Raw genomic sequence first — 288,358 nt, 5'->3', positions numbered from 1 at the left:
TTTACTCATAAATATTATGTTATTCGGACACAATTTAAAAATGCGCAAAATCAAATAGATATTATCACAAATAGACCTCTAAATTGTGAAGAAATTTTAAGAATTAATTATGTGCCAAATAGTCCTCACATTCACACAGCCGATGAGAAATCGTGGCATTAAGGTCTGATATACGGTCTCATTGCAGTTATTATAATAAGTAATACTCGTGATCACGGCCTTCTTAAATCTCATGTAAACTACATGTAATTGTATATGTTGAGGGTTACCTCAGTTAACTGATCGCATTTTTAACCCAAAGAGAAAGTTTACTAATGAATGCAGTCAAGCATATCATCTCAGTGCTATACTTGAAACTTTAACGTCTTTCTCTTTTTATGTTGTGTAAAATGTCTTCCATTGGTGGAAAAATTTATCCATGTAATCTGATCGGTACCTCGTTGTAAGGTTATGTTCAAAACATGGCTATTTTTATATACTGATGAGAAACCTATAGAGAAAATTGATTTTGCACCATAGAACGAAAGAAGGGTCATTTTGATATGTATATCACAAGAATTTTGCACACAATATTGTCTTTCGAACACGTGGTACATAGTTTCGAGTTGATTCTTGAAGCAGCAAATGACAGTTATATAGCTACAAACCATTCGTACTAACCACGGACATTGCACAAACAGAATGTATACATTCATCTGTCTACTGGATGTTGGCCAAGAGGATGACAAGCATATCATAGAATGCATTTTCTTCTAAATATCAACTTTTTGTGTTATACATCTAATATTTAGCAAAAATAGACATTATAGTCATTGCAGTTGCAACAAAATATTCGATTATTTCCATAGTTTGCCCGTTAAAATTTTTTTGTCTCTCTCGATGTAGACGATTTGCAGCGTTTTGAACTTAATAAACATGTGCAGGAACTTCAGATAACATGTAGACTAATCTTCCAAGACCTTTGCCACCTCTGCCCGATTTACGGTGTCATCTGTAATTCTTGAAGTTTTCGTTACTTTAATAGTAAAGACACGGTGATCTAAGGGCAGAATCTTTTAACAATGACCAAATTTTCCTTTATCCCGAGCAGAAACCCACCACTCTTTAAACTTTTCATGAAAATCATAAGAAATGCCGACTGAAGGCTTCCGGCATAAGAAGCCACCCTCATCCTGTCAACGGCCTTGTCAAAGAGGATCGAAGGATCACAGCACTCTCTTGACCTTGGGATAGCAAACTAATCTTAAAGGGTAGAAGAATAAACAATGATCAACGGAATGAGGATGCAGAAGGCAATGGAAACCGCCACATTAAAGCCACATAATGTGTACCTACAACAGATGTGGTCTGTAACTGAAAAAGTGTCATGATGATCTCTCCATTGGCAAAAGATTCCGGGCCAGTCTCCCATTCAGACGTCTGGGAAGGGACTGCCAAGGGTGAGGTGACCATCAGAAAAAGAGTGAAAAACGAATGAAAGGGTAAAGTTTTACGAGTCGGGGCAAGGACGTCATAGGGAAGCTAGAAAATCTGAAAACGGAAATTCTAAGGCCAATCTAGATATAGTGGGGATCATTGAAGCGAAGTGGAAAGAAGACAATGATTTATGGGTAGACGAGTATAGGGTAATATCAAACGCAGTAGAAAATGGTGTAACGGGAGAAGAATTCGTTATGAATAGGAAGGTAGCGCAGACAGTGATTTACTATGAACAGTTCAGTGATAGGATTGTTCCCATCAAAGGCGACAGAAAACCAACATCGACAACAATTGTTCAGGTGTACATGCCGACGCGGCAGGCAGAAGATGAAGAGGTAGAGGGCGTGAATGAAGTTACAGAACATGAAAAGAGAGCTGAAAATCTAATACTCATGGAGCACTGCAGTACGGTTGTAGGGGTTGAAGAAGAGGAAAGGGTTACAGGAGACTATAGGGTTTTTTTTTTGGTAGGGTTTAAGGGCGCTCAACTGCTGAGGTCATTAGCCCCCAGTCACTGGTGTTAGAGCAAATGGAATCTGCTAAAACTCAAGGGGATGGGGGGACACCAGAAGTACCTGACAAAGATGCAGATAAAATAAGTAAAAAGGTTAAATGTCTTTGGACAAGCCAGTTAAAGTTATAAAACGCAGAATACGAGCAGCTGCTCGAGCGTCATCAGCTAAAACATCCGGTAAAGTAGATGGCAGGGACAGGATAACACGAAATTGACTAAAACGGGGACACGACAATAAAACATGGCGCACTGTTAATGCCTGACCACAAGGGCAATGCGGGGCTGGATCACCAGAGAGCAGGTAGCGGTGGCTAAAACGGCAATGCCCAATCCGCAACCTGGTCAGAAGGACCTCCTCGCGCCGAGATGGTCTGGAGGATGTTGTCCACGCAGTGGGGAGCGGTTTTACTGCCCGGAGCTTGTTTCCTTGGAGGGATGACCAAGCATCCCACCACAACGACACAAGCCTCTTACATACATCCCCACGAACATCAGATGACGGGACACAATGGGAGGCTGGCCGAGGCAGGAGGACTGCAGCCTTGGCCGCAGCATCCGCAGCCTCATTCCCAGGCACTCCTACATGTCTGGGAACCCACAGAAAGCTGACAGAACCACCATTATTAGCGAAAGAATGGAGGGACTGCTGTATCCGTTGAATCAAGGGATGGACCGGATAGGGAGCTCCAAGGCTCTGAAGAGCACTGAGTGAGTCAGAGCAGAGTACATACGATGAATGGCGGTGGCGGCGGGCATACTGAACGGCCTGATGGAGAGCAAAAAGCTCGGCCGTAAAGCTGGAACATTGGTTGAGGAGCCGGTATTTAAAGGTGGCGGCCCCGACGACAAAGGCACAGCCGACACCATCGTCAGTTTTGGAGCCATCGGTGTAAATAAAGGTGTGACCGGCAAGTCGAGCACGAAGTTCGACCAACCGTGAGCAATACACTGCAGCCGGAGTACCCTCCTTCGGGAGAGAGCTGAGGTCGAGATAAATAGGAACCGGAGCCTGGAGCCAAGGTGGTGTCGGGCTCTCACCCTCTCTGAAGGTGGTAGGAAGGGCAAAATTTAATTGTCGAAGCAGGCGACGGAAGCGGACTCCGGGGGGCAGCAGGGCAGACACATACAACCCGTACTGACGGTCGAGAGAATCGGCGAAGAAGGACTCGTAAGAGGGGTGGTCGGGCATAGACAACAGCCGGCAGGCATACCGACACAGCAATACGTCGCGCCGGTAGGTCAATGGTAACTCGGCAGCTTCAGCATAAAGACTCTCCACAGGACTAGTGTAGAAGGCTCCGGTCGCAAGACGTATCCCCCGATGGTGGATGGAGTTGAGCCGGCGTAAGAGGGACGGCCGAGCGGACGAGTAGACGAAGCGCCCATAATCCAGCTTCGATCGGACTATGGACCGATACAAGCGAAGCAGGACAGTGCTATCCGCTCCCCAAGATGAACCGCTAAGAACTCTTAGGACATTAAGGGAACGTGCACAACGGGCCGCCAAATAAGAAACATGTGGAGACCAACACAGTTTCCTGTCCAACGTGGGCCCTAGAAACTTATTTGTGTCCACGAATGGGAGAACAACGGGACCGAGATGTAAGGATGGCGGAAGGAACGCTTTATATCGCCAAAAGTTGATACAAACTGTCTTCTCTTCAGAGAACCGGAAGCCATTTGCCACGCTCCATGAGTAGAGGCTGTCTAGACAACGCTGAAGGCAGCGCTCCAGGAGGCATGTTCTCTGGGCACTGCAGTAGATCGCGAAGTCATCGACAAAGAGAGAGCCTGAGACATTAGGTGGAATGCAATCCATAATTGGATTGATCGCTATGGCAAAAAGGGCTACGCTCAAGACGGAGCCCTGAGGCACTCCGTTCTCCTGGAGGAAGACGTCGGACAATACGGAACCCACACGTACCCTAAACTTTCGATCCGTTAAAAAGGAATCAATAAAAAGGGGCAGGCGACCGCGTAGGCCCCACCTGTGCATAGTGCGGAGGATACCTCCTTTCCAACAGGTATCATAAGCCTTCTCCAAGTCGAAGAACACGGCTACCGTTTGGCGCCTTCGCAAAAAGTTGTTCATGATGAATGTCGACAAGGTCACAAGGTGGTCAACAGCGGAGCGGCGGCGACGAAAGCCGCATTGGATATTAGTAATTAGTCGTCGAGATTCAAGAATCCAGACTAACTGAGCATTAACCATGCGCTCCATCACCTTACAGACACAGCTTGTAAGAGAAATGGGGCGGTAACTAGAAGGAAGGTGTCTATCCTTCCCGGGTTTGGGTATAGGAACAACAACGGCGTCACGCCAACGCATGGGGACTTGACCTTCTGTCCAGACGCGATTGTAGGTACGAAGAAGGAAGCTTTTGCCCGCCAGAGAAAGGTGTGCCAGCATCTGAACGTGAATGGCATCTGGCCCCGGAGCAGAGGACCGGGACAGTGCAAGCGCACGTTCGAGTTCCCGCATAGTAAAGGGGGCATTATAAGTTTCCAGATTCAGCGAGTGGAAGGAAGGTCGCCGAGCCTCTTCTGCCTCTTTCCTGGGAAGGAAGGCAGGATGGTAATGGGCGGAGCTTGAAACCTCCGCGAAAAAGCGGCCAAAGGCGTTGGAGACAGCCACAGGATCAACAAGGACCTTATTACCTGAGGTCAGGCCAGGTACCGAGGAGTGGGCCTTAATGCCCGACAGCCGGCGCAGGCTACCCCAAACGACAGAAGAGGGAGTGAAACTGTTAAAGGAGCTGGTGAAAGAGGCCCAACAAGCTTTTTTGCTGTCTTTGATGACTCTACGGCATTGCGCTCGGAGTCGTTTGTATTCTATACAATTCGCCAACGTAGGATGGCGACAAAAGGTGCACAAAGCACGTCGTCGAGCACGGATAGCGTCCCTACAAGCCTCGTTCCACCAGGGGACGGAAACGCGACGTGAAGAAGAAGTAGTACGAGGAATGGAACGTTCGGCAGAATTGATGATAACAGCCGTGAGGTATTCGACCTGACTGTCACAACTGGGAAAATCGTGGTCCGGAAAGGTCGCCAGGGAGGAGTACAGTCCCCAGTCAGCTTTCAGTATGTTCCAGCTCGAAGGACGTGGGGATGGGGTGTGGTGCAGGAGACGAACGACACAGGGGAAGTGGTCGCTCGAATAGGTGTCAGAAAGGACATACCACTCGAACCGACAGGCAAGAGTGGCAGAACAGATCGAGAGGTCCAAGTGGGAGTAGGTATGAGTAGAGTCCGAAAGGAAAGTCGGGGCGCCGGTATTGAGGCAGACAAGATTGAGATGGTTGAAGACATCCGCCAAGAGTGAGCCTCTTGGACAGGACGCAGGAGAGCCCCAAAGGGGATGATGGGCATTGAAGTCGCCAAACAATAAAAACGGTGGGGGAAGCTGAACGATCAGGTGCATCATGTCAGCCCGACTAACAGCAGATGATGGTGGAGTGTAGATGGTACAAACTGAAAAAGTAAAAGCAGAAAGAGTAATGCGGACAGCTATTGCTTGGAGTGGGGTGGTCAATGGGATGGGATGGTAATGAACATCGTCCCGAACGAGCAACATGACCCCACCATGAGCTGGAATACCATCCACAGGGGTGAGGTCATACCGCTCCGAGGTATAGTGGGTGAAGGCAATATGGTCAGTCGGGCGCAACTTGGTTTCCTGGAGACCAAGGACGAGCGGACAGTGCAGGTGGAGGAGCAGTTGTAATTCCTCCCGATTAGATCGAATACCTCTTATGTTCCAATGAAACAACGCCATCGCTAGTCAAAAGGTTGGGGGAACGAGACGGGGGAAGAGCTGGTCACCTCGACGGCCGCGGAGGGCCAGGTTGCGAGGGAACTACGCTACAACCGACGGGAGGCGGATCCGGTTCCATCGACTCGTCGCCAGCTGCTGCCGCTGTCCCTGGTTGTGTAGGACGGGCCGCATCATTTGCCGACGAAAGGCCGGCGGAGCGCCTGGCAGCAGAGCGTCCCGGCGAAACTGAGGACGGCCGGGAGCAGCGACTCACGGATGGAGCGTCAGACGAAACGCGCCGGGGTGGAGAGGGGGATAGAGACTTCTTCTTGGAGGCCTTCTTGGAAGGCCGAGGAGGCACAGGGATGGTGGGCTGGACCCGAAGAAGGTCCTCACGCGCGGGGTCCGTTTTGGAACGCCGGACCTCGGAAGCTGGGGTCCGGAACGTTTCCCCGATGGACGCCTGAGAAGAGGATCGCTTCTCAGGTGGCGTGGGAGGAGGAGGAGGAGGAAGGGTGGCCCCTGGGGCAGAGGGGGTGGGGGTCATGGGGGAGGAGGATTTGGAAGGGAGGGATTTGGGAGGCGGAGGCAGAGCCCCCTGATGGGCGGAGGAGGCGGAGGGGGGACAGGATAGGGGTGAGGATACCGCGGAAGGAGTGGACACAACTGAGGCAAACGAGGTGGTCAATGGCACGGGATGGAGGCGGTCGTACTTCTTCCGGGCCTCAGAATAAGAGAGCCGATCCAAAGTTTTGATTTCTTGTATCTTCTTCTCCTTCTGATATGCGGGGCAGTCTGAGGATCTAGGCGAGTGGACGCCAGGACAATTAACGCACCGAGGTGGTGGGGTGCATGTATGTTCCTCACGAAGAGGACGTCCACAATTGCCACAAAGGGGCTCAGCCTCACACTGTGATGACATGTGCCCAAAGCGCAAACACCTAAAACAGCGCATAGGAGGCGGGACGTAAGGTCGCACGTCACACCGGTAGCACATCACCTTTACCTTCTCCGGGAGAACGCCCCCCTCGAAGGCGAGGATAAAGGCCCCGGTGTCGATGCGACGGTCTTTGGGGCCGCGCTGGACTCGCCGGACGAAATGCACGCCTCGGCGCTCCAGGTTGGCCCTGAGCTCCTCATCAGATTGTAGCAGGAGGTCACGATGAAAAATAACCCCCTGCGTCCTATTTAGTGCCAGATGTGGGACAATGGACACTGGGATGTCCCCTAAGCGGTCGCACGCCTGGAGCGCCGCCGACTGTGTGGCGGAGGTGGTCTTGATAAGGACGGACCCTGAACGCATCTTGCTGAGAGCCCCGATATCCCCGAAGACGTCCTCAATGTGCTGAACAAAGAACATGGGCTTGGAGGTGGCGAACGTCCCCCCATCGGTTCGAGAACAGACCAAATAGCGGGGGAAGTACTTCGCCCCAAGCCGGCGGGCCTGTCCTTCCTCCCATGGAGTGGCCAAGGGGGAAAGGGCAGGAGAACCAGAACTAGAAACGGTATCTTTTCTTTTGAAAGACTCGGCCGCAGAGTGACCTGATACATGTTGACGTTTCATCTGCGAAACGTCCGCCCCGATACTACCCACTCTGACCAGGGACTCTCCCCACGGGCGCCACCCAGCCGCAGCAAGGGCCACCTGGCAGGATGACCATTGCCGGGAGTCCTGATGCCCCAAGGAGACGGGCATCTACTCCTTGGCCGACGTGGGGAGGGTGCAGCTCAGGTATCGGCAGTACAATCCCTGTGTTGTCAGGGGGCTACAACCTAGAGGGTACATGACGATCCCACCACAACGGGCTGGCTACCGTGCTGGATTTCTGGTGCCATGGAAAGTCCATCATGATCGCTGGTGCAGATGGAGATGCACTATGCGCGTAACTTGGACAACCCATCAGGCGTTTAGGCCCAATTTGAGGAATAGTGGGTATGGTTACAACGCCGGTGCAATGCTGAGTGCCAAGGTCTTAGTGCACTTAGGACCAGTGGTACACCATGTAAGGTGTCCTTCCCCAAAAGGCTCGTACTTCTGTAGAATTTTGAAAAATGGAGGTCAAACCCCAAGGGGGACCATTACATGGAAGGCCGAAACGGTTGAAACTCCTTTTAGTCGACAGGCAGGAATACCTCGGGCCTATTCTTACCCCGGACCCGCAGGGGTAGACTATAGGGTTGGTAGCAGGTACGAAAGAGGAGAAAGACTAACTGAAATCTGCAAGAATATGTGGCATACGTGGGAAAGACCGGTGGATAAGTTGCATTACCAGACGATCAGGCAGAGATTCCGACATCAGATATTGGATTGTAAGGTGTACCAAGCAAAGAATCAGTGCACAAAAAAATGGAAAGAGAAGTACTAAGAAATGAAGAGATACGCTTTAGGCTGTAGACACTGCGATAGTGAATATTACAGTAGGTAGTTCAGTTGAAGAGGAATGAAAATCTCCAAAAAGGGCAATCAGAGAAGATGGGAAGAAAAACACTAGTACAAAAAAGGTGAATGCGGAGAAACCATGGAAACATAAGAAAAACTTTATCTGAGCGACGAAACAAGGAAGTTCAACAATATTCAGGAAAATTCAGGAATAGAGAAATACAAGTCACTGAGGAATGAAATAAATAGGAAATGCAGAGACGCCGAGGCAAAATGGCTGAATCAAAAATGTGAAGAAATTGAAAAAGAAACTACTCTCGTAAGCATATACAAAAATCAAAACAACTTCTGGCGAAGTTAAAAGCAACGGCCATAACATTAAGAGTGCAGTGGGACTTCCACTGTTAAATGGAGAGGAGAAAGCGGGTAGGTGGAAAGAGTAGACTGAGCAGCTGTGACGGGAGGGCTTGTCTGGTGACGTAATAGAAGAAGAAACAAGATTCGACAGTGGAGAGTTAGGGGATGCAGTTTTAGAATCAAAATGTAAAAGAGCTTTGAATGACTTGGGATCAATTAAGGCAGAATGTATATACAGCATTCCATCAAAATTTCTGAAATCACTGTGGGAAGTGGCAAAAAAATGACTATTCAAGTTGGTCTGTAGAGTCTATGAGACTGGCAACCTACCATTAGACTTTCGGAAAAAATATCATCTACACAAGGGCACAGAAGTGCGAAAACTACCGAACAATCATCTTAACACATCTTGCTTCCAAGATGCTGACAAAAAAAAAATATCTATAAGAATGGAAAATAAAGTTGAGGATCTGTCAGATGACAAGTTTGGTCTTATGGAAGGTGAAGGTACCAGAGAGGCAGTTCTTACGTTGCACTTGATAATGGAAGCAACACAGATGTGATTCCAAGATACATTTATTGGGTATGTCGGCCTCGAAATAGCGTTCGACAGTGTGAACTAGTGCAAGATGTTCGAAATTCTGAGAAAAACTGCAGTAAGCTATAGGGAAATACGGATAATACACCTCATGTACATGAACCAAGGGGGAACAACAACATTGGAAGACCAAGAACGAAGTGCTCGGATTAAAAAGGGTCTAAGACAGGAATGAAAGCTTTCGATTTTATTCTTCTATCGGGGATTCAAATTCAAGGTGGAAAGGTATCAGTAATAAGATTCGCTGATGACACTGTATCCTCAGTGAAAGTGAAGAAGAATTACAGGATCCGTTAAATTGAATGAGTCTAATGGGAGCAGAACATCAACTGATGGTGAGAGTAAGCCGAAGAAGCAGAAAAGTAGTGAGAGGTAGCAGAAATGAGAAAAGCGAGAAACCTAGCATCAAAATTGATGCTTAGGAAGGAGACAAATTTAAGGATTTCTGCTACTTATGAAGCAAAATAACTCACGGTGGATGAAACAAGGTGGATATAAAAAGCAGACTTGCACAGGCAAAGAGGGCATCCTAGCCAAGAGAAGTCTGCTAGTATCAAACATTGAAACTTGTGAAATGTGAGTTTGGAGTACAGCATTGTATGGTAGTGAAACATGGTCTGTGTGAAAACTGGAACTGAGAGAATCGAAGCATTGAGATGTGATGCTACAAAAGAACATTGAAAATTAGATGGAATGATTAGCTAAGGAATGAATAGGTTAGGTCTGTATTTTATCCCTACTAATTTCATAATTTAAAAGACTATATTACGTTCAACAGTGTCAAAAGCCTTAAACCTAGGATCCGTATTGCTTCGCATAACTCTACATTTATCAGGAACTCAAAATGAACGTCCGCCACGTCGATTTCTGCCAGTCTCTCCACACCTCTGTAGATAATTTATGCTATATTTCGCAGCCAATTATTGATAAATTGATAGTTTGTAATACTTAAATCCGTCAGCGCGTGCCCCCTCTATTATTGGATTACTACATCCCCGAGGTCTGTCAGTGTTTCGCCTGTCTCATACAGCCCACACCTTAGGTGAAGCAATTTCCTCATGTTCGATTCATAATTTTAATTAGATGAATATGTAGAGATCATCACCGTAGAATACATAGGTCGTAAAAAGTGGTCTAAACCTAAGAGGAGGAAGAAAGGAGGAGAAGTAGATTCAAGGTGTTATTGTCGACGAGACGACGATAACTAAGCTTTGGATCATTACACAGATTCATATCTTTCTCAAACGTTTTAAAGCATCATACCTAGCAGCCAAAAACATTTTTTTTTTTCAAATTGGCGAACACTGTATAGATGTACAAACGTACAGGGTGTAACGGGTATAAGTGCAAAAAAATGGTTCAAATGGCTCTGAGCACTATGGGACTCAACATCTTAGGTCGTAAGTCCCCTAGAACTTAGAACTACTTAAACCTAACTAACCTAAGGACATCACACACACCTATGCCCGAGGCAGGATTCGAACCTGCGACCGTAGCAGTCCCGCGGTTCCGGACTGCAGCGCCAGAACCGCACGGCCACCGCGGCCGGCGTATAAGTGCAGATATTTCTATTGGTGCCTGAGGACGGTGTACACAACATTACATGACTATTTACGTCATTTGCAGACTAATAATTACAGAAGTCGCATGTTTTTAGATTAGTTAGTACTTCTAAGTACATGAGGCAAGAGCAAGATATTAATGCTTATTTTCCTCACAGCAGCAGGTCAGGTGTTGAAGAGTGGTCACCAGTCTTTGCTGACGGTCGCAATCCACGTCGTGGTGCAGAAAATATTAGGTAGTGACACACACAGACACACACACACACACACACACACACACACACACACACACACACACACAGTGGTTACGGCTACTACAAGCCACACCACAAGTTGGGAAACGGGGTCAAATTTCTAGTAGTTTACTGTCGAGTTGAGATTTTCACATACAAATGTTTTATTTGTATCTAATGTAGTGTCGCGGAATAGTAAAGAGTAGGAAACGTGGAATATTGTCAAAGTTTCGTTGCCTATGCCGAGAGCCAGAGGCAGTAGGTTAGCCAAGAGCTAAGAGGATTGCACATATATCGGAATGTGTCGTCACACAGGGGCAATGGCCTGGTTACGCACAACAGGCGAGAGAGAACTGCTTAGCACGCGGGTTTGTGTTGGACGGAGACTTTCATAGGATGCAAGACAGAGGTATAGCGTCAGCTGTACTTCATTTCACAACTTTGCGTAAGTCTGTCGCAACAACACCTAACTCTGTCGTAAGAACACCGAAGGGGCGAGTACGACAGATGAATCAGCAGTATAAGTGGAACGAATGCGGTCATTACAAACGAGCATGACGTCAGGACGTCGCTCGTGCTTCCTTTAAATACGCCAGCTTTAATAGCAACAAGGCATACGCACTCGCATTTAGACTTGCAGTTAGACGTGTACTGGGTCGCTGCGTAGCGCTCAGCTCGGTGATCAACATGTCAATCTTTATGAAGGAGATGTTGCAGTAAGGTCGGCCCATCCAGCAGCAGACGTGAGGGGACAGTACCAGCTCTGGTCCTCTCTGCTGCTGTCAATCATCAACCCAGGATTAGCAGACATCGCGGCAGACTCGCTCGCCGCCAATGCTGACATCAGTGAGCCGTCGTCGAGATCGTGCGGGGCCTAGGCCCTGTGCATCCGCCGTCACAACCGGGTGAGCCGACGACGCTGGGGGACTGCAGCCCGTTCCGACCATCCACCGCGGACGAGCCACCAGGAGGAGCAGGGAAGAAGACAGGGTGGGATAGAGTACACTCCGCACTACGAGAACGCTTCTCGTGCCGACAGCGCCGGGGACTCCAACCCGGAGCCTCTACGCGCAGCAGCCTGCTGTCCGCCGAGTCGGACGAACGCCCAACCGGGCGCCGCCAGCCACGCGCAGCCGAAGTGAGGGCATTCCTCCGCTACGTCACAGCACTCGGCGCTGCGCTAGCAACACTGCGCAGCCCGGATCTGGTGTCATCGCTACGAGTCAGCGAGGACGCGGGGAAGGTCGTTGATATCACCAAGCCACATTGTACTGGGCAGGAATAAAGATGTTATGAGTTAATAATCTTTCTTTGGCGTTTCTGACGCTTCTACAGCCATTTCCTAGCATCCTGACAACTGGAGAGGTCACCGCTCGGCCATCCAGTCCACCGTAGGCGACCGGGACCACCGGGGCGCCTACACTTACAGAAACTAGCAATACGGCAATAAACAGCTTTTTAGCCACGCCGCTAGCGGCAATCAAATTATTTATAGCAATACAACAATTAAAAAAAAAATTCTTTTAAAAAAATAGAAGTAACAGTACGGCAATAACAGCCTTTCAAAACACGCCGCCAACGGCAATCAAGTTATTTATAGGAATGTAACAGTTTAAAAATTTCTTTAAAGAAAACACACAGAGCAGCTAGCAGTACGGCAATAACAGCCTTTCAAAACACGCTGCTAACGGCAATCAAGTAATTTATAGCAATACAACAATTTAAAAAATTTAAAGAACATTAGTAAACAGGCTACTAAAGTAAATACAGAATTTTGTTAATAAAGTACGGTGAGGTAGTGAAGCTACCAACACCGCCATTAAAAAAAAATCAAAAGTCTCAGCAAACATATGATTAATGGCAATAAAGGAATGGAGGAATTTATAAAGTTTTTAAACAAAAATGTCCTGGAATATCATTAGAACATAATAGATATGACGGACCCGTGTAAGGCGGCCACAAATCACCCACTCAGGGATGCACAGGCTACGCAGAATACTGACCAATTTAAATACGCCCGTAAACACAATTGTCACACTCAGGCTGGTCACTGCACCGTCACTGCAGGGAAACCTTGTAATAAGATGGCTTAACTTGGTGACAGAATTAGAGTTAACATCGTGCAAGGAAACATTATACCACACAGTCCTGAATGAGCGACCACATGATCAACCAACAAGAAGCATGAATTTACTCATAACACACGACAGAATAGCGAAACAATTAAACTGCCAAAACCACACCTCCCATCGGGCAGTAACGAGAGGAGGAAAGATCACTATCTTCAATTACACCAGTGCCGGGGACAGGAAACCCGATCGCCGGAGGCCACAAGGCAGAAGACACACTGGTTACGCAAACTTATTACTTAATGATTGAACCTTCCACTAACTTAACTTGCAATTATGCTGGAACAGGCAGTACACGACCTCTGATGGCAAGGATCCACACATCCGACCGCGCACGCGTCTCCAGCGTACCCAATACGCCACGGTCACGCGACAATACGCTCAGTCACCGGAGTTCACGTCTTCTCTGCAACTTCATGTTAGGTGTCTCCTTTTTAAACTCCAGTGTTGAAACGGAGGACTTAAAGAAGCTTGTTAGCGTCCCACCAAGGTGAAATGAACAGCAACTACTCGCGGGGCGATAATGTATACAACCAAACCGCGGGGAGCTCTTGCGTCAATTGCACCCGCTCCTTCCACACAACCGACATACATCGCGTGGCGACCCGGTACAACCGACCACGCCTGGTCCGCGCTGGCGAGCCACACTGCTCTCCCGTGTCCACCAGACTCTCTGAGCGCACGCTCCTACTTCCGCGCCACCACACGAAGTTACCACCGGTCAAAGATCTCACTTCCTCCATAGCAGTTTCCCGGAAGCAAAAAGGCAGATATCGATAGCAGGGAAAAGACAACCAAGCAGCCACTTGATGACAGACAACATATCAAACAAACATGTCGGAGGAAGAAAAGGAAAATCAATGCAATTTAAACACGAGGTGTAGCACGAGTCGATACACGGCTCAGTAAGCTATATGATGTGTTTGTGATAAAAAAGTTTGACACAGAAAAAGAACAACAAACAGTACATATTAAGGTACTACATAGAAAAATACCAGCACTTAAGTCCGTCACACCGTGTATTATTTATCAACACTAGGACATATTTCTAGATAAACCAATTGTCAATAGACCTGAAATTATATGAATTAACTGTGTTTACATATAGACTTAATTCCGCATATTTCCACGTCTGCTGGTAATGGTTTATCTGGAAACATAACCACATGTTGATAGATAAAATATTGTGAAGCTACAAGGTGTTTGTGAAGATGGTGTCATTCTTTTAGTCAGAAGGTATGCTCATACATACGGTTAAACGTGAATCACTTTCTTCGTCTCTTACCTGGTTTATAGTTCCTATTATTGCATGTTTCATATGTTCTGTTTGAAAATATCTTCTGATGCTATATATTTTGCACCCAAGTCTTTATTATGTAACTTCTGAATTTATTTTTAGATTGTTGGTTGTTGTCATTAACATATTTTCATTTGAGACTGGAATACAGCTTTGAGTTCAGCATTCAGTTTCAACTTGCCTCAATGTTCGCTACTGCGTGTACACTGCTAAAGAATAAGAAGACAGAGTGTGTTTAAAGTGTATGATTTGGGATGTCCCAGAAGTGCTCATCCAGTAGCACAGATGGGGAAGAAGCTTAGTAGAAATGTAACCAAGTGACGAGTTGAAACAGTGAGTCGCTCTGAGAATAACTGTTTTCTCAGTTGAACTGTCGATTTCATTTATTTTTCTACTGTCCCCTATCGGATTGACGATTGGAAGCAGAAATTCCGGCTTGCTACGTACAAGGGAAAAAAATGGTTCAAATGGCTCTGAGCACTATGGGACTTAACTACTGTGGTCATCAGTCCCCTAGAACTTAGAACTACTTAAACCTAACTAACCTAAGGACATCACACACGTCCATGCCCGAGGCAGGATTCGAACCTGCGACCGTAGCAGTCGCGCAGTTCCGGACTACGAGGAAAACCTGAATTAGATCAGTCGTTATTATGAGACTTGATTTTTTTTAAATTTGTCTCAAAATAATAAAATTCCCTTTTTATTTCTGTATAAGCATTTCTGGATATTTAACGTGCCTAGTGTTTGTGAATATTGTGAAGTTTTTGATGCTTAAGTGCATATTCATTTAAAGGACGACATCTGAATTTAAACTGGCCCTACCGAATCAGAGCTCACTTGGTCACAGTTACCGTGAAGACTCATCGAAAATGTTATTGGGAGGGAAGGTATGCATTGCGAACTAAACATATTTCTGGACATACCTTTCCTCGCCAGTTTGCTTTCAAGTGGACCTGTTTCTTACAAGATTAGCCAAAAGACACTCATTACAGAGTACAGGAACCAGCGGATTTGCAGAGCCGAAGTTACCACATTTGCTCTGTGTTTCTACGGTCTTCCTGATCAGTGTGTAATATGAGTCGTACAGGATAGTGATCTCCAGTGACGAAAACAGATTGCCGTTTCGGAACTTTGCGGCGAGTGCGATTGCTATCGGCAGGTGTAAGATTGAGCCGAGCCTGTCGTCGACGCAGGAACCCGTGTGGTCACGACAGCTCGCATGGAAATTGCGTACCAATGCTGTGCCCCATACTTCAGAGCAACCTCTACACGGTTGCCGGAATTCTTTTGCCACTGCACTGTTGCATTCAGTTAGAACGTATTCCCTTCCAAGTCCCGATGCAAACTAACAGGCCGCCTGTTGACCGAAATGAAACAAAAGCTACTCGGTCCTCTTCTAAAACGATTTCGTTCATATATTTTGTTCCTTATATTTTTTTTATATAACACTTTTAACTATGATACAACTACTGTATTAGGTGTTCTACATTTGTGACCCATACAATCACACAAAAGAATTTATTCTTACCAAAGCAGATATTCTTACTACCATTCTGATCTCCGTAGTTTTGTACACATGCTTCATTGAATGAGACAATGACTGTAGCGTTGTTCAAAAACATGATTGAGGTTTTGGTACCTGGAAGCGTTATGATCGCCATGTTTTGTTTTGTAAGTTACAGAATGCGATGTCATAAATGAGATGATGCAATAACTATAACTGTTTTTTTTAGGTCCACAGCTGAATTGCAAAGTTGTCTTGACACAATATCTCCGCGGTCTACATGGCCGCCATCTTGTGAGTGTAGGCTGTTGCACCAACTCGCGGCTCCTATATACATCGCGGAAGGGCAACAGCGCGTGCACAAAAAATCGTAACTGCTCTCTAGCGCAAGTGAACGAACAACGTCCTTGAGGTGGAAGCTGGTGAAATCGCTAGATCGCTGTCAAAAACTAGTAGCTGAGTTAAAGACAGTTGTATTTTAATGTGTGATAAAACATGGCGACTTCATGATCCGGCTGCATACCCGAGAATAACGTTGTCAGTTCCTACGCCAGGAACACATACGTAGTCACAACTATAGTTGTGTTTTACAGGAAGGACTGTTAAGTTGCCTTTGCTCTGTTTTGGATCACCTACCCTCTTTCTGCTATTCTTGCGTAGAGAACATAATTGTATTTCACGCTGACAAGAAGCGTGTTCACAGAAAGGGCAATATATTTATCAATGATTAAAAGAATGTAACCCGCTGGCCACTAAAGCTTCAATGTCATGAAGACAGCAATAAACAAACATAAATTGGCATGAACTGTAGTACATGTTTTGGTATGTAAATGATTTGAGAGCAACTACACAAGTCAACTGGGAGTAAAAGTTCTAAATTCCACATATAAGGAAAGATTACCCAGTGGATTTCCCGTTCGGAAGCCGTATATAAAAGTTGGTTTTTTGTGAGAAGATCACATAAGAAGAAAAACGTCAGCGTGTGCCACAATTCGACACCGGCAGGATCGTCAACTATCGACGATGCCGTTTATCGATCCGCGATATTGGTGCTTGCGTTTGTCGGAACCACACGACTGTCATGCAAATATGAAATCAATGGACGCAGCAGGGTCACAGTAAACGCCATGCAGGATGTCAGTGAGTCTGTCCGAGAGGACGGACATAAAATGTGACCGCCGCCCATGTTCGACGTCAAAGTTCAATAACCACTCATAGATCCCAGGAGGCAGCACGACAAGTGGATGGTATATTCACCAAGGTGACAAGTCATGGGATAGCAATATTCACATAAACACATGGCGGTAGTATCGCGTACACAGGGTATAAAAGGCGAGTGCTTTGGTGGAGCTGACGTTTCTACTCAGGTGGCTCTTGTGAAAAGGTTTGCGACGTATAGCAGCACGATGGGAATTAACAGACTCTGAACGCGGAGTGGCAGTTGGAGTTAGACGCATGAGACATTCTGTTCCGGAAATCGTTAGGAAATTCAATGTTTCGAGATCCACAGCGTCAAAAATACCAAATTTCACGCATTACCGCTCACCATGGACGACGAAGTGGCTGACGGCCTCCATTTATCAACCGAAAGCAGCGGCGTTTGCGAAGAGCTGTCAGTGCTAAGAGACAATCAGCGTTGCTTGAAACTGCCGCAGAAATCAATGTGGGACGTACGACGAGCGTATCCGTTAAGACAGTGCAGCGAAATTCGGCGTCAATGGGCTGTGGCAGCAGACGACCGACGGTGAGTGCCTTTGATAAAAACACATCACCTGTAACTCCTCTCCTTGCACCCTAGACGACTGTAAACCCTTGCCTGGTTAGGTGACGCCCGATGTCAGTTGTAAGAGCTGATGGTAAGGTCCGAGTGTGGCGCGGACTCCACGAAGCCATCAACCCAAGCTATCGTCAAGGAACTGTGCACACTGGTGATGGCTCCAAAACAGGGTGGGCAGTGTTCACATGGAATGGACTGGATCTTCTGGTCAAACTGACCCGATCACTTACTGGAAATTGTTATTTTCGATTACTTGGAGACCGCTTGCAGTATTCATGGATTTCATTTTCCCAAACAACGCGCCGTGTCACCGGGCCAAAATTGTTCGCGACTGGTCTGAAGAACCTTCTGGACAATTCGAGTAAATGATTTGACCACCCATCGAACATTTATGGGACATAACCGAGACGTATGTTTCTGGAGGTCCGTTCTTGCACAGAATTATGCAACGGCAACACTTTCGCAATTACGGTCGGCTGTAGAGGCAGCATTACTCAGTATTTCTGCAGAGCACTTCCAACGACTTTCTGAGTTCATGCCACGTCGAGATGCTGCGCTACGTCGGGTAGGACGAGGTCCGGCACATTGTGATGAGGTATTTCAAAACTTTTGTCATCTAAGTGTAAAACATGTTGGAGGTGCGCAGAAAACAGTGCAATCGTTGTCGTAATACAGAAAGAAGGGATTCGCCGGCGTCCAAAGGAGCATGATCATTGGCTTTCGAGCCAAGGGTGCAAGCATTTCCAAAACGACAAAGTTTGTAACCCATTCACTTACTACAGTTGTAATATTTTTCCCAGGTCTGCAGCTGGATCACGAAGTCGTCTTGACACAATATTTCCGAGGTCCATCTGGCCGCCATCTTCTGGTGAATGTAAGCTATTGCACCATCTCGCCGGAACTGAATTCACACTGCGGGCGGCGGTTCCGTTAGACGTCACTGAAGGCCATCAGTGCGTGCGCAAGGTATCGTCGTAACTGCCCTCTAGCGCAAGTGAACATATAGTGTCCCCAACGGTGGAAGCTGCGGAAATTGATAGATCGCTGTCAGAAACTATTCTGACAGCACCGTGGCAAAACCTGCATCGAGACAATTGTGGTACACCACAGGCCGTAGATAATAAGAGTGAACGATGGCTGTGGAAATGTGTATGGACGAATAGATGTACAACTGCTTGGCAACTGATCGACCCGATGAACCAAGGGGCTACCAGCCATGCGGCGAACGTTGCTGCTATGGGTCTCTGTTGCGGACGCCAGTTTCACGCAAGCATGCTAACTGCTGTTCACCGGCGATGAAGGCTAGAATTTGCACGCCACTATCATAACCAGACGTCATTGAGGGGCGACATGTGGTCTTTTCTGATGAATAAAGTTTTATGCTCAATCGATCAAATGATCGTTGGCGTGTAGGGAATGAAACGTCTGAAGGGAAACGCCCTACAACAATTGTCGGAAGGGTCCAGGCCGGAGGAGGGAATGTTTTAGCCTGGGGAATGTTCTCATGTTATTTTCTAGGTGATTTCGTCATTCTGGAAGGCACAATGCATCAACGCAAGCGTGCATCTATGCTTCGGGACCATGTCCACTTCCTCAGCGTCACTTAAGGCCTGAAGTTGGTGTACTGAATCACGGAAACTGGTAGCTATATAATAAATAACATTGAATGGGCGGCTGCAAGTGTTACATTTTTCTATATAAGTGAACGCCCCAAGTCCCTCAGATCTTCAGTCAGAAGCATGGACATAGAAAAATACGGTGACAATTTGTTGCTGCATCAATAATACTGCTCCCTGCACACTGCATCCTTCATTGGGGCTAACAGATGGCAGTCGGAAGTTGCGAAATTCAGGCTGTAGGGTGGATGAGGAAGGACAGTGCAATGGAGTTATGTTAGCTGCTCTCGGGGGCTCAGACTTCTGTGAAGGCTTGTGTTGTCGTGGAGAAGGAGAAGTTTGCGTGCATTTTTGTGGACACGAGCACTCTGAAGTCGTTTCTTTCAGTTTCCCTAAGGTAGCATAATATACTTCAGAGTTGATCGTTGCACCATGAGGGAGAACATCAAACACAGTAACTCCTCCAGAGTCTCAGAAAGACTGACAGCATGACTTTACCAGCTGAGGGTGTGGCTTTGCACTTTTTTTCCGAGGGAGGTGATGTGGCGCCATGGACTGTCATTTTGTCTCTTGGTCGAAGTGATGAACCCACGTTGCATCGCCTTTAACGATGTTCGACAAAAAATTGTGACGATCAGGCTCGTAACTCGCAAGCAATTCCCCTCAATGGTCTTTCTTTTGTCTATATGGTCTTCTGTTTGGCTGCGAAGAACGCAGCAGGCACACACCTCTGCGTGCCCCAACAGAGAGGTCGAGATGAGAAGCGAGCTCCTTTATTGTGATCCGTAGATCACCTCGAATGACAATGTCCGCACGCTCCAACATTGCACGAATCATAGCTGTGTTTGACCAGCCGGTACGTGGGAGATCGAACAATTTTGCACGACCTTATTGCGACAATGACAGGCGCATCGCCCAACGACTCACTGTGCTTTTGGACATTGCCAGGTCTTCGTAGACATTCTGCAAGCAGCTATAAGAATCTGTGATTCTCTGGTTTTCCGAGGAAAAAACTCAATAACGGCTACCCGCTTAGAACACACCTCCGTTATAGACGCCATTCTGAAGGCTACATGTTACGCCACCGCCTATCAGAACATAAAAAAATTCTGCATTTTTTCAACCGAAACGGAAGAAGAAGAGAATGTGTTGCATAGCTTATTGAATGTCCCACGAATGTATTCGTCTACGGAGGTTCTGAGGATAACATCGATTTATTGCATTCCTCCTCATATGGACCCAGCACTTCACATAATGGTATGGGATGCCAATGGGTACACAACACTAACACATCTGGTTTTCATCACCGGTAGTTTGGAGAGAACACGTTTCGCTTCAGGTGTAAGGTGTATAATAATTATGTGTTATTTATGGTTGTTCAACGTAGGGATTCGGCAGAAAACCACGTAAAGACTTATTATAGGTTAAGAAAACATTTTAGAGACTTTGACACATAAGTCAAAATATTTGGAAGCGGCAGCAGTCGAACAAGGAGGCCAATGACGAGCGGAGTTTGCGCAGCAGCAGTCAGCATTTCGACAGATCAACGATGGGGTAATGCTTCCACGGAGAACAACGACCAGCACAGTTCGCACATTAGCGGTCGACACTCCAGGAATTCTCAGCATACTGAACTCAAGTGCATGACCTGTCTGGGAATGCGGAGGAGGACGACAGGGTAATGCCTGATCACACCAGCGTAGAGGTGAAACAAGGAAAGCCGGCACCTGTGTCGGTACTGGTCACGTTTCTGCCCAACGTGAGAAGCATACATCAATGATCGCAGAGTCTGTAGGGAAAAAAAACGAATAAATACCTCCGACAGAGGGGCATGGCTCAAAATGGTCCAAATGGCTCTGAGCACTATGGGACTTAACAGCTGTGGTCATCAGTCCCCTAGAACTTAGAACTAATTAAACCTAACTATCCTAAGGACATCACACACATCCATGCCCGTGGCAGGATTCGAACCTGCAACCGTAGCAGTCGCGCGCTGAAGACCTTGCTGTCGTGCGCCCCCAAAACCCCTCTACTACTACTACTACTACTACGTAGCAGTCGCGCGGTTCCGGACTGAGCGCCTAGAACCGCTAGACCACCGCGGCCGGCAAAGGGGTATGAGGGGGACCTTCAACGGGAGAAAAAAAAGACGAAAAAACGTCGTCTGGCTGGACGGGCTGACGGTTAGTCAGTGGAACATCAAACAGTACAGGATTCTAACGAGAGATAACACCCCAATGCAGAGTTCCTCAGCAATTACAACCGTTAATTATGAATTCGTAGATCAGGAATTAACGGATGGTATAGCAGAATATTCGGATTCGCCACACAGCACAAATGTCGTAATTATGCCAAAGAAATCTGCTGACTGTGCCAAATGTTATAGATTCTGTTGTTTTCCTATTTAAATAGATAGCAAAACAATTTCAGATCTGTTTCCATTACGGAATATCATAGATACCATTGACCATCTCGGCAATAGTAAACAGTTCTCCACAACTGACTTGAGGAGCAGATAGCATCAAATAGAAGTTCCACCAGAGGACATACATAAAACTGCTTTCTCCACCCCTTTAGGTCATTGGCACTTCTTAAGGATGTCTATTGGATTTAAAAATAAATGCCCCGCAACATTCCAATGATTGCTAGATGGTGTGTTACATGGATTAAAACCTCGACAGTGCACGATTACCTCGATGACACAATCGTATTTTCAAAAGACAGCAAGGAGCATAAGATTCACTTACGAGAAGTTTTCCAACCTCTCAGGCACACTAAATTAATATTAAATTTGGAAAAGCGTCATTTCGCATTAAAGGAAGTAACGTATTTAGGCCACATTGTCAGCTATCACGGAATCAAAACCGATCCATGGCTAATAACCTCAGTTAAAGATTTTACGACACCGCAATCTATGAAGGAAGTACAGCAATTTCTAGGCCTCTCAAATTATTATCCAAAATTTGTAAAAGACTATGCGAAAATAGCACGACCTCTCAAGCAATTACTGAGAAAAGGTACTAAATTTCACTGGACAAGAGAATGCGACACAGTATTTGAGACACTGAAATACAAATTAACGCATAGTCCTGTACTAATCCAGCTAGATTTCAGCGAAGAATTCATCCTGTCCTGCGATGCATCTGGAGATGCTGTCGAAGCAGTTTTCGATCAAAACATTAACGGTGTTGAACATCCAGCAGCCTACACATCCAGACAATTAAATATGGCAGAAAAGAAATACTCAACAACGAAAAGGAGTTACTGAGTATCGTCTATGGTATTCAATATTTCAGGTGCTATCTGTACGGGAATAAATTCAAGATAATCATGGACCACGCTGCTCTCAAGTGATTACTTGGGCTAAAAGACCTTCTGTCGTTGATCATTGCTTCTCACGTCGTGTCGACACAGGTGTCGGCTTTCCTTGTTTTACCTCTATGCTGGTGTGATCGCCACATAGGTCAGGCACGTAAGTTCAGTATGCTGAGAGTTCCTGAACCGTACACCACTGATGTGCGAACTGTGCTGGTCGTTGTTCTCCTTGGAAGCATTGCCCATCTGTATCGTCGTTGCAGGAGGTCATGTTGCGGGAGACCTACAGATGGCGGTATTTATTGTGGTGCGCTCGACATGGTGGACGTAGTGTTGTCAGATTCGCGTAGATGGAGATATTGCATGTGGTTTCGTCGTATTTTCGTAGATGGGGATGCTGTGTTTTGGCAGTACGGTTGGCGTAGTTTCGTTGGATTCCTGTAGATGGAGGTGTCGTTTCTGTGCTGGATGTCAATGTAGTTTAGTCACATTCCCATAGGTGGCGTTGTTGTGCCTTTGGGTGGCATTATCGACGTCGTTGCATCGGAGTCCAATAGAGGGCAGTATGGTGTCCTAACGACATAGACGCCTCAGTGGCGTGGGTATTTCACAAAGGTGGTATGGTCTGTTTTTGGGATGTTTATTGTGGACATTGATATCGTCAGTACGAGAGGGCGCTCGCGAATCCGTTGTGTATGTAACATAAGTCGGTGTGGTGTGACCATCATCTCTTTATTTATATGTCATTTATTTATTGCTATTGTCTATTTGGTTTATTTATTCATTTCATTGTCTATTTATGTATTGTTTATTTCGTTTATGCGCGTACAAATGTGCTGATACTATTGCGTATCTGTCGGAGTGATGAACACTGCTGCGCAAACTCAGCTAGTCATCGGCCACCTTATACGACTCCTGCCGCTTCCGAATATTGTGGCTTAACTTGTCAAACTCTCTAAAACGTTAACATATAACAAGTCTTTACGTATTCTTCTGCCAGACCTCTGCTCCAAACAACCATAAATAACACATAACTATTATACATAATTATTTTACATCCTACATTCCTCCCCCGTCCGGAAAAACTCGTTGTCCAATTTTCTTTTACGTTCATCTACAAATTACTAACGTACAAGAAACAAAAACAAAGTGAAAATTATATCATAGCTTGAAATACATCAGCATTAAGAAAACTTCTGGAAATAGTGTTAGAAATACGGCAGAATAACGATCAGCAATAATACAATGAAGTAGCAAGCAACAATTATCTCTATGTATATTTTAGCAGAACATGTGTATGCTCAGTAGTTTTGTAGCCACTCAACTGGAATTTGATGTAGCGATATACACACATCAATAAAAGTTTTGCATCACCCAGGTTCCCGGAACTCCTGAAGATAGTAGTTGACTGTGAATATTGTATCACAGACACAGTCCCTTTGAGTGTGCAAAGGTGTAAACAACCATGCACGAGCAGCGCCTATTAGACGGAGGGGGTCCGACAGCCGATCGGTTCCAGTCATTCCACCAGGAAGGAAGTAAACGGCTCGTGTTGTCTGTAGTTCAACCATGCCTAGCCGGTAAATAGCGCGGTTCGATAGCGTCCGCATTTTTACGTTGTACGAGGAAAGGCTCACAACAATGTAAGTGTCCAGGGGTCTTGGAGTGAACCTAAGTGATGTTGTTCGTACATGGAGGAGATATAGACAGGCAGGAACTGTCGATGACATGACTCGCTCAGTCCGCCCAAGGGCTACAACTGCAGTGGATGACCGCTACCTACGGATTATGGCTCGGAGGAAACCTGACGGCAACGCCACCATGTTGAATAATGCTTTTCGTGCAGCCACAGGACGTCGTGTTACGACTCAAACTGTGTGAAATAGACTGCATGATGCGCAACTTCACTCCCGACGTCCAAGGCGAGGTGGATCTTCTGCAACTACGACACCATGCAACGCGGTACAGATGGGCCCAACAACATGCTAAATGGACCGCTCAGAACTGGAATCACGTTCTCTTCACCGATGAGTGTCGCATATGCGTTTAACCAGACAATCGTTCGAGACGTGTTTAGGGGCAACCCTGTCAGGCTGAACGCCTTACACACACTGTCCAGCGAGTGCAGGAAGGAGGAGGTTCCCTGCTGTTTTGGGGTAGCATGATGTAGGGCCGACGTACGCCGCTGGTGGCCACGGAAGGCGCCGTAACGGCTGTACGAAACGTGTATGCCTTCCTCCGACCGATAGTACAGCATATTGGCGAGGCATTCGTCTTCGTGGACGCCAGTTCGCGCCCCCATCGTGCACATCTTGTGAATGACTTCCTTCAGAATAACGACATCGCTCGACTAGAGTGACCAGCTCGTTCTCCAGACGTGAACCCTACAGAACATGCCTGGGATGGAATGAAAAGGGCAGTTTACGGGCGATGTGACCCACCAACCACTCTGAGGAATCTACGCCGAATCGCAGTTGAGGAGCGGGACAATCTGGATAGCATGCCACTACGAATACAGGAATCCATCAAAGCAAGAGGACGTGCTACTGGGTATTAGAGGTACCGGTGTGTACAGCAATCTGGACAACCACCTCTGAAACTCTCGCTGTGTGGTGGTACAACATGCAATGTTTGGTTTTCGTGAGCAATAAAAAGGGCGGAAATGATGCTTATATTGATTTATGTTCCAATTTTCTGTACAGGTTCCGGAACTCTCGGAACCGAGGTGATGCAAAACTTTTTTTTGATGTGTGTATTATTATGTGTCTTGGGTTTTCGTGTGATACACAGGAAATCAGTGCAAAGTATAATTACGCATCAGGAGGTTTCACAATTCGTTGTAAGTTCCTCTTTCAACTGTACAGTATGCTGTATAATAGCGCTGGCATCAATATTGCCTTTTTGTGCAGTTATAAGAACATCTAAAGACTGCGGGATGGAGGAATCAAGAGAGTTGTTTAGGTAAGACAAGTTTTGAGGAGCCAATAGTTGCAACAGATGTTTCTGACCAGTAAATTAGTGGATACGATGAGGTGACAATGGTCAAACTGGTTATGGCTGTGGGTAACTGAAATTTCACACCTGACAGAGAACATAATGTGCCTGTAATATGGGAAGTAGTATGTCTAAGCGCATCTTACATAATTGTGATTTTACGGTAAAAGAATAATTATTGTGCACTTTTTATGACCTAGATACCCTCATCGACACATTCTACTGAATTACTTATTCAAGCACACGTTGTCTAATCACATGTCGGTACTTCCTATCATTTAAAACCGATAATGCCCCTTCGTGTATATTTCTGATTCCCTTTTCTGTATCTTATTCGCTTTTAGTACATTATCACTAGAATCTGTAGTATACAAAGCTTACTTACATTTGCATTATAATGGTAGATTTTATACTGGCGATGCATAATTGACTGCGCGTGGCCGAAGGTTATTCGGAGCCAAGTGCGTGTTCTGTGTTGGTGGATCAGCGGTCCTCTGTTTCCACTGTCAAAAAAAAATGGTTCAAATGGCTCTGAGTACTATGGGACTTAACTTCTGAGGTCATCAGCCCCCTAGAACTTAGAACTACTAAAACCTAACTAACCTAAGGACGTCCCACACATCCATGCCCGAGGCAGGATTCGAACCTGCGACCGTAGCAGTAGCGCGGTTCCAGACTGTAGCGCCTAGAACCACTCGGCCACTTCGGCCGGCTTTCCATTGTCCAGTACGCCACAGAACAGTATTTTCTACCAATGGTGGCATTACATGTGTTACGCCCCGGTTTCAATTGGCTTGCATGAAGAATAGTTGTTTTTGTGGGTAACTGTAGCTTGACGTTAACTGCTGACGTGATTTCGACCACTTAGTAAGAACCCTAGTAATTTGTCATAATTTTTTTCGTTTTTCCTGTAGGCAACATAGGGAGTGGATAGGAAAACCCATTGTCCAATTTTGAAATCTGGATACTTAGCATGTATGTTGCATAACTTCTCTTGCCATTCTAGTGCTCTAGTATTTGCTTTCTGTACTTTTTTATAGACGTCCTTAATGATTCGAGCAAATTTCCTAACTGCTTCTGCATTCTTTCCTCATTTGGGCTCAATAACATCGAATGGCTACATCATCTTCCTTCCATAAATAACTTCATAAGGCGGCATGCCCGTTTCTTCATGTGTTTTGGCGCTTAACCAGTACTGAATGACAGTATCCCAATTGTTGTGTTGGTCGTTGATAAAATAACTAAGCATCTCTCTGTCCATCCGTTTGCCTGTGGGTGTAATGGGGCTACGCGTAATTTGCCTACTTTCAGCAAACAGCAAAGTTGTAACGGCCCGACTGGCTAACCTCAATGCTAATTAACTTAGAAAACGCGTAACGCATAGAATTTTTTTCTGACTAATTATTTCTCAGCAACACCCTTACAAGCTTTTCGGACTGTTTCTGACCATCCTGTATATACAGGGTAAGTCAGCTGCCCTACCTATGGGTTTTATGCAAGTCACAACAACTTCAAAAGTCACAGGTGATATTTTCATATTCTCTCTCTTGTTAAGCACAAATTATTAGTCCTAAAGAAAAATGAACAAGACTTTTCTGTAGGAAATTTAATGTGGTTAAATTTTGTACTGGAATACATTTCTGCTGAACGCCACAATTTTCGAGTTAGTCAAGGAAACGGCACTCGAAAGTCACTCTTGTACTTTTTTCCTGAATAATTCGAAAAATATGGCTCTAGCGAAAACTTATCCTAGTTCAAAATTTAGGTACATTAAATTTCCTACGAAAATGTCCTGTTCATTTTTTCTGTTGGACTAATAGTTTGCACGTAGCAAGGCAGAGAATATGAAAATCTTACTCATGTATTTGAAGGCGTTGTGAGTTGCATAAAACCCGTAGGTTTTATCACACTGTATATAATATAACTTTTCCCTAACAAAACTTCAGCTTCTGGAAGAATCTGCACCTTTTTACGAAATAAACTGCTGCAAATTTCCCAAGTTTAGGTACGCATGTGATGGATAAGCAAGTATGGTAGCTCAGTGTGTTCGTACAGGAAACTGGCAATCCTCTGTAATAAAAAATTAAAAAAAACGAGTTCTCGTAGATGGAATTTCAGAGGTACCATCCAACAACCGCACACGCCGTGTCAGACACTCTTTTCGAAAATATCGTACTATATCGTGCACCTTCCACTAGGAAGGAACTACCAGTCTCAGTCAGCTTTACGTGTGAGATGGAATACCGATACATTTCAAAAAAATTGTTCGCGGAGTCGCCTTCCACCCCATCAGTTTAATACCGTTGGAAACTACATCAAGCACTGCCGTTATCGACTTTTCTTTACAGACTGTGTACGCGAATGTCCACATCACAGTACGATTTCTGCGGTTAACAGTAGTATCGCCGACGGAATCAACTTGGCTGCCACGTTATGCGGGCGTGGCAGCATTGAAATGTGTTCCACAGAGTTCGACAGACGTGCCTGCCGTATAATTTATTCATGACTACCGCAGTGATTTGTGGGCATATATAATAAACATGTGTGTGCGTGCGCCTAGCCAGTAGATGTTTCCAGCTTTGAGAGTAGCAATGCGTGCCCGACGAGGAATTCTCTCGAGGATTGCGGCAGCCGTTGTGGATTTCTGTCGTAGTACCAGCGTGCACGGCCTGCGATATGTCGCCGGGCATGACCTCCCGTGGACAGACAGGTTTCTGCTAGCTCTTGCCAGTACTACATCATTCTTGTTCATAAGATATAAAATAAAACTGCTGCTTGGCATCCACGTTTCTGCGAGCTCTTGCCAGCACTACAGCTTCCATGTTCATGAGATATAAAATAAAATTGCTGCTTGGCATCCACACACTAAGACAAAAAAAACGACGCACCACGAAGGGATCATCCGAATGGAACAGAAATCGATATATATGATGTACATGTACAGACAAACAGATGATTACAATTTCAGAAAAATTGGGTGAATTATTCAAGATAAAGAGCTTCATAAGCTGAGCAAGTCAGCAACGCATTGGTCCACCTCCAGCTGTTATTCGGCTTGTCTTTGATTAACAGAGTTGCTGGATGTTCCCCTGGGCGATAACCGTGAAATGCTTTCCAACTGACGCGTGAGGTCGTCAAAATCCCGAGCTGGTTGGAAGGCCCTCCCCATAATGATCCGAACGTTCTCAATTTGGAAAAGATTCGGCGGCCTTGTTGGCCAAGTCAAGGTTTGGCAAGCACGAACGCAAGCAGTAGACACTCTCGCCGCGTGCAAGCGGGTATTATGTGGCTGAAATGTAAGACCAGGATGACTTTCCGTGAAGGTCAACAAAACGATGCGCAGAATATCGTCGATTTGCCGCTGTGCTGGAAGGGTGTCGCGGATGAAAACTAAAGGGGCCATGCTATGAAAGAAGCGCCACCCCAGACCATCACTCCTGGTTATCGGGCCGTGTGGTGGGTGACAGTGTGTTTGGTGACCCACCGTTGTCTGGATCGTCTCCAGACACATCATCGCTGCTCAGTACGAAGCGGGTCTCATCACTGAAGACAATTCTACTCCAGTCAATGGGAGAAAAGGCCTAAAACACCAATTGGATAGAATTTGGCACGATATTCCTCAGGAGGGCAGCCTACCACTCTATCAGTTATTGTCATGCCGAGTAACTACTCGCTTGAGGGCCAGAGCGGGACCAACACATTATTGAGTTGCTCAATTTGTGAATCTGTTTCTCTTGAATAAATTATCCATTTTTTCTGTAATTATAGTCGTTTCTTTTTCTGTACATGTAAGTCACATCTACAGATTTCAATCCTATTCGGATAATTCCTGCGTGGTGCAGCTTTTTTTTTGTCTCGATTGTATGTCATGGTTTCAATGAACAAGGGGAAAACATGAAAGTATGAAAAATCGCTGACTATAGATGAAATAAAACAATTAAAAAGGAAGCTGATTTTGGTGTTCTACAACTATATCTGGATTTATCCCCGGAAAGTCATTGTACGGTGCATGGAGGAGGGTATATCGTTCCATTATTATTGATTATATTTCCTGTTCCATTTGCGCATTGAGCTAAGAAAAAAATAACTGTCCATATGCATCTGTACGTACACTGAACTCTATCATCTCACGCTTATGAGCTTAAGAGCTTAGGATATACGATGGTTGCAGCCTGTCGGCCGGAGTGGCCGAGCGGTTCTGAGCGCTACAGTCTGGAACCGCGCGACCGCTACTGTCGCAGGTTCGAATCCTGCCTCGGGCATGGATGTCTGTGATGTCCTTAGGTTAGTTAGGTTTAAGTAGTTCTAAGTCCTAGGGGACTGATGATCACAGCAGTTAAGTCCCATAGTGCTCAGAGCCATTTGGTTGCAGTCTAATGGCCGAACAGTCTTCTTCGAATACAGATTCTCTAAATTCTCCGAACAGGGTTTCGCGAGAACTATATCGTATTTGTTCCAAGTACTCCAAATTATGCTCCCCAAACATATCTTATACGTTTTTTAAGAGGTTAATCTGATCTGTCCTACCAGCGCGTCTCTAAATTCATGCCTGCCTGATATGAACTCCAAACTATGGAACAATATTTTAGAGTAGGCCACATTGGCGTCTTGTACGACATATACTGTATAGATGCATTCCATTTCCGCACAAAAATTTCAACAAATCTAAGTCATTCTTTCGCCATCCCTAAAGCTCATTTTCTATTACCATTCCATCTCATATCACTTCTTATTATTACGCGTATTAGACGACTTTGCGTGCTGAATATGTTCACCACTATCCTTGTAAGCAGCTACTATCGTGGTTGTTTCTCTTTGCTACAGACATTACCTTATGTATATTCACTTTTAAAAAGACCTGTCATTCATTGGAGCAAGTGGATGTTTTGTTCAAGTCTTTCTGCTATTATTTAAGATCGTGCAACGTCGACGCTTCCTTGTACTCAGCAGCATCGCCAGCGAAGAGTTGCATAAAGAGGATGATAGTAACTGATAAATCATGTACGCATAGTAAGAAATTTAGAGGTCCTATTGCGCTTCCTTGCAAGACACTTTCATTTCTACAGAACTTTCACTATCCAGTATAAAAAAGGGGTTTTATCAGTCAATTATTCCTACGTATCTCCGAAGACACTCCGTATCATCCAGCCTTGGCTTGTGGAAGCCGATGTGACACAGTGTCGAAGATCTTCCGGAGCTCTAGAAAGACAGAGTCTACCTGTTCAACTGTATCTGTTGCTTGCAAGACGTCGTGTGCTAACAAAAGCAGCCAGGTGTTTCACGCCAGTGGTTTTCCCTGTAAACATGCCGATTTTGTGTGACACGTTAGTTTTCCTCCAAATGCTTTACTATCTTTGAGCTTACAATATGACCTAGGACGTTTTCCTAATTTTGTATACAAGCTTCACACAGCGCGATAATAACTGTAGTGTTTTGTTTATAGACGAGACATCGAGATCACGGTGTAATGTGATGATGTAGTAACTGTTACTATTGACGATGTTGTTTCATGGGGCTCAGTAAGCACTTTTATATTTTACACAGCTTGCGAAAAAAAAGTGCGAATAGAAGTGGAGCTGTGAGGCTAATTATGTGTATATACTCTTATATAGATAATAACAATACTGACCTGGTGCAACACTTTCTGCTGAGTGCCACTTCGGCGACACTTGCGTGCCCCTGTCCTACCCCATTTGGCCAGCTGGGGAAAGGGCCTATACTTCAATGTTAAATCCGAACCACGTGTTGTTTCTGGCGACTTCTCGCATCATTGAGAGGTGAAGGCTCAAAACGAGGAGAGAAATATTGGTGACCCGACCAAGATTCGATCCTGCGACCTTTCGGTGTTCGGGCAAGTGCTTTGTTTCTTAACCACAGCTCATCTACAGGGTTTGATGAATGAGTCTGCGAGTACCGAGATATGTGACTGCACTGACTTAAAAACTTAATTTTTTCACAACGTTAAGGAATCGAAGATTTAGTATGTGACATAAATTTCAACTTGATGCCTCTACCCGTTCCTGAGGAAAAGGAAACTAATCAGTCTGACACGCAGACATACAACAAGGTGACCCTACAAGAGTTCGTCTTTTACCGACTGAGATACGAAACCCTAAAAATGAAGCACTCAGTGGACAGGTGGAAACGAAATTAAACTTTACAGGTTGAGAGGGTGTGTCATATTGCTTTAACGATTATAAAATCGTGTCAAATTTACAAAAAAACTTGGCAGTCTTAGCCCATTTACTAGTAAGAAGTTGTCCCCCTTTGGCCTTGGCGCATGCAATGATTCGATTGGGCGAGGTGTATCCTCTCCTGAGGCAAGCTGGTCCACAACTTAAGTAACCAGTGCTTGATATTCTGGATACTGGCATAACGATGGAGCTGACATCGGGGCTTGTCCCATACCTGTTCTATCGGGGAAAAGTCTGGGGAGCTTGCTGGCCACTGGAGCACATCCGTGTCATCGTTCATAAGGAAATGTGCCATGTGTGTATGACCATTGTCCTGTTGAAAAATGGTACCACAACACTACCACATGAGAGGTAACAAATAAGGGCACAGGATAGCCGTGGCGTACCGTTGTACCGCCAGAGTTATCTCAGGCACTACCAGCAGTGTCCTGAAGTCGTACCTGGTGTCTCTCCAAAACATTTGAAGAATGGGACCTCTCAGCAGTTCGCCGCCATACTCGTCAGCAATAGCCGTCTGGGGTACTGCAAAACCGCGATTCATCGCTGAACACAATGCGACGCCATTTATCATCAGTCCGCACTTCCTGGGCACGGTACCGTTCCAGAGGCAGTCGTTTGTGTTGTGGTGCTAACGGCAGCCGACGTACGGGACAGTAATTAAATATCCTGGCTGCTGCTAGTCTCCGGTCAATGGTGCAGAGTGATACAGATTATTGCAGAGACTCCACTTGTTGTTCTCGGCTGGCAGGTGACATGTGAAGGGGTTACGATATCCTTGGTGCACAATACTGCGGCCCTCCTTTGTGGTTGACCATAATCTTGACGACAAGTTAGCCTTGCATTTTGTTCCCATGCAATACAACATCGTGCCAATGTCACATCCGAATGCCCCATAAATCTGAACATCACTCTTCGATCAGCTGATCAAATGAAGACCTACAACAAGGCTCCTAAAAAACTATCAGGTGCTGACGACGCTGTCTTACACGAGAACACGCCATCTCCGTGTCTTCACAGTGATCACTCCACACCTTCCGCTGTTCTCGCTCCTTATGTGCACTACCAGGTCTGGTAACAAAAATAAAGACGGGCAACGCTGAAATGAAATGGAATGTCGTGTGGCTAGAGCCTCCCGTCGGGTAGACCGGTCGCCTGGTGCAAGCCTTTTTAGGTGACGCCACTGTTTTTTATTTTTTTTTAACTTTGGGCGACGCATCGACTTACGGAAACCCAAACGTATATCTTTTTTTTTGTCTACCACTTTTTTCCGCCCCTCGACAGGAAAGGGAAACTACAAAAAAAATCTACTTGCCACTGCCGCTTGTGTTCTGACAAAAAAATAAAATGCAACTCTTCAGGCGTTGGCGTCTATCTAAGCCTATCCCAAAACAACTAACCTATTACTACAAGGGTGTAGGAAAGGAAGAAATTAGGGGGGAACATAGAGAGTAGCGATGAAAATGAATGTAGCTGAGCACAGGCTTTTTTCTAGTTTATTTTATTGCATTTTTTATTTTTGCGTTTTTTGTATGTACACTTTTATTTTCTTTTATTTATTTAATAATTTTTCATTTTTAATTTTTTTTTCAACTTTTTTATTAAATTCCAGGAGTCGCTAGCGCCTTCCGATTGGCGGAACATCCAAACGCGATTTCTCGAATTTTAATGGAGATTCCATTTGAAGTGCGTTCAGAACATCATGTCGGCAAAAAAATCATCAGCTTCTCATGGGTTGGACGTTCCAGCAGGAAGGCAAGTCATGAAAGAAGGCATGTTATCAAAGCCGCTCCATATAAAATTGGAAAAGGACTGATTGTATCTGGGGTTACCACCAAGTGCACAGTGTCGATTATTAAGGTCCATCCAACAACCTAGTTCTGATTCATCGTCAGAGCCAAAGAGGTAGAGGACTGAATATCCACATATCGAATTCACAGCGTTAATTTTGTTGCGGAGTAATGATCACATCCGGGAATGCTGCTTTCTGTAAGTCACGAAATACAAAACGTCAAGAAAAAGTTTGTCAGTTTTCACAAAAGTGAAAGATTGTCTCCTTTTCTTTCAAAAAATGGCTCCAAGCACTTAACATCTGAGGTCATCAGCCCCCTAGACTTAGAACTCCTTAAACCTAACTAACCTAAGGACATCACACACATCCATGCCCGAGGCAGGATTCTAACCTGCGACCATAGCAGCAGCGCGGTTGCGGACTGAAGCGCCTATAACGGCTCGACCACAGCGGCCGGCGTCTCCTTTTCTTTCTTTGTTTTCGTTACATGTCCAGAGAGGAGTAAATTACAAGTGTTCCTGTGCTAGAAAAAGGATATACCTACCTTGCCATGGAGTATTGTCTCTTTCTGAAAAGGTTTACGAAGGTACCCCATACGCCTTCCATTACAAGGAAGCCTGTACTATCTTTGTCTATCCCCTGCTTCAAATCACTCCACAAACTTTACAGTATAGGTACTGTATGTGGATATTATTGCGGCCATTCAAAAACAAACCAGCCGGAGGTTGTAAAATGAGAACCACTGAATGTATCGTAATGCCTTGGCCGACGGAAGAAGCCATGCCACCTACAAAAGAGCTGAGGCTCCAAAATCGCTGCTAGAGGGACATGGGAGCACACCCACTGGACGACAGAGCAAGCACGTGCACACATCGTCCGAAAACTGCATTCTATCTCTCTGAAAATAAAGAAAGGGAAGCTTCAAAAGAAGAGAAAAGTGGTGTAGGCGTTTTCTGACAGTCGAGGGAATGCAGAGAATGGAATTTTATATAAGTATGGCACAAGTCTACGAAGAGCATTGCATATCAGTTATGAGGGTCAAGATGAGCCATATGCCATTCAAGGAAGGATCGGTGTCGTTGGCCGAAGATGGACGATGTGGAACGCCATATCTCATTACCGATACTACACCGGCGGGAAAAAAACCGCAGCACCAAAAAATAATTAATGTAGGGTAATGAAAATTCGGGCTGCATTTGCTAGGTAATAAATTTCAGTTCTTAACACTGCAGGATCACAGGTTAATGTAAGCGCGAGATAAGCCATTGCATATGTGAAATTCTGGGACATTAATAACCGGTGTAACGGCGAGAATGTTAAATGTATGGATGCAAACGTTCCAACATGTGTGAGACTGGTTCTGGTCCATCTTCCTATCACAGTCGCGCAAGGACACTCTGTGAGTGTTTTAGGAATTTGCGTTGAACGTAACGCCTGCACGGAAGGAAGATGCCATCTCATGCACGCAGTGTTCAGAAGAGTGCAGCAGTGCGGACAGTTATGTAATCAGACAATGACCTCAATGTCGGTTCCACTACACTCCCTGTATAGGAAACGTTATCGCCAACAGAAATTTGTGTACGGATTCAGGCATGCATGGGAGCAAAAAAAGAAAACCTTAGATTTTCGTTATCATTACTCAGGTTTATATTTTCCTTAAGTTTGCCTTCCTTATATCATAATACCATAATTATAATACGTACATGATGGTAAAATATTGATACTGAGTGTTCACAACTGTGAAGCGAAATTCCTAGCTATTCTAAGGTTCTTTAATAGTAAGGTGGTTGACGACCATGTCTGGGAAACGATAAAATACAAACAAATTAAATATAATTGGGGCCAAAGATATGACTTATGCTAAAATGCACAATGAAAATACCCAAAATTGAATGGGGGTCGGTAAAGAGAAATCAAAAGAAGTACACAGCTAAAACAAATTAATAACTTCAGGGTAAAAAGCGCTCTACAGTGGTTGAGCAGTTCTTTCCTTTGAATTGTATATTTCGCGTTTCTGTTTCAATTAAGCCCGACAATCGTGAATATGTTTAACTACAGGTCATGGTTGAATCTACAAAGCTGCACGGGATAGCCGTGCGGTCTGAGGCGTCTTGTCACAGTTCGTGCGGCTGTGCCCGTCAGAGTTTCGAGTCCTCCCTCGGGCATGGGTGAGTGTATTATCCTTAGCATAAACCGATGACCTCAGTAGTTTTGTCCCATAGAACTTACCACAAATTTGAATCTACAAGGATAAAATAGGAGAGACGGAGACGAGTGAGTGTCAATTGAATATCACTTGCTGGCGTAGCGTGAGCGCGCATGTTTACCTTTCGGCGGCGGCGGCAGTGACGGCGGTCGGCGCGAGCTGTGAGTCTGAGAATCTATTCTAAATCTCTCTTGACTGTTAAACACCAGTCAGATACCTTTCCTACGTCTTTGGTGATGCCGAGATTCCTAGTTATTTCCTAGCTAAGTTAAATGACAAAGTACACGCTGTTTGGCTGGACTAGAGCATACGTTGTTGCCCTCAAATCGCTCGCAAGTGTCAACTGTCAGTACTTGGTGCGATTCTCTGTACAAGGAGACTCTGCAGTTCAACTGCTTACGAGTTAAGACGAGCCTGTGAACAGGTTTTCACTTAATGACTTTCGCAATCGTCTCATTGCGGCACGAGTCGCCTTGCTGAAACACTCGATGATTTGCTGCAAGAGAAAGAAGGAATTATTCTCTCTACATTAGCCTGTATCAAAGCTGGTGGTCACGCGTTATCATTCTGGCCACTCAGAGCGTTCGTACTTGTTATAATTCCACCCACTACAGTTTTTGTAGCCTATCACAGGCGTCGTTTCTTTCGTAGGATAGAGTTTAACTTCTGCTACGTAGTATTGAGATAAACAGCTTTTTCTTTCATGTAAGTTTTAACACAGGTGGCTACAGTGAGTCACAATGTTTTGAGTTGGGTTTCTCCAGACATTTATCTGCCATCTATGGCTGTGCTCCTATACAAAGGCTTTCCGAAGGGTCGTCGTTAAAAGCAGGGACAAGGAGAGCTTTTGCTGCCATCGGTCTGCGCAGTGACTCCAGCGTCTCATTGTGTCTGCTAAAGGTCCCACTGTGTGGTTTTCAGCCTAACGTTGGCAAGGGCATTGCCGTCGTAAAATCCTCCTTCCCTCAGAACTGCATCTCGTAGCTCGGGTCTGGAAAATTACTTGTGTGTGATTAATAGTGTGAGTGTTAGTGGTTTATATTCATAAAATTCTGGCCTGTTTATTGGCTTTGTCTATCAATAATTCGTCCATTTTCGCGTAACTATGTTGTGTGACATATCGAGTTAACCGGAATTGTTTCAGGAGTTCAATGTAAGGCGTGTTATTTGTTTGATGCCTTACAACATGCATCCACAGTGTTCTACAGGCACCAGATGTCAGTTTATGGGATGGAGTTCCATAACTGGTGCACTTAATCAGTCAATAAGAGGACGGTTAATGCTCGAGTTGTCATCCGATGATGTACCCTATATGTTCAATTGAAGACAGATCTGGTGATGAGCAGGGAAAGACAAAATTTGGACACTCTGTAGAGTATGTTGGGTTACAACAGCAGACGAGCGTCATCCTCTTGGAAAACACTCCTTGGAATTCTGTTCATGAATGGCAGCCTATGACAAGACTGATGAACAAATTTGCAGTCAAGATGCATGGGATACTCACGAGAGGGCTCCTGCCGTTATACGAAGTCACACCCCAAACCATAAGTCCAGGTATAGGTCCATAGCGACTAACGTGCAGACTGGTTGGTTGTCTGACCACCTCCTAACCAACACACTGTCATCATTGGCACCAAGGGAAACCAATTTTTACCAGAAAATACAACAGAACTCCACCCTGCCCTCCAATGAGTTATCACTCGACACCACTGAAGTCGCAAATGGCGGTGGTGTGGGGTCAGTGGTTTGCACGCTACAGGCAACTGACTCGGAGCTGTCCTAGAAGTAACCGATTTGTTTATTTATTTATTTTATTTATTTATTTATTTATTGTTCCGTGGGACCAAATTCAGGAGAAGTATCCATGGTCATGGAACGAGTCAATACATGAAATTATAACACGATATTAGAAACAGATAAAATGAAATATAAAAAAAAAACATATTCGGGTGACAAGTCGTAAGTTTAAATGAAGAAAATCAACAATGTAACACTGGAATTTGCTTAATTTTTTAGCTCTTCCAGGAGCTCCTCGACAGAATAGAAGGAGTGAGCCATGAGGAAACTCTTCAGTTTAGACTTAAAAGAGTTTGGGCTACTGCTAAGATTTTTGAGTTCTTGTGGTAGCTTATTGAAAATGGATGCAGCAGAATACTGCACTCCTTTCTGCACAAGAGTCAAGGAAGTGCATTCTACATGCAGATTTGATTTCTGCCTAGTATTAACTGAGTGAAAGCTGCTAACTCTTGGGAATAGGCTAATATTGCTAACAACAAACGACATTAAAGAAAATATATACTGTGAGGGCAATGTCAGAATTCCCAAATTCTTGAATAGGGGTCGACAAGAGGTTCTCGAACTTACACCAGCTATAGCTCGAATAGACCGTTTTGGAGCCAAAAATACCCTTTTTGAATCAGAAGAATTACCCCAAAAAGTAATACCATATGACATAAGCGTATGAAAACATGCGAAGTAGACTACTTTTCGTGTTGAACTGTCACTTATTTCAGATATTGTTCTAATGGTAAATAAAGCAGCATTTAGCTTCTGAACAAGATCCTGGACATGGGCTTTCCACAACAGATTACCATCTATCCGAACGCCTAGGAACTTGAACTGTTCCGTCTCGCTTATAATATGCCTATTCTGTCTGATCAAAATATCGGTTCTTGTTGAATTGTGAGTTAGAAACTGTAAAAACTGAGTCTTACTGTGATTTAGCATCAAATTATTTTCCACAAGCCACGAACTTATTTCATGAACTACATTATTTGTTACTGTTTCAATATTACACACAAGATCCTTCACTATCAAGCTTGTGTCATCAGCTAACAGAAATATTTTTGAATCACCTGTAATACTAGAAGGCATATCATTTATATAAATAAGAAACAGCAGTGGCCCCAGCAGCGACCCTTGGGGAACGCCCCACTTAACAGTGCCCCATTGGGACTGAACATCACCACCACTCTCAATATTACGGAGAATTACCCTCTGCTTTCTGTTCTTAAAGTAAGAGGCGAACCAATTGTAAGCTACTCCCCTTACCTCATAATGGTCCAACTTCTGCAGTAATATTTTGTGCTCAACACAGTCAAAAGCCTTCGTTAAATCAAAGAAAACACCTAGCGTTCGCAACCTGTTATTTAATCCGTCCAAAACCTCACAGAGAAAAGAGAATATAGCATTTTCAGTTGTTAAACCATTTCTAAAACCAAACTGAACATTTGACAGCAAATTATGTGAATTTAAATGCACCAGTAACCTTGTATATACAACCTTCTCGATAACTTTAGCAAACACCGATGGCATAGAAATAGGTCTAAAATTGTCAACATTATCAATGTCTCCCTTTTTATAAAGGGGCGTCACTACCGAGTACTTTAATCGGTCAGGAAACCGACCACTCCTAAAGGAAAAGTTACAGATATGGCTGAGAACTGGGCTAACATACATAGAACAATACTTCAGTATTCTGCTAGATACCCCGTCATATCCATGAGAGTTCTTGGTCTTTAGTGATTTAATTATTAACTCAATCTCCCTCTTGTCAGTATCATGGAGGAGCATTTCAGGTAACAGTCTCGGAACACTTTTTTCTAAGAGCGCTATATGATTCCCTGTTGGGACTAGGTTTCTATTTAGTTCACCTGCTATATTCAGAAAGTGATTATTAAATACTGTATATATATGCGACTTATCAGTAACACGGACATTCCCACTATGCACTGATTCTATATCCTCGACCTGTCTCTGCAGACCAGCAACTTCCTTTACGACCGACCATATGGTTTTAATTTTACCCTGAGACTTACTAATCTATCTGCATACCACATACTTTTTGCCTTCCTAATAACATTTTTAAGCACCTTACAATACTGTTTGCAATGGGCTGCTGCATTTAGATTTTGACTGTTTCTAACGTTTTGATATAATTGCCACTTTGTTCTACAAGATATTCTTATCCCTCTAGTCTGCCACCCAGGCTGCCGGTTTGTGCCAGTACCCTGTTTTAAACGTTCTAACGGAAAGCAACTTTCAAAGAGCATGAGTATCAGCGCTATAAACATCTTGCCACTCTTGTTCCTTGATAAGGTTTACAAAGGTCTCTACAGCAACTGGGTCAGCTTTCCTGAACAGCTGATGACTATATTTAACACGTGTTGCAGCACAAAAATCTTTTAAAGTTTAAATTTGTGCATCATGATCTGAAAGGCCATTCACCTTTTTGCTAACAGAATGCCATTCTACACTCCTGGAAATTGAAATAAGAACACCGCGAATTCATTGTCCCAGGAAGGGGAAACTTTATTGACACATTCCTGGGGTCAGATACATCACATGATCACACTGACAGAACCACAGGCACATAGACACAGGCAATAGAGCATGCACAATGTCGGCACTAGTACAGTGTATATCCACCTTTCGCAGCAATGCAGGCTGCTATTCTCCCATGGAGACGATCGTACAGATGCTGGATGTAGTCCTGTGGAACGGCTTGCCATGCCATTTCCACCTGGCGCCTCAGTTGGACCAGCGTTCGTGCTGGACGTGCAGACCGCGTGAGACGACGCTTCATCCAGTCCCAAACATACTCAATGGGGGACAGATCCGGAGATCTTGCTGGCCAGGGTAGTTGACTTACACCTTCTAGAGCACGTTGGGTGGCACGGGATACATGCGGACGTGCATTGTCCTGTTGGAACAGCAAGTTCCCTTGCCGGTCTAGGAATGGTAGAACGATGGGTTCGATGACGGTTTGGATGTACCGTGCACTATTCAGTGTCCCCTCGACGATCACCAGTGGTGTACGGCCAGTGTAGGAGATCGCTCCCCACACCATGATACCGGGTGTTGGCCCTGTGTGCCTCGGTCGTATGCAGTCCTGATTGTGGCGCTCACCTGCACGGCGCCAAACACGCATACGACCATCATTGGCACCATGGCAGAAGCGACTCTCATCGCTGAAGACGACACGTCTCCATTCGTCCCTCCATTCACGCCTGTCGCGACACCACTGGAGGCGGGCTGCACGATGTTGGGGCGTGAGCGGAAGACGGCCTAACGGTGTGCGGGACCGTAGCCCAGCTTCATGGAGACGGTTGCGAATGGTCCTCGCCGATACCTCAGGAGCAACAGTGTCCCTAATTTGCAGGGAAGTGGCGGTGCGGTCCCCTACGGCACTGCGTAGGATCCTACGGTCTTGGCGAGCATCCGTGCGTCGCTGCGGTCCAGTCCCAGGTCGACGGGCACGTGCACCTTCCGCCGACCACTGGCGACAACATCGATGTACTGTGGAGACCTCACGCCCCACGTGTTGAGCAATTCGGCGGTACGTCCACCCGACCTCCCGCATGCCCACTATACGCCCTCGCTCAAAGTCCGTCAACTGCACATACGGTTCACGTCCACGCTGTCGCGGCATGCTACCAGTGTTAAAGACTGCGATGGAGCTTCGTATGCCACGGCAAATTGGCTGACACTGACGGCGGCGGTGCACAAATGCTGCGCAGCTAGCGCCATTCGACGGCCAACACCGCGGTTCCTGGTGTGTCCGCTGTGCCGTGCGTGTGATCATTGCTTGTACAGCCCTCTCGCAGTGTCCGGAGCAAGTATGGTGGGTTTGACACACCGGTGTCAATGTGTTCTTTTTTCCATTTCCAGGAGTGTAGTAATGAGGAATGAACAAAAATGTTGTCTATGGTTGTTCTACTGCTCCCTTGCAGTCTCGTTGGAAATAATACGGTTTGCATAAGATTATATGAATTAAAGAGGTCTACCAGCATCCTCTTCCCTGCACAATCACTTATACAATTAATATTGAAGTCACCACATATAACTAACTTTTTGTATTTCCTATAAAGTGCACCAAGAACCTCCTCTAGCTTTAGCAAACATGTTGTGAAATCGGAGTCTGGGGATCTATAAATAACAACAATTAGAAGTTTAGCTCCGTTAAATTTAACCACACCTGCACAACATTCAAACACCTTTTCAGTGCAGTACTTTGAAACATCAGTTGACTCAAATGGGATGCCGTTTTTCACATACATGGCTACTCCCCCACACCGCAAAGAGCTCCTCGAAAAGCTGCCAGCCAACCTGGTAAAGGAAGCCTCTGAATTATCTCCTTATTTAAGAAGTGTTCAGATACACCAATAATTTCAGAGTCAGCATCTATAAGCAATTCACTAACTTTATCTCTAATACCTTGTATATTTTGATGAAATATACTAATTCCCTCATTACTAGGATACCTAAGCTTTGTCAAAAGTGATTCCCTTGTTAGAGAGACTTCCCTTAAGCAGGAATACCTATCAGCCGACTTCAATCTAAAAAAGGTGCAGCTCTAACACCCACTACTGCAGGAATTTTCCCATGAGTGATCCCACCAACCCCACCTATGCTGTCACCTATAAGCTTTGCCAACCTCCCCTTCCCATACCTGTTGAGGTGCAGGCCATGTCTAGTGAAACCCGTCCTGCTGATAGACTCCACTGACACCACTGAAATGTAACCCATGCTTTCTGTCATCAGAGCACCCCCAAGTCTCATGTTATTACGCCTGACGGCTGTATTAAGATGAGGCCGATCGTGACGCTGAAACAGTTATACGAAATGCACATTCGTGTTGCCAGTCTGAGTGGCTATCTTTTCCAGGTCACCATCTATGTTATACTCCCCATCCCTATCAATACTATTACCAGCCCCACCCACAATCACTACCTGATCCTCTTTAGCAAAAACCCTGCATAAACCCCCTATGTTAACAGTCATCTGAGCCAACCCTGCATTAGGCTTCACAATACTGGTGACCTGGTACTCACTCCCCAGCACTTCCTGCAACTGCTGGCCTACACCTCTGCCATGAGAACTACCTAACAGCAGAACCTTCTTCTTCCTCTTCGACTGTTCTGGGCACAGTAACTACTGAGGTCTGCTGCATACTTCCTACATCTACAGCTACTAGAGATTCCTCTCCACTAGACTCTGACAGTTGGTCATATCTATTGTAAACACCAATAGTAAAACTATCTGAAAATCTTCCTCTCCTAGCAGATCTCTTGCCAACAGCCAGCTCCCATTCCCCAACCCCCTTCTCCCTCCTCATCCTATCTAGCTCCTCCTGTGCGTTTTTCAACTGCACCTGAAGGGCACAGATCTTACGCTCCTGCTCCTCTATCAACTTACTCTTGCTACATAACCTGCAGTTCCAGGAGAGGATCTCACTAGAATGCCCACTGGCTTCCCCACTGCATTCCCCCCCCCAGTGAAAATACTTCGAACAAGTCTCACACCGCAATCCACTACTCACGAACCTACGGCAAAGCCCACACTTCTCACTCATGGTAAAATTTTACTTTTTCTAAGTTCCGCTACTACAATGAGAAGATGTTAAAAACCTGACTACAATAATCACAAACTTACTCTACAAGGGAAGTAACTACTATTATTAACAGTATTAATAAACAACAAATGTGAATATAACAAAAGACTAATACAGAAAGAGAATCAAACGTCTAATGACACAGTAACGAAGCTGAAAACAGTTCCCAAAAGGTTCTTCTGAAATTATTTCACCAGAAAACACCAAGAACACCGGTTGAAGACTACTAAAGTTCCTAAATAAACCACTGTACACAAACAATTAATTAGTACTTAGCTTTCGATGCGCCGCTACAGCTGCAACTGGTCAGCGCGGAATGTAAATACAGGCAAGAGGTTAAGTTGCTCGATACGAAACAGTCACAAATATCAGGTCACAACACAGGAAAGGCTGAGGTGAATGAAGAAACCACTAATACGTCACTTATATAGTAAATATTATCACAAAAACCGTTAAAATATGTATCTGAAACCTAAAAATATATGAAAACTTAGAGAGCGATCTCACACGCAGTCACTCGCTTATGACGTCATACCAAAGAGTCAACACTTTGTAACACTTCTTTGTGTCGCTGCGGTGGCAACTTCTGCTCGCATTGCTGCTACAGGTGCCACAGCCACACGCCGAACACTACGGTCTTCCCTCTCGGTAGTGCCATGTGGTCGTCTAGAACCTGGTCTTCCTAAGAGTCTAAATTATCGTGAGCACTGCTGCCAGCTATCGTGCACACTGGCCATATTCCTGGCAAATCTTTTAGCAATATCGCAGAAGAAACATCCATATTTCAGTATTCCTTTTACACGACCTCGTTCAAACTCAGTGAGGTATTGATAATGGCGTCTTTTTCATCTTAAACCCATTCTTGTCTAACATCGGCTCACCACGCACAGTCTCGAAGATAACTAATGCTCACGATCGTTACAACTTGTATTTAAAGCATACCTCATAGTGGCGCTACTACAACCACTACTGTGCGACTGGCGCGAAATTAGAATAGACATCATCTTTCAGATGTAGAAACATGCCTATCAACTTTCGTTTGTACCGCACAAGTCCTTGTTGTTGTGGTTTTTTTCTCCCACTGTATTTATCCAGCAGGTGGATTTGCTCATTATAGAATACCGGCGATTTATGGTGGCTGCCATTGCCGCAGAGGTCCGACTGACTGTCGGAATTGCAACGAACATGCAGTGGTCTCCATATACCGGTGCCATACTTCGGTTCTGCTGTAAGGAAACGCGCTACCCTCCTTTGCTCTTATCTGAAGCGCCCGTTTCTCTATTTTCAGCACTACTGAGTGCATTGGACAGCTGACATGTGCATGTGCTCGTTCTGTCGTCACATGGGTGTGCGGCCATGTCCTTCTAGCAACGAGTTTGGAGCTTCAGCGCTATTGTAGAGAAAACATTTGCCTACCTAGGCAATGAGATCACGGTACGATGCCTCAAGCGGGGTTCATTGTACAACCTCCGGCTCGTTTCTTTTTGAATGATCTTAAAAATATAATCAATAGATTATTTCTTAAAAAGCATTGGAAACAAAACTCGTACGCTTTATCTTCAGAAATACCATCAAATAGTGTAGACAATTCTGTGCGAACTTCTCGAACAGAAGCAAATCGCATTTTATTTTTTAATCATGGATACCTATCAGCATATACAAATATCTCCGCAGCAACTTTGCGTGCTGATTTTTCGGCTATACTTACATCACCTCCAGCTGAATCTGGAATTACTAACCTGCCTTTAACAATGTCAAATGCCCCAGAAACACCTCTCAGGAAATACGTCTCCAACACTTGCTTTATGCCACCAAGCATATCTGTTACATTTTCCTTCGAATAGACGATTTTATGGCCCTTTTCATATTCATTTCCATGATGAAAGTGCAATTTTCCCACAAATTAGGAAAAAACGAAATTTATTTTGTCATAATTCTTTATTGAGATGCATTGACTCTCCTTAACGTGACACACAGCATAACACGAAAGCCAGACGAAGCTACTAGCTGTCGAGCACAGAGTGAACAGCTTGCTCCGAGTCTTAAATTAGACAAGAGTTATCGGCTAAAATAAATGGAACTTGGGAACCACATGGAGCCCACCATTCATAAAATAAATGTCTTTAAATGTCAACATCGTAACAGATCGCGGTTCCAGTCAAGACGGTTGCATCAATGTGATTATGGCGAAGATGAAGAGGTATAAAGGTACACTCCAACATTGTTACAAATAAAGCTCTGTCGTGTGGTACACAGGTAACGGCCGTCATAGTGTCCTTTACCGATGTCATAATCTTAGAAAACTGAGCTTCCGGAGCTTTTTTTTGTCCAATCAGTTACTGACAATGACTCTTCTGTTCTGATATAACTGTATTTTCAGTTCCATCGTCCATGAAAGTGAGGGTCATCCAATATCATCATACTCTCTCCTAATGGGGACTGACACTTTACCCCACTTGTATCAAGTACGAACCAGAAGCACAAGCATTGCACTTGAACGCAGAGTTACGTTTTCCATCTCAACAAGATTACTTCCTGCACTACTAGGAAACAGCTGAATATAACAATCCTACTCACAAGAAAGTCACTGCGACAGAATCAACTGAAATGAAAGTTCCTACGCGTTTCAATGTCCAGCTTCGCATACACGGTGAAAATTCATTGTTACACTGTAACCAACCAATAAAAATCCGAAGATGATCCATAATGGCAGAACCAGTAATCGCCTATATTAAATCCCAGCCGTGACTATAACAATTATCATTCATAGCTTTCCAGCAGTTACAACAACTCTATATAGACATTACGTCTGTCCTTACAAGTTCTTAATCGGTCCACTTCTAGATGGAGACGAGATGCTCTCTTGGTTAGACGTGAACTGTTGCTTGCATCTAACAGTTACCTAATTTCTTATTTCCATTGGTATGTTCATTTTACCGCTCTCAGTCACTCTAAAACCCTGGTATAACCAAAATATTTACGTACTGACCTTCCTCACTCCTGCGATACAGCAGATGATAACATAATCGCCTGGCAGAGGCACCTCAGATTAGCGTAAGGTGTAGTACAGAACTACTGTAAGCCTGGATATGTCTATCACTTTACTAAATGAGTTCCAAATAATAAACAGCGATATACGAGTAATAACGGACCACTGAGTTCTAAGAATTAAATCCTCATAGAGTTGCAAGAACATTTAATCTGCGTTGTCAACAACAAACCGAAGTCGTAATTCATTAATTAACTACTCTAAACATGAGAGCTCGGGAATGAGCAGAAATAACTTCCTCGGTTTGCCGAATGCGTTATTCTATCCGCAGTGTAATTTAATTAATTCTGAGTGCATCCGCTCCTCCGCTTGATGCAAATGCCCTTCTAGAGGCGGGACGGTCCCTCCCGTTGGCAGTTTGCAAATACTGTCCCATTCTCGGCCACCTACCTCGGTAAACTCTGCCGTTTACCAAAACGGTTAATAACTTTCCATTCCACCCAAGGGACAGTGAAACACTACAGTTGTAGTTACATCTCAAATTAAGTTCATATCTGACAAAGATCTAACAAAAATGATAATGGCTCCCTGTTCTAGAGACCCTATTTCACAGAGCATTTGCAATGATAATGTATTACTGACTGCGGCTGTATTTATCAGCACGGTGTCGAAATTCATTCACTGACCGTTTTTCGTGAACATTCTAGGGACACCTCCACTTAAAGAGCTGGGAATATACCTTCAGTGGTCAGAGTAAAGTGAGTTTATGCTGGATAAACCAAGCCTTAACGGGTCCTGGCAAAAAGTAACATTCGTGAATTTTTTTTTTATTTCTATATTATCTCTGATAACTCCACACTAACATCCACACCGTTTGCAGAAACGTTCGACCTATACCTTTTTCACAGCATTTAGAGCCACGAGATGGAAGTACTCCGACTAGGCAATGAAGCCATTAATTATTCCTCCTGGTTGGGAGTCCAGGTACCCTCTTCCTAACAAGTTAATAACGCTTAACAAGCATCAGTCTGGATCGCACTCACTCTGAGAAGGCGAGGCTGGATCAATCTGAAACGCGCAGCAGTGAAGACTGGAGCACCAGCAGAGAAACAGAAATCTTCAGTCTCCAGAAAGAGTGTAAAAGAATGGTTAAACGGAATAGGCAAATAAATCCCTTCAAAACACGCAACGTCGTGTATCTGTCCACTCCCCGCAGAAAATTTGTGGATGTCTTTATGAACTCAGCGTTTTTTTTGGTTTGTTTGTTTTTTTTTCGTTTCTAGACGTAGCTAAGTAGAGTTTTAAGGATGATAATTACGAAGATGTTGCACTTCCATCGGGCGCATGACTCACATAATTGCGCTGGGTCGTCGTTCTGATCTATTGCAATTCTATAACTTGGACTTTGTCAGTCTCCTCACACCACACCGGTGTTACTTATGTTTTAATGAAGAACAATATGTTTTATATTTTAATGTATGACTTGAGCAACTCAGCTCTTAAATCACTGTACATCTTTGACGATATGTTCTTCATGTAATTACCTTACCTTCTGGTGAAGTCACCCTTAGAGGTGACGAAACCTGGTCAAGGTATATAGAAAACCTATGCAACCGGTTGGCAGATTTTTACATATTTTTAAAATTTGTGTATACGGTTGCTGCAAACGTCAGCCATGTTCAAAGTTGTTGGAAAAAAGTAGTAAAACGGAAGTGTAAGAAGAAATAACAGCATCTATATTTGTTTGTAAAACAGCGGATACGAGCGGAAAAAGTGTCCAACGTATTGCGAGTAGCTCTCGAAAAAACATACGATGTAAAAGATATTCTTTCGGTATTTTTGCCATGAGAGGTGGCGCAGTGGTAAAAAAGCTGCTGGGCTTGTATTCGAGAGTACAGATGTTCCATTCCCAGTTCGGAGATCAAGAGTTTTAACAAATGTACTCCTTCAAAGACGCACGTCACATAGTTCAGACCTAACACCTATAATCCTGGTAAATTATATATATGTAAGTAAATTGTAAAATAATACAGCTAAACTCTGTTCCCCACCTGCACGGTTCGCAGAGTCGCGATTTCTGAAGTTCGTTTCATACACGGCGTGGCCACTAGACAGCGAACTGTACCTCTCCTTACCAAACTGAACCGGTCAACTTGATCACTTCACTTGGTATGCACCTATGACGGAGCCGACGATGCATGAAACTATTATATTATAGTCGTAATTAATAAAATTCTCTCGAGCTTCCAGCAGCGTCAATTGGTTTAATATCCCGAGCTTTCAGTCGAGTGCTTCTCGGCCAGTGTCAAGTGGTGACTGTCGAATGACTGCTGCTGCCATCCTTGTATATATTTATACAATAACAAGCCAAAACCTTATCCAGCCAACCGCAATGTTGAACCCCACCTAGTGGAGTTGTGGGCACGTGACGTGGTGACAAAAGTATGTAACCAGAACAGACAAGAAAGGGGGATCACTCTAGAGAAGATATCGGCTGCAAATGATGAAATCCACTGAGATAAGCGACGTTCAGAAATGGCAGATTATTATTGCGCAGAGCCTCTGAACTAGTACCTCGAAAACCGCGAAGCTGGTCGAATGTTCACGTGCTACTGTCGTGAGCATCTACGGAAAGAGACAGAAGGGCAGTGAAACCACCACTAGGCGCTAAGTGATTGGATATCCACGGCTCTTCACAGAACATGGGATTCGGAGGCTTGTTTGCTCTGTACAGTAGGACAGACGCTAATCTGCAGCATCTCTTCGAAAAGAGCACAATGCTGGTGCATGTACAAGTGTTTAGGAGCACACCGTTCATCGGACATCGTTGAACATGGAGCTCTGCAGCAGACGAACCCGTACGTGTTCGCATGTTGACCCAACGACATCGTCAATTACGATTGCTGTGGGCACGGGACCATCAGGATTCGACCATCGATCAATGGAAACGTGTCGGCTCTTCTGGCGAATCACGTTATGGCTGCACTAGGTCAATGATCGTCTCCACAAACGCCGTCATAGAGGAGAAAGGCGACTGGAAACGTGCAGCGCGCCACGGACGCAGGCTGGTGGGAACAGTATTATGCTATGGAAGACAGTCTCCTGCAATTGAATGGGACCTATGATAGTAATCGAAAACAAGCTGACAGCAGCGAACCACCTGCATCCATTCATGCTTGATTTCTTCCCCGACGGCGATGTCTTCTTCCATCAATATATCTGTCCGCATCTCGGAGCCAGAACCATACCACAGTACAGTGGTTTAAGGAGCATTATTGTGAACTAACGTTGATGTCTCGGCGACCAAAGTCGCATGATGTAAATCCTATGTAACCCATCTGGGTCGCTATGGGCCGCCATCACCGCGTACGCAATTCAGCGACCCGTTATTTACGCGAATTACATGACCTGTGCGTAGACGTCTAATGCCACATACCTCCACAAATCTGCCAACAAACTGTCGGTTCCCTGATACGCAGAATCAGTGATGTAATTCGTTCCAAAAACGGACAAACAAGCAATGTTTTGGCTCATTAGTGTGTAGCTTGCGTTTTTGCTGTTCTGTGTCTCAGTAACAGGAAAGATTAGCTGGTTCCTAAAGAGGCATAAATCGATGCGGTCTTCAGGGCCCCAGTAAAAATTCGACAAATAATGAGGCCTGTGAAAGACGATGGAGGCCTCAGAACGCTAGGAATATACAAAGTACCGTGTGGGTGTGGATCGTTCGTTTTATGTCAGACAGACTGTACGTACTATTGAACGGCTTCATGTAGGACAAGTGAGTTGTTTTAGCCTACGGTATCTTGAGAAATCAGACGTAGCAGAATATGCTTTAGAAGACGGCACCGTATTGCATTTGCCGAGACATCTGTTACTGTACGAACTAATAATTCCTGTGAGAGAGTCGTAAAAGAAGCGATCGAGATAAAAGTTTGTGACAACACCCTCAATAAAGACGGCTGTCTGTATGTAACCACGGCCTGGTGCCCGGCCATTGGAAGGTTAAGGCGGGTGCGGCAAACACGCAACGAAAACGTTACCGTATATGGCGCTGGAGCAAGCACCAGTGACATCACGTAGGCAGCGGAGCTATGTAACGACGGCAGAGGTAATCTTTCGACAGTCACCACTTGACAATGGTCGAGAGCACTCTGGTGAAAGCCCGCGAATCTTAAACCCCTTTTGGCGGCTGGAAGCACGGGGGAATTTTCGCAGTATATGTCGCCGTGAAACTATGCATTCGTATAGCTACTGTAACTGTCGACTAAATGTGAATTATAGTTTTCAAAAAGACAAATAAATGAAAATTCGAAATTTCTCACGCTTAGCCAAGTGTGACAATTAAATCTTCTGTGGTGGCAGCCAACCAGATTATCCGTTTACTAAGTTAAAGCAATTTCACACCAATATTATGGCTTCAAGGCTAGAAATGTTCCACATATCACAGTCGTCTTACACTACCTTCTAACCTTACTAGTTACTGCAAGGACTCAACTCAGCTCGATATTATCCTCGACGCAAAGTGTATCGTCACGTGTACGATGCGGGCACTTGACTTTGGCACATCTGTCATACCATGAGACGAGTTGATTGTACTGGAGACAACGCCGAGTTGAATCTGATAATGGACACTGGCCGAAACTACTAATTTAGAAAAGTTGTACGATATAGTCGCGGTCCATCTGTGTTTTAAAATAAAGATCCGAAAATGTAGAATTAGGTTGTTAACAATGAAATGACAGAAGAAGTAAAATTTGTTGCTACCTAGGAAATAACTTATGCTGCTGCCAAGATATCGAAACAATAACTATTTCATATGTGGAACAACTATAAGAAGCTTAAGAAACAAAGAACATCAATGAAATTTTATGAAACGACACTCCACCCTTCTCACATATGGAAGTGAACGTTGTTTCATTACTACATCTACATATACATGATTATTCTGCAGTTCACAATCAAGTGCCTGGCAGAGGGTTCATTGGGTCACCTTCAAGCTATTTCACTACCGATCCACTCTAGAGCGCCGCGCGGGAAAAACCAACACTTAAATCTCTCTGTGCGAGCTCTGATTTCTCTTACTTTATCGTGATGATCATTCTTCCCTGTGTAGGTCGGCGCCAGCAGAATATTTTCGGAGAAATCTGGCGATTGAAATTTCATGAGGAGATCATGTTGCAACGAAAAACCTAATTCGTGTTACAAGCCCATGGCACTCTCTCCCCTACTTCCCGATAATAGACGAGCTGTCCTTCAGTATTCCAGACGAGGGCGGACAAGCGTGGTGTAAGCAGACTCTTTGGGAGACCAGCTGTATTTTCTTTCTTCAAATAAATCGCAATCTTTGCTTTGCTTTCACTGCAACATTATCAATGTGGTCCATCCAATTGAAGTTTTCCGTAATTGTAATCACTAAGCATTTAGTTGAAATTACAGCCATTAGATTTGTATTATTTAAAGTGTAACCGTAATTTATCGGATTTCTTTTAGTAATCATATGGATGACTTCACAATTTTCGTTATTTAGCATCTGCAAACAATCTAAGAGAGCTGCTCAGATTGTCTGCTATAGCTTTTATGTAGATCAGGAACGGCAGAGGGCCTACAGCACTTCCTTCGGAAACGCCAAATATTACTTTTGTTGTACTCGGTTACCTTCAGTCAGTTATTACGAACTGTGACCTTTCTGACAGGAAATCACGAATTCAGTCGCACAACTGAGGCGATACTCCATACCCACGCAATTTACTTAGAAGCGTCAAGTTTGAACGACGTCAAAAACCTTCTAAAAATCAAAAATTTGGAATCAATCTGACGTCCCCTGTCGATAGCACTAGTTACTTCGTGAGCCAGTTGCGTTTCACAAGAACGATGTTCTCTGAGTCCATACTGACTATTTGTCAATAAATTGTTTTCTTTTAGGTAATTCATAATGTTCGAACACAGTATGTGTTCCAAAAGCCTACTGCAAATCGACGTTAGTGACCTGGGTCTGTGATTTATCGGATTAAAATCCTACTGCAAATCGACGTTAGTGACATGGACCTGTGATTCAGCGATGACTTTTGCAACATTACAGTCTCTAGGTACGGGTCTTTCGACGAGTGAGCGGTTGTGTATGATTGCTAAGTATGGAGCAATTGCATCAGCATATTCTGAAGGGAACATGACTAGTGTACAATCTGGACCGGAGCGCTTGACTGTATTAAGTGATTTAAGCGGCTTCGCTACACCGAGGGTATCTGCTTCTAAGCTACTCACTTTGGCAGTTATTCTCGATTCGAATACTGGAATATTTACTTCGTCTTTTTAAGTGAAGGAGTTTCGGAAAACCGTGTTTAGTGACTGCTTTAGTGGCACTGTTGTCAGTGACATTACCATTGTTATCGTGCAGTGAAGGTATTGATTTCGTCTTACTGCTGGTCTACTTCACAAACGGGCAGAAGCTCTTTGATTTTTTTGCGAGATTTCAAGTCAGAATTTGAAACCACTCGTAGTTGGCCTTGAGCCGTTCAATTAAGGAAATGAATGACTTTAAATAAGTTTATTAAATATTATTTAATAGAGAATAATTAAAATAACTAAGAGAGTATAAGCTACAAAAGCTAAAATACGTACGGTTTTTTGTTTTTCTAATATTATAAGACCAAATTATGTGTTTTCCCATTAAGATACCTGAAGGCTGTGGTTTTAATAAAGTGAGATATTTTTATAAAGAATTAACGCGCTGTCGTACGGTACGAGGCGGCGCTACACGCAGTTGTCTGAGTAATATCGGTTGCATTCAAATCAGGCTACGATCTCTGGAATGGTCTGTTCTGTTGAAAACAGTGAAAACCTTTCATAAAATAAAAATAAAAAGGAACTTACGCAAATGATAGGTGTATTCACATTATAGATGAGTGTGAATATTACGAAAGGTTAAAGACGAAATACACATGAAGATTCCTAACTAGGCTAGGCTTGTGACGTCTCCTTTGGCAAGATATCTGCATAGCAATCAATTAAACAAGAAACTATGAAAAGCGAGATATTGCGACAACGAGCTACGCGCACCACGAAGACGACGAAGAAAAAGACGACAGGCGGGAAACTTGTGACGACAAGTTCCGTTCCGGGAACTATTAAAAGCATTCTGCATTGAAGTTCGAGCTAAACTTCGAGTTTCTGTAAAACTTCCATTGTGATGGGGATTTAGCGTTCTTTTAAATTCGGCATGCTTTTTTTGTTGCTACTGCAACAGTGTTTCGGCCTCATTTGTGGACCGTGGGGGAAAAGTACCATCTCTTATCAGCTTATTCCGTATATATCTCTCAGTTGCCGTTATACTATTTCTCTGAATTCAACCACATCTAGTTTACATGTTCATATCGGAAGGAGTGAAGACTGTCTCTTAGGAAAGAGTCAAACGAATTTTTATCAGCTTTTTTAAATAGATATATTTCGCGTTTATTTTTGGAGATTTGCATGTTACAGTATTGTCTCGCTACAACAGCCCTGTGGTCACTAATCCCTGTATCCGTCATGATGCTCCCTATTTGTTCAGGATTATTTGTTGCTAAGAGGTCTGGTATGTTTACGGAATCATTTACACTTCAAGTGGGTATCTGAATAAATTGTTCAAAACAATTTTCTGAAGAAACATTCAGTAGAATATTGGAAGACGTTTTATGCGTACCGCATTATTGCCAAAATATCGAGGGTAGATTGAAGTCACCACCAACTATAATTGTATGAGTGGGGTACCTATTTGAGGTAAGACTCAAATTTTCTTTGAAGTGCTCAGCAGCAATTTCATCTGAGTCAGGGGGACGGTAAATCGAACCAATTATTAATTTATTCCGATTGTCAAAAATGAAAAGTCTAAAAGTGAAATACAGGTACAAGAAGTGCGATTTCATAGAAGAGTGAAAGGCTCTTTAGCAACAAACAGCATTACGTATGAAAGAATAAGGAAAGAACTACAGACATACAGCATCAGTTAGATACTAGAACAGAATGGCTTCATGTTCGAACAAGCAACTGTAAAGAATGGTAAGTATAAGATTACCCGTGGTAGCCAAAAATTTTAAATTCGGGAAAGAAAAGAAACAAGGAGGTGACGCCACAGAGGACTGCGGGTAACGGACAATATTGTTTAATATTTGAAGTGAAGAGGAAACAGTTGTCGGCTACTCGTTGAGATAAGTACGGAAGATCTTTCAATTAACTTTTTTATATACTGTGGATAGACAAAACTACGAAAACACGACGATAAATGCTTACTTGAGCATAATGGAGATGTTGGCCAAGCCCGCAGGTGTAGCATTTATATCTGACCACAAGCGGTAACCGTGCAGTGCCCTCAATACGTGGTCAGACCAGTGTTCTCTGTAACTCTTAGAGAATCATGTCGGAGCTAAGTGAATTCGAGCGTGGGCAAATTGTTGATGCTAGTATAATGAGTGCTTCCATAACCAAGAAAGCATAAGTGTTTGTTGTTTCAAGAAGCATCGTATCAATGATTTATACGGTATAAACGAAAACGGGACAAATATCATCCGCTGAATCACAACGCGGAGGAAAGTGTGTGTTGAGTGATCGTGACGGACTGTCATTGAAGACGATCGTGATAAAAAATAAGAGGATGGCAGCTGCAAAATTCATTGCTGAACTGAACGTTCCACTCACGAACCCTATCAGCACCAGAACAATACGGCGAGACCTTCATGCTGGAATTGTAGAGCAAGCTGAAATTCCAAAACCACATATTAGTCATGCAAATACCATTAAGAGGAAAACGTTGTACGAAACCATAAAACCTCCTCTTTGGAGGAATGGAAGAAAGTCGTTGGGTAGGATGAGTTTTGTTTCACACAGTTTCCAACTTCTGGTCGAGTTTGCGTCCCAACAGTGAAACATGGCCGAAGATCAGTGATCAGCTGGTCAGCCATACCATGTTATTAAGTGGGCCCCACGGTTGCTATGAAAGGACGCAATACTGCCGGGCATTATGTGACCATTCTTGTTGATCAGGTCCATCCCATGGTACAATGTTTGTTCCCCCATGGTGAAGCTGTGTCCTAAGACGACCGGACCCCTCATCACACACCTTATACTATCCGGGACTGGTTTTGTGAGCACGAGATTGAAATTTCACATATTCCCTGGCCACCACGGTCGCCAGATTTGAATATTACTGAGCCTTTATTGGCTACTTTAAAGAGATCAGTGCGTGATCGCTATCCAATTCCATCATTGTTATCTGAACTTGTGATTATTTTGCACGAAGAATGGAATAAGATTCTCTTTAAAACCATACAGTCCCTATATGTGTCCAGTCCAAGGTGACCGGAAGACATGTTAAATGCCAACTGGTTTCCTACACCGTAGTAGGCATGGTAACGTGTTGTGTTTTTGGTGTTTCCATATTTTTGTCCAACCCATATATACACTACTGGCCATTAAAATTGCTACACCACGAAGATGACGTGCTACAGACGCGAAATTTAACCGCCAGGAAGAAGATGCTGTGATATGCAAATGATTAGCTTTTCAGAACATTCACACAGGGTTGACGCCGGTGGCGACACCTACAACGTGCTGACATGAGGAAAGCTTCCAACCGATTTCTCATACACAAACAGCAGTTGACCGGCGTTGCCTGGTGAAACGTCGTTATGATGCCTCGTAAAAGGAGGAGAAATGCGTACCATCACGTTTCCGACTTTGATAAAGGTCGGATTGTAGCCTATCGCGATTGCGGTTTATCGTATCGCGACATTGATGCTTGCGTTGGTCGAGATCCAATGACTGTTAGCAAAATATGGAATCGGCGGGTTCAGGGGGGTAATACGAAACGCCGTGCTGGATCCCAACGGCCTCGTATCACTAGCAGTCGAAATGACAGGCATCTTATCCGCATGGCTGTAACGGATCGTGCAGCCACGTCTCGATCCCTGAGTCAACAGAAGGGGGCGTTTGCAAGACAACAAACATCTGCACGAACAGTTCGTCGACGTTTCCAGCAGCATGGACTATCAGCTCGGTGACCATGGCTGCGGCTACCCTTGACGCTACATCACAGACAGGAGCGCCTGCGATGGTGTACTCAACGACGAACGTGCGTGCACGAATGGCGTATCACCCGGCGTGATGGTTTGGAGTGCCATCGGTTACACGTCTCGGTCACCTCTTTTTCGCATTGACGGCACTTTGAACAGTGAACGTTACATTTCAGATGTGTTACGACCCGTGGCTCTACCCTTCATTCGATACCTGCGAAACCTTACATTTCAGCAGGATAATGCACGACCGCATGTTGCAGGTCATGTATGGGCCTTTCTTGATACAGAAAATGTTCGACTGCTGCCCTGGCCAGCACATTTTCCAGATCTCTCACCAATTGAAAACGTCTGGTCAACAGTGGCCGAGCAACTCGCTCGTCACAATACGCCAGTCACTACTCTTGATGACCTGTGGTATCGTGTTGACGCTGCATGGGCAGCTGTACCTGTACACGCCATCCAAGCTCTGTTTGACTCAATTCCCAGGCGTATCAAGGCCGTTATTACGGCCAGAGGTGGTTGTTCTGGGTACTGATTTCTCAGGATCAATGCACCCAAATTGCGTGAAAATGTAATCACATGGCAGTTCTAGTATAATATATCTGTCCAATGTATACCCGTTTATCATCAGCATTTCTTCTTGGTGTAGCAATTTTAATGGCCAGTAGTGTATAATTTCAAAATATATGGTAAATTTGTAAGGTAACGGAAGGTATGTTAGAAAACATTCATAGATTAACATAATCTACAATCTTTCTGGCACTGCAATCTATTAAAGTGTCGATAAAACTACGTAAAATTCTTCCCATGGTGAAAAATATGTAGGTGTTGCTTTTGGTGTCGGCACTCTCGCTGCAGTAATGGGAAGTAATTATTTGATAAATGTGAATATTTGATGGACTGTGTCAGAGGAGACATACAAGTGAGTAAATTGGATAGTTCACTCAGCCGTACTGGCGTGTTCACTCAGCTGAGCAACATTTTGACATATGTCTGCCGGCCAACGATATGATTCGCACAGTTACTCGATATATAATTCAATAAGTTCGTTCGTTCGGTTTTCGTTGATAAGAATTCATTCTAACGTGTGCGCCATTTAACACCAGAAGCTGCTGTGGTGAACACTTACTGACGGGTAGTTTTGGTCAAGCGGCCATCTGCAAGTCACGGACTAACATTTCATCAAGTGGAAGAAATATTACTTGGCACCTAATATATAATGTTTGTTAGTGGCAATATCTGTCACATACACTTGAGTCTATTACCTCAACGAGTCTATTACCTCTGCATCTGACGCCATGGAACGATTCTTAGATTAAATGCAATGTTAATCCGCGAACTGAAGACTGCCACCTCACCGAAGCTAGCTGCTTGTAAACAAATTCATTACGACAGCTTTTGGTAGTCCCATGATGTCGTTCTTTAAATATACTGAAGATGGCCAGCACTCTTCGCATAAAATATTTTGGTGGATCTCTTTCTTTTCTTCTATTTCACCTCACGTTATGAAATGTACAACCGAAAGACTGCTGCAGTCCTTCAATAGTTTTCGGATTAACGTTAAAGAAAGCACAGGATACACTTAAAGGAACCATGTAAGCAGTTTAATTTCTTGTGTAGTAATAAACTGACTCCGCAGTTTTTTCCTCTTTCATAGATACAGACTATCTAGCTACCTGTTAGGAAAAGGAGGCTTAAAATTTGACTGTAGCAAAAATAATTACATAACTTTTGTGTTTTATTCTTTGTTGTTATTTTATTCCCTCACTTCTCACAGGCGACTGTGGGATGGCAGCAGTCCAGTAATCCGCTACTCTGTCATGCTTTTTTAAAATACACATATAAAATTTTAAAAATGTTGAAAATTTATAAATATTTTAAAATTACTAAAAAAGGATTTACACCCACGATGTTAAAACTACATGTAATCACTGTTGCCGTGCTTTAGAGTATTGAGACCACATGACTTTAAAAGGAAATACTGCACTTCACAGTATAGGAAGGACCTGAAATATGTAATGATAAATTTAGGGAGAGAATGCTTCCTGCTAGTGACGTAATGTGTTCTGTACAATGTGATAACGAGATTTAATATTTATAGGTGGGTGTAATGACCAATGTTTATGATAGGACATATGAGACGAGGAATATATGGGGAGGAAGTAAGCAGATCATCAGAATGGATAGAGAGATGGGAATTTACAGTTCAGGGGAAACTCGACTTTGTGTACAATAAAATATTCGCCCGTCGACCCAAATTTGCAGACTTTCCCTCCATACGTGACGTTAATGATATATACGATAATACCTAGCGGTTTATTACACAATAAGGTCCCAGATGCTGACATCCATTGGTGACTGTAGCAGAGCTCAGCACATTCATTAAGTGCACTAAGAATTTCAGCCTGTCTGGAAATAAAGGCACAAAAAACATGACCTGCGCCTCCCTAAGCTATGCTATTCATGCTACAACTATGCATCCCCATCCATTGATTCTTGAGAGTATGTAATTTGAATAAAAAACTTTTATTGTATAGCTTGCCAATTAAAATAGCAAGAGTACTTAGCACTTTTCAGGCAATACGGCGATTTTCTAGCCCTCCAACATTCATATTAATTAAGCTCGCTCTTATTCTACCATGTAGTTACCTATTTTAGTCATTTATTCATGTGCGTTCCTTTACAATTGATCACTGAATTACTTGTGAAAAGTTCTACAGCAATTCTACATTGTGTAACTAAATACGCTTTACAGACGCTGAAGACATGTGGTGGCGACCAAGACGGTTAAGGTTAGCGTAGCAACTCATGTCCGGAAGTATACCCGCTGCATCCAAATTCCACAACACACGTTCGAATATCCCCGTTTTTCTGTGCCACTGACTAAGGTCCACTACGTCATCAAAAGTATCCTAACACCTGGCGGAAAATGACTTACAAGTTCGCGGCGCACTCCATCGGTAATGCTGGAATTCAGTATGGTGTTGACCCCCCCCCCCCCTCCCCCCTCCTAGCCTTGTGGACAGCTTCCACTCTCGCAGCCATACGTTCAATCAGGTGCTGGAAGGTTTCTTGGGGAACGTCAGCCCATTCTTCACGGAGTGATGCGCTGAGGAGAGTTATCGATGACTGTCGGCGAGGCCTGACACGAAGTCGGCGCTCCAAAACATCCCAAAGGTGTTCTATAGGATTCAGGTCAGGACTCTGTGGAGGCCAGTCCATCACGGGGATGTTACTATCTTGTAACCACTCCGCCACAGGCCGTCCATTTTGAACAAGTGGACGATCGTTTTGAAAGATACAGTCGCCATCCCCGAGTTGCTCTTCAACAGTGTGAAGCAAGAATGTGCTTAAAACATAAGTGTAGGCCTGTGCGGTGATAATGCCACGCACAACAACAAGGGGTGCAAGGCACCTCCATCAAAAACGCGACCACACCATAACACCACCGCCTCCGAATTTTACTGTTGGCACTACACACGCTGGCAGATGATGTTCACCGGGCATTCGCCACACCCACATCCTGCCATCGGATCGCCACATTGTGTACCGTGATTCGTCACTCCACACAAAGTTTCTCCACTGTTCAACCGTCCAACGTTTACGCTCCTTACACAAAGCGAAGCGTCGTTTGGCATTTACCGGCGTGATATGTGTCTCATGAGCGGCTGCTCGACCAAGAAATCCAAGTTTTCTCTCCTCTCGCCTAACTGTCGTAGTACTTGCAGTGGATCCTTATGCAGATTGGCATTCCTGTGTGATTGTCTAGATAGATGTCTTGTTTATTACACACTACGACCCTCTTCAACTGTCGACGGTCTCTGCCAGTCAACAGACGAGGTCGGCCTGTACGCTTTTGTGCTGTACGTGGCCCTTCACGTATCCACTTCATTATCACATCGGAAACAGAGGACCTATGGATGTTTAAGTGTGTGTGGAAATCTCGCGGACAGACGTATGACACAAGTGACACCCAATCACCTGACCACGTTCGAAGTCTGTAAGTTCCGCGGAGAGCCCCGTTCTACTCTCTCACGATGTCTAATGGCTACTGAGGTCGCTGATATGGAGTACCTGGCAGTAGATGGCAGCACAATGCACCTAACGTGAAAAACTTGGAGGTGTCCGGATACTTTCGATCATATAGTGTATTACGTACGTCATCTCCCATGCCCAGTACAGATTTGTGTACATGCCATTTAGTTTGTGATTTGCCCGGAGAAATTCGTAACTGCTGCTGTTCTTGTGGTCTTTGTTCATACTGTACTGCTGTACCCGTCCAGAGAGTTTTGTACTTGCTCTTGTGGTTGTGGGTTCTGTTCATAATGTACTATTATACAGTAGCGATCGTTCACTGCAATACAAAATGTAAGCTGTACGTACATTTCATTTTTGGTGTGTTATCGACGATGGTGAACTACATTTTGAAGAGTACGCCTATATTGTGTTACTGTATGGTGAAGCTCGGTGCGATAAGAGTTGTTGTATGCGGGGCGTTTTCCACTCCGCCAGATACCTCCGCACTGCTTTTTTGCTTCAGAGTACCAGCCAGACTCGGGGACGGGTACCTTCACTACCAGCAGTGAAAGAGGCAGCGACATCGAGTGCCAGAAACGGAGCAGTAAACTGAATGCGCATCACGAAACTGTCTGGCAAGTTTTGCTTGAGCAGCGACTACACCCGTTACCGCAGAATGTACAGGCAATGCAGCCATAGGATTTTGCGTTACGAGCCCATTTCTGCATGTGGTTCTTGCACCATTGGGTGGAGGAGCCCGACTACCCCCGGCGGATCCTTTTCGCGGATGAAACCAAGGTCACCAGTGGACGTGTTCTCAATTCCCATAACAGTCATGTCTAGCCTGGTGGACAGCATATTGAACAACTTTTGTGCCAGTCACACGGAAATTAATTGATGCCTTTGATGTGGGCCGACCTATCCGGGCATCGAACCAGCGCCTACCGCATGGCAGTCAGACGTGCTGATCCATTTTATTTTACTTTGTCTGGCGCATTTTGTTCATTATTGTACGTTACATTCGTTCGGGGCGGACGTTTTGAACATGGGACTTCACAGCAGCCATGTTCCCATGTTGCCATAACGACATCGTCATTTAGACAGCGCTGGGTCACCGGGATAGGACCCTGGATCAATGGCAACTAGTTGCCTGGGTCACATTTCTTGCTGCAAAAGGTCGATGGTTATGTGCCGTCATCATGGCGAACGGCTGCCCGAAACATACATTGCACTACTGACGTAGACTGCTGGGACTAGTACTATGGTGTGGGGGGACATTCACTGGGCTTCCATGGGACCTGTGGTAGTAATATAAGGCACCAAGACAATTATTAACTACCTAAACATTGTTGCGGGTCACCTGTATCGCTTCACTTTTGGTTTTCCTCCGGTAGCGATGGCATCTTCCAGCAAGATAACTGCCTATGTTACGCTGTCGGAATAATGCTACAACGGTCTAAGGAACTTGACGGTGAATTCCCGTTGTTTTCTTGGCCACCAAATTCGTCCGATCTGAATCCGATGGAATACATCTTGTAGGGAATCATATTTCGCTGCCAGAGACAGAACCATTACGCTTGAAACAGAATTTGTCGCTGTGTGATGAATTAATATCTTTTCCTGATTTTAGATTGTATCCTTTTTTTCTAATAAAAAGCGAAGTACGATAAGTTTTCTTCATTTGGATAAACCTTGTTGTTCGGACTGTCATACTGTGGGGTCATTTATTTTTATATTCTGTAATCCTACTTGAATCATAAGAGATATCCTTACCGATGTTTTTACTGTCTGGTAATGTGATTGATCCTCTTTACTAATAATATATAAAGCTTGTGTTAACCTTTCAGCCTGCGAAATTCGTTGAAAGTGACTGGTTTGGTGACGCAATGGCGCACGAGCGTTTATTCGAAGTACTATTATCACTGTTACTATCATGCAAATCATTTCACTCCGTTGAAACTGAACATTAACGAGGTCTTGAATCACCAAACGTTTCTGCCCTACAACAACGACTCCTGGGTCTGATCAGTCATGTACAGGAAGATAATAGATATTTTAGCAATTGAAGTGATTAGACGAAGCAGGTTTTCATTACTTTAGTATTCTCTTGCTGTCGTCAGTGTGATGCGGTCTTGTTTGGTGAACATTTTACTTCTAACTTCAAAAATCTTTTTAAAAAAATCCACACCAGTCGAAACAAAGCCAGCGTTACTATCTGAAACACTCTGTCCACACAAATCACCAACCCATATTCTACGAGAATTTCGTGACCTGCCTCCAGGAAGGACTTGTCGAACCTATGCAACGTAGAAACGCTTTTTACTGCGTGCCAGAGGTGGAACAACACACTATTTAATAGGTGGTTCAAATGGCTCTGAGCACTATGGGACTTAACTTCTGAGGTCATCAGTCCCCTAGAACTTAGAACTACTTAAACCCAACTAACCCAAGGACACCACACACATCCATGCCCGAGGCAGGATTAGAACCCTCGACCGTAGCGGTCTCGCGGTTCCAGAGTGAAGCGCCTAGAACCGCTCGGCCACCCCGGCCGGCTAATAGGTGGTAATCATGTTTTGGCTCATCAGTGTATATGTCCTTAAAAAAAGGTAATTGATATACTGATATATAGTAGCATAGAAGACAATGTATAATTCATCGATATAATTAAGGAAAAGTTGACTAAATTATTAGAACAAGGCTATTGAAGTCAGGTATCTATATAAAGACGAAACTGAAATTTGAATTGCATACAGTTCCTGGTTACCACTTAGAAATAACCACGAATATTGAGAACACTTAAATTTCAGATAAAACCCGTAAAGTATACTGATGAAAGATTCACACGAAGCGATCTCGTAAAATTATTGCTAACTCCTTAATTTTTACTGCTATTGCAGTAAAAATTAAGGAGTTAGAAATTCTATTTAACACAGCAGTTACATCAAGGATATGAATAAGTAACTCTACCTAAGTGAAGTTTATGGGATCTGTGTACGTTCGCTGCAATGACACTCTATGAACTGAACGCGAATCACAGTATAAGAATGCAACTGCAAAATCTCTTACCATATTTCTCTGACCTAGTACAAGAAAGCAAGAGCAGACCAGGCCGTCGACTGTGACCACAAAGGAAGAGGTGAATGTAGTCCAAGAGCAAGTCCACATGCATGGCTCGAGTCTCTAGTAACTAGTGGAGGTGGCTTGGTATCGGTCACAGCTGACTTATTAATGTTCAGATGAATGGCTGCAGCTAGAGGCCACGGGAAACCTAGGTCTAGATGGCCAAATTGGAATATGAACCTATCTCATCCTAAAGGCAAGCCCTGTGGTTTTAGGAACTGCGCCACATCGTGTGATGACTAAACTAAAGACTTAGAGCTGAAATGTAGCCAACTCTTAGCCAACATGATACATGTTTACACCCGGTGCCACATACTGATACTGAGGAAACAGACAATACGAAAACTGTAAAATTAACAAAATATATGAAGATCGACGAAAATCTGTTAGTCTTGAAAATTAGTAAGTCAACAGAAATATTGGAAAACGTCGATAGGGGAAAAGAACGAGGGGCTAGAACTTCGAGAGTTTCAATTTATTGTAATGAATACTCTCTTGCAGAACCACCCATTATGTTTGAAGCAGCGATGACGTATGTGGCTGAAGGTGGACTTAGTGTTATCAAAAAGTGCTTCGAGTGGATGATATCTCGACTACAAAATGGTTAGGCAAAAGTGTAGAAATCAGATACCAGGCTGCAAAGTATGTAATTTTAAGAAGTTGGTCACGCCATGTCTAGTTTTAGCTAAACAGTTATGCTGAAGTATTTTAATGTGTTGCGAATGTTGGTTAGGTGAAAAAACCCTCATATGGACTGCACTTTTTCCTTTGAACATATACTCGGTGATCCTGAACTCCACTGATAGGATTTCGGATGTTACTCAGGTATATTTTATGAGTATTTTGGGAGAAGGGACTCGTTGCCTCCTGTATGTTCCGTTTCATTTCTAACCACCATGCTATGCAAATATCTGAACAACCGTCCAAATTTCGATAGTATTCACTGTGTGTACTGTTTGTGAACTGTCATGTTCCACTTATCTCGCGGTACATGCCGCTGGCAACAATTTACTCTTCACCCTCAAGCTTGCGTTCAGTACTGCTCGCTTCTATCTCAAGTCAGTTGTTCCAGCAGAGTTCGTTGTACGTTAACAGCAGAATGGATAGGTTTACCACTGAAGAACTGGCCGATATGCACTTCTTGTATGGATTCATTGAATGAAATGTGACACGACGACGCTACGCTAAGCCATCCATACAGTGATGGCAACCACATCATTGTACTTCTGTATCTGGTGGTTTTTACATTGCTCTGCAGTTGTACGTTTTGTGCTTGCATATTACAGGTCTTTTCACTATTCTAAAGGTATTTTCACAGAAATAAACTTAACTGCACTAACGAAGCGACTAAATCATAATTACGTTCTCTTTCCATATCGAGTCACAGCAGATCACGGGTTCCTCACACAAAAATACCCAGAAATTATCCTTTAATGACCTCTGAAATTTGGTTGGTGGAGTTCAGGTTCACCATGTAGAACACCAAATCTGTGATAGTCGTACCTATTACTACTACGCAATTGAAATGAATGAATAACAAACATTTTCAAGTGACTTCTACGAGTATTATATGGGGGTTATCCGGAAAGTAAGGAACGATCGGTCGCGAAATGGAAACCACAGTGAAAATCCTATGAAGTTTTGCACAGGTGTGTTGGGCAGTGTCTCTAGTATGCGTGTCGATCGCGTTACGTCGTTCTTTTTAGTTCTGAGCACACAGGGAGCACCTAAAGATACCTAGAACAATAGTGTCTCCCGCCAAGTGCCAAGGCCTGGTGAGAAATTTCGCCTCAAGCTATGCACCCAACATTACATAACTGTTGAGGGTTTTCTTCTTCAAGACAATTCTCAGCCACATTCTGCAGGAGCAATGAAGATGCTCCTGCATCGTTTTTAATTGGAAATGTTTGATTACCTACAATACAGCCCGTAATTGTCTCCCTCTGAGTTTCATCTCTGCTCACATGAACCGCTGGCTATGAAGACAACATTTTGGCACAGACAACGAGCTGTAGGCCAGCGTAGAGAATTGGCGGAAAGCACTGGTGGCTGCCTTCTATAACGAGGGTATTGGAAAGTTGGTACAACGTTACGACAACCGTCTAAGTCGGATCGGCGACTATGGAGATAAGTAGAGGGTAGCTGTAGCTAACTGTTGCAAATAAAACAGTTTTGATTTTCACTGTGGTTTCCATTCCGCGACCTATAGTTCCTTACTTTCCGAATAGCCCTCGTAACTCGGTGTGTAGGACGGCTAGGTGTGGGCGCTGATCCTCCACCAAAGATGGATGCAGGTACAGCAGAAAAGTCAGCTCATGGATACAGGAAACCCTTTATTGCTCTTTATTTACATTCACTAGTCTATGACATTGTTAGCGTTGACGGTGGGCAAGCGAAACGCATTGATCGGTGTCCCTTGGTATGCCGACCTCTAGCCTGGCTTTGTAGGCTGTTGTGGTGACCATGCGCTACCACGTAGCTGCTGACCACCATGGAGTCTCATATTACCTGATCCTTAACTGTGTTCCATCGAGAGACAAGATATCATCTTTAGATCGCCTAAGCGCTAGGGAAATATACAGCAAGAGTACTTATAACATATAACGGGCTTATTTAAACGGTGTCAGACAGCTTCTCGATAGCAGACTGTTGCCTTTTGGTCGAAATACCGAATGGTTATAATTAAACTTTCCGTATTTAACAAGTTATAACACGGAAATTAATAACCTTTGGAGTACCAAACTTGGTAGCGTTAATGTCCAGAGTATGGGGTGCATGATTTCCACGCATCACAGCGCCGCCATCCGGTTCCGATCAGTCATCGTGATTCATAGTCTCACACTTGTTTTAAGTGCCAACATGAGCTTGAACAAAAGGTGCAGGGCCTTACTAGTGAAGCTCTATTACCAAAACAACAGTAATGCTGCAGGTGCACTTCGAGATTATCACTGGCTGAAAGGATTACCGAAGGATCCTCTTTCTCCATCTGCTACGCAGAGCATGATGAAGAAGATCGAATCAACGGGAGAACTGGGTATCGCTCCGGGAAAAGGCTGACAACCGGTTGCACCACAGGTGGTTCATGCGCACAGTTCCCGATCGTCAGTCAGTGTGCGTACTGTGTCACAACAGTTGAACATCCCGTGGTCCACTGTACTGAAGGTGCTTCAAACCATTCTCAAATGGTATCCGTACGAGATCCATATCGCACAGCAGCTTACACCACAGGACGCAAAACGACGTGTTGACTTCACTCTCTGTTTACTGTGAAGGATTGAAGTTGACGAGGGCTGGCCCGGACCATCCTATGGACAGACGAAGCTCATTTTTCTCTAACAGGCGAGGTGAACACACAGAATTGATGAGAGTTGGGATCTTCACCTCCAGTCACTGTGCATGAGATTCCTCTGTATGGTGAACGTGTCACAGTGTGATGTGACTTCACAGCTAGGTTCATCATTGGCCCATTCTTTTCTGAACAGATTGGCGCTCTAGGACCAAAGACGTGCAGGGTGGCTGGCCAGCGTTACTGCGATATGCTTTGGCAGCACGTCATACCCCCCACCCCTACAGGAGAGAGACGCATTGAAAAGTTTTCATACAAGATGGGGCTCCACCGCATATCGCTCGTGAAGTTCACCTGCTTCTCCGAAATCACATTTTGAAACGATCGAATCATCACCCGATCGTTTCCAAATGCTTGGCCTGTACGATCACCTGATCTGACTCCCTGTGATTTCTGGCTGTGAGGCTGCCTGAAGGACAGGGTTTATCAGGGGAACATTCACACATGTGCTGATCTGAAGAGCAGTGTATCAAGAGAGATAGCCAACATATCTAAAGACGTGCTTCGTTCTGCTGTGAAGAATGCAATCCTGCGCTTTCAGACTCTTCTGGACACTGATGGGCGACATGTTGAGCCCCTATTGAAGCAGTAATGGTACTGGTATGCAATGGTGCCGTAGCAGCACATTAAAAGTGTTTCAGCTGAATTGATTCTGCACTATTTTTCTTCCCCATCTCCTTGACATAAATGCTACCAGGTTTGATACTCGTACGGTAATTAGTTTCCGTATTATAAGGTGTTAAATAGGGGAAGTTTAATTATAATCACTCGGTACTTCGACTGAGCACACCACGCTATCCAGCAACGACTCACAAAGCACCAGTACAGCTTCAGTTCTGCCGGTGCCTCTCCTGTACGACTTCTGCAACTTCGTTATACTGCTCATGTGCACTTTCACAAACGTCTCTTTACAACTATTACACATGATTAAATTTTCATGAGACATATATTAACAAGTTCGAATGAACATAAAACGAATTCAATTTATTTAAGTTTGAGATTCGCGTTAATAAGTGTAACTCACCTGTAAACATTGTTTTTGTGCGCAAAACAGAGTGCTGTGGGCGGCGCTGGTCGGCCTGTCGTGGGTGGGCGCCGGCTTCTTGATGAGCTCCGCCTACGACGCCTACCTGCTAGAGCCCACCAAGTTCGCCGTGGACACCGCCTACCTCGACTGGGACACAGTTTTCCCGGCCGTGACAATCTGCGAAAGGAGGAACAAGTCCAGGCTCACTGAGTACACCAAACGGTAAGTGGCCCCATGCCCGGCTATGTATTCGCTCTTTTGTCTCGTACGCAAAGCACAGATCAGGCTTCCCGTCAATTTCATTTCAAGAGGACCACAACAAAACAAACCGCCATATACTGGAATGTATGTAAGTCAGCACTATTGTTTCGCCAAGCACTTAGCGTATTTTTATTAATGAAACAACTGATAAAGTGGCACTAAATACTCAAATATACTTGTGGAGTGCGGAGCAGACGACATGCCGTTAACCAAAACATCTATGTAACAAGAAATGTTAACCATATGAAGATGGGTATGGTAGCCCGAAACCGGTTATGGCAGTAAAATAAAAGACTCAAAATATATTTGTGGCTGATTGCGTCATTTACTATCATTATCGGCCGCGGAGTTCACAAGATCCAACAGGGATAAAATAACATTACCATTTCTGTTTTACGGAGCTCTATTGGATCCAAGGGTTCTGGATTTTTAGGAGTTTACAATGTCAGAACTAAAAATGCATAAATGTATATTATGTACATTTCATTACTATGTTAGAATATAGTGCCACGTTTTCCTCCTAAGAGTGCTACCCTGGTAAAAGATTTATAGAGTTTGCAGTGAACAAGAGGCATCTTGTCAGTTCGTAAATATTTCTGCAGTGCCTAGTTTTCTTGTGATGTGTCATCCCATCCAAGTTACCCAGAGATACGGCAGAATGCTTGTGTGCAGATCTGCTTCTGAAAAGACATTTCCCTCCTTCGATTGTAAATATAAGGGATTTCCATTATTGGCCAATTGAGTCTACTGTGCCATTTTCGCACTGTAATTGACGGGCCTGAACACAAGCCACCAAGCTACTTAGTGCTTATGACATGCAGTTACGCATCAAATGCTGTAAAACACTTAAAACCTAGTAGTTGAAACGACAACACTGCCCAGTGTGACCCAACCCTAATAAAATAAATCACCATGGTACGGGCAGCCCTCTAGCAACGAGCAACACCAGCAACTGAACGTACACTTAAGTGTTGTTCTCTTTCGTGTCAGTGTTGACTGCCGTTGCAAAGGCGGAATATGCTACGTCACACATTGTTAGATATGTTGCAATGACTTGTGTCCATTCATTGAAGTTACCGTGAACATAGACCAGAATGTTCATTACACCATTCTCGGTTAGCAAGTTTGGCCTTTCCTTCTACATCTTCGAAATGAGTATGACATGGACTTTCACATCTTCCAAGATGACAACAGCTGCATCTTGACTGACCCGCTAAATCGCCCGGTCTTAACCCCATAGTAAATGTCTGGGACTACTTGGAACGGTAGGTGAAATGTGGTAAGACACATCCCCGTAATTTGGCTGTAGCATGAGATCTAATGATCAAAGAGTGACTTCCGTTGCATGTGGCACACCTAAAGAATCTTGTGGAGTTCCTTTCTCACCGAACTGAGGTCATTATGAGAGCTATAGACGATGTTACATTGTGTTAGCGTGATGTCTCCTGTTTCCTGGTGGTGAATCTCTCTCTCTCTCTCTCTCTCTCTCTCTCTCTCTCTCTCTCACACACACACACACACACACACACACACACACACACACACACACACACACTCTCTCTCTTTCTCCCTGAAATAAATGTAGAAAATGAGAAGCCCGGTAGAGTGGGTAGTAACAAGTATATTTCACATAGCAATCCAAGACCGCATCCCTTAGCGTACGGCGCCAGCCGCCGTTGAAAAGCGTCTCGCGGCGCCAAGAGGGTAGGCACGCAACACGTCATCCGAGCAGTCAAGGAAGCAGGCCTGCAGGGCAACGATTTCAATGGATTTGTGACATCAAGGTAAAAAGAGATCTCGGGTTTAAGTTTCATTACCTTTATTTCCAAACGCTATAGTCGACATAGTTGCGAATATTCCAGGTGGGACAACACTACAGGTTGTCCGCCTCTTACTGGGACGAGAAGGCGTTGCTTTCAGCTGTGCAAATGCCTGTTTAATAGCTGTTGCATAGAGAGCAGCACCCGTGCACACTGTGAAGACTGTTTCGCCTCGCGTCAGTGTGCCATCAAACGGAGACACTGTTGTGGTTGTTATTGTGTGGAGCGGACAGGAAATGGAGCGCTATTCTTGGGAGGAAAGGGCGCACGTGCACTGTGTTTACGGGAAGGCGGATGGAAATGCTCACGCTGCCCAACGTTTGTACGTTCGGCGGTTTACGAGTCTTCGAGTGCCAGATCCACACCATTTACTGCCATTCACAGATTCCTACGAGAGACACGTTCGCTTGAGATACGTTTCTCTCTAACACGGTCTCGCAATGGCACACGTGCATTTAAGGACTACTTCGAAACCCGGTGTACTCATTTTGTGTCCCAAGTGCGAAGCGTGACGGACGCAGTCATCAACGCGCAGTACGTTCACCAGGGATTGAAGAGAAGGCGTTAGCACTGCTGGAAAACACACCCTCAACAAGCTAGCAGCGTGTTTGCGTGGGAAATGGGTGTAAGGCACTTCACAATTTGGCATTTGTGGCATGAAGATGATTTGCAACCCTACCACCTTCAGAAGGACCGCACCCTTAACCCAGCAGTTTTCCACGTCAAATTGATTTTTTTTCCAAAGGTGTGCCTTCAACTGAACTTCCTGGACTGTTTATTTTTACAGATGAGCTATCTTTTACAGGAAAGGGTATGTTCAACAGCCACAATCAATATGTGTGGGAAAGAGAAAATCCTCAGCCTGCCTTTGTTCATGGTCACGAAGATCGCTTAGCTGTCAACATTTGGGCTGGCTTGGTCAGCGATAATCTGGTCGGTCCATAAATGTTCCCCTGGTGACTGAAAGCAAATGAATACTTATCCTTTTTTGCGAGAAACTTTGCCAGAGTAGTCGGAACATATTCTGCTCAATGTGCGACACCGAGTGTGGTACCAACACGATGGTGCACCTGCACATTTCACACATGCAGTCCAAATACATTTAGATGAAACCTTTAGTGAGAACTGGATAGGGCGCAGTGAGCTGATGACATGGCTTGCTCGTTTCCCCGACATGACGCCCACAGATTTTTTCTTCTGGGATGAACTGAAATCTGTTGTCTTTGAAACACCCATTGAGACTGATGAAGAGCAGATAGCGCGCAATTTGGCAGTCTCCGATGCAATTTCCACATTGCTAGGAGTGTTTGAAATAGTGCGACAGTGTCATTACAGGGTGTGCATTCAAGCAGGAGGGCGAAATTTCGAGCCCTTTTTGGAACTCTTTTCAAATAAAGGTTACAAAATTCACCCCGCCCACCAGACCTGCTACCATGACGGCACAGAATGGCATGTTGTGTGCTTACCATCTTGTCGTCGCGCAACGTTGTCCGATGCCGTCTAGCGCCGTACACCATGGGATGCGAACATGGATTGCTATGTGAAATATGCTTCTTATGAATCAACCTACCAGCCCTCTCATTTTTTACATTTATTTGAGATAAACACCAGGAGACAGGAGGCATCACGCTAACACAGTGTAACATTTTAACTGATGACACTGAAACATCTCGAAAACTACATATCGGATCGGATCAAAGAATTTATGATTCCAATTCATTTGTCTCGGGGAGGGACATCCACTGATACCATACTCGACCGACCATCCTACCCCGTGGATGAGCGGGGGGAGGGGGGGAGGTCAAATTGCAGGTTACGATTCTGCGGCAAAATTTACATATGTTTTGTCTTAAGCATTATCTTCGTTTCGCCACAGTTGTAATCGGAGGAATAGAATTACTGTACAATCATAATTTACGACATGCTAATCAATGGCCCTTAACATCCAATGGCTCGTGGGACCCCACCTCCATGCTGTGAGGGTAGAACAGGTCAGTATTTCTAATTGGAAACCCCATTCGCATCGCTGCAATATATTGAACAGGGAACTACTCGACGCGCCACAGCGGCCGTGGCTACAGGCGAAAGCTACTCTACTTTCCCGATTAGAGTAAGGGTTCAAGTGCAGTACCGCCAACTTTAATACACTTAGTGATCCGCTTATCAAATGATTGTACACACGATAGAAGCATATCTGCGGAACATAAGCGCAGGTGTTTCTAAAGCGATCGATCATGTCTTCACGGCCTGTTGGCACTTGCTGGTGCACATTATCTTATAAATATCCCCCCCCCCCCCCAGAAAGAAATCCGACGACGTCAAATCCGGCGACCTAACGTCCCAATTAATAGGGGTGCCTTTGTCGAACCACCAATCATTGTAAACACGGTCTAATATCTCCCGTGCCTCAGTTGCGTAATGCGTTGGGCAACCGTCATGCTGAAACCGAGTACGTTTTCGAACGTGCAAGTCAAATCCTGCTGTAGTATCGGTAGTCCCTGTTCCAAAAGCGTTCGATATTTGGGTCCATTCAACATGCCAAAGATTAAATACGAATCAATGAGTTTGTTCCCCATGATGTCACTCCATACGTTAACCGATCAAGGACGTTGATGGTCAACTTGGCGTAACCAGTGCCGATTGTATACACTCCTGTAATGCATGTTACTCCCGTTAATGCTATTATGGTTTGTAAATGTAGACTCATCGGAATATAGTATCTCGGCAAAGAACTTGGGGATCGTTTGCATTTGCTGACGTGCCCAATCACAAAAACTACCCAGTTATGTCAAATCGGTGCCATGAAGTTCTTGATGCAGTGACAAGTGGTATAGATGATAATTATGGCAATGCGGTATTGTGAAAATACTATCTACGGGTATACCGGAGTCGCGGTGTACTTGATGGGTGCTTATCCGTGGGCTGTGGTGCACTTCCGCTAGCACAGCTATTTCCTTAGCTTCCCCTGTAACATGTTTGCCGGAACGGTAGCTCAGCGTGTTCGGTCAGAGGGTTACTGCCTTCTGTAATAATAATAAAAAAAAAAACTGATTGAATGGGTGAACGACCAACTTGAAGGGGTGTCATGAGACGCCCGCCCCGAATAAATACAACAAACTGTAACGTACAAAATGGAATAGAAACAAAAGGTTGGTAGAGCACTTTCCTGCGAAAGGCAAAGGTCCCGAATTCGAGTCTCGATCCGGCACACAGTTTTAATCTGCCAGGGAGTTCCATATCAGCGTACACTCCGCAGCAGAGTGGAAATTTCACTCTGGAAACGTGCCCCAGGCTGTGGCTAAACTACGCCTCTTCAATATCCTGTCTTCCAGGAGTGTTAGTTCTGCAAGGTTCGCAGGAGAGCTTCTGTGAAGTTGGGAAGGTAGGAGACGAGATACTGGCGGAAGTAGAGCTCTGAGGACGGGTCGTGAGTCGTGCTTGGGCAGCTCAGTTGGCAGAGTCTCGAGTCTCGGTCCGGCACACAGAAATTTCATTCTGTAATACTGGCCTATCCTCGCAGAACTGACATGGGGTCCCACATTCCACTGAATATTCAAGGACCATTGAGAAGCATGTAGTAAATTATGACTGGGTACCCATTCCTGTTCCTACGATTAAAGCGCCACCTGTGGCGAAACGAAGAAAATGTTTTACACAAAAGATCTGTCGATTTTGCAGGAAAATCGTAATCTGCGATTAAAAGAAAAAACAAGGTTTCCCACTGAATATTTCAAAATTTCTCTCCGACACCCATGCACGGGGTGAGGTGGGTGTTCGAATGTGGTACCATTGGATGTCTCCCTTCGATACAAACAAACTGGAATTATAGCTTTTTTTGGCCTTATGTATAGTTTTCGAGATATTTCAATGTCTTCAGTTAAAATGAACACCCTGTATCAGGAGACATAATGCTAACGGCCTCAATGCGCTGAGGAAGAGAGTCCACAAGTTTCTTTAGGTATGCCACACGCGGCTGAAGCAACTCATTGATGATCAGGCCTGATGCTACAATCAAATTGCGGGGAAACGGATTTCCACATTTGAACTGCTGTTCCAAATAGTCGCAGACTATAAAGTGTATACACAAATAAAACCGACAAACTGCAGTGACGAGATCCATACTGAAAATGGAGAGAAAAAGATCCTGTGAACGTGTGTCCGGAAATACGTCGTTGCCATGATAGATGTAGCTGGCGAATGACAGTTGCTCCTTGTATGCTGCAAGCATCGTAGTGTAGGCAGCAGAATGGTCTGGAATTCATAACTGGAACAACCTGACATGGTGTTTGTGTACAGCCAAGCAGATGGAAACGGTCGAGAGGCAGTATGGCCATACCAAAACGAGTACCCTCGAAGACACCAACCACATCACACAACATTTAAAGTCCTTTTTGGGCATTTTTGTGACCATGGGTCCTTGCAGACATGCGAACGTGCAGGGAGGTGGCTGACAGTGCGTACACTGGATTTGGATGTCCAGGTTCAACAGGATATTGAGACGAACCCTAATATGAGCTCCAGGCAAGTGGCCATCCAACATGGGATAATTAATGAATATTGTTTGACAACCGCTACTGTCCCTGTCACTGAAACCTGGAAGTCAAGGGAAGGCAGGATTCGGTTACGAATGTGGACGGGACCGTAATCAGTTACCATTGGTTGCCTTTTTCAGTTATATATAATTTATTTTAAACCAGTAATTCCAAACTCAACAATAAATAAAAATGCCACACGTTATTAATGAAGGAATAAACAACTGTGTAAATAATAGCGTTTTCAATTAGTTACAATTTAGCAAATCACCTTTAATACAGATACATCAGATAATGTTCTGGGCAGAAGGCCTTACACGCCAGGAATGGAAATAAATTAAGGATTGTTTAAAACTCGCTGCAACTTACAAATTACAGGTATTGAAATATTAAAGGCAAGTCGCCACAAACACAGCAGTAGGCATCAGACGCCAGGAATGGCAGTAAACAAGGTTTTAAGGCTAACTGCTAAAATACAAATACCAAACTAGAATTTTAAGGCAAACGACCACAATCACGGCTGAAGGCCTTACATGCCAGGGACGGCGATAATATAAAAAATTTAGAAACCTGCTGTAAAACAGCAAATACAATAGCAAAAGTTAATTAAAAAAAACAAGCAACTGATCACCAAACGGATGAAATAAGATGATGGTAAACTTTGTAACACAACCCTTAACATGCACCGAACACTACAACGCTAGATTTATTCCAGAAAGCGACCAGAACTATTAACTAGACATATATAACCTTTAATGTAGGCATTACAAGGTATTGTAATAAATAATACAATAATAAAACACAAGGACCAGTACATAACTTCCTTGCAGGTACTGAGGCAGATTATACTCGTAAAGGGCGTGGACTGAACGAGCGTTACACTGAACTAATGGCCATCAGATCTCCTTTTAGAACACACATGTCTTACATGAACCAAGAGGCTATAGACGGTGCCCCAGTATTCGACCTCTGAGAAGATCCGGCAACAAACACTTTCCCGAGAGATTAGATAGGAAGCCAAGAGTTGCATTCTCTTCACAAGATGGTAACTCAGACTAGTGACAGTCTAACGAATGACTAATGATAATCTTGCTGAAGCTACCTGACGTCCGATAAACCAGATGCAACGATGGAACAATACGCCAAAGCCGGAACCGGCGGTCTGTACTATGTCCCTAGAATACTGTGCTTAGAGCGCCCGGGACGAGAAAGGAATCACTACCACCAGAGCAGAATAATCACCAATCGGCCTACAATCAAGAAAACTGTCAAAACTACGCGTCTTGCCGGACAGCAACGGCAAGGCGAGAAAATGAACACTGCCGTAGTAATAAAAAGTTGAGGAAAGCTAATCAGATCCACCTTCCTCAAGCACTCGATTCGCTGCTCTTCGCCTCGGCGACACTACGAGCAGCAACACGAACCAAGTCACTGGAGAATCGCGAGATATCACAATGGTGGAGGATTCTCTACTCGGATTGAAATGCACTCATCTGAAAGCTTGCTGGATCCGTTTTACGACGAGGTCGTGCACCCTCGTGACCACAGCCCTTCCATCTGGCAGTCCATGCGCGCCGCCAGCGGTCCCGACGTGTTCCCACACTGCGCAGACCTGGCTCTTCCTCGGTCCCCAACCAAACTGGCCCACTCACACGACCCGGAAAAACAACAACGTCGCCCAAAAGATAGGGCAACAGTTACTACATATCGATAGCCAACGCTTGCGAAACCGAGTAGTGCCACTCAACACGAGAAGAAGACGTACAAGGGCAACCATGCCAACCAAACATTACCGTCTGGCCTCCAACAGAGGGTGGAAACCTACCAACAGCACAGCACCAATGTGAGCCACAGCATGGCTCCATCACCTGCAGCAAAGTAAAAACACACGCCACGTGGTCAGAAGAACTTTCATACATCAGTGCCATCTAATGTGGAAACGATGCATTTTCCAAACATAGGTTGCTGCGTGAGGTAGCGGTCTAGGGCGTCTTGTCACAGCCCGGGATGCTCCCCCTGTCGGAGGTTCGAGTCCTCCCTCGGGCATGGGTGTGTGTGTTGTCCTTAGCGTAAGTTAGTTTAAGTAGTTAGATTAAGTAGTGTGTAAGCTCAGGGACCGATGACCTCAGCAGTTTGGTCCCTTAAGACCTCACCATAAATTTCCAAACATAGATTCCGTTCCTGGAGTTTGTCGGTTTTATTAATGTTCACCCTGTACATCGAAACATTTATTTTCAAAGAATATTCTTAAGAATTTATTTTATTTATTAGGGATTCATCAAGAACATTAACACATTTAATCACACTATGTAAGCATGGAAGTAGTTGTCAGGGAGTAACTGATGAAATCATAACTAAATTTTTTTTAACAAATGGGAATTTTATTCACTTTAATAGTGCGTAACAGCATTTTTTTAAAAAAGAAGCAGATTTAAAATTATAATCAGAGAGTATCCTCTAAATATCAAAGTTACAATTTATTCAGAGGCAGAAAGAAACATGTTTTGACTGTATGAGCTTTCGGGCAGAGAACCTTGCCGCTCCCTTTTGAAATGGCCGTATTTACGACCGCTCACAACAGCCTCTGAAAGATTACACTGGTGCAAATCTGCAACACACCAGATAACTTTAAACTAAGAGTTTCAACAATTTGCACAAGCACACAAACTATACACCCCCCACCCCCTGTAGGAGGGATGGAAATGGTAAAAAACACTCAACCGAAGGTGCAATTTGATTTTAACTTCTAAGAAAAGTCTTACGGTGAAAGGGTTGCAACTTTATATACTAGAATGATAATTTAAATAAAGGCCCATGAAATGCAATCGTGTATAAAATTCTACAAGGTTGGCCAAACAATAGTTAAGATGCTCTGCAGTACACAGATACCGCCTCTCAAGATCATATGCAATAATATCAAAGTTTCCAAAGATCGAAACATATTTCAGGTATTAGGCCGTTACACTCCAAGCAATAAATTCGTTAACACACCAAATCCGACAGACATGACAGATGCAGCTACTAACGTACGGTAGATTTATATGGAGATTACCGAACAACCAGAACCGCAGGTTGCTCTAACCCGCCCCTACTCCACAAGGGAAAACGGGCCACCCAATTTATAAACAACCATCTTCCCGCGGGTGCGCAAACGGAGAAGAATGGTGGGACGACCCCAAAGCAAAACGGCTGGTGAGCTCACCAAGAAAACAAGTAGAATTTAACAAGAGTAAATCAAACAATATATCACCAAACTTCTACTAAACTGCGATTTCTCGAGAAGACCTGGCGCAGCATCCCCAAATCGCTCTACCGAACCGTCCGCTGCCAGCCGCTTCAATGGACGCAGGAAGGCGCGCCGATCTCCCGTCTCACGGCGTCGCAGCTCGCACCGGCCAGACCGATGTCGTGGGTTGACTCCTGTTGCTCTCGTGTCGTGTCGACCGCGAAGTCACTACCCCTAGCTTATACGCCCACTGGACTCACGTGGCGACCTCACATGCGGCGACACTCAAGACGGACAAGTGCGCGACCGACCAACCGATCGATCCAACCGCCAATGACCATTGCCTGAGCAAACTCGAGCAGTCTGGTGGCCTAACGTGCAGACTCAAGATGCAGGAACTAAGCCCCGACCGGACGACCACTCGCTGAGTTCTCTTACTGCCGCAGTGGAAAGACTCTCATTTTGCCGGCTTTAAAGGTTGATCCGAACGACAGACATACTAGCACTCCGAACGACGGACAGACACTAACTGCCTAACACATGCGGACGAGAGAAAGACTAGCAAGCTGGGGACGAGAGACTGACCCAGACGGACCCCTGGCGAGCTCATAACGCCCTTTAAATGCACGTGAACAGGCAACCTTTCCCCCTTCCCACCAGAGGGAGACACCAAAGCTGCGATTGCCACAGCGGCGCCACCATCAGAAACGGAGAGCGACTGCTTCACACAACGCGCTGCGGCGCGCTCTTCAAAACAGCAACTTTTACCACGGCTCATACATACTACTGTTAATTTCTTGCCCTCCCCTCTATATACAAAGCGGGCTGTTCTAACCTATTATGGAATAAGTGAGTTTACAGCCAAATAGCAAGTGAACTTTGGGTGGGCAGGAGGAATTCTAATTGCAGTGAAAGCCGAGAAGAACAGGACAACGATGTGCCAACCTGATGGCCCTCTTACCACATTCAAACGATAGCATACGGCAGGGGATGACACAGTGCCCGTTTTTATCACACTGACTTTTGCGCTTTGTCGTTATTGTTTTGTTTACTTGACACTGTGGGAATCTAACTCGCAGTGTACACGCCACCGCGTGTTACTGTGGATGACAGCAGCAGTAGTTTGTCGGCAGAACGTTCGGCGCTCGCCACAGCTGGCAAATTGACCTGCTGCTGGAGACGCTGGCCTACGACTCTCCAAGCGACCTGGCGCCCTCCTTCTGCCGCCGCGCCAGCTGTCCCACGGATAACTTCTCCACCATCGTTGCACAGGTAATCAACGCCTCAGAGACACTTCCGTTCGCTGAAACAGATAAGCTGGCGCATCCGTACGAATCTGTGTAAACTTTCTACAGATCTCCGCCAGTAGCGAGGCTTTTGTATGTTTGCACGCTCTTGGAGAATGTGAGGTAACGGGCGAGATGTGGCTCGCTGAAAATATTCTAAGTTAGGAGTTGGCGTGGCCGTACGGGCCGCTCGGCAAGCCGGGGCTTGTCAGCAACCGTGTGGTGCCGAACATTAGCCGGAGTAAGAGGGGTAGCCCTAGCGCGTGGTCCAGGCCGACCGCGTGGCTGGGAATTCCATGTTGATGCTATGTCGAGGACCGTGCTTTGTGTCGATGATGGAGATTTGTATGCCGGGAGTGCCAACGATGGTGGACTTTGGGAAACCATAATCGCAGACATTTCACAGTTCATGCAGTCTGGAACCGCAAGTCCGCTACGGTCGCAGGTTCGAATCCTGCCTCGGGCATGGATGTTTGTGATGTCCTTAGGTTAGTTAGGTTTAACTAGTTCTAAGTTCTAGGGGACTAATGACTTCAGCAGTTGAGTCCCATAGTGCTCAGAGCCATGATACCTTAAGAGAAACATGTACAGCCATGCTCAAAAGTATCCGAACGACCTGAATTGCATTTCGCCTGATTCGCATGCAACCCACATAACGCAGCTGTCTAGCAGGTCCTCTAATCGCTCCTAGGTACAGTCGTTTGACTGTTGAAAATGGTTCCAACAAGTTACCACTAGAAAACATTGCTCTGTGTCGCAATAACTCAAGATGTTAAGTAATACCACGATACTACAAATATCAGGGAACACCTTATCACAGATAAGACTGTCCTTAACGCTCGTAAGCTGCTCTGTGTCGCAATAACTCAAGATGTTAAGTAATACCACGATACTACAAATATCAGGGAACACCTTATCACAGATAAGACTGTCCTTAAGGCTCGTAAGCTCACACTTATTACAATAAATGACATACCTGAAATGTTACCACTCTCATTATTACGTCAGATAGGTAATGCAAGTAGTAAGTTAGTCGTATTCATGATTTCCTCTTCAAAGTAAAAACCGTACTTATTATTTAACACAAAATGACATTAAAAATTTAAGTTATTCACGAGCAGCTAGTTGAGAATATGTATGAACTTCAAATGACACGACCAACCGTCTCGTTCTGCATATGGATTCAAACCCAGGTCATGCAGACTAAGCAAAGATTTCGTGACTGACGGAAACTAACAGTCATTCCTGATTAGGCATACAGAGAGTGATATACCTCGACTTTAGACAGTATCAGTTAGAAAATGCCAACTTTAAATTACATAACGCAAACATTTTTAAAGGACGCGAATTCCTACCCAGCATTTTTTGTCGTTGTTAACGAACTACGAGAGATGTTAAATATTGCTTCTTAACAAGAAACTTCCTTGAAATGCCGTGAGTTAAAGCCTTGTGTTGGACAGTGATTCGAACCCAGAACGTAATCGGATTGATATCGAAGCACAATCAACTGCGACATTTCGGATTTTCTCGACAGTAGCTAGATGTTTTAACTGAAATGACGAGTCGAAACATTAATTTTTTCCTTCCCAGGACTCCAACCCGGCACCTATCGCTGCAATGTTCTAGAGAAAACGAACGTTAAATATAGATTTGTTGCACTAGCAGCGACATGTGAGCAAGTTTGAACTGGAAATAATAACTGGAAATAATATGACGAAGAGTTCAGTGCTGACTGGGAATAGAGCCCCACACATATCGTTGTTGACTACGCACAAAGAGACGTCAGCTACCGAATTTTTCTCCACAAGCAGCTCGGAATAACATCTTAAACTTACAGTGATCTCGCAAATACACTCCTGGAAATTGAAATAAGAACACCGTGAATTCATTGTCCCAGGAAGGGGAAACTTTATTGACACATTCCTGGGGTCAGATACATCACATGATCACACTGACAGAAGCACAGGCACATAGACACAGGCAACAGAGCATGCACAATGTCGGCACTAGTACAGTGTATATCCACCTTTCGCAGCAATGCAGGCTGCTATTCTCCCATGGAGACGATCGTAGAGATGCTGGATGTAGTCCTGTGGAACGGCTTGCCATGCCATTTCCACCTGGCGCCTCAGTTGGACCAGCGTTCGTGCTGGACGTGCAGACCGCGTGAGACGACGCTTCATCCAGTCCCAAACATGCTCAATGGGGGACAGATCCGGAGATCTTGCTGGCCAGGGTAGTTGACTTACAACTTCTAGAGCACGTTGGGTGGCACGGGATACATGCGGACGTGCATTGTCTTGTTGGAACAGCAAGTTCCCTTGCCGGTCTAGGAATGGTAGAACGATGGGTTCGATGACGGTTTGGATGTACCGTGCACTATTCAGTGTCCCCTCGACGATCACCAGTGGTGTACGGCCAGTGTAGGAGATCGCTCCCCACACCATGATGCCGGGTGTTGGCCCTGTGTGCCTCGGTCGTATGCAGTCCTGATTGTGGCGCTCACCTGCACGGCGCCAAACACGCATACGACCATCATTGGCACCAAGGCAGAAGCGACTCTCATCGCTGAAGACGGCACGTCTCCATTCGTCCCTCCATTCACGCCTGTCGCGACACCACTGGAGGCGGGCTGCACGATGTTGGGGCGTGAGCGGAAGACGGCCTAACGGTGTGCGGGACCGTAGCCCAGCTTCATGGAGACGGTTGCGAATGGTTCTCGCCGATACCCCAGGAGCAACAGTGTCCCTAATTTGCTGGGAAGTGGCGGTGCGGTCCCCTACGGCACTGCGTAGGATCCTACGGTGTTGGCGTGCATCCGTGCGTCGCTGCGGTCCGGTCCCAGGTCGACGGGCACGTGCACCTTCCGCCGACCACTGGCGACAACATCGATGTACTGTGAAGACCTCACGCCCCACGTGTTGAGCAATTCGGCGGTACGTCCACCCGGCCTCCCGCATGCCCACTATACGCCCTCGCTCAAAGTCCGTCAACTGCACATACGGTTCACGTCCACGCTGTCGCGGCATGCTACCAGTGTTAAAGACTGCGATGGAGCTCCGTATGCCACGGCAAACTGGCTGACACTGACGGCGGCGGTGCACAAATGCTGCGCAGCTAGCGCCATTCGACGGCCACCACCGCGGTTCCTGGTGTGTCCGCTGTGCCGTGCGCGTGATCATTGCTTGTACAGCCCTCTCGCAGTGTCCGGAGCAAGTATGGTGGGTCTGACACACCGGTGTCAATGTGTTCTTTTTTCCATTTCCAGGAGTGTAGTTCTGTATCTCACTGGGAGTCAAAAACGTCAGATATCGTTAGTTAAAAATCAAATTTATTATCCACCAGCAGATAGGTGTTCTCATGCTAGAGCTCGATAATACGTGATGAAATCTTTAGTGCCGGGCCAGGATTCGAACCCATTCACGCGCAATATGTGGAGATGTTGAGGAATCTGCAATTTTGAACAAACAACAAATTGTAGCCGAGCTGTATTGTCACGAAGGGATCAAATTCCGCATTAAGGGCGGTCTGAGTTGCATTCCCTGTTCAGAACCAATTTTATCGACGTACAGAAGCTCAGATAAAAGATGGAATGAGTGTCCTGTGAGCCTACATAGCATTTGTTTCGTCACTGGAAATAAATAAGTAGGATAAGAAAGATTACTGGTGATAGAGTTTCTACATGTCGCCATTCCAGACTTTATTGTGGTCGAACCTAACGTCTAGGTAGAGAAGGAATATCATTTTTAATGTGAATTTCAGGCCACAATGCTATTATATCCTCTTCACTCGGTGTAGCCAGAAGAGAATGGAATCTGTCTTTCCCTATCTAAAAATCATTGACACAAGTTGGGATTGAACACAGACCACAGACATATGAACGTATTATCAGTCCAACAGACAACTAAATCCTCTTCCCCGTGGTTCCCTTTTCTATCGTAACGCAATTGCGCCGCACTGGATGAGAATTCTGTCACACAGGCTCCTTGTAGTACTTTGCAGCATGTTCAGTAAATTCACGTGCACACCAGCCTGCTAGTGAAAATTAACGTGCATTTTTAATGTCTGTTCATGTGTTGCCAACAATCGCAATAGGTGTCGTTATTTCTGGTCAAACACGCACACATCTTACTGTTGGTGAGTAAGCAATTGATACTTAAGCTATATTCGTGGATGCACGGTAGGTGAGCAGTTCGATTGTCTCTTAGGCACAAAAGTGTGTATCATTATTTTAGATTCAAACACCTAGCAGCTGGTAAGAAAAACCGATACGTAACATTTAATTTTACTTAGTTAACAATTGGTAACGTTTTGGGTTCGTATCTCCATCACAGAACTCCACATCATGCACTTCATCTTTAAATGCATGCACACTTTGTTATTTCAGAATGGAGGTACACCAGACATCTTTCGTGGTTAGTTGCCAGGGACGAAATGGTCTTGATAGGAGTCCCGGTTTATTACAAAAATTGTCGTCTTTCATTTTCAAGTTTAGATTTGGTTACTGGTATTGGCATAAATTTCGTAAATTCATGACTCTTCATGGCTAGTCATCAATATGATATGATTAGATTAGATCAGATTAATTCTTGTCCCATAGATCATGAATACGATATTTTGTAATGATGTGGAACGTGTCATTTTAATGAAAGATTTCTTTACATACTATGATTCAATTTCATTACAAGAATTTTTTACTCTCTCTCTCTCTCATCCTTTTTAATTTTTATCTCTCTCTCTGTCACACACACACACACACACACACACACACACACATTCCTTTATTATTTTTATTTGTTTGTTGTGCTCCACTATCGGCGAGGCACGAAAACGTCTGTGAATGAGTTTCTTGGTTTTGAGTACACTTACGAAAGAAATATAAAAACAACTATGAGAGTTACTGATTTATGACGCTTAGTTTGCAGTCAGTTCTGAGTATTATTAGTAACTACGCTACAGTACCTAAACCTAGTTACAGAAATGCGAATCAAACGCATTACATATTCCAGGCCGTAGCAGCCGCGACTTGGAGACACCAGTTATGGTTACTTCCCAGCCTGCTGTAGGATCACATCGGTTCGTCTTCTTCCTGCTGGTACTGTAACGGAGATTTGGCAACAAGGCAACGTATGTTTGGCAACTCTGTGATCGACGAGTTACTTACTGGTGTGCACGGAATTAAGCCTCAAAGTTCACTTGATTTTATCTGTCATTTCCATTGAATAATCTGAGTTATTACCGCTTGAGGTGTAACTAATGATTATAAATTTATGGTTTTCAGCCCAGGAAAGTCGTTGCACGTGGAAATCGCAACTAATCTCGTCCTTTAAATAGCGGTTTACGAGTTCTAGCCACTAATAGTCTCGTAAGAGGAGGGTAGGACACGTCAGTCTTCGCTAGCTCTGTGATAACGTGCTGACCTGAAAAAGTGTCTGTTACGGTTCGCAGTTCCAGTCTCACTAAGTGCAGATTTTTTATCCCTTCTGTGAAAGAGCTACAAGCAGTCAGATCAAACACCCGTAAGGAAATCGCAAGAAAATACTTTCGGCTAATAGTGCAATGGTGAAAAACTTACAATGCTGCACAGCAGGTAACGCCTCTTTCCGCTGCTGACAAGCAAATTTTAGGTTTCTAGGAATACATTTTCATACTTCTTGAATATGACACAGCATACCAATTAAACACAGACCTAATCAAAATCTAAGTGAGTAGTATTTTACTAATTCGTGTCGATAGAGGCACGCTTGAGTACAGATACTCAGTTTTATTGAAACAGACTTTCGTCGTAAGGTTATCGTGGGTAGTTTTATTTCATATCTCATGATACAGTTCACAATTTTCGTTAGGTTTCCCTTAGTGTTGTTAAAACAATAGTAAACATGAGAGAGAAATTAATTATCAAAGATATATATGAATCCTCTGATGTTATCCATAACAGTCTGAACATGCACATGCAGTTTATTGATTACATGCATGTAGAAAACTTTTTCTGAGCTAAAGCTGTCAAACAAGGTATAAAGAAAAATAAAATGCCACTACCAGACGACAGCTAATGTAGAAAATACTTTTCCGACGTATTTTGGCACGATGCGGTCTCCCAATGCATAATACAAAAGTTTCGAGATGCATCTGCTGCCTCACTGTCTATTAAATCTGAATAGAACAAAATGTCGCAGAAGTTAGCCCTTTTTTCGCATGCGACTATTTTGGGTTGAGAAGTGAGGGGAATTATGTCACAAGTTCTATTAGATTGATAACTTTAGCAGATAGCAGAATTGCGTTTTAAAAAATGCAGCAAAGAATGTACTCGAACTTGCGACATCTTATCTATGGAGTGCGACACTTACCATTACGCTACTAGCTGAGAGGTAGCTACAAGACCTCCAGAACTCAAACACAATTCCTCCAGAACTTCTGCATTCCACAGCGCTGTGAGGTAATGCATATGGACGGGTCTAGACTTCTGAGAGACCAACAGTTACACCTTTTCTTTTGCACTGCACGATGTTTTCAACAAACAGATAGCGCAATACAGTTGCTCAAGTGGAAAGGAACACTTCCTTTTTAAATTTCTGCATCCTACACTGTTGGCAGTTCTGTGTAGGTGGCAGTTACGTGATTTCATTTCGCTGATTACAAAATAGAGTCGAATGTATGCACTGGGAAGCCGAGGCAGCTAGTTCATGATGATTCGGTCAACCAAGTAAATGAAATGAAATGTCGTGTGACGAGGGCCTCCCGTCGGGTAGACCTCTCGCCTTGTGCATGTCTTTCGATTTGACGACACTTCGGCGACTTGCGCGTCGATGGAGATGAAATGATGATGATTAGGACAACAAAACACCCAACCCTGAGCGTAGAAAATCTCCGACCCAGCCAGGAATCGAAACCAGGCCCTTAGGATTGACAGTCTGTCGCGCTGACCACTGAGCTTCCGGGAGCGGACAAGTAAATGAATTTACTGAACGTGCTGCAAAGTACTACAAGGAGCCTGTGTGACAATTCTCATCCAGTGTGGTAAAACTGCGTTACGATAGAAAAGGGAACCACAGGAAGAGAATTTGGTGGTCTGCTGGACTGATAATACGTTCATATGCCTATGGTCTGGGTTCAATCCCAACTTGTGTCAATGATTTTTAGATAGGGAGAGACAGATTTCATTCTCTTCTGGCTACATCGAGTGAAGAGGATATAATAGCATTGTGGTCTGAAATTCACGTTAAAAATGATATTCCTTCTCTACCTAGACTTTAGGCTCGACCCAATAAAGTCTGGAATGGCGACATTTAGAAACTCTGTCACCAGTAACCTTTCTTATCCTACTTATTTATTTCTAGTGACGAAACAAATGCTATGTAGGCTCACAGGACACTCATTCCATCTTTTATCTGAGCTTCTGTATGTCGATAAAATTGGTTCTGAACAGGGAATGCAACTCAGACCGCCCTTAACGCGGAATTTGATCCCTTCGTGACAATACAGCTCGGCTACAATTTGTTGTTTGTTCAAAATTGCAGATTCCTCAACATCTCCACATATTGCGCGTGAATGGGTTCGAATCCTGGCCCGGCACTAAAGATTTCATTACGTATTATCAAGCTCTAGCATGAGAACACCTATCTGCTGATGGATAATAAATTTGATTTTTAATGTATTTTCATTCGTTGTCAACACTAACGATATCTGACGTTTTTGACTCCCAGTGAGACACAGAACTATTTGCGAGATCACTGTAAGTTCAAGATGTTATTCCGAGCTGCTGATGGAGAAAAATTCGGTAGCTGACGTCTCTTTGTGCGTAGTCAACAACGATGTGTGTGGGGCTCTCTTCCCAGTCAGCACTGAACTCTTCGTCATATTATTTCTAGTTCAAACATGCTCACATGTCGCTGCTAGTGCAACAAACCCATATTTAACATTCGTTTTCTCTAGAACATTGCAGCGATAGGTGCCGGGTTGGAGACCTGGGACGCGAAAAATTAATGTTTCGTCTCGTCACTTCAGTTAAAACATCTAGCTACTGCCGAGAAAAACCGAAATGTCACTGTTGATTGTGCATCGATATCAATCCGATTACGTTCTGGGTTCGAATCACTGTCCAACACAAGGCTTTAACTCACGGTATTTCAAGTAAGTTTCTTGTTAAGAAGCAATATTTAACATCTCTCGTAGTTCGTTAACAACGACAAAAGATGCTGGGTAGGAATTCGCGTCCTTTAAAAATGTTTGCGTTATGTAATTTAAAGTTGGCATTTGCTAACTGATACTGTCTAAAGTCGAGGTATATCACCCTCTGTATGCCTAATCAGGAATGACTGTTAGTTTCCGTCAGTCACGAAATCTTTGCTTAGTCTGCATGACCTGGGTTTGAATCCATATGCAGAACGAGACGGTTGGTCGTGTCATTTGAAGTTCATACATATTCTCAACTAGCTGCTCGTGAATAACTTAAATTTTTAATGTCATTTTGTGTTAAATAATAAGTACGGTTTTTACTTTGAAGAGGAAATCATGAATACGACGAACTTACTACTTGCATTACCTATCTGACGTAATAATGAGAGTGGTAACATTTCAGGCATGTCATTTATTGTAATAAGTGTGAGCTTACGAGCCTTAAGGACAGTCTTATCTGTGATAAGGTGTTCCCTGATATTTGTAGTATCGTGGTATTACTTAACATCTTGAGTTATTGCGACACAGAGCAGTGTTTACTAGTGGTAACTTGTTGGAACCATTTTCAACAGTCAAACGACTGTACCAAGGAGCGATTAGAGGACCTGCTAGGCAGCTGCGTTATGTGGGTTGCATGCGAATCAGGCGAAATGTAATTCAGGTCGTTCGGATATTTTTGAGCATGACTGTACATTACCATTATTTGCACGACGATTCTGATGGTGTAATCAGATTTTCAATCTCTTTATTAGTTTAAAGTTTAGTATCTGACTGTAAATTATACAAGTAACACCCAGGAAAGAATTTCCAAAATGTAAACGGTCCATCCGATTTTGCCCAGCGACGTGTCTTTAGAAAGCTATTAGTGTAAACCTAACTTGATATGAATTACAGGCATGTAACGTGAATAGTACATGAGTTATTGGAGGTCAAAGTGTCTGATTACTACTGATCACGTCAGGCCATAAGTATTCCACAGTTACAAGAAAAAACGGTAGCAGCATGCTTATAAACATATATTTATTCGTCTATGTCTTTGTTTATATGCGATACATACTATTCATGAACAAATTGGTCAAATATTTACTGTGTTTTAAAAAGCAGAGAGACATTAGCCTACTAGCCTACTTTTGCTTCTGTTCCTTTGATATATGTTCATTTAATCTGTTTGTGTATTTAATAATGTGTGTTAGAGCGTGTTTATGGTTCACCTGTAGGAACATTTATTTAATTTTATTTATTTAAATGTAAATCCAGTATTTCGTATGTGTTTCAATATGTTTGTGAATGTGCGTTGTCTTGGAGACACGGCGGGAGAGCTCTAGCCAACCACAGCGCTCGTTACTACGTTACGCGACTACCGAAGTCAATGGACGGACTGTATGGGAGTAGGGGAGGAGCATCGGGTCAGAGAGGACACGAGGGGAGTGCTGGACAGGAAGGCGCGACGGACGGTCGCAGGAAATACTTGGAGAGTGTAGAGCAGTTTGCGAGTGGTTGCAGGAGATGGAAATATTTCGTAGTCCCGACTTGTGTACTTGTGAGATTCCCGTGGCTTCTATTGTGAAGACGTAGTATGCGTTTAGAAGCGAATATCTCGCGAGCTATGTTGTCGCTCGTAACTAACTACGAAAAGTAGGAACCTATTGTTTCCCTGTTATTCAACTTGTATTTTATTTAATTGCTGGACCATAGACACCAATAAGTGTTTTATAGTAATAAAGGGCATTCTTAAAGGTACTTCTGCTATCGTACTCATCACTGAAAGTCGTTAAAATAGTACCTGCAAATTTTATTTAATTGCAATCTTTCATTTATAAAGTTCTATGTTATACTCAAAATTCGCAATCGCCCAGTGATAGGAACCTTCGACCATTCGATTCATGTGTATATTCCTATTGTATACTGTAGACTTAGCAGTATTTCGCTTGTAATGCGGCAACTACGTATCCCAGCCCCCAGGCAACGCAACCAGCCAAAACTTTTAATATTTCAACTCTGAGTCTGAGGGTACGTAGTTGAGCGTCATTAATTTTATTAGGAAGCCCAGAAAAGTACTGCCACGCAAAAGTAGTTGGGTACTACATACGAGTTGGACCACTCGTCGGATCTCGGAGCAGAGCGTGGTGATGTTACTTTTATTATGGCGGTAATAAGTAATTAATTTTCGGAACGGGACAGAAGACGCCCTTCCATGTTTTTCTTGAAACAGTTCATGCGGGAGCCGATTTATAGTCGTGAATGTCGTAGTGCACTAAGTATGAAATTTATATCGAACTGTGAACTGAATCACTGGGATTACTCTCAAAAGTATTTCGTTGTGCGATGTACGTCGATCGCAGACTTATTATCGTGATAGCTGAAGTACCTCCCCATGAGCCATGCAGCTTGCCAAAGATGAATTGGTTTGCACGTCATGATGATAGCCATATCTTAGGTGCAACCACAATTTAAGGGTATCTGTGGAGAGGTCAGACTAACGTAAGGCTCCTAAATAGCAGCAGTATCCCATTCAGTAGTTTCAAGGGCAACAGTTTGAATGATTGAATTTCATCGGGAGACCATGGAACAGATAAAGTAATTAGGTTCAAATGGATATAGGTTGCAGCAGTTATTCGGAGATGAAGAGGCTTGCACATGATAATCTAGCGTGGAGAGTTGCATCAAACCAATCTTCAGACTTAGGACCACAGTAACAACATCTGAAGTCGAATAGAGTAGTTGCCGAGAGAGTTAGACATTTGTTATACTTACAACGAGATAGTCGCTAGACTCGTGGAATCTGGCAGGGTGAGAGATTCTGATGGAAATGTAGTAGTACGATTACTATGGAACAGTGCATCCAAGTGAAGTAACATTTCACAATAGAAATCAAATGGTACCAAAACTGGGTTATTTTTAACGGTAGAACAGTACTCTTTGCCCCGCGTACTGAAGTTTTCTCTTGTACTAGAACTGTACAGCATTTCTAGGGCCGGTACTGCCACGGAGGAAGAAGCAACCCCCCATAAAACTACAGGTAGGTTACACAGGAAAAGGTAGTTAAAAATGTCCATCCCTTGTCTGCGCAGTGCAGAATGAGAATCACTTAATGCTTACATTTTCTTGAAGAAATCTAATCCAGCTATATTTCATGCACCTGAAACATCATTTCCATCCAAATCCCACATTATTCGAATGTTTCTATTCTGTTCTTATTTGTTAGTGGCTACTGTCATCTCTACACAGTTCATTTTAATTGCGTTCTTGTTTACAGTATATGCACTGGAAGTTCTTGGAAAGGGAACAAGATTAATACCTTCCCGTTTAGGACTAGATGGTTGGATCGTTGAACAGGTGTAGTCTTTTGGCATTACTTTCCAATGTCTAATAAATTTGGCGTATCAGATGGAAGTATTTTAGTGAGCCGCCGAACCGAATTGTATCTAACATTTGCCAAAACTGTTCAAGTAAGTAATTTAACTAATGCAGCCTCACTCACCCCACAGCTGATGATCGTAATTTATCTTGAATGAGCCCATTATGTGCTCATTCAGTTCCGTCACGCACTAAATATGGCCCTTACTATTGCCAGTTTCATAATGTTTATCCCTGACTTCGAGCTCTCATACTGGCAACATCAGAAGACGATCATCAGTGTATCGTACCCCGCAGGAATCGCTGAAATACCTATTTTTATTTCGCGTGTGCGTATTATATTATTGTTGAAATGGATCATGCCCTAAAATACACTACTGGCCATTAAAATTGCTACACCACGAAGATGACGGTCTACAGACGCGAAATTTAACCGACAGGAAGAAGATGCTGTGATATGCAAATGATTAGCTTTTCAGAGCATTCACACAAGGTTGGCGCCGGTGGTGACACCTACAACGAACTAACATTAGGAGAGTTTCAAACCGATTTCCCATACACAAACAGCAGTTGACCGGCTTTGCCTGGTGAAACGTTGTTGTGATGCCTCGTGTAAAGAGGAGATATGCGTACCATCACGTTTCCGACTTTGATAAAGGTCGGATTGTAGCCTACCGCGATTACGATTTATCGTATCGCCACATTGCTGCTCGCGTTGGTCGAGATCCAATGACTGTTAGCAGAATATGGAATAAGTTGGTTTAGCAGGGTAATACGGAAAGCCGTGCTGGATCCCAACGGCCTCGTATCACTAGCAGTCGAGATGACGGGCATCTTATCCGCATGGCTGTAACGGATCGTGCAGTCACGTCTGGATCCCTGAGTCAACAGATGGGGACGTTTGCAAGACTACAACCATCTGCACGAACAGTTCGACGACGTTTGCAGCAGCATGGACTATCAGCTCGGAGACCATGGCTGCGGTAACCCTTGACGCTGCATCACTGACAGGAGCGCCTGCGATGGTGTACTTAACGACGAACCTGGGTGCACGAATGGCAAAACATCATTTTTTTCGGATGAATCCAGGTTCTGTTCACAGCATCATGACGGTCGCATCCGTGTTTGGCGAGATCGCGGCGAACGCACATTCGAAGCCTTATTCGTCATTGACATACTGGCGTATCACCCTGTGTGATGGTATAGGGTGCCATTGTTTACGCGTCTCGGTCACCTCTTGCTCGCATTGACGGCACTTTGAACAGTGGACGTTACATTTCAGATGTGTTACGACCCGTGGCTCAACCCTTCATTCCATCCCTGCGAAACCCTTCATTTCAGCAGGACAATGCACGACCGCATGTTGCAGGTCCTGTATGGGCCTTTCTGGATACAGAAAATGTTCTCCTGATCTCTCACCAATTGAAAACGTCTGTTCAATCGTGGCCGAGCAACTGGCTCGTTACAATACGCCAGTCACTACTCTTGATGAACTGTGGTATCGTGTTGAAGCTGCATGGGCAGCTGTACCTGTACACGCCATCCAAGCTCTGACTCACTGCCCAGACGTATCAAGGCCGTTATTACGGCCAGAGGTGGTTGTTCTGGATACTGATTTCTCAGGATCTATGCACCCAAATTGCGTAAAAATGTAATCACATGTAAGTTCTAGTATAGCATATTTGTCCAATGGATACCCGTTTATCATTGCATTTCTTCTTGGTGTAGCAATTTTAATGACCGGTAGTGTATTTAAGTGAAAGCGTTGATTTTTTTATATCATTCTTGGCGAACTGCCCTACGTTTCTAGACAAATAGTCACGTTGTAGCTTCCGATAAAGTATCGATAAAGCTACAGGTGTCGATTGTATCGTTGCCGGGAAAAATTTTCGTAATATAGAAATTCGAGTTTATAGCTATTTAAGAGTTGTGCAAGCATCTGCTTGTAATTGCTGGCCATCTAACATGAACTTCATTTCAACGCACTTGTACAGAAATTCGTTTTCTTGCCATTACGTAAAGGAGAAATGATGGATTTGAATGTGAAATTTTATATCGATATTAGCCTGTTTAACGCAAATACAAATTCTCTAATTACTGGCTTCGATAATTTTCTACTATTAATAATAATCATGGTCATGGTAAACCAGTCACGTCTTACGTGTGGTCGAAAAAGAGCTTTGGTACTCGGTAAACTGTCCAAAATTTTACGAAGGTCAAACAGGTAGGACGTTAGATATATGTTTCTACCTATTTAAAACACTGACCGAAGTTGCAAAATACAGTACTCCGATATACTGTGCTGAGCAGACAAGACGGGTTAGCCGATGCAATTACTTAGGTACATTTTACTTTTATGTACTTCTTTTCTTTTCTACTATTGTAAAATAGTAAGTGGTGTACATTTAGTTTTGTTTTGTTTTAGATCTGAAAATGATCCAGTGTGCTCGAAACATGTAACTGAATTAAAAAAGTGTGCAACTGAGACAGGACAATAAATGGAAATCGTTTTCTTTGGTAAATGTAACTGAGTCTTATTGAAGCTCTATGGACATCTGACTTGACAGCGTTCAGCGATAGTAGTTTATAATCGACGTCCACAGCAGAACACCTTTGCGTGGATACCTTATTTAAGAAAATATGGTGATCGGTCACTTGCTTCTTCCTTAGCAGTATCCTGTTTAATGGTGGCTTTCTGTCTTCTTGTTACAACTCAAGTGAGTTCAGATACCTTTCGAAAGTAAGTATCTTTGTAAGTCGTTAGATTAATAACACTTGGTGCTCAATGCAGCACATGTAATCATTCAGAACGCATTTACTCATTACAAGTAGAATCGCAATAATGATAGGCAACCACAAGCAACGTAACGCGTTATGTTTCACTGTTACGAGCGTTGCCTGAGACCAGCGACAAAGAGCTTTGACTGTACACAGCTTTTGATCGATCATACGTCAATACGTGACTGGTTTACCATGAGCGTGATTGTACAGAATATTAATAATAGGACATATTCAATACCATGAACAAGGGAATTATTTTCTTCAAGCAGTGAACAAGCTAGTGTTGATTGTAAACTTTATCCTCAAATCCATCACTTTCTTTTTGTGTAATATAATGAAAAAATTTCTCTTTCCAAGTGTTCTGAAATGAAGTTGCATACTGCTGCAAATAGTTACGTTTGTCAGCAGTTACAGTAACACGAAAATTTTTATAATTAGAAAACTTTTTACGAGGTATCTCAAATCTGTTGACAGCAGATTGCATTACCTGACTTAGAAAAGATCTTGGTGGAAGATGACTAGTTGCAAATTGTCTTTGCAATGCGTACTAGACGCTCTCTATGTAGAATATACCACAACTAGTGGCGTAAACGCACACAGCTGAAAGTACACGACACTAGAAGCAAAAACGTCGCAGTAAACATTTTGTCCGCAAAAGAAAAGTTTTCGAGATAATTTAGACTTCCTGATTACCAGCCACAACTGACTTGATTCTGTACACATGCCATCCCAGTTAGGAAAGGTAATAAAACTGTACAACATTAAAAAAGTTATTAGAGATAGATACAAGTTCAGGTGTTTTGAAGGAACACGACAACACTTGCACGATTGTACTCGTCGTTAAATGAGTTGTTGAAGGTGTCGTCCTTGTACCCTGATGCACGCCTACACCAGTCGCCGCAACGACTTTCGAATCTTCTCAGAATGCCTGGATGCCTGGATCATTTCGACATTCTTGTCAAGAACAGAGAAGTCTCTTTTCCAACTTTTCAACTGTGTTAACCGGTATGGCATGTACTACATCTTTAAGGTGACTCCAAACAGAAATCCATTGGGTTCAAATCAGGTAATTTTAGGAGCCACGGTAATAAGTCTTTCTCGCCCAATCCATATTTGGCCACATTGGTGTATCAGATGTCTCACCATAGCAGCAAAATTTGCTGGTGCTCCCTGTTGCTCTAAGGGCACATCCTCGAGCATTTCTGCAAGATGATGCCACAGAAACAGAAGCTAATTCCGTCCATTGAGATTGTTTGGTGACGTATGCGGCTCAATGAGATGATCACACAGCACCTGTAACCGCGCATTCAATGAGAAACGTCGTTGATGTAGAGACTCACGCACAGCATGTGGATTGGAGCCTAGATGACTCTAAACGTGAGAATTGTTTCATATGTAAAAAAGGTGTCACTGTTATTCGTTGAGCTGCTCACAGCAGGTTGCTGCATCCACTGACAGAACATTAGTCTAAGATTAAAGTCCACCTCACTAAGACACTGAACTCGTTGGACATGATACGGGTACATTGCACTGATGCGTTATTCTCCAGACACTATTGTGGCTCATTCCAAGAATTTGTGTGACAAGTCTCCTTGTCGAGATTCCTGGAGAGTGTTCGACTGTTTCCAGCACCACGTCTTCAAGCACAGGTGTAATTCGTGCAGGCCCACCCGCTCCCGCAGCATGTGCAAAGCTTCCAGTTTCTCGGAGGCGTTGATGAATCCTTTAAACGTTTGACTCCCAGGATGATTTCGAGCAGGGTACGCTTCTCGGTATAAGCGTGCTGCCTCCCGTGCACTGCCATTAGCTCCACCATACGTGGAGTACATATCCACATACTTCTCGTTATGGTAATGTTCTATGTTACGACAAGCACTCGTATAAACACAACTGACGCTCCGCAAACAACTAACATTAGTGGCACTTTGACTGTGAGCTATACTCTCGTATCTACGCCCATGCTCCGCAAACCACCTGACGGTGTGTGGCGGAGGGTACCTTGAGTACCTCTATCGGTTCTCCCATCTATTCCAGTCTCGTATCGTTCGTGGTGAGAAAGATTGTCGATATGCCTCTGTGTGGGCTCTAATCTCTCTGATTTTATCCTCACGGACTCTTCGCGAGATATACGTAGGAGGGAGCAATATACTGCTTGACTCCTCGGTTAAGGTATGTTGTCGAAACTTCAACGAAAGCCCGTACCGAGCTACTGAGCGTCTCTCCTGCAGAGTCTTCCACTGGAGTTTATCTCTCCTCTCCGTAACGCTTTCGCGATTACTAAATAATACTGTAACGAAGCGCGCTGCTCTCCGTTGGATCTTCTCTATATCTTCTATCAACCCTATCTGGTACGGATCCCACACCTGTGAGCAGTATTCAGGCAGTGGGCGAACAAGTGTACTGTAAGCTACTTCCATTGTTTTCGGACTGCATCTCCTTGGGATTCTTCCAATGAATCTCAGTCTGGCATCTGCTTTACGGACGATTAATTTTATATGGTATCCATTCTGTTTACAACGTCATGTCAAGAAAACGTGAACAACGACAACGCCACGGACCGGCATGCGGTGTTTACACAAAATTAAGTCTGTTGTGGTGGTTAGCCACAAAGTCGTAATTATCTCGCCAAAAAATCTCGTTGTGTATAATTGCCGACCGGGGTGGCCGAGTGGTTCTAGGCGCTACAGTCTCGAACCGCGCGACCGCTACTGTCGCAGGTTCGATTCCTGCCTCGGGCATGGATGTGTGTGATGTCCTTGGGTTAGTTAGGTTTAAGTAGTTCTAAGTTCTAGGGGACTGATGACCTCAGAAGTTAAGTCCCATAGTGATCAGAGCCATTTGAACCATTTTTGTGTATAATTAATCTTAGTCCGTTGCTCGGTGAGAAAAGACATAATCATCCACAAATTGATTAACTGTACTGTCATACGCAAAAACTTCTGAATTGCAGACCACGTGATTTTCATGCAGTCCCCGTATGTGTACGAACACAAGGAAGCCGCTAGCGTGCATACCGACTCGCAGCGCTGCCCAGCGGCAGTTACACGCTCCCAGAGACCTCTAGTTACCCGCTAGCCAAAGTGTAGAGGTGCCATTACGAGTAGAACGTCGCACACGTCCCATTAGCTCTGCAATCTTTCTCAAAGGAATCTGAATAAACAATAGCACAAAAAATTACATTACTTATAGCTTTATATGTCAGCTTCATAGAGAAGTGCCCATCATTTCGTTAATAGTCATAGTTATTGTGATATTTTCAGGTGCGAAATATTGAAAGTTTGCAATGAAAAATAAGGATCGCTATGATTTTGCAGTTGGTATATGTTACATCATACATTGCTGTGAATCAAATTTATCTATCTGTAAACTCTATCACATAATTCGTTCAGTACGCCTAGTCAAAACAATCTCTTTTGTAACTAGAGGCGTTTCATCTGGAGGATGGTGTAATTTCTCAAGGCTGCTACATTCCGCCCATATCAAGTTATCCAAGATGTCAGTAGTGTCCCTGCCACGACTTACCGGCAGTCTCAACATGTCTCAAGCATTTTCAGTCGGGTTCATGTCAGCAGATACGCAGATACCTTAGGGCCCTACATTCTGTCGATTTCTTTCACATTTAGGACGATGTTCACGGGCTATGCGGGACGTCTATAGATTCGTTGCAGATGGGACTGGCAGACAGTCTTTTGAATTACTTTTGAACACGTTTTCCAAAAACTGCCTTGAACAGCTAGTTCGGCAACCCACATGCAATGGAAATATAGACCTCGTTGCTAGAAACACGCCTGATCTTATCGACAATATCAATATAGAGACAGTTATTAGTGATCATGATGTCATCATAGCGACGATTGTTACTAAAGTTAATAAGCACATCAAGAAGGTGTGAATCAATGCGGCTTAATCGTATGCATGTCTGAGTTTTATATTGTTTTCTGTACACTGTGTATGAGACACTACAGCCACACATATATTGCTACTAGCTGTAAAGACAAATATTTATTTTCTTGTCCTTGAATGGGATTAAGTGTATATCTATTTGACGCTGTGTTGTGAGCATTCCTTGTCTTACTGTCAAAGGTGATAAACTATAGTTCAATATCAAACTGTTATGATCAGCCAGGGGAAGTCACTCTTATAAGTATGTGTAATATTTATATTTGGTCTTTTATTAATAAGCTGTAAATTGAAATTTGTCCCATAAAACCACCAACACGTTCCACTTCCACTCTCTCATACTCTCTCAAGTTTCAGAAGACTTAGTTTCGTTGGGATTAAGGGCTTGCCATTAGTAATATTCCTAGAAAGAATTTAGCCTCCTAAAATAGATAAACCAGTATCAAAATGGAAAAATAAGTTGAAAGATCAAAGTCAGAATATATAGGGCGTCTACATTGAAATGCCCTATTTTTTGAAGAGGTTTAAAAATAGTAAATCGTTCTTTGTGGCATGCCTGTCTTGTCCGGTGGAAGCAGGAGGACTCAAATTTGCTGAAAAAAATTTGGGACATCAAACTCGCATCCACCATGCAACTATGCTTCACATCGTCATCAGGTTACCTTTCTATTTTTTAGACATCCGTTCCCCAGTTCTTGTCGTCATAAGCAGGACATCATTTTGTCACTTAACAATATACTGTCACATGACAGTGAAATCCATTAAACTGCATGCATGTATCTACTAACTGCGCAGTGTACAACAACTAGTCCTGTCAGGTTATTGTAGAACGGCTTCTCAATGGAGTACACAAACGACGAACTCGTCGATATACTTTTGGTGTCGGGTACATCCGATAATCTAACCGCTGCTGCTGCTCGCGCGTATGCCGCACCGTATCTTCAGAGGCGCCATCCCTATAAGAATGTTTTTCGTCGCCTGGAACAACGCCTTCGGGAATCTGGTAATCTTTGTCTACAAGTAGTCCAAGGACTGGACGTATTTCACAAACAGAAGTCACGATTCTTCAGCAGTCGCCTCGGCGATGTTCCCGTGATAGTACAAGACAGTTCCAGATATCTCAAAGACTGGTTGTTGCACGATAAAGAGCTGCATCCATAACACTATTCTTTACCTCAGCACCAGAGGCCAGAAGACCGCACTCGACGAGTACAGTTTTGTGAATGGCTTTTGCTCCAAGCGGAAGACAACGAACATTTTATAAATAACGTATATGGACTGACGAATTTAGCTTTACTAGTGAAAGTATTGTCAACCTCCAACAACAACCATTATTGTTCGGAACACAACCTACATCTCACCAGTGAGCCTGACTTTCAGGAACGCTTTGGCATAGACCTGTGGTTTGGACAACATGGTTGTGGAAGAACAGCGATTGATGTAAAATTAACTTAGTATTAAAAAAACAGTCTTAATCCCGTTTTTTATTTATTTAACGCCGAGGAGGAGGAGGAGGAGATTAGTGTTTAACGTCCCGTCGACAACGAGGTCATTAGAGACGGAGCGCAAGCTCGGGTGAGGGAAGGATGGGGAAGGAAATCGGCCGTGCCCTTTCAAAGGAACCATCCCGGCATTTGCCTGAAGTGATTTAGGGAAATCACGGAAAACCTAAATCAGGATGGCCGGAGACGGGATTGAACCGTCGTCCTCCCGAATGCGAGTCCAGTGTGCTAACCACTGCGCCACCATGCTCGGTATTTAGCGCCGACCGGTTTTAGTCTGTCACAGCGCCCATCTTCAGGGCGAACATACTGTGAAATTACAACATATATCTTAGACAAAACTAATGACAACCATCTTATAAGATGGCCCCTGCGATGGGATGATACCGGTCGGCTCTAAATAAATAAAAGACGCGATTAAGACTGTTTTCTTAATACAAAATCAAAATAAACCTGTGGACTGGAATCGTGGGAGGAGTGCTTTTGGGCTCTCACTTATTGCCGGACAAGATGAATGTGTCCTTGTATCGTATCTTTCATCCCAATGCTGTGGCTAACGCATTAGAAAATGTTCCAATTGGTGTTAGTAATCAACTACTGTGTCAGCATGATCGTTCACCGTCTCACTTCGGAATGTGTGTGTAACTATTTACATGAAGCATTTCCAGGGAAACGGACTGGTCGCGGACGTCCAATATTCTCATCTCCACGGTCCCCGGACCTTTATCTACTAGACTTTTATTTGTGGTGACTCTTAAAGAAACAAGTTTGTGGTACTCCACCTTGTCTGTGCAGTACGTGTCTCCAGTATGCTCAAGTCTCGTCAGTTTCCACCAGAAAAGCCCGAGGCAAATGCCCCACAGTTAGAAGAATGTATCAGAGCATTGTCCCTGCAAGCTCCTGAGTTGTGTATCAGGGTATCCACTAGCTTATAAATGCTCGGTACCTCCTACTCTCTCCCAGAGCTTGGTTCAAATGGGACTTAACGTCTGAGGTCATCAGTCCCCTAGAACTTAGAACTACTTGAACCTAACTAAGCTAAGAACATCACCCACATCAATGCCCGAGGCAGGATTCGAACCTGCGGCCGTAGCGGTCACGCGGTTCCAAACTGAAGCGCTTAGAACCGCACGGCTACACCGGCCGGCTCTCCCAGAGCGTTGCAGCTTTTCGAGACTGTACGAGTGTGATTGGTTTCTCCACCAACCGCATCAAAAATAATGTTTTCCTCTTCTCTGTTCTAGGCGACACCTCATCATTTCCTCCATTAGCTATATGTGTAAATTTTTCCCAAATATCGCTAAGATGTTTTACTTCCTTCAGACATCTGTGGCGATATCTCTGAGGCTACCGCTTCTCAGTCTACCAGGTAACTGTTGCTTCCGCCTGGCGAACGCTGGGGATCAGGTTCCACCGGCTGCTATTTCCTTCTACATGCCGGTCCGTACCTATGTACCTTGCAAATTCCTGTGAAACTTTAGCTCCTCCAGGCGTATCGCATGTGCAATTTGTTGTGGTTGGCGGGAGAGCCAACACCGTGTTACTAGAGGAGGCCGAAATGCACGCGTTTTAGCTCACGCAGGCTGGCGTGAGGTCTGGAACAGGACAAGGAAATTAGAATTTAGAAAAACTGACGTACCTGGTGGAATACTTAACTTTAATCCATTAATGATGAACGTCGCTCTTGACGGTACATGATTCACCATATCAATGGTAACTGAATATGGCGCCTTGCTAGGTCGTAGCAAATGACGTAGCTGAAGGCTATGCTAAACTATCGCCTCGGCAAATGAGAGCGTATTTTATCAGTGAACCATCGCTAGCAAAGTCGGTTGTACAACTGGGGCGAGTGCTAGGAAGTCTCTCTAGACCTGCCGTGTGGCGGCGCTCGGTCTGCAATCACTGATAGTGGCGACACGCGGGTCCGACGTATACTACCGGACCGCGGCCGATTTAAAGGCTACCACCTAGCAAGTGTGGTGTCTGGCGGTGACACCACACAAGTAACTTCCGGGAATGTAGCCCGCTGTCGTCCTCGACAACTGTCGATATTTTAACAGGTGAATATACCGACATTCTCAAGGCACAGATGAGAAAAGAGATCGTTATGTATGGCAACGTTTACCGTCGGTTGGCGGGGCAGCGCCCTCCAGAGGGCCAAAGGCGGTGGATTTAGAAAGAGCGCCGGCCGGAGTGGCCGGGCGGTTCTAGGCGCTACAGTCTGGAACCGAGCGACCGCTTCTGTACAAACGGAGTTATGGATACAGACAGTTAATCCATGCGGGTTATCGAGGATCTCGACGACTTTTGCCTCTTATCGACATTGATACTGTCAACACATAGGTCCCAGAGATTTCAAGATTTTCGAGAATCCGACTTGAAATTATAAGTCGGATAACAAATGATAGCGTGATAAGGAAGGAACAAAAAATATTTTTTTCGTGTGTTATAATCATAAATTCACAATTTTCTGATTTTTTCCTTTAGTTGTAGTGTGAAATCTTGCTTCTTGGCAAATTTCATGATTCTAGTTGAACGGGAACTACCCTGTAAGATTTGATAAGTTTGCGAGTACCGAAATACGTGACATAAATGACCCTATCTTTATATTGTGTTGACTTAGAAGCTTACATTCATTCCACCACCAAGTGACCGTAGACCTTAGTAAGTGACATTTAACGTCTACTCGTTCCTGAGGAAAATAGTTTTGAGCAGTCGGACAGACAGACAGACGGACGGACGGACAACAATGTGATCCTGTAAGGGCTTCCGTTTTTACAGATTGAGGTACGGAACCCTAAAAAGAGGAAAACACAAAAACTTGTGCCACACACAATCAACAACGGGTGAACAAGTTTCGCTACGTCCCTACGTTGGGTGACCAAGTGTGTAAGCAGATACCTTCGACTCAGTAAGGTTACTTACTAACTTAATCTCAACAGCTTACTTAATAGCACTATCCCAGTATCTCTTTGTTTTTATACCCCATCGAATGATCAGTTCCAAGGCAATGTTCTGAAATTATTGATTTGCTCTCTGATGTAAGTCTGTGTGACGCTTATGGTTTATAAACCGATTGCCAGGCGGTCTGACCGACGTATGACATACTGCATCGGATACAGTGCATACCCGCGTTACGCAAAGCAAGATCATCCTTTACTGGTCCTAAAAGGGCACCAATCGTTGATCATTTCTCCGTCTTTCCTCTGTATACGAACAATCCTATCCGAAATACTACTACCTGCGTAAGACAAAAAACTGTAGACGTATTCGTCGCCCCATTATTCTCGCCATTCGGCTTTTCACAGTTGGTCTACAGCACAACGCCTGCCTTATCTGTCCCTCACTACACCCATTCTGGCGAAAGGTAATTATCTCAGCCAACGAACTTTCAGAGTGTGGGAAGGTCCCTGTGAAATCCTTCATGCTCTAGGAGACAACTACCGGGCTAAAGATACAAATTAGTGAGAGCCGGCTTCTTACAAACGGCATGCCCGAACGTACCGTCGTACTTCCTCCTTCTTAAATTCTGCTCGGATTCATGTTCTCTTTCTGGTCAAACAACAGGGGCATGAAGTCAGCGCTACTTGTTCACAAATTGTTGGTTAATATTTCACGATCGGTAACATGCGATGTCTGTCGTATTTGACGGTGTATCTTGTCTTTCTGCATATGCAGTCTTTTGATTTACTGGTTGACCGAGCCCCGTCCACCGCGGATGTAAACGGCCAAGCACAACGATCTGTCGCTTCATTTTTGCCTCGACAGGCTGTTCATCTGTCGAAACGGTGGTTGTCGAGGACATTATCGGGTTGGTAAGTTGTCTGAAGTTACAAATCCCGTTGTCCGTCTCATCGCAAAAGTGTACTGCCTCTGTGGCGCCATGGGAGCTGTTTGTCAGAACTGCTCCTGCAGACCACCTGTTACAGTCGTAAGTCGTCCCACGGCAGCGCGAGGCCTTCAGTCACAGGAATGTTCCCATACAGGGCGAGGCTGGTAACTCCGTTGCTCGTATCTCCTTGTTAATTGTCGGTGGGCTACAATCTTTACGGTACACGGCGGACTGTTGGGAGTGCACTCTTGGTTTTGAGCTGTGGCATCCACTAAACAGGGACGTCCAACATCGCAAGCAAGCAAATAAATTTTAATATCAGATTTTGTAGTATAATTTTCAAGAATGAAACAATAAGATTTATGACATCGATGGTGAACAAAGTCACATGCATGTTGCTGAGTATGTAATTTTGCCCTTAAAGGTCAAGGCATCATAACGCACCATATCACTCGGTCACCTTAGGTAAGTTATAATTTCGTAAAGTTAAGAGTATGTTCTATTTCAAGCAATACATTCAAATAATCATGTGCAGTAGATATGACATCATAAACACTGAGATGTGTGGAAAATGCCCTATCGTATAGGACGTTTTAATATATTCATTCTTTACTGTTAAGACACTCTAGAGTCCTGGCAGCACTTTTGACAGATTTAAACTGCGAAGCGCTAACGACTGTTGGTGAAAACAAAAGTCGCCTATAGACCTATGAGCACGCGTTGCCAAAGAGATCTTTACAAAATTGCGTTGTAGATACGCGAAGTAATTGCACGCAGCATGTAGAAATTTTCCAGGATCATCTACTGCAGCAGTACATATACGATCTCGTTTCTAACAGAAAATTGGCAAAATTAATAGCCTGGCAGTGCCGGGATTGTCAGCTAATTATACGAGTATACCGGCTGTCTACACTAAGGATCGTCAGGCGCACTTTCTCTGCCGTTTTTGCAACGTGTATCTGGAGTGAGTCAAAATAAATACTGCTCATCTCGTCTTTCATACGAAGCCCAACGTCAGCGGAGAGCGTCGATTTGCTTCCCATTACAAACAAAATGATATTTAAATCGGAGTCTTACGTGCCCACTCGACGGCGAGGTGCCAAATTACTCTAGTTTGTTATTCGTGTCAGCGTTATATATTAATAGAATGAGTAAAACAGAAAGAATAATTAATACTCCAGCAGCGACTAAGCGGTGCTGCTGCATGGCGGTAGCAGTCAGAGCGGGACGGGGTGGAGCTGATGCTGCTGGAGTATTGATTTTTCCTCGTGTTCTACTGTCACTCTTAATACACATCGGTAAAACGAATATCACACTAGACTAATTATGCGTAGATAGTATCATGCCCTGTGTTTGCTATCGTCTTCTCAATCACTGCACCCCTATCTATTTATCTTCAACCATTACACTAATATCTGAACAAGCCAGCAGAAATACTCGTTCTCAACAAAGTAGAATCCTCACTCTACCATTACACAATAATGATATGTTTTCCAAGTCATTTCAGTATCAGAAAGTCGACTTTGGAACAATCTTTCTCAAAATAGTAGACCTATCTGCTGATCTTCTGTCACAATAGCTGTCTCGTCTTACAGCTCAGTCTCGTCAACCTCCCTCCCCCAGATCTTTTCCCTTGTCTACAGAGTTCTCAATTGAAATACTCTCCTTTCCTAGCAAACAATGTCACTTACATCTCAGTCCACTCCGTTTTCACTGTCCCACTTTTTCTCATATCAAACAACATTTCCAAGGTACTGAACTAATCACTATTATTCTAAATCCCATTATTTTATTATAAAGTTAATAATTACTATTATTCTCTCTATTGTCATTTTTATCATTTTTATTGTTTTACATTATTTCTTTTATTAATAAATCAAATTATTATTATTAAATTTTATATAATAAGTAAGAATACCATTGTTAATCCCTCCACTGTATTTATTATTATCATTAGTCTTACTATTATTACTATTACTGTTATTATTATTATTATTATTATTGCCAATTATTATTTTTATTAATAATGCAAATAATTATAATTGCGATTGCTATGCAATATTTTGTGTGTGTGTTGCTCCTGGTCAGATGAAGGAGAAGGCCTTAAAGCCGTAACTGTCTGACACTCCTCTCCTTTTCACATTCGTCAGACATAGCCAAAACACCCTGTGAGTGCCTTATTGTCACTAGAATCAATTACAGGGGGTAGGAGTGGACCCTTATTCTACGACAGTGCGCATCTGTGTTCAGCTGTACAAAATTGGTTTAATTTCTATATTGTTGTTAATGAGGCACACTGGTTTACATGAAAATTTCAGGGCAATTGTCAATATCACGTATTACATTCTGCTTAGCAGAAATAACACTGAACACAACAATATCAAATTTAAATAGAAGATCTCTACAAGTTTGTTCTTACATCTAGGCTGTGAAGCACTGTCTGAGTTGGCCAATATTACGAGTACGTGAAATCATCCATTTCTGGTTCTAAGTTCGGTGATATTTAGGATGACAATCAAGTCTACGGGTGATGCTTAGTTTTTGTGACAAGATATGCAAACGATTACTCTCAAGGATGCTCGTGTTCGCAGTGGATGCAAGCTGTGATCCACTAATTTTACGCCTCTGCCAGCGGCATTTACCTTTAGCTGCGATCTGTTGTCAGCTGCATAGCTGCTCTCGCCCTCTGAAAATCCTATAAAAAGTTAATCATAATCTTTACTGATTTTATCAGCTGAAACTGCCCTATGTTTCTCGTTAGGCAAGGAAACATGCACTCATCCCTAGTCTGGAATAGATGGCGATATACAGGTGCGTAGATGGAGTAGAGTGTATATTTCAAAACCCTCTCTGTCCTCGCAAGAAGAATTAACTATGTGGCTGCTTCGTTTCTCGGCTATCGGAACTCAAAGACTCTTCAGCTAATTTCTGTATCAATGTCATCCATCGTGAACGCAGTGTTCACACAAAACTCCTCTTTTGGCGTCGTGCAGAGCGTGATATGCCCTGTTCTACACTTGAAGCTAGTACAGAGGAGAGTTCCCAAAGTTTTCGGTATTCTGTCGTTCGTAGCCAAAGTCTCCTCCCACCTGTATCCTTTCGTGCCTCGAATCATGGCCTTTTTTGATCATTGGGAGCGTTACTTTCATCTAGTGGAAACTACCCCTCGAATCGCAAAGTGCGTACCTTCAAACTGCGCCGTAATTTCGCCGCTTGTACTCCTTCCGAGTTTATTTCAGCCAAATGGACATTTTGTGCCCGCTCCTGACGCCTAAAAGTTACAAACGTACATCACGAGAGCACCACGGACCTTTCATGTGATCAGTAAATGTGACTCTCTTTTAGCTGCTTCTCAGTCCTGTTTGTATCCAACTGGAAATTCCCCAACAAAATTTTCTAAAGAATTTCTCCGTCGCTGGTAGCGCTGGGCCGTTACCTGCTATATTCGATGTATTACCTGGTGCATTCGTTGTCTCCCTACCTGCAAATCAGTGAACCTCTGTTAAAAACCTTTCGTTTTATGCGAACCGTGGCTGCGCAACTCGAGTTCGTCCCAAACTAAAGCATCCATTCCAGCAACTTTTTTCACCTTTTTCTTACTGATATGCAGGATTTGGGTTTGGTGTGTTCATACCGTCGAATCAAGTGACCCACCTTTTTCATTACATACCGTATGTTTTTATAGGCAAATCCGCTCACTATAATCAAAGTATGTCATGTGACATATCCATCTACTCGTAATGGGAAGCTAACATTCATTCAAGCTGCCACCTTCTTCAATGTTCCTTCCATGTTCGATGTTGTGCTGGGTCAATCAACGGCAGAGAAATTAAAGTCAGTGTAAAATTGTTCTCAACTACTGGATGAAGCAATTGTTATATATTTATATTGACCAACTCTCTATTTTAATTTGTCATAGTCAAAACAGCTGTTCTTTCAGCCTCTCTTTGTTTTTCCATCGCAACTGATTTACTATATGAACACAAAACTATTGTTTTTCCAGAATTTAACATGTTTTACTAGTTATCTGACTTAATAAAATTATTTAAATAATATCAAGCCTTTTGTTTCTATTCTATGGTTGTCTACACCTTAATTTTAAATCCAAACAAATTAGAGATTCTCTTGCAGTTAATATTCTACGGTTTTCTATCTGATTTTAATATAAATTTCTACCACTCATATGTTTTTTAAATTTGAGACTGATTTTTATTTGACATCAATACTAACGTTAAATGATAATGGAGATGTATTGAAGTTGAGGAAACCTTCATTTAAGATCCCCCTCCCCTTTTTCAATACTTATGTCTTATTCTCAGCCTCAATTTCTATGTTTGTTAGTAGCTTATATGGCAATTAAAATACACGAAAATTTCATTCTTTACAATAATTTCTCAAATTATCTTACATTCATAAGCACCATTCCGATAACCTTACAAGCACAATTCCATTAGTTTTTTTTTTTTTCATCCACATATTTATAACCCTCAAGAATCTTAAACTTATGCGTTATAACTTTACAGAAGAAATAAATTATTTATTGACTTTTACAAAAATATCAAATTCCTAATCCTACTACTTACCCTGTAAACATGAAATCGACATCATCACATTACAAAACCCATTTTTGTACATAATCTATATATCAATAAATATGTTGCATACTAGAATCATAGCCTCCAAAGAAAATATCAACACTTGGTTTTCTTAACCTAGTTACGCTGTCAAAATATGAAATAAAAGGAAATATCATTTATGTATCTATATTTTAAAAAACTCAAAACTATTGTTAACGAAAATCTCTTTCTTATCAGAAAATTCTCCAAAAATTCGATATTTGTAAGCAATAATAAACTATGTGAGGCCATAATTTCTTTCAGATTAACTACATACATGTTATTCTGTTGCAGACAGTCTTTTATCATTATATGTTAAATGGGTTTCATTGATGTCATCATCTCCATCTTCATGCGCCTCGACATGTCTCCTCAAAGGATGTAATGACGGTTGGCAGAGAGAGAGATTGCCGAAGATTTTAATGTTTTGTGAATACCTGGTTGCGTTCGTTGCATTTCTACATGTACCCATAGCGAAATTAGTTTGGTGATCTATTATTAGCAGCGTAAAAACTTATATTCTTCTTCAATCCTCGAATCTTTAGGCCACTCCATCGTTGGTTAATTCGTCTCCCGTTTTCTGTATGAATATTCGTCTCTCATCTCTCGATGTGACGTTTGAAAGTGTTTCAATTTTCCATAAAGAATGCATGGACATTTGTATTACTAGAACAGTAAAAATGGATTTTTCTGGTGGTAGGTAGGTGCAATAATGTTCTTGTATAGGAAGGGATTTAGAAACGTTTCTTGATTTCTTCTGGTGCAGGTATTCTTTCTTCCTAATCTTCTGCATTGAATCGTCTTTTCTTGTTGCATCTTGCTATCTTCTCACTTGTGTCTTCATTCTTCTCTGGACCAGGAATTGGGATTTAAGACCTGCGTAACCTCGTTATTGTATAATCCATTCATATAGTATTTTCTTTCAAATCGTTGTGTATCCTTTACTGTATCAGGTTGTTTTTGGATAGATTGGACATCCTTCCGTCGTTCTCTAGCTTACTCTCACGAGTGTTCAGGTTATGTTCCGCAATTGCTGGATTCCATGTGGTATGACGATAATTTCCGCCGTTCTGCATCTTGCGTTACAGAACGAGCCTCCTCTTCTTCCGGTGAATTCAAAAATTTGTTCGTCGTTGATGTAACACGTTCGCCTCCATTCCGGTTTGGTGGACGTCCATCATATCTCCTTATGCTGATCTAAACACTTTGCGATAGAAGCGCCAAGTATCTATCACTTTAGTAAAACGTTGTGAAGATCGCATGTGCCCTCCTCATGAATAAAGATCGCGTCATGTCACATGTCGACTGTATCCAGGTTACGTCGTAGATCCCCACACTTTTCCATAGAGGTGTTATCCTCTTGGGCTGTTGCTCCCACAAAGGCATTTCCTTTCGTCATCTCGAAAACTGACGTACCAGGCACCCACACTCAGAGGTCCTTCCTCTCATGCTTAACCAATCTACTCAGTTCTGCTGTCGATCTGACCGCGATGACGCTGCATTGTTCTTGATTTCTTCATGGATAATACAACATTTTGCACACCTTTGTCCATCTTACATCCCCAAATTTCTCTAATTTACATGTCATTACCACCTACCGTAGTTTTTGGGTTGTTCTATCTATCGTTATCAAAGCAAAAATGATTATCAAAACCCATTCTCCCTTAAGATACATTACAAACTTCATAAATACCAAAAAACTACTAAGAGACTTCACAAAAATTCTGTATTAAAAACATACGTAAGATTCTTCTCATCAAACTCTTCATAACTTTACATCTATTTTAACAGATCAACATCTTTTATCCCATTCTATATGTACACGTTTTTTTTTCTTTTCACTCTTAGTATAAAGGTAATTGTTTCCTCGTCTTCATCACAATGTATAGTGACAGGAAAATTGTTGTTGATCTCCTACAAATAAACTGTAAACTTTTCTATTACTTTCTCCCTCTTTCTTACTCTTCGGTATTGAAATCATCCCTGTGTTAAACTCATGTCCCTCTATCTACTTCAAAGAAATAACACGTTTCTTGCTTTACTTAATAATTCGGTTCTCTCTCTTAATTCTTATCTCTTAACAACCGTTTACATCAATTTCCCTAACATGTCTTTTTAATATCAGCTTGTGGTAACTTCCACAAATCATGAATACTTCTCATATTCCCAAAAATATATCCTCAACACAATGTTCACCTTCCACGACAAATAAACATTTCCTTCTTACATAATTCTTTTCACGCATAATTTCTTGGCTTCCTTTCGTCCACAAAAAAGAGTTCTTTCTACCTTACACTCCATTTTAAAAGAGAATCTACAACTATTTCGTCAAACTATCCACATGCTAATCTCCATCTCTCTCCTTTCTTTCTACTCATTCCTCATAAAACATTTCCTCTTCAGAATGGTTACTTCTTATTTTATTGTTCTTCCTTCACGACCATCTTTTTGATACACTGATAAAGTTAACCAATTTATTTTAATGACACAAGTACAAATTAAAATTTTTATTTGTTTGCATTTACTTAGCTTTCCTACTCTTTGACTCCTACCTTTTACTCTCATTGGAATCTGGATATCTGATACATCTAATTTTTCCTGGGAAGTTAACATTTACTGTTTTACCCATTATACACTTTCAATTGACACACATGGCGCTAGCCCAATGATTTTCCAGTTTTTGAGTTTAATCAATTCGACTGAATTATTAGAACCACCTTACTTACTTCCATAGGGCTTTTGTATACCGAAAAGAGTTTATAGCTTTGAAATTTTTTCTTGCCAGAGAGATGGTGGGTTTTCACAAGTCCTTTTTGTTCTAGTGAAAATACTCGTGAGGTTGCCGTTATGTCCGCCCAGTTCATTCTATTTAACGCCACAGCCTTCAGATTCCTCAGTCTCAATTTGACTAGATGTTGATATTCTGAATGTTCTGGGATGAAGTTATTCGTCAATGTTCTTTATCATATGCATCTATGACTCTTCATAAGCCCCTGTCCTATATACATCATCTGATTTGTATATCAATATTGGCGTTGCCAATGTTGCATTATCCTCTTGGCATACCATTTCTATCTCAGTTTCGTACAAATGATCTAAATCCCCAACAATTTGGTCATCATCAGTTTTTGTACACCTGCATACATTAACTGTTAACAACTCTTGTTCCCAGTCAATTGTCTCCCAGCATGTGGCATTTGCGTCTGACCACCCCATAAACCTACTTCTGAATCTTGTTGATCAAAGCTAACTCTATTTGCAAATTCAATTATAAAATCAACTTCATTTGGCGACTGCATTTCTTTTGACTGGTCTTAGTACCACTCATCTCGTCAATTACGTTTCCTACCAGGGTTTGGTGGCCTCAACTCGACTTCCTTCCTGGACCTGTTCATCTGGGGTGCGTTGTCCCACTGAAGCCTGACTCTCCCAACCTTTCCGCGTTCTAGGCATTTTAGTTTCACCCGAATAATTTGGGTTTTGTGGAGGAGAACCACTAAACCTTCCTGCTTCGTTTGCTCGGTGAACATGTCGCAAATAATAGTTAGCACAATAATTTCTGTAACCAAAGCCATTACTGTAATTCCGCGGTTCACCACACCCATAATTATGGTTTGCCAAAACCATAGACATTTTTATTCCATGGGCGATTGCTATAGTTCCCAAAACTATTACCTTTCCCAACATCACTATTGCCATTGTATGCATTATTAAAGACCAATCGGTTGCTTTTATTCCCCCTACCATCAGTTTCTCTCACTGCACGTTGTTTTTTCTCGTCATCTTCACTGAAGATGATTTCAAGTTTTCTTAACATCCCTTTAAGTGCTTGTATATTATGTCCAGAACTGCCAGCCAACGATTGCTGATAACGCAAGGGCAACTACCTTGTGCACATACGTATCAGTTCCCCATCACTGTATGGATTGGGTTTTCGCGGACCAGTATCCCTTCAAGAATGCAGATTGGCTGTTTGCGGTGACTGTTTGCAGCGTTTCCGCTATTGCGCCTTCCATTTGACCACAAATGAAATCAAGTTTATGTCTAAGTGGCCAATGTTCTGGTAAACCGATTTAGAATTGATGTATAAGCGTGCGGGGTGCAAGCCGTTCCCATTTTCTTTGTAATGTTGGACTTTTCTGACTGTCAAAGAATGATCATGGTCAAATTTCTCTATTGCACCATTGCCGTTTGTGTTTTCGCAACATTTTCCATTCTCTTCATTTGCGTCATATTTTACCTTATTCGTACTACCACTTTTTGATCCTGAGACGACATATCTGCGTCCCATATAGCATCGCATCTACGGAATGGAGTGCAATTATCTACACCGTACCGTTCCTCTTGTATCAGACTGAAAGATAAGTTCAAATTTCCTGTTATTGGATCAGTTTTTTGTCATTGCACTAGCTTCATATTGACCTGCGGTATCTGGCCTGTTGTGCCGTAACTCGTAAATTGAGAATTTGGTATGTTTGCTGCAGTAAAGTGGTCTGCTGTCACGTCATTCGCGTGTGTTCGGTGGATCGGCTGCCGCTCCGTTGATACTCGTGCAGTTACGGCTTCTTGCACCATTGTCGGCTACGAACGCACATTATCTGGTTCAAATGGCTCTGAGCACTATGCGACTTAACGTCTGAAGTCACCAGTCGCCTAGAACTTAGAACTAATTAAACCTAACTAACCTAAGGACATAACACACATCCATGCGCGAGGCAGGATCCGAACCAGAAATTTTGAGACCATTTAAAACAGCATTTTTGACCGTTAACCCTGCATTCGTTTCGGTTTTTAAATTCGCCGTTTCGCTTTTTAAAGCCGCCAACCCTGCATTTGTTTCTGTTTTTAAGTCTGATAACCCTGCGCTCATCGTTTCACTTGCTGTTGCTTCAACATTGCGACCACACTATCAGACGCTTCGCCACCGTCATCTGTCACCATCTGGCGTAAATTTTGCCATTCGCGGCTTTCATGTGACGTTTCGCTGACTTCTGTGCATAGTACTGATGCACTTGCACACATCCTTTCCGTAGGAATCTGTCCTGTTTGATTCTAAATTACAACATTTGGTTCAACGTACTGAAGTTACACGTCCTCTGATTCTGCTTCTGTACCACTAGATCCTCCATCTGCCCGGTTTTGTACGGTCTCAACCTGAGATTCCTATTGCGAAACTGCCTCCATTCCCTCTGCATTGTTACTTCGTTCAGTTTCGTGACGCGCATTCGATAGATTTTATTGTATGTCATTTTCTATCGTATCAAGATCTTCAGTTTCCCCATATGATGTGATCTACGTCCGTCCGAAACCCCAGCCAGTGTAACTGACCTCTATCTTTCCCAATTTGCACATGTTCAAAATGGCTCTGAGCAATATGGGACTTAACTACTGTGGTCACCAGTCCCCTAGAACTTAGGACTACTTAAACCTAACTAACCTAAAGACATCATACACATCCATGCCCGAGGCAGGATTCGAACCTACGATCGTAGCGGTCTCGCAGCTCCAGACCGCTCGGCCACTCCGGCCGGCAATTTGCACATGTCTGAGCTATAGTCAGCATGAAGTTACACAACCTGACACGTTTCCAGAATATCATAGAATGTCTCTTGTGACATGAACACATCATTATCAACGCCGATCACAGTTTTTGGGTACTTACACCAACTGAACAACGCCGTGAATAACTTCACGTGCGCCCGAAAGGTCATGCGCAAGCTACTTTTACTCAAAAACATAAAAAACTTTCTTTAATCGTTAATACAATCTTTTCTACTCTGTGGATCACACATTTACAGTAATTTGACCATTGTGCAGACGCATACATTCGGCAACCATGTCCCTATACTATTTTTTTTTCAAAAATTTTTTTATTCTTAATACCAATTTTAATTACTCCTTATAATGTGAGCAATCGCCATCCTGGAAAACCAATTACCAACCTGGCAGGGTCAACATTTTCTGTCACTTCTGTCCTTTTCACATTCGTCAGACATCAGCAAAAACACCCTGTGAGTGCGTTATCATCACCAGAATAAATTACTGGGGGTAAGAGTCGATCCGTATTCTAAGACAGGACACATCGGTGTTTAGCTGCACAAAATTGATTTAATTTCTGTATTGTTGCGAATGAGGCAGACTGGTTTACATATACTGTGACATGATAATTTCAGGACAATTATTAACATCATGTATTACGTTCTGATTAACAGAAATAACACTGAACACAACAATATCAGATTTAAATAGAAGGCTCTCTACAAGTTTGTTCTTACATCTAGACAGTGAAGCATTGTCTGAGTTGGCCAATATTACGAGTACGTGAAATTACCCGATTCTGGTCGCAAGTTTGGTACTGTTTAGGATGACAATCAAGTCTACAGAGGATTCTTAGTTTTTGTGACAAGATATGCAAAAGATTACTCTCAAGGTTGCTCGTGTTCACAGTGGTCGCTAGCTGGTGATCCAATAATTTTACGCCTCTGCCAGCGGCATTTACCTTTAGCCTCGACCTGTTGTCAGCTGCATAGCTGCTCCCGCCCTCTGAAAATCCTATAAAAAGTTAATCATAATCTTTACTGATTTTATCAGCTGAAACTGCCCTATGTTTCTCGTTAGGCAAGAAAACATGCACTCATCCATAGTCTGAAAAATATGGCGATAATTACATGCATAAATGGAGTGGCGTGTATACTTCAACACCCTCTCAGTTCTCACAAGAACAATTAACTACGTGACTGTTTCGTTTCTCCACTGACGGAGCTCAATGACTCTTCACCTAATTTCTAGCTGAATGTCGGCCAAAGTGAACGCAGTGTTCACACAAAACTCCCCTTTTGGCATCGTGCAGAGCGTGATGCGCCCTGTTCTACACTTGATGCTGGTTCAGACGAGGGTTCCAAAAGTTTTAGGTATTCTGTCTTTCATAGCCAAACTCTCCTCCCACCTGCGTCCTTTTGTGCTTCGCATAAGGCCATTTTTGCCCAAAGCGAGAGTTCCTTTCATCTCATAGAAACTACCCCTCCAATGGCAAATAGCGTACCTTGAAACTGAGACACAATCTCGCCACTTGTACTCCTTTCCTGACTCCTAAAAGTTACATGCATACATCACGAGAGCACCACAGACCTTTCACATGACCAGTATATGCGACTCTCTTTTAACTGCGTCTCAGTCCTATTTGTATCTATCTGGAAATTCCCCAACGCAATTTTATAAAGAATATCTCTATCGCAGGCAGCGCTGGGCCGTTACCTGCTGCCTTCGATGTATCACCTGGTGCATTCGTTGTCTCCCTCACCACGGGTCACTAAGTCGATTTTAAAGGCCTTTCATTGCATGTGGGGTATGGATCTGCAACCTGAGTCCGTCTCAAACTAAAGCGTCTCTTCCAACAGGTTTTTTCACCTTTTGCTCTCTGACATGCAGGATTCGGGTTCAGTGCGTTGATGTTGTTGAATCTAGTGACATATCTTTTTGTGTGACGACCGTACGTTTTGATAGACAAATCCGCTCACTATGATTGAAGTATGTCATGTGACATATCCATCTATTCGTTATGACAAAAAATCTCATGTAAGGTGCGAAGTTAACATCCATTCAGGCTGCCATCTTACAACTGGTCAGGCTAAGTAAGCAATAAATTACTAAAATAACCCGGACGGAGTGGCCGAGCGGTTCTAGGCGCTACAGTCTGAAACCGCGCGATCGCTACGGTCGCTGGTTCGAATCCTGCCTCGGGCATGGATGTGTGTGATATCCTTAGGTTAGTTAGGTTTAAGTAGTTCTAAGTTCTAGGGGACTGATGAGCTTAGAAGTTAAGTCCCATAGTGCTCAGAGCCATTTGAAATAAAATAAAATAATTTGGTGCTGCTCTATCAAATGGTTATGTCAAACTCCAGTAAATTATTTGTAACAGGGAACAAACCAGCACATCCCACTGACACGGTGAGGCACATGAAAGACGCAATCATTATTTGCTTAGGCTGACATCAGCTACACGTCGCAAAAACAGAATTTCTAATGTCTGCCAAAACAGCAGAAACAATGGCCTCGATGTCTATTAGGAGAGACACTCTTAATAGCAGAGGTCGTCGTTCGTAGTGTCAAGTCCCAGGCTGTTCCGGGCTGCTACACATCAGGGTGGGTGACAGGAATAGCGAGGGAGAGGGTAGATGTATGCTGGGGCATACATTCAAATGGTGGTAGTATTGACAGGGGTTTACTTAAGCAGCCTTACACTGTACTCCGGCCTTCCTCACAGCTGCATTGCATGCTTGAAAATACAGCTGATCGCAGAATGCACTGACGTCCCAGCCAACCCTTGTCCTGGGTCGCGGGCAGCAGCTACCGCAATGTCGGGCAGCCCACCATCAAGCGACATGGTTCGTGCCACCAGCGATTAAGAACGAGCGTGACCCGTCCAGCTTCCAACATCGGCGAAGTTTCTTAAGTCCCGGAGCCATCACAACACAGGTAGGTGCGCCAGGGCCAGAACTCGATAACTCAGTCAGCAAGCGGCTAGTTGGCCTGTCTTCGTTACCAGGGATAGGTTGCGGTTTTTCTGAAACTCGAAATCCCGCCATTCTCTAGTTCAAGACGCAGACAGAATGGTGGCACGACTGAATGCTTTGAGTCCCTAAACTCGATTATTTATACCCTTACAGTTACGCTTATGACATAGTCCTACTGGAGGGGGACGAGTAAGTTTGCTTCCTATTACCAGTCGTGTCTGATTTTCCCAGCTCTCTCTGCCCCGAGCACGCGTTGCTATGCCTAGTTAAATTTGTAACTCGTGAGTTTCTCGGTAGCATGTACCCGAGTTACAAAATACTACTTCACCCTTGGTCACACCGTGTTAGCTGTTCCAAGCGTTCGACCATTGATCTATGTCACAAACTCCTGTTTGCCTGGAGTGTTTGGTCGTACTGGCAACTATACCGTCCAGTGGCTTACTTGATTACCACGTCAGTCAGGCTTCCGTCTATGTATGGCCGTGACAGGAATAAAACATTAAAAATCCACAATTCACGAGCCAAAATTTACGGGATGCAGCAGTAGCTTGCACAAGACATGACTGTAAAAAGTAATGCACATTATCGTGCAATAGAGCTGTGAAAACAGTTTCGTCATTGCTGCCGAAAGTAGCAGGAGAAGGCTCTGCAGGATAACGTGACACGTAGATGAATGTCTGTAGAACTGAGTGTCTGTTGGACGGTATCGATCCAAACATTAATAGTGACAGAGAAATTTGATGGAAATGGTGCCATGGTCTCGCATGTTTTTCCCTTGTTTGGGTTCAGATCAGGATTTTGTTCGATGACAAAATGAGCTCAGGTGTTTATTAAAACTTTGGAGATAATACCACTCAGTGACAAAAGATTGGTTTTACATTTTTCGTACTGGCATGATAATGGTCGTCTCGACAGTCTAAGGACCTTATTAATATTTGCAGCAGCAAGTTGGAGTTAACTAGCACACAAACTTGCAATACGGAAAAACTGCTCCATGATATTCCCCTGTTCCAAGTGAAAACTGCTGTCTGAAATTCCATGAGCATACTATAGGTCTGTCTGCAGGCAGTGTGCCAACTTTCTTCCTCACAGAAGTGGCCGCCTTTCTGCCAAGGGGAGAGATCACCGGTAATCATTTGATAGCAGGCTGAGTGGATCTGGGACCTTTCTGGAGGAACTGGAACGAGGAAGAACCCACATTCCTCTCCGGGACTGAATTTGGAATCTCTACAGCCGGAGTTTTGTGCTCTACCCGCTAGAAGACCACAGCTACAAGTAAACAAACAAGTGAAGTATAGCTCTGAAACATTTACTTCATAAAATATCTGTGCCATCTATGAAACAATAATAATTTTCTTTGACAAGAAAATGAGATACCTGATGTAATTTTTTCCATAATTTTCATATTCTGTGTCCGCTTTACAACAATTACTGTAAGATGATGATGAACGTTTGATAATGATTCTTTAAATCTCAAACTGGTAATAAGAGAATGAATAGAAGTATGTTGAAACTGTGGAAGATTCATTTCTTGCAGTAAGAGGAAACTGACGGTTACTAAAATTATTGTGCAGATTCTACAAGCAATCTACGTACTCCTATATAACAGGATGAAAAAAAGCTTATAATTGGCGGTGAAGCCACTGCTTCGCCAGTCTCAGGGCGCTGCAAGCGCTAACGGACCCCATCGGTTTTGACAGATTGTTAGCTTTTTACGTTCTATTTATACATAGTTTGCTTGTAGAGTTTGCACAACAATATCAACAACATTTGCCTTTTTTCTTCTCAGAGATAACTTGAAAATGAACGAGTGACATCCGTGAACTAGTGCAACAAGTCGTTAAATATACTGTATTGCGCAAGTGAAACAGTGTACTACATTACAACAATCTGAGGACCGTGTCACCATATATTGAAGAAAAACAGGTCGATTAAACATCTTGACTTCCTACCAGCTCCTAACTGAACTCCATAGGACATTTCTGTAATGTTGTGGTTGACAGGTTACATATCAGAACAATTCTACTCAATACTCCAGCATAACTACCCACCAGGCTTGAACAAGAATGAAAATAATTGCCGCCCTTAGTGTACCAGAGCTCATGACGAATATACGCTGTAACAGTTACATACTGAGGTCTTACGTTGTTTGTTTCTCCAGAACTAACAGGATTGTATTTGTGTAGCGCAGCTGTTGGCAACAATACGTACACTTTCCAAGTTCGTATCCAAGAAACTTGAAACTTAATAGTTTTTACTTCTTACTGCTGAGTGAAACTGAACCTAACTGAGCCTACTTTCTCTTTTCTTATTCTTATAATTTCAACACTGACCTACAGAATTAGCCCAGACAAACACAACTCAAAGTTCTCCTATTCATTAATTATCCACAATATTCAAGAATAACGCGATCTGACTGCTTTAAAATTAACTTAAAAGAATATCACTGAATAAGAAGGAAACCAAAGAATAACCCATACATATCATAAGTGACTTACCTCACAAAAATCTTCATTACACGAACTACGGCAATGCCGCAAGCGCCAATACAGACAGCTAAATAAAAGATTCTAACTACTGAAGGCTCTAACTATTAATAGGCATGTTGTTAGCAAAGTAAAGATTTTGTTGCAGACCAAACAATTTATTTACTTTAATAATGTGACAACCAATTCAAAAATTATATATTCATCAGTAGTAAATCTCCGTGACGCATACATATTCAGACCGTCCGCTCGTGCTAATATTGCAAACCTCCAACACTGCTAATTAATAACCTCCGCCGGCCGGAGTGGCCGTGCGGTTCTAGGCGCAGTTCAGACTCTTCATCGGAGCCGAGTGACCGCTACGGTCGCAGGTTCGAATCCTACCTCGGGCATGGATGTGTGTGATGTCCTTAGGTTAGTTAGGTTTAATTAGTTCTAAGTTCTAGGCGACTGATGACCTCAGAAGTTAAGTAACATTGTGCCCAGAGCCATTTGAACCATTTTTTAATAACCTCTAACCTCCATCACTGCTGACTACTCACTCCCTTCTTCCATCACTGCTGGCTGTTCACCTCAAACTGCAAGTCCGACCAGCCACAGCGTCTCTTACAGAGTTCGCACAGCGCTGTCAGAGTTATTATTGCGGTCTATCGCGCTGCCAACAAACAGACACATAAACAAGCTACTTACAAATTGTATTCTGACTTTTCCGTTTCTTTGACGGTTCAAATGGCTCTGAGAACTATGGGACTTAACTTCTGAGTTCATCAGTCGCCTAGAACTTAGAACTACTTGAACCTAACCAACCTAAGGGCATCACACACATCCATGCCCGAGGCAGGATTCGAACCTGCGACCGTAGTCGTTCCTTTGATGCTGCACTGTCCAATAAAGTTGTATGCGTAGCATTTCCATCTAGGAAGCTATTAAGATGCAGTAAATAAACGTCATTGTTTCAGATACACAGGCCTTGCGAGGAGCTGCTGTCCCGGTGCTGGTGGAACGGCGAGCCCTTTGCCTGCTGCCAGCACGCGCCGCCCCTCAGAACAGAGGTGGGCTCCTGCTTCGCCATCAACAGCGCCCAGACGGACGGGTGAGCTTGACATGTGGAGCTAAAGACCATTATATATCTCGAAATAACTACTGCAGCTCGAAACAGGTGAGACTGCTTAGGGTGAGAGACCAGTTCAGCATGAAGTATAAAACATTGGCCGAAATCATTCCTTCTGTAAATAATAGGTCTTGATGACTACGGAGGTAATTATTCTTTAAATGTGGAATCCAGTTTAGGGTATTTATTACAAACTTATTTGTCGAAAATGCAGTCCTTATTGGTATCACAGCGGGGTAGGGGTAGCGTCTTTGGCTGGGTCCAGGATTCGAATGCAGAATAAAAACTATCAGCAAAAGCGGCCTAAGACTTTCAGCATCCCGAATCACCCTCATTCTGCCAACGGCCTTGGCAAAGAATGTGCAGGAGCAGGCAGGGGTCCAGTACACTCCCTTACTCTTAAGTTGGGAAACTGCTACTAAAAGGAGGTCGAAAATCAGCAATGATTAACGACATGAGGATGCGGAATTCAATGGAAACCACTGCATTAAAGACAAATAAAGTGTCTACAGGAGACGTGGACCGTAATTGGAAAATATTCATGATCAGCCGATCTCCGGGAGGGGACTGCCATGGTGCAGATAACCATGACATAAAGAGGGAGTACCCAACGAGAGGTTGACATGTTGCGAGTCAGAGAGTGGAATATTAGGGATCTGAAAGCGGTAGGGAAGCTATAAAATATGTAAAGGGAAATACAAAGGTTCAATCTAGATCTTGGGGCGGAGAGGACAGTGAAGTGAAATGGAACGATTTCTGGTCAAACGAATGAAGCATAGTCTCAACTGCAGCAGAAAATGATATATCGGAAATAGGAATTATGAATAGGAAAGTCGGTCAGAGAATGAGGGACTTTGAACAGTTCAGTGATAGGATTATTCTCATCAGAGTCAGCAGCAAACCAAGGCCATCAACAATAGTTCTAATATACATGCCAACGTCACAAGCAGTAGAAAAAGAGAAAGTATAGGACGACACTGAGCGAGTAACTCAGTAGGTAAAGGGAGATGACAAGCCAATAATCATGGACGATTGGAACAAAATTGGAGACGGAGTCACGGGATAATAGGGGTTGAGTAGTAGGAATGAACTAGGAGAGCGACTAGTAGAGTTCTATAGGAAATTAAAGTTAATAATTGTGAATACAATGTTCAAAAATCACGAGAGGAGGAGGTACACTTGGAAGATGATGCAACTGGATTACATCATGATTACACAGATTCCGAAATCAAATATTGGATTGTAAGGAGTACCAAGGAGCAGCTATAAACTCATAGTATAATCTGGCTATGACGAAGAGTAGGCAGAAACTATGGAGAAACGTCAGGAGGAATCAACGTAGAAAAAAGAGGGATATTGAAGTACTGAGGAACCATGGGATGTGTTTGAAATTCGCTCAAGCTTCAGATACTGTGATGACGAATATTGCGATAGTCAGTTCAGTTGAACAGGAATGGAAATCTACAAAAATGCAGCCAAGACCTGGACAGACAGGTATGGGTACAAAGACAGTGATTGCGAAGACAATTTGGGTAACAGGAAAAATACTTCTGTTCATCGACGAAAATAGGAAGTACAAATATGCTTAGGAAAAGACAGGAATGCAGCAATACAAATCACTCAACAAAAATATAAACGAAAGTGTAGGGATATTAAGGTGAAATAGCACAGAAGAAATGTAAAGAAATCGAAGAAGGAATTATCACCGAAAAGATTCATTCAGTATACCTGAGGAGAAGTTAAAAACAAAGGTGTCAACATTAAAAGGACATGAGGAATTCCTCTAGTAAACTTAGAGGAGAGAGCGAATAAGTTGAAAAATACATGGAAGGCCTCTACAAATGTCAGGAACAGTCTGCTGACACGATAGAAGAAAAACTGAAGTCGTTTTGGAAGAAATAGGAGGTATTATCATCGGAGTACGACAGAGCTACGGATGACTTGCGATCAAGAAAAGGGATGTAAGCTGTATGAATAGAAGCGGAATAAGCAATAGGCATGAAAACGAAGAAGGTACAATAAGAATGGAGTACCAAGGACAATTTAACCCCATTAGAAACGCAAAGACAGGGATGCTGTCTTTCTCCCTTACAGTTCAGTCTTTACGTCGAAGTATCAGTGCCAGATATAAAAAATAAGTTCAGAATTAAAGTTCAGGGCGAAATAATGACAATGATAAGATTCGTCGATGACACGGCTGTCCTCAGTACAGATGAGGAGGAATTACAGGACACTCTGAATGTTATTAACAGTTTAATGAGTACAGTGGGTTGACAGTAAACCGAAGAAAGAGGAATTTAATGGGGAGTAGCAGAGATGAGAACAGCGACTAACATAAGTACTGGAGACCACGGAATAGACGAAGTGAAGGAATTCTGTTACCTTGGAAAAAACAACGTATGACGGACGTACCAAGGAAGACGTAAAACCCAGATTAGTACAGACAAAGAGGGCATTCCAGGCCAAAAAAAAGTCTACTCATATCAAACATTGGCATTATTTGGGGAAGATATTTCTGAGGATGTACGTTTGGAGCACCGCATTGTATGGTAGTGAACATGGGCCGTAGGAATATCCGGAAAAGAAGACAGTCGAAGAGTTTGAGTCGTGATGCTATGGAAGGATGCTGAAAATTAGATGGACTGATAAGGGAAGAAATGAGAAACCTCTCCGCAGAATCAGCGAGGAAAGAAATGAGTGGAAAGCACTGACAAGAAGAATGGTCAGGGGTTGCGATTTCGTATGACAAGAGGGGCAATCTCGCGGTTAACCCCCGCATCCGGACTGCAAATGTGTCAGCCTGGTGATACGACATTCATGAACAGCATTCCAGGGAGTGTTTTTCCGGTTACGCCATTTGTTAATGTACCACCATGTCACATTTGCAATGGCTTATTTAGCATTTATATTAACATGTGATCTTGTGATTTTAATCATTTATATATGTTACCTAAACAAATTTACTCCCAAAATTTTATCACTCTCTTTTAATTTTTTTATGGTGTTGCAACTTTTTCCGTCAGTGTAACTTTTCTCTTCGCACGCACTGCTAGAGGCGTACAAGAGAAACAGTCAGTCGTAATGCCTGAGATAAACAAAGCACAGTAACAATACACAAAGCCAAAGTAATCGTGAGTTTTATCGTTACACATTTATTCCGTAAATGCTCTTGTTTAATTCCGTTTTGTTACTCTCTGTTTCAGGAATGAGTCCGATAGAAGAAAATTAACATGTAATCGCACGACGGGGCGCGGATCATTGAAGGTCGAAGTAAAAACTGAAGTTATAGTAGGTGCTCTTTCTTTTTTACTTACCTTCGTCTTAGATATGTTGTACATCTGTATCCAATTGTGTGGACTGTATGAAAATGAACGGCTTATGTAAATTAGAATGTTGATTATGACAAATAGCAAAAACAAGCTGTTGTCTCAATCACTGTGATCAGATAATTAAAGAGAAATCGTAAATTTTTCTTCTAAAATTACATTCCACTGAGGTTATGAGTCTTAATTGTGAATACCTAAAGCACCTGAGAAGAGCTACTAGTTGACAAAATAATAATATCTGGTGAATGATACTAAGTAGATACAATCACTACTTGAGTGATCCAATGGAAAAAATAGCATTTTTTTAAATGTGGTATCTACGGTAGAGTGAGAATGTGAAACGGAAGACATATACATGCCACGTCATTTACCGTTTGTCCTCAGCAGAAACTCGATCTGCTCTCGTTTCCTTTTTTTGAGAATGTCCGTGGTGAATGAGACACAGTTTTGCGATCGCCAAAACAGAGGATATTTTTAAAAAAAATGACACATATGAGGTAACTAATGGCGCTGGCCCAACATCCCAAGAGAGTATACTTGACGCCGTTGTCGACACAGCAAAATCTCCGACACATATACGTCATCTGCTGCATGATGTACTATGGTAGAATGGTGGAATAGTAAGGCATTTGAAATATTCACGAGTATGCGGCCAGGTGCTACGATACTTCGGAAAACTAACGTATTGCCACCTTCAGGCGGTCTTGATGACTGTCTACCGCTGGGTGTGGTCTTACACTGAGATGACAAAAACTTCCTCATATCGTGTAGGACATTTGTCTGCTCGGCGTAGTGCAGAAATTAGACATGGCATGGGCTCAAAAAGTCGTTAGAATTCCCCTGCAGAAACACCGAGCCATGCTGCCCCTGTAGCTGTTCATAATTGCGGAAGTACTGCCGGTGCAGAAATCTGTGCAGGAACTGTCCCACAAATGTTCAGTGGAATTCATGTCGGGAGATCTGGTGGGGCCAAGTCATTCACTCGCATTGTCCAGAAAGTTCTTCAAACTAGTCGCCAGCAACTGTAACCCGGTGACGTGGCGCATTGTCAGCCATAAAAATTCCATCGTTGTTTAGGAACAGAAAGTCCATGAATGACTGCAAATGGTCTCCAAGCAGCCGAACATCAAGAGGACTCAGTCCACTCCATGTCAACACAGCCCACACCATTATAGAGCCACCACTAGCTTCTACTGGGCCTTGTTGACAACTTGGCTTCGTGGGGTCTGCACCACACTGAACCCTACCATCAGCTGTTACCGACTGAGATCGTGACACATCTGAGCAGGCCATAGTTTTTCAGTCGTCAAGGGTCATGAGACCAGGAGAGGCGCTGCAGGTAATTACGCGTTGTCATCAAAGGTGCTAGCGTCGGTAGTCTCCTGCCATAGCCCATTAACGCCTAATTTCATCGCACTGTCCTAATGGATTCGTTCGTTGTACGTCCCATAATCATTTCTGCGGTTATTTCAAGCAGTGTTGATTGTCTGTTAGCGCTGACAACTTTACGCAAATGCCGCTGCTCTCGGTCGTTAAGCGAAGGCCGTCGGTCACTGCGTTGTCCGTGGTGAGATGTAATGCCTGAAATGTATTATTCTCGGCAAACTATTGACACTGCAGATCTCGAAATACTGAATTACCTAAAGACTTCTGAAATGGAATGTCCCATGCGTCTCGCTCCAAGTACCATCCCGCTTTGGAAGACTGATGATTCTCGTCATGCCGCCATAATCGCTTCGAAAACCTTTTCACATGCATCATATGAATGGAAATGACAGCTCCGCCAGTGCGCTGCTTTTTTTATACCTTTCGTAAGCGATGCTACTGCCATTTGTATATGTGCTTATCGCTATCCCATGAGTTCTGTCATCTCAATTATAGGCCGCGCCTTTTCACGCCAAAGGTACCCGTGCGTGGAGCAACTTGCGAGGTGGAGGGGTCAGTGCGTGGCCGAGACACGAATAGCGGTCCCGAAGCCCTGTGCCGCCACCGCGGGGTTGTCACGCTGCTGATAGGGAAGAGGACTGCCTGCCTACGAAGTGTCGTCTCAGTCCTTCAGTTGACGTGGCGCGAGTGGAACTTCCCATGGACTGTCGTACTTCGAGCGCACTGAAGGCTGGGTCCCAAATATGAATTAGTCGGAAACCACTGACTTTATGCACGCAGGCGGATCTCTACAGGTTCTTTTAAAACGCAATTCCGAAATTTGTTGGCCTGTTTTAACAAGCTGACGCCGACATAACTCATATGTTCTTTGGAGATAGGGTGCTCTGTGACAACTAAATTTGTTGATTGTTATTAATCTGTATGACGCTTGGCTCTGCGCATCTCTCCTACACGGTTCCGCATTGTCAAGGGGTGCCTAGTCCTAGGTCGACCTTAACACATCCCAACGAAGCTTTCGTCTTGGATGAAGTACATACTTGACGTTATATCTCTGGAGTATTTTTCGGTGAAGTATCCCCTACGTAAGGATTAAAACATTTGTCGTCTTACTCTGCAAGATGTGGCATAGGCTCCTTCGGTTTTATGACACGCTGGATGTGACGGTGGTTGTATTCACTCTTCCGGAAAATCGTCTGCAGATGCTGCAGCTCCGCTTTTGGTTGGGATTTTGCTCACAAAGTATGCCTTGTAGCGCCTTTACGGAATCAGTTCTTAGGAAGGGCCAAACCTGTGAAGCCTTGAAGAAGAATTATCTCTTTGAATCGTCATTTCAGTGACGAGATTAATTAGAAGAAAAGATGTAGTGCGATTAATCAAAAATGTACCTCCATTTGGGAGGAGGACGAAGGTTCAATCCCGCGTCCGGCCATCCTGATTTAGGTTTTCCGTGATTTCCCTAAATCTCTCCAGGCAAATGCCGAGGTGATTCCTTTGAAAGGGCACGGCCGACTTCCTTCCCCATCCTTCCCTAATCCGATGAGACCGCTTATCTCGCTGTCTGGTCTCCTCCCCCAAACAACCCAACCTACATCTGTGTCGCTCTTTCTTGCAGTTTCATACGTAAATTATACCTTACTGCAAAACTACCCGTCTCCTTGTCCCAGCATCGGATCTCGCAAACGAAACCAAGTGTTTCAGTCGATGAGCGATTATGTCATTTATGGATTGGGGCAAGGGCTACAGAGGTAACTGCGATGGTGCAATTGAATTAAAATCTGTATATCACTCTTAGGAAGAATTGGAGAAGCGAGACAGCCTTCACAGTGTGGAAACAGCCAAGAGTCCACACTTACAGATTACTACTAGCACAAGCAAGGTATTCATGGAATAATACATGAATTACATAGTGAGAGTTCTTCCAGGCCTTTGGAGAGAGTATTCTTTGCATTAAGAGAGAGGCAACCAACGGAAGATCTACACAATGAGCTATGAAAGAGATGGTGACGAAAAAACGAGGACGCGTTACAAGTCCATCGAAGATTAGTTGGTGGAATGCCCACAGATTCGGAAGCGAGCGTGTGTTGTCACCGTGATTGCGACTCTACCGTGCGTCTTCTAAAAATGCAGCCGGATTCTTAACGCATGTTTAGTGGGCACGTCTGGCTTCATGACAATGAAGTCCAGAACATGCTGCGACTAATATAGTGGCTGACGTGCACGCCAATCTTACAATGTACCGTATTTAACCTACCGCGTCTAGACGCCACTTCAGAGTGGGCACCGGAGCGAGCGTCTCCCGGTTTCGTTACCTCGGAAGCGACACAGAACTATTGATACTCCGGAAAATATTAGTTCTGTAGTACCGACCTAAGCAGGGAGGCACTGCTGTCCCTCCTGCGGCGGATCAGACGAAGGGGCGGGAGCGATTCCTGTGCTTTACGTTTTTTACTCTGAGGATGTGTCAAAGCAGAACTCCGGTGAAACACAAAGTCTCCCCACGCGGAAGAGAGACTGCGAACCACCAATTGAACGTAACGGCTTAAGTCGACCTTTCCAACAGACTCGCCATCTCTGGACTATTTTACTAATTTGTTTATTTGTTTAGCCAAATCTAATTAGGCGCATCAAGTCCTCTGTTACATCGGACCAGAGTTTTATACATACTCGTACGGTAGTATCATGTCGTAGTTACCTAAGAAATAACGATTTTTGTATCACAACCGGTATTAAACGGATTTGATTGAAGTGGCAGCGAGAGTAAATTATACTGACTACGAACTAGCAAAATCAATACTGAAATTATTTGTACTAATCCAGCTGGTGCCACTAATCGTGATAATCTACATCTACATCTACATGCATACTCCGCAAGCCACCTGACGGTGTGTGGCGGAGGGTACCTTGAGTACCTCTATCGGTTCTCCCTTCTATTCCAGTCTCGTATTGTTCGTGGAAAGAAGGATTGTCGGTATGCCTCTGTGTGGGCTCTAATCTCTCTGATTTTATCCTCATGGTCTCTTCGCGAGATATACGTAGGAGGGAGCAATATACTGCTTGACTCTTCGGTGAAGGTATGTTCTCGAAACTTTGACAAAAGCCTGTACCGAGCTACTGAGCGTCTCTCCTGCAGAGTCTTCCACTGGAGTTTATCTATCATCTCCGTAACGCTTTCGCGATTACTAAATGATCCTGTAACGAAGCGCGCTGCTCTGCGTTGGATCTTCTCTATATCTTCTATCAACCCTATCTGGTACGGATCCCACACTGCTGAGCAGTATTCAAGCAGTGGGCGAAGAAGCGTACTGTAACCTACTACCTTTGTTTTCGGATTGCATTTCCTTAGGATTCTTCCACTGAATCTCAGTCTGGCATCTGCTTTACCGACGATCAACATTATATGATCATTCCATTTTAAATCACTCCTAATGCGTACTCCCAGATAATTTATGGAATTATCTGCTTCCAGTTGCTGACCTGCTATTTTGTAGCTAAATGATAAAGGATCTATCTTTCTGTGTATTCGCAGCACATTACACTTGTCTACATTGAGATTCAATTTCCATTCCCTGCACCATGCGTCAATTCGCTGCAGATCCTCCTGCATTTCAGTACAATTTTCCATTGTTACAACCTCTCGATACACCACAGCATCATCCGCAAAAAGCCTCAGTGAACTTCCGATGTCATCCACAAGGTCATTTATGTATATTGTGTATAGCAACGGTCCTATGACACTCCCCTGCGGCACACCTGAAATCACTCTTACTTCGGAAGACTTCTCTCATTTGAGAATGACATGCTGCGTCCTGTTATCTAGGAACTCCTCAATCCAATCACACAATTGGTCTGATAGTCCATATGCTCTTACTTTGTTCATTAAACGACTGTGGGGAACTGTATCGAACGCCTTGCGGAAGTCAAGACACACGGCATCTACCTGTGAACCCGTAATAATAATTGTGACAAAGGAACCGTCAGGAGCACCCCAGGAAAGTCTTATAGGACCCCAATTGTTCTCTGTATACATAAATAATTTTGCGGACAGGTTGGGCAGCAATCTGCGATTGTTCGCCGATGACGTCGTGGTGTACGGTAAGGTGACGAAGTTGTGTGACAATAGGAAGATACAAGACTACTTCGACCAGTTGGTGAGATGAATGCCAGCAAGCCCTAAATGTAGAAAAATGTAAGGTAATGCGGATGAGTAGGATGATCAAACCTGTAATGTTCAGATACCGTATTACTAGTGTCCTGACTGACACAGTCAAGTAGTTTAAATATCTGGGAGTAACGTTGCAAAGCGATATGAGATGGAACGAGCGTGTGAGAACTGTGGTAGGGAAGGCGAGTGGTCAGCTTCGATTTATTGGGAGAATTTTAGGAGACAGTGGTTCACCTATAAAGGAGACCGCATGTAGGACGCTGATGCGATCAATTCTTGTGTGCTGCTCGAGTGTTTTTGATCTTTACTAAGTTGGATTAAACGAAGACATCGAAGCAAATCAGAGGCACGCTGCTAGATTGTCACCGGTAGGTTCGAACAACGCTTAACTGTTACGGAGATGCTTCAGGAACTCACATGGGAATCCCTGGAGGTAAGGTGACGTTCTTTTCGAAAAATTCTATTGAGGGTATTTAGAAAACCGGCATTTGAAATTGACTGCGAACGATTCTACTCCCGCCAACATACACTGCGCGTAAAGTCTACGAAGATAAGATTCGTGAAATAAGGGCTCATACGCTCTGTTCATATAAGATGAACATCAACAAAAGCATAACGAGGATAATGGAATGTAGTCAAATTAAGTCGGGTGATGCTGAGGGAATTAGATTAGGAAATGAGACACTTAAAGTAGTAAAGGAGTTTTGCTATTTAGGGAGTAAAATAACCGATGATGGTCGAAGTAGAGAGGATATAAAATGTAGACTGGCAATGGCAAGGAAAGCGTTTCTCAAGAAGAGAAATTTGTTAACATCGAGTATAGATTTAAGTGTCAGGAAGTCATTTCTGAAAGTATTTGTATGGAGTGTAGCCATGTATGGAAGTGAAACATGGACGATAACTAGTTTGGACAAGAAGAGAATAGAAGCTTTCGAAATGTGGTGCTACAGAAGAATGCTGAAGATAAGGTGGGTAGATCACGTAACTAATGAGGAGGTATTGAATAGGATTGGGGAGAAGAGAAGTTTGTGGCACAACTTGACTAGAAGAAGGGATCGGTTGGTAGGACATGTTTTGAGGCATCAAGGGATCACAAATTTAGCATTGGAGGGCAGCGTGGAGGGTAAAAATCGTAGAGGGAGACCAAGAGATGAATACACTAAGCAGGTTCAGAAGGATGTAGGTTGCAGTAGGTACTGGGAGATGATGGAGCTTGCACAGGATAGAGTAGCATGGAGAGCTGCATCAAACCAGTCTCAGGACTGAAGACCACAACAACAACAACGCTCTGTTTGCGAGTAGAACAGGAAGGAAATGACTAGTAATGGTACAGGGTACCCTCCACCACGCACCGTACAGTGGCTTGCGAAGTATCTATGTAGATGTAAATACAGATGTAGATGAATAACAATCATGGTAAATATAAGAAGAATTTATAGGTGTACAAAATATATATTTTCTGGTGTAGCGAGTTCTGGGATAGGAAATTTAAGCGAGGCTGCATCAATTAAGAGTACTGGAAAATGAGGAAGATCGGGTTGAAAAGAGGGATGTACATGGATAACGATTGCGTACAGAGACAATGGTAATCCTTACTGTTGCTTTGGTAGGCACGTTATTGCCTGTTTCCTGAAGCGGGAGATGTTATTTAATTTTCTAATATAATACGGGAATTTGTTCCAGAGTCGGGTTCCTGCTACTGGGAAGTACGTCAGGAAGGTGGATGAACGATGGAATGGGTCAGAACGTATTACGCTCTGATGGGAACAGTCGCTTCTACCATGTTGTTCAGACAACAGCGTTAAGGTCGAGGAGAGCTATGAAGGACATTGTTCATTGAAAAGACAGTTGAGAAGACAAAGGGTATGGAAATCTCTGCGCTTGTCTGCACACAGTCAGGAAAGCAGCGCATAAGCTGGCGAAATATGATCAATGAGTCAAATGTCAAAGGTATAACGAACATAGACATTCATAACCAGTTAAAGGCACTGTTAGCTTTCCCGAGAAAGGCCTTGCATGGTGGTGTCTGGAAAAGAAAAACTAACCTGAAGTTCTCATCCAGTTGTTCTTTATCTTGAGAATTCGTTGGTCGCTTCAGAACTGCTGGAAAAGTTATTTATAACGATAAAAGTGCCTATGAATTTTATCTGCCCATTAATTATGCATGTAATTCACTCGTGATTAAACATACTTCTTACACCCTCAGTCTGCACTTGGATTTTAAATTACTTAAACATGTCACATTCCTTTCTTTATAAGGCAGAACGAAATAGTCGTTGTCACTTCTAAACGTGGGTACGTTTGTGTGTGTGTGTGTGTGTGTGTGTGTGTTGGGAAAGCGTCTCATTTACCTGCTTCCTTGTAGTACTGCCAAGCTGGCTGATCTGAGGAGTCTTAAGACTAAGGAGTATATTTTTAACATGATACAGATTTTAGCGAAATCGCTTTGTTCTCACTGAAAAATGTGACTATAGCAGCTTGAAGAAAATAATATTGCTTTCTACGAACATCTCGAATTTAATTTGAGGCTATAAAGTGACACAATTCAGGCACCAAATCTGATCGTCACTCTTCATTCGAGGAACGGAAAATCGCACAGCATCGCAACTACTGTCTCCAATACACAAGGATGCAGTTTGCGTTAAGCAAAAAATAAACACTGCAACAGAATTTGGCATAGATACCAGTATTGTTACATCCGTGAATGACGCGTTATAAAATATGTGTGTGTGTGTCTGTATGTGAATTTTTCACCTCAGTCTATTTTATGTGCTTATATTAGGAAGATAACACCCCATACTGCGGCTTTGACGACTGTTTATCCTGAGTCACACAACATTTTATTTTCATTAGTCATTACAGACATAAATATATTACCCAGGGGTAAGCGAAAGAAATTTTGATCAAACTTGCTACAAGAGCCTTACACTTGTTTCTGGTATTTTCGAGAGCTAATTACATAATCATTGTCAGAAACATAAAATTTCCTGATGAACAGCACAAAAGTGTTTGGATATTCCAGTGTACACATTTCCCAACCAGCCCGTGAGCGTCAGCTCCACAGCAAATATTGGAATTGTTAATTGTGTCAACACAATCGTTTGCGTACTACACCAAATCGGAAATTCTATAACTTGACCGTCGAAACCTTACAGAGGATTATTTGTTTATGACATTTCCAATGTTAACAGTATCAGTGACAGCGCTCCTTTGCATTGGGATGTGCAAGGGTGTCCCATTTACCTTTAAAACCGCAGGTAACTTCTGGTTCAGAAGAACAATCATGTCAAATAAATAACTACAAAGGCCACATTAATCATTATGATTTCTTTTATTGTATCTTTGTTCGTCACGAATATATGAACAGCAGTAGATCACTTTTAAACTACACCCTATATTTTTCATTCGGCAATTTATTTCTCTCCTCAAAAGCTACTCAAAACGTCTTCCGTATTCGCGTAAGCGTAACATTCAAATTAATAAGAAACAAAAAAATAGAATATTTAATATCATTGTGTACTACCGTAATACTTTGTGGGCAAAAAAGGGGTAGAGCAGTCACAGGTGTTCAAAGTAGTGACCATGAACAAGGACACATTGAAGGAATTCATCGCAGTTTCCATTGTTGCCTGCTGAAATGAATTACGTTCCTTTATGTTATCTGAAATAGCTGGAATGTTTCGATAGAGAAAGTTCTTCATGCATTCCCACAAAAAAAAGTCCAGAGGAGTAAAGTCTGGAGACCGAGCAGACCAATCCTCCGCTCCCCCACGACCAATCTATGTGGCTGGATACCTTCGGCTACGAACACGATACAACTGCAAGGCATTACGTGTTGGATATCCATCGCACCGGTACCACGTAAGCATCTCGAATCTTAGCGTCACTTCTTCCAGAAGATGAGAATGAGATCACGAGAAAGATGGCGTCTACCTGTCAGTTAGGTTACTGTTGATGAAATAAAGGCCAATAACTGAAGTAACAAGCACTCGTCATTAGACATTATCTCTCCATTGATGCAGATATTCCACCCATCTAAGCCAATGTGGATTTTCGCTGGAATAGTAATGCATATTCCTTGTACTTATCTGTCGTTTGCTTGAGAAGGAACACACAACGGTAAAAAAAAAAATTAAAAAGTCGGAAAAGACGTTCTCACGGGCGACGATTCGCTGCTGTGGCCACCGACAGAACTGTAGTATACGATTCTCGAACGCATTCGCATGCAATTCTTGGTGTAAATGCACATAATAAGATGGAGCAGATGATGACGTCTTTAAATGCAATGTACACTGGTTTTAAAATTTGCAGTCTTCTGCTAAAGCCGTCGTGCACTCTCGTGTGAAATCATTCCAACAGAAATGAGAACAGTAATTTTGGCGGTTCCTATATTAAATCCTAGGACGATTGTGTTGCTTGAGTTTTCGTGTTTCCTGTAGCGCCAGAACAAGATGAGAAAACATCCGTGCAGAAGGTGCGTCTTTGTAAGGATATAACTCTGCCTGACTAGCATTACGACTACATTCAGTCACAATAAAAGTGATACTAGTCCAGTATCCCGTGGCAAGAAAGCCCAACTTTTTTTACTTCTTAGTGTTTTAACGTGTCGTTATTAACGGATTAATCAAGAAAAGGACTTTTTCTTAAAGTCTGTATTCTGGGACGCGTGATGCCTACGCACTTTAAAATACGTCGGGAAACTTATACTAGCTAAAACTATTTTATGCATTATTCACAATATAAAGCTAGAAAATCTAAAACTTGAAATGTAGCGACTGGAAATCGATATCCTAGGCATCTCGGAGATGAGATGGCCCCAACGAGGTGATTTATGCTCTGAAGAATACAGAGTCATTCACACCGGAACTAACCAAGATAGACCAGGAATGGGAGGAGTTGGAATAATTTTGAGGAAAAACTATGTTCCACGTTTCAAGGGACATGTGCAATATAGCTCTCGAATAATACTAGTCATACTTGAAACCAAACCAAAGGATACTGTGATACGTGATGACTGGGTATTGTGTGATGTCCTTAGGTTAGTTAGGTTTAAGTAGTTCTAAGTTCTAGGGGACTGATGACCATAGATGTTAAGTCCCATAGTGCTCAGAGCCATTTGAACCATTTTCTTTTTTTTTGATACTGTGATAATACTAATACACATGCCAACATCCAAAGAAGAACATGCAGTTGTTGACAAAATATACGAAGAAATAATTAATACGATGATAAATGTTAAGGGAGATGAAAACCTGATTACCATGGAGGACTGTAATGCGGTTGTTGGTGGAGAACCGGAGGAAGGAATTGTTGAAAAATATGGACTTGGAGGAAGAAATGAAAGAGGAGATCGACTAATCAAGTTCTGCTCGAGGCACCAATTAGTTGTTGCAACCACACTTTTCCAACATCACAAACGAAGAAGATACACATGGAAGCCCCCTGTAGACCTGAGGAGACAACAGTTTGATTACATTCTAGTGGAAGCACGTTTTAGGAACCAGGTAAAAGATTGCAGGAGCTATCCATCTACAGACATAGGCAGTGACCATAACCTGGTCCTGATGAAAAATTCATTCAGATACAAATGTCTTAAGAAGCCAGTAAAACTTAAATGGGAACTAGAAAAACTGAAAACTGAGGTGCTGTTAAAGCGCTATGCGCAAGAAACAGTCAACCTATCTAAAAATTTCCAACATGGTGAAGTAAATGAAGACTGGGATCAAATTAAATCCGTACATACTAAGCAGTAGAAAAGATAGTTGGAAAAATTAAACCCAAAAACAAGAGGCAATAGATTACAGCAGATATTATTGAGCTTATAGAAAACAGATTATACAAAAATGCATCTGATGAATTAGGAAAAGCTGAATACAGAAGACTAAGGAATTTAGTCAATAGAGAAGCTTGGAAAGCGAAAGAAAATTTTCTTGAGGAAATGTGCAGGGAAATGAAGGAAAATATGCAAAACGGAAGGACTGATTTAGCCTACAGAACAGCAAATCAATTTTTTAACAAACGTAAAACAACACTCTCAGGCACAACAGAAAATAAAGAGGGGAAAATGCTGTTAGGTGCAGACATTGTGAAAAGATGGGAAGAATACATATAGGAGTTGTATGTCGGAACACGTCTTTCGGAGGAAGTAATAGGAAGAGAAAAGCGAGGGAGATGACATTCTGCAAGAAGAATTTGACAAAGCTCTACAAGAACTACGGAACAACACAGTGACAGGTATTGATGATACCCCTGCAGAACTAATAAAGAATGCTGGTGACAGCATGAAAACGATGCCGTTTTAATTTATTAGGTCCCTCTATAACACAGGTGAGATACCGACAGACGTCCAGAAATGCATCATTGTTCTTATACCAAAAAAGGCAGCAGCTACAAAATGTGAACAGTACCGAACTTTAAGCCTAATATCACATGCATCAAAAATTCTCATAAAAATAGTTCTGAAGAGAATTGAAGAGAAGGTGGAGGATATGCTGAGTGAAGATCAGGTTGGTTTCAGAAGGGGATTGGGAACAAGAGAAGCGATTCTGGCACTGAGACTCCTTATCGAAAAGTAATTACAGAAAAATAAACAAACTTATATTGCCTTTGTAGACCTGGAAAAGTCATTTGATAACGTTATCTGGCATGAGATATTCAGAGTACTGAGGAAAAGTGGAATGAAGTACAAAGACATCCGTGTGATACTCAGTTTCTATAATAATGAGTTGGCAATCACTAGGAACTGTCACCAGGAACAACAAGAAAATATTAGAAAAGGGGTAAGACAAGGATGTGCTCTCTCTCCTCTTATATTCAGTGCTTACATCCAGGAAGCTATAGACTAAGTTCGAGAAACTACTGAGGTGGTGATCAAAATTAATGGACAGAAGATAGACATGCTACGTTATGCAGATGATATTGCTATCGGCACGGAGACAAAAGAAGGTCTAGAGGATATCCCCATAACAATGGAAAGGATTCTATGCAATCAGTATGGAATGAGAATAAACAAGAAAAAGACGAAAGTGATTGAAACCTTGGAGTCAAGGGAAGGCAGGATTCGGTTACGATTGTGGACGGGACCGTAATCAGTTACTGTCGGTTGCCTTTTACGGTTACAATTTATTTTAAACCAGTAATTCCAGACTCAACAATAAATAAAAATGCCACACATTATTAATGAAGGAATAAACAACTCTGTAAATAACAGTGTTTTCTGTGAGTTACAATTTAGCAAATCACAATTAAATACAAATAGAGCAGATAATGTTTTAAAAGCAAGCCACTGTGATCTGGGCAGAAGGCCTTACAAGCCAGAAATGGCAACAAATTAAGAATTGTTTAAAACTCGCTGCAACATAGAAATTAGGTATTGAAATGTTAAAGGCAAGTCGCCACAAACACAGCAGAAGGCATCAGACGCCAGTAATGGCAGTTAATAAGGTTTTAAAGGCTTATTGCGTAAATACAAATACCAAATTAGAATCTTAAGGCAAGTGACCATAATCACGGCTGAAGGCCTTACACGCCAGGAATGGCAATAATATAAAAATTAAGAAGCCTGCTGTAAAATAGCAAATACAATAGCAAAGGTTAATTAAAAAACAAGCAACTGATCACCAAACGGGTGAAGTAAGATGATAGTAAACTTTGTAACACAACCCTTAACATCCTCTGAACACTACACTGCTAGATTTATTCCACAAGGCGACCAGAACTAGACAAATATAACCTTTAATGTAAGCGTTACAAGGTGTTGTAATAAATAACACAATAATAAAACACGAGGACCAGTACATAAGTTCCTTAAAGGCAGACTATACCCGCAGAAGGCGTGGACTGAAGGAGAGTTACACTGAACTACTGGCCATCAGACCTCCATTTAGAACACACATGTCTTACAAGAACCAAGGGGCCACAGACGGTGCTCCAGGAATCGACCTCTGAGAAGATCCGGCAACAAACACTTTCCCGAGAGATGAGATAGGCAGCCAAGAGTTGCATTCACTTCACAAGATGGTAACTCAGACTAGTGGCAGTCTAACGAATGACTAATGATAATCTTGCTGAAGCTACCTGACGTCCGATAAACCAAATTCAACGATGGAACAATATGCCAAAGCTGGAACCGCCAGTCTGTACTATGTTCCCAGAGAACTGTGTTTAAAGCGCCCAGAACGGAAAGGAACCACTACCACCAGAGTAGAAGAATCACCAACCGGCCTACAATCAAGAAAGCTGTCAAAACTACGAGCCTTACCGGACAGCAGCGGCAAGGCGAGAAAACGTACACTGCCGTTACATACACTTACCCCCAGGGCAGGTAACTGGGACGTTAACGGAACCACCCAACAAAAATTACGACTGGTTGAACTTAACAAATCTAACAATTTGAACGGAGTAAATAGTAATACGAAGTCGAGGAAAGCTAATCAGATCCACCTTCTCCAAGCATTCCACTCGCTGCTCTTCGCCTCGGCGACACTACGAGCAGCAACACGAACCCAAGTCACTCGAGAATCGCGAGACATCACAGTAGTGGAGGTTTCTCTACTTGTATTAAAATGCACTCACCTTAAAGCTTACTGGATCCGGTTTACGACGAGGTCGTGCAGCCTAGTGACCACAGCCCTTCCATCCGGTAGTCCATGCGTGCCGCCAGTGGTCCCAGTGTGTTCTCACTGCGCGGACCTAGCTCCTCCTGAGTCCCCAACCGAACTCGCACACTCACACAACCCGGAAAAACAACGACGTCGCCCCAAAGATAGGGCAACAATTACTACATGCCACTAGCGGACAGGACACGCTTGCGAAACCGAGTGGCAACAGTCAACAGGAGAAGAAGACAAACAACCGCAACCACGCCAACTAAACGATACCGTCTGGCCTCCAAGAGAGGGCTGAAACCTATAAACAGCACCAACGCGAACTGCACCATGGCTCAGTGATGGTTTTCAGTACAGGAGGAGAATGTGAACCTTGGAGAATGAGAATTGGAAGTGATAGAGGAATTTACTTACCTGGGAAGCAAAATCACAAGGGATGGTAGAAGCCGGAAATAAATTGCGAGCAGAATATTAAAGGCCAAAATTGCATTTAATCGGAGGAGGAACTTACTCACCAGCAAGGACATCAGTCTTAAAATAAGGAAGCTTTCGTTTGGAGTGTAGCCCTATACGGATGTGAAGCTTGGACAATTGGAGGAGAAGAAAGAAGAAGGCTAGAGGCCCTGGAGATGTGGTGCTATAAAAGGACGATGAAGATCAGCTGGTAAGACAAAGTAATAAATGGTGCTTATAAGAGTACAGGAAACTAGATCTCTATGGAGGAACATTGAAACAAGAAGAGACAAACCTGTAATGCACATCCTACGACACAATAACATCATTGGAACAATAGCAGAAGGAGCTATTGAGGGAAGGAATCGGAGGGAGCGAACAAAGATATCATGCATGCAACAGATCATGAATGATATTGGATGTAACACATACGTGGAAATGAAGATGAATGCAGACAGAAGAGAGGACTGTAGCTCTGCTGCAAACCAACCTCAGGTTTGAACACTAGAAGAAGAAGAAGATGAAATCGTTAACACAAAAAGTCTGCAAGAATCTGACTAGGACTAACAGCGTTAGAAACGTTTCAAAGGTGTCAAAAACGTACACTGGTAAGCGACGTTGGATCCCACCTGGTGCCGTTGTGGGCACGTGACGCGATCACAGAAGTATGTAAGCGGAGCAGGCCCGGACGGGGGATCACTTTAGTGAAGATATGAGCTGTAAATGGGGATATCCATTGAGATAAGCGACTCCTGACAAGGAGCAGGTTACTTAATACTTTAATAATAAAAACGAGTATCTTCAAAAAACGGCGAAGCTGGTCGAATATTCACTTGCTACCGTGGTGAGCATCTAAGGAAAGAGATAGAAAGACAGTGAAACTACCACTAGGCGCTAAATGGTTGGACATCCACGACTCTTCAAAGAACGTGGGGTTCGGAGGCTTGTCTGTTCTGTAAAGGAGGATAGATGCTAATCTGTGGTATCTCTGCCGAAAGAGCACAATGCTGGTGCACGCCCAAGTCTTTCGGAGCACACCGTTCGTTGTACATCGTTGCACATGTAGCTTCGCAGCAGACCACCCCTACGTGTCCACATGTTGACCGAATGACGACGTCAATTACCATTGCAGTGGGCAGCAGACCATAGGGTTTCTACCGTCGATCGATGGAAACGTGTCGTCTCTTCGGATGAATCACATTTTTGCCACAGTAAGTCGATGGTCGTCTTCACAAAGACCGTCATCGAGGTGAACGGCGGCTCGAAACGTGCAGTGCACCACGGACGTAGGCTGGTGGGAGCAGTATAGCTATAGGGGACATTCTATTCTCCTGCGCTTGCATGGCACCTGTGATAGCAATCGAACACACGTTAACAGCTGTGGACAACCTGTACCCGTTCAGCCCTAAGGGGCTGTCATGTCTCAGCAGTGTAATTGTCCGTGTCTCGGAGCCAGAACCGTGCTACAGTTGTCTGAGGAACATTATAGTGACCTCACTTTGATGTCTCGGTGACCAAATTCGCCTGATGTAAATCCTACGGAACCCATCTGAATCGCTATCGGCCACCATAAGCACGTACGTCAATCAGCGGCCAGCTGTTTACACGAATTACATGACCCGTGCGTAGATATATAATGCCACATAGCTCCGCAAACCTACCGAGAAACTGTCAGTTCCCTGATACGCAGACTCGGTGACGTATTTCGTTCCAAAGACGGACAAACAAGCTGTTCAGCAAGTGACCATAATGTTTGGCTCATTAGTGTATATGGTACAACCGTTTTACACACTTGAAATCTTTGTCATTTTCTTCCAGTCTCATCACATTAATATAAAAAATATTATATAATAGAAAAAGTGAGCGCAATGGACGTCGCGTCTGTGTTCTATTGTTTGTTATTCTAAGTTTTTTATTCGCATAGTATTTTTACATCATAAAAGCTATAACAGTACTTTTCGCAATAAATAAACAGTTTTTCGAACGTCCTTAAAAGTGTGTAATTATTAGTCGCTCTCATCCATTTGCTCTCGTCTGTCCCCATCGAACCAATAGCATTCATGTAAATTACCAACTTCTAGCCATCCGTTATTTAAAGATAATTCACGTATTCGGTATTATCATATTAGCAATTCTATATACACAGGTGATACATCAAGCTCTTTCGATTTGTTTGTTGGGTTCTATCTGGCAGGGTGGAAAATTAAAGGTATCAACATTCTTGGCTATAATTTTGAAACAAGCGTCAGTACTTTTAAAATTGTACGTTTTTGAGTCTGTACGGATGACTATAGCCAAAGTTGTCATGAAAGGACCGACCGTTCTACAAATAGTGGGAATCATTGCTGTGAGGGATGAGAACAGGAAAAGTGAGATCAAAATACGAGAGAACAGCTGCTCTAATATGCTGCTATATTCCTGCGTCGAAACTATTCTGTATACTTGGTTTCGAATTCAAAAAATATTCATTGTATAGTATTCACTGTAATGAATGTTATTGATGGTAACAAAATTGCATTGTAAATATCAAAAAATAAAATTATATTAATAATACACGTTTGTTTACTATTATAAATATTTTAAACAATCAAATTTGAAAAAAAAGTGCTACACTGGATATCCGGGTTGAACATATAATAATATCAAACGTAATAATTCAGACGTAACTGAGATATTTGTTGGTGATTTGAATCTACAAATATGGCAATTTAAAATGTTTCCTGTGTTTGCTTGCGGCAGTTAGTACCGCGTGAACTGCTTTGTTCACGTAAGCACGCGACAGTAGCAATGTCGACTCTACAGCAAAAGTAATTCTGTGAGCATTGTCTCGCGGAGCTAAAGTCTGTTACAGTGGTACAACGTCGTTTTCGGAGTGAGTATGGACTGCGACCAACTGAAGCTGTTTCCATGTACGTAACAATAACGAAATGGGACAAGTGGTTCGGGGAAATCGGGAGTTTGCTTTCGACGTCGGGCCACCACGCCAAGCACGCAATCCCAGAGGCTACTGTTGAATTAATCCTTACGTCCATACTGCGGAGCCCTCGTAAGTCAATCAGACAAGTAAGTATGCAGTTACAGTTACCACGTTCGACAGTACACGATGTCGTCCATTAAATTTTGCGCCTACAGGCGTACAAACTGCAGCTTCGTCACAAAATGAAGCTAAAGGACAGGCCACGACAGAAGGCATTCGCGGAGACAATTCTGGCGAAAACGAATGAAAGAATGGCATTCCTGGATTTCGTCTGTTTCTCGAACGATGCTACATTCCACACTTTCGGCACAGTAAACAATCACGCAGTTAATGCATACCGTCAAAAATATTTCAGTTATTTTTCAAGGTATTACATTTTATATCATTATATGTTTATCCCAGACACCCTGTATAAATAAAAAGAATTGTAAGAAAAAGCAATAAAACGTGGGTGTGACGTACATTGCACACGTATTTTCACTTCCGACGTTGCTGACTGTCCAGGTTGCCTGCTCATTTGGTGTCGAAATTTCTGAAGGTACATTTCTAAAATGCTCAACAAAGTTTCGTGAGGGCACCTAGGGTGTTGCCGAGCAGGGCGTCTTAGAGGGACCTATTGCTGTTCTATTCACGCACTTGTTAATGTTGCACTCCTGCGTGATCATGTCACAGGAGAGTTAAATATAAGTGTCGTGTGGCTAGGACCTCTCGTCGGGTAGACCGTTCGCCGGGTGCAAGTCTTTCGATTGGACGCCACTTCGGCGACTTGCGCGTCGATGGGGATGAAATGATGACGATTAGAACAACACAACACCCAGTCCCTGAGCGAAGAAAATCTCCGACCCAGCCGGGAATCGAACCCGGACCCTTAGGATTGACATTCTGTCGCGCCCACCATTCTGCTACCGGGGGCGGACACAGGAGAGTTGACAGCAAGTACCCTTTGCTGCTTCAGATCATGTTCAAATTTACTCGAATGATTTTGAACGGTCCATAGTGGTCCCAACCTGTACACAAGTGCAAAATTGCGGACACGCTGCACTCCAAAGGGGTACGATCACGTTCAGTGAGGATGCAGTCCCACAATGTCCTTATAGCGTCAAAGGTTGTCAAGAACATTTTCTCGTTGCTAATTGCTCTATTAACTGTTGTTTTCGACTGCAAAACGTTTGTGAAACAACGACTCAGGGAAAGGGGTTGTTTCATTGACGCCTTTTGTGCCGCCCCTTGAGCCTTTTCGATTCTGAACTGCGATGTGTCTCAATTGTTTTCCTCGGCTACCCATTAGAAAACCGCGCTGGGTATCGCGGTTTTGACCTCAATCGCAGAGACGTCAAAAGAAGGGATGAAATACGGATAAGAGGGGCTGCGACGACCTTCTCATCGTGTGACACGTCCACCGTGAGGTTGGACAGAATTGTAGTGAAGTTGATGCCAATGTGACCTCATTAACTCACCTTACATCTTACATGAACTTCCGAGCTGCGGTGGTTTTTTTTTTTTTTTTCGCATGTGTCGACATCTTGTGTGAAGCGTCGCTGAGCCCGAAGGTGGCGTCGCGGGGTGCCACGCTTGTCCACCATTACAGAAGAAGGTTATAGGCACCTTTGAGATAAATTTCAAACGTATGCGTCGTAACAGGAGGCAGTTGCGAGCTTTCGAAAAAATGACCTTTTAATTTTGTTGCGCAATGTACTTTCATTTGGGAATGTAACCCAGCTTTGTGCTCAGCACACTATTTCACCCAGCCCCAAATGTTCACCGCTGCGTGCACACGATTAAAAAATAAGAATACAGCATGTCAGTAAAACCCCTGATTACATGGATGCTCCCAAAAGTGCTAATCCAATAGTTCAGCTTAGTATAAATAAAACCAAGGGACGAGTTGCAACACAGAGTCGCACCATTTAGGTACTTACTGACTCTTTCTAGTAACAATTCACATTGCTAATAACGCATAAAAGAGTTTTAGCTAGTATAAGGTAGTTTCCGCACATGTTTGAAAGTGCGTGGGGGTCGCACACCCCAGACTTTACAATAATGCGCTTCTCTTGCTATGTCGTCAATAACGACACAATGAAACACCAAGTCGCATAAAATAGTTGCAGTTTTTTGTCACGGGCTCTAGGACTGTAATGATACAGTTTTAAATCAATGACTGCCTTTACTGTACACAACGTAGCGTTTAACAGTACTGCTATACTGTCCTACAAGCAGTTCTGCCTGTCCGTCTTTTATCCACGCTAGTTGGATCGACGATGTACTCAGGATTTCGCAAATTTATTTTATGTAACGTTGCAGCCGGATACCATTCCTAGAGCCATACTCGTCAGTTAGCTAAGGGGAAAGTCGTTCGGGCCATCTAAATCTGAAAATTTCTGTGTGTGATCGTACTTTAATTGTTTGCGTATAGTATTTTATGAGGCGGAGATTCAGCCCAGCGTATGCTTAAACGAGTGTGGGAAACCACAAAAAGCCACACTCAGCTTGATTTAGGTTTTGTTTGCAACAGTTCAGTCCTTGAACAAATGCAGAGTGTCACTGTGACATTAATTTATAACATTTTCTCGAGCTTCCAGGTCTGTCAAGTGAGTAAATATACATGAAATTTCGGAGGAGTGGCCCTCGGCCAGCATCAAGTGATGACTCTCCTGTGATTGTTGCTTGTGCCCGTAAAACAGTCGCGCTGTCTCCTTGACGTCGCTGGTGTCCTGTCAAGAGCCGGATAAGGCAATGTTTTCGTCGCACGTCTGCCGCATCCGCTTCAACATTCCGGTGACCGGGTCCCAGGCTCGGCTTAACGGCAAGCCATCACCTGTACTGAAGGTATTGTAGCAGAACATGCTCGGAAAAACGGAACACCGAATTGTATAGGACAAGACAGCTATCACAGCTTAGAAACGGTGTCTGGGTCAGTATCATAAAAGTATCTGACAACACCCTCAATAAAGAGGGCGACTTGCTGTCAAGCACAGCTTGGAATCCGGCCATCGGAAGGTTGAACAGGATGAAACGGACAGACAACGAAAACATTCCCTCTGTAATCGTGTCGGGGATGCGGACACCGATTGTCAGGATGTTCGTCTCTAACTCAGACTGGCGTGTGCAGGACGGTGGATTTCATAGCATCAGCAGCGGAAAATTCAAGTGGCCCGCCAGAGACGGTATCGCCAAACGTGCTCTTCGTCTGACTTCCTAAAACCGAGAAAGAGAGCGACACAAAAGTTATCCATGGGACAATAGTAAGGATCAAGCCGGAGCCAAAGGCTGAGCAGTCTAGTGGACTATCAGCTACGCTATGAGAACAACTTATACTAATTGTATCTTTCGGGCACCCTGAATTTACACGAGCAACGGACTGATGGCTAACTTCGATGCTAATTAACCCGAAAATGACGCAACGTATTAATTTTTTTTACAGTTATTTCTCAGTACAACCTGTCATGCAACTCCCTTACAAGTTTTTCAGACTATTTCTGACCACCATGAATAATTCCTATAATACGATTCTACATTTTGAAAATATTATCCCTATATGTCGAGTATTTTGTGTTTGTTTAGTGAATATAAATGATCAGAATGAATTAATTTCCTCATCAAGTCACCTATAATATAGCTAATATAGCCGAAACAATGCGCATTTAATTCTATGCAGAGGGTGATCTACGTTAATCCCAAAGACTTAACTTCTTTAAGTGCTTTTATTTCATTGTCTGAATATTTTTTATAGCTTGTGGAGTCCTATGATAATTATTGAATTATAATTTGAGTCTTGCCAAAATTCATTACGCTGATCCGTTTTCTTTGAAACATCATTGTGTTTACAGACATTCCACTAGCTGCCTTTTCAGTAAGAAGACCAGCACCACATTTTATATCTGTCTTCTATCAAGACCTAGGTGGAACCAACGCCCTTCGAGTAAACGGGTTTCCATCAGAATTATTGAGATTCTTAGGGGAGCGAGCCATGACGAAACTATTCCACGTGGTATGCAAGATACATGAGGCAATGAAATATCCGTAGACTTCAAGAAGAATGTAATAACCTCTATCTGCACAGATACTCCACCAGCAACTTTATAGAACATGATGGAGGGTGTATTGTACCAACATTATCAACGTTCTTTCCTATTTCATTCAGGTACTGAGCGAGGGAACAAAGACTGTCTATAAGAATCCTTACGCGCCCCAACATCTAGCATCTTTTCTTCGATATCCATACGCGAGATATATTTTGGGGACAGTATAAGTCGTTTTCAAATTACATGTTGTCTAAATTAACGTGAAAGGTTGTCGTAAAAACTATAACACCTTTTCTTCAAGGATTCATCGTTTAAGTAAAAAAATACCAGTCTAGATCACAAATGCCATTTATTCCTATGGTATGGTAACCGATTTCAGTAGTATGGCTCTGAGCACTATGGGACTTAACATCTGAGGTCATCAGTCCCCTAGAACTACTTAAACTTAACTAACCTAAGGACATCACACACATTCGTGCCCGAGGCAGGATTCGAACCCGCGACAGTAGCAGTCGCGCGGTTCCGCACTGAAGCGCCTAGAAGCGCTCAGCCACCGCGGCCGGCTTTCAGTAGTACATACAGTGTCTTCAGACCAGTAATGTCTCCACTGGTGACGCGATAAGTCAATACGTGGAGCCGATGTGAGTGCAAGAAACACCTGTCGTTTCTATTTTTTTTTTTTTTAGATTACGATATAAAATCGCTGACGTTCCAATTATGAGTTCTAAAATTATTTCAGGTTTAAGTACCCAGAGCAATTCTGTTGGCCTTTTCCGTTGTCTGGACCAAAGTACTACGATCCAAGCGGCGAGTCTCTGAATTCGATGGATGTCCGTTGTCAATTCTTCTTGATAGGGACTCCCAAAACTGCAAAAGTAGTTAGAATTGGTCGCACTAGTGTCTTGTGTGGGACTTTACAGTACTTCCACATAACACTTCCAACAAATTTAAATCTCGCATTCGCCTTCTCTAACACCGATTTTAGGTGACCGTCCAATTTCATACTGCTTCTTAGCGTTACCCCTAAATATTTACACGATGTAACATGCTCAAAATACTCACCATTAATCTTCTAATAAGACGCTATACGGTTCTTTGTCCTTCTCTTTGTTATACTCATTACCATATATTTATTGTCAATTCGTTATGAATGTTGTCAATTACGGTACTTCCCTGTACACAATCGTATCGTCAGCGATCAGTCTTATAATGCAGCGTGTCCCGTATGTGAAAGTTCCTATTATGCTTCCTTGCCTCTTGTCTATCAGTTCCCCTGTAACATCTTTCGCAGCGATAATGTATTAGTTCCTGTTTTCGCAACATTTTGCGAATCGTATCATTAAACCAGCGTGAGTCTTTGCAGAGTTTTATTGTTTTACCTGGGACTTACACATCCAGAACGCAGTTGACACCATCTTTCAATTTTAAACATACTTTTTCTGAATTTTCCACGTCTGAACTAAATGTTGTCATACTTATTAACGCAGCATTAAACTCTGAAACCTCGTGCTTCGTCGTATGTGAATGACCTATCACATAACATTCAACAAGCAGATCTGGTACTTTTTTCACACTTTTTTCATACCTAGTAGATAGTGTCGGAAGTTCCATGCGGCTTTTCGCGGATGATGCTGTACTTTACAGAGAAGTTGCAGCATTAGAAAATTGCAGTGAAATGCAGGAAGATCTGCAGCGGATAGGCACTTGGTGCAGGAAGTGACAACTGACCCTTAACATAGACAAATGTAATGTATTGCGAATACATAGAAAGAAGGATCCTTTGTAGTATGATTATATGATAGTGGAACAAACACTGGTAGCAGTTACTTCTGTAAAATATCTGGGAGTATGCGTGAGGAACGATTTGAAGTGGAATGATCATATAAAATTAATTGTTGGTAAGGCGGGTACCAGGTTGAGATTCATTGGGAGAGTCTTTAGAAAATGTAGTCCATCAACAAAGGAGGTGGCTCACAAAACATTCGTTCGACCTATACTTGAGTATTGCTCATCAGTGTGGGATCCGTACCAGATCGGTTTGACGGAGGAGATAGAGTAGATCCAAAGAAGAGCGGCGCGTTTCGTCACAGGGTTATTTGGTAACCGTGATAGCGTTACGGAGATGTTTAGCAAACTCAAGTGGCAGACTTTGCAAGAGAGGCGCTCTGCATCGCGGTGTAGCTTGCTGTCCAGGTTTCGAGAGGGTGCGTTTCTGGATGAGGTATCGAATATATTGCTTCCCCCTACTTATACCTCCCGAGGAGATCACGAATAAAAAATTAGAGAGATTCGAGCGCGCACAGAGGCTTTCCGGCAGTCGTTCTTCCCGCAAACCATACGCGAGTGGAACAGGAAAGGGAGGTAACGACAGTGGCACGCAAAGTGCCCTCCGCCACACACTGCTGGGTGGCTTGTGGAGTATAAATGTAGATGTACCAAAGTTATAATAAATCCAAGGAGGGAGATGGCAACGTAAGAGATTGTAAATTATATTTTCCAACGAATTATATAGTGGGTGTCAGAAAATGAACTCTCCCTAAATTTTGAAAAAAAAAAAAACAACCGTGTATTCAACAAACAGAGCCATACCAACAGTTGAAGTAGCACACGAGCAAAAGTCAGCAAATAAGAAGAATGATTCAAATTTTTCGGTGTACACATCGATGAAAAGCTGAACTGGAAGAATGGTATCACTGGCTTCTCAAATAATTAAGCGACTATTGCTGTTCATGTAATTGCTAACCCTGGAAAGAAACCAACTAATCTCTTGACGTACTTTGTTATTTCTACTCAATAATGTCCTATGCAATATTTTACTCGGTTAACTCGTCACTTAGAAAGTACTGATTGCGGAAAAGTGAACAGTAAAGACAATATGTCGTGTTCACCGACTGACGTCATGTAGGTTCCTCTTCAAGAATCTGGGTAATTTAACTGTACCGTCACAATACATACACTCCTGGAAATGGAAAAAAGAACACATTGACACCGGTGTGTCAGACCCACCATACTTGCTCCGGACACTGCGAGAGGGCTGTACAAGCAATGATCACACGCACGGCACAGCGGACACACCAGGAACCGCGGTGTTGGCCGTCGAATGGCGCTAGCTGCGCAGCATTTGTGCATCGCCGCCGTCAGTGTCAGCCAGTTTGCCGAGGCATACGGAGCTCCATCGCAGTCTTTAACACTGGTAGCATGCCGCGACAGCGTGGACGTGAACCGTATGTGCAGTTGACGGACTTTGAGCGAGGGCGTATAGTGGGCGTGCGGGAGGCCGGGTGGACGTACCGCCGAATTGCTCAACACGTGGGGCGTGAGGTCTCCACAGTACATCGATGTTGTCGCCAGTGGTCGGCGGAAGGTGCACGTGCCCGTCGACCTGGGACCGGACCGCAGCGACACACGGATGCACGCCAAGACCGTAGGATCCTACGCAGTGCCGTAGGGGACCGCACCGCCACTTCCCAGCAAATTAGGGACACTGTTGCTCCTGGGGTATCGGCGAGGACCATTCGTAACCGTCTCCATGAAGCTGGGCTACGGTCCCGCACACCGTTAGGCCGTCTTCCGCTCACGCCCCAACATCGTGCAGCCCGCCTCCAGTGGTGTCGCGACAGGCGTGAATGGAGGGACGAATGGAGACGTGTCGTCTTCAGCGATGAGAGTCGCTTCTGCCTTGGTGCCAATGATGGTCGTATGCGTGTTTGGCGCCGTGCAGGTGAGCGCCACAATCAGGACTGCATACGACCGAGGCACACAGGGCCAACACCCGGCATCATGGTGTGGGGAGCGATCTCCTACACTGGCCGTACACCACTGGTGATCGTCGAGGGGACACTGAATAGTGCACGGTACATCCAAACCGTCATCGAACCCATCGTTCTACCATTCCTAGACCGGCAAGGGAACTTGCTGTTCCAACAGGACAATGCACGTCCGCATGTATCCCGTGCCACCCAATGTGCTCTAGAAGGTGTAAGTCAACTACCCTGGCCAGCAAGATCTCCGGATCTGTCCCCCATTGAGCATGTTTGGGACTGGATGAAGCGTCGTCTCACGCGGTCTGCACGTCCAGCACGAACGCTGGTCCAACTGAGGCGCCAGGTGGAAATGGCATGGCAAGCCGTTCCACAGGACTACATCCAGCATCTCTACGATCGTCTCCATGGGAGAATAGCAGCCTGCATTGCTGCGAAAGGTGGATATACACTGTACTAGTGCCGACATTGTGCATGCTCTGTTGCCTGTGTCTATGTGCCTGTGGTTCTGTCAGTGTGATCATGTGATGTATCTGACACCAGGAATGTGTCAATAAAGTTTCCCCTTCCTGGGACAATGAATTCACGGTGTTCTTATTTCAATTTCCAGGAGTGTATATTCGCTAATGAAATTCGTCATAAATACTCCATAACTACTTGAGAAGAACAGTGATCTCCGTACCTACAACATTAGAGAGAAAAATTACTTGTTCTACCTATTATTGAAGCGTAAACTTCCTGGCAGATTAAAACTGTGTGCCAGACCGAGACTCATACTAGGGACCTATGGCTTTCGCGGGCAAGTGCCCTACAACCTGAGCTACCCAAGCACGACTCATGACTCCTCTGCAGAGCTTCAATTCTGCTAGTACCTCGTCTCCTACCTTCCGAACTTCACAGAAGCTCTTCTGCGAAACTTGCCGAACTCGCACTCCTGGAAGAAAGGATATTGTAGATACATGTCTTAACGACGCCCTGGGGGATGTTTCCAGAATGAGATTTTCACTCTGCAGCGGAGTGTGCGCTGATATGAAACTTCCTGGCAGATTGAAACTGTCTGCCAGAACAAGACTCGAACTCGGGAGTATGCGCTGCAGAGTGAAAATCTCACTCTGTTATTGTAGCTATCAGTGGCTCGGAGCGAAGTTCAGTATACAGCAATAAAATTTTTGATCATTTCCCAATAAAATGTATGACATGTAGCAAAGCAAGCTTTAAATCTAATTTCAAATCATTTCTCCCGGTCACTCCTATTCCACCGATGCGTTTCTATTTAAAAATTAGTAACCAGTAAAAAAAATTGTTTTAAGCGTAGCTGCATGAGTAGAACTAAAATAATAATGTGTTCATTAATGTTAACACTAATCATCTATACATATCCTGTAAACAGACTCGTTCCAAATCATTTTGATAAAAGAATCGTTCAAATGATCAAATTACGAGTGGCATCCTGTCAAATGCGTTGCTCTCCATCAGCCAAAAGGACTGAGACTTTTCAAAACATGTTTGACGGAATTTTGGAGTTTGAAATGAACAAAGGAAGACTAGCATTTGACATCCCGTTGACATCAAAGTGATTGGAGGCGGGTAACAAGCTGGGTTTGTTACAAAGATGGGGAAGGAAATCGGATGTGCACTTTAGAAGGATCCATCCCGGCATTTGACTGGAGGGATTTAGGGACATCACGGAATACGTAAATCAGCATGGCAGGAAGAGTATCTGAACCGTCAATTATGAAATGATGTCGCTTTCGGGGAAAATTATTTTGCTCCATACCTCATTTCATCCTAACCAGGATCCATAAGACTTGAAAGATAGCTGTCATTGTATCAAGATCGCTCTACGAATGCACCTGACACTTTTGATCACGTACAACAGTGGAAATATCCATTTTCGGAAGTGAAGCTAATCAAACAGAGGCTTAAGATCTCCACATTAGAAGACAGGCTCAACGTTCATGGCTTCACTCAATAATGAAATTGATATTTTAAGTCACTTCGTTATTATTACATTGGAAGTTGCTTCGTTAGTACGAACTAAATATAGAAAGCTTTTAGCTTATAAGAATACTTAAAACATTTATTTTAAGGCTGACTGCTTGAAAATTATATTTGAGTTAATTACAGGTGGAGTTTGCTTGTATATTCCTTCCGTTATCTTGCATTCACCTAAGAAACATGCTTGCTTATAGTTAAAATAAGCCATTTTTAAAATTGGAAGACCGGTATTTGGATCGACATGATTCTCTAAATGTTGTTCTTACTTTGAAAATCAGTTGTTGATAGCGATTTTAATAAATCTTATTGAATAAATTGATGATCCACTGAGACAGCCGAGCGTGTTAGTATGCCGCTTCCGGAATTCGGGAAGGCGAGCCTACCACATATTGAACATGCCTCGCGGATAAACGGCGAGGACTGATGAGCTGGCCATCTGTATGTGTTTTTAGGCGCTTTCCCACATCCACCTAGCTGAATACCGGGCAGGTACCCAAGTCAGAAACACGCTAGGCAAACATTTAGGAATCGTTCTCCCACTTTAACATGAGATTTGCACTAGAAGCAGACAGACAGGGTACACAGCTTCCGTCCTGGGGCCAGTGGCGACACCAGGAAGGCATCCGGCGACCGACTGCGAAAACCCACATAAGAAAACGGATCCCACAGAGTAAGGGGAAAAGGCGAGGAGGAACAAGACCGAATAACTTAACGATGTCAAATTGTCTTCATTTTGCAATACCAGTTCATTAAATTATAAACAGTGAAGTTTTATACTTAAATGCTACGTAACAGGCTTTAATCCTCCATTTAGTAGAGCTCGTACCACAGGTTGTAATATTTCTGCCTTTACAACCATCATAATCAGCAATAAGAAGCTTTTCTTAGAACAGTTGAGAAGGCAGCAGTGGGAAGATGACGTAATATGATGTGAGGTACCGGTGACAGATGGCTTGTCGGGTACGTGTATCGTGAGACAGACCGCCGAATTTTTGATCGTTCTCTGCGATTGGCTACTGTGTTCGGAATAGCGCGCCAAAATGATAAACTACTATTATTAATATTAGAGAAACTAAACAGTGAATTTATTTGCGTTTCATACAAAAGCATGTCTCAATAGCAGGCTATCGTTCCATTATTTCAATAGTGTTAATTACCAGGAGAATAACAAACAACCGCTAAACGAAAAGGCAGAAGAAGCACTTCGGAGATCTTCGGTCGGCGCCTAACTTGGATGGTGAGCGTCGTGGTTCGGCTGTCAGATCAGATCTCGATGGGCAGTCTCGGAGGACAGACATGTTGTCTGCAGCAGTCGGTATTGGTTAAGAACTTAATTAGCAATCTCTGGTTTCTGGACATGGAACTGAGAACTAGTTTGATAGTAACCATGCAAACATTAATTTCATTATTTTGTTTACTCCTGTAAAATTGTGAAGAATGCAAATTATTTTTGAGTCATAAAGTGGACTATAATTGTGCAGTTTCTCGTATTCTAACAAAAAGCGAGTGCCATCCCGTTTAAACAAACCAATTCAAAATTTAGTTATTTATACAATACCAGTTCTTCGCTAACAGTTTATTACTGCTTCAAGACAACTGAATCACGACCTACGTACTGCTTTCTGCGCACAGGACAACGAGTACAGAAGACTGCAGGTTGGTGAACATGATTCAGAATTTATGCATTCCCCTCAGGGCGGTGGAAGAAATTAGGCACCTCGCCTGTACAAACGAGATGAGTGACACGTCATATGTGGTAACACAGAAGAGGTATGACGGAAGGACATTTCCGAGGGAAGGGATTTATCATATACACATAAATCCCTCTCGTTATCTCTCTTTTTCACTTGCGGAGAGTTTCCGGCTAGGGATCTCTCGATCCTAAATACGGCCCTGAGCAGAAATGATATAGAACCACTAATATAACCATGAAGTACACAGATTTTGAAACGTCCCCTTTTGTACTATTTATGCACGACTGTGCTTATACTGACACACAATATTTTTAGCGCAACGCAATCTGACTTTCAAAAATCCCTTCAAAAGAATGGCCCTGACTAACATTAAACTATACCTTTCACAAATCACTAAATCACTTACCTCACAATAATCTTCGTTTCTCCCACTACTGCAATACAGCAAGCGCCACTACTGCCAGCTAAATAAAAGATTCAAACTACTAAAGGCACTAACTACTGATAGGGATAGTTAGCAAATGAAAGATATTAATAGAGAACAAACAATGTATTTACCTTGATATCATCATATATAAATATAGCAGTTCATGACAAATTACAAATCTCCGCCATCTCTCTCCCCACATCCACCACTGCTGGCGGCTCACCTCCAACTGCGCAACGCTACGCGCTGTTCACATCCAGCTGCCGCTGCCCAACACTACAATGGCGAGTATTACAACAATGCAAAGCAGCCACAGACTGCCCACAGCACAGCCAGTGATTTTCATACAGAGGTGGCGTTACCGTGGGCCACCAGAGGTGCAGACCCACTGCAGTCCTTGTAGAAATAATGGTACTGGTGAGTCAGCAAAGGTGTAGACCCACTGTAGTCCTTGTAGAGATAGCCAGCAGCCATCTGTTGTGACTGTGCAGGTGCACAATCACCATTGAAGAGTCTTGCGGATAATGTAGCAAGTCCATAAACCACCACTTGTGCACTCACAAAGTTTTTGAAATTGTCCTTAGAACCAGCAATGCTGTTATCCAGTCCCTTGCTGAATCATTAACACACGTGCAAACACTATCAGTCCCTACTTCTCACATATTGTCCATATACTATGACCAACAGAAACGTGTGCAGTGAAATGTAACTAACAAGTTAATAATATCATGAACTGGTGACAATTACAATTTTATAACATAAGAATACAATAACAAAGGTACAAAACACATCATTAAAAACATAATAATATAGATAACATTTGTAGTAATAGGGGCTTTACAAAAGAATAGAAATAGACATATACGTCAGTGTTACAGGAATTATGACATGAGTACATACATAGATCAGAATAATTATTGAAACATCAACTTCACACATGAGCATTTAAACAGAATGAATAATCTCTAACATCTTCACAAAGTAAATAACATATTATTAATGCCAATTATATTTGAGGATAACAGTATTCCTCATCATAGTGAATGTAGTTTAATATTAAAAGAGAAAAAAATTCTATGAAACTGCACAGAGACAGGAAGAAAACAAATACACAAGGGTACACAAACACGTACTGGGATAACACAAAAGGAAAGGACAGGGTTCGTTTTCAGTGTAACATTTGGTACTGCAGTCCATCCCAAAACTTCATTCCATAGATCTTTCGTCTTATTTCAACCTTTGCTTCCACCAAAAAAATCTTATCCAAGTATGATTTCTGTATTCTGTTCATATTTCTTTCAAAATAATTATTTCTGATTGTACAATACTCATTTGGGCCCAAATCCTTTTTATATAACTTCGCAATGCATTCTTTACCTATTCTCCATAGTCAGTTTCTCATATAGTCTACCCCCTCTTAAGCTAACTTAAATCTACTGAGCTCAGATGCTAAACTAAGGGACGAGGCAATGCAGCAGCATGTAAAACAATTATTATAAACAGCAATAAAAAAATGGAAAATTGCAAAGATAGCTATAGTATAAATTAGCAAAAGTCAAATTCAATAACACTATGCCTGGCAAACAGCAGCAACTTATACCTAAACATGACATAGCGCAAGCAGAAAAAATATTACACTAAACAACAATGCAGATAAGGGAAATGTATATTCCCATCTTAATGTCTATGTAATTAAAGTGGTGCACCACAACAACTTATTGTAAAAAAAATATTACCATCTAATTGAAAAGAAAATTATGTTTTACTGTTACTAGTTCCTTCTTATTGTTCTTTCCTTTCCAAGTGCTCCTTTTTTAAAGAATGTGGATCATAAAATAATTATTTAATAGATCTGTTGACAGAAAGTGTTCACATTAGCAAATGCATTTTATTTTATAAAAGCAATGCTGCAACACAGCTGGAAACCAGATGTCAAATGAAATAAGCAACTACAAAAAGCAAAGTATAAAAATATCATTCAGTAGTCATGTGACATTTCATAAGTTAGTAGAAACTCTCTCAACTCTCGTAGAAAGACGCTTGTCATAATCAGGTGTGCAGATGTAAAAATATTTCTCGTCATTTCATTAGGCATTTCAGTAAATATCGTAAATTACGAGCTCCACAGTATGCTTTCAACAAGGAGATGTCAGTAGCGCGGACAATGGCCTTCCCTTTCTTTTTTTTTCTACCTGTGCTTCTGACAAGGCACTCACACTAATGGCTTGTTCTCCAGATGTTTGACACAGCTGCGTGCCCACGACGCATTACGTGCAGGTGGTCACTTAACTTTCTTACGGAAATATTTACGAGACCAGTTTCCGCTACAGTGACAGTCTTACATAAAAATATTTCACAGGTCAAGAATTAGCGTTGCAAATCTGTAGAAACAAAACCTTATGAATATAACAGTGTCCAAAAAATTTTCGCCAGCATTGTGATACATTCACACATGATTCACACATGTCATAACTCTTAAAGTACGATTCTTGGTTTCCAACATCCTTTTTCACAAGTCAAGAGTCCCTACCCATTATTCATTACTCCTTACCTTATTACACATATACGTATCCATCGACACTCGTCAATATTTCGTCATTATAAATATGAAGCATAATCAAATAACTCATATAGCCTCAGCCTATTAATCGTAAACATACCTCAGCAGCATAATACACATCGTCGTCGTAAAAATAACATCATAACACCTCAGTCAAATCTCAAAATCGTCGTAGCTTCCTCCAATAATTAAAAAAATTCTCTGCTCATGTCAAAAGTGTCATCTGCCTCAAACGTACTTTAAAAATCATAATCCCTTTACCAAATACATCATTCAAAGCTCTCATAGTATCACAATGGTTCCGAAAAAATATGAACAGTTTACAAAGTACAGACAAAATACAGTTTCATAAGTGTGAAGTTATCCAACTGTGTAATTACGTAAACATCTGTCACTGATATAGTAAAAATAAATGTTTGTCTCTCTCAGTTAAATGATCAGATAGCTGTGTAAATTGTGTGTTAGAGAAATATGGTACCGATGTGTAAAGTTGTATAAGCAAATACCATATTAGCTAGGGTTCCTTGTGGTTGCCACACAAATGGTACACAAAGTAAGCATGTACCCCCCTGAGGATTAATGTAATTATACCCTCAGGTGCTACAGATTATTGCAATGGAATGAAATGTATCACGGAAAAACTTTGTATCATTGTGTTTCAAATATCTTTGAAAATAAATGTTTTTAGTACAAAATTGATCACTCAAATACGTGTCCTATAGCGCTAAACATGCGTCTTGCTGTAAGATAATCTCTGTGGAAGTGTCGTAGTTATCGTCCCCCAAAGCTAAGTTCTGCAGAAGTCAATGTACTGACCTCATGATAAACAAAGTGAAATGCTTTGCGTATAGATATCATACTTATTACGCTTATTGCCGTGATGAAGAAAGTACTGTGCTGTAACGTATTGTTGTGCTACAGAAAAGGCTGTCTCCTTGTAGCTATACCATAAAAGTTACTACTAAAACATGTTTTACTTTCCAGAATAATACAGAAAAACTGTGCAGATATAAAACAGAAACACCGCAAAATCAACATTGTAAATTGTCACTCATTAGTAGCGTCGTGATAAAATCGTGTAGCTGTCACATAAACTAACTATTGTCTCATCTGGTATCTCACAGAAAGTACTTTAAATCCGGAATGTATTTTCAAGTAAACCAAAATGTTGCATTAAAATCTCATTAGCAGTACTGGTAAATGTTCTAATCGTGCAACTAACAAGCAAGAATGCACACACACAATAACACTGTGTCGTCTGTCCACAATAACAATGCATTCGTAAATTCTGTTTAAATAATTTCTCTTGGTTCTTGGCTGGATATTTAACTTCAAACATTGTTGCATGGTAACAGTTTCTAAAGCATACTAGTAACGTGAAGTGAAACGTTTTATGGCAAAGACAAAGTTAAAAGACAGATTATCTGTAAATAAATGATTTTACATGTGAAATGTGGTGTAAACCTTTACTCTTCCTAGTACGCAGAGTTTCAACTTCAACACAATTATCATGTGGTATACGTCGGATTCTGTAAGGTCCATTGTAAACTAGAAAGAATTTGTGACTCAAGTGTTTCTTCTTATGTGACAATGAATGAGCTTTAATGAGAACTTTCTGACCAATATACAATTTCTTTGCATTTGCTTTACCGTGTAGTTTTCTCCTTTTGTCTGCTGCAGATTTTATATTTTTAAGAGCCAAATCAATTATGTCTTTGTGTCGAAGTTTACGTGTATTTGGGAAAGGTACAAGCTCTCTGATTCTGTTCGGTGGTTCTTCATTCTTTAGTACAAGAGTAGGTGGTAAAGCAGTGGAATCATGAGGCATTTCATTCAGCACATTTTGAAATAAGTGTAAATATCTGTCCCAATGCTGATGCTTTCTGTGACAATAAAGTCTGCAAAGCTTATTGATTTCTTTCATAATCCGTTCAGACGGGTTACAATGTGGTGAGTACAATGAAATAAAAACAGGTTTGATTTTATGGTTGCGAAGCATGCGTGACCAAACAGCAGATCTGAATTGCGGTCCGTTATCTGAAATGACTTTGCTAACGTGTCCAACTTCACGTAAGAAATTTTTAACAAAGGCGTTGGATACAGACCGTCCAGTGGCTTTACGTAACGGTGTGAAAGAAACAAATTTTGAAGTAAGTTCAACAGCGACTAGAACGTACGAAAATCCATTAGATGTTCTGACAAGCGGTCCCAAGAGATCAACAGCAGCAAATTCTTTTAATTTAGAAGGAATGATAGGAAACAGCGGAGCACTATGGGAGATAGTAGATGGTTTCGCCTTTTGACAAAGTTTACAAATAGACAAGACTCTTCGAATTCTTTTTTCCATATTGTTAAAATAACAAGTCGTTCGAAGAATATGATAACATTTTCGTGGACCAATATGTGCGTAGCTGAAATGAATGTACCAAATGAGCTTATTAACAAAATCGTCTGGAATGCAAAGTACCCATAGCTTGTCATCAACAGTGCAGCGTTTGAAGAGTATGTTGTTTCTAACCAGATAATAATGCCGAATCTGTGTGTGTGTCTTTTCATGCCATTTGCTCTTGATGTCTTTCCAAATCGGATCTTTATCTTGTTCATGAGCAATGTCCTTTAAAGATGTGGTGATGAAGTTTTCAAAGGCGACTTTCTGAATGTAAAGAATACTGAAATTTTTCTCGAGGTTGCCTTCTGTGTTACTTTTCTCAAGCCCAGCCGGTGCGCGTGACAGTGCGTCCACAACAATGTTCTCCTTGCCGGGAATGTAGACTATTGTGAAGCGGAATTCTTGCAGAAACAATGCCCAACGTTTTAACCTGTCATGATTTAATTTTGAAGACATAAGAAATTGTAATGCACGATGATCACTGTATACTTTTACGTGCTTACCAGAAAGAAAGAAACGGAATTTGTTAAATGCCCAAACGATAGCTAAAGCTTCTAATTCAGTAACGGAATAATTTTTTTCAGATTTTGTTAGCACTCGGCTAGCAAAAGCAATGGTTTTCTGAACGGTAGTGTCATTTTCTATGGCTTCTTGAAATAAATGGGCACCAAGACCGACTTTAGAAGAATCCGTGCTAAGGCAGAAATCTTGTGACAGATCTGGATGAGCTAGTATTGGCGCGTTAAGTAGCGATTCTTTCAAAGAATTGAATTCCAACTGTGCTTGTTCGTCCCAGTTCCAAATAGTATTTTTTCCAGTGAGAGAACAAAGTTTTGGTGTAACAAGAATTTGCATATTCAGAAAACGACGGTAAAAATTTACGAGACCTAGAAAACTGCGGACTTGTCTTTTTGTGGATGGAACTGGAATGGCTCTGATTGCTTCTAACTTTTCAGGATCCGGCTGAATGCCTTCAGAAGAAATAATATGTCCCAAAAACTTCACCTTTGACCTACCGAATTCAGACTTTTCCAAGTTAACTGTAATTCCAGATTCTGCAAAAATACGTAACAAACTGTTGAGGATGCGATTATGTAGTTCCCATGAAGCTTCTGCTATTAGAATATCGTCCACATATAAGGTGATGTGACGTTTTAAGAACTCAGGTAATATGGAATTTAGCCCGCGAATGAATGCTGCTGAAGAAATGTTCAAACCAAAGGGAAGTTTCCGAAACTGATAACAAACGCCGAAACAAAGGAAAGCTGTGTATTTTCTGCATTCTGGATGAAGTTCGATCTGATAAAAGCTGGATCTGAGATCAATGGAAGACAACACTTTTACACCATTAAAATTTTGAAGAAGTTCTTCCATCGTCTGCGGCCTGTCTGTTTCAGGAATAATGATAGTATTGATTTGTCTCGAATCTAAGACAAGTCTGATCGATCCATTTTTCTTCTCAACAACATGTAACGGATTGTTGTATGAGCTTACTGCAGGCTCAATAATGCCCTCGTCAAGCATAGATTGTATTTCTGTTCTAACACGGTCCCTATAATGTGCTGGAATTATGTATGGTCTAACACAAAATTTAGTATGCTCACGAACACGAAATTGGTATTGAAATCCCTTGATTGTTCCTGTTTTGTGAGTAAAAACTGTGGAATGTGCTTGTAAAATTTCAAAAAGGTCCTGCCTATCAGTGTCATTACAATTCTCAATTGCTTGAATTTTATTCTGAATTAACTCATTACTTTCAAATATGCCGTCGATGTCATCCCTGTCAGTACTTGCAGAGTGATTGTTAGTGTCAAGTTCCGTCGAAAATTCCGAACTGTTGTCTAACAGAAGGTAAAGCCGATTAATTTCCTCGTCATGGTTTGAGAGCCAATCTTCAAATTTCAAAGCTACTGACTTACCTTCTTTTTCTAAACTTATTTCAGCATCGTGAAAGCTTAAGATTGCTTTGTATTCATTTAAAAAGTCTACTCCCAGTATAATTTCCGTCGACAATAATGGAACAATAAGAAAGTTCATAGAGAAGCTGTGGCTTTGACAAAAGAATTCTAGGTTGGTTTGTTGGCGTACATCTACACTTTTTCCAAAGATTGCACCTTGCAATTTAAGCTTACGTAACGGAAGTGTGGGGCAATCGTTCGATTTGTTGCACTTGCTAAAGGCTGTTTCACTGATTACTGAAATGGGACTGCTAGAGTCAAGTACTGCCGTAAATTTTACGTCATTTACTGTAATGTGAATCACAGGATATGCAATGTTGTTATGTTTTACGTCGTGTTCTTGGAGTAAGATGTCCCTAATGTCTTCCATTTTTACGTAATTACTAGCTACGGCAGCTGCGTCGTCAGTTTCATAAGTACGTATTGTGGCTGCCAGCTGAGTGAGTCATTGCCTATTGTCTCTTTGTTGGCGCGCGTCGTTATTGGGATTTGGAGACCTAACTTCTACAAATTCATCGTGACGAGAGTGCTCTGCTCTGTTTAAATCTCGCCAGTTCTGATGCAATTCAGGTCTGTCGTTACGATCATATCGTCTGTCGTCATGTCGGTAGATTTGATAGTATCTTTCTTGTCGGTCACGTGGTGGAGAATTTCTCCCTGAATCGTAACTGCGCGCTGGACCGTTGCGTCTGAAGTTATTCTGTCTCCCTTGATAATAATTATTTTGGTTCCCATATTGTCTGTTTCTCTGATTGTCTCTGTGATAGTCATTACTGCGGAGAGGTGATCTTTCCCTGTAATTATTACTACTCTGCCAACGGTTGTCATACGGGTGGTGTCTGTTTTGGTCACGATATGTGTTGTGAGAATAGCCTTGTCGTGTCCAGTTATTATTTCTTTCATCGTGGAATTGTGACAGATGTGACCTGTAATTGTTGTGCTCCTGTTTCCGCGTTCCCCGATTGTCAGTGTCAATTTCCAGTTCTTGTAACATACCCTGAAATGCTTCAATGTCATCTTTGCAACGTCCTGCTAAAATAATATGTCGTAAATGTTCAGGCAATTTGAGTAAGCAAATGCGGATGAGTTCTGAGGGGCTGTATGGGTTTGAAAGATATTGATTCTTATGCAACATGTCTTCAAAATATTTGACAAGACTGGAAAATTCAGATTGTTCAAAGTGTTTCATCATCATGATGCTATGTTTTACACGGTCTTGTGTAGCTTGAGACCAATACGCTGAGAGGAAGGCATGATAAAAATCTCCTTCACTGTGACAATCGTGAATGACCGATCGCATTCTTACACCTGGTTCATTCTCTAAGTAGCCACACATAAATTCTAACCTGTGCTCCAATGACCAGTTGGGAGGGAAACAATGAGAGAATTGATGGAGCCACGCTTGTGGATGAATGTCGTTGGCAGAATTCTTAAACGTTTTGAATTTACGTGTAGTAATGAAGAGCTTATAGTCAAAATCATCGTGTCGGCGAGTAGCATCTCGGTCATAGTTACGTCGTGTCGGCGGTTCCATCTCAAAATTCGGTGTACCTTGCCAATTTCTTTCATAATTACCCAAATGCCCTGTGTTATTATTTTGTGGCTTTTGCGTATTTCTAAGTTCCTCTTCCCGTGTTGGAGCGCGAGTGTCTTCTGAAATAGGTAATTCTTGTATTACCTGTGTCAGCTGATCTTGTACTTCCCGGATTTCTCTTTGGTGTTGCGTATCAATTTGATTCAGATTTTGTTTCAGTTTCCTAATTTGTTCGCTCTGTTCTGTGTCATTAAAGACTACCGGTTTTGCGTCATTCAGATTGTCATCTACCTTCGTAGATAAATTATTTAGCTGATCCGAAAGTTCAACTACTTTCTCTGATAATGAACACATTTCCTCAGTGTGTTTTTCTGAACCAAGTTTCAGAGTGTCCATTTGTGTTGAAATCGAATCTACTGGGTCCTTTAAGTTATCCTGAGTTTTTGCAAGTTGCGTAACCGAATCGGTAGATGCAACTGAGTCAAATTTAGCTTGCAAGGTCTCATGATTTTCATGAACAATAATTTGCAGTTCTTTTATGGCTGCTTCGTGATTCTGTAATGCATTTTCATGCCGCGAAAAAATAGGTTGAAAATGCTCACAAATTTGTGTTTTTACGTCATTACAGACTTTTTGACATTTCGATTCAATGTTATGTAACTCAGTAGTTAAGTCTTCACGTGTTTGTTCAAGAGTTTGTTCCAATGAGTCTAATTTTTTTAAGATTTTGTTCCACTGTGTCTAACTTTTTGAGATTTTGTTCCACTGTGTCTAACTTTCGAAGATTTTGTTCCATTGTGTCTAACTTTTGAAGCTTTTGCTGTGTTTGTCCCATTTGCTGTATTAATTGTAATAACAATGCACTGGTGTCTGGAACATGTTCCTCAGTGCTTTTCGGCAGTGAATTTGCACCGGCAACATTCACATTTTGACAAGCAGAAAATGTGTCTTGACTTATTTGAGAAAACGGTGAGGAACCAAAACCTGAATCTACAGTATTTGCGAGATTGTTTCCTGTCATTTCGGATTCCTGAGGCGAGCTGTTGCCGACCGATCGTTCGATAATGCGTCCCTCTTCACTAATTGTTTCACTGTCCACGCCATTGTTTGCCGCCCGCTCCATTTCCCTATGCACAGTTACCAAATTACTACTTTGAATGTCTGTTAATTCATTACTCTGCGGCGCTAACACACTGCTTTCGTCTTCACTGTCATTTCTCAGTTTACTTTGGAGCCTAGTATTACGTTTTTCACACGCCATTATTGTCACAATATTTCACACGACAACACAGAAAAGCACAATTTGAAGAGCAAAAATAAGAGAACACATTAACATAACACTGAAAAAATATCTAGTTAATTGCACGCGCTGCTGAGAAATACTTGGTGTAAAACTGCATGCATGCTACAACTGTTTTACTGTACCACAATGAAAGACTGCAACTACAAAGGAAATTCTCTCTATAATTACGCGCTAGCAATAAACAAAATCTACACTAATTACACAAACTACAAGAAAAAAATCAGAAGATTCCAGTGAGGTATCCTAGGCTAAGGGTCGACATATGAAACGTCCCCTTTTGTACTATTTATGCACGACTGTGCTTATACTGACACACAATATTTTTAGCGCAACGCAATCTGACTTTCAAAAATCCCTACAAAAGAATGGCCCTGACTAACATTAAACTATACCTTTCACAAATCACTAAATCACTTACCTCACAATAATCTTCGTTTCTCCCACTACTGCAATACAGCAAGCGCCACTACTGCCAGCTAAATAAAAGATTCAAACTACTAAAGGCACTAACTACTGATAGGGATAGTTAGCAAATGAAAGATATTAATAGAGAACAAACAATGTATTTACCTTGATATCATCATATATAAATATAGCAGTTCATGACAAATTACAAATCTCCGCCATCTCTCTCCCCACATCCACCACTGCTGGCGGCTCACCTCCAACTGCGCAACGCTACGCGCTGTTCACATCCAGCTGCCGCTGCCCAACACTACAATGGCGAGTATTACAACAATGCAATGCAGCCACAGACTGCCCACAGCACAGCCAGTGATTTTCATACAGAGGTGGCGTTACCAATGAAAAAACCTAAACAGCCTACTTAACGTTGCCAACAAGAAAATATAAACAGCCTACTTACAATTTCACGAAATTGTGAGTGACTGTTGCTCAGTGATTGACATCCATACTCTGTCTTCTGTCGTGTGCACTACTGGTCATTAAAATTGCTACACCACGAAGACGACGTGCTACAGACGCCAAATTTAACCGACAGGAAGAAGATGCTGTGATATGCAAATGATTAGCTTTTCAGAGCATTCACACAAAGTTGGCGCCGGTGGCGACACCTACAACTTGTTGACATGAGGAATGTTTCCAACCGATTTCTCATACACAAACAGCAGTTGACCGGCGTTGCCTGGTGAAACGTTGTTGTGATGCCTCGTGTAAAGAGGAGAAATGCGTACCATCACATTTCCGCCTTTGATAAAGGTCGGATTGTAGCCTATCGCGATTGCGGTTTATCGTATCGCGACATTGCTGCTCGCTTTGGTCGAGATCCAATGACTGTTAGCAGAATATGGAATCGGTCGGTTCAGGAGGGTAATACGGAACGCCGTGCTGGATTCCAACGGCCTGGTATCAGTAGCAGTCGAGATGACAGGCATCTTATACGCATGGCTGTATCGGGTCGTGCAGCCACGTCTCGATCCCTGAGTCAACAGATGGGGACGTTTGCAAGACAACAGCCATCTGCACGAACAGTTCGACGACGTTTGCAGCAGCATGGACTGTCAGCTCGGAGACCATGACTGCGGTTAACCTTGACGCTGCGTCACAGACAGGAGCGCCTGCGATGGTGTACTCAACGACGAACCTGGGTGTACGAATGGCAAAACGTCATTTTTTCGGATGAATCCAGGTTCTGTTTACAGCATCATGATGGTCGCATCCGTGTTTGGCGACATCGCGGTGAACGCACATTGGAAGCGTGTATTCGTCATCGCCATACTGGCGTATCACCCAGCGTGATTGTATGGGGTGCCATTGGGTACCCGTCTCGGTCACCTCTTGTTCGCATTTACGGCACTTTGAACAGTGGACGTTTTATCTCAGATGTGTTACGACCAGTGGCTCTACCCTTCATTCGATCCCTGCGGATTCCTACATTTCAGCAGGATAATGCACGACCGCATGTTGCAGGTCCTGTACGGGGCTTTCTGGATACTGCTGCCCTGGCCAGCACTTTCTCCAGATCTCTCACCAACTGAAAACGTCTGTTCAATGGTGGCTGAGCAACTGGCTCGTCACAATACGCCAGTCACTACTCTTGATGAGCTGTGGTATCGTGTTGAATCTGGATGGGCAGCTGTACCTGTACACACCATCCAAGCTCTGTTTGACTCAATGCCCAGGCGTATCAAGGCTGTTATTACGGCCAGAGGTGGCTGTTCTGGGTACTGATTTCTCAGGATCTATGCACCCAAATTGCGTGCAAATGTAATCACATGTCAGTTCTAGTATAATATATTTGTCCAATGAATACCCGTTTATCATCTGCATTTCTTCTTGGTCTAGCAATTTTAATGGCCAAGGGGAACGACGAAGCTCCTGTATCTGGCATTTCACAATATGTTTAAAAATGGCAGATGTTCGTGCACCCTCGGGACGAGGTGCCGCACCTGACGACGACGATGGCGCGCGCGGTGGTGCCGGCCCGCGGCGTGCGCCACCTTCACATGGTGCGGGTGCGCGAGGCGCGCTTCGAGCCGGCCGTGGGTAGGATGGGCGCGGCGCGGCGCGGCTGCCGCCTGCCCGGCGAACTCGCTGACTGGCCGCCGGCGCTGTACCCCGTCTACTCGCGGGGCGCCTGCGTCGCCAGCTGCCGCGCGCACCGCCTGTTCCAACTCTGCAACTGCACGCCGCCGCTCACGCCCCGGCTCCCAGGTGCGCCACTCCACACAAGAACGCTCCAACACGCTCGTATACCGTACCTTGTCACCTACACTGAGAAGCGACAGCGACAGTTCGTTTTCAGTACAGTTGCATCTACGTAGGTATTCCGCAAGCCACCGTACGGTGTGTGACGTAGGGTACCCTGTACCACAACTTGTAATTTCGTTTCCTGTTCCACTCGCGAACAGACCGAGGGAAAAACAACTGTCTGTATGCATCCGTAGAGCCATACTTATTCGAATCTTATCTTAGTGGTCCTTACAGGCAATGTATGTTGGCGACAGTAGAATCGTTCGGCAAGCAGCTTGAAATACCGGTTCCCTAAATTTTCTCAATAGTGTTTCTCGCCACCTGCCGTCCACGGGAATGGTTGCGAATATCTTCCAATTCTCCAGTGACGAAGAGTCCTTACAATTTTTCTTTTTCTCCTCTTCAACTATGTCTTAAAAAGGTGCTTTGGTAGTTCTCTGTAACGCACAGATTGCAAAACACATGAAAATACGTCTCAATCAACAATATCTTTTTTCAAAAAACATACTTTATTAAAGTTAACACCAATAGCAAGCAACGACCTTGTTAGAAACTGAGAATAATAAAACACGTAATGTCATTTACATTCCGTAAAACCATTTGTTTCTCCGTTTTATTCACATATATAAGTAATTAGTCAATGGTGTAATTTAACCTCTCAGATTAGAACACTGACGAAGATTTAAAAACATTATTATCTGTACTAATATTGCTACGTTTAATCTTTTATCTTCTTCCTCCAATGCACGGATATTGATATTCAGACATGGAATAGTACAAAAAACTGTGTGTGAAATCTTATTGGACTTAACTGTTAAGGTCATCAGTCCCTAAGCTTACACACTACTTAACCTAAATTATCCTAAGGACAAGCACACACACCCATGCCTGAGGGAGGACTCGAACCTACATCTACATCTACATTTATACTCCACAAGCCACCCAACGGTGTGTGGCTGACGGTAGTTTACGTGCCACTGTCATTACCTCCCTTTCCTGTTCCAGTCGCGTATGGTTCGCGGGAAGAATGACTGCCGGAAAGCCTCCGTGCGCGCTCTAATCTCTCTAATTTTACATTCCTGGTCTCCTCGGGAGGTATAAGTAAGGGGAAGCAATATACTCGATACCTCATCCAGAAACGCACCCTCTCGAAACCTGCACAGCAAGCTACACCGCGATGCAGAGCGCCTCTCTTGCAGAGTCTGCCACTTCAGTTTGCTAAACATCTCCGTAACGCTATCACGCTTACCAAGTAACCCTGTGACGAAACGCGCCGCTCTTCTTTGGATCTTCTCTATCTGCTCCGTCAACCCGACCTGGTACGGATCCCACAATGATGAGCAATACTAAGTATTGGTCGAACGAGGGTTTTGTAAGCCACCTCCTTTGTCGATGGACTACATTTTCTAAGGACTCTCTCAATGAATCTCAACCTGGTACCCGCCTTACCAACAATTAATTTTATATGATCATTCCACTTCAAATCGTTCCGCACGCACACTCCCAGATATTTTACAGAAGTAACTGCTACCAGTGTTTGTTCCGCTATCATATAATCATACATTAAAGGATCCTTCTTTCTATGTATTCGCAATACATTACATTTGTCTATGTTAAGGGTCAGTTGCCACTCCCTGCTCCAAGTGCCTATCCGCTGCAGATCTTCCTGCATTTCGTAGCAATTTTCTAATGCAGCAACCTCTCTGTTTACTACAGCATCATCCGCGAAAAGCCGCATGGAACTTCCGACACTATCTACTAGGTCATTTACATATATTGTGAAAAGCAATGGTCCCATAACACTCCCCTGTGGCACGCCAGAGGTTACTTTAACGTCTGTAGACGTCTCCCCATTGACAACAACATGCTGTGTTCTGTTTGCTAAAAACTCTTCAATCCAGACACACAGCTGGTCTGATATTCCGTAGGCTCTTACTTTGTTTATCAGGCGACAGTGCGGAACTGTATCAAAAACCTTCCGGAAGTCAAGGAAAATGGCATCTACCTGGGAGCCTGTATCTAATATTTTCTGGGTCTCATGAACAAATAAAGCGAGTTCGGTCTCACACGATCGCTGTTTCCGGAATCCATGTTGATTCCTACAGAGTAGATTCTGGGTTTCCAGAAACAACATGATACGCGAGCAAAAAACATGTTCTAAAATTCTACAACAGAACGACGTCAGAGATATAGGTCTATAGTTTTGCGAATCTGCTCGACAACCCGTCTTGACGACTGGGACTACCTGTGCTCTTTTCCAATCATTTGGAACCTTCCGTTCCTCTAGAGACTTGCGGTACACGGCTGTTAGAAGGGGGGCAAGTTCGTTTATGTACTCTGTGTAGAATCGAATTGGTATCCCGTCATGTCCAGTGGACTTTCCTCTGTTGAGTGATTTCAGGTGCTTTTCTATTCCTTGGACACTTATTTCAATGTCAGCCATTTTTTCGTTTGTGCGAGTGTTTAGAGAAGGAAATGCAGTGCGGTCTTCTCTGTGAAACAGCTTTGGAAAAAGGTGCACAGTGGACCAACCGTGGAATATTACAGAAGTCGATCACTGGTATAGAATGTTGCCTGTATATAGAGTGGACCAAAACTCCACCGAAAAAATGTCAGACTTGGTGGTATGGACCAAAGCAAGAAAAAAAAATGCCTAGTAAACATAGCCGGCCAGAGTGGCCGAGCTGTTCTAGGCACTTCAGTCCGCAACCGCGCTGCTGCTACAGTCACAGGTTCGAATCCTGCCTCGGGCATGGATGTGTGTGATGTCCTTAGGTTAGTTAGGTTTAAATAGTTCTAAGTTCTAGGGACTGATGACCTCAGATGTTAAGTCCCATAGTGCTCAGAGCTATTTGAACCTATCATGACCGCGTTGGTTGTAGTCATCCATACAGACTCAAAAACGTACAATTTTAAAAGTACTGCACTTGTTTCTAAATTATTTCTCGATGATTAAACCCCATGTGAACCTATCCAAATGTTGGTTCCGTAACATGTAAAGAGAACATCACCACAGTACACCATAAATGTTCGATGACTGACACTGACACACACACGCACACACACACACACACACACCCACACACACACACACACACACACACACACAAGCGCTCGCGTGCGTTCGCGTTACTTTTCCTGATCCTTCAACTGCTTTGAGTTGCGGAGCCAGCCCCATTTGGCGCTATAGTCACACTAGCCTCACGCCATGTGACGGGCAACTGGCAATATGCTCCCATATTTTCATTCATTTCCTAAAAATGGTTCAAATGGCTCTGAGCACTATGAGACTTAGCATCTGAGGTCATCAGTCCTCTAGACTTAGAACTACTTAAACCTAACTAACCTAAGGACATCACACACATCCATGCCTGTGTCAGGATTCGAACCTGTGACCGTAGCAGCAGCGCGGTTCCGGACTGAAGCGCGTAGAACGGCTCGGCCACAGCGGCCGGCCATTCATTTCCATGGAGTCGTTAATACGTTATGTTACTTTAATTGTCTCATCCTTAAGTTTTGCAGAGCAGTGTGTATTACAAATACTATTTTTCTGCTATTGTTTCAGAGAAAACGCTTTCACCATATCTCATTAAAAAAGATAACTGTCATGTAAACGAAATTTCATTCTGGATAACCGTCATTGTTCAAATCCATGTGAAAAATTACCAAATATGCAGTAACCAGTCGCAAAATCATGTTTTATTTATTCACTTTTGCAAATCGATTTCAACTGATTAACAGCCATCGTCGGTGCTTTCAACCAGTATGTGCCCTGAGTAGTAGTACTGTCTTAAGCAGAGGTCAAACATAAAGTGACTTTATGTTTGACCACTGCTTAAGACAATATTACTACTCAGGTCACATACTGGTTGAAAGCACCGATGATGGCTGTTAATCAGTTGAAATCGATTTGCAAAAGTGAATAAATAAAACATGATTTTGCGACTGGTTGCTGCATATTTGGTAATTTTATGGTTTACGGTAGCTGCACTACTTGGGAACCACATGGAACCCACTATTGACATGTGAAAAATATTCTAAGTACTTCCTGATAATTTATGTTCTACAACACATAATTGAAAAATATTTTTTTAATGTACATTTTGTGGCGAATTCGGCTCATTACTTCTAAGAAAATGCCGTGCCTGAGTAAGAATAGCCGTGGTGTGGACATTCAGATGCACAGAACAGAATTTTTGTCCCCGACATATGTCACCCCCAAAGCCACGTGACTACGGTGCAACGTATATACACCTTCAGTTTATCGCACCTGACGCCATATCTGTCCGATAAATCGTCAAAACACCAGATACAACTGCGCAGTTCAGGCAGCCCGTTCTCGTGCACGCAATTCCGTGACGATAAACTGCGCAGTTCTCTCCGGTAATTGTATAGCTCGCAGGGTCTTGTCGTCCCAAGTCATCTGAATCTCAATCCCTTGTCCTCACGACATCCATGAAAAAACATGAGCTTTTAGCTCTTATTGACGGCTACCTGTATCTCCGTGAACTTTGATACTCACATTCTAACAGTGTAAAAAAAAAAAGAAAAAGCAGGGCGTACAATGTTCTGGAGACGGACAAGATTCAAAGAGCTTAGTGAAGAAAATAAACGACGTTCCATTCGCTTTTCTGAAACAGTCAGAGAACTAACACAGCTGTAAGTATGCAGAAATAAGCGGCTATTATTTTTCTGTCACGCCTTGTCAAATGGTTCAAATGGTTCTGAGCACTATGGGACTTAACATCTGTGGTCATCAGTCCCCTAGAACTTAGAACTACTTAAACCTAACTAACCTAAGGACATCACACACATCCAGGCCCGAGGCAGGATTCGAACCTGCGACCGTAGCAGTCGCGCGGTTCCGGACTGCGCGCCTAGAACCGCGAGACCACCGCGGCCGGCTCAGGTATTGTCACATTATCGTACTAACACTGAACGGATCACCAGATCTGAGAGAACTCACAATGGATCTAAGGGGAAAATTAAATGTAACCTAAATATCTTCAGGTCAGGTAATCGTAAAGATACTGGCTTGGGCGGATAACTATATAGATAAGCTATAGGTGTGTAGGTCCCTCAAGGTTTCCCGTGAGCACTCTGTAGATTTTGAATGATCTTCACACAAACCCCGGGTAGTAGCACAGTGGATTTGATACACGGGATTCATAGGCGCCTTAACAATTTTCAGTCGATACGTGGAAAGAACTTTTCTTAAAGCTGTAAAGAGACACACAAGGGCACTTCACGTTTTAGTGTCACACCTCAGATGTGACTTTCTTTTGTTATACGAAAAGAATGGGTACCCACCGCTTATTTTTAGTTTTCGATGTGCGTTTCAGCGTATTACAGAGTCTCTGTATTAATAAATTATGCTGCGGCATGTGAGGTCACAGTTACTGCATCTCAGTCGATAAAAGAGTAAGTAAAACCTTTATGAGGAGCGACAACAAGCGGTTAAGCCTCTCTGGGACCGACAGTGAGATTTACGGTTGCGTGTTTTCTAGTGCCCTCCAGCGCGACAATAGTTAGACTGAAGACTACCATATGCGGTCGCGCGCGAACACAGGGTCGGACGAAGTATACCAAAGAACGAATCGAAACGACCAAGTAAAATTTCCTATGCCCACACTAGCCGAACACTCGCCCACTATCTCCAACTATTATCCGTTGACCGAGGGACAAACCTAGAACGACTGACACAGGGGACCCAAGCGACATAATGTGCGAAATTCCAAAGCCACTGATAGTCCAGTGCTGATATGGTACTACCCGAAACCAGCAGAGCACAGCCGGTTCGTGATTCAGCTGGGCGCACACGAAAGGCAACTTGGGTGCCCGTAACTCCCACTATTCGGCGAAAACGCTTGGGAATCCTAACCTGCGTATTTCTACCCTCCTTCCTACACCTTCAACTATTATTTTACTTCTTCCGATCATATGGTCAGTCGCGCACAAGATGACCTTCCTGGCGACAACGATAACATACTTTTGATTTGCAAATTATCGGTCGCGCCACGTCGCCCTGGAGTGAACAATAATTCTGTTGTCGACCCCTAATTTGAGGGCTCACTCGCTGACTGTCAGCGTACGACAGCTTCTCAGTTTCTGATGCTAATACACTAAGTTCGCCCAAAGTGGTAGGTTTCTTGGCAAACGTCATCCGCGACCTGTCTACGGGTCTAACTCCCCCCAAAATGTTTCCGACACCTGTAGCTCAAGAGCCAGGCTGGATGTTCGCACACTTTCGATTAATTTAGTCAAGGGTTCATTATCCCCCTGCACCCACTAATAATGCTTGTTCGGAACCGCGCGACTGCTACGGTCGTAGGATCGTATCCTGCCTCAGGCATGGATGTGTGTAACCTAACCAACCTAAGGACATCACACACATCCATGCCCGAGGCAGGATTCGAACCTGTGACCGTAGCAGTCGCGCGGTTCCGGACTGCAGCGCCTAGAACCGCACACCGCGGCCGGCAAGGCGGTGCAACATTCTCAAAAATCTCAGCCTGCTGATTCAACGGCCGGCCGCGGTGGCCAAGCGGTTCTAGGCGCTTCAATCCGGAACCGCGCGACTGCTACGGCCGCAGGTTCGAATCCTGTCTCGGGGATGGATGTGTGTGATGTCCTTAGGTTAGTTAGGTTTTAGTAGTTCTAAGTTCTAGGGGACTGATAACCTAAGATGTTAAGTCCCATAGTGCTCAGAGCCATTTGAACCATTTGAACTGATTCAACGAGGACAACGATGTAAACTCAAAACTCAAGACATCTCCTACGTCAGCGATGACTTGTAGAGAAATGACCACCGGGTTTTCCAAGGACGCCTTTACCTGAGTCAGTAATTCAGGCACTCCTCCCTCGCCCGTCTGTCTGCGCACACGCGCTTCATATTCTGTTTACTCTTTAGTAGCGCTAGACCTAGATAACGCCGCGCTTCCATATCGGCTTATAACCTGGAAAACAATTTAATATTAGCAAAAATCTTAATAAAACTAATACGTAAAATTTTAATATTAGTCAAATTCTAATAGAACGAGTTCTCAACAATAAATTATTATTATGTCAAGTTCTGATGAAACAAGTTCTTAACAGCTTTGATAGAATTTGGAGAGAGGGTGTCCTATAATGCCCCCTACCCAGGTCACGAAAGATCGCAACCACGCTCTGCTACCATTTTGACACGGCTCCGCAGGCGTTAGCTGGGGTAGATACCAGGGATGACATCAGAGAACGCCCCGAAGGCCAGTGCTTTGAATACGTGGAAGTTGCGGGGAGTACGGGCAGGCACTGTTCCTCTAATAAAGCCTTTTTTTTTTCTTTCAAAATTTTACAACTTTATTCACTTGATTTTAAAATAGTAAGTAAAGATTCGTTATCCTGAACAATAAGACCCTCAATATAGTTTGTTAATGAAAGGTCCCGAGTTATTTTAACCGATCAAAGAACAGCTCTAAAAATCAATTTACAACGCTTAAAACTCAAAATACCTTTCCAAGCAAAGGAAAAAAATACAAATTGCATAATTCAAGGTTAATTATCCTAACGCCACATTGCAATACCAAAATTATCCTAGATATGACTTATGATCTCTAAAGGCAATTAAATATTGATCACAATTTTAAAATAAAAACAACTTAAATGCAATAAAATCTGATTACTGTCAGCGTACACTCAAACCCCGTAGCCACTACGATGCGCCCCGTGTTACAAAATATTTTCCTTACATTGAACACTTTATCCCATTAACCCCCTTGCATGTGATGCATACTACGCCCAACGAATTATGACAACTAAGCATAGATGTTATAATTAACCAGGTATGTAATCTTTTACTTTCAAAATAAATAAAAAAACACCAATCAACTCTAAATCATAGAGGATATATCCATTAAAAAATTTACAATACATATCTTTTGATTTCGTCGTGGTCATGCGCTGTTGTGCACTGTGCTCTCCTTCAGGATCACATGCGGCACTATGTACAAAACGTTAACAGGGCGCAACCAGCTTACACAAGTTGCATACTGGAATTATACGTCGATATGAATGCGGTTCGAAAATCTTAAAACGGGCGAGGGAGTAGATGCGGTACTAATGAACACTTCGACTATACCACACCGCACCAAACAGCAGTACTGTGAGATAGACAAGAGACAAATCAACAACTGTTGCAGAGCAACCTCAGCAAGGCAGTAAGAAAATATCTGGGACTTGGGAGGGCTACACCATTCTACAGAATGACGTCCCAAGCTAAATTATGAAAATACTACCAGCGATTTCACCACGACAAGAAAAATTGTAAAATACTATAAGAAGTGAACTGCAATTAACACGATTCATAAGCGTCCGACGGAAAAGCTCCACAGTTAATCTTTGGAAATTTGTGGTAAGGTCTTAAGGGGCCAAACTGCTGAAATCATCGGTCCCTAAGCTTAAACTAAATTATGCTAAGGACAACACACACACACACACACACACACACACACACACATACACACATACACACGCCCACACACACATGCCCGAGGGAGGACTTGAACCTCCGATGGGGGGAGCCGTAAGAACAGTCAATCTTTGAAATGGTTCAAATGGCTCTGAGCACTATGGGACTTAACATCTATGGTCATCAGTCCCCTAGAACTTAGAACTACTTAAACCTAACTAACCTAAGGACATCACACACGTCCATGCCCGAGGCAGGATTCGAACCTGCGACCGTAGCGGTCACGAAGTTCCAGACTGAAGCGCCTAGAACCGCACGGCCACATCGGTCGGCAGTCAATCTTTCTCCTACTACAAACACTTAACAGTACCTGCAAAGTTCACTCATGGACACTACGATACTGTCAATTACTCGTTATAACTGTAGATAACAGAGTTTAACACACTGGGGCAGAATTAGGTTTCTCAATAAGACAAGCAATGATTCGGCCCTTCACTTGGATCCACCTTCGACACAAAACAGTCATTTACTTTAAAGCAGCTAAATAAATGCCAATGCCGATATCGACGCTCTCCGCCCAAGCAGCGCTCTAACTGGAGACTGCAGTACCGAAGCCAAGCTTACACCACCCACAAGTCTGATATACGCGCCACCGGCGTGCACCTTTTTAGAATTATTATGTTCACCTCATACATCAAACTTTCCGCAATTCTTCGTCGGAATCCAAAGGCAGAAACAAGAAATCACTTCTCAGCCCTTGTATTCAATGATCGCCGAAGGGACAACACCAACCCTCCACACTAGCATCTTCGAGCCCACGGCGTTCAGTCCCCGTCCGACTGCTTCTCCGGGGCCCACCGACCAAGCAGCGTTGCCTCCGACGCCGACGTCGCTCCTCACGCACAGTCCCGAGCTCACTCACAACAAGCCCCTTCTTCATCGTTCTGTCTCCTCGCGGCACTCGGGAAGCCAACTCGCCAAAGATATGCGGCGACCAGATACTCTAATCCGATCTCGATTCTGACATCGCGGCGAGTACTGAGAAGGTGGATGGTTTCAAAAAACATGCGAGGTGCCAGGGCTAGCAGTGTATGTAACACTAAATTCTTCTACAATCTTCATATGGAAATGATGCTCAAAGCCCCCCCCCCCCCCCCACTTTTCTAACTCCGACTTTTGCTGTTGCACATGGATTAAGAAGAAACGCGAACTGACTGTAATCGACCCTGCGAGTGGAGTAGAAAAGAGTTTGGCACCTGCAATAATTTAATTTGATATAAATTAATTTGATAAAGGAAAGTTTCATTAACGTAGTGAGAAATGAAGGGGTTACTCTACCGATCAACAGAATGAAAGTTCTGTCCAAAATAACAATTTGATTTACTATGACTAAACTCAAAACAATAAACAAAAAACATGAAACATTTAAAATACGTTAAATTGGATACTCAAATAAATGCTGTGAAGGTGACGTTGTCGATAAACTGGATTGCGACATTTATGACCAAGTGGTATGTTGAGCCAATTCCTTGCAACTCAAATCATAAGAGAGACACCCAGCCAACCCAACATTAATTGCTGCTACAGTAGTGAGAACTCAGACAATGAACATCCAAGACAGGACCACGTTAGAAAAGACGGGAACAGGCGCGCTCTGCTGAGCTCTGATTGTCACATCGCAAAATTCCCTAATCTGCCAGTGCTGCGAACATACTTCACCAAGCTGTCTTCTTAACTGCAAGGACAAGATCTGGCATACCGGAGGCGATGGCTGGTTGCTCCGACGTCCCGTCGTGGTGACGATAATGTCTCGAGTATAGCCCGAAACAAATTATCCTGGTCTGGTTGTTCCAGACTGAAGACATTCTAGCAACACAAATGCGCCTCTGAGGGAGACGAAGAAGGCTCGCTGCACAATCACGGATGGTACAGTGATTGATTTTAACAAGCGAAGTCACACAGTAGCCCCGATACAGTCAACTTTAGCCAAAACTGCTCAAGACAGACAACATAGGCCGCTTGTACGCAGAACGCTCAATTGCCAACTGTACTTGGAAAGTTACATTGAAGTCGAAACTTCAGCAACTTCGTCAAACAGTTACAATTAAATGAAAGTATATTAGACACCCACTGGAAGGCAGGCTGTCCAGAGCAGCGAGAGCTCAATCTTGTAACCTACTCCGACCGAAAGGCGAGAGCCGACTTACTCAAGAGCATCCGTACAATCCGAACACAGAACATTCCCGCCCCCACGACAGTGGCCGTGGTTAAACGTGCCAATCAGCAACTCGAAAACCGACGGAAAATTCCATTCTATTGCCGAAGCACTACTATTCCATCAATGGAGATACTTGGCGCCAATTTTTGCGCCGATTTTGCTACGTCACGGAGCTATCCCCTGAGCAAGCCAGTCACAGTTATGATTTTGCAGAAAACGCGGAAATTTGCCCGCCAAGACTGCCTGGGAACATAAGTCATTCCCACGCCTCGCTGGCAGCACGTCAGAAAGTGTTTTCACTAAGTTTCTGCGAAGTAACGGAATCTCTACCCTCAGCCGCTCCTTCAGACCCCTGTGGGCGTGTCGCCCTCGCTCTTATGACAATGTCGGCGTCTGGACAGCATCCACTCGACTCCCTGACACCCGTTGGCATAACCCTTTCAAGATCAGCAGAACCCGCCTGTCACCGGACTACCCAGGTGACGAGAGAAGCTGCATGGGAAGTTCGTGTGTGAAGGAATAGCAACTTCTCACCGCATGCAGTTAGAGAGGAAATTATTCATATCTTCTGAGTTCTCAATACTAGCCTTGTAATGACAATACTCGGCCTTACTTCCCCAAATCGAATTGCTCAAAGTAAGTGGGCAAGTCACTGTGTGCATCGTAAAGGCATGCCACCTCTCAAACAAAATTTAAAAAGTGAGCGGTACCGGGTCAGTTGATACGTCTCTCCGTTCCTGAGAAAAAAGAGTTGTAAACTATCAGACAGAGAAACAAAATGATTCTGTAAGACTTCTGTTTTTGCAGACTAAGGCAGGAAACCCTAAAATAGTAAAATCGAGAGTCTATAAATGGCGAATGATGAAACACTGATTGATGTCTACTGGTAAGACAACATTTTTTTGACGGCCAATATCATAGGCCGTAAGCAGCCGCAAGAAGGAAGGGAGAGAGGGTAAGATTTCCCCACTCCCCGCCTCACTTCCCGCAGGCGTTCTTCTCAGCTCCCCAGTGTAGCTGAGCTGTGAGCCCGGTTGTTGGGCAGTGCGGGCTACCCACTGGACAGGTACGGCGAGCCGGCTGGTGACGCGGTGTGCGGTGGTGTCGTGTCGCCAGGTGCGGAGGAGTGCGACCTGGCGGGCCTGGGCTGCCTGCGCCGGAGCGCCGGCCAGTGGCTGCGGCAGGCGCCGCGCTGGGCGCCTCCCGGCCGCGGCCTCCACTGCGACTGCCCGCTCGCCTGCCTCGACGCCGAAGTCGACACCGTCCACCAGCGCGCTGACAGGTGAGCGTCGCACCTGCTGCTGCTGCTGCTCACACTCCACTCTTACGCCCTTATTTACTTCCACAACTCTTTTTATTTTATGTTTCTACCTTTCCTGGAGCCGTACTTCCAACATATCAGATCGGTGCGTCAGTTGGTTTTTGTTCTGCACGTTGGTATTCCAGTTGCTACGGGTTTGTTTATCGAGTGTTATTTTTTATTTGTATTTCACTGTTGTTATTTGAGTTTACATATTGTCATTTTGTCTTTTGGAGATGAGTGGAGCTGTGGACGCTAGGAAATGGAGTGCCAAGTGGAGAAATCGGAACATTTCCAACGTATTCTGTTTCAGTTCAATAGAGGGGTGACAGCAGCAAAGGCAGTCGGAAACATTTTCGTCATGCCTGGGGGTAATCCCCCTTGGAAAGAACACCGCAAGAAAATGGTTTATCTCGTTTTAAGGATGTCGTTTTGACATCAGTGACTCTCCACGTACAGGAAGATCGTTTAAAGGCATTAATCCACGATTATCCACATCAGTGGATGCGCTAAGAGGTCAAGTGTGTTTTCGCAACCCCTTTTTTTTAAATTCACATTGACTCATGAACTAACTGCTCGAAATAATTTTCAGAGAATGCGTTTAGCACAATTTCGGATGATGTTTTATGCGTACCTCCGGAATTAAACAAGTACTTTCGCCAACATATGGAGGGTAAATTAAAGTCACCACCAATTACAGTTATACGTGAATTGAACAATTTTTGAACCAATTACAATTGTATGAGTCGGGCACGTATTTGAAATCAAACTCAAGCTTTCTTTGAACCTTTCAGCAATTGTATCATCTGAAATGGGAGGTCGGTAAAATGATCCAATTATTATTTTATTCCGGTTACCAAGAATGATCTCTGCCCATATTAACTCACAGGAACTACCTACTTCAATTTCGCGACAAGCTAAACTATTTCTAACAGCAACAAAAACGTCACTGCCAAATGTGTTTAGCCTATCCTTCAGGAACAACGTTAGGTTCTTCGCAAAAATTTCAGCTGAACTTATCTCCGGCTTTAAGAAACTTTCAGTGCCTATAACGATTTGAGCATCAGTGCTTTCTATTAGCGCTTGGAGCTCTGGTACTTTCCCTACACAGCTACGACAATTTACAACTATTATACCTATGGTTCCTTTGTCTACGTTCTTCCTGTGTTTGGCCTGCATCCTTTGTGACAGAAGCCCTTCTTGTGTTTTCCGAGACCCTCTAACTTAAAAAACCTCCCAGTTCACGCCACAGTTCCTGCTACCCATGTAGCCTCCTCCTGCGTGTACTGGACTCTTAACCTATTCAGCGGAACCCGAAATCCAACCACACTATGGTGTAAGTAATCTGCAGTCTACACAGCTGCAGACCCGTCTGAGTCACTGACTCAGACCCTCCACTCGTCTGCAAATGGCGAGCTCTGCTTTCATCTCGCAAGCGAGACTGCCAGCCTTTGCCACTTTTCTCAGCCGCTCGAAACCAGAGAGAATCTCATCCTATCTAAAGTAAAACACATCATTTGTACTTTTTTCCTCTCCTATAATTGTCCACTCATGCTCAGAATATCAAATATTTCACACGCTAAAATATAAATTTTCGTTCTTTTCTCATATGTTTCAATTGAGTATGATATTGAACATCCACCGATTTTGATGTAAGTGAATAATGAAGGTAATCAGACACATGGCTCACACTGTTATCTGCTACCGGCTACAACCAAGCATTTGAAGCAGCAATTATCGTTTTCTGAATCAACACTTATCATGTTATGTTTACAGTCACTTTTGGTAATTTATGGAAACTATGTCTGCCAAGTTTCTTGGTATGTGGTTATGAAAGCGTGGATGTTTCCCAAGTTATTTAATATTTCTGTAAATTCAGTACGTATTGCTACAAAACCAGTGATTTTTGTGTAAGGCTGCGTGAAAGTGCCTAAAAACCATTTTGTAAAGGCTCGAAAAACATCGAAAAATATTGAAAAAATCGAAAAAATTAAAAAAATTCCCTAAAAATATTGGAAGCATTGTAAGATTATGACAAGTACCGAAAAAATGCTAAAGTATAAAAAAATATCACATGTATCGAAAAGTATCAGAAAGAATCAGCAAGGACTGTAATGTATCGAAAGAATCGAAATTTCGTTAGGAGTGTACGATATATTTTTTTCTTGAAACAAATGCTTCTCGCTCATGCATTTATGTCGACACGGTGGAGTATGATACCCTCCAAGATTGTGTAACCAATTCCTTAAATGCCCGTGGACATACGTTAAGTCTTGACTCATCTGAGACATTGCTGAAAAAACGGAAAGATAGATTTTAAAAGGAAGGCAACCACTACTAATAAGCCACTGATATTGTTTCTGGTACAGTTACCTGTCCCGTGTGTAGGTGTCATCCAGAGATTTTGCGCGCGCTCGCGCGTGCACACACACACACACACACACACACACACACACACACACACACACACACACACACACACGCTGTAAATTTTCGAAGTCTATGATTCTGGTTGGGAGATAAAAGATATTCGAAAACTTTGCTTCACTCTAAATATAAATGAAAGCTTTTGTGTGGGAATGAACAGAAAATTACCAAAAATTATTTCAAATGAACATGCCATCATAAGTGTTGATTCAACGAATGATAATTATTGCTTAAAATTGCCAATTATAGCTGAGAATGTGAGCTGTGTGCCTAATTATATTCCTTATTCAGATGTATTAAAATTATTAGACCTATCATTTCCTACTAAATTGAAATATGTACACACATTTGGGAAAAACAACGAAAATTATTCATTTAATATGTAGGATATTCAGTATTCTGAGCATGATGGATGATTACAGCAGGGAAAAAATGAGTACGAAGGAAAAGAGTTTAGTGTCGTCCCATTGCAAGTCTCCAACAACATAAACGTAACATGTGAACCTGTTAAACCTGCAAATTGAAAATACAGAACTTTTACAATTTCTGTTACATAAAAAACCTTTGAACGATATCACGTAGAAGCATTGCTCCTAATCACCATTCAAATGAGTGTGTTAGCGTTGTTTATGTTATTTTCATTCCAAAGAGAAGATAACTGCTCATTTAGTTGATTGTTCACAATTCAAGCCAGTCAACCGTGTCAACAGTTCCTCACAAGCGACTATTAATCAAATTGCGTGCATATGGAGTATCGTCTCAGTTGTGTGACTGGATTCGTGACTTCCTCTCAGAGAGGTCACAATTCGTAGTGATGGACGGTAAACCATCGAGTTGAACAGAAGTTATATCTCGCGTTCCGCAAGGTAGTGCCATAGTGATAATCTGAGCAGCTACATAATCAGGTAGATTGTTTGCAGATGATGCTGTAATTTACCGTCTAGTAAAATCATCAGACGATCAATTCCAGTTACAAAATGATCTAGAGAGAATTTCTGTATGGTGCTAAAAGTGGCAATTGGCACTAAGCAAAGAAAAGTGCGAGGTCATCCACGTGGGTACTAAAAGAAATCCGATAAATTTCGAGCATACGATAAATCGCACAAATCTAGGAGCTGTCAATTCGACTAAATACCTAGGAATTACAATTACGAGGAACTTAAATTGGAAAGACCACATAAATAATATTGTGGGGAAAGCGAAACAAAGACTGCGCTTTGTTGGCAGAACACTTAGGAGATGCAACAAACCCACTAGAGACAGCCTACATTACACTTGTCCGTTCTCTGCTGGAATATTGCTGCACGGGGTGGGATCCTTACCAGGTAGGATTGACGAAGGACATCGAAAGGGTGCAAAGAGGGGCAGCCCGTTTCGTGTTATCACGCAATAGGGGTGAGAGTGTCACTGATACGATACGCGAGTTGGGGTGACACTCAATGAAACAAAGACCGTTTTCTTTGCGGCGAGATCTATTTACGAAATTTCAATCACCAACTTTCTCTTCCGAATGTGAAAATATTTTTTTGACACCCGCCTACGTAGGGAGAAATGATCATCATAATAAAATAATAGAAATAAGAGCTCGAACGGAAAGATTTAGGTGTTCCTTTTTCCCATGCGCTATTTGAGAGTGGAATGGTAGAGAAGTAGTACGAAAATGGTTCGATGAACCCTCTGCCAGGCACTTAAGTGTGAACTACGGAGTAACCATGTAGATGTAGATGTAGATGTGATGCCCAATGCAGAGAAACCGTACACAAAATCCGATAGGCAAGCAATTAGAGCTACCATTTGTCATATAAGCAGATACTGACTGCTTGCTAAAACAGAATGTCACTGGTGAAATTCATGTGTATAAATTATTTAGTACTACTTACTATCTACATTGCAGCTATAGTGAGAAATGTCCACAGTCTCAGGTGTACTGGGGTCCTATGAGGAATGGTTTAGCACGCAGCTGTACTTGACTGCTGACAATATAAAAAATGCTTGTTTCAGAACATGCAGATGATTATTAGTTTCGATGAAGAACAAACGTTTCGAGCAATAGGAATTTACCATAACTTCAGGAACGATTTAAGCAAAACACAGAGGCCATTTTCAGTTTACTGACAGTTTTCGAGAAGCTTCACTTTCCAGCTATAACGTAAATTACACAAATACGTGGAAAAAGCTGACCATAAGAAAAGGGAGATACAAAATATTCACTGGATCTATCGCAGTGTAACACCACTGTCACATTATATTTCGCTTTGCAGATTCCTTCAACTTTATGCCACATTCTGTAGAAAAGAGCGTGTCATATTTAAAATCTGATGAGTTGAAAATAACAATAAAGTATTTCACCTACAGTGAAAAGTTTAGTTTGATTAATAATAAAGTTGTGTTTCCATATATGTAACTGCCGAATCCGTTTTGTTGGATGTACATTTGCCATCAGTTAAAGCTTCCAAATGCTTGTTGATTGGTCAAACAACTATCAAATAATGTGAATACCAAACAGCATGCAAAGTGTGGTGTTTATTTGAATGCAAGACATTAGGAGATTGCTCTGGCTTATATTTGTAAACCGAGATCATGTTTTTAGCCTGCGTCTTTGGAGATTTCCATTAACTCTTCACCTCGTAAAGCATGGTTGCTTTGCTGAAAATAACTAACGTAAAATTGCAGCTATTAAGGACATATAACAACTATAATTTGATAAGTGTGGTAGCAGAGGTGGTATTGTCCATTGCTCACATAGACAGGCTGTTGCAAACAACAGGTTCATAGCTGATTCTAATGAAAATAACAATGCCTCTTACATTATATATCTCTATATTAATAGTCTCTATAGCTTGGGGACGATGCAGTACCTAACACTCTGATCTTGCATGGCTGTCTATGTAGAGTTTTGACGAAATGAGCTTACCAAATTATTCAGACATCGGCTACGTTTTAGAAGTAATACCCAGAAAGTATCCATGAACTTCACTTTGATCCAGCATTATATTCAGAGGAAATAGAACCATCACCAGCAATCAACAAGCCAGGAATTCCAAAGAACTTTATTTCCTTATTATGAAAATAAATTATGCGGTTCACAACAGAAATCTGAAGTAGTGACCAGACTCACTGGCTATTATCATTCCGTCAAGCTCGCTCGATGAAACCATATATCAACATTAAAGCTGAGAAACGTATTAATGCAAAAAACGAATTCGAAAAACTTTTTTTTCAAACTAATGAATAATAGTATTTATGGAAAAACTGTGCAGAATGTGCGAAAAATTTGTGATGTGAAGCTAGTAATAAGGAGGAAAGGTAGATACCGAGCTGTTTTCGGAATACAAGATCGAATTTCAAGTGCAGTGTCGTTTTCATGGTCAGTTTGACTGTCATTGGATTAAGTAGACTTAATACTGTTTTTGACAGATACACAGCTGCAGGGATGGCTATTTTATATATTTATAAGATGCGTCTAGTAAATTAAGAAGTTTGAGGGAAAAATGGTAAAATATGTTGCACAAACAGGGATAGCTTATTATATCACATAACTTCTTCACATATTTATAATGTTATTAAATGTGCTGTGCATACGTGGTTTGACGGTTTGGAGTACCCTGATAGTAGCGTTTATAATATCCCCTGCGTCAATAACAAGAAAGTGGGCATCATAAAAGGTCTGTTATCAGGTGGTATTAATACAGACTTCGTGGGACTGAGAGTAAACATGTGAGCTCTCAAAACTGAAACCTAGCCCGTCATTCATAAAATGAAAGTAGTAAAACGCTCATCAGCGAATTAAGAAAGGATGAGTACCGAGAATGTGTGTCAAATTATGTTGATAAATCGACTGTTCAGTATATAATTCGATCAAAGCCGCATACGATTTTCATTATAACACAACGTGATTGGCATTTTCGTCATGCAAAGTGAACAGTGTATTGCTCATTTTCGAAAACAAGTGACTAGTACTTGCCTTTGTGCACATTGTTGTAAGTGTAATGTCCTGAAATTGATACTTGCATGTTGTAGACAGAGAAAAGATGTAAACTGAAACTGCAGTCTACATAAATGTTACTTATATATCATGACTAACTTACTTTTGCATGTCGTATGACGTGCATTTATATATGATAAGGGCCATCTTCGAAAAATCAAATAGCGTATTTTTAAAGTAGTGCAAATGTAAGACCACGCTGCGAGTATTCCTCTAAAATAAACTCATATGGCATTACTGCTGAAGGCGTAGAAAAACAAGTCAGTATAAAAATGTTAAAATAAAAATCGAACATAACACTGTTTTACATATATGAAATGATTCAGTTTGAACAGGGAAGTAGAAATATGAAGTCAAATTTCGTCAAGCAAATTGATACGAAAGTTATCAAAACATTTAAATCAATGTTTTAAGTAGTTAGCACGAGGGCTACTTTTTTTTCAATGTTCGATTAATCGTGAAATTAAAACCACAGTGAAAATTCAATGAAGCTTTGCGCAGAATTGTTGCACGGTGTGTCTAGTGCGACTGTTGATCGCGTCGAGTCGTTCCTTTCAGTTCTGATCGCACAGTGAGCACATAAAGATGGCCACAGCAATAGAATCTCCATTAAGTATGAAGTGCGTGTTGTCATTACATTTCTCTATGCTAAGGGCTTCCGCCTGATTTCAGGCAGCCACAACGCAACTGCCAGGCATAGCAGATTTCGGCTTTGGTGGAGGAACTCTGAAGTAGGATGCACAGACGATCATGATGCAGGAGTTCTGGGAAGGAAGTGACTGTCAACCAACGATATTGCTCAATGAGTAGATCAGGCGATTAGAGAAAATTATCTACGGAGGGAAATTCACAACAAACTAAGAGGAATGTTGTCCTTCGTGCCAATGCTCGGCCGCGCACAGCAGCTCCAACAAAGACCCTGCTGCAGCGTTTTCGATTGTACGTGTTAGGTCAGGCAGCATGCAGCTCGGTCCTGGCTCCCTCCGACTTTCGTCTCTTTGCTCAATGACCGCTTGCTAGAGAACTGGTGGAAAGCACAGGCTGCTGTCTTCTCTGATGGGAAAGTTGGTACAACATGAGGCCACATGTCTAAGTCGGAGCGGTGACTACGCCGTATAGGAGCTAAAAGGTATAGCTAAATGTTGCAAATAAAACATTTATTTTATTTTCGTTGCAATTTCCACTATACGATCGATCGAACTTTGAAAAAAAATAGCCCTCGTAACTGTCTTTTACGTTACATCTGAACTAACTGTTGCACTGGAGCTTTTTTATGTGGCATGACTAAATAAAAGTAAAGGAGCCGCCCATACAAGAAACGCCATGGAAGCGGGTCAGACAGAGGCTGGCAGAACGCAGTTGCGCCAGGGTTACCGGCTGTACTGCAAGTATTTTTGGCGCCGCGTTGGAGCAGTTATCACATACTCAAACCCTGACACTGAACCTAGAGCCACAATATCACTGACAGCAGAAAGGCAGAAGCAGTTGTGGTGGTGACCCTATTGCTGGGCGACTGAGCTGTGTCTCTGTCGTGGCTTACGTGATAGGAAAAGATGCCTTGGAGAAACAGAGACGTGTAAATACTACGCATTTGAGACAGGTGATATTCAGTTTGTAAGCCGCCAGCTACGCCACGTCTACACCAGTGTACGGGTCAGCATGGGCCAACAAGCAGGTACTGCCAAACTCTGTCTCGAGTAGCTAAGGATTCACCACCCGGGCTAAGTCTGAATGCAACTGACTTGGCACCCTCAAACCGTTGGGCCACCTGCTGGCAGCTGATCCACGGTTTGAGCTCGCGCCTTCTAGTTGCTTAACCACCGTCGCCTGTGTGGGCGAACACTGTCGCTGATCGTCGCCCTATGCAGGACACACTGTTACTTCTCACCACCTCCTGTGTGGGCGCACGTCACCTCTGTGAGCAGCTGCAGGCCGCACTGGAATCCACGGTTCGACACTACACACCCCAGTGTGTCTAGCCCTGAGTTGTACATCTGTAGTTGCTGGTGCGGCCACCTTTGCTGGCTTCCGTTTGGTGTTCAGCCACAGGCCCAGTCAGCATCGAAGGCTCTCTGTCTAGTACTACTGCTACTACATCTACGTTCCGCAAGCGACCTTGCGGTGTGTAGCGGAAGGTACTTTATCTATCGCTGTCACTAACCCCCCCCCCCCCACCCGCTTTCCTATTCCAGTCACTAATAGTTCGCAATCATTGTTAATCCTCCCAGTGGCCTCGAATCCCTCTGATTTTATCTTCATTGTCTTTTTGAGAGATGTACATAGCAGGAAGCAATATATTAGTTGACCCGTCTACGAACTGCCAGTGTGGCCATGCGGTTAAAGGCGCTTCAGTCTGGAACCGCGCGACCGCTACGGTCGCAGGTTCGAATCCTGCCTCGGGCATGGATGTGTGTGATGTCCTTAGGTTAGTTAGGTTTAAGTAGTTCTAAGTTCTGTGGGACTGATGACCTCAGATGTTAAGTCCCATAGTGCTCAGAGCCATTTGAACCATTTTGTCTACGAACTTACGCCCTCGGAACCTTAACAGTAGACCACACCGTGATGCAGAACGCTTCTCTCGCAGCGTCTGCCGCTGCAGTTGGTTGGTGACCTCTGTGACGCATTTGTGCCTACTAAATGAACCTGTATGAAACGCACTGCTCTACTGTAGATTCCCTCTATTTCCTCTGTCAGTCCGGTGTGGTGCGGATCCCATACTGACGACTCTAATTCTATTATTGGTCGAACATGTGTTTTGTAAGCTACTTCCGTTGCTGGTGTATTACATTTCCTGAAGACTCCGTCACTGAATCTCTGTCTGGCGTCTACCTTACTCGCGATTCGTTTTATGTGGTGATTCTATTTCAAATCGCTCTCTGCGCATATTCTTCCATATTTTAGGGGAGTAAGTGCTTCCAGTGATTGTCCTGTAACTTCGTAATCATAAAATAAAGTGTCTTTCCGTCTATATATCGGTACTACGTTACATCCGTTTCTGGTGAGCGTCAATTGCCACTCACCGTACCAAGCGTCGATGCCCTGCAGGTCCTCCTGTATTTAGCTACAATTTTCTGGCATCGGACTTCTCTATATACAACAGCGTCATTCTTGAAAATCCTCGTGGAACTTCTGACATTATCTAATAGGTCACTTTCATATATTGTGAGAAGTAATGGCCTATAATACTCACCTGGAACACTCCTGAAGCTTCTTTTACGTATGAAAACTTCTCTCCGTTCAGAATGAGATGCTGTGTTCTGTTTGTTAGAAACTCTTTAATCCAATCATACAGTTGGTCTGACATTCCATTCGCTCGTATATTGCTCAACAGGCGGAAGTGCGGAACTGTACATAGTGCCTTCCAGAAGTCAAGGTACAATACAACTGGGCGGCTTTAGATACTGCTTTCCAGTAACAGCAATGGTTGGCTCTGAGCACTATGGGACTTAACATCTATGGTCATCAGTCCCCTAGAACTTAGAACTACTTAAACCTAACTAACCTAAGGACATCACACACATCCATGCCCGAGGCAGGATTCGAACCTTCGACCGTAGCAGTCGCGCGGCTCCGGACTGAGCGCCTAGAACCGCTAGACCACCGTGGCCGGCCAACAGCAATAGTAAAAGTAATGACATCTCAAACTTAGTGATTGGTAGCTGTATTTATAACATACACTGGTGTGCAAAACTTAAGGAGAAATATAAATTTCACATGCTTTGCCACAGCCAGGTAACATACCTCTATGAAATCTAGAGCATACATAGAAATAACTGCTACAGTGCAGTCCGATACAGAAGATACCTCCAAGAAATATGCAATGAGACGGGCAGAAATGAAACCTTTATTCAAAGATAATAGTTGCACTGAAGTCACCACGAATCATAATGGTGCCCTGACATAACAAAAGTAAGCCTGTCACTTGCAGGCCGTGACGACAGGCCATTGCAGAGTGAGCACGCTTTGGACGCCAAGTCCAGCTGCATCCTGTGGGAACTGGCCATCTCCCATTACTTCCAAAGCTATTTTTTATTGGAACAAAACAGTTATTTGTGACTGCTGTTTCTATGGCAGGGTATCGTGCAACCACATGGCTCCAACCCACCACACTACTGCAACCACTGATAGGGCGGTGAACTACAGGTCTCCTGATCAGTAACAGTCCATTTCCACCACCTACCATAGAGGTCATCCACCCCTGAAGTCTTCACAACTTTTATTACATGAATATTTAGGTTGTGATTGCGAAGCACCAACCGATATAACAAATGCAGTCCTTCCTGCTGCTACAAAGATCTGCAACAGCTGGGCTACTGACAGACAGATCGCTCCACAGGGGGTACAGATACTGTATCAACATCACTGCACACTACATTTGAGAATAGCAAAAGGGGTGGCCCGACGAAAATTGTCCAGGGTGTTGGGTTTCACAAAAATCATTGATAGTATACTGCATGCAAAAAGGATTCACTAACGACTCAATTAAAATCTTGGCTGTTCTATGAAACAATCCTGTCTCATCAGATTCTTTGTTAGTCTGGCAAAGCGCGCTTTTCCCACGAACAAAGTCAGCTCCTAGCTGAAACACCCCCGTTTAAATTCCTTTATTGGGTTTTGTGTAATTTACCGAAGCCGCCAAACAGTTAATTATTATAATTATATGACCGTGTGCTTAATGGATGAAAGGCTGTCGGTCTTTCTGCTGTGGTTTCGGGGGTATTTCAACCGGGTGCGGCTGTTCTGAGACTGAATAGTGGAATGATTGAAAGTTTGTCTATTATCAAGGACCACAAAGGTTGCGATGTACAAACTGTATTGTGTTTTCTACGAACACACAAATTCTGAAGCAGTTGCTACCTTCGCCTTACACTTCTAATTACAGTTATATATTTTTATTGGTTGCTGATTTTCAGTACTTCGTCACACGCAATGCTGATGGTTAACATTCACAACAATCCTCACTGCAATCCATGGTTGTTGCTGGCCGACGCAGTTGACGCGAAACACGTAATTCGGCACTTGTCACTTTCGGTTTCATATCACTCGCGTATCGGTACTAGTGAGGGTCAACCCCACGACGATCAGGGGGACGTGCTCACTTGTCATACTCCGGTGAATTTTACCGTTTACAACCACTCGACCACCATTCTTGCCTGTCTCTCCAGCACTACTTCTCACTCGACACACTCCAGTGCTACTCCTCACTTGACACTCGTCTCACTGCCTACTGCAGTACTCGACAATCGACTCCTGTCTACTATCGATCTGGGCGTCGGAAACTAGCATCTATGTTGGTGGGATCATGGATCCCTTACATAGCCTTCTACTCTCTAGTATTTTTTAAGAACGTCCAGTGAACACATCTCCATATTTTGGGAGGAAAACTTCCCTGTTCTTCCGAGTCGACATCGCCTGACGCAATTTGCTTTCACCAGGAGATAGACAGTGCAGTAAACAATGCTGAAGAGCGTCGCTTCCTTGGGGAGGACGGCAGGCAGGGATATGCGGAAACTGTTCCCCGCTGCACATGCCTTCGAAGAAGTCAGTGGCCCGAGTACAGGGCCCGGCCTGGTTATGAAACGGTTTGCTACAAGTGACTCTCTCCACGGTTCATTATTTTCGCACTTTAATCGGATATGGGATGCGTGCACTGGCTGCTTACAGCTTGTGGAAAAAATTTGCGGGGCATCTTGAATGGCGCGTAGCAGAACAATGTTGGATGAGTACTTGCAGCCCGACAGACCAGAAGCGCTACCTCTCCTCCCATCGGCCGGGCCTCAGAAGCAAACCTCTATCCTTTACAAAGTGTGTCTGTGGTGATCTCGGCCTGCAGACCCAGGAGTGGCTTATCCATGGCTCCCAAGACTACAGCTCAAAAGCAGTGTCTTTTATTCTGCATGGAAAGATTTCCAATCAGAAGGCTAAACGATAGGAAAAGATGGCTTAATCTTGGCATTCACTGACATCACTAACGTTATTAGCAAATTGTACCCGTGGTCTAGGGGTAGCGGCTTTGATTCGTAATCAAAACGTCTTCAGTCCCGGGTTCGATCCCCACCAATGCCTAAATTTTGATAAATAATCAGCATTGGCGGCCGAAGACTTCCGGCATATGAAGTCAGCCTCATTCTGCCAACGGCCTTGTCAAAGAGGGCGGAGGAGCGGATAAGAGGTTCAGGGCACTCTCTTGTCCTAGGGGTGGGAAATTGCCCCTAAAGGCGGAAGAATCAGCAATGGTCAACGACATGAGAATGCAGAGGGCAATGGAAACCACTACATTAAAGACACGTAACGTGTATCCACAGGACATGTGGCCTGTAATTGAAGAAGTGTCATGATGATCTCTCCATTGGCAAAAGATTCCGGAATAGTCCCCCATTCGGATCTCCGGGAGGGGACTGCCGAGGGGGAGGTTACCATGAGAAAAAGATTGAATAATCAACGAGAGGATAACGTTCTACGAGTCGGGGCGTGGAATGTCAGAAGCTTGAACGTGGTAGGGAAACTAGAAAATCTGAAAAGGGAAATGCAAAGGCTCAATCTAGATATAGTAGGGGTCAGTGAAGTGAAGTGGAAGGAAGGCAAGGATTTCTGGTCAGATGAGTATCGGGTAATATCAACAGCAGCAGAAAATGGTATAACAGGTGTAGGATTCGTTATGAATAGGAAGGTAGGGCAGAGGGTGTGTTACTGTGAACAGTTCAGTGCCTGGGTTGTTCTAATCAGAATCGACAGCAGACCAACACCGACAACGATAGTTCAGGTATACATGCCGACGTCGCAAGCTGAAGATGAACAGATAGAGAAAGTGTATGAGGATATTGAAAGGGTAATGCAGTATGTAAAGGGGGACGAAAATCTAATAGTCATGGGCGACTGGAATGCAGTTGTAGGGGAAGGAGTAGAAGAAAAGGTTACAGGAGAATATGGACTTGGGACAAGGAATGAAAGAGGAGAAAGACTAATTGAGTTCTGTAACAAGTTTCAGCTAGTAATAGCGAATACCCTGTTCAAGAATCACAAGAGGAGGAGGTATACTTGGAAAAGGCCGGGAGATACGGGAAGATTTCAATTAGATTACATCATGGTCAGACAGAGATTCCGAAATCAGATACTGGATTGTAAGGCGTACCCAGGAGCAGATATAGACCCAGATCACAATATAGTAGTGATGAAGAGTAGGCTGAAGTTCAAGACATTAGTCAGGAAGAATCAATACGCAAAGAAGTGGGATACGGAATGACGAGATACGCTTGAAGTTCTCTAACGCTATGGATACAGCAATAAGAAATAGCGCAGTAGGCAGTACAGTTGAAGAGGAATGGACATCTCTAAAAAGGGCCATCACAGAAGTTGGGAAGGAAAACATACGTACAAAGAAGGTAGCTGCGAAGAAACCATGGGTAACAGAAGAAATACTTCAGTTGATTGATGAAAGGAGGAAGTACAAACGTGTTCCGGGAAAATCAGGAATACAGAAATAAAAGTCGCTGAGGAATGAAATAAATAGGAAGTGCAGGGAAGCTAAGACGAAATGGCTGCAAGAAAAATGTGAAGACATCGAAAAAGATATGATTGTAGGAAGGACAGACTCAGCATACAGGAAAGTCAAAACAACCTTTGGTGACATTAAAAGCAACGGTGGTAACATTAAGGGTGCAACGGGAATTCCACTGTTAAATGCAGAGGAGAGAGCAGATAGGTGGAAAGAATACATTGAAAGCCTCTATGAGGGTGAAGATTTGTCTGATGTGATAGAAGAAGAAACAGGAGTCGATTTAGGAGAGATACGGGATCCAGTATTAGAATCGGAATTTAAAAGAGCTTTGGAGGACTTACGGTCAAATAAGGCAGAAGGGATAGATAACATTCCATCAGAATTTCTAAAATCATAGGGGGAAGTGGCAACAAAACGACTATTCACGTTGGTGTGTAGAATATATGAGTCTGGCGATATACCATCTGACTTTCGGAAAAGCATCATCCACACAATTCCGAAGACGGCAAGAGCTGACAAGTGCGAGAATTATCGCACAATCAGCTTAACAGCTCATGCATCGAAGCTGCTTACAAGAATAATATACAGAAGAATGGAAAAGAAAACTGAGAATGCGCTAGGTGAAGATCAGTTTGGCTCTAGGAAAAGCAAAGGGACGAGAGTGGCAATTCTGACGTTACGGCTAATAACGGAAACAAGGCTAAAGAAAAATCAAGACACTTTCATAGGATTTGTTGACCTGGAAAAAGCGTTCGGCAATATAAAATGGTGCAAGCTGTTCGAGATTCTGAAAAAAGTAGGGGTAAGCTATAGGGAGAGACGAGCCATATACAATATGTACAACAACCAAGAGGGAATAATAAGAGTGGATGATCAAGAACGAAGTGCTCGTATTAAGAAGGGTGTAAGACAAGGCTATAGCCTTTCGCCCCTACTCTTCAATCTGTACATCGAGGAAGCAATGATGGAAATAAAACAAAGGTTCAGGAGTGGAATTAAAACACAAGGTGAAAGGATATCAATGATACGATTCGCTGATGACATTGCTATCCTGAGTGAAAGTGAGGAAGAATTAAATGATCTGCTGAACGGAATGAACAGTCTAATGAGTACACAGTATCGTTTGAGAGTAAATCGGAGAAAGACGAAGGTAATGAGAAGTAGTAGAAATGAGAACAGCGAGAAACTTAACATCAGGATTGATGGTCACGAAGTCAATGAAGTTAAGGAATTCTGCTACCTAGGCAGTAAAATAACCAATGACGGACGGAGCAAGGAGGACATCAAAAGCAGACTCGCTGTGGCAAAAAAGGCATTTCTGGCCAAGAGAAGTCTACTAATATCAAATACCGGCCTTAATTTGAGGAAGAAATTTCTGAGTATGTACGTCTGGAGTACAGCATTGTATGGTAGTGAAACATGGACTGTGGGAAAACCGGAACAGAAGAGAATCGAAGCATTTGAGATGTGGTGCTATAGACGAATGTTGAAAATTAGGTGGACTGATAAGGTAGGGAATGAGGAGGTTCTACGCAGAATCGGAGAGGAAAGGAATATGTGGAAAACACTGATAAGGAGAAGGGACAGGATGATAGGACATCTGCTAAGACATGAGGGAATGACTTCCATGGTACTAGAGGGAGCTGTAGAGGGCAAAAACTGTAGAGGAAGACAGAGATTGGAATACGTCAAGCAAATAATTGAGGACGTAGGTTGCAAGTGCTACTCTGAGATGAAGAGGTTAGCACAGGAAAGGAATTCGTGGCGAGCCACATCAAACACCAGTCAGTAGACTGTTGACAAAAAAAAAAAAAAAAAAAAAAAAAAATTTGCAAGAATCCAAGGGCAGACCAGCTCATGTATCGTTACATCCAAATGGTTTATAAATGTTAATCTACATCTGATCCGATGATGGCACCGTTAGTGTGTTGAAATCGGTTATCCAGTAAACAGTATTTAAGCGATCTTGGCTTTTGAATTATTTCTACAACAGTGTGATTGCCCCCCTACACACGATGTGTTCACTGCAAAATGATTTGAGTGTCTGAAATGATACTGCGAGTAAATAATAATGACTACGAACTAATGAAGTTAATACTGGCAGTACTTGCATCACTGCAGCTGCTACCACGAAGAGTAATAATAATAATAATAATGACAGTAATAACAATTATAGTGGCAGATATAAAAAGAATTTATAGATGTACAAAAAACATATTTTCTGATATTGTGAGTACTGGAAAAAGGAAATTTAAGGAGACTGCATCAGCGAAGAACGAGGAAGATCAGCTTGGAAACAAATATATACAAGGATACCAGGTGAATCCAAGGGCAACGGTAATTTTAATTGTTGCTTTAGTAGATATGTCATTAACTGTCTTCTGAAGCAAGAGATGCTATTCAGTTCTCCAATACAATGCGGTGGGTTATTGCAGTCAGGTTCTTGTTACTGAGAAGGATATCGAGAAAGTGGCTGAACAATAGAGTGAAACAGAAAGGATTTTTCTCTGATGGGAACGGTCGTTTCTGCCATTTTGTTCGCAGAAGAGCGTTAAGGTCGAGGAGAGATATGAGGGACAGTGTTCGATGATAATACAGTAGAGAAGGCGGAGGGTATGGAAATTTCTGCACTTGTCTGCACGCAGCCCGGATAGCTGTGCATATTATGGTGAAATGTGATCCAAAACTCGAGCGTCATAGATATAACTAAAATAGGCAAGCATAACCAGTTCAAGGTGCCTTGAGCTTTCCTGAGAAAGGTCTCCCAGGATAACATCGTTTTGATCAATACACAGAAGAATAAGTGTTTGTACAAGCTTTTTATCAGATTAAGATGGGAGAGCATTCTATATTTTTGTAGGGCACGGAGTGAGACTGATGCCTTCTTGCACATTGCAGTTACGTGCTCAGTCCAATTTAGATTTCCATCTATTATTATTCCTAGAGTGTTTGCTGATGGAGCAAAGTTGATATTTGTCCCATTTAGGATTAAATATGGCAGGGGTTCGTGATATTTCAGGATACTGAGCCTGGGATGACCAATCAGTACCGCTTGGGTTTCGGATGGGTTGTGCTTTAACGCTATATCCTACGCCCACTTTTTAGAGTGCTCAAAGGTAGGTATTCAGAATCTGGGTAGCTGTCTTCAGGTTTATTGGTTTTGCACTTAGATACAGCTGATGGTCACCAGAGCATGTGTGGTGTTTCTAGTAGGACAAAACTGATGACACATCATTGACATACAATATAAAGAGTATAAGACCTAATATCGAGCCCTGGGAGACTCTTGATAGCACCTGCGCCATTACGACTTTATGGTGGAAAACATGACGCATTCCTGTCGAGACGTCAAGTTACGAGTGAAGCCATTGCACTGCACCTGGCGAAAAATTTAGGCTGCCAAGTTTGGCAAATAAAATGTCGAAGTCGTCAGTGTTAATGACTTTGCTGAAGAAGCACCTGATAGTTGCCTCTTGTGTATGCACAGCAAGTTTGAGGGCATCTATGTTGGGCTGCGATGTTTACAGAAACCCGATTGCTATTCGTCTAGTAGGTTGCTCATAGTTAGATAGTTTGTTAGCTGGTTGTGGATTATATATTCTAAGCCCCTGGACAGCGCAGGAAGAATGCAAGTAGGTCGGTACTCAGACGGTGATAAGGCAACGTCCTTTTTAGGTGGTGGCTTAATTGTGGTAAGGTGGTACAATTGCGATCATTTCAGACAAATATAATTGTAACTGGAAATATACTGAGAAAGGAATTAACTTTAACTATGCACTTGTTCTTGGATGTTTAAAGAACACAAATAACAGACAATTACAAATGTTGGTATAAACACAAGAAAGGTTACAGAATTGAGAAAAATCAATCGAAAATGTACCAAACTAAGTATAATTGTGATCACTTCCTGGTACAATTTTGATCACTGGCATCTTCCACATAAAAAGCACTTTTTCCCTCGGGCTGCATCGCATACTTCGTGGTACCAAACATTGCATTTTTGACAGCAAATCCAGACACCCTTAGCTACTGATTCTGCACCATAATAATTCAATAAACAAAATCCACAACTATTCTCGTTGTTTGCTGGCGATTTGAAGCTTGGTACACTTCTTTCATCATTACTCACAGACATACACTTTTGTTTATTGTTCTTGTTGCATTTTTTCATCGCTTTCCTTGTGACCTGTTGAAAACGTTTTCTCTTGCTGCGGGACGACCAATTCTGTTTTCTATAGGACTAGTTGGAGTTAATCCAGCTTGCATTTTCATTTTCATTTGCATTTTACCATGTAAAGTGCTGAAAGGAATGTCATATAATTCTGAAGCAGTTCGAAGGCTCAAATGTCCACTCATTACATTCTTTATTGCCCCATCTAATGCAGCTGGACTCCATTTATTGTAGATTTTATTTTCTGCTCGTTTTCGTGGCATTTAGAAAATAAGAGCTGACTTTAAAAAATCACGTTGGAAAAGTTTAAATATACAGAAATTATTTGCAGTAATTGTGTATAACATGTCTATGGTAACCAATAGTGACGGACTAAACTAAAAAACTGCATTGAACAAAATTGTACTAGGGTATCGAAATTGTACCATTTCTCTGATCGAAAATGTACTCTTGGAGTGAGTGAAATCACGAGAAAATAGTAGCGAATTGTGCCAGGAGATGGCAGCACATCTCTCAGAGGCTTTCTCTGTAGGTGCCTCAGAACACGACCGAACGGAAAAGTTTCTAACCTCACTAATATATAATTTGCAAGCGCGTGAAAACTAGAAAATTTATAAGTGCACGTTAGACTAAGTAGCTTCACTTACCTCTTAACAGGAAAAAATTTATATCTCCGTAGCACAAAGTGGTGTATTCTTGGAAAAGACAGGAGGAGCTGTAGAAACCTGCTACACTATAACGCCACACAAAGTCAAGTGCACCGGCCGCGGTGGCCGAGCGGCTCTAGACGCTACAGTCTGGAACCGTGCAACCGCTACGGTCGCAGGTTCGAATCCTGCCTCGGGCATGGATGTGTGCGATGTCCTTAGGTTAGTTAGGTTTAAGTAGTTCTAAGTTCTAGGGGACTGACGACCTCAGAAGTTCAGTCCCATAGTGCTCAGAGCCATTTGAACCATTTTTTGAAAGGCGAGTGATAACAGCACTACGAGACTGACAAATGGCGCGAAACCTTATGTTGATCGGAATTGTACCTATATCGAAACTGTACTACCATACCTTAGCCCCTGTTTATCGACCTCAGGGAAAACGCGATTAAAGAGAAGTTGAAGATATCTGTTATGGTGTGCAGTAATGGATCAGTAAAAAGTTTCATGATTTTGGACTGTGATGCCATCGTGTCTAGTAGATGCTGATCTGATATGCGTGATGGCTTTCCTGACGGTGTTGCAAGTAACATGTTTTATATAGAATTTATCGTGGCTATCGTCGTTAACCCCCATGAAGTAATCAATGAGTCTCTGTTTCGTTTGTAGTTCAGCTGTAGGTAAAGTGAAGTATGGGTTCAGTTTTTTGGCTGGGACAGTGGGATCAGCTGCAGCTTTTACGTGGTCTATAGCTAGTCTACGCTGATTTTTCAATACGAAAGCTGGTCTCTTTCATTGTGGGTTAATGTACAGGAATGCCCAAGTTACGCATTTCTCACAGTTTGACTGACTCTGTTCCACTTCTTCTAAGCAATATCGTTTTCAGGCATCGGGCACAGTTTGTATGTCCTATGCGAAGCGTCCCTGAGACTCATGAGGTGTTTTAGTTGTTCAGTTAGCCAAAGTACTGGTTTCCTTCTTACTTTTTCGGCTTTTGGGACAGCATATTTGTCAGATAATTGAATAAATTTGTTAATGAATTCATTAAGTTTTTCCTGTATCTCCGAGATGCGAGTAGAAGACGTCCCCTAAACTATTTCTTGTGCCTCAGTTGGAAGTCTCGGTATGTTGTCAGTTGCGGTTTCTTTCTGGGGCATTCTAGCGAGTACATCACCAAACTATGTCATGGGCAGCAGTGAAGGTGCAGATACTTCAGAGGTGCGAACTACTCAGTTTATGGATTTCGTTGCAAATCTATCTAAGAGAGTGGGACTGTTGTTTGTGTGATGGGTGGGAGCAAGCTGAATTAGCAACGTGTTTGAAGAAGAAAACACCCAGATTTTACAGTGGAAAATTACTCTACAGAAAATTTATGTTAGAGTCACCAGCTATATCCTCGGATGTCGGTTCGAGTCTTGAAAGAGCAGTTTTGAAGCAGACAAATCCGCCTTCTTTAAAGCTTCGTAGACGACGTGTATCAAGCACTGTCTGTTAAGGGATTTGGTCTGTATGGACATATATTCCTCTTGTTGACCATTATTGTTGGATATGTGTGGCACAGGTGATAAATCAGGGGTTATGTACGCCCCTACTCCATGCCCTCATCGGTTACATCAGTCATATCTTCGAAAGATGTAGCTGTCCAGATACATTCAACTTATAGGAACACTTGGTTTGAGACAGGCCTCTGACAGAAGAATTTCATGGATGTCTATGTCACGGAATATATTACGGAACTCGTTGAGATGAACTGGCAGAGATTCCACATTGGAGCTTAGTGCGTTCGGGTACAAAGCTTGCGAGGATGATGCTGCTGGACATTAGCGATTATGGTTCAGATCTGGCGAAGAAACAAAGCATAGTGAATCGCTCTGAGGCAGAGAAGTGGGATCTCGGAAGTGAGGAAGGCAGGTATCTCGAGGGAGAATGGAGGTTTTTGCAGCCAATGCCTGCACGCGTTGCAGCCGTTGCTAAACAGCCGACTAGATACACAGAGCTAGAAAAATCTGTGGGCAATAGTATTAAAGATAGATAAACGGAATAAAACAGGGAATAGTGTTAACGGTCCTAATGATGAATAACAACAATAATATGATAATAAACTGCTAAATAACAATGGAAGTAAGACAGTAAGGTAATCATCTGAATCAGAGCCCTGTGGAAATAATGAAGTAATAGTGAAATAACGAACTACATTGGTCTGCACCAGGCGAACGGTCTACCCGACGGGCAGGCGAACGGTCTACCCGACGGGAGACCCTAGCCACACGACATTTCCATTGAAAGTATGAAAACTAAAAATGAAAATTTTTAATTGGTACCATAAGTAAACCTAAGCAAACATAGGACAATAACAGGAAACTTTTTGAAGGAAAGTATTACAAAATAAATTATTTCTTTACAAATTTAAGACACAAAAATAAACACACAAACTAGAGGCAACAAGAGTAGACACGTTTTTAGCTCCAAAAGCACAGGCGTTCGAGTTCGTCTGCATTGCAGACTGATCGTTTGTCATTTTCGGTCTTCAAAGCTACCCTGCGGTCGTTTGTCCACATGTTTTGCAGCCCAGATCTCGAGACTGCATTGTTAAAAACTCTTAGTCTTTCAGAGATGAGATCCACTCATTTTGTCAGACCTGTCGCTCTGAAGATTTCCGATCTCTCACCATGCGATACAAACTTCACTATTATGGGTCTAGGCTTTGAAGATCCTAGCGTCTTATGTCCCAATCCATGACTTCTGTTTATATCATTCAGTCTAATTCTGAAGACCTAGCTTCTTCCGGGCAAGATTGATCACTAACTCGTCTGTATTCGCTGTTGCTCTCAGGAATCTCGAACAGTCCGACATTATTGCGTCTCTGGTGCTGTTTCAGTTGGTCAGATATAGGTTTCACGCTCTATACTTTGCACTCTTTCTCGAAATTATCACAAAGGAAAGAAATGCTTGTTTCTTCCTTTCTTTATTCTCCGGGCTTAACGTAGATACCACATACGCTGCCCTACGGCGCCGGAGATGAGAAACAAATTAAAAGAGTTGTTTAATGTTTTCTTTTATCTTCCGTTCTTCTTTAAGTTTTTGATCTAAGATTCTCTAAGACATCAACAAACACTTTTGAGGCACGTCCAGTGAGATGTTTACTTATACGGCAAGAGTTCTCATTAGTATAATCTGTTCGCTCTGTCTGGTACTCTTTCCGCAATGTTAACACAGCCTCACGGCCAATTTAATGGCCTGTCCAGTTAACAAGCTAACTGCTGGACTTCTTGTAAAGAAATCCTCCTTTCAGGCTACTTCGTAATATAGTTCTCCAATTAACTTTATCTCAAGCATCTTCTTCGAGATATCTGCCGCTGAAAGTTAAATTGCTGGCGATGAAATGAAATACAAACTTCTACGAATCTTTAACGACTTCTAAGCGCTATAATATCCGCTACAGTAAACATCAGCCCGTTCCCCTTCTTCACGACGACTACAGACGAGGGAAAATAATTAATATAACACATAAAATTATTATGTATATTCAAAAGAAAATAAATATAAGCCAAAACAGTTTCTCAGATTGATAACTAGTAGGGGCTTCGAAAGGTACGTCATAATTCTTATTTGTCTGATTTATTGTTGAATGTATAGGACGCTTAATAATTAGGTCATTAACTCTCTCACTTAAATTGTTGAGGTGAATGCTATTAAAATATTTCAAACCGCGTTCTAGATGGTGAAATTCGTAGCTGATATTTGTTCCAGTCTCACTCAATTGCACTCACATATTCATCATCAATGATGTAACAAATAAAATACGTCCTCCAGACATGTCATAAAACCCATAGTAAAATTACCGGTAAGATACAATGCGGTATCTGAAATAATCTGCTGAGGCAATGGCAACCGAACAACTTAAATAGAAGGTCAGATGCTACACACTCTGCTTGACAATGAAAGTGAAGTCCCAAAGACTTGGTCGGAAGTCCATGTAATTTCGTACACCTCATTGGCGGGTATGTCAATGATAAAAGTTGCAATTCTCTGACTGACAGAACGGCCAATGGAGTGCATTAGTATTGTTAGTATTTAGTGTTGTTAACAGGCCTGGTAAGGTATGTAAAGGCCATGAGCAGCGTCATATATCGTGTGACCTCTGTGAAGGACATGGAGATGCCATCTACTCGTGTAAGACTGTGTTATCAGCACCTGATAGAGTTTGAAAGGGCCTCATCGTGAGTCTGCAATTGACCAGCTGGACAAATGGTGCAATATCCAGATTTTTTTAGAGATTCTGACGTGAGAGTCGTCAAGGTCCAATCAATTACATGTGATCACCGCATGGTAGGATCGCAGTATTGTGGCACCAAGCATTTGCGGAAGCATCTTTTGGTTCTCTTTTCAGATTTGGTGTCCACTAACGCATGTGATTGACCACTTTTAAATGAGCACAGTTATTAATAGCATTTCAATCAAAATTTAAACAAAGTTACTGGCAAAATAGTAAACTGTTCATTAAATAACTACACAAGTATGACAAAATATGAGGTATTCATACTGTATTCATTTGCTTTTTAACTGTGGAATATATGCTGTCTGACAAACATTTGCATAATGAAACAGATACTTGTATAAAGACGGCGTAATTCAAGAAATAGGTACAAATACCTAGCTTTCAGCAATGATAGCTATAGTGTAATGCTGCCATCCGAGATACTGTTTGCTGAAATCGCATGGTGTGATTAAATTTTAATTCAAACGTTCATTGTGTGAATGTTTATTCCCTGCAAAAATTGACTTCTATAGTTTTAAAGATATTGAAGTATTATTGTGCCTTTGAATGTTCCTCATTTTTCTGAGATCTCAGATGTATCGGGTGATCAAAAAGTCAGAATAAATTTGAAAACTGAATACATCACGGAATAATGCAGATAGAGAGATACAAATTGACACACATGCTTGGAATGACATGGGGTTTTATTAGAACAAAAAAAATACAAAAGTTCAAAAAATGTCCCACAGATGGCGCTTCATCTGATCAGAATAGCAATAATTAGCATAACAAAGTAAGACAAAGCAAAGATTATGTTCTTTACAGGAAATGTTCAATATGTCCACCATCATTCCTCAGCAATAGCTGTAGTCGAGGAATAATGTTGTGAATAACACTGTAAAGCATGTCCGGAGTTATTGTGAGGCATTGGCGTCGGATGTAGTCTTTCAGCGTCCCTAGAGATGCCGATCGATCACGATACACTTGCGACTTCAGGTAACCCCAAAGCCAATAATCGCACGGTCTGGGGACCTGGGAGGCCAAGCATGACGAAAGTGGCGGCTGACCACACGTTCATTACCAAAGGACGCGCGCAAGGGATCTTTCACGCGTCTAGCAATATGGGGTGGAGCGCCTGGTTCTCATAAAACCCCATGTCATTCAAAGCATGTGTGTCAATTTTTACCTCTCTATCTACATTATTCCGTGGTTTATTAAGTTTTCAAATTTATACTGACTTTTTGATCACCCGGTATTCAGATTTGCTCTAATATTTGTCTGCGAGTTATTGTCGAATCTCAAAGAGCTGTAACTTAGCCATCTTTGAGACTGTCTGACACTCCACCATTTCTTGAAGCACTGTCTCCTGCATATGGGCAATGCAAGCGAAAACCATCCAGATTCCCAGCGTTGGGATTTACCCGTTTCCAGTGGCGCTGCTAGTCTTTGTACTTCGATTCATCCATAACGGCCACCTAGCTAGAACCCGAAACTGCCGCGTTGCGCCCTGAGACCTGGGCCCGCTTGCATTCAGCCACACAACAAAACACATATCACCCTGTACCAATACTGGGCAGTCGATTAGCTCGCCTAAATACGCGTAACGTTACTTGCGATTAATATTGCGGATTAGTTCGTTAATTTAACACATTAAGTCGCACCAAATTTTCCATACTTACATAATAAAACGTGCATTACATAATAAATAGAATACCCTACTTGTGTGTCAGAACAATAGTGTGTCTTTTTGGTGCTGTATGAAACAGCATGTTCCTCCTAGGGTGTGTCGTAACACCTTATCAGCGTACATCTACTAAATCTAATCCAAATCATAGAAACTGCGGCATATTAATTAGATGACCGAATAAACACATCAAAACTGTCGAGTAAGCTCGTCCTTTTGAAAAGTTTTTAGCTCTTCTGCACTCATTTGATAGACTTTTTGCATTGACCACATCGCAAAACTTCACTAACAGAAACACACCACATGATCGGTTTTCTAACGTCGAAGTTCAGATCGTTCGCAGTCCAACCGCCTCTATCGAAATTCACCGTCCCTTTGGTCACGTACTACGCCAAAACATGCGTCAGTCCGCAGTCAGCGCCAGTGCTGGAGGATGATAGCAGTCGAAATACGAATGTGGTTTAGTTACCAATAATCAAATGACTTCCAGAATCTCCATAGAGCAGACGCTTAAAGCTCTCCCCAGTGGAATCGATACATTCACAAACAGGGTAGTAAATAAAAACTAATTTATAGCGTACACAAAACATTTGATTCAGCTCGACATTTCATACACTCTGTACATGTTTCCACTAGAAAGCATGTCTTTCGAGTTGTTTAATTTGTTCGGCACAACAAAGCAACTAACATTACGTCATTTGTCTGCAATTTTACCGCTTACAACTAGAAACTTTAAAGTTAATACTCCCCTGCGCAGATATCCCTCTTTTAACTTTTCTTCCAACTCCACAGATAACTTCGTTCTAATTTCATCAATATCCTATTCGGATGATAAAAAGCTCATCCCGAAAATTATTCTCTTAAACATACACTCCTGGAAATGGAAAAAAGAACATATTGACACCAGTGTGTCAGACCCACCATACTTGCTCCGGACACTGCGAGAGGGCTGTACAAGCAATGATCACACGCACGGCACAGCGGACACACCAGGAACCGCGGTGTTGGCCGTCGAATGGCGCTAGCTGCGCAGCATTTGTGCACCGCCGCCGTCAGTGTCAGCCAGTTGGCCGTGGCATACGGAGCTCCATCGCAGTCTTTAACACTGGTAGCATGCCGCGACAGCGTGGACGTGAACCGTATGTGCAGTTGACGGACTTTGAGCGAGGGCGTATAGTGGGCATGCTGGAGGCCGGGTGGACGTACCGCCGAATTGCTCAACACGTGGGGCGTGAGGTCTCCACAGTACATCGATGTTGTCGCCAGTGGTCGGCGGAAGGTGCACGTGCCCGTCGACCTGGGACCGGACCGCAGCGACGCACGGATGCACGCCAAGACCGTAGGATCCTACGCAGTGCCGTAGGGGACCGCACCGCCACTTCCCAGCAAATTAGGGACACTGTTGCTCCTGGGGTATCGGCGAGGACCATTCGCAACCGTCTCCATGAAACTGGGCTACGGTCCCGCACACCGTTAGGCCGTCTTCCGCTCACGCCCCAACATCGTGCAGCCCGCCTCCAGTGGTGTCGCGACAGGCGTGAATGGAGGGACGAATGGAGACGTGTCGTCTTCAGCGATGAGAGTCGCTTCTGCCTTGGTGCCAATGATGGTCGTATGTGTGTTTGGCGCCGTGCAGGTGAGCGCCACAATCAGGACTGCATACGACCGAGGCACACAGGGCCAACACCCGGCATCATGGTGTGGGGAGCGATCTCCTACACTGGCCGTACACCACTGGTGATCGTCGAGGGGACACTGAATAGTGCACGGTACATCCAAACCGTCATCGAACCCATCGTTCTACCATTCCTAGACCGGCAAGGGAACTTGCTGTTCCAACAGGACAATGCACGTCCGCATGTATCCCGTGCCACCCAACGTGCTCTAGAAGGTGTAAGTCAACTACCCTGGCCAGCAAGATCTCCGGATCTGTCCCCCATTGAGCATGTTTGGGACTGGATGAAGCGTCGTCTCACGCGGTCTGCACGTCCAGCACGAACGCTGGTCCAACTGAGGCGCCAGGTGGAAATGGCATGGCAAGCCGTTCCACAGGACTACATCCAGCATCTCTACGATCGTCTCCATGGGAGAATAGCAGCCTGCATTGCTGCAAAAGGTGGATATACACTGTACTAGTGCCGACATTGTGCATGCTCTGTTGCCTGTGTCTATGTGCCTGTGGTTCTGTCAGTGTGATCATGTGATGTATCTGACCCCAGGAATGTGTCAATAAAGTTTCCCCTTCCTGGGACAATGAATTCACGGTGTTCTTATTTCAATTTCCAGGAGTGTATTACGGAATTGTCCCCAAAATTTCGCATAGAAATCTATTCAAACCCCTCCAAAACAATGTATATTACACAGTTACTCAACGAAATGTACCTCCCAAAAATCAGCTCATGCTTTGCATGGAACTAGTTGTTTTACTCCCACAAGCAATAAAAATTTGATGACCTCCAAGCACTAACTTCTGCGCGAACAATAATTACAATTAAACTACACATATTACTCGAGAAACCCATCAAAAATACTACACATAACACATTTTAATAACCCCTTTAATTTCCACCCCACCTCCCCCTCATTAAATCTTACGTACAGAACAATTCATATTCTACTCTTACGTAAATAACGAAATTAATTATGTTCTGCTGACCTCCGCGCACCTTAAGTCGTGCGGCCAATGTCGACACTCTCCTTGCACTAAGTTGTGCCTCCGCACATTTTACAAGCATCTTAAATACATTTTTACCCTTTACACAAGTAATATAAACCTCCAATATTCTTACATACTACACACGAAATTACACTTACCCCGGTGTGGGTGTGTTCTGAAATTCACTTGTTTGCGTGTTTTCAACTGCTCAAACTCGAGCCCTCTTCCCTCGTTCACCAACAGACTCTTACGTTTACAGGAAAATTTTGTGACTACCGCTGGAGCACCACTTTTAGTTTCGAGAAATGCACACTTTCTTTCATCCTCATTAAAATCAATCAATTCACTTATAGGTTGCACATTATTATTTTCATCCCTTTCTAAACATTGCGCCCTCAATCTCATTATCCATGCCTAAATTCTCCATATCTACCTCCAGCTCATCTATAGGCCTTAAATCGACCTCAGAGTCCTTCATCTTATCATTCTCGTAAGCGTCAAATATACTGTTCCCTTCCTCTGAACCAGCAATGTCAATAGTTACAACATTCTCAAAATTAACCACACAACGTAAAAGTTCGACTCTCTTAAAGAAATTCTCACTTATTTCCCCCAATTCACTACAAACTTTAGCAGAATTAATTGTATCAGTATCCGCCGATAACTCATAAGATTTGTTACTTAAAATATCCATTACATCCGTCGATACGTTATAGAAGTCAGCAATAATAACTCTGTTAACCTCCATCGATATACCATATAAATTGCCGCTACTACATCGTTCCATATTAGAACTTACAGTGCACACGAATTCTGCCAAACTCGAATCTAATCCCTTCTCCTTCACATTTCCCCTACTCTAAGGTTTCTCCGACACTTTGGATTCTGATCCACTACCCAACGCATTACTTTCACATTCATTCTTCATCGTTCATCCATAATTCATTCTTTTATCAAGAGCCATTGGTCCGCTTCCATCAATGAAAATAAATGCACATATTCCTTCTTCCGAGATATCTAAACCAGTAGCGTCAACCTTCTCAGCTTGACCATCTAAAACATCACCTTCACTTCCCTTTAACAATAAAACATTCACTTCCGCCGACACATAATAAAAGTCATCACCAGCTGACGAGACAATGCTACGCCACCTTCATAAACAGCTTCACAGACATCCGTCCATAGGCTACAAGATTCATCTCCAGCTAACGAGCCTACAAAATGGTTGAAATGGCTCTGAGCACTATGGGACTTAACATCTGAGGTCATCATTCCCCTAGAACTTAAAACTACTTAAACCTAACTAACCTAAGACATTGCACACATCCATGCCCGAGGCAGGATTCGAACCTGCGACCGTAGCGGTCGCGCGGTTCCAGACTGAAGCGCTTAGAACCGCTCGGCCATAACGGCTGGCTAACGAGCCTACAGCTTCGCCGCCTTCACACATTGCTCCATCTACTGCCACCGACACAAAATCATCTACTTTACTTTCATATACATCACTACTTTGTATAATAGTTGCTACTGACCTATGCCTCATACATTCAACCACTACTATATTCAGATCCACCTCTGCCTCTCTTTTGAACATAGAATCTTTCAGCAAACATACATTCATTCAGTCATTCACTTCCCTTTCACCAAATCGTTCACCAAAATAATTTTCCAGCCTCATATCATTATTGATGCATCACAACAAGGGTTGGGATAATTTTGAGGAAAAACACATGGAAGGTGGACCCACATACTTCGTCAGTTGTCATTTCATGGAATACAATTCAATACTTAACGAAAATTATTATGATGACAGACTAAACACCTTGTCAAAAAATGAATAACAACTCTCACAATAATTTAAATAACTTGAACAAGATCAATTCATTAATAAAAACTTTAACAATGTATACCATTAAGAACAGGGCTTAAAACCAGGAATATACATAACTCCTCAAATACAGGTAAGAAGTGACAAGTTCGTTCTACAAACCGAATTTTGTCAGTAACATGAATTACAAACGACTGCCATTAAAAGTACTAACAATCCCCAAGCATGGACAAAACTTTAAACAAACAGACAACGCCCACCCAAAATACAGAAGGGATAACAGGTCACATCACTGATTGTGGCTGTCGGAAGGCCTTTAACAACATATAAACCTCAGTAAAATCGCTTACGCAATAAAATACGCAGTCCCCCAAAATACAAGAAAAGTTCGGAAGGCATATAAAGGTGACTTCCAACTGGTACACACCAGCAGCAACATTAATAATGACCCTTAAATAAAAATACAATCCCTCAAAGTACAAGAAGGGTGACAAGTTACAGCAAACTGGCAGCAACCACGCAAATTTTTGAGTGAACGGAGTTAGCTAATGACTACGGATACAAAACTCAACAATACATACTCATAAGTAAAAGCCTTTAAAAGGAAACGCGCTCCAGAAATAGCAAATAGGGCCTGCAAGATGTAAAAAAGTCGTTGAAGGGCAAATATAATCACAAGGAGGTTCATACTTGTAGAACATACCATAATGCTTGTGTGCTTGCTCAGCTCTCAGTATGAGCAGATCAAGGGTTCCGGAATTAATTGGGGCACACTCCGCCGTGGCACATACAGAACGATCAAATTTGCTTAACTTCAGCTGACACGAGGCAGCTGGTAGAGGCGGTTGGCTAAGGGAAAACCTAGACGGAAGTGTCACCGCAGCAGGAAGAAAACACGTCTCTGCTACGGCCCCAGGAAACAGGAACGAGTCGTCCTCTGCCATAACTAACCTGCCAACATGCATCAGAAAGGAGACAGTAATCTGTCCAAATAAGTCTACAAATGACAATACCTAAGATGTAGGAAATATTAACTTATTGGGGAAGTGGCTACGTGTACAAGCCACGACCTTGACGCTCCTTAATAGTATATGAAAATTGACGACGTGAACTACCACCACATGCAAATCCAAATACCAGGGCACCCCTCTTTTAGCAGAGCATGGCCTTCGACACAGAATAATTAGTCCCCGTTAGATCAACTCAGTTAAAAACAGGGAGTATTCATACACCCGCAATGAATATGATCTGCAAGAAACAAATTAAAATCATTTACACTGACGGGTGACCATCCAAACAATCACTCGGAGGCATAATAAACATGACGAGACCACAGAATGAGATTTTCACTCTGCACCGGAGTGTGCGCTGATATGAAACTTCCTGGCAGATTAAAACTGTGTGCCGGACCAAGACTCGAACTCGGGACCTTTGCCTTTCGCGGGAAAGTGCTCTACCAACTGAGCTACCCAAGCACGACTCACGTCCCGTCCTCACAGCTTTACTTCTGCCAGTACCTCGTGTCCTACCTTCCAAACTTAACAGAAGCTCTCCTGCGAACCTTGCAGACATGGCTAAGCCATGTCTCCGCAATATCCTTTCTCTCAGGAGTGCTAGTTCTGCGAGGTTCGCAGGAGAGCTTCTGTTAAGTTTGGAAGGTAGGAGACGAGGTATTGGCAAAAGTAAAGCTGTGAGGACGGGGCGTGAGTCGTGCTTGGGTAGCTCAGTTGGTAGAGCACTTGCCCGCGAAAGGCAAAGGCCCCGAGTTCGAGTCTCGGTCTGGAACACAGTTTTAATCTGCCAGGAAGTTTCATATCTGCGCACACTCCGCTGCAGAGTGAAAATCTCATTCTGGAAACATCCCCCAGGCTGTGGCTAAGCCATGTCCCCGCAGTATCCTTTCTTTCAGGAGTGCTAGTTCTGCAAGGTCCGCAGGAGAGCTTCTGTAAAGTTTGGAAGATAGGAGACGATGTACTGGTTTTAATCTGCCAGGAAGTTTCATGACGAGTCTAATTCAAGATTGCCAGCCGGAGTGGCCGAGCGGTTCTAGGCGCTCCCGTCTGGAACCGCGCGACCCCTATGGTCGCAGGTTCGAATCCTGCCTCGGGCATGGATGTGTGTGATGTCCTTAGATTAGTAAGGTTTAATTAGTTCTAAGGGACTGATGACCTCCACTGTTAACTCCCATAGTGCTCAGAGCCATTTGAACCATTTTTTTTTTAAATTCAAGATTAACACAGACGTGGGCTTGCGATCAAAAGTACCAATAAAAGATCAGTACTTAACTCCACTCATGTGTGAAGAAGCCATGACTTCCAGAATTCCCAGTAGGGGTGTTATTGCCTCCAATACGTGCAGGTGATCTGCAGGTGCCGTAATGTTTAAGCCTCCAGAGTTGGCCCGGTCCTTGCTGGCCAGGTTGCACGTTGCGTCAGCTGCCCTTCCCGCAGCTCACCACTATCAATACTTAATCCAGTCGGAAAACTTTGGGTGCGACCAATTTAACAAGTCGCGGCTTTATGGAGCTCCAAGCCCGTACAACAGGAACACCGCAAAAACCAACTCGCCATCCTTGTTGCCTCCCGCTCACTCCGGTACGACGACCCGCCTAACCCAATAACACACTCCTCTAGCGAAGACCCTAGTCCTGGCACATGACCAGGATCGATATCGGCTGTACAAGTAGTTAGTGTAGCCTGTGGAATGGCATGCCCACCAAAATTTAGGGCCCCACGTCTCAATAATTATCGAATCTCTCAACACATTTTATAGTATTTCTTCCGCCCTCTATGTTTGCTCTGGTATCCATTTCCCTTTCTACAGTTCCAATTATGTGGGTTGAAATTCAAAGCTGGATCAAGTTTCTCAATAAAATCTAAAAACTCCTCAATGGAATTTGTCGGATCGTGACAAGATCCCCCTATTTGCAAAAATTCCGGTAATTGTGTCTTGGGCATCGAAATCTCCGTCAACACTCCCAGCGGACGATTTATAAGCGTTAACATAGCAGTTCACGCTCACAAAAACCCCGCATCGACCCACTGTCATAGCTGAAACTTGGTCCGTTTAGCAACTCATTCAGAAGTCGCGTTGGTTTCGCTTCACTCCATAATTTGTTCAGGAAACAACTCTTAGTCACTTCATAGGTAATACATGAAGCACTCATTAAATCTGCTCATGATTGTGCATTGCCCTCAACCTGTCTTTTAGCGAACTTAATCTTTGCCTCTTCCGACATTCCTCTCACTAAACCATCTTTACAAGCAGCAAGAAAATTAACTAGATGGTATTTTTCATCACCTCCAACGCACTGAATTACGTCACAGGACACCCATCACAACAGCAGCCTGATACGCTGTTGGAGCATTTAATTCTATCCGTACATTTTTAATTTGCTATTCCCGCCGCAGAACTTCGTTATTAATCTCTACTTCCAAATCTTGTTTATTTTTCACCACTTCTTTTTCACACTCTACCGCTCTACCAGACAAACTGTTAATATACTTAGTGGTCACTTCCTCAAGTGCATTTTGCCTCAGCACACAATTCTTTATCTCGCCACCCAGCTACTAACGTATCTTTTCCAACTTGTCCCCGCAATCTTTTTCCACTGTGTCGACTTGGTGTTAACCTGGCCAACCTCTTAAGAAATTTTGCCTATATCTGCCCTTACAGCTTCTAATTTGAATCTATCATTTCTTCTTCAACTCATCATCTTTTCTTCACCTCAGCTTTTATACTTTCTACTACACTTGTCTCTACTGAACCTACCTCTGTTTTTATTGAACCTATCTCTGTACCCAACACCCCATTTTAGAGTTCAAGTTTGTCAGAATTTCCTAACCACGCCATTGAATCATCCGCAACTACATCTCCTTTCTCTGAATTTGTCCTATCTGGCCCACTAATATCGTTTGTATCAACATTACTACGTTCAGATTTTGGACTGTCTGGCGCAATAAAGTTATTTGAATCACACATGATTATTTTCGTCCATAACGGCTACATCTGTGAACCGTAACTGTGTAGATAATTATTTATTTCTAATTTTGTGCTGCCAGTCACTTTTATTTTTTGTTTTACGTTTAATCTAACATAATACAACGCGTTTCGAACATGTTGTGTTTATCATCAGGCGTTTATACATACATAAATACAGAGAAATATTACTTAAAAATAAATTGTCTTAAACAAAATTAAACTAGATCTTTTTGTCCATTGTTCGTTACTGTAGTGGCTGGTGTGGCATTTGAGGGGAGGTGGGCAGTGGATGGCCAGAAATCGATGTCAGTGATGTCTACAGCTCGTTTTTCCTGTTGTTGGCTATGTACGACATCACAGCCTGTATGGAATGCAGATAGTTTTGCATCAGTTGTGTGTTGCGAAAATCGTGCGAAAGACGTTTATATGACTGTCGTACCCATGCCGATATCCATCATCAAAGGTGTCCGCCCCCGGTAGCTGAGTGGCGCCGGCACGGTAGCTCAGCGTGTTCGGTCAGAGGACTGCGTGCTCTCTGTAATAAAAAAACTGAGTCAAGGAATCAACGATCGACTTGAACGGATGTCTTGTGACGTTCGCCCAGACCAAACGCAACGAACTATATGGAAAGAAAAAAGTGTCAGCTCGACAGAATATCAATCCTTAGGGCCCCGGTTCGATTTCCGGCTGGGTCGGAGATTTCCTCCGCTCAGGGACTGTGTATTGTGTTGTCCTAACCATCATCATTTCATCCTCATCGACGCGCAAGTCACCGAAGTGGCGTCAAATCGAAAGACTTGCAACCGGCGAACGGTCTACCCTACGGGAGACCCTAGACACACGACATTTACATTTTTTACCAAAAGGTCGTCGTGGTTGGCCTCAATCATCATTCTCTTCGGTTCTAGATGCAGACAGAATGGCGACACAACTACTCTCTTTGAGCCTCCAGTCTCGCTTATTTCTAATTTCTGACGTAGTTCCTCTGGAGGGAACAAGTGGAGTGCTCTTTGCTAGCTACAACGTCAGCTTTCCTCAGCCCACTTTGCTCCCTATGTAGAGGTCACTAGGCGCTGTTGTAACTGCAATGTAAGGATTCTTCATAGCACGACAGTGCCCTGTGCTGTCCTGATTACTTCACCTTTGTATAGAGTGCCCGTCGGGTTGTTCCTTCTAGCCTGCCATCGGTGTCGTAAATCTGCCTCTGTATAATCGTTTGCAAAAAATCTTCGCCCGTGCCTACCATCCGACGTGCCAGTCAGTCCCTTAACTACTGCTTTCCAGCCATAGTTGCACGAGGTTTATAAGAATTCCCCAAATCACGCCTGTACTTATTCGTGGCGCAGCATACCTCCTCCCATCCTATGAGGTTCGTCCCGAACCTTTAACATCGTGCTCCCACTCAACTACCATAACTCCAGTAATTTACATATTCAGTACAATCTTACAGATTCATCATACAGGACTCCCGCTCAGATTTTACTACTACGATGTGTTCCCTGTCATACCCCTTTATATACAAATTAAGACCTTAAAACTAATTTCTTCCCCGACCAATGCCGCTTAGCCATTCTGCAGGTAACTGGTGTGTTGGCACATCCACAATCTGTGCCTTGTTGCGTGTTACCCAGAAGGCTGATTGAAACACGCAACAACTAGTGGCCAATACGCTCACCACTAATACTTTGTGCCCCTCTTCTTCCTCGAAATGATGAACATACTGCCGCATTTGTTTCACTGAAATTCCCCCTTCCTGGAACTCTCTAATTCCGTCAACGGACTGCAAAAACTCTAGATTGAGTGTGTCACTTAAATACATTAAATTCTGAACGGGTAATAACCTCAGAGATCCTTCTATCCAATACAACGTTATTCGCGATAATGTCATAACAGTTGAGACTGTAAGCACAGCCGGAAACGAAAATCCGTCCTGACTACCTCACAAGTCGTGCCATTAATGGTCATTCTGCTGCCCCAAAGCTCGAGTGTTTTCAACCCTACAGTCTATCTTCTTCGTAGTAATTCAGCCATACACTTTCTGACGTTAATACTGAACATAACCAATGAGCACCCACCCTCTGGAAGTACGTTTGGGCTGGCAGAAGCTCCTTCCCACAGCACGTCTCCTAGAAAAAAACTCGCTTCACATGTCCGCTTATCAGTCCTTACTTGGCCACAAGACAGATCACAAATCACTCTATAACCCCTCCCTTTTTCCAAGAAAGCTCAATCCACCAAACAACAATATCAATAATAATGACATGAAAAACTAACAACTCTACAAAAAAGAGGAAAACACAAATATCCATGTGGCAAAAAATACATGTTCCGTGATATACTAAAGAAAAATAAAAAAGAGACAAATTTAAACTATACAACTTATTTATACGACCTTAACCTGTATGGCAGATCAGGCACTTTACATTTTTCACCAATTCCAGTGTCCTTTTTTTTTTTTAATCCTTTGTAACTTTCACTTCCTGATTGGTTGCTGATAACTGTGGTATCCTCTCTCCAATTCCTTTAAACGGTTTCACGCGACCGACGTTTTTGTGAGGAAGTGTATTTTCATATTGACCAGTGAGATTATTTCCAAGACCTCGTATGGTCCCTTATATTTTGTTAAAAATTACTTCGTTTTCCCCTTTGACGTACAGGAACTAGTGACCATTACCCATTGCCCCACACGGTATTGCGGCAGTTTGCCCATGCGTCTGTTTGGTTGTTCCTGGTGTTCTAGCATCTTCGTGATTGCCTTTTGCACATTCCTCTTAACATCCCTAATTCTTCTGGCAAACTCCGTCACCGACTCACCATCCGGTCCTGATTTAGCAATCAAAACGTCAAAGGGACATGGCGTTTTCCTGCCATACACCACCACAAATGGCGACAAACCCGTTGCAGTATGAACCTTCGAATTATATGCACACAGTACATATGGTAAATAGCTATCCCAATCGTTATTCCTGAAACATACGCAGTAGCTCAACATCGTTTGCAATTGTCTTGTTTACGTGTTCCGTTCTCCCATCGGTCCACGGATGAAATGGACTCGTCTGTAACTTCCTTATAGCATAGTTGTTTAATTAAATCCGTGACAAAATTCGTACCTTAGACCTTAATTATGGTCTCAGGCACCCCAAACTTTAATATCTAGTTGTTTTCTAACGCCTGCGCTACAGTACTAGGCCGTTGATCTGGTATTAGTTCCGTTGCCAAAAATCGAGAAAAATTATATATGCAACGGGACTTTCTGATGCGTAATGTCGGCCCTTTGCACACATGGTACACAGTCTTTAACATACTGCTCCACGTCATGCTTCCTGTTCCTCCATCAAAACCGCTCTGCTGCACGTCTGTCCATTGTACGTGACCCATCATGAATTTACAACATACGGTCGTGAGCTCATTGCAAAACTCCTTCTGAAAACCCTCTGGAACCACCCCATGTGGTCCGCACCTCGTCCTTCTACACAACAAACCCTCACGCATAACGAAATGTGACTATGACTTAAATGTCTGGTGCTCCTTATCCTTTGCCTGCGCCTGCTGCCAGTCTTCAACGCTCTTCCCTAGCATACTTAACATTGCTACCCCGCGACTTATTGAATCCGCATTTGCATGTGATCTCTCTGGCTTCTGGATTATCTCGTAATCGAATTCACTAAGCTGAAGTGCCCACTAGCGTTCTTGCTTCCCACGCCCGGGTTCCCGGGTTCGATTCCCGGCGGGGTCAGTGATTTTCTCTGCCTCGTGATGACTGGGTGTTGTGTGATGTCCTTAGGTTAGTTAGGTTTAAGTAGCTCTAAGTTCTAGGGGACTGATGACCATGGATGTTAAGTCCCATAGTGCTCAGAGCCATTTTTGAAGTGCCCACTGAGTTAATTTACTTGATGGGTCTTTCAAACCAAGCAACTATTTCAGTGAGGCATGATCTGTCACGACCTTAAACTTCCTGCCACACAGATAACACCGAAAATATGTAATACCGTATATGACCGCCAACATCTCTTTCTCCATTGCTAGCTACAACGTCAGCTTTGCTCAGCCCACTTTGATTAACTGCCTTGAAACGTAAGCTACCGGAAGTTCCTGACTATCTACCATCTGTTCCAGAACACAACTGACTGCCTGACTTGAAGCATCACTTGAAGGGATAAACTCTTTCTCTAAATCCGGAAGAACCAGTACTGTATCTGAAACTAACATTTCTTCCAATTTCTCAAATGCTTTCTGACATTCCTGTGGCCAATGGTGTTTCGTCCCCTCCTTCAGTAGTTTACTCAAGGGTCCAGCTATTTTCGCCAAGTCTTTCACGAACCGTCTATAATAATTACAGAGGCCATGAACGATTGTACCTGCTTATTTGTTTGTGGTATCGGATAGTTTTGAATTGCTTATAAGACGAAGATTGGTCTGTACGCCATGCTCACTAATCACGTGCCCCAGATAGCTTACTTGAGTTTGCGCAAAATGGTTCTTGTCCACATGTAACATGAAACGTGCCGATCGTAGTCTACTAAAGACATCCTCCAAAAGTGTCACATGCTCTGGTAAATCCTCCGAATGGACAATTACGTCGTTGAGATAGAATAGGCAAGTTTTTAGCTTTAATTTTCTTAGTACCCCATCTAACAACTACTGCAAAGTTGCTGGTACTCTCTTTAGTCCAAATGGCATGCGTTTGTAATGAAAATGTCCTGCTGGAACGGTAAATGCTGTTTTCGGCCTATCTTCAGGTGCCACCTCCAAACCAATGGCATCCACTTCTGAGGTCCATAGTTGCAAAGAACCGACACTGACTCAGATTATCCAAAGTTTCAGTGATGTTTCAAATTGTATAAGCATCCGAAATGGGTCACTCGTTTAGATATCTGTATTCACAGCAAAATCTGTATTTCCGGGTCCTTCTCCCGAATTTTTTGGCACGATGACAATATTTGTTCTTCAGGGACTATCACTCGGTTCTATGATCCCATCTCGCAGTTGTTGGTCAATAAATTCTTCTGCCATTGGTTGCAGTCGCTTTGCTATACGGTATGGCTTCCTATAAATTGATGTACTGTCCCCAATCAGTATGCATCAATGGGGTTGCTCGCAACCTTCCGTTCCCACAAAGTAAATCACTAAACCTCAACAACAAGTTCTCCATAGCTTTTCGATCACTGCCCTTCAAATGATCTACTTTCCCTTGTAACATTTCCTTCTCGACGGCTTGCTAGTGGCTTTCCTCTAGACTCGACCTATCGACATCCTCGTCTTCCAAGACTTCCAGACTATTTATTATGCACCCTTTGACAGAGTCACCTCCCCTCCGCCAAAGTTTTCCACACTAGCCGGAGACATCTGTTTCCCATTAGTGTCACTCACATGCGCTAAACGCCTACGGATAAAACAATGCGAACTGTCCAACTATTCATTGCTAAAGTGCGGTTCAATTCCTTCACGGATGATCTACGGTATCAGTACCCTTATTACTCAAAGAACGATCTACGTCCGTTTCAAAGGTACCATGATCGGACCTTTCTATGTCTCCCAGGGCTTGCCGCAAGGTGCAATTTTAAGTGGTGTACGTAAATTATAAATATGTCTTGCTGATGAAGTTATTTCATAATTGGTGTGAATTGTAAGCCAAGGCACTTTTAATTATTTTCCAAATCAATTCCATTCGATTTTTAAAACATTATGTACAAACCTGTAACAGTTAAGCTTTTTATTCTTGTATATATGCATTTCTTTATTTGTTTATTCAATTATGTGTAAATTGTCACTATGTGTTGCCCATGGCTAAATTGAGTACACACTCAAAGGCCAAATAAAAAAATAAAAAAATAAATTAAAAAAAAAACACATATAATGTTTCCCTCGGCAAATCGGTATCCAATGAAACCCGCACTGTCTTTCCCGTACGTGCTGGTATCTTATCCTGGTGATCGATCTTTACTGAAAACGTACGTAGTTTAGTTGGTTTCACCTTCATGATAGTTGACCCTTGCGACATTGTCTCCGTTGCAACTGTTTCCCCCAACTGAAACAAAGTCTCACTGAGTTACACTGTGCCTTGCAAAACATCGATCTTAGCGTAATGTTTGTCGAGAAAGTCTAGCCCGAGAATCACTGAATAACCTTCATTTACACATAACAACACCTCCATGCGTTCTCTAAATTTAGTTTTCCCGACTGAAAACACCAGTACTGGCGTACCCAATGATTCCACCCTACAATCGCGAACCCCACGTGGTGGTCCCAGGCTCCTCTGTCCCACAAGGTCCAGACTGATAACGGACACATTTGCACCTGTGTTTACCAAAACTCTGTTTCATGGTTCAAATGGCTCTGAGCACTGTGGGACTCACCTTCTGAGGTCATCAGTCCCCTAGAACTTAGAACTACTTAAACCTAACTAACCTAAGGACATCACACACATCCACGCCCGTGGCAGGATTCGACCTGCGACCGTAGCGGTCGCGCGGTTCCAGACTGTAGCGCCTAGAACCGCTCGGCTACCCCGGCCGGCCTCTGTTTCATGCCATCCAGTAAGGCCATCAATCTACATTCCGTGGGTGCACTAACTTGTGCCGTATTACGGCCTGTGGGGACTGCTTTCTGACGGTTGAACTAATCCCGTTTGCGTTTAATGGCTGCTTCCATTTCCGGTGCTTTCCACCCTTCCTACCTCTACATTCAAATACCCGGTGGCCCACTATGCCACACGCATAGTACCCTGGTTGCTTGCACTGCTTCCTTACATGCCCTCCCTGTCACATCCATAACACTTCAGAAGCGAACACGCGGTAGTCCACTCTCTGCTTTGTGGTCATATCCACCTCCTCTATAAATGTTGCGATCCTAAGCGCTGACTCCAAGTCCTCTGGTTTCTCCATCCGTACCCTCCGTCACACTTCACCGGGTATATCACGCAAAAAAATAAATAAATAAATAAATAAAATAAAAAAATTAAAAAATCATCCAACGCTCTATTTTCTGCCTCCTGTAATAGTATTATATTAGCTGCCCGGCACGAATCCGCCCACGAATTAGTGTCGAGGTCTGGTGTGTCGGCCAGCCTGTGGATGGTTTTTAGGGCGGTTTTCTATCTACCACTGCGAATTCGGGCTGGTTCCCCTTATACCGCCTCCACCATGTCGGCGACTGCTGTGCAAACAGTCTCCACGTACGCGTACACCATCATTACTCTACCACGCAAACATTTGGGGCTACACTCGTCTTGTATAAGACGTTCCTGGGGGGGCTCCACTCGGGACGGAACCCTGGGTTCGATGTAGCGCGGCGATGTGGAAATGCCGTGTGGCTAGGGCCTCCCATCGGGTAGACCGTTCGCCTGATGTAAGTCTTTCCAGTTGACACCACTTCAGCGACTTGCGTGTCGATGGGAATGAAATGACGATGATAAGGACAACACCACACCCAGTCCCTGAGCGGAGAAAATCTCCGACCCAGCCGGGAATCGAACCCGGGCCGTTAGGTATGACATTCCGTCGCGCTGACCACTCATCTACCAGGGACGGACAGGGCGACGTTGAGGTGGTTGGACTGCTGTGGCCTGTTGTGGAGTTGTGAACCACTGAGAGCTACGGTGGAACGAAGCCTCTCCGTCGTTTCTAGGTCCCCGGTTTAATACAGAACACACCCTATTAGCTTCTACATTCTGCGTCTGCACATATGTTTTTGCGCTTGGCTTACGGATTCTATCCGAGATCGCTTCCACAGACTCGTTGGGCTGCATCGACAACATACTTAATTTCTCCTGGAAAAATCGCGCACTGTTCTGCTTTTGATATCGCTGGCACAATCCCGCGGCCCACTCCTGGAAAGTAAGTGCTTTATTCAATGTCTCGTGTTAGACAATATATGCCTTGGCATACCCCGCCTAACGCGTATTAGCAACATATAGGGTTACGTCATCTGACCAGCCATGTGATTCTGCAGCATCTTTAACATCCTTAACGAAAATTGCCATGTCCTCCGTTGCCTTGTCCGTGAAGGGATCAATCAGTGGTACCACTGCTGGGTCATGCGAAACAGAAGGGACTCTCAATGCAGATTTACATTCCAGAGACTCTGGTTTGCAATTGATCAAGACTCTCTTTACGAGCCTCTAACTTACGATTAAATTCGAAATTCCTCTCTTTCATGCTCTCAAACTGAGCTGTTAACGCTTGAACTTGCGAGTTAAAGTAGTAACTGCATCTGCGGCAGCACCACGTATTTCCACCATTTTGCGTACTCTACTTCGACCTTAAAGCAAACGATATTTTTAAACAAAAAAAAAGACAAAACACTAACTCTCATTCAACTCTCACAAAAATTAATTCCTTCGGCGAATCATTGCCCATTCACATTCAGTAAACTACTAGACAGATGACCAGTACGTCTACATACACAACAAACAGCTATCGTACACGGAAACTCGTGCCACGACAAATTGCGAAATGCACACCTCACTGGCACTAAATTATCCCGTCCACCATTACCTCTAAGCAAAACAAGTCCACGGATTCCTGTGACATCACGATAGTAAAACTCTAAACATCTTGTACCCTTGATTATGCAACTAATTCTGACAACGAGAGCAAGCCTCAAAAATAATATAACTAAAACTTAAACTCACCACCCCACATTGTACTGAGCTGGTCTAACATTCTGCGTGGTGTCTGTTTGTTCTAAGTCGTGTCTCCCTACCACTTTCGCGCAACGACGCTCTGAGCGTGTTTTTTAGGGAATTGACTAGTTTGAACCTGGGACTTGTTGCTGGTAAGGAGACGCCAGACCACACATGACATGTAGAGTTCAGAAGAGTTCAGTGAGACTAGCGATGATATAACCAAATACTTAATGATTTCAGCGTCAACTCCACCGCACTCCCTGTAAAAGAATCTTAATACTAACTAAATTAGGAGAAGGGGTTCAAGGCTTTCCTATTTTTAGTTAGCTGGTAAAATAACGTCGAAAAAGCAGTTAAGTTTACCACTGGAAATTTTATTCTACTCACAAAACATTGTTTATAAATTGCACTATTGATAAAAGGAAATATTTTAATACAGGATGATAAATACCAACTGCGTTCAACAAAAATGTGAACGAATATTCCCTGAGTGGGTTTCCAAGTTCTACAGTGGATCGAAGGATGACCTATGCCATACCGCATCTATAATCTAGGTTTAAATTAAGTTTCACAAGAGAGAAAACTATCAAAATGGTCTACAGTGACCCTCAATTACCTTTAATTACTTATCTAACCTGTCGTTAATTACAGTGGCTGATGTGGCTTCTCAATAATTATATATCAGAAAAATCATCGCGTTTCAGATTTTAACTTACGTAACAAATGTGAATACCATGAGCTTCAATTGACGATCGACACTAGTATTAGGTAAAAAGGGGATGTAACAGATGAGACTTCTGCAGTTCTGAGTGCTGCCTTATGCGCTCAAAAATGCGGTATCGCGTGCGTTCATTACCTTGTCGGTGTTCGTCAGGGGGCGGCGGGCGGCACAGCTCCACACACCTCGCCGCCTCGGAAGCAACTCTCTCCTAACTTCTCCTTACTACAATTTACCGAAGTTGGTTTAAAAAAAACTATCTGGCTGTGTTTTCATCTGACCAATCAGGGTCTCAATGTTAACCTTAAGCTCTGCCTACAAAAATTCTATCTATCCAATGAGAAACGTTATACTTTTCGTGGTGGGGCAATGTTTTTAACGTTTGCAACGTGACAGAGACGCGAAAAAGTCTCACGCTAAAACTTGCAACTGGTGTGGCCCTTTTAATGTTATCGTAAGATCTATACTGTTCTTCTGGAGGGCTCTATCTTTTAACATGGGCTGGGGGTTGGTCCTGACAGTTACTTTTCGTGGTGGGGCAATAGGGGTGTCTGTCCCTTATCGTAGGGCCTTCTAGCTTAACACGGTTCTGCTCTCCGCTTCTGTTCTCGTTTCTTCCCTCGGAACTGCGTCTGTTTCACGGTGGGAAGGTATGACATGCATTTAGGCGTTCTTGTGTTAGTCTATGGTATTCCATTTGCTCACTCGTTGATGGTATTACTTTGGTTATTTTAATGTCAGGATTTATTCGGAGCTATATGACATACTGCCGGATTTGCTTGTCATGTCAGGGTTTTCATCGAAGGTGTTGGATTTGCCTGACACCTTACACTGGTAACTACGTCAAGCGCTATTGCCTCACTCACATCTCACCAAAACGTAGCGTTGGACGTGGTAGGACAATTTACGATTCAACGTATTGTGTTGGAAAGCGAAACAACCATTCCTGTCACCAAATTGTTACAACCACCCGAGCTCAGTGGTTGTAATGTGGCATGGTTTGTAATGTGGTATGGTTTGAGAGAGAGGGACGACTCACGCCGAAGGGTGCAGAGAAACATAGGTAAGTGTGTCACTGACTTTGTTACATCGAAGATACATAGCGAGTCTTCTGCTGAACTCGGCGATGGCGCCGCCCAGCGTGCGTGGGTCAGCGCCAAAGCGGTGTCCGGTTGCCCAGCCTCACGGCCACGGCTAAGTTGTCGCCATGTATGTTAGACGCGCCCGATAGCCTGGAACACGGCTGCCTGCTCCCTCAAGCGCGACCCGTGGACTCCATGTAGAGCGCCGAAGGGGACAGCCAATCGCCGTCGTTGTAGTGAGCCTTAGCAGCTCCAGCCGTCCGTCAGGGCAGCCCGTTCAGTGCCCGTGGACAGTTCTGCACCTGGGAGGCCGCGAGTTCGCGCCTGGCTCCGCCCCTGCTAACGACAGCTTGCAGTCCGTCGGACGATGCCATCCAGAGAGCGGAGGCTAGCAGCCCTCTCCCTCCTAGCGCCGGTGTAGCTCCAAGGTGCGACGCACCGCGCCACAGCAATGACGTGTCCGTGCAGTGGAGGTTGGAGGTAGCTCCAGCAGACCGGTTGACCGCCGATATCCATCACCTAAAGGTCGTCGTGGTTAGCCTGCAACTTAAACAAACGTTATTCTCTCCAGTTCTAGACGCAAACAGAATGGCGACATAACTACTCTCTTTGAACCTTCGCGCTCGCTTACTAATACTTTTCCCTAGGCCTCTGACATAATACCTCTGGAGAGGACAAGTGGAGTGTTTTTTGCTGACTACAGCGTCAGCTTTCCTCAGCCCAATTCGGCCCCTACACACAAGTCACTAGCTACAATGTATGGGTTCTTCACAAATCGTCAGTGCTTTGTGCTGTCCTGATTATTTCACGTTTGTGTACAGTGCCCATCGCGCCGTTCCTTCTAGCCTGCGAGCGGTGTCGTAAACCTGACTCCGCAGAATCTCTTGCAAAATTTCAACATTGCTCGCACCTGCCATCCGATTTGCCAATCGGTCCTTTAACTACAGCATTCCAGCCATAGCTGCGCCAAATTCATAAGAATTCCCCAAATCCGCGCCTGTACTTATTCGTGGCGCAGCATAAGTATTTATCGATCTTTATCTCTGTTTTCTCACATCTATCACAGAGCTAATCTTACTTAACGAAAGTAATTCGTCCTTGTAAGACGTAATGTCACGAATACCTTTAAAGCAGAGTATAAGTATATACAGAGTCCGATTTTGTGCTCATACCATACAATTTTTGAATCAGAATATGATATGTATACATTTTTAGGTAGCTTATGCCTATGTATTATATGACACAAGATCCCATGTGATCAGCGTGTTGTAAGTGCTGTGTATTTTTTTCCATGTTGTTCTATTCACTGCTTTTGTTTGTGTTTGGCTTTGTCACAAATACCTACGCAAGTAACACCTTGCCTTGAAGTGCATTCGCTTACGTTCTTGTACCATATTATATAACATGCACTTCATGCAATAAACATTTCCTTATTTTTTATGTTACCACATAGTTTACCCTTCTGCTTTTTGGGGCTTTACTTCGCAATAATCGACTGATACATTTTCATTTGAGCTTGTAGTTAACCTTTATTTGTATTTCGGAATAATAAGTACTTAACGTAACTCTTTACTGAAAAGAATGTTTATATCCTTGTTGTCATATTATTATACTTTTCTGAATTCGCTGTACAGTGCTATAAAATTTTTGTTCATATATACATAGTCAATCTATGTCATCATGTTGTATTATGCACAACCAAACTCCTTTGTGTCCTGTAAGATTGTTGCATGTACTGTTATATAACAATTACGCCACATAATTTCCATTGTGTTTTACCGAGACTTTTCATTATAAATGATAGCAGTTTAATTTTTTTAACTTGTTCAGTGATGGCACTTGTACGCCTTTACTTTTAATAGCACTCTTACGGTTACCTACATTATGTAAAAAACATGCATTCCATGTGTTTATTTCTATATGTCACGTACTCCTACTTATGTGGAAATTACTTTGATGTGCAGATCTATATATGACGAAGTACGACTTGATTCACATCTATGTTAACACAGCGCTCGAGAGCAGAATATTACTTGTACCTATAATTATTTGTGAGTTCAAGTTTTTCCTGCAATAAGGTAGACTTATACTTGTGTTGAATTCCACTTGTTCTTTGATTCACCAGTGTCACTATATTACATCATTTTACGCTATTGTGCACTGCCATTGTGAATGAATTGTGCCTCAATGCTTTAATATTCTGTAATGGCTAGTTTATACGCACTTTGTAAATTGATGGGATCTACTGAATCTGTGCACTGTAAGTTTTAGTTTGCAAGTGTTCATGGTACGTATAGGCAACTGCCCCCCACCCCCACCCCCTCCGCAAGCTTCAATGCTTAACTATTTCTGAAATTATATTGTGTGTAAGCATTCTCTAGACACTGTAAATTGCGCCTGTTTAGTCACCTCTTTTCCCCTCTCCCCCCTTTTACCTTCCCTGCTAGGTTTGTGCACTATAACATTCAGTTGCCTGCGTTCGCATCACATTTGCACCCTATCCCTCAATCCCTCGCCATCATCCCCCCCCCCTTCTTTCACAACATCTGCCGTATTTGGAGACTTGCGGATGCATCAGGCACCTTGCATGGTGCGGTTCTGTTGTGGTGGCATGCACACGCCCAACATAAAATGATATTGTAGCAGAGTAAATACCAGAGTTACACATCATGCATGTAATAATAATAACTTTTCAAAGATTTTGTGAGAATGTAAACAACGATTCGTGTACAAATACAGTAGAGTTTCGTAATCGTTACAATCTTTAAAGACGATTCACAATACCTTGTAACTTTTAAATGTAGAAACAGAATAATTTAGTCTATGTAGGAGCCATCTAGAGGCTGTAACATGCTGTACACGCCTTAAGAATCTCAATGTATGGAACATATCACTCAAATGTGTGTTTAAAGTATATTATCATCTGTGAGCGCTACGTACAAAGACATGGCCATGTGACACAAGGTTCTTTTTAACTGTAAATGTTTTATTTCTGGCGAACATTTGTGTAATGTGCTGTATTTTATCCACCATAATGACAACATGTCATAAGGTTCAAACTCGCTATCAACATTTTTTAACAAAAATTTTTGATTGTATGTAAGTGTACAGTTTTCGTTTCCATTTTTGTAATATCAAAGAAAAACTTTTTTCTCAATTATAACGTCATAAACCACAACAAGATCTATCCCATGTATATGCAGTTTGTTACAGACCAGAAGATGACAGTTATATCTATCTCTATGAGTGGCGTCCTTTCCGATGGGTCTAGGGGACTGGGGAACATTACGTTTGTGTCAGATGGGAATTTTGGATTGAGGGGTAGGCGTGCTTCAATAGTCCGTGCAGTTGTGTCTAACCACTGTGACAAAGTGGCTTCGATTGTTAATGGATCTGCCTGATGAGCTATGGACCTGGGTTTAAACCCTGATCTTGGAACAAATTTTCATGAACTCTTTTCTTGTCCGAATGAAACAGAGATAGGAATTTCTTCTTTCTGAACAGTTTTATCTGTCGAAACTGGCTGTCGAAAACAAAGACGAATTAATGCGACCTTGGCTGTCGAAATTTTTGTACCAAGGAAAACATAGCTCACTCCTTGTAATTTCTCAACATGAGGAAATTCAGTCTTTGCCGCAGCGTACAAACACGCAGTGTGCCGCTCAATTATGTAATTTTAGAACTATTCGTTAAAGAGTAAAACTGCAGTACAGATGTGATATTCCTTAATCATCGTCAAAATTAAAATAGTTTGCTGCACCAAAATTAGAATGTGGAGACTAACGCTTCTTATTTGACACAAATAATCAACACAGTGCACATGCATAAGAGGTAAAGGGTTTTCTAATTTCCTTGGTCTGCTTTGCAGCCAAGGACAGTAGGCCAGTAGGGAAAACAGTGTCACTGTACTGACTTTCACGCCTGATCGGTCTGTCCTTTCCTTGGCAGCATTGCGAGTCACACATCATTCTACGAGTTGCGGCTTAACCAGTTGCCCACGGAACGGGACTTCAGGTTCGTCGCTAACGACGGACTCAGCCTTGTGGGTAAGTACCGAGCAAGGCCGTAGCACTCTGAACTCGCATTCAGAAGGGCCTTGATTTTGTTCCCCATCTAACCATCCATATTAAGGTATTCTGAGATTACCTTAAATAATTTGAGGCAAATGCTGGTATGGTTCCTTTGAACCTGCCCGGTTAGCCGTGCGGTCTAACACACGGTTTTCCGGATTGGGAAGGGGCGCCTGGTCCCCAGCACGAATCCGCCCGGCGGACTAGTGTCGAGGTCGAGTGAGCCGGCCAGTCTGTGGATGGTTTTTAGGCTGTTCTCCACCTGCCTCGGCGTATGCGGGCTGGTTCCTCTTATTCCGCCTCAGGTACACTATGTCGGCGATTGCTGCGCAAGCAAGTTCTCCATGTACGCGTACACCACCATTACTCTACCGCGCAAACATAGGGGTTATACTCGTCTGGTGTGAGACGTTCCCTGACAGGGGGGGGGGGGGGGGGGATGTATCCACCGGAAGCCCCCGGTTAACATGCAGTACAATGGTTCCTTTGGAAAGGACACAATCCATTTTCTTCTCCATCCCTCCGACATAAAAGCAGACGGTACATCTCTACTGATTCGTCGTGAAAGCAGTGTTAAAAGTACACCTATCTTGCTTCCTCCTTTTGTGGATATGTATGCATTGACACGCATTCCCGCTGACAGCAGCCACACGTAAACACTGTGTTGATGCAGTAGACACTAAATTCTCAAAACGTAAATCACAACCAGGTGCTAAAATTTGTTAGTCACAGCGGGTGACTCATTTATATTTTCGGGCAATGATCTTTGCCATATCTTGACAGAACAGCAGCGACACACACACACGCACACAAACACACACACACACACACACACACACACACACACACACACACATCAAAACTGACGCCTAAAACGTGACTTTGGACTCTCAATTTTAGTAGCCCCATGCCATTTTCATGTCTAAACAGTTACAAAATATATGCGGTTAAAAAAATAAAGTGCTAAGCAAGTAGCTGACATTTTCTTTTTAGGCCTAAATGAGGCTGTGTAGAAAAACACACGTGGCCAAGCTTATAGTTGCACAAAAGACATGTTTGCTGAAATACTGTGATGAGTAGGCGAACAGTGATAGCTGGCACACGCAAACAGCTGTCTGAATTACTATTAACTACTGGAAGAATGCAGTTACTGTGTAACGTACACTTAACGCCAAAATCATGACTGTAAACTCTAATGTTAATTCTACATCTAAATTGTTCTACAGCTGTATAAAATACTTGTAACTTTCTAAGCAGGCAACTGACATTTCATCCTAGGACTAAACTAGGGTATGAACAAAAGCAAACCTGAGCAAGCAGCATTTTAGTGGGAAGTACATAACAACATAGCCAATGTTTATTTCTAATATCACAATGTTACTTTCATGATTAAAAAGTTCAAAAAACTGCTTAAAGGATGTAATGTACAGTACTCCCATGTCTAAAACGTACGCCAAAAATTTTAGTTTTTCAGTAATGTATCACCTCACCGAGAATGGTTTCAGGTGAGAAGATGATAATGCACATGTTCTACACTAGAAAGATATATTTTACGATGCTGATTTTTATTACATTTGACCTAGGCATACTCTAAATCATGTGCAAAAACAAACTTTTGAGGAATGCTGCAAAATTTACCGATCGAAAGCATGGTGCTAATGCTCTCTTAAATACTTACAGACTCTATTTCGTTTCCATGATCAACTACTAAACAACACCAATAACCAGTGATTGATTGTGACAGTATGCACCAGTAGGCTGTACAGGTACTTCTGAAGAAAAAATTAGAGAAGCAGATTTTGAGATGTGGTAGGACAGAACTTTGTTGCGGTTGAAGATATCTAAAACAAATGTTCTATTCACAATTTTAGAATGCTCAGAAATGTCTCAAAATAACTTTTTAAGAAGTCTAAATTTCAAAAACACTGGCTAGAAGGTCACAGTAATAGAACCTCCTTTTTTTTCTTTTTACAAATCGAGCACTGCCAATATCTAATTGTGCTCCAATATATAAGATTTAAAAAACCACACAACATAGCCAAAGATAAATGAACTGGTCAAGCACACTTTTGAGTGGTAAGAATGTGTTTTCAGGAGATTTTTATTGCATTATATCACATAAATTGCATAGTTTCATAATTCTGTAATGCTCCAAGTTTGAGATATGAGATGTAAACAGACAACATTGCTGATGAAAAGGATGGACAAGTTTGCATTCATCGACAAAAAAGTTTTATACCTGAAAAACATACTCATATTGCTTATTGTAACACACAAATGTGATTACAGTTATCTGATCACAAACAAAATTCAAACTGCACAAAAAATTATCAGTTTAAATGATGACATCAAGTACAAAACACATGTGGAATTACTATCACAACTTAATTGTTCTATACACACAGCATGGCTTCCTTAATGGTACTACTGACAGAACTTGTAGGTTAAACAGCACTTGTCAATTACTGCAGTTCGATATCTGTACTACACTTAGCATGATGGACCCTCACATTAAGTATTTCCACACTTAAACTGTCTGCAACACTTACCAAAATAAACACAGCTAGTTTACTGTCACTAGAGATATAAAATAAAGCGCACTCTTCAGTGCCATTAGTTTGATCTTTGTACCAAAGCAAACGATGTTATTCCCACTTCTAAACTGTCTGTATTAACTGTAAAAAACTTGGTTTGGCTAGAAGTGATGTCTAAGTCAATCAGATATTATATTGTCCGCATGGCTAGGATATGAACCTCATCTTGCAGCATTAAGCCTTTGCCATCTTCTGCTGACGCTAATTTATGTTGACACGCAGTGGAAACTATATGACTCTTCAATCAACAGTAGTAATACAGATTATCTCAAGTAAGAAATGAGAATTGCTATGCTTTCCAACTTCTTTTGAGAGTTATCCACACATTATAGCGATTACATGATAGGGTGTTAAGTTTATCTTGCATTACAAAATGCATGTCATTTTCTGCTATAGCACAATGGAGACAACATGACACTTTGCCCCCCATACACCATCATTTTACAGCAAAATTGTAACAAACTGCCTCATATATCATTATGTTATAGCAGAACTGAAAAGAGAAATGGCTGCATATTACAAAATATAACAAATTACCTCATACTTCGACATATTATAGAAAACTGAAACGAGCTGCTCATTGTACTAAGTCACAACAGAACTGTAACAAATTATTCCAAAATTGTAACAAGTTGTCTGATACATTGACACATTATAAGGTATTATCATTATTAATGTAACTGCAACAAAGTGCCCCATACATCGACATATTACACCAAAACTGTCAGAGATTGATCCAAGTAAGAAACCTTTCTGATCTTGTATTGATAACGTTAACTTATGTAATAATTACAATGCTATGCAAGTGAAGCAGTGATAGATGACACGAACAAACAGGTGTTTAGGCTGACAGTGAATGTGCATTAACTTGACAATGGGTGTCAGCAACTGAATCTTAAAATAATATCGACTTTTTGATTTCCTACTACCACAGATGGATTAGTTCCGCCATCTTGAATGTTGAATTTCCTACCACCTTCCATTTTTAAATTTCCCACCAGCACAATCTTGATTTTTTCTTTAATTTCCTGCCAGTGACATCTAGGATTAAGTGACAGCCGTGTCACACTTCACCTGCAGGACGTAGCTATACTACTCGTAGCTATACTACTCTCTGTGGAAATTCTTTTTGTTATATTTGTGAAGAGTTTGAAATTGCAAAAACAGAAAGATAAGCCACTTGTAAAGAAGTGCTGCAAACCTTATTTCAGGTGCTATGTTGGTGGCCAGGACAAGAATGCCTTCCATCCCCAACATATAAGCTGTTCACCATGTGCTACATTCCTGATAGGCCGGTTAAGAGGATTACGGCATACAGCCTTTTCTGTTCCCATGATTTGGAGAGAACCAACAGATCACACAATGGTTATCGTTTTTGTCTGACAAAACTGCACTGACGGAAAAAAATCGCAACACTAAAAAAAATTAATGTAGAATAAATAATTTCGCGAATACATTTGTCTAGGTAATATATTTAAGTGATTAACATTGCAAGATCACAGGTTAATATAAGCGCGAGATAAGCCTTTGGACACCTAAAATAGTGGTACATTACTAACCGGTGTAACCGCCAGAATGTTGAATAAAGCTTGCAAGCGTGCATGCATTATGTTGTTCAGGAGCCAGATGTCAGTTTGTAGGATGGTGTTCCATGCCTACTGCACTTTTGCACTTGGTCGAAATGGTTCAAATTGCTCTGAGCACTATGGGACTTAACATCTGAGGTCATCAGTCCCCTAGAACTTAGAACTACCTAAACCTAGCTAACCTAAGGACATCAGATATATCCATGCCCGAGGCAGGATTCCAACCTGTGACCGTAGCGGTCGCGCGGTTCCAGACTGACCACTTGGTCGATCAATCCACAGACGGTTAATGGTGTCTGTGGATGTCACTGCAGTTGTCGTTCGATGATGCTCCGTACGTGTTCGATTGGAGACAGATCTGGTGATGGTGCTGGCCAAGGCAACATGTCGACACTCTGTAGAGCGTGTTTCGCTACAACAGCGGTATGTGGGTCACCGTTAGCCTGTTGGAAACACTTTCTGGCATGCTGTTCATGAATGGCAGCACAACAGGTCGAATTACCAGACTAATGTGCAATTTTGCAGTCAGGGTGCGTGAGATAAACACGAGAGTGCTCCTGCTCTCATACGAAATCGCACTCCAGACCATAACTCCAGGTGTAGGTCCAGTGTGTCTAGCACGCAGATACGTTGGTTGCAGGCGCTCAACTAGCCTCCTCCTACGCACTATACGGCCATCTCTAGCACCGAGGCAGAACCATTTTTCATCATAAAATACAACACACCTCCACCCTGCCCTCCAATGAGTTCTCGCTGGACACCACTGAAGTCACAAATGGCGGTCGTATGGTGTCTACGGAATGCACGCTACAGGGCGTCTGGCTCTGAGCTCTCCTTGAAGCACCCGACTTGTAATACACTCCTGGAAATTGAAATAAGAACACCGTGAATTCATTGTCCCAGGAAGGGGAAACTTTATTGACACATTCCTGGGGTCAGATACATCACATGATCACACTGACAGAACCACAGGCACATAGACACAGGCAACAGAGCATGCACAATGTCGGCACTAGTACAGTGTATATCCACCTTTCGCAGCAATGCAGGCTGCTATTCTCCCTTGGAGACGATCGTAGAGATGCTGGATGTAGTCCTGTGGAACGGCTTGCCATGCCATTTCCACCTGGCGCCTCAGTTGGACCAGCGTTCGTGCTGGACGTGCAGACCGCGTGAGACGACGCTTCATCCAGTCCCAAACATGCTCAATGGGGGACAGATCCGGAGATCTTGCTGGCCAGGGTAGTTGACTTACACCTTCTAGAGCACGTTGGGTGGCACGGGATACATGCGGACGTGCATTGTCCTGTTGGAACAGCAAGTTCCCTTGCCGGTCTAGGAATGGTAGAACGATGGGTTCGATGACGGTTTGGATGTACCGGCACTATTCAGTGTCCCCTCGACGATTACCAGTGGTGTACGGCCAGTGTAGGAGATCACTCCCCACACCATGATGCCGGGTGTTGGCCCTGTGTGCCTCGGTCGTATGCAGTCCTGATTGTGGCGCTCACCTGAACGGCGCCAAACACGCATACAACCATCATTGGCACCAAGGCAGAAGCGACTCTCATCGCTGAAGACGACACGTCTCCATTCGTCCCTCCATTCACGCCTGTCGCGACACCACTGGAGGCGGGCTGCAAGATGTTGGGGCGTGAGCGGAAGACGGCCTAACGGTGTGCGGGACCGTAGCCCAGCTTCATGGAGACGGTTGCGAATGGTCCTCGCCGATACCCCAGGAGCAACAGTGTCCCTAATTTGCTGGGAAGTGGCGGTGCGGTTCCCTACGGCAATGCGTAGGATCCTACGGTCTTGGCGTGCATCCGTGCGTCGCTGCGGTCCGGTCCCAGGTCGACGGGCACGTGCACCTTCCGCCGACCACTGGCGACAACATCGATGTACTGTGGAGACCTCACGCCCCACGTGTTGAGCAGTTCGGCGGTGCGTCCACCCGGCCTCCCGCATGCCCACTATACGCCCTCGCTCAAAGTCCGTCAACTGCACATACGGTTCACGTCCACGCTGTCGCGGCATGCTACCAGTGTTAAAGACTGCGATGGAGCTCCGTATGCCACGGCAAACTGGCTGACACTGACGGCGGCGGTGCACAAATGCTGCGCAGCTAGCGCCATTCGACGGCCAACACCGCGGTTCCTGGTGTGTCCGCTGTGCCGTGCGTGTGATCATTGCTTGTACAGCCCTCTCGCAGTGTCCGGAGCAAGTATGGTGGGTCTGACACACCGGTGTCAATGTGTTCTTTTTTCCATTTCCAGGAGTGTAGTTCCTGGTGTCACCGTGGTGCCAGCTGCTGCTGAAATTGCTGCTGCAGATGCAGTGCGATGCACCGGAGCCATAAGCCGAACAAAATGGTCTTTCCTCTCGGTAGTGCCGTATGGTTGTCTGGAACCCGGGCTTCTCGCGACCGTACATTCTCCTGACAACCAGTGCTAGCAACCATGTACAATGGCTACATTCCTGCTAAGGCTTTCTGCAGTACCGCAGAAAGAACATCCAGCTTCTCCTGGTCCTATTACACGACCTCGTTCAAATTCCGTGAGATGTTGGTAATAGCGTCTTTGTCGCCTTAAAGGCACTCTTGACCAGCATTAACGCTCTCCAATCTCAAAAGTAACTAACACTCACGACCATTATAGCGTGTATATACAGCAAACCTGATTTTCAGTATCATAATAGCGTTATTAGCGTCATTCTCATGCGACTAGCGCGAAAACTGAATAAACTTCGTCTTTCAGACGTAGAAACACACTTACCAACTTTCATTTATCTCGCACAGCTCCTTATTGGTGTTGCGATCTTTTTCGCCAGTGTAGATTTAAGCACTTCTTTGCAGTTTCCTAATTTAGTATCTGGTACAACGCAAATGGAGGACTACAGTGGTGTCCGACTGCTGCTGGTCCTTAGGAAGTTTAATTTCTGAGGCAACGTATCGCAGAAAATCTGGATGCTAATATTTTTAGAAATTATTCTTTATTTTTCTATACCCATATGTTACTCATTTCTGTGATACCTTTTTGTACAGGCACATTTTTTGCTGCTTGCGTTTGGTAACTTTTTTTTCGGAGACTTGTCATTTTGTGAAATAAAAAGTGTGTTAAAAAATTCCAGAAACTTTTTATTTTGGAACTAATTTTATTTATTTGTCTGCATCAATGGTGTGGCCTTAAAAATAGTCTCCATCAGATATTAGACATTTATGCAGGCGATTTTTCGAATCTTTGAAGGACTTCTGTATCTAGAATCTTGATGTTAACATTTACCTGTCTCAGCAATGCGTTTTTAATGGCATCTTTGCTTGTAAAACGCCGGCCCTTTAAGTTTTCCTTTATTTTTCACAACAGAAAAAATCACAGTAGGCATTTAAATCGAGTGAGAAGCTGGAGCATCATTATATTACGTTTTTGGTCAAACATTCACCAAAAGAAACGGAACTGTGAGCAGGTGTATTATCGTGCAGCAAAAGCCATGAATTGTTTCGCTAACAATCCGGGTACTTTTAAGCAAACGGAGTTGGACCTTTTAACAGTTCAACGTTCTGTTAGGAACTCGTGTTGCACTACGCCGTTAAAATGGAAGAACACAGTCTGCATGATCGTCACATTTCACTGCAACTGTTGATCTTTTTTCCGCTTCGTGGCCAGAATGCTTCCACTGAGACGACTGGGTTTTAGTTTCCACGCCATATCTAGAAACCCACTTTTCATCACTTACTATGACGTTGTTGACATCATCTAACGGGTCCTGAGCTAGTTGTATTTGCATCTGTTTTTGTTCTAAATTCATCAATTTTGGACCAGACTTTTCTGTCACTTTTTTTAAACCCGAATCCCACTATAAAACTTTATGAGATGAGCCAACCGATATTCCGATATTATCAGCGACTTCTCTCATCGTGATTGGGCAATCTTTCATAGTCATTTCTTTTACCTTTCCCCCGATTTTATTAGTTGATAATGTGCTGGGGCATGTAGGGCGCTTGTCGTATCCAACGTCTTCGTGCCCTTATTCGAAACGCTTATACCACTATTAAACCCTTTCTTACTCATAGAAGACTCACAAAAAGCAATATTTAACATTTGTAAAGTCTGCAGCACTTTATTAAGTTTTTATAGCAAAAATTAATATAAATTTACTGGCCCAACTTTATAGAAAAATAGTTCAGATGGCTCTGAGCACTATGGGACTTAACATCTGAGGTCATCAGTCCCCGAGCACTTAGAACTACTTAAACCTAACTAACCTAAGGACATCACACACATCCATGCTCGAGGCAGGATTCGAACCTGCGACCATAGCGGTCGTGCGGTTCCAGACTGAAGCGCCTAGAACCGCTCAGCAACACCGGCCGGCCCATTTTTATAGAAAATAAGTAGCTGCCGATACTACCAAAAAAGTAACCTTTTTGACAGCTGACAACAGACTAAACATCCGATATAGCTAGCACCATACAGATGTTTCTCACACATGTTTAGAACACAGTAACGAAAAAATTGCGCGAATCGGACTAATACAAGGGCGTGCTGGAAGAAATGCCTTCGAAATTTTTACTTAAAAATATTTAAAGCTTTTTAAATAACACGAACCTTATTAACATTATACATCTTTATCATCATGTCTACATATTTATTTCTCAAAATAGACACCATGGCGAAAAACACATTTCTGTCAAAGAGACACCAGTTTGTTGACACCGGCACCCTAGAATGTTTTACTTTGTTAACGGAGCCACGACCTGACATCTGCTGGCACCGCTTCGTTACTGTCAAAGTGAAGTCCTCGAAGGTGTTCTTTAAGTTCTGGGAGCAGATGAAAATCTGGTGGGGCCAAGTCGGCACTATATCATCGTTGACAGTGAACCCAAGGTGTCGGATTGTTGCAGATGACGCGGCACTCGTGCGTGGTCTGGCTTTGTCACGCTGAAGGAGAGGGTGCTCCAAGTGTGGACGGACTCTTGGAATTCGGAGCTCTATTACACGCTGTTTCTCACGCACTGACTTAGCTATGGTACACGCTACCATGTTACACGCTATATTTCTGAGCTCTCTAGCGGCAGAGGGTTGCAAATACGAAGACATGAAGGACAAGATGTAGAATGTTGACAAAGTTTATTTGATTTAAAATGCTTTAAGAGATTTCACATAAAAAATTCAGAGTCACTACTTTGAAGCACACCCCCGTAGAAAATGAGAAGTCACAAATTTCCAATTATATTTGAACACACCTCATACATACTCTGAAGAGTCAAAGAAACTGACCCACCGGCCTAATATCGTGTAGGGCCGCCGCGAGCACGCAGAAGTTCCGCAACACAACGTGGCGTGATTCGACTAATGTCTGAAGTAGTGCTGGAAAGAACTGAACCATGAATCCTGCATGGCTGTTCGCAAATCCGTAAGAGTACGGGGGTGTGGAGACCTCTACTGGAGAGCGCGCGGCAAGGTATCCCAGATATGCTCAATAATCTTCAGGTTTGGGGAGTTTGGTGGCCAGTAGAAGTGTTGAAACTCAGAAGTGTGTTCCTGGAGCCACTCTGTAGCAGTTGTGGATGTGTGGGATGTTGCGGGGTGTCCCATTTTCCTGCTGGAATTGTCCAAGTTCGTTGTAATGCACAATGGGCATGATTGGACGCAGGTGATCAGACAGGATGCTTATGTACATGTCACCTGCCAGAGTAGTATTTAGACGTATCAGGGGTCCCATATCCCTCCAACTGCACACACCCCACACCATTACAGAGCTGGAACAGTCCCCTGCTGACATGTAGGATACAGGGATTCCTGAGGTTTTCTCCATACCCGTACTCGTTGATCTGCTCGATACAGTCTGAAACAAACTTCGTCCGACCAGGCAACATGTTTCCAGTTATCAACAGTACAATGGCGGTGTTGACGGAACCAGGCCACGCGTAAAGCCTTGCATCGTGCAGTCATCAAGGATACACGAGTGGGCCTTAGGCTCCGAAAGCCTATATCGATGATGTTTCGTTGAATGGTTCGCACGTTGACGCTTGTTGATGGCCCAGCAGTGAAATATGCAGCAATATGCTGAAGGGTTGCAGTTCTGTCAGCAGACCGGTTTGGCCGAGCGGTTCTAGGCGCTTCAGTCTGGAACCGCGCGACCGCTACGGTCGTAGGTTCGAATTCTGCCTCGGGCATGGATGTGTTTGATATCCTTAGGTTAGTTTGGTTTAAGTAGTTCTAGGCGACTGATGACGTCAGATATTAAGTCCTATAGTGCTCAGAGCCACTTCTGTCACGTTGAATATTCTCTTCATTCTTAGTTGGTCTCGTTCTTGCAGGATCTTTTCCAGCCGGAGCAATGTCGGAGATCTGATGTTTTACCGGATTCCTGATATTCACGGTGCTTTCATGAAATTGTGGTACGAGAAAGTCCCCACTTCATCGCTAACTCGGAGATGCTGTGTCCTGTGGTGTCACCGCCAGACACCACACTTGCTAGGTGTCGGCCGCGGTCCGTTAGTATACGTCGGACCTGCGTGTCGCCACTGTCAGTGATTGCAGAGCGAGCGCCACCACACAGCAGGTCTAGTGAGACGTCCTAGCACTCGCCCCAGTTGTACAGCAGACTTTGCTAGCGATGCTACACTGATAAATACGCTCTCATTTGCCGAGACGATAGTTAGCATAGCCTTCAGCTACGTCATTTGCTACGACCTAGCAAGGCGCCATTACCAGTTTATATTGAGATTATCATTCATGTATCAACAAGAGCGATGTTCTCCAAGTATGGATTAAAGTTAAGTATTACATCAACTACGTACTTTATTTGCTACTATTAATTCCCTTAACTGTTCCAGACCTCACGCCAGTTTGCGTGAGCTTAAACGCGTGCCTTTCGGCTACCCGTCACTGTGGATTGGCTGTCTTGCCAGTCCACAACATGTCCTTCGCTCGTATGGCGACTATAAAACCACGTTCAAAATCATTTAAATCTTGATAACCAGCCATTGTAGCAGCAGTAACCGATCTAACAACCGCAACAGACAATTTTTGTCTTGAATGAGATTTTCACTCTGCAGCGGAGTGTGCGCTGATATGAAACTTCCTGGCAGATTAAAACTGTGTGCCGGACCGAGACTCGAGCTAGAGACCTTTGCCTTTCGCGGGCAAGTGCTCTACTGGCAGAAGTAAAGCTGTGAGGACGGGGCGTGAGTCGTGCTTGTGTAGCTCAGTTGGTAGAGCACTTGCCCCCGAAAGGCAAAGGTCCCGAGTTCGAGTCTCGGTGCGGCACACAGTTTTAATCTGCCAGGAAGTTTCAAATTTTGTCTTGTATAGGTGCTGCCGGCCGCAGCGCCGTATTCTGCTTGTTTACACATCTCTACATTTGAATACGCATGCCCATACCTGTTTCTTTGTCGCTTCAGTGTATAACACAAAGGACTGACGAAAGTATTTATAAAAGCCCGGACTTGTACAGAAATTCTGAAATTTCATCTGGATTTAGGAGCGAATTGTGTGCTAGTAGAAGTGTGCATTGTTCTCGTTTGACCTGTGTAACTTCGTGTGCCAGTGTCCATCGGCGGCGCGGCGGGCCTGTTCGCGGGCGCCAGCCTGCTGAGCTTCGTGGAGCTGCCCTACTACCTGTGCCTCAGAACTCGCTGCTGCGCCGCACGCCACAGCCGGCCGCCTCGGCCGACCGGACGTATGCCGTTCCTGCCGTAGCCAGGCGTCACGCAGCAAGTTCTGCATGCGGCTGTCCGTCCTAGTGTTAGCCCACTCTCATAACGTAGAGCTGTTGCCTACCTAGAGCAACTCTCCTGTGCTGCACGGCAATTGAATTCAGTGGACGCTACGCAAGTGCTTCCTATCATACACCTTATATCACTATCGATACTTTTACTTCTTTTTTCCCTTACTAATGTTCTCCTGATACTTAGGTGGAAAAATTGTTTTTACAATGCACATGTATGTGTAAAATTCATGTATACACGCAAACTGGACACCTGTAAACTACATAGTTTCTGCTAAATAAAATTGTAATATCGCTTGCTGTTAGTTTATTATTCGATTCAAAATATTTCGTCATTTAACGTACTGCTAGCTATATGCTATCGTTCAAGTTGTAAATTATGATTGTTACCATAAAATGGGGCGAATTAGAACATTAAAAAAAATATTTTTCACGAAAACGACATAAATATGTGCTGACAATACTTATAAGTTAGGAGAGAAATCACACATTGTAAAAGACATATTCAGTATTCTGTTTCTACTATTTTTCAGATGTTTAGTGTCACACTCTGGTGAGGGTCACTTTCAACATGTAATTATTTTCCTTGCTACAGATTTTCGTTTACATGGCAATTCCATGTCAAGTCATTAAAGGTAAAATGTATTAAATCAGGGATTTCAGAATTAATTTCAATATATAACGCAAATCGTCAGGCGTATCAGCACTGTGCGGGTTAGAAGCTCCTAGCTGCCATAGCAACGGAGATATGGTCGAAAGAGTGTTTTTTTCCCGTCTGTGTTGTGTAGTTTGCCCAGCAAAACATGTATGTCGTGTTGGAGTAGTATTGGTCTGCCTTATCGACCTGTTATTGAGGAGCTACACGAGTGGAAGGCCATGGCTGGAGGGTCATTGAGATAGATGGGGAAGGGGATAGAGAGGGAGTTGATTAGGATGGGATGGACAGAGGGGGGGGGGGGGGAAGAACGAAGAGAGAAGGAGGGAGAGATGGGTAGGGAGGAGGATAGGGACGGGGAGAGGGAGCAGGAGGAGATAGATGGGAAGGGAAGAGGAGGGGGTGACAGAGAGAAGGAAAGAGGATATGGACAGAGGGTAGAAATATATGGTCAGAGAGACGGGGGATGGTGGATATGAACAAAGAGAGAGGGGGAGAATGGACTCTAAATCAGGAGGAGAAGACAGACAAATAGTGGATGGACAATGAGGTGGACAGAGAGATGGAGGGAGGAAAAGGTGGTCACACAGATTGAGGAGGAAGAGATGTGTGCAATATACGAGGATAATCCCAAAATTAAGGTCTCCTATTTTTTTGTAAGTACGTAGGCCTGTTTAGTTCTACAATGGTTTACATCAGTTTACGGCTTGAACATTTAGCTATTTTTCGACATAATCACCATTTCTATCGGTGCAGTTTTTGTAGACGCTGTGGCAGTTTTTGTATGCCCATGTCATACCATCTCGCCGCCATGCTGTTCATAGAGTTGCTTGGTCTCAGGTGTAAAGTGGTATGCTCAGGTTTCACCCGTGACAATTGAGTCCAGAAAGTTGTCCTGTTCGGCTGCAAGGCCGTGAAGAAATGTGCGGGAAGCATCAACTCATTGCCGCATGTGGTCCTCAGTTAGCATGCGTGGCACCCATCTTGCACACACCTTCCGGTAGTTCAATGTTTCCGTTAAAATTCTGAAAGATGTGCTTAGGGAAACCTCTGGAACCAACGTGCAGAGTCCAGGGTGATCTGCCGATCTTCACGCATGCTTTGTTCAACCTTCAACACCGTCTCCTCAGAAACTGACGGTCTCCGGCTCCTTTGTTCGTCGTAAATTTCGGTCCGACCAGCTGTAAACTCTCTACACCACTTACGAACATTTTTGACATCCATGCACGACTCACCACACACTTCCGTCAATTGACGATGGATTTCAATCGGCGCAGTGCCCTCTGCGTTCAAAAACCGAATAACTGCGCGCAATTCGCACTTGGCGGTAACATCCAACGGGAGCTTCATTCTCAACGGCTGCCAAGCCAAGACAGCGCCTCAGCGCGGCGTGCGCATGTTTACACAAAGCACGTTTCATAACAGTGTGACCAACTGCCACACAGAGTTCTGTACTTATAAAAAAATAGGAGACCTTACTTTTGGGATTACCCTCGTATGAACTAGTACCTGCAGAAAGGGAACAACTGCACTTTTCTAAATTTCATACGAGGGACACAAAAACTGTTTGATGCAAAAACACTCAAGCAAAATTAGTCTATATTTTTTCTAAAAAAGGTGTCTAAAGTGTTTTAGATATTGCTGTTTCCGTATTTTTATCCAACTTTTTGTTAATAGTTGCCTAAAATTTTTTGTATTGGGCATCTTCTCTTTTGCAGCAAAAAAAAAAAATGTATAATATACTCGTATATTAAAAGCCATACATTTTGAGAATACAAATTTATTTTACAAATCTTTTTCAAACTAAACACATTTTAAGCATTATTACATCAAAATAGATTTGTGGACTTAAAAATCCTCTTCAGTGTCACCTCCTTCTGTTCTTGGATCTGTCAAAATTTCATTGCATATTTCCTTACATAAAGGGGATTAAACTTTTTTTTTTAATATCATCCATATTTAATGTGTTTATGAGTGGTTTGGCTTTATAGGCAGGCTCGTTGAGAATTTTTAAATTCATATGAGTATTTTCTAAATAAATGCTATCAGCTTGTGGGCAATTCATATTTATCTTACACCAATTGTGCAGCTTCGCTGGAGCTAAATTCATGATATTTTGACAGGACAAAATAGATCTTTTGCCCCTTTGGAACATCTTTACTAAGCTATTTTTTTAGAATAATGACCACCAAGTATTGTAATCTGTGAAGTCTTCTGTTTCCATGAGAATAAAAAGAACAGCAGACAGATGAGCTGTTTCGAATGCCGTGTAATCTGATATTTCCAGAGCCACTAGATCAGTAGTACACTTGCTACAGGAAATATTGTTAATAGCAGAAAGGGAATATATGGAGGACATGTTCCCTTTTTGTTGTAAGTCGTGAATTGTCATTGCTGTTAAAGGTCGTTTACTGATTGTGAACAAGACTGTGTCTGCAGTAAATAATGCACCGATCCAGCTTAACTTATTGGGTGCAATGAAACGAATTTTGAAAATTTTGTACATGTGTCGTTTCTCCAGTCAGCGATTCATATGCGCCAAATGCATACATGAGCGAGGCACCTAAAAGGCTAGTATATACGAGGGGCATCCAAAAAGTAAGAACGCAACAATTGTTAAAATTCGAACAGTGAATGTTTTTAATGAAACTTACAAAAGCATATTATTTTTCCACATAATCGCCACTAAGGTCAATGCATTTTTGAAGCGTTGGCACCAGCTTTCATATACCCTCCTCATATATGACCTGCCCCAAATCCTGAAGCCATTTTATCACAGTTTCCATGACCTCCTGATCGTCTGAAAGGTGCTGCTCCCCAAGAGCTCCTTCAATGCAGCGAATTGGTAATTGCAAGGTGCCAGGCCGGGGAGTAGGATGGACGAGTCACAATGCCACATGCAGCTGACATGATCGGATCTTGAGCACATCAGATGGTATGGAGTCCAGTATTGTCATGAAGGTGTGACACACTACTAGTCAGCTTTGCCCTCCTTTTGTCATTAATTTTTTTCTCAACTTATACCGTGTCTCATAATACACAGCAGCGGTAATGGTGATCCCTTAGGGCATGAAATCGAACATCAAGTACCCTTTCCTGTCCCAAAACATGGGCGCCCTGATGTTCCTCTCTGAAGATTAAACTTTGAATTTTTAGGGGCTGGAGAATGGATGTCGCAGCACTGCAGAGACTGTCTTCTTGACTCAGGAGTACAGTGAAACAACCCCGTTTATTCCCTAGTCACAGCTCAGTCGAGAAAGGATTCAACTTCAGTTTGAAAATGTTTAAAAAATTTTGACACCTTTCATACACACAACTTCTTAAACCAAGTCTTTGTGACACGATTTCACTCAGAAGACTTCGTGAAACTCATGGAAAAGTTTCTTTAATGGAGCTGAGAATCACATGACGATCATCGCGAACTATTCCTGCAAACTAGTAACAGGCTCTTCTGGATTGACAGACGACCTTCAGCATCTCTCTTCGTCAAGGGGTAACCCACTTGGTAAAATCCTGACGATTCATTTCCTCAGATGAGTAGGTTTCCGCAAGCTGGTGAGGGATGCTGGTCGCTGATTCGTTAGGCAAGGTGAGGAACCAATGACGAACCAAATCACATACCTGTTGTAGGTGAAGCAAACGGAGGACGCACTAGATATGTTATGCTGTTGCCATGACATTTCAGGCCTGACGGAGGTGCTCGATGGCCTGCTTCAATCGTTACAAACCCCTCTACACGTCACTGGCGCCAACTCTCAAAACAAAATCTGTATGTCTTGCACAGCCCTTTTATTCTTACTTTCTGGATATGCCTCATATATAAAGCAGCATGTTTGTAAATACAGGATCTTCTCCCAAACCCATGAATCGATTGCAACAATATATGGCACAAAAACAGCAAGGCAGCCTACAAGTCAAGGAGAAAAAACTTTTTCCAGCATGCCCTCCCCCCCCCCCCCCCCCAGTCCCACGAAAGTGCTGGCCGTCATTCACAGTAGGTGTGTTGTGTTTGAGCATCATGGGGTGCCCTGTGTGGACGGGCATAGCTGGGTAGATGTTGAGATGGTGTGGCGTCTCTCTATGAACTGCTTAGTGATTTAAGAAAATTTGTTCTTTTTCAAAGTAATCCTATGTGTATAATGGAAAGAATTGTATCCTACAGTATTACGGTTTACTTAAAGTGTCATGTTTGTCTAAGATAAAACATACAGTAAGTGGCTAGAGCTTCGGATTTGTTTCATGTTTCAGTAAATATAGTTATTCACAGCATGGAGAGCTGCATCAGACCAGTCTCTGGACTGAATACCACAACAACAACAACAACAACAACAGTTATTCACGACAAAGACTCGTTTATTCTATTCCATTGTCTTCTTTTGTCTTTACGATTACCACTGCGATTGCTGCCTTTACTCTGATGAATGTAAGTGTCTGTTTCTAACTGAAATAATAACGACTGAAAAGATTCTCTCCACCTTCTTTGCATCATTTCCTATCCTTTATTTTTCTGAAACATTAAAGTGAAATGTGGCTACTGTAATTGTACTACTGGAAGCTAGTGTGGTTTTGCGTAACACCATTAACTTATCTTGATTCTTAACAGCCACTACTTTTATCTGTCATTCAACAGAGCCTACACGTAGTGTACATGCTTTTGAAGTCCGATATTTCATTGGGTTTAACATTGCAAATAATTTTACAGTAGATATCTATTTGATATGCAACCACACAATCTGAAGCTACTCAGTAACGTTGGCTTGAGCAGAAATCAGCGTGTTTTTCTTACGAAGGAAAATAATTGGCTCCACATGTGAGTAAAAGGGAAAATATAACATGCTTTGCTAATAATTCAAGGCTGAGCTCAGAAATGTTGTTTAACTTAAATAACCACTTCTCACAACCGTGACAACTTTATAGCTGATTCTATTGAAATATTACTGCAACCTATAAAAGAAAGATTTCTTGACCATCTTGTTGTGAGATAATTTCAAATAACAATAGAGGTCAGTTATAATAGATAGAAGAGGGGATAGGTAGAGAGTGGGGGACGATGAGACAGACTGAGACAGGGAGGAGAGCATGAGATGTACAGAGGTATGGTCAAGGAGGAGGTGGCAAAAGAGAGAGAGAGAGGGGGGGGGGGAGGAGACAGATAGGACGAGGAGGAAATATTAGATGGAACGGGAGAGGGGCAGGAAGAGATGCATAAAGAGAAGTGGAGAGTAGGATATGGACAGAGAGAGGGGTTGGGAAGAGATGGACAGAGAGAGAAAACAGAATGAGAGAGAAGGACAAAGAGAGATGGGGAGAAGGAGATGGACAGAGGAGGAGGAGTGGGAGATGCAAGAGGCAGGTGGTAGATGTAGTGGAGTAATGAGCAGCTGGAAAAAGAATTGGCGGAGGTAGAAATGGACAGAGAGAGGTGGAGGAAGATACGAACAAAGGGAAGGGAAGGAAGGTATGGTTGGAGAGAGGATGGAGGAGAATAGCAAAGAGAGGAGGAGGAGGAGACAGAGAGAGTGGGGAGGAGGGCATCGACACTCAGAGGAGGGACAATGAGGTGGACACAGAGAGGGAGGAAGAGGAAGAGATGTGTGAAATATATGTGTTGAAAGCATATGCGAGTGAACCCACAGGGGAAGGCTAGTATTACCAAACACAAACTGTAAACTCATGTAGAAAAGAATGATTCAAGACATATCGTAACCATAGAAACAAATATTAGTTTGAGACTCTTAGAAAATGTTACAATTGTCATATTTTGCAACACCTGATACATTAGATACATTAGGTTCAAACAACAAAATCACTTTACTTCATTTAAGTTTTGAATGCCGTTTTCTCAAGAATTTAATTTATTCTCACCGGTACGCAGTCCAACAAAACGTTTTACACATTTCTTTTCAGAAAACCTCACTAGAACATCAACTGATCTATCAGAGAGCATGGATACTAGCAGGATGCCAGGGTTCAACATCAGCTCGCGAAAAACGAACATGCAGTTTTTATTTAATTACTTGAAAGAATTAAAAAAATCTTCTTATACTTTAAGTACAATTAATTTGAACTGCACTTGACTAGTGAAGGTTTACTTACAATTTTTGAAACTGAGTTGCTTCATACATGAGGCACATATTTTAGAGGTTAAAATAAACATTATTTGAGAAATTTTTTAAAATTTTTTTGTTGGTAGACATGGTAATGTTTAAACAGCTACATAATCAGCTAGATAAATCTGACTACTGCACACTTAACTTCGCCTTGCCTTCTGCATAACAGGAAGACTTCTTTAAACTGTGTGTTCGTTTTTGATATGTACAACTGATACTGTTTAAAATGTTTTCTTTTGCTATCTCTGTTTTTGATGCCTGAAGATATACGGGAACGCAAAATGAATGACGACGACGTTGCTTCAAACTCTACCTTTTCTAAAATGGAGTGGCTCCTTTCTCGGTTTCATGCGAATGTACACTGAAATAATTATTCACTCTTGAATGAAAAACCAGCTTGAATTAAAAAACTTTTCTGAAAAGTACGAATGTCTTCGGAGTAGTATACCAAGGAATATCTATGTGGGATTTATATTTTCATTTTAGCCTCAATCTCTGAGTGTCAGTATTTGATAGCGATGCCCAATGCGGACAGTAATTGTAGGGGCGCAATACCTAATTAAATGGAAACGACACATAATTTAATTATATGTACTATGTCTTCTCAAAAATGTTCTTTAGTAATCAACAATTCCTCGCCGTAATTCAGTAAAAAGCCCGATTCCTCCATTACTAACTGTGAGTCCCTGTGTCGTCCCACTCCTAATTTTCATGAATTCGACATGGAGAAAACTTCTCGCTAACCGTACTTTTTTCTCTCCCTCTTTACTTCAACTATCCGTTCACCTGCTCTAACATAAAACACACACACACACATAATAATAATACCTCCGTGCACATACCTGCTCGTACAGCGTAATGCGCAGCTCGCTAACTTGTGAGACATGGAGGGGAGCCAGGTCCGCGTGGATTCCTCACGGCAGAATAACGACAGTGAGCTGGGGCACCGGTGGGGGGGGAGTATGGCTTCAGGCAGTTTCTCACGCTTATTTAGGCAAATTCTGGTCTGATTACCAAATTCCTTCTCAAGGAATACGATAACAAGCAGAACAAAATTTACGCGTTCACGCAAAGCTAGAGCAGACCACTTCCCTCCCTTAGGTCCTTCACAACTCTAGCGACAGGGAGAGTATCGGTCTACATGTTAAATAATGAAATAAAATTTTCCATATCCCGATAAAGCAAACACCATACTAGAAAGGGATAAGCTCTGGAAAAGAAACGAAAGAAAGAAGAAGATTAACCTCTCTGGGAACAGCACCCATGCAACTTAAAATATGCATGCACCACATTTATTTACATATTTCATGTAATACAGATAATATTACAAGAAAAAATATGTATAATATGTATAAATAAAAACGACAGGAAAAATCCATCACAGCCTTCGATAATGAAACCTATCTTTCCATACAGTATGAAATATTTGTCATCGCCAATAAACACCAGTATCACATTGTAAGGTATTTTCTTTCTAAGTACACGTAAAAATACATTCAATTTTTTGAGCATCATAACCAACAACGTGCCGTAAACATAAAAATCCTACCGACTTCCGCAGCTATGGAGAAATATATCATTACTGCACCACAGGCTATCACTACACTCCCTGCTTTAACATCTACGTCCACACTTTTCACACACAGGTAAAATGAATGTGTAAGCAAAAAGACGTTGTATAATTTATGGGTTTTTTTCTAGTCATCAGTCTTCTGACTGCTTTGATGCAGCCCGCCACAAATTCCTCCCATGGGCCAACCTCTTCATCTCAAAGTAGCACTTCTAACCTCCGTCCCCAATTATTTGCTGGGTGTACTCCAATCATCGTCATCCTCTAAAGTTTTTGCCCTCTATAACTCCCTTTAGTACGGTGGAAGTCATTCCCTGATGTCTCAACAAATGTCCTATCATCATGTTCCTTCTCCTTGTCGGTGTTTTCCGCATTTTCCTTTCCTGTCCGATTCTGCGCCGAATCTCCTCGTTCCTTACCTTATCAGTCCACCTAATTTTTAACATTCGTCTGTAGCACCACATCACAGATGCTTCGATTCTCTTCTGGTCCGGTTTTCCCATAATCCATGTTTCACTACCGTACAATTCTGTGATCCAAACGAACATTCTCAGAAATTTCTTCCTCAAATTAAGGCCTATGTTTTATACAAATAGACTTCTTTTTGCCAGAAATGGCCTTTTTGTCAGTGTTATTCTACTTCTGATGTCCTTGCTCCGTCCGTCATTCGTTATTTTTCGGCGTAGGTAGCGGAATTCCTAGACTTCGTCTACTTCGTGACCGCCAATCCTGATAAGTTTCTCGCTGTTCTCATTTCTACATCTACATCTACATTTATACTCCGCAAGCCACCCAACGGTGTGTGGCGGAGGGCACTTTCGTGCCACTGTCATTACCTCCCTTTCCTGTTCCAGTCGCGTATGGTTCGCGGGAAGAACGACTGTCTGAAAGCCTCCGTGCGCGCTCTAATCTCTCTAATTTTACATTCGTGATCTCCTCGGGAGGTATAAGTAGGGGGAAGCAATATATTCGATACCTCATCCAGAAACGCACCCTCTCGAAACCTGGCGAGCAAGCTACACCGCGATGCAGAGCGCCTCTCTTGCAGAGTCTGCCACTTGAGTTTATTAAACATCTCCGTAACGCTATCACGGTTACCAAATAACCCTGTGACGAAACGCGCCGCTCTTCTTTGGATCTTCTCTATCTCCTCCGTCAGACCGATCTGGTACGGATCCCACACTGATGAGCAATACTCAAGTATAGGTCGAACGAGTGTTTTGTAAGCCACCTCCTTTGTTGATGGACTACATTTTCTAAGCACTCTCCCAATGAATCTCAACTTGGTACCCGCCTTACCAACAATTAATTTTATATGATCATTCCACTTCAAATCGTTCCGCACGCATACTCCCAGATATTTTACAGAAGTAACTCCTACCAGTGTTTGTTCCGCTATCATATAATCATACAATAAAGGATCCTTCTTTCTATGTATTCGCAATACATTACATTTGTCTATGTTAAGGGTCAGTTGCCAGTCCCTGCACCAAGTGCCTATCCGATGCAGATCTTCCTGCATTTCGCTACAATTTTCTAATGCTGCAACTTCTCTGTATACTACAGCATCATCCGCGAAAAGCCGCATGGAACTTCCGACACTATCTACTAGGTCATTTATATATATTGTGAAAAGCAATGGTCCCATAACACTCCCCTGTGGCACGCCAGAGGTTACTTTAACGTCTGTAGACGTCTCTCCATTGATAACAACATGCTGTGTTCTGTTTGCTAAAAACTCTTCAATCCAGCCACACAGCTGGTCTGATATTCCGTAGGCTCTTACTTTGTTTATCAGGCGACAGTGCGGAACTGTATCGAACGCCTTCCGGAAGTCAAGAAAAATAGCATCTACCTGGGAGCCTGTATCTAATATTTTCTGGGTCTCATGAACAAATAAAGCGAGTTGGGTCTCACACGATCGCTGTTTCCGGAATCCATGTTGATTCCTACATAGTAGATTCTGGGTTTCCAAAAACGACATGATACTCGAGCAAAAAACATCTTCTAAAATTCTACAACAGATCGACGTCAGAGATATAGGTCTATAGTTTTGCGAATCTGCTCGACAACCCTTCTTGAAGACTGGGACTATCTGTGCTCTTTTCCAATCATTTGGAACCCTCCGTTCCTCTAGAGACTTGCGGTACACGGCTGTTAGAAGGGGGGCAAGTTCTTTCGCGTACTCTGTGTAGAATCGAATTGGTATCCCGTCAGGTCCAGTGGACTTTCCTCTATTGAGTGATTCCAGTTGCTTTTCTATTCCTTGGACACTTATTTCGATGTCAGCCATTTTTTCGTTTGTGCGAGGATTTAGAGAAGGAACTGCAGTGCGGTCTTCCTCTGTGAAACAGCTTTGGAAAAAGGTGTTTAGTATTTCAGCTTTACGCGTGTCATCCTCTGTTTCAATGCCATCATCATCCCGTAGTGTCTGGATATGCTGTTTCGAGCCACTTACTGATTTAACGTAAGACCAGAACTTCCTAGGATTTTCTGCCAAGTCGGTACACAGAATTTTACTTTCGAATTCACTGAACGCTTCACGCATAGCCCTCCTTACGCTAACTTTGACATCGTTTAGCTTCTGTTTGTCTGAGAGGTTTTGGCTGCGTTTAAACTTGGAGTGGAGCTCTCTTTGCTTTCGCAGTAGTTTCCTAACTTTGTTGTTGTACCACGGTGGGTTTTTCCCGTCCCTCACAGTTTTACTCGGCACGTACCTGTCTAAAACGCATTTTACGATTGCCTTGAACTTTTTCCATAAACACTCAACATTGTCAGTGTCGGAACAGAAATTTTCGTTTTGATCTGTTAGGTAGTCTGAAATCTGCCTTCTATTACTCTTGCTAAACAGATAAACCTTCCTCCCTTTTTTTATATTCCTATTTCTGCAACTTCTCATTACTTTCGTCTTTCTTCGATTTACTCTCAATCAAAATTCTGTACTCATTAGGCTGTTCATCCCATTCAGCAAATCATGTAATTATTCTTCACTTTCAGCCAGTATAGCAATGTCATCAGCGAATATTTCATTGATATCCTTTCAGCATGAATTTGAACGCCACTCCTGAACCTTTCTTTTATTTCCATCATTGCTTCTTCGATGTACAGATTGAACAGTAGGGGTGAAAGACTAAATCTCTGTCTTACACCCTTTTTAATCCGTGCACTTCGTTCCTGGTCGTCCACGCTTACTATTCCCTGTTGGCTCTTGTACATATTGTATATTACCTGTCTCTCCCTATAGCTTACTCCTATTTTTCTCAAAATTTCGATCATCTTGCACAGCCCACCAAATGCGTTCGGTATGTAAAATGGTGCAAAATTCACAGTTTATACATCCAATAAAAAGGTCTGAATTTAAACATAACAAATCGGCAGTGGGCGGTAATTCTTATAAAAAGTGTGGAATTTCAGTTAAATCAATGTTTGATTAAATTCCTTAACCAAACAACATACGTATTCATATTACTCTTTAATGCAGTCGCATCCTGTGCTGAGCGACAACTTCCTGCACACAAACGACTGACAACTGACAGGCGTCGTCTCAACCTAGTATACACTGAGGCAATAAAAGTCGTCGGAAAGTGATATGTACGCATACAGCCATCGGTAATATCGCGTACACGAGATATAAAAGGGCAGTGAATTGGCGGAGCTCTCATTTGTGAGTCATGTGAAAAGGTTTCCGATGTGATTATGGCCGAACGACGGCAATTACAGACTTGGAACGCGGAATGGCAGTTGGTGCTAGACGCATGGGACAGTCCATCTCGGAAATCTTTAGGGAATTCAACATTCCGAAGTTCACAGTGTCGAGAGTGTGCCGAGAATACCTACAACTCAGGCTTCATACAGCACCAGCTCTGTCGATCTTGAGAGCCAGTTAATTGCACTACCAAGAATAATCCAGCGATTGGGGTAAGTGCGGTTGAGACCTTACCTAAAGCGTCTAGTAAAACGTGAAGGGACTCCGTCAGCCGCGCGGGATCAGCCGAGCGGTCTTGGGCGCTGCAGTCATGGGCTGTTCGGCTGATCCCGGCGGAGGTTCGAGTCCTCCCTCGGGCATGGGTGTGTGTGTTTGTCCTTAGGATAATTTAGGTTCAGTAGTGTGTAAGCTTAGGGACTGATGACCCATAAGATTTCACATACATTTGAACATTTGGACTCCGTCATGCTGTTAAGTACAATGCAGTCCACGTGACCAAATGAACGTCCTCAATGTGTTCAACAAATGGAGTTTCCAAAAAAGTGCAAGTAATTCTGCCCGGTCATTCGTTCTTCTAAAATGTCTTAACCGATGAGTATGTTACCGATAATGCATCACCAAACACTCATCGAAAAACGAACTTGGAAGTGATTTCCATTGTAGCGGGTGGATATTTTTGCGACGATTGATGATAACTACGTGTGTTGTTGATTGCCTCCGTGTACACACTGATTCATCGGTGAATAGTATTAACGGAAGCAAATGGCGAGTGTCATTTAGCAGTGACAAAATTCAAGTCATGTGACATGTCGCCCATGCCAAGATTGTGGATACGCTGTATGCGAAATATGTAGAAGTTTTCCGCACCTAATTTTCACCATACACTTGTTCGTGGTACTCAGATACGTGCAAGGTAGCGGGACTGCGCTGCACCATTTCAACAATGTGTTGCTGTTCCTGTATAGGTTGTTGAACTACATGTACAGAAAGAAGGAAACTTGAAAGAATACGTGTTTCACGCAACACACTGAAAATTGAGGTAAACAATCTACGATCAAAAATATGCCGTATCGGAAAGAGCTGATGGTGTTCTTCGACAAGCAGCAGAAGCATTATCATCGCAGAATCCGTAAACATAATCCTTATCTGTATATTCTTCATTAGTACAGATGTGTGGCTTTCTGATTAGCACGCGTACAAACACAGTTAACAGATGTTTCTCTCTGATATTCTTTCAGTCCCTCGCACTACTTCACTTACAACACAGCAGGAACATCTGCGCATTGAACCGGCTACTTACAGGCAGCAATACACCACGACCAAAGAGGCTGAAAGCAACGAGGAAGGTTGGTCTACAAAAAAGTCAAAGAGATTGGCTGGCTAAGACACGTACGTACATGCCATTATCCCAAAAATAAATACGTGTTAAATGTGCTCTATCTCAGAAACTATTCGAAAAGTGGCATTCCTCTCATATCGCTGGATACTGATCACTACTCCTGGGACACCCTGTACATTGTGGACAATAATGGTCTCACAACACTCCACTGGACGCTACTTTCCCTCCATTATGATCAACATACGGCACTCTGTTTGCTAAGAAGTCTTCAGTCAACTTATAAAGTTAGTCTAATATTCTGTTTGCTCTTATTTCGTTTATTAAGCCACAGTGAGGAATTGTATAGACCGCCTTCCGGAAGTCAAGGGACACAGAATCAACTCCCGGGTATCATGGACGTGACGAAACGTTAACATCTACAAAGCAGATTTTCGTTCTGTAAATACACTGAAGAGCCAAAAAACTGCTACACCTGCCTAATACCGTGTAGGGTCCCCGCGAGCACGCAGAAGGACCGCAACACGACGTGGCATGGACTCAACCAATGTCTGAAGTAGTGCTGGAGGGAACTGACACCAAGAATCCCGCAGGGATGTCCATAAATCCGTAAGAGCACAAGGGGGTGATCTCTTCTGAACAGCTCGTTGCAAGGCATCCCAGATATGCTCAATAATGTTCATGTCTGGGGAGTTTGGCGGCCAGCGTAGAGAGTGTTCCTGAAGCCACTCTGTAACAATTCTGGACGTGTGCGGTGTCGCATTGTTCTGCTAGAATTGTCCAACTCCAGCGGAATGCACAATAGACATGAATGGGTGTAGGTGATCAGACAGGATGCTTACGTACGTGTCACCTGTCAGAGTCGTATCTAGACGTATGAGGGCTCTCATATTACTCCAACTGCACCCCTCCCCCCCCCCCCCACACACACACCATTACAGAGCCTCCACCAGCATGAACAGTCTCCTGCTGACATTAGGGTCCATGGATTCGTGAAGTTGTCTGCATACCCGTAAACGTCCATTCACTCGATACAATTTGAAACGTGACTCGTCCGACCAGGCAACATGTCTCCAGTCATCAACAGTCCAATGACGGCGTTGACGGGCCCAGGCGAGGCGTAAAGCTTTGTGTCGTCCAGTCATCAAAGGTACACGAATGGGCCTTCGGCTCCGAAAGCCCATATCGGTGATGTTCCGTTGAATGGTTCGCACGCTGACACTTTTTGATGGCCTAGCGCTGAAATATGCAGCAGTTTGCGGAAGGGTTGTACATCTGTCAAGTCATGTGATATGTCGACAATGCGAAGATTATGGATACGCTGTATGTGAAATGTGTAGAAGTTTTCAGTCGTCATTGGTCCCATTCTTGCAGGATCTTTTTCCAGGCACAGCGGTGTCGGATTCCTCATGAAATGGTCATACGGGAAAATCGCCATTTCATCGCTACCTCGGAGACGGTGTGTCTCATCGCCCGTGCGCCGACTGTACCACCACGTTCAAACTCACTTAAATCTTGTTAACCTGCCATTGAAGCAGCATTAACCGATATAAGAACTGCGCCACACACTTGTCTTATATAGGCGCTGCGAGAGCAGTGCCGTATTCTGCCTGTTTACATATATCTTTATTTGAATGCGCATGCCTATAGCAGTTACTTTGGCGCTTCAGTGTATTATGTATGTGTGTATAGTATTTTCAGGGGTTACAGTGTTTTTAAATTCACATATTCTTATATAAGTGCTTATATTAATTTTTGTTTTTATTCTTATATTTATTCTTGAGGAAGTTTTGTTGCATTAACCTTGGATGATACAGACCGTAGAAACATCCGAAACACAGAAATTCCAAACACCACGAGCAGAGCGCGAAGCTAGGTTAGAACAGTGACATTTCTTCGTATCAATATCATTCGGGTAAGAAACGTCGTTAACATTGCTGAAAATTTCACGCGTTGCCAATAATTTTGCTGGAAATCAACGGATCACTTTTCGAGAAATTGGTGCATGCAATGGATTATGGATCAAGGTACACTACAGGAACTACTCCGAAAACAATTTCAAGTCACTTTTTGATTCATTTACTGCTTTTTTTAATTTATTCAGCAGACATATATTTAGTAGACGAAAAGGGATAACGTTATTTCAATATACACTGGAAAACATTTGTGTAGTTATCTTCTACTGACATGGGTAAACAAATGGGAAACAAAAATAAAAGCAAAAATCGGGTTTCGAACGTGGTGCTCAAAAAGAGTGATGCAGCAGTGCTAGTCACTGTGCCAGCCCTTAGGTTGAACGACTTACTCGCAAAAACGCACATAAACTACTTCGAACATTTTGACTGCCGTTTTGTCAGAAATGGCCGTTTATCTACGTATAAGCCGAGACACACGTTTGAACCCTCTTCCACTGAACAAAGTTTCTGGGAAATCTGTTTACGGTCGTGTTCCCCTCATAAGCAATTTAGGACCATACGGTAATGTTTTCGAAAACACGTGACTGGCTTGAGGAATATTTGACTAATAGAAGAAAATAACATACTGTAAGTCGAATGTTCGACGGAAACGAAAGTAACAACTGGCGTGCTCCGAGAAAGGGTAATAGAGTTTGTGCTGGAAACATAGTTGTTGGACGATCGTAAGGAACTGCAGAAAGACCGGGACAAAATTTCCACAGCTGTAGTGAATGGTAGCACTCTTTAAATGTGCATATATGTAAGGTAATCCTTATAACAAAGAGAAGGAATGTATAGCATCTGAATGCTGAATTAGTGCTGCATATTTTGAGCACATCGCATCACGTAAGTACTGATAGGTAGTGTTAACAAGCTATTTGAAACGTGAGGGGCCACGTAAATTCATTATTAGAGAAGATGAATGGGAATCATAGATTTGAAACTTCCTGGCAGATTGGAACTGTGTATCGTACTTGCATTCGAATGGAGGACATTTGCCTTTCGCGGGCCAGTGCTCTAGCAACTGAGCTACCCAAGCACGACTAGCAATCCGTCCCCACAGCTCTACTTCAGCCAGTACCTCGTCTCCCACTTTCCAAACTTCACAGTAGCTCTCTGGAAGAAAGGATATTGCAGAGACATGGTTTAGCCACAGCCTGGGGGACCTTTTCAGAATGAAATTTTCACTCTGCAGTGGAGTGTGTGCTGATGTGAAACTTCCTGGCAAATTAAAACTGTTTGTCGGACCGAGACTCGAACTCGGGACCTTTGCCTTTCGCGGGCAAGTGCTCCACCAACTGAGCTACCCAAGCACGACTCAGGACCCGTCCTCAGAGCTTTACTTCCGCCAGCACCTCGTCTCCTTGTCTTCCAAACTTCACAAAAGCTCCCCTGCAAATGTTTGATGGTGGGAGACGAGGTACTGGCCGAAGCAAATCTGCGAAAACGGGTGGTGAGTCGGCTTGGATAGTTCAGTTGGTAGAGCACTTGCCTCCGAAAAGCGTAGGTCCCGAGTTCGAGTCTCGGTCCGGCACATAGTTTTAATCTGCCAGGAAGTTTAATATCAGCACACACTCTGCTGCAGAGTGAAAATTTCGTTCTGGAACCATAGATTTGTTTGAAAGTTTTGTGACAGACCCCTCTACACGACACTGGCGCCAACGCTGGAATCAAAATCTGTATGTCTTGCACAGCCCTTTTATTCTTACTTTCCGGATATGCCTCATATACGAGGGCTATCCACAAAGTAGATTACGTTTTGAATTAAAAATAAATAAAGTATTGGAATTCTTTTTATTATATACAGATGAAAGCCACACTTAAATAATACTTTTATACATAGTTGCCATTTAAATTAAGGCACTTATCGTAGAGATGGACGAGCTTGGAAACTCCTTCGTCGTAAAATTCGGCCGCCTGCGCCTTCAACCACGTGGTTACCTCTACTTGAAACTGTGCGACTCATTACTCGATCGCATCGTTACTGGTGACGAAACATGGGTTAAGTATGTGAACTGCGAGACAAAATTGCAGTCAATGCAGTGGGGGCACACAAATTCCCCCCAAAAACCCAAGAAATGCATGCAGACAATGTCGGCAAGGAAGATGATGGCAACTGTCTTTTTGGTCAGAAAAGGTGTGATTTTTGTGGATTTCCTGGAAAGAGGCACTACGATAAACTCTCAAAGGTATTGCCAAACTCTGCACAACCTCAGAAGAGCAATACAAAACAAGCGCAGGGGAAAGTTGGGCTCAAAGATCTTGCTGATTCACGACAACGCCCGGGCCCACACGGCAAATGCCACTCGTGAAGTTCTCGAATCTTTTAAGTGGGAGTTGTTTCCTCATCCGCCGTACAGTCCCGACCTGTCAACTAGCGACTTCCACTTATTCCCAGCAATGAAGAAGTGGTTGGCTATGCAGCGTTTTGATGACGACGCACAGCTTCATGAAGAGGTAACCATGTGGTTGACGGCGCAAGCGGCCGAAATTTACGACGAAGGAATTTCCAAGCTCGTCCATCGCTATGATAAGTGCCTTACTTTAAATGGCAACTATGTAGAAAAGTAGTATTTAAGTGTGGCTTTCATCTGTATATAATAAAAAAATTGTCCAATACTTTATTTATTTTTAATTCCAAAACGTAATGTACTTTGTGGATAGCCCTCGTATAAAGCAGCATGTTTGTAAATACAGTATCTTCTCCCAAACCCGTGAATCGGTTGCAACAATATATGGCACAAAAACAGCAAACGTCATGAGTATCAGCATTGTGGGGTTTCTAACCTCTGGCTCCAATAGGAGCAGACAGACAGGCAAAAATGCATTCCTTCATCCCCTGCTGTATAGACTGTCCTGAACGACAGATATCGTGTGTGGAGAATATTGAGTTTTCTGATCGACCTGCTTTGCAAGACAGCCTACACATCAGGGATAAAAAACTTTTCCAGCATGCCCTCCCCCCCCCCCCCCCTCCTTCGCAGTCCCTACAAAGCGCTGGCAGTCATTCACAATAGGTGTGTTGTGTTTGAGCATCATGGGGTGCCGTGTGTGGACGGGCATAACTGGGCAGATATTGAGATGGTGTGGTGTCTCTCTATGAACAGCTTCGTAATTTAAGAAAATTTATTCTTTTTCAAAGTAATTCTATGTGTATAATGGAAATAATTGTATCCTATAGTATTATGATTCACTTAAAGTGTCATGTTTGTCTAAGATTAAACATAGAGTAAGTGGCTAGAGCTTCAGATTTGTTTCATGTTTCAGTACATACAGTTATTCACATCATGGAGAGCTGCATCAAACCAGTCTCTCGACTGAAGACCACAACAACAACAACAGTTATTCACGGCAAAGACTCGTTTATTCTATTCCATTGTCTTCTTTTATCTTTACGGTTACCACTGCAATTGCTGCCTTTATTCTGATGAATGTAAGTGTCTGTTTCCAACTGAAATAATAACGACTGAAAAGATTCTCTCCACCTTCTTTACGTCATTTCCTATCCTTTATTTTTCTGAAACATTAAAGTGAAATGTGGCTACTTTAATTGTACTACTGGAAGCTAGTGTGGATTTTCGTAACACCATTCACTTATTTTGATTCTTAACAGTCACTACTTTTATCTGCCATTCAACAGAACCTGCACGTAGTTTATATGCTTTTGAACTCAGATATTCCATTGGATTTAATATTGCAAATAATTTTACAGTAGATATCTATTTGATATGCAACCACACAATCTGAAGCTACTCAGTAACGTTGGCTTGAGCAGAAATCAGCGTGTTTTTCTTAAGAAGGAAAATAATTGGCTCCACATGTGAGTAAAAGGGAAAATATAACATGCTTTGCCAATAATTCAAGGCTGAGCTCAGAAATGTTATTTAGCTTAGATAACGACTTCTCACAACTGCAACGACTTTATAGCTGATCCTATTGAAATATTACTGCAACCTATAAAAGAAAGATTTCATGACCTTCTTGTTGTGAGATAATTTCAAGTAACAATGAGGTCAGTAATAATGGATAAAAGAGGGGATGGGTAGAGAGTGGGGGACGATGAGACAGACTGAGACAGAGAGAAGGGCATGCGATGTACATAGGTAGGGTCAAGGAGGAGGTGGCAAAAGAGAGAGAGAGAGGGAGGAGGAGATAGATAGGAAGAGGAGGAAATATTAGATGGAAAGGGAGAGAGGCAGGAAGAGACGAATAAAGAGAGGTGGGGAAGAGGAGTTGGAGAGAGAGAGGGGGTGGGAAGAGATGGATAGGGAGAGAGCGCAGGAAGAGATAGACAGAGAGATGGGGCCAAGAGGAAACAGAATGAGAGAGAAGGAGATGGACAAAGAGAGCAGGGGAGAAGGAGATGGACAGAGGGGGAGGGAGGAGTGGGAGATGCAAGAGGCAGGTGGTAGATGTAGTGGAGTAATGAGCAGCTGGAAAAAGAAGTGGCGGAGATAGGAAATGGACAGAGAAAGGTGGAGGAAGACATGAACAAAGAGAGCGGAAGGAAGGTATGGTTGGAGAGAGGGATGGAGGAGAATGGCAAAGAGAGGAGGAGGAGGAGACAGAGAGAATGGGGAGGAGGGCATCGACACTCAGAGGAGGGACAATGAGGTGGACACAGAGAGGGAGGAAGAGGAAGAGATGTGTGAAATATATGCGGGGGAACCCACAGGGGAAGGCTAGTATTACCAAACACAAACTGTAAACCCATGTAGAAAAGAATGATTCAAGACATATCGTAACCATAAAAGTAACAACGAAAGACAGTATTATCACCTATCAGTTTGAGACTCTTAGAAAATGTTACAATTGTCATATTTTGTAACACCTGATAGATTAGTTCCATTAGGTTCAAACAACAAAATCACTTTACTTCATTTAAGTTTTGAATGCCATTTTCTCAAGAATTTACTTTCATTTTCACCGGTAACCAGTCCAACAAAATGTTTTACACATTTCTTCTCAGGAAACCTCACTAGAACATCAACTGATCTATCAGAGAGCATTGATACTAGCAGGATGCCAGTGTTCAACATCAGGTCGCGAAAGACGAATATGATGAACATGCAGATTTTTTGTAATTACTTGAAAGAATAAAAAAATCCTCTTATACTTTAAGTACAATTAATTTGAACTGTACTTGACTAGTGAACATCCATTTACAATTTTTGAAACTGTGTTGCCTCATACATGACGCACATATTTTAGAGGTTAAAAAACATGATTAGAGAATTTTTTTTAAATTTTTTTGTTGGTAGACAGGGTAATGTTTTAACAGTTACATAATTCAACTAGATAAATCTTCTACTACACACTTAACTTCGCCTTTCTTTCTACATAAGAGGAAGACGTCTTTAAACTATGTGTTCGTTCTTGCTATGTACAACTTTTCTTTTGCTATCTCTGTTTTTTTATGCCTGAAGATATATAGGAACGCAAAATGAATGACGACGACATTGCTGCAAACTCTACCTTTTCTAAAATGGAGTGGCGCCTTCCTCGGTTTTATGCGAATGTACACTGAAATAATTATTCACTCTTGAGTGACAAACCGGCTTGAATTAAAAAACTTTTCTGAATAGTACGAATAGCTTCGGAGTAGTATAGCAAGGAATATCTATGTGGGATTTATATTTTCATTTTAGCCTCAATCTCTGAGTTTCAGTATTTGATAGCGATGCACAATGCGGACAGTAATTGTAGGGGCGCAATACCTTATTAAATGGAACCGACACATAATTTAATTATATGTACTATGTCTTCACAAAAATGTTATTTAGTAATCAATAATTCCTCGCCGTAATTCAGTAAAAAGATCGATTCCTCCATTACTAACTGTGAGTTCCTGTGTCGTTCCACTCCTAATTTTCATACATTCGATATGGTGAAACTTCTCGCTAACCCTCCTTTTTTCTTTCCCTCATTACTTCAGCTATCCGTTCAGCTCTTCTTACACACACACACACACACACACACACACACACACACATATATATATATATATATATATATATATATATATATATATATATATATATATATATATACACCTCCGGGCACATACCTGCTCGTACAGCGTAATGCCCAGCTCGCTAACTTGTGAGACATGGAGTGAAGCCAGATCCGCGTGGACTCCTAACGGCGAAATAACGACAGTGAGCTGGTGCACCGGCAGGGTTAGTATCGTTTTAGGCAGTTTCTCACGCTTATTTAGGCAAATTCTGGGCTGATTGCCAAATTCCTTCTCAAGGAATACGATAACAAGTAGAACAAAATTAAATTTACGCTGTCGCGGAAAGCTGTAGCATGCGACTTCCCTCCCTTAGGTTTCCTTGACAACTCTGACGACAGGGAGGGCATCGGGCTACATGTTAAATAATGAAGTAAAATTTGCCAGATCCTGATATAGCAGACACCATATTAGAAAGGGATAACCGCTGGAGAAAAAACGAAAGAAAGAAGAAGATTAATCTCTACGGGAACAGCACCCATGCAACAGAAAATATACGTATACCACATTTATTTACATACAAATTTTCATATAACACAGATAATATTACGTAAAAAAACATATATAAAAATAAAAACGATAGGAAAAATCCATCACAACCTTCAATACTGAAACCTATCTTTTCATACAGTATGAAGCATTTGTCATTCGCCAATTAATATCAGTACCACTTTCTAAAGCATTTTCTTTCTCAGTACAAGTAAAAAATGCATTCAGTTTTTTGAGCATCATAACCAGCAATGTGCCTTAAACATAAATATCCTACCGACTTCCAGAGTTTACGTTCCACAGCTAGGGAGAAATATATCATTACTACACCACAGCCTATCACTACACTCCCTGCTTTAACATCTACGTGCACACTTTTCACACACAGGTAAAATGAATGAGTAAACAAATAGACGTTGTATAATTCATGGTTTTTTTTCGAGTCATCAGTCTTCTGACTGGTTTGTTGCAGCCCGCCACGAATTCCTCCCATGGGCCAACCTCTTCCTCTCAAAGTAACATTTCTAACCTACGTCACCAATTATTTGCTGGGTGTACTCTAATCATCGTCTTCCTCTACAGTTTCTGCCCTCTATATCTCCCTCTAGTACCATGGAAGTCATTCCCTGAAGGCTTTACAGATGTCCCATCATCCTGTTCCTTCTCCTTGTCGGTGTTTTCCGCATTTTCTTTTCGTTTCCTCTCCGATTCTGCGCAGAACCTCCTTTTTCCTTACTTTATCAGTCCACCTAATTTTTAACATTCGTCTGTTGCACCACATCTCAAATGCTTCAATTCTCTTGTGGTCCGGTTTTCCCACAATCTATGTTTCACTGCCGTACAGTTCTGTGATCCAAACGTACATTCTTAGAAATTTCTTCCTCAAATTAAGGCCTATGTTTGATACAAATAGACTTCTCTTTGCTAGGAATGCCCTTTTGTGCCAGTGTTATTCTACTTTTGATGTCCTTGCTCCGTCCGTCATTCGTTATTTTTCTGCCTATGCAGCAGAATTCCTAGACTTTATCTACTTCGTGACCGTCAGTCCTGATATTAAGTTTCTCGCTGTTCTCATTTCTGCAGCTTCTCATTACTTTCGTCCTTCTTCCATTTACTCTCAATCAAAATTCTGTACTCGTAAGGTTGCTCATTCCATTCAGCAGATCATGTAATTCTTCTTCACTTTCAGTCCATACAGCAATGTCATCAGCGAATCGTTTCATTGATATCCTTTCACGTTGAATTTTAATTCCACTCCTGAACTTTTCTTTTATTTCCATCATTGCTTCTTCGATGTACAGATTGAACAGTAGGGGTGAAAGACTACATCCCTGTCTTACACCCTTTTTAATCCGTGCACTTCGTTCCTGGTCGTCCACGCTTACTATTCCCTGTTGGCTCTTGTACATATTGTATATTACCCGTCTCTCCCAATAGCTTACCTCTATTTTTCTCAAAATTTCGAACATCTTGCACGACCTGCAAAAAGCGTTCGACAATGTAAAATGGTGCAAAATTCAAAGCTTATTTATGCAATAAAAATGTCTGAATTTAAACATAACAAATCGGCAGTGGACGGTAATTCTTATAAACAGTGTGAAATTTCAGTTAAAGCAATGTTTGATTAAATTCTTTAACCAAACAACAGATGTGTTCATATCATGAGAACAGACACTCTTTAGCTCTGTCGCATCCTGTACTGAGCGACAACTTCCTGCACACAAACGACTGACAACTGACTGGCGTCGTCCCAACCTAACATACACTGAGGTGATAAAAGTCGTCGGAAAGTGATATGTACGCATACAGCCATCGGTAATATCGCGTACCCGAGATATAAAAGGGCAGTGAATTGGCGGAGCTCTCATTTGTGAGTCATGTGAAAAGGTTTCCGATGTGATTATGGCCGAACGACGGCAATTACAGACTTTGAACGCGGAATGGCAGTTGGTGCTAGACGCATGGGACAGTCCATCTCGGAAATGTTTAGGGAATTCAACATTCCGAAGTTCACAGTGTCGAGAGTGTGCCGAGAATACCTACAACTCAGGCTTCATACAACCCCAGCTCTGTCGATCTTGAGGGCCAGTTAATTGCACTACCAAGAATAATCCAGCGATTGGGGTATGTGCGGTTGAGACCTTAACTAAAGCGTCTATTAAAACGTGGAGGAACTCCGTCGTGCTGGAAGTACATTGCCGTACACGTGGCCAAAGGAACGTTCTCAATTTGTTCAACAAATGGAGTTTCCAAAAAAGTGCAAGTAATTCTGTCACGTCATTCGCGATCTTCTAAAATATCTTGACCGATGAATATGTTACCGATAATGCAGCACCAAACACTGATCGAAAAACGTACTTGGAAGTGCTTCCCATTGTAGTGGGTGGATTTTTCTGCCACGATCGATGATTACGTGTGTTGTTGATTGCCTCCGTGTAAACGCGGATTGATCGGTGAATAGTATTAATGGAAGCAAACGATAACTGTCATTTACCAGTGGAAAAACTTAAAATCATGTGACATGTCGATAATGCGAAGATTGTGTAGAAGTTTTCAGCACGTAATTTTCACCATACACTTGTTCGTGGTACTACGGTTCGTGCAAGGTAGCGGGACTGCGCTGCACCATTTCAACAATGTGTTGCTGTTCCTGCACAGGTTGTTTAACTACATGTACAGAAAGAAGGAAACTTGAAAGGATACCTGTTTCACGAAACACACTAAAAATTCAGATAAACACTCTACTATCAAAAATATGAGGTCACGGAAAGAGTTGACGGTATTCTTCGACAGCAGCAGGAGCATTATCATCGCTGAACCCGTAAACATAAGCCTTATCCGTATATTCTTCATTAGTACAGATGCGTGGCATTCTGATTAGCACGTGTACAAACACAGTTAACAGATGCTTCTCTCTGATACTCTTTCAGTCCCTCGTACTACTTCACTTACAACACAGCAGGAACATCTGCGCGTTGAACCGGCTCGTTTAATGGCAGCAGTACACCCCGAGCAAACAGGCTGAAAGCAACGAGATAGGTTGGGCTACAAAAAAGTCAAAGAGATTGGCTGGCTAAGATACGTACGTACATGCCACTAGCCCAAAACAACTGCGTGTTAAATATGCTCTATCTCAGCAACTATTCCGAATGTGCCATTCCTCTCATATCGCTGGATGCTAACCACTCCTCCTGGGACACCCTGTATATTGCGGACAATAAAGGTCTCTCAGTACTCCACTGGAGTATGTTGGACGCTACTTTCCCTCCATTATGAACAACACACGGCGCTCTGTTTGCTAATTAGTCTTGAGTCAAGTTATATAGTTTGTTCAAATGGCTCTGAGCACTATGGGACTTAACTTCTGAGGTCATCAGTCCCCTAGAACTTAGAACTACTTAAACCTAACTAACCTTAGGACATCACACACATCCATGCCCGAGGCAGGATTCGAACTTGCGACCGTAGCAGCAGTACGGTTCCGGACTTAAGCGCCTAGAACCGCTCGGCCACAGCGGCCGGCTCAGCGATAGCTCTCCCAAATATCAAGTGATGGCTGTACGGAGCTGAAACTTGGACTGAGCGTACGAATGGGATGAACACACCATTCTACACAACGAGAACAACACGTCGTTGCCAAATCACTCGCAGTGTTGTCTGTCTCACACATCTAATACAGTCACGACACTCTGGTGCGAAAGTGGTTACCGTCTGACAGTTGGAGCGACACTAACGCTCCAAGCGATTAGAAAGCAGACAGTCTCAAGCATCGTAAGGCTAATTTTTATTTTCAGTTATTTTCTATTTAATAAACGAAACAGTTGTTATACTTGATACATTTTTCGTTCCATGGGTTCGGAACTTACCAAGAGGCATGAAGTACCATTAAATGCACGTGCAACAGCCGAATCAGACCAATTCAGTGACATAAGCTAGAACTTATTCGTGCAGAAATTCTGACGAATATGTGCATTTGCAGCAAGAGAATGTAAACACATATTTCATGCATGAGAAACATTTATTCTGATATGTGGTCGGAGGCTTTCCCTTTCTTATTCGCCGAAATCTCGTGGTACTTCAACGATCGGTTGCGGCTGGACACCCGAGAGCCCTGGAAACGGCGTTTATTTAGTTATCATCATAGGCACTTTCCTCGACACTTAAAAAAATTTTATGGCGTACAGTGATTCGCCCATTCTTAAATATCACTCGACTTTCTAATACACTAATATTTTTGTAAATGTAATTAATTTTGCTTCAAAAGCGAATGTGTTGAAGGTTCTTGCCGTTCGTGGCTCAGATTTAGCAACAATTGTTGAATAGCTTCTTTCTATATTGAGAAACAGTTTTATTGCTTTTGGACATTTATTAACACGTTTGTGTGTGTGTGTGGTTTCCTCTTAAGCTGCAGTTGTGGTAGATTATTCGGTACGTTAAATAACGTAAGTATTACATTCCATATACACTGAACCGCCAAAGAAACTGGTATAGGCACGCGTATTCTGTGAAAACAGGCAGAATACGGCGCTGTGGTCGGCAATGCCTATATAATACAACAATTATCTGGCGCAGCTGTAAGATCGGTTACTGCTGCTACAATGACAGGTTATCAAGATTTGGAAAATTTGAATTTTAAATTTGTGATAAGGTCTTTTGGGACCTAACTGCTGAGTTCATCGGTCCCTAAGCCTACACACTACTTAATCTAACTGAAACTAACTTACGCTGTGGACAACACACACACCCAATCCCGAGGGAGGGAGCCGCACGGACCGTGACAATGCGCCCAGACCGCACGGCTACCCCGCGCCGCTGTCAAGATTTAAGTTAGTTTGAACGTGGTGGTAGAGTCGGCGCACAAGTGATGGGACACAGTATCTCCGAGGTTGCAATGAAGTGGGGATTTTTCCGTACGACCATTTCACTAGTGGTTCAAAATGGTTCAAATGGCTCTGAGCACTATGGGACTCAACTGCTGAGGTCATTAGTCCCCTAGAACTTAGAACTAGTTGAACCTAACTAACCTAAGGACATCACAAACATCCATGCCCGAGGCAGGATTCGAACCTGCGACCGTAGCGGTCTTGCGGTTCCAGACTGCAGCGCCTTTAACCGCACGGATTTCACTAGTGCACCGTGTATATCAGGAATCCGGTAAAACATCAAATCTTCGACATCGCTGCGGCCGGAAAAAGAGCCTGCAAGAACGGCACCAATGACGACTGAAAAGAATGGTTCAGCTTGACAGAAGTGCAACCCATCCGCAAATTGCTGCAGGTTCAAACGCTGGGCCACTAACAAGTATCAGAGTGCGAACCATTTAAAGAAATATCATCTGTATGGGCTTTCGGAGCCGAAGGCCCACGAGTGTACCCATGATGACTGCACAACACAAAGCTTTACGCCTCGCCTGGGCCCGTCAACACCGACATTGGACTGTTGATAACTGGGAACATGTTGCCTGGTCGGAAAAGTCTCGTTTCAAATTGTGTCGAGCGGATAGATGTGTACCTGCATGTCAGCAGGGGGCTGCTGAAGCTAGGGGAGGCTGTGTAATAGTGTGGGGCGTGTGCCGTTGGAGTGATATGAGACCCCTGATACGTCTAGATACAACTCTGACAGGTGACACGTTCGTAAAAATCCTGTCTGATCACCTGCATCCATTCATGTCCATTCTGGATGCCGACGGACTTGGGCAATTCCAGCAGGACAATGCGACACCCTACACCTCCAGAATTGCTACAGAGGCGCTCCATGAACACTCTTCTGAGTTTAAACACTTCGCTCGCCACCAAACTCCCCAGACATGAACATTACTGAGCATATCAGGGATGCCTTGCAACGTACTGTTCAGAAGAGATCTCCAACCCCTCGGGCTGTTACGGATTTACGGACAGCCCTGCAGGATTCTTGGTGTCAGTTGCCTCCAGCACTACTTCAGACATTAGGTGAGCCCTCGCTATGTCGCGTTGCTGCACTTCTGCGTACTCGCTATGGTCCTACACGATATTGGGCCGGTGCACCAGTTCCTTTGCCTCTTCAGTGTATGTTTCCTACAATCCACGTTCACTAGTTTGGCTGAAAGTGTAGCGAACAAAAAACTACACTGCTCGGCAGATATACGACATCTTTCTGCAGGAGATCAGGTCTTCTGGAGTTTACTAGCAATTTCTTATTATTAAGTGCAAACGTCATTATTCAAAAAATATCTGTACATTAGACGAGAATCGTAGGTAAACTGCCTAGTAAATTACAGTTCCATACCTCCCAGGTTGCTTACGAAACTAAAGGATGACATATGTGGCCCCATATTTGAAACCTGGTGGTCAATGGAAGGCAGGAGTCGGTTACGACTGTGGACGGGGCTGTAATCAGTTACTATTGGATACCTTTTACAGTTAGACACATTTATTTTTAAAACAGTAATTGCAGACTCAACAATAAATTTTTAAAAAATACCACACGTTATTAATGAAGGAATAAACAACTGTGTAAATAATAGTGTTTTCAGTGCGTTACAAATTAGCAATCACCATAAAATACAGATACAGATAATGTTTAAAAAAAAACAAGCCACTGTGATCACTGCTGAAGGCCTTACATGCCAAGAACGGCAACTATGTAAAAAATTTAGAAACCTTCTGTAAAACAGCCAATACAAGCAAAGGTTAATTAAAAGGAACAAGCAACTGACCACCACTGTTTGATTTATTCCAGAAGGCGACCAGAACTATTAAAAGGACATACATAACCTTTAATGTAGGCATTACAAGATATGGTAATAAAGAACACAATAATAAAACACAAGGACCAGTCACAGACGGTGCTCCAGGAATCGCCCTCCGAGAAGGTCCAGCAACAAACTTTTTCGCGAGCGATGAGATAGGCAGACAAGAGATGCATACACTTCACAAGATGGTAACTCAGACTAGCGACAGTCTATCGAATGACTAATGATAACCTTTCTGAAGCTACCTGACGTCCGATAAACCAAATGCAACGACGGTCTGCACTATGTCCCCAGAATACTGTGTTTAGAGCGCCCGGAACGAGAAAGGAACCACTACCAGATTTCCGTCCGACTCCACAAACCCGAAAATCTGAACAAACAAGTCACAGTACAGAACACCAGACAAACTAACAGTAACTAACACCCACTCGATTTGCGTGCGAGGCAAAACCGAAATGTAACCTACCAGAATCAGCAACCACACGTCATTGCGGAAACAATCGCAAAGCGAGCCAAAACAAGTACCAAATGAGTGACATCAAATTAATTAGGCTCACAAACGCACACTGAACTCACTGTGACAACTCTGATGACGGTTGGCAGAATAACACAAATCTATTCACTGCTGTATTAATTCACAGTTGAGTAACCACACCGTGTAATCACTGAGCCAAGTGCTTTTAACACAGTAGGGTCTTCAAGTACTATGCGGTACGCAGATCTACCACACTGCTCATGACGGTGCGATGATAATCTGTCACAGCGTCACATACGTACAACAGGGCCCACACGGGTGACTGACTCTGCTCTACTTGGATTTAAATGCACTCATCTTAAGCTTGCTGGATCAGGTTTACGACGAGGTCGTGCACCCTCATGACCACAGCCCTTCCATCCGGCAGTCCATTCTTGCCGCCTGCGGCCCCGGCGTGTTCTTCATTCTGCGGACCTGGCTTCTCCTGAGTCCCCAACCGAACTAGCCACTCACACGACCCGGAAAAACAGCGACGTTGCCCTATGATAGGGCAACAGTTACTACATATCGATAGCCGCCGCTGCTGCCACTAGCGGACAGGCAGCGCTTGCGAAATCGAGTGGCGCCAGTCAACATGAGAAGAAGACAAACAACTGCAACCATGCCAACTAAACCAAACCGTCTGGCCTGCAACAGAGGGCGTGAATTGCTATAATAATAAGTATAAAAGGTGGCAATTTTATTTACGCACTGTCTTTTAAATAGATACGATGGTATCGGTTACTCAAGTACTAATGCAAAGCAACCTAATGATGCTAAAATGCTTTAAATTCTTGCTGTGATTTAATCTTTAAAATTTAATAATTCTCTTCCTGTTAATATTTAATTAATTAACTTACGTCGTTCAGATTTCGTAACGCTGACGGCGTTAAAATTTAAAGTTGTTCAGTCCCTGTTTTGTTTTCTTTCAATTGTTGCGAGCCAGCGATGGTGCAATGCTGTTCGCTTTCAAGTCTACACATTTATAAAAATCAGGTCCAGGAAACACTTTTGTGATCACGGTTGAGATTTAGACGGTATTCGCGTAATTGTACTGATTAAGAGTTATCGTTTCCGAAAGATGCAGGTTCGATCAAAGCTGTGTGCACTTTTGCGCGTATAATGAAAATATTCCTAACACGTCGCGTAACAAAAAGTAACATGCGAATCACAACCGTCTTTAGAAATCACAAGACGATACACTTTAGAGATATTTGTTTTGAATAACTTGTATTTACCTTTTCTTATACAATATGGTGATTGTCCGCAAGGATTATCTCTCTCTCTCTCTTTTTTATAGCCTTTATACATTCACATTACATACTTCGATTAAGAAACTTTTCTTTCTCTACCGACCAGTACGAGAACAAAATCCGCCCAGACAAAATGTCTTACATAGAATCAGTTCTCACTTAACAATCATATATAGTTTCGTAGTACAAACAATGCTGGTTTATTCCGTGCACTAGAAAGTCTTTGATTCACTGAGCACAAAAATTAAAATAATAAAATTATAATTACATTTTTAGTATCGTCAATTCTTCTTTATATCATGAAAATAAGGTTTGACATGGTCGTAATATTATTTTTCATCGTTGTAGCACTATAGGCGGAAACCTACAAACAGCACCAACGCGAGCCGCAGCACGGCTCAATGTTTTAGTTAGTGTCGATTTTTATGGCAGTACATGGACTCCTTACTCTTGGGGCACTGCTACCTCTGTGGGTAATAGAAAAGAGACGGAGTGTCGCGAGTCTTATTTTAGAGTGTGGTTTCATTACCTCTCTCACACACCTCGTACGTCGGCAGTGCCGCCTGCAGCAGACGCGCTAGCGCGGAACAGACCGTATCGCTGTCCAGCTGACCGGCCGCACAGATTCGTCCGGAAATTGAAGAGCGCGGCGCAGCTTCGGGCCGTGTCCGGGGTGACGGATGGCGCTCCGGAAGGCAACGCGCCAGCCCGGCCCGCCAGGCCAGCGGCCGCCGCAGCCGCACCTGTGCACTGGCCAGAGCTAACGCCGCGGCGGCGGGGAACCCCCTCGGCGGGCACTCCGCTGTCTGATGCAGACAAATGGCCCGCTCGGATCTGGCGGTTTCATCGGCCGACAAATGGCGCCCCGCATTTTCTGCTTCTTGTTTTTTCGGCGTAGCCGTCAATGAAATGCAAATCAACACTGCAGTGACACTGAAATAGTGCGCCGATATTTCACCCGGCAGCCGAACGCTAGTTGGCTCTTTAGCTCGCAGTTGTCACGCAAGTTTCCGACTCCGCAAATGTAGCGAAATGCCGTCGCCTGATTAGATTAGTTTCAGGTCAGACATCTGGCTTGTTTCGTGGGCCTACAGTGACGTGACCGCATGGATGTGGAATATCCTGCAAAATAAGCACAAAATACATCATGGTTTTAAGGTGGTGGTGCCCCACAGTTCGTAATAATCAGAAAAACGTCATGACTCGCCTCCAAGAGTTGCTGATAAAAATTTCTTCCTTATGCTACCGATCACTGTACACAGACCATCATCAGGTACCCTGTGTACCAGTCGAAACAACATATGAAAAGAAACTTCCTGGCAGATTAAAACTGTGTGCCGGACCGAGACTCGAACCCGGGACCTTTCCCTTTCGCGGGCAAGTGCTCTGCCAACTGAGCTACCCAAGTATGACTCATGACCCGTCCTCACAGCTTCAATTCTGCCAGTACCTCTTCTCCTACCTTCCAAGCTTCACAGAAACTCTTCTTCAAAGAAGGATATTGCGGAGACCATAATAGCCTGGGGGATGTTTTCAAAATGAGATTTTCACTCTGCAGCGGAGTGTGCGCTGATATGAAACTCCCTGACAAATTTAAACTGTATGCCGGACCGAGATTCGAACCCGGGACCTTTGCCTTTCGCGGGCAAGTGCTCTGCCGATAGAGCTACCCAAGCACGACTCACGACCCGTCCTCACAGCTTCAATTCTGCCAGTACCTCGTTTCCTACCTTGAAGCTGTGAGGATGGGTCGTAAATCGTGCTTTAGTAGCTCAGTTGGCAGAGCACTTGCCTGCGAAAGGCAAAGGTCCTGGGTTCGAGTCTCGGTCCGGCACACAGTTTTAATGTGCCAGGAAGTTTCATATCAGCGCACACTCCGCTGCAGAGTGAAAAGTTCTTTCTGGAAACATATGAAAAGCGTTTCAAATTGAACTGTGAAGATACGCTAACTTGTGTGAATCCTTACGAAAAGCTCTCGTTATAAAACGTTACATACTGACATAAAATATTTACAACAGATTACAAGACGATATAAAATCAGTGTCGTCAAGTAATATGAAATCCATGGTTCGTCATTTGAAGTAATTGTACGACATATTAAATAATGTAACAGACTGTAGCAAAATAGTAACACGCAATACTTACATACATTTTGTTTATTCAGTTTTATCTTTTGCCAAATAGTATTATAAATTACATAGTCAGTACTAAAACTGAATCATACACTGCTCTCCGTGTTATATTTTCAGTCAGCTTAGAACTTTGCTCGAGGAGGCACTCTAAATACTGCCGACTGCAAAGGTTACAGTTTGAACGAAACCTGACCCAGATGTTTGCCCACATCGATAGCTACAGTACGATTCCCGTGACTGGTATGTTTGCAGTTATACGTGCTGTGAATCATATGTCACTATAAGCATATGTGACAGTCATAAAAGTTCAGCGTCCTGTGCGTTGTATGCAGCAGACATCAAGTGTGTTACAAGAACATTAGCGTTGACTGTAATGAAACGGCAGTGAGCAAAGAGATTAATACATGTACGTCTGTTTGAAATAAGCTATCCCTACGTTTAGTATCCACATTTTTCCTGATGTATAGCGACTTTTGAGAGACGAACCTCTAAGGTGGTACCACTGTTAGCGCTAATGTTTTTGTAACACCCTTAATGTCCTGCTGCATACAACGTTTAGAACGTTTAACACTTATGTCTGTCATATAAGGTCATAATAATATAATACGATACACATCCTGCCGGCCGCGGTGGTCTCGCGGTTCTAGGCGCGCAGTCCGGAACCGCGCGTCTGCTACGGTCGCAGGTTCGAATCCTGCCTCGGGCATGGATGTGTGTGATGTCCTTAGGTTAGTGAGGTTTAAGTAGTTCTAAGTTCTAGGGGACTGATGACCACAGCTGTTAAGTCCCATAGTGCTCAGAGCCATTTGAACCATACACATCCGAACTGAGGTGGTCAAAGTCATGGGATCAAGATGCGCACATATACAGGTGGCGGTAGTGCCGCGCACACAAAATACAAAAGGGCGGTGCAGTGGTTCAAATGGCTCTGAGCACTATGGGACTTAACATCTATGGTCATCAGTCCCCTAGAACTTAGAACTACTTAAACCTAACTAACCTAAGGACATCACACAACACCCAGTCATCACGAGGCAGAGAAAATCCCTGACCCCACCGGGAATCGAACCCGGGAACCCGGGCGTGGGAAGCGAGAACGCTACCGCACGACCACGAGCTGCGGACGCAGTGCAGTGGTGAAAATGTCATTTGTACTCAGGTGATTCACGTGTAAAGGTTCCCGACGTGATTATGACCACACGACGGGAAGTAACAGACTTTGAACGCAGAATGATAGTTGGTGCTAGAAGCATGGGACCTTCCATTTTGGAAATTTTTAGGGAATTCAGTACCCCTTGATCCATAATATCACGAGAATACCGAGAATACCACATTTGAAGCGTTACCTCTCACCGCAGACGACGCAGTGGCCTTCACCCAACGACCGAGAGCAGATGCGTTTGCGTACAGTTGTCAGTGTTAGCAGAGAAGCAACACTGCTTGAAACAGCCACAGCAATCAATGTGGGAAGTAGGACGAACGCATCCGTTAGCAGTGTGTGCGAAATTTGGCGTTAATGAGTTACTGCAGCAAACTACTGACGCGAGTGCCTTTGCTAGGAGCACGACATGGTCTGCAACACCTTTTCAGTTGGTAAGAGCTGATGGTAGTGTACGAGTGTGATGCAGACATAGTGTGCGAGTGTGGTGCTGACCCCACGAAGCCATGGACCCAAGTTGTCAACTAGGTACAGTGCAAATTGGTGGTGGCTCCATAACGATGTGGGCTGTGTTAACGTGGAATTGAGTGGATCCTCTGCGTGTTGGCTACTTGGAAACCATGTGCAGCCATTCATCCAAGTCATGGAGTTTTTATGGATAAAAATGCGCCATGTCACCGGATCAAAACTGTTGGTGATTGGTTTGAAGATACTCTGGACAGTTAGAGCGAATGGCGGGCGACATTTATGGGACACAATCAAATTTCTGCTCCGGCAACATTTCTGCAATAATGGACGGCTATAGACACATCATGGCCAATACACTGATCAGGCAGAACATTATGACCACCCATCTAATACCCGGTACGTCCACGTTTGGCACGGATAATCGTGGCGACGCGTCGTGGGATGGAAAGAATGAGGCCTTGGTAGGTCACTGGATGGAGCTGGCACCACATCTGCACGCAAAAGTCACCTAATTCCCGTAAATTCTGGGGTAGGGGCGGTGAGCTCTGACACCACGTTCAATCACATCCCAGATATGTTCCATCGGGCTCAGATCTGGGGAGTGGGGGCGCCAGCACATCAACTAGAACTTGGCACTGTGTTCCTCGAACCACTCCATCACACTCCTGGCCACGTGACATGGCGCATTACCTTGTTGAAAATGGCCACTGCCGTCGGGAAACATGATCGTCATGAAATAGTGTACGTGGTCTGCAACCAGTATTCACTTCTTGGTCGTCGTGGTGCCTTATGCGAGCTCCACTGGATCCATGGATGACTACGTGATTGTTCCCCAGAGTATAATGGAGCCGCCGCCACCTTGTCTCCCTCCTGCAGTACAGGTGTCAAGGAGCTGTTCCCCTGGAAGGCGAGGGATTCGTACTATTCCATCGGTGCGATGAAGAAGAAAGTAGCGGTATTCATTAGACCATGCAACGCTCTACCACTGCGCCAACGTTCAGTGTCGATGGTCATGTGCTGATTTCTGTCGTAGTTGCCGATGTCGTAGTGTTAACTTTGGCATATGCATGGGTCGTCGGCTGCGGACGCCCATCGCTAGAAGTATTCGGTGAACTGTGTGTTCTCTGCTCAGCATTAAAGCTTATGTTACTTCCGCCACAGTTCGCCGCCTGTCCCGTTTTACCAGTCTGCCCAGCCTACGACGTCCGACGTCTGTAATGAGGAGTGACCGCCCAACTCCTCGAACACCCGACAAGTCGTGCAGTTTCCGTTATGCTCGTACCGAGCTTCCGGGCCATCACAATCTGCCGTCGGTCAAACTAAAATAGATCTAGCGCCTTCACCATTCTAGACACGGACAGCACACTCACTGGTATTACATGCACCGTGCCTGTGCCTGTGCCTGGCTAGCAGTCAATCCTCGTCATAAGCTAATCTCCTAGACTGGTTTATATCGATAGCAGGTCGGTGGTCATCTTTTTCGGGCTGATCAGTGTATCTCTGTATCGGACTTTCAACTACTTGAGTTCACGTCACGTCGAGTTGCTACACTACGCCTGGAAAACACGATATTAGAAGGTATCCCATGACTTTCGTCACCTCAGTGTATGTGATGACAGGTAGCTCTGTGTAAATGCAATGTATGGTTCAAATGGCTCTGAGCACTATGGGACTTAACATCTGCGGTCATCAGTCCCCTAGAACTAAGACTACTTAAACCCAACTAACCTAAGGACATCACACACATCCATGCCCGAGGCAGGATTCGAACCTGCGACCGTAGCGGTCGCGCGGTTCCAGACTGAAGCGCCTAGAACCGATCGGCCACATCGTGATATGTGTTGATACAGTCTGTTACATTACTTTCCGTATTGTACTTTTATTTTCAGTGACGAATCATGGAGTTCGTATTATTTGACAGCACTGGTTTCATTACGCCTTGCAAGCTGTTGTAAATATTTTATGTATTTGGAATATTAGTACGCGAGTTTTTCGTAAACATGCACTCCAGTTAGCGGTACGTTGACAGTTCAGTTTGATATGCTTTTCATGTGTTTCGCCTATTCGTATGCATGATACTTAATGATGGTTTCTTATCCGAAACAGACTGTACAATAAAGAAATTTTTATCAGCAGTTGCTGGCGGAGAATCATGTCATTTTCCAAACAAAGTAAAAAATACGCTTAAATTTATTTTGCATTCTGTAAATGGGCCGTCTGGTTTAATGACGCTTTATGGTGCACTTCGACAGGTCACAGAAAAATTTGTTTTAGTACTGTGCCCTGTAGCACCTACCTGTAGTACACGGCTTCAAATTATAGAATCTACTTGACACGAAAAACATGCAAGCTTTATTTCAAACAATAATAATCATAAAAATATGGCATTTCAGTATTTTGATCGCTATTTTTTTTTTTTTTGTTTTCTATGGCCGGTTTCAGGCTAGCTGCCCATCTTCAGATCTGTTAGACAAAGTTAAAAATGTAATTAACAAGAGAGATACAGTTAGTGATAGAAACATCTTAGTTTACAAAAAGAAATTTTGGTTCTCTGTAATAACTAAAGTAAATTTTAATCTGTTAAAACCTTATATCGCAGTTTTAGAGAAACCTGATTGGTAACAGTAAAAAGTGCCCTCTACCTTTAAGAATTGAGCATTTGTTATTTTTTCACCGTACATATTAATGGCGAATATACTTTTTAATAAAACAATTTTTAAAGTAATAACATATGAAAAATCTTTTGTTGAGTGGACTATGAACAGAAATAATTTACACTAATTTAAAATTTCTTTTTAATGTTGGCATTTAATACGTTCCAAAAAATTTCTTTTTGTAAACTAAGATACTTCTATCACTAACTGTATCTCTCTTGTTAATTATATTTTTAACTTTGTCTAACAGATCTGAAGATGGGCAGCTAGCGATCAAAAGACTGAAATACCATATTGTTATTTAATGAACGATTGCGGAAGTCCCATTAAGACAATCATGTCTAGTTTTGATAAATAATAATCATAATAGTAATTCTGTATGGGTCAGCGGTCTTCTGCAAATCTTTGAATTAGACGCCACTTCGACGGCTTGATGACCCTAACCCACCCCAGTGACTCTTCCAATAAAAGGCGACCTACCGTTTAGCGTAGAATCCAAATCACATTTCGTTCCTGGCTAATTTTCACATCATCGACAAGTGGAATATTCCGTATTCCGACCGGAATTCGACCAGGCATGCGCCTTAACACTATGAAATGCAATAACACCCGAGACCATTCTCCTGGCTGTCGAGCCGTCTGGAGGGCAACAGTCACGTTGGCGTCCTATAAGTGTCCGGCTTGTCTCCAGACAGGTCTTCACTGGTCATCGGGGCTCATTTCTAAGCGGGATTCGTCACTGAAAACAGTCCCACTCCATTCAATGAGATTACAAGCCGAATGTGCCAGAGACCACTGCAGCCGAGATTTCTGTTGTACAGAGGTCAATAGAAATCGGCGTAAGGGGTGTCGTGAGCTGAGCCGCCTTTCTGTGAGCCGCCTGTTAATGGTCCTTGCGGGCAGTGAAACACTAATTGCAGGGCGCTTAGATGGTGATGAGGAAAAAGTGATGCTGAGGGTTGAAATGCTATTGTAAATATAATACTGCCATTAATCTGTATATTTTAAAATTTGTTTGTTCCATAATAATTTTGAACAATTAACAAAATACTATAACAAGAGTAAGCTTTCGTTAAGTGTAGTTTATCTATTTAAAATAACCTCTTTGACTTAGGTGGAATAAATGTATTAAAACATATTTTTGTAAATAATTATGTAATATTTCAAGTACAACTGTAATTAATTATGTCAATTTTGTATGTATATGCTGTCATTCAATTGTAGATGGTTCATACTTAGGGTTTTTATAAGCAGGAGTGTAAGTTGAAAAGGTGTAGGGATCATAGGTAGAACGGAACTCCGTTCTGTGGTGGAATGGAAAAGGTAGGGGGCGCGCGAGTGAAATTTGGCGCGCAGGTGGCTCATATAGTCGGTAGCTGCCCTGCAAGTGGCGAACACGCATTACGTTGGACAAGCACTAGAGGCCTCGAATTTACCTGCAAGACTGGGTTTTTGGCCTCGGACGTGTTCTACATGATTGGCGCAGTACGGCAATAAATTAATAGCTCAGAAATTTGCAATTTTATTGTCGCCACCAAGAGGAAGACAGAGCTATGTACATCAAGAGCCGTACCTGCGCAATGTTACTACGCAGCACAACCTCACGCCACCTTCGACATCAGTAACAGGCAAAGTACTTTATTTAGAAGTGTATCACAGTGTGAACCATCCATCTTCAATCAGTGGAATATAAGAGTTAAATGTACGTTTGTGTTTAACCGTGATTTCCTTTACCTCAGTAGGATCCTTACCTAAACGAATTTATTCCGAGTATCCTGATGTTTATTGAAGCTTGAATAATAGTAAATTACTGGCAAGAGTACTGTTTTCGTAGTAAATTCTGAAAATCATTATTAAATACTTAAGTTTGCACGTATCAATTTAAGGGCCACCGCTTTGCGTGACCATGGGGATAAGTTTTCAATAGTATTTCTGAAAGTAAAATAATATAATTGCTTAACTGCAACAATCTTAACAGTAATTGTTCGTGTTGCTTCTCCATGTCAAAGAAAGCCAGACAAATACTGGTGTTAGTAAAACGTTAACAAATAACAGTACTAAAGAAATGAAGTTTAGTCGTGTTAAATAATACTTTTGGTCATATGAATGATAGCTGTAAGTTCAATATTTTTTTTATTTCCTTGTTGAAACAAATTTGTGTCTTCTTCAAATAATTACTAAAGTATAGTGATTAATTCCATAAGTAACAGAAAGTGGAATTAATAGTACTTATTGCCAAGTGACCGTAGTAAATGGAAGTAGTTGTTTATTCAGTGTCGAAAATTGACTTCATCTTTTTGTGTAGACATTGTGCCCGATTTGGGCTGGTGGCCGTTTTATTAAGCGAAACAGTTTATTGTTCTAACAGGCTTTGTCTAATAAAAGGTTTCCAAAAGTAATTATTCTCACTGCTTTTCCCCCAAACTGTATGATTCGGAGAAAAATAGTTCGATACTTTACCATTGGGTTGAACACGGTTAACATCTCTCTCCGAGAGTTGATGGTTTGGAGTGTTAGTGCTGCGTGATTTTGTGGTGGTGTTCCTGCCGCTACTTACTACACAGTTCTGATTTTCCGAATCGCGGATCTTCCGTCTTTACAGTGGTAGAACTTGAACGTTCTGGTACCGTATTGACGAGAACGCGAAAGTACCGTTGCAGGGTCTCTCAGACGATTATTCTGTCCCCATGTTCCATAGTTTCTCTAGACCGACCGCTTTCTTCTTGACACTGTGTTCGCCATGTTTCACAAATTCCTGCCAACATTGGCGATTATTGGCATCTCTCCTATTCAAATATCGAGCGATTCCCTGATTACTCCAATCAGCTTCTTTGACCCCAACCACACGTCCTCTCTCAAATACTGACATCTGCCTATATTATTCATGTGCCCGTCTGCGAGGCATAGCTCTGTCCATCTGAGTACACGGAATGAGAGCCGCAAAGACTTTGTAGGCTGGTATCGACATGCCCTGTTTACTACACTTGCCAACTGCAACGTGAAACTGCGCTGCAGCACCACACATTCATCCATCTGGCCGCGCGGAGTAGCTGCGCGGCTCCCCGCGTTGGAGGTTCGAGTCCTCCCTCGGGCATGGGTGTGTGTGTGTGTGTGTGTGTGTGTGTGTGTGTGTGTGTTGTCCCTAGCGTAAGTCAGTTTAAGTTAGATTAAGTAGTGCAAAAGCTTAGGGACCGATGACCTCAGCAGTTTGGTCCCATAAGACCTTACCACAAATTTCCAAAATTTTTCCGTCCATCAGCCGCCAAAATTTACGATTTTGTATTTTCCGTCGACACCTGTATGTCTATCAGTTTGTGACAAGTACGAAACTCCTTCGTGCAGCGTCTTTCCTTTGGTTTTTTTTTTTTTTTTTTGTCTTATACCTCAACTTGCTTTTTGCTTACTCCATAAAGATTCTATGAAAGTAAACATGTAGATTATAGACTAATACACGACACGTTACAAATGGTTAAAATGGCTCTGAGCACTATGGGACTCAACTGCTCAGGTCATAAGTCCCCTTGAACTTAGAACTACTTAAACCTAACTAACCTAAGGACAACACACACATCCATGCCCGAGGCAGAATTCGAACCTGCGACCGTAGTGGTCGCGTGGTTCCAGATTGTAGCGCCTAGAAACGCTCGGCCACCAGCGGCCGGCCAACACGTTACACCCAAGGCTATTGACCTTAAGTGTCAAATGAGACTATCTTCAAAATACGTATTTTACAACAAGAACATGTGAAAATTAGGCACTGCCAAACGTTGAATGTTCCTCGATAATCAGGTTATTAACTCTAGACAGCAACTGTTCCACCACATCTCTTCCAGCTATACGCCTTGATTTAGGGTCCTTCAGCTGCAGAAGTTATCGAATTTAATACAGACGTTATCCGCTATTAACGTTTCCAGAATTTCTTCGTCTGTTTCCTTCTCGCTCGTGGCCCTTCTCCAGTAAGCACTTCTATCCACTTCCCAAACTTCTAGTCCACTTTTCTACTTTCCTTCTATACCACCACAGCCCATGTTTATTTAAAATAAATGGTAGTTCAATATCAAGTTCATCAAAACATATGTAACTCATCACCGTTACCCAACGACACTACAACAGTCTTTATCACTCTACAATATCTCACAAAACCGACTTCAATTTTTACTGTACTATTAAGCACTTCTCTTAACACCTCACTTCCTCTTTACCGCATTTCATAAAACAGTGCACACTTGCTTACTTCCACTCCAATCAACTGTCTGCTATCAACTGTCAACTTCCTCCTACTTCGCTTAAAAGCACAGATTATATTTATTCCTAAATCGACGCAGTCATCATCATCATCATCATCATATCATCATCATCATCATCATCATCATCATAAGTCATTGTGCTCATTGCTGAGCATCGTGACCCCATGAACCAAGCGTCTCCATCCCGGACGGTTGCCAGCTTCTCTTAGTGCCTGCTGAAGAGGTAGACCGGAGATCATCTTTATTTGATCTATCTTGATTTGATCCCCGTGGTTTCGTGCCTCGGTTTTTCCTTGCAAAATTATTTTCTCTAGATTTTCTCCATCTCTTCTAACAATATGGCAAAATAATTGGAGAATTTTTTCGGTGACTCGAAAAGAAAGGCGTCTGGAGATATTGAGTTGTTCAACAATGGACACATTTGTTATTCTTTTGGTCCATTTTATGCGTAGCATCCTACGCCAACACCAAAGCTCAAACGCGTCAATGCACTGTTTGTTTCTGGCCTTGAGTGTCCATATTTCGCAAACCATGAAAGAACACAGAAAACACGAGTATTTCGACATGCAGGATCTTTGTGCTATTTGTTATTGCTCTGCTCTGCCAGATCTTGGTGAGCTGCTCCAAAGCCACTGGCCCTAGCGTGATCCGTCTTCTTATCTCCTCTTCACAACTTCCCGTGCTACAGATGGTTGACCCAAGATAGTTCCTTTAATCGACCTTTGAGCTTGATCTGTTCTTATCGATCAATTAACATGAGTTTGGACTTGCTAAGGTTGATGTCTAATCCATGTGCTAGACTAATGTCCTTCTTGTTAGTAGATCAGCAGTACGTGTGTCAGTTTACAATAATTTTTACATCATACAAATTGTACTTAAACTAAACATACTCATGTTCTGAAAGAAAAAGAAAAACAGAACATCGTGAATGACTAGAGACTGGATGTTCATATTCACAGGACATGTGCATTAGTATGTCCTTCAAAAATGATTAGCATTTCGGCAACCTCGGTTCAGCATGCTCCCTGTTTACTAGTAGGCACAGGGTCCTCCATATGCCCTTATAACTTGTTCCATGTTTGATGGCATCGACGCGTATAAGGTGCGAATGGCGTCCTGCTGCATTCACCTGATTCCAAAGTTCATCTGTGGTGGTTGGCATTGGGTCACAGCGCAGCACATGTCGTTTCACCATATCGCACACGCTTTCGATTGGCGACAAGTCTGGTGATCTGGCGGCCCAGGGCAGAAGGCTAGCATACTGTGACACTAGGGATGCACGTGTTCCTAGAGCAACATGTGGTCGTGCATTGTCTTGCTGAAAAATGGCGATAAGGATGTTGTACAGAAAGGGTATGGCTAGTGTCGCAGGATGTCATTCACCAAGGTCAAACTCGACACAGTGCCCTGGGCATGCACCAGCTCTGATTTGTGGTTGTATCCAATAGCACGCCACGCCATAAGGCCTTGGATCGTTGTAGTATGTCTTGCGCTAATGCAGTCACTGTGATACCGCTCCCCCTGTCTGCAGCGAACCAAAATGCGGCCATCATTTTTAAACGAACAGAACCTGGATTCGTCCGGAAACATTACCTGATGCCATTCCTGTCCCCGGTGACGTCTTTCCATACAACATTGCGTCTAGCATGTTTCTGGACATTAGTCAAAGGTAGGCGGAGAAGTGGACGCCGCTCACGCAACCCATGCCGTAATAAACGGCGACGGACTATCACCCCTTGTAATGTACGATGTGTTACACTGTGCCACTGTTGCGCAGAGCCGAAGAGGAGGCAGATCTGTCCTGCAATGCCATTCGGATGAGGTGTCGATCTTTTCGATAGGTGGTCTGGGTGGTGCGACCTGACCCATCTCGAGGTGTTCTACGGTCTTCCGTGAAACATTCTGCACACACCCGTTGCACTGCCGAAACACTTCGTCCCACATAGGCAGCAATTTACAGAATGGATGCATCACGTTCTCTCATGCCAATAATGCACCCTCTTTCAAACTCACTGATTTGACGGTACAGTTCGCACGTACGTCCGCAAGGCATCCTGTACGTCTGCTCAGGTCACACTGATCCATTACCTTCGCTTTACAGCGACAACGAGGGCCGCAGGCACATTTTACGGGTACGTGGCGCTGCCCCGCGATATCGAGGTTGACCCTGAACCCGCGGGTCGTCTTGGTTCAAACGCTAACCATTTCTGCAAAATGTCCTATGAATATCAATTTCCTATCTCTAGTCGTTCAAGGTGTCCTTTCTGAACATGAGTGTATATTCATAAAAAATAAGTTTGCCAATGAACATGAAAAGAATATACACTAGAAACAAAACAGAGAATAACATTTAACCAGGACAGATAAGTACGTAACAAAATATTCGTTTCAACTTCTCCAACGAAATGAAGATATCTGATAAGGTTTTTTATTTATGGACCATGGATATTTTCTACCTTCAGTTTTTCAATGGTTCAGGTAATTTACCCATTTGTCTTCAGTGCACGTCAACCTTCATGCAACACTTTTGTAAATTGTTTCAGGATGGTGACTTTACGTGCAACAGGAAGACTGTCTCGTGCTACAAAATGTTCATTGTTTACGTCGTGTTCTCCAGTCACCGTATCTTTCCTCGAAAGCCACTCTTTCTGTATCCAATGTCCATGCAAAAGTAAGTAATGTTATATTTCTTGTGAGGCTAGTTTCTCACATGTTCGTCCATCATAAAACTGAAGAACTGTTGCTGACTTTTTCTTAAAAGCGCTATCAGTTCTGTAAATTAGTCATCAGAACGGCCGCGTATACATTCACCAGTCTCATCTAGATAAAACGTCGAATCAAAACACCATCAGCCGTCTAAATTTCCAGTTATTTTATTTTAGCAAACAGTTTCAGAGCGACATTTGGCCATCTTCAGGCCCCCTGACCGACGTGTAGGAAGAATTCCACTTCTGATCCGATCAAAAAACGGGTCCATAGATTTTTGACACAGCAATCTCTTCGATCGTTGGGAAGACATCGCTGTGTCAAAAATCTACGGATACCAGTCAATGAATGCCGGCTGGCCTTTTGTGGTCAGTACCTAAATGCTGGTCAGGGGGCCTGAAGATGGTGTAATGTAGCGCTGAAACTGGTAGCTCAAATAAAATAACAACTGGAAATTTAGACGCCTGAAGGTGTTTTGATTCGACATTTTATACTGAACAGCCAAGATCCCGCAACCATATATATAAAGATAGACTTACAGAGTCTCTCATGGTTCCCTCTACAAATAGAGTGCACGAGGTCAGAAGTTCTTTTTTCCTGCGGAGCGTACTTTTCACTTTCTTTCTTAGCTGTAGATCTGAACTACGCTTTCTCCATTCTTCTTTAATATCTGGCCACGAGGCTGCAGAATACTGAGAAAAAAACTATATCATCTTCACGATGTGGCTGTAGTTAAGTTTTTGGAATGATTCTCACGCGTACGCATTTACACAGAGCCATTTGCAGATCCTCAACGATCGTATTAGTGTCGTCACTTTCACTATAATATGGATGGAATTCAGAGAAAAATTCAAATTTACACATCTTTATGTGCAACAGTCAATATTGTTCCCGAAATTTCCAGGAATGACTAACATTCCCTCCAGGAAGTAGTCCCTTTGAACGTTCTCTTTGACGCTTGTATGAAAGTGTCACTCGTTTGGGATACATTTCTGGCGAAACAAACGCTAGAACTTGCGTGTATAATCAGGGTAGATTGTGTTACGAGATGAAATGAAATGATCACATGGCATTATGACCAGGAGATACCGTGTGCAGCTGTTCGATGCCTAGAGTAAATCTGTTTATTTGACGCCAACTCCGCGACTTGCACGTCAGTGAAGATGAGATGAAATGATAAAGACAACACAAACACCCAGACCCCGAGCGAAGAAAACCTCTGGCCCGTCCGGGATTCGAACCCGGAACTCCGCACTCAGCGGACGCTAATTACTAGACGATGAACTGGAGACTTATAATGAAATAACAAAATAGCTACGTTTTATGCAGTGCTGCCATGCTACAGCTGTTAAGCGCGTCTCCCTTCTTCCCCAGTGATCTACATCTACATGGATACTGTGCAAATCACATTTAAATGGCTGGCAGAGAGTCCATAGGACCACCTTCACAATTTTCTATCATTCCAATCTCACATAGCGCGTGAAAAGAACCAACACCTATATCTTTCCCCGTACGAGCTCTCATTCCTATTATTTTATCATGGTGATCGTTTCTCCCTATGTAGGTCGGTGTCAACAAAATATTTTTGCATTCGGAGGAGAAAGTATGTGACTGTAATTTCGTGAGAAGACTCCACCGTAACAAAAAACGCCTTTGTTTTACTGACGTCCACTACAAATCCTGTATCATTTCAGTGACACTGTATCGCATATAATACACTCCTGGAAATTGAAATAAGAACACCGTGAATTCATTGTCCCAGGAAGGGGAAACTTTATTGACACATTCCTGGGGTCAGATACATGACATGATCACACTGACAGAACCACAGGCACATAGACACAGGCAACAGAGCATGCACAATGTCGGCACTAGTACAGTGTGTATCAACCTTTCGCAGCAATGCAGGCTGCTATTCTCCCATGGAGACGATCGTAGAGATGCTGGATGTAGTCCTGTGGAACGGCTTGCCATGCCATTTCCACCTGGCGCCTCAGTTGGACCAGCGTTCGTGCTGGACGTGCAGACCGCGTGAGACGACGCTTCATCCAGTCCCAAACATGCTCAATGGGGGACAGATCCGGAGATCTTGCTGGCCAGGGTAGTTGACTTACACCTTCTAGAGCATGTTGGGTGGCACGGGATACATGCGGACGTGCATTGTCCTGTTGGAACAGCAAGTTCCCTTGCCCGTCTAGGAACGGTTGAACGATGGGTTCGATGACGGTTTGGATGTACCGTGCACTATTCAGTGTCCCCTCGACGATCACCAGTGGTGTACGGCCAGTGTAGGAGATCGCTCCCCACACCATGATGCCGGGTGTTGGCCCTGTGTGCCTCGGTCGTATGCAGTCCTGATTGTGGCGCTCACCTGCACGGTGCCAAACACGCATACGACCATCATTGGCACCAAGGCAGAAGCGACTCTCATCGCTGAAGACGACACGTCTCCATTTGTCCCTCCATTCACGCCTGTCGCGACACCACTGGAGGCGGGCTGCACGATGTTGGGGCGTGAGCGGAAGACGGCCTAACGGTGTGCGGGACCGTAGCCCAGCTTCATGGAGACGGTTGCGAATGGTCCTCGCCGATACCCCAGGAGCAACAGTGTCCCTAATTTGCTGGGAAGTGGCGGTGCGGTCCCCTACGGCACTGCGCAGGATCCTACGGTCTTGGCGTGCATCCGTGCATCGCTGCGGTCCGGTCCCAGGTCGACGGGCACGTGCACCTTCCGCCGACCACTGGCGACAACATCGATGTACTGTGGAGACCTCATGCCCCACGTGTTGAGCAATTCGGCGGTACGTCCACCCGGCCTCCCGCATGCCCACTATACGCCCTCGCTCAAAGTCCGTCAACTGCACATACGGTTCACGTCCACGCTGTCGCGGCATGCTACCAGTGTTAAAGACTGCGATGGAGCTCCGTATGCCACGGCAAACTGGCTGACACTGACGGCGGCGGTGCACAAATGCTGCGCAGCTAGCGCCATTCGACGGCCAACACCGCGGTTCCTGGTGTGTCCGCTGTGCCGTGCGTGTGATGATTGCTTGTACAGCCCTCTCGCAGTGTCCGGAGCAAGTATGGTGGGTCTGACACACCGGTGTCAATGTGTTCTTTTTTCCATTTCCAGGAGTGTACAAAACGAGCTGTCTTTTGAACTTTTTCGATGTATTCATCAATCCTATCTGGTAAGGATCCCATACGGCGCAGCAGTATTCTAAAAGAGGACGGACAATCGTAGTGTGGGCAGTCTCCTTAGTAGATCTGTTACATTTTCTAAGTGTCCTGCCAATATAGCGCAGTCTTTGGTTAGCCTTCCCCAAAACATTCTCTATGTGTTCCTTTCAATTGCAGTTGTTCGTAATTGTAATTCCTAGGTATTTAGTTGTATTTAGGGCCTTTAGATTCGACTAGTTTATTGTGTAACCGAAGTTTGACAGATTTTTTTTAGCACTCATGTGGATCTCACACTATTCGTTATTTAGGAGCATCTACCAATTTTCGCACCATACAGATATGTTTTCTGAATCGTTTTGCAATTAATTTTTTGCTGATCTTCTCATGACTTTATTAGCCGATAAACGACAGCGTCATCTGCAAACAATCTAAGACGGCTGCTCAGATTGTCTCCCAAACAGTTTATGTAGATAAGGAACAGCAAAGAGCCTATAACAGTACCTCGGGGAACGCCAGAAATCTCTTCTGTTTTACTCGATGACTTTCCGCCAGTTACTAAGAACTCTGACAGGAAATCACGAATCCAGTCACAAAACTGAGACGGTATTCCATAAGCACGCAATTTCACTACAAGCCGCTTGTGTGGTACCATGTCAAAAGCCTTCCCGAAATACAGAAAAACGGCTTCAGTCTGAAATCCCTTTTATATTTGAGAGTCTCCCCATTTCTGCACAATCCTTCAGAGTTTAATTCTTTTGGATGTCGACATTAAAGTCGCTATCAATATTTGAAATTGATCACGTTGCTGTCGTTAGTAAGGAAACTCCTATGGATATCAAACGGGAAAACTTTCGTGTTTAACAATGTAACACCCACTTTGTAAAACTCTTCCCATGACGCTTTAAGCATTGAGCAGGAATTAATAATAGAAATGTGATGTTATGACAGATTTTTCCTCGGATCTCCTGTGTGTAACAGATGATTATGATTTCATGATGTTTCAACAACTTGGGTTTTAGACAGCGTAGCGTACAAAGTAGCAAGCAACCAGTCTCCCTAGTTACTTATTCTATGGTAACAAATGTTTACTTAAAAAACTTGAAAAACTGAAAAGTTGCAGAAATATACATATAAAACATTCGTGAATTCACTTTATTGCTCTGCTCCTATACGCTGACTCTGAAACTACGAGTGCCTTCTATATTACTGTTCCAACAGAAATGGAAAGGCGACTGATTAACTGCTCTCAAAATTATTTAACACATTTTTTCTTGAGAATTGTGTTTGAATAGCCACTGCAGTATTTAACAGGCCCCATTCTAGTACTAACTTTCGCTACTGCATCAGCACATTTGCGGACACCATTTTGCTCTGAGAGGTTTTTTTTATTCCGCAAGCCACCTGACGGTGTGTGGCGGAGGGTACTTCGAGTACCTCTATCGGTCCTCCCTTCTATTCCAGTCTCATATTGTTCGTGGAAAGAAAGATTGTCGGTATGCCTCTGTTTGGACTCTAATCTCTCTGATTTTATCCTCATGGTCTCTTCGCGAGATATACATAGGAGGGAACAATATACTGCTTGACTCCTCGGTGAAGGTATGTTCTCGAAACTTCAACAAAAGTCCCTACCTAGCTACTGACCGTCTCTCTTGCTGAGTCTACCACTGGAGTTTATCGATCATCTCCGTAACGCTTTCGCGGTTACTAAATGATGCTGTAACGAAGTGCGCTGCTCTCCGTTGGATCTTCTCTATCTCTTCTATCAACCCTATCTGGTACGGATCCCACACCAGTGAGCAGTATTCAAGCAGTGGGCGAACAAATGTACTGTAACCTACTTGCTTTGTTTTCGGATTGCATTTCCTTAGGATTCTTCCAATGAATCTCAGTCTGGCATCCGCTTTACCGACTATCAACTTCATATAGTCATTCCATTTTAAATCACTCCTAATGCCTACTCCCAGATAATTTATGGAATTAACTGCTTCCAGTTGCTGACCTGCTATACTGTAGCTAAATGATAAAGGATCTTTCTTTCTATGTATTCGCAAAATATTACACTTGTCAACATTGAGATTCAATTGCCATTCCCTGCACCATGAGTCAATTCGTTGCAGATCCTCCTGCATTTCAGTACAATTTTCCATTGTTACAACCTCTCTATATCCTACAGCATCATCAGCAAAAAGCCTCAATGAACTTCCGATGTTATTCACAAGGACATTTATGTATATCGTAAATAGCAACGGTCCTACGACACTCCCCTGCGGCACACCTGAAATCACTCTTACTTCGGAAGACTTCTCTCCATTGAGAATGACATACAGCGTTCTGTTATCTAGGAACTCTTCAATCCAATCACACAATTGGTCTGATAGTCCATATGCTCTTACTTTGTTCGTTAAACGACTGTGGGGATCTTTATCAAAAGCCTTGCGGAAGTCAAGAAACATGGCATCTACCCGGGAACCCGTGTCTATGGCCCTCTGAGTCTCGTGGACGAACAGCGCGACCGGGGTTTCACACGATCGTCTTTTTCGGAACTCACGCTGATTCCTACAGAGTAGATTTCTAGTCTTCTGAAAAGTCATTATACTCGAACATAATACGTGTTCCAAAATTCTACAACTGATTGACGTTAGAGGTATAGGTCTATAGTTCTGAACATCTGTTCGACGTCCCTTCTTGAAAACGGGTATGACCTGTGCCCTTTTCCAATCCTTTGGAGCGCTACGCTCTTCTAGAGACCCACGGTACACCGCCGCAAGAAGGAGGGGAAGTGCCTTCGCGTATTCTGTGTAAAATCGAACTGGTATCCCATCGAACTGGTATCCCACTACCTGTATGCACTCTGTGTCCAAACAGGTAGGAGCAATTCCAAATATGGAAAGGGAGCTTCCGGATGCCATGAAGAGTACTGGGTGCTACCAAATGCAGGTAGTGGCTCACGCCGGTACCACAATATGTGTCGCTTTGGATAGAAAGAGGTTCTCTCTGGATTCTAGCGAACAGCTAAAGTAGTAAAGGCTGCCAACTTGTAAGATGAAGGCGGAGCTCACCATATGCGGCATCGTCGACAGAACCCGCTGTGGTCCTTTGGTCCGGAGTCAAGAGGAGGGGCTGAATCAGAGGCTCAGGTGGTTCTACGACTACGTAAGCTGCAGATTGCTCGACTAAAGCTATCTTATGGTCGGTTTTCGAGTTCCACGTAATATGTCGGGTCTACTACACACAAGAAGCAGCTACACGGGTATCAGGGTGTTATGTGGAGGGAAAGCGCAGTTTTTTAAGTTAGAGGGTCTCGGGAAACTACAGGAAGGATGTCAGTCTAAAAGGGTGCACGGAAAGCACAGGAAGGTAGACCTAGCAAGAATTGGTATTGTAGTTGTAAATTGTCGTAGCTGTATTGAGAAAGAATCAGTGCTCCAAGAGCTAATAGAAAGCACTGACGCTCAAATCGCTGTAGGTACGGAAAGCTCGCCAAAGCTGAAAGTAAGTTCTGACAGAAAGCTCGCTAAAACCGGAAATAAGTTCAGCCGAAATTTTTTCCAAGGGTCTAATCATGTTCAGAAAGGGTAGATTAACTGCGGTTGACGGTGGAGTGTTTAATGCTGTTTAAGTAGTTTACCTTGAAGTGAAATTGAAGTAGATAGCTCCTGTGACATAGTATGGGCAGAGGTTATGCTTGAAAACCGGAATAAATTAATAATTGATTTTTCCCCTGTCTCAGGTGAAAAAGTTGCTGAACAGTTCAAAGAAAACTCGAGGCTTATTTCAAGTAGGGACCTCACGTACACAATCAAAGTTGGTGGTGACTTCAATCCGATTCATCTAAAGAACGAAAAGTTTGAAGTCATTCACATGAGTACTATAAGAAATCTACTAAATTTCGATTACATTATGAATCATAAAACTCTAAACGCTGTTAATTCAATTAAATACTTAGGAATTACAATTACAAATAACTTAAATTGGAACCATCACATAGATAATGTTGCGGGGAAAACAAACAAAAGACTGATTTATTGGAAGAACACCTAGAAAGTAAAACAGGTTTACTAAAGAGACTCCTCACACCGCGCTTGTCCTCCATCTTCTGGAATATTGTTGTTCAAATAAAGTCAGCTCGTTTTCTTTTAACGCGATATGGGGGAGAGACCGTCACGGGCATGATACGTGAATTGGTGTGGCAATCATTACAAAAAAGACGTTTTTCGTTGGGGAGGATCTTCTCGTGAAATTTCAACCACTAACTTTCTACTCCAATTGCGAAAATATTCTGCTGGCGCCCACCTATTTAGGGAGAAATGATCGTCATGATAAAAGAACTCGGAGATCGCAGAGAAAGATTTAAGTGTTCGTTTTCCCACACGCCATTCGAGGCTGGAATGGCAGAGAAATAGCTTGAAGGTGGTCGATGAACACTCTGCCAGGAACTTAATTGTGAATTGTAGAATAAACATGTAGATGTAGATTGGTGTCTCCACTGCTTTCGTGCACTAGTCCCTTTCTACTTACCCTCATCTAGTGCTTGTGTCTCAGCTTTCTTAAGGTATGACTTAACCGGTAATTTCCTTTACAAATCCTGTTCTTAGTCTTCTAGTCAAATTACAGTTTACTCTTGTTATCTTTATAGCGTCTGGCTGGTGACTTACAACCCAGCCACACGGCACACAACGGAGTGCTGCGGGTTGCCGCCCGGTCATGACGGCTGCAACTCCATTCCGGTCATCTTACCTGCGACAGCCGCTGTACTATTGGCGGCGCCATATACATCAAATACAGCCGGCAATAGCTCGCGTCCGCAAGTCACGTGGTACACGAGCACATCACGTTATTCCTCCACCGGGCAGCCTTTATATGACACAGCTCGTCAGCCAGTCCTGGTTCCAGCCTCGACATCGACGTCGACATTTACATCACCATTGACATTATACTTCGCAAGTGGAGCGAGTGTATTTCTCAATGCGCAGCACGTGCCATCGGAACTTATGACATCACCAGCGCAGCCGATACCGACAGTCTCTACGGCAGTGTTTCTCATTCATGACAATCTGGGTGTTATCGTATTGATGACAATCTTTCGTCCGATCGGAACGATCTTAACGTTTCCTTCACTAGGAATCTGTTTCAGTGGCTCAACGTTATCGTGTACGTTCTGTGTTGCAGATAAAGTTATATTGTTCTTGGCTACCTGTACATCACTCACAAAGGGATAATACTTCCTTCTTCGCCGAACTAACGAACTAAGTGATTCTGTTATTATCTGTCGTACTCTGTTCTCATTGTAAGCTCGATTTTTTCCGTGCATATATATATACAGGGCTATTACAAATGATTGAAGCGATTTCATAAATTCACTATAGCTCCATTCAGTGACATATGGTCACGACACACTACAGATACGTAGAAAAACTCATAAAGTTTTGTTCGGCTGAAGCCGCATTTCAGGTTTCTGCCGCCAGAGCGCTCGAGAGTGCAGTGAGACAAAATGGCGACAGGAGCCGAGAAAGCGTATGTCGTACTTGAAATGCAGTCACATCAGTCAGTCATAACAGTGCAACGACACTTCAGGACGAAGTTCAGCAAAGATCCACCAACTGCTAACTCCATTCGGCGATGGCATGCGCAGTTTAAAGCTTCTGGATGCCTCTGTAAGGGGAAATCAAC

General features: G+C 43.2%; 1 protein-coding gene and 1 non-coding gene across 2 annotated transcripts; both read left to right on the top strand.

Moving 5' to 3' along the window:
• The first annotated feature begins 63,799 nt into the window (after window positions 1-63,799).
• On the top strand, window positions 63,800-235,928 carry LOC126439219 (uncharacterized). Its single transcript, XM_050090558.1, has 10 exons — window positions 63,800-63,804; window positions 67,673-67,867; window positions 78,639-78,756; window positions 118,892-119,025; window positions 122,247-122,331; window positions 163,975-164,272; window positions 169,654-169,732; window positions 176,021-176,257; window positions 223,782-223,879; window positions 235,632-235,928. The coding sequence occupies exons 1-10, from the start codon at window positions 63,800-63,802 to the stop codon at window positions 235,781-235,783; spliced, it is 1,401 nt and encodes a 466-aa protein (XP_049946515.1). The 3' UTR covers window positions 235,784-235,928.
• On the top strand, window positions 235,278-235,352 carry Trnas-cga (transfer RNA serine (anticodon CGA)). The gene has a single exon. It is a non-coding gene; the product is annotated as a tRNA-Ser (tRNA).
• Window positions 235,929-288,358: the final 52,430 nt, after the last annotated feature.

Source organism: Schistocerca serialis, chromosome 1 (assembly GCF_023864345.2).
Source record: "Schistocerca serialis cubense isolate TAMUIC-IGC-003099 chromosome 1, iqSchSeri2.2, whole genome shotgun sequence".
NCBI lineage: Eukaryota > Metazoa > Arthropoda > Insecta > Orthoptera > Acrididae > Schistocerca > Schistocerca serialis.
The sequence above is the reverse complement of the archived record's forward strand: the minus strand, read 5'-3'. Positions and strand labels throughout refer to the sequence as shown.

Bases quoted from the DNA above. Each gene is read 5' to 3' on its own strand.
- LOC126439219 (XM_050090558.1), top strand. The intron at 67,868-78,638 runs GTAAGTGGCCCC...CGCTCGCCACAG, and splicing joins CTCACTGAGTACACCAAACG to CTGGCAAATTGACCTGCTGC. The intron at 164,273-169,653 runs GTGCGCCACTCC...TGTGCGTTTCAG, and splicing joins GCTCACGCCCCGGCTCCCAG to CGTATTACAGAGTCTCTGTA.